Consider the following 241867-nt stretch of genomic DNA (forward strand, 5'->3'; position numbering starts at 1 on the left):
TTCAGTGTGCAGAAAAGCACGGCCGTTTAGAAACAACTGGAACGTTGGTATCTTACCGCACAGAAAAGGGAGGTAATTTGTAACAGTGTAAAATGTGAAAACAAATACAGTAAAACAAAACCACAGCAGGAAAGGCATCCCAGCCCACGTGGAAACCAAACGGCGCCCAACACTACAAAATCTGAAAGTTGAGGTGGTAAAGTAGTACTGCCTAGGCACAATGTGGGAATCTTAAAAAAAAAAAAATAAAAAAAAAAAGGAAGTGGCATGGGGGTCCAAATCACGGCGTTGCTGGGAAGCTCCTAAATTAAAAAAAAAACCACACAGCTGTACATATCTAGAACAGAAGGAAAATCCTGTACAGAAGAATGCAGAACTGAGCAGATGGTATTTATTTTATTTATTAGTTACATTAATTAGCCGAACAAAAATGGTTTAACTCACTACAAATTACGGCTGCGTTAGGTGAAAGCTATTTGTTTCACACCACAACAAAGGTAATTATCAGGCTATTTAGGCAGTGCAGAGTAGCAACAAAGTATCTTTACAATACAATTTAAACCATATACTGGAAGCAATGGGAAGAATGTAGTTGACTTAAAAGTTGTATTTAAGCTTAAACACGATGGCAGGCACAGAACCGGGACCCCATGACCAGAGATGGCTGCAGACACTGTTACTTTCCATTTGCTCCAACGCGGCTCCGCGTGTTCAGCATTTCTGCAGGGCTAAAAATGCAGCAGCACCCACATAACCCCTCATACATTATCCATGCTAATTTCACATTTTAAACCCAAACTGCTAATGCTGTTTCTACCCTGAAAAGGAAAAGAAGCAAGAGGTCACAGCCTCATTGCAGCTGATGCTATAACAGCTGCATAAAAATCTTCCAGCAGATGGGTTACATGATGCTATCCATGATGACAGATGTAATTACACAAAGGTAAAGTAAGTGTTTGATCGAATAAAAGCTAGTAGTGGATCTATCGGTTTTGGTGGTCGGACTGAATACTTGTGGGAAAAAGTGCATATCGGATTCACTAGTAAAATAAGACACACAGTTTGGTATTTGACAAGTGCAACAAGTTCTGATGCTGCACTCACAAGACGCAAATTCTGTAAAGGTTACTCACAGAGTGAAGCATTATTCAAGGAACTAAATGATGTGTAAAACAAACATATGTCATTTGATGAAAAAAAGATTACTGAGCTGACTGTGAAAGACAAGTGATTTAAGTACAGCAGTTGAACAAAGTAACTTCCTTCTTCTTGTATGAACAGTAAATTAACTGCTATGTGTTCAGTTATTACACTTAAGAGCTGACGGTTGTTAAATCTCTTCATTCAATTCCTCTTGCTTTCAATTCTGATCGAACTCGTTGCAGATAATGAGGATCAGGGTAACCAAAACTAGGAGAAGAAAAGAATTGTTAGGGCTACTTCTGCAATGAAGCACTTGACAGTTCTACAGAATCTTCTTATCCGAGTCTTTTAAAACACTTGACAAATTTTATGCATGCACTTCTTACTGTTGTCCCATAGATCATAGGGTTGGAAGGGACCTCTGGAGATCATCTAGTTCAACCCCCCTGCCAGAGCAGGGTCACCCAGGGCAGGTTACACAGGTTCAAGTGGGTTTTGAATGTCTCCATAGTTGGAGACTCCACCACCTCTCTGGGCAGCCTGTTCCAGTGCTCTGCCACCCCCAAAGTAAAGAAGTTCCTTCTCATGTTGAGATGGAACTTCCTATGCTCAAGTTTGTGCCCATTACCTCTTGTCCTGTCCCTGGGCACCGCTGAAAAGCGCCTGGCCCCATCCTCCTGACATCCACCCTTTAAGTATTTATAAGTGTTGATAAGATCCCCCTATTCTACCTTCTTAAAGTACATCATTACTCCAGAGAGAAAACAGACCCTATTTTGCAGGTCAGAGAGGTGGTACAGACAGGGTAAAGCTAAAAACTTCAGAAAAGGAGCTGCTGAACTTGGTCGTCCAAAATGACACTAAGATCTTGATTTTCGAAGCTGACTGCTGTCCCACTGGAAAATGATGGGGCGCTGGGGTATGCATCTGTCTGAAAATCAGACCTGAGGCGCATCCAAGTCAGCATTCAAAACACAAATATAACGGCACCTCTGGATTTTAAGTAGCGCATCGCCAAAAGTGTGTATGAAGCAAGTGATAACTAGGGAGAGCATTTGGCCAGAGAGGGGGGATAAAGTAAAACTGATACTTTTTGATCTTTTATGATCCCAGCCCAGGAAGGAGGATCTAGGCACCAATCTTTAGAGCTTGCAGGAAGACACCTGCCCCTGGGAGGCTACAACAAGCTCGAAAGGACTGTTCCAAACCTCCCTCTTGTCTCTCTAAGATCCCTTCCAGGAGCTAAACAATTTACCGATATAATCTGTAGTTAATCATATCTTTAAGAATGGTCAATTGTATGTGCATTAAGGGGTGGAACGTAATGATCCTTACCGGAAGACCATCATACACTGAGGAATTAATGATCCCCATTAACAGTTAACTGGGGCAGACCCAGGCCCGCGCCATGCTGTGCTGTGCTGGACGTACAGTGTGGCCTTCAGGCCTGTGGTGGGCTGTGCACATCCCTTGGCCACAGGACAGAGTCGGCCAGATCAGTCTCAGGGAGGTGCTGCAGGCAGCTCCCGCTCCGTACCCGTGATTACACCACCTGCGTGTCCTTGTCTTTATCTAGAAGTGCAGCAAGTCCTCAAGAAGTGCTGAACAGAGCTGTTTTCTACTAAGAAAATCCTGTAATAGCTCAAACGACCAAAATGGGTTAACCCTTTCTACGGATGGGGTCGGCACGGCATCCTGTGCTCAGACTGGAGGCCCAATGAATGCTGTGCAATTTGGGGTTCCTCACATCTAAGGGGACATAACCATACCTATACTACAATCTCTTTCTTCTTGCTGTTAGCTCTAATAAGTAGACTTTCCAATCGTATTTTACAGTCTGAGTGCTGTCTTTAGTGGGATCATAATGGACCAGCACCTCCTGGAGCAAAACAGCAGGTAAGAGAAGAGGCTGAGATCAGGAGTCCAACCTTAGGTGCTATCAAGAGCTTGCTGTCCTGTGCTCTACTAGAAGTGGTTTCTCATCAGAGTAGGTGTTTTACACAACTCACTGGTGAATGAGTGGCCTGAGGGGCAGCAGAAGACTAAGCTCACCCTTGTTCCACCTATCCGAATTGGTGAAGGTGATTCAAGCCTGGATCCATAGAGCATTCCACGACCACTTTGATACTGACAAAATCTGAAAGCTCTAATGTGGAAAATGTTCAGGGTAGCCTTCCTGACATATCTGAGTAGCAACAAAATTACAAAGTGAAGAGTACTTACTTGGAAGGTCCTCCAACCGTGGAAGTTTTGTGGTGAATATCATTCCATGTGATAACATCTCGTACACCAGTAGTACGTGACTGCCCCACAGTGAAAATCAATTTTTGGTCAAAGGCTCTTCTGAGGAGCTGCAGAATTTCTCGCCCTTCCTTGTTGTCAGGTAAATACGCTATTCGACGAGTTGCACAATAAGGTTTCCCTGGGTTTGGATGGTTGCTCTGTTTTGTAGAAAAACAAAACCAAACCATATTGTATATCATAAATGCTTTGGAAGTGTAAAAAAATCACAGATCCCAGCTGTGGGATAGCATGACAGAAGGACATAGCATGACTGATGACTGATTTTGAGCAGGTTTTTTTCTCATTAGATAATTTCTTCCATATAAGTTTCGTTCACATTTTCTTATCATCACTCATGCATCCAGTGTTATTTTTAAATTTGTTTTTTCCTCTTAGCTCTCCCGAAGGCATGTCTGACTCCTCTGACTTTTTCATTTATCCATTTTCAGTCCTAGTCATCACTCTAAGCACATAAAATAAGCTGATTTCTCACCTGCAAAGCTTACAAGCCAGCCCACTATTCATTTTTGTCTGATGGTGTCGGCAGCTAAGAGAATGTCTCAGAGAATCCTCATTATACTCACAAAGTTTTGTTTACACAATATCACTCCATAGATCTCAGTTCAGTTATCCCCAATGTACAAATTAAAGACAGGTAGCTCTGTCCTGGTGCATATGAAATGGAGGGCTACCATTCGACTATTTCATTCCTACTATATTACTTAATCGCACCCAAAAATACTGAATTAAATACTTGCATATTTGTACAAAACGAAGAAATGTCTCTCCTGGACATGCATAACAATGATGGAAAAATAGTTAATTTTAGATTCAATATTATTGGTTTTGTTGTGGGAAAAATACCTTTTATGAATCTTTAAATATACTTACAGTTTGAATACCAGCACACATACTATATGTAATCACAATAGTACCACAGTTGGGATAACCAGAGAGAGATGAAGACATCGTTCTAACCGACATTGTTCCCTCTGGTTGGTTTCCTTCCATGAGTCCATAGACGGTATTACAAACAGGACAAGCTTGCTTATAAGTCATGGCCTGGTCAATGCAACTTTTGCAAAACGCATGATTGCACTTTCTCAGAATTTCTTTATTCTTAATTGTCTCCATGCAAATCGGACACACATCTTTGTCATCTTCTTCTGTCTTCACCTTGGACTGTCTTTCAGAAGGAAGATTATTCTTTTGCCTGCCATTGTATTCCTTCTCAGATGCTTCCGTAACTTCTTGATAGCTGAGATCAGAGGACAGTGGTGTCCTATTTTTAGTTTGTGTTGAGTCCTCAATGTTAAGAAGGTTCACAATGTGCTTTTCAGCAGCATGAAGATGCTTTGGTAAACCACTTAAGATGAGTTTGTCTTCCTCCTTCTTAAGTTTTACATGCAGATCTTCCAATTGTTTTCCATTAAGTAGCATATTTAATCTTTTCTTCTGATCTTCTGAAAGCTTACAGCTGATGATTTTTTCTCTTAACATTGCAGAGGCATTCTGAAATGCATTGATGAAACTTTCAGTAGCATGTGAAGACATATCAGAAGTTTTGGTCCTAGGCCTAAATATTATGAACACCTTCTGGCCGTATGAACTGTCTTTCTTTTCTACTACTGTATCAAATTTGTCTTTAATGTCTTCAATTTCTTTGCTTAATGTTGTTTCCAACAATTTAAACACAGAAGCATCAACTTCTAATCCATTCCTGTATCTGTACAGTTCAGATGATATTTTCATATTCTTTTCGGTTTGGCTGTCCTCATCCTCCTGTGCTAGAAATTTTTTGGCAGCTAAAATCTCAGTCGCTGGACCACGGAGCAGCAATTGATTCCCTTCCTCTTTGGCAAGAAGATTACTAAACCTGGCATTTAATTTCCTTATTGTCTCATTTAATGTGTAACCATTTGTTAAGGGAATTTTTTCCTGTTTCAGATCTTCTATGCTTTTCTGAAAAGTTCTGATAAATAAATCTTTAGCTTCTTGTATCAATGCAGGACTTTCATCAGAAGTGAAGCACACTGATGTGCTTCCATTGCAATGATCTTTACTTCTTATACGCACTCCAAAACGTTCATGTAGTATTTTGATTTCTTCTTTGCGGGTATGATTGAAATATTCATATAGAGCTGACGGAACTGTAAACTCATTCATTTCTTCAGTACTCAGACCATTTTCGTCTTCCAAACCCTTCTTACTTTCGGCATGTGAAAAATTATGGTTTGTGTCATTGCCCGCGAGGATATCCTTAAAGTAGTGATAAGCTTTTTCAATATCAGTAAAATCTCCCGTCAATTGCTCAGAGCCATCAATATTAGGATTTCCTTCTCTTTTTAAATTTGGACATATAACGGTAATTTTCTCCCTTTGCTCTGCAGTGAACATACTGGTATTCAAAGTTGCAGATACTGTAAGAAATATCTAAAGAGAAGACGAGAATATATCAGTAGTTGTTTTTCCTAAGGTTCTCAGCTTGCTGCTTCTGTAATTTGAGGAAGGAAAAGCTCTATATGTCTCGGTAGGGTCAGATTACGATAGATACATTTGTACATAGTGTTTCTTTTACAACATATATATACTGATATCACACACATGTAAGTAAAACAATCAACTGCTAAATCCAATTTGTTAACATCATCAGAATTGCGGGAACAAAGACAATAACTTTGCTACTTAGTTTGAGACTGTGACCAGTACTCCCTACTCCTGACCTCCACCAATGCCATTAGCATAACTAACGGCATTTTATAAGGCTAACGGCCATTCTCTGCAACCAAGCTGGTCACGTATTAGTCCCTTTTCCCCTCATTATCAGGCCCTGAATGTCCTGTGCACCGCATAGATGAAGCAAACACATTTCTTCTTCCCCTCCCTGTCATGCTCAAGGTTCCCGGGCACCAGGCCAACTACTCCCCTCCTTTCGGGCCTTGAAGGTCCCAGGCACCACACCAACCAGGTGGTGATGATCACAGAACAGGGAAGCGTAACAGCATGCAGGGCGCCGTCTACAAAATCAAGCAGTTACAAGCCCTAAGTGGGAGCTTGGCCCTCAACTGCTGCTGGACAGTGAGACCCGCGATCCCCGGGTGGCCAGGCACACCTCCAGCGACCTCTGCTTCCTCCAAGGACTGAGTGAATGACTCATATCCTTTCATGCGTTTTTTGAGTCTAGATAATGATTGTTCTATCAACACAGCAAGCCAAGTATTAAGTTTTGACATGGTCTGCAGAGGGTCCACTTGATTAGAAACCACAAGCTAAGCTGTGCTATAAAATTCAGTGCTACACGACTTACAAAACTGTGCCACACTGATTACGCTTGTAGAAATCCTGTGCTCTTCTGATCATTAATTCTATGCTTTGCTAATCATAAAATCATGTTACAAAAACATAAAGCTTTAATTGTAACTACAACTTAGGGCCATCACCATTCTGCCAAGGATCTCCAAAGAACCCGTCTGTCCCCTTAGTGCTGGGTGACAGAGACACAACATGTCACAGATAAGTTATATCACATTGTTCTTTAATTATATTGGACTTTCTAGTTTTCTCTTACTATCTTTCTTTAAAAAAGTCCCAAAAGTCACGCTTTAGTAACTCAGGGTTAAGGCAGAAAACAGGATCCTGAAAAATAGTAACAAACACGTTCACGTCTCTACTTGGTGGAGACAGAAGGATAAGGAAATTTGCAGTATACTGCTACAGATATCAGATAACCACGACGTTAGCACGTGCTGTACTTGAAAAGCTACATCTATGGTACTATGCAGAACAGGGTAAACCCTCTGGGCCAGACATCAGTGTCTTGGCAGAGACACATCTCCATCATATAACTTGCTGCCTGGCCCTAACCCACGTCCCGAACACACAGCTGATCTTTTCTTTTATGTATAACTTTTAGTTCAAAGTGTCTGAAATAACGTTTGCTGTGCTACATCCCATCAGAGCAGATTTTTTTAACACTGAGGGATTGAAGTAATTAGGATTTTTTGAAGATACAAAACATGCTGAAATAGTATTAGAGGTCTGCGTAGCTGGAAGGGATCCAAATCTCACAAAATTCTTCCACCTTTTGGGAGCAGTCCTTGGTGCATTCACAGAATCATAGAAAGGTTCGGGTTGGAAGGGACCTTAAAGATCATCCAGTTCCACCCCCCTGCCCTGGGCAGGGACACCTCCCACCAGACCAGGCTGCTCAAAGCCCCATCCAGCCTGGCCTTGAACACCTCCAGGGATGGGGCAGCCACAGCTTCCCTGGGCAACCTGTGCCAGTGCCTCACCACCCTTGTAATGAAGAATTTCTTCTTTATATCTAATCTAAATTTACCCTCTTTTAGTTTAAAACCATTACCCTTTGTCGTATCACTACATGCCCTTGTAAAAAGTCCCTCCCCATCTTTCCTGTAGCCCCCTTTAAGTACTGGAAGGGGCTATAAGGTCTCCCTGGAGCCTTCCCTTCTCCAGGCTGAACAACCCCAACTCTCCCAGCCTGTCGTCATAGCAGAGGTGTTGAAACCCGCCACAGTGCCGCTCTGGGAAGCGGCAGTTGGCACATGCTGAAGCCATGCTGGAGAACGTGCTGCCTGGGAACATGCCTGGATGACCTGTGACCCAGCACTCCAAAGTCACTCCCTGCCCCCATTTCACTGACATCTGCTTGGCATGAAACACCGAAACAACGCAAAGGACTTGTGGGGCAGGCCATGACACTGCTCGCTGCTGCTCTTCCTGACGTACCTTTTTGGTAATGACTTCTCCTGACGCGTCTCCATGGCCTTCGGCAGCCTGCTGAGGGGAGGATGAGCTGGACGAGGCCTGCGCTGTAACCGGGCTCTTTCCCGCATCCCCTTCTCCCACCTGGATGACAATCCTCAGGCGCCGGGCACCCAATTCCAAGACATGATCCGTGCGGGATTCCACGCTCCTCTTATCTGACCCAATTTGGGGACAGGCAGAGGTAAGGCTGATAAAAGCCACCTGAAAACTCGACGGCAACAGAGACCGCCTGCCCTTTGCCCACCCGCTGCCCGGGGCCGCAGGATAGTGCCCTCGGCGGCCATTTCCCGCCCCCCCCACGCCTGAGGGACCTGCGGGCCAACTGATCCCCCCTTCGCCGGGGGTGTCCGGGGCTCAGCCGCCGCTTCGCCCCCTCAGCGGCGGGGCCGTGCCGAGCTGCGGGCAACCCCCGCCCCAGCCCGTCTTGCCCCCCGTCCCCCTACCTCGCTCCTGCTGGAAGTGCACCCAGTAGGTGCCGTGCTCGGGGCCCGCCCGCACCTCGCACTCGCCGCCCCCCGACCGCTTCCCTGACTGGAAGTAGCTCTGGAGCTTGAGCAGCGGCTTGTCGGCGGCGCCGGGGGCCGGGCAGAGTCGCACCAGCAGCGGCGCCGCCATGATGCCCCCGCCGCTTCCCCGCTTTCGCTTTCGCTTCCCGCTCCGCCTCTCCGGGTCGCCGCTCCCCGCCCCGGCTCCCGGCGCTGAGAGGGAGACGGACGCTGGTTAATGGGGATCTTCCAGGTAACAGAGCGGGGCTGGGGAAGGGGGGAGGCGGGTGGCGGCGGGGTCTCCCACCGCCCCGGGGCCGCCCTCCTCAGGGGCGCGGGGTGCTGCGGCCGGCAGCGGCCCTGTGCCACAGGCTGGGACTGGCTCGCCCCTGCCCGCCGACGGGGTCTAGGCACTGGGGGGAAAGAAAAAAAAAAAGTGGTGTTTTCTGTCACGGAGCTCGGGATGAGGTAAAAATTCCCGGCATCTCACCCCCCGGCAGGTTCGGAGGCGGGTGTCCGGCCTCCGTTTTAGCGTTTTAAACGGTAGAAAACTTCATGGGGGTTGTTGAAAAGGTGGCGCTTGCAGCAGAGCCGCTCCCGTAGGAACGCCGCCCATCGGGCAGTAACGTGTATTTTCTCTTTCTTGTGTTTTGTTGTTTGTTTTGTTGGTTTTTTTTACAACAGAGTTGCAGTGCAGAGAGCTCCACACTGAAGAGCGGTTCAGGTAAGCGTTCTGCCGCCTGCACAGCGCGTTCCTGCGTTTCAGGTGAAAATTGCTGCAGCTACAGCCAGCAAACGGGAAAACCTCAACGTGGAATAGCCAGAAGCCACCTGAAATGTATGAATTAGGCACGGTTATGAATCAACATTATTATTCATTACTTCAACAGGATTTGCTTGCGTTTCTCTTTCCAAAGCAAGAGTTCAGAAGTGTTTTGATGAATCAGTGTGTATAAGTGCAAAATGTCACGACTCTTTTTACAAGTAGGTAGCGTACCCAGGAGGAAAGTTTGATTAAACTCATACAAATTGATTTAAACTAATTAACTAATGCATACAGTACTGCTGGTATCTGCCAGGAGAGGGCTGTATAGCCACAGCGATAATGTAAAAACTGCCCCACTCTTCACCGTTATTTTTGTTCCCTAAAAGAAGGGGTTTAAAAAGCCCTTCCAAATTCACAAGTTCCTTACAAAGAAAGAACTTGCTTGTGGGCTGTAAGTGCAGACCAAAGAAGATACACAGAACTAAAGACAAAGCTCAGCGTAAGATCTCTGTGGCATGGTTAAATGAACGTTACGGCAAGTGTTCCTCTGCCGGTGTGGCTGTGTGTCACTGACTCTGCAAAGGCCTGGGGGACTCACCCTTGGATCTTGCTGGGAATCAGTGACACAATGCTGAGAATGCCCTGGAGAGGGCAGGGGCAGGCTTCAGCCCTCTCAGCAAAACAAGCTCAGAGGGGGAGAAGGGGTGTTTTCTGCTTTTACAAGTATTTTGAAGCTCTGATTACGGCATGGCTTTTCACATTGGCTTTCTCTGCTGGAGTTTTAGTGGCAAATGCAGCACAGCACTGCAGACAGTTAACGAAGCCCTGTAACAGGATCCATTTCAAAGACCAAAGACCAAAGGATCCAATTCCCCTCACACTTGTCTGCTTCTTTTTCCTCCTCACCATTTATTCTCAGGCTATTCAGTTGTGCTGCTGCATCACTCTTTGAGGTTGGTGCTCTAAATCAAATTCAGTTTTGTGGTGTGGTGTGTTTTTTTTTTCTAATTCAGATTATGTCACTGATTTATTTAAGAATATGTCCCTGGCAATGGTTGTGTCAGCCTAATGGTGGGAAGAATAAACTGTAGGAAAGTAAGAGAGAAAGAGGTAACAAGTAGCAGGAGGAAACACATCTTAACCAAGCTTCCTCCTCAGGTAAACAGTAAGGCAAACCCAAATTCTCAAGTCACCACAGGCTCAGTGATACTGTTGTTGTCATTTAGTGCTTTTGGGGGAAGAATAGGGAAAGAGAAGAGGTCAGCCACTTCTAAGGAAAAGGTATTTGCCCAAGGGATCTACAGGCTGTATATGATGGTAGTCCTTCTGTTGAGAGTACTCTGAGCAGGCTGTTTGGGGGCTCAGGGCATATTTTACCAGGCCTGACATCTGCCAGGTCACCAGAAGATAATCTGGAAGACAGGCTGCCTCAGAGGAGGGTGCGTGGTCTCTCAGAGGACGCAGATCAGCAGCGGGCCACTCCTGAGCCTGGCCTCTGTTCAGTTACAGGAAGGGAGCTGGCTGTTGATGGAAAAGATGAAACTGAAAGTATTCACAGGCTTACAGGAAACAGTGGACAGCATAACACTGACTGTTTCTCAGCATTCAAATATGTTCACCTGCCAGAGCATGCCTGAACTTTTCACTTTCCAGCTGTGATTCATAAGGCATCGGAAGGAAAGAGGAGAAGGTCTTGACGAAAGATGGGAAAGGAGCTACTAGATGGGGAGGTTAATTTGAACAGAATAGTGAACATGTGAGGCCTTGATTTCTTTGCTTAGTTGGGCTTAGAAAGGCCTATGAAAAGGGGAGAGAGAAGATCAGACTATGACAAAAAATATGAGTAAGTTACAACAGTAGGATAAAATTGAGAGCTATAAACCACACTTCTATATAAAAAGCAATGTTTTGACAGTACTATCTTGAATTTCACTTTATTTTATTCTGTATCCTAGGGGCAAGCATGGTAATGGATGAGGACACCTTGGTGATCCCCATCAATAAAGATGCCTATGAAGCTCTGGAGAAAAGAGAGAACTGTCTAAGTAATCTCATTTACAAAAAGGTTGCTTGTACATTGACCTTCAAAAGTACAAAATGCACTGTTGAAGTATACAGGAAAAAACTAAAGCAAGGAATTGACATTTGCGTTTGTAAGGATGATCTCACAAGACACAAGGCCGATGCTGTGGTGAATGCAGCCAATAAATGTCTAGATCATCAAGGAGGCCTTGCATTAGCCCTTGTGAATGCTGGAGGGCCAGAAATACAAGAGCAAAGCAATCTTCATATTCAAAGGTTTGGAAAACTCGCAACTGGCCAAATAGCAGTGACAGGTGGAGGGAAGCTTCCTTGTAAGAAAATTATTCATGCAGTTGGTCCAATATGGTTGGCTATTGAAAAGGAAAGATGTTGCCACCTACTTCAGGAAGCTATAGTGAATGTTCTGAAGTACGTTAGTGCTCCGGAAAATGATATAAAGTCTGTGGCTATCCCAGCAGTGAGTTCAGGTGTTTTTGGCTTCCCACTCAATTTGTGTGCTCAAGTGATTGTAACGACTATAAAGGAATTTGTTGAAGCGAGTCCACCAAGCTGCCTCAGGGAAATCCGCCTGGTGAACATTTGTGAAGCTACCGTTGCAGAAATGAAGAAGGCCTGTGAAAAGTTTCTGGGCGATACCAGTTCACTTCAGGAAACTCTTACACATCAGGAAGCTCTTTCAGCTTCACCAAGCCAGCCTTCAGCTTTCATCAAACTTGGAGGCGTTCGCTTGCGCATGGTAAGAGGACTCCTTGAAGAGCAGAAGGTAAGTCTGTCCCGTAATATGTTGAACACGGAATTGCCTCCAAGTCTATGCAGAATTTGGAGCCCAAGAGTTCAGAACACATATCGTGTTCTGAATAGTCACTATTCAGAATCGTCACTAAATAGTTATCTTCTGATCCTGAGGACAATTTACAAATGGTAAATAAATTATAGTAGCAAGGAGTTGGTTTTTTTCCTAGATGAGTATTAAACATTAGAATGTTTTTATTTCTTAATTTTATATACATGCTGTTATGGGATAATAGGAAGCAGCTAAAGATTCCATGATTAATAGTAATATATCCCTGTGTTAATGTTTATCTTATAACATCATGGGAGTTCACGTTTTATCGTGCATTCACTAGAAATCTACTCCTTTTTTTTGCCTTGCTTTTTTCCCTATAATTTGTGTTTTTATAGGTGTCACTACTGGAGTTATTCAGCAAACCCTGAAACAGCTGAAAATAACATACAGATGATGTGAAGCTTACCTTTAAACAGTGCATCATTTAAATTGGTTCATTTAACTTTTTAGCTAGAAAATATATGAGCTTAGTCACAGTAATCCAACAGAGCTCTTTGACTGGAAACTACATCGCAGGAATGGCATTTGCTTGTAGCAAATACTGTATCTTAAAAACGTTCATAATTTTTATTTTAAATAAGTGTCTTAATTGAATAGGAAGTTCATTTTTTTGAGGTGAGAGCAAAGGATGGCAAAGTCGACATTGTGGAGAATTTTATTACGCATTTCTACAGCACTTGAAAGATACCACGTGCCTTCAAGACTACGAGGAAAATATACTTCAAAGTCTTGTCTCTTCAGATAATCTTCAACAATTAAAGTTAGAACAATTACTGCTGTTACCAGCATTCTGTAAACAAGTTTTGTGCATTTTACATATTTAATTTGAAATACAGAAGACCTACTACAGGAATCTGCTGTTTTCACTGGGAATTGGAAGCAACCATAGCTTTGCAGTTCCCCTCTGTGCACTGACCCCGCTAGTTTGGTGACGAGCGCTTGCTACCCTAACACGGGGAGCATCTGCGTGGGCTGGGATAACAGACATAGCCATTGCTCTCTCCTGCTGATTGATAATTGGCTGCAGAATTGCATTTGATGACGTGCATAGGGGTCACTTTTGTGGCTGCATTAATAATTCTGTTAAATACACTCTGATGGCTTGAACAGATCTTAGGCACACTGTTTGCTTCTGAAAAAAACCTATGCATCTGCTGCCACTGGAAGGCGCATACTTTGATGTGTTTCCAGCACTGCCCTTAGTAATAGTAAGAGAACCTTTCCAACAGCTCATCTGCTGCAGTCAGGCTTTTTTAAAGGAATTGTCCCTAGAAAGAGTGTTCTCTATGGTAGCAAAGCTTGCAAATAATAAACTTGAAGTATACTGAAACTTTGTACTCTTTTCTTTCAGACTACAGCTATTGTTAATTCTGTGTCTGTGAATGGTGACCTTTCCTCTCCAGTTTCAAAAGTGCTGCTGCAAAAAGCGGGTTCAGCTCTTCGGGATGAACTTCAGTTTCATCTTACACATTCTTCGTTATATAAACCACTCATAGTAACAAAAGGGTATAACTTGCCCTGTGAGCTTGTGCTGCACGTTGTATGGCCGTCACACCACCACAGCGTGATACTGTGTGAGGTGATGATCAGTTAGATTGGACTTTAATTGATTTTTGTGTTGAGTCATGTGAGGACTAAAACACTTGTTTTTCTTGCAGGAATTAAAAGCTGCAGTGACAAGATGCCTGTGTTACTTTCGGGACTGTGCCTCTCCCTCAGTTTCTTTTACACCAAATGGGATTTGGTCGTTAATGCTGCCTGTTCATACAGTGGCAGAGATCATGATCGAAGAGGTTTTAAATTTTGCCAGGGCACACCCTAAGCAGAAGATGGAGGTGCAGTTTGTCTTTTGCCCGGATGACTACATTGCCTATCAGGTAACAAATTTGTTGTTAGCTACCAATAAGGAAAACACAGTTTAAAATTGAGTAAGGACTCATAGAATAGTTTGGGTTGGAAGGGACCTTTAAAGGCCATCAAGTCCAACCCCCCTGCAATAAGCAGGGACATCTTCAACTAGACCAGGTTACTCAGAGCCCCATCCAACCTGACCTTGAATTGTAAAAAATGTCTTCCTTCTATCTAGTCTGAATAAACCCTCTTTTGGTTTAAAACCATTACCCCTTGTCCTATTGCAACAGGCTGTACTAAAACATCTGTCCCCATCTTTCCTGTAGACCCCCTTTAAATACTGGAAGGCAGCTTAAGGTCTCCCCAGAGCTTCCTCTTCTCCAGGCTGAACAACCCCAACTCTCTCAGCCTGTCCCCACAGGAGGGGTGCTCCACCCCTCTGATCATTTTTGTGCCCCTCCTCTGGACCTGCTCCAACAGGTCCACATCTTTCCTGTGCTGAGGACTCCAGAGCTGGATGCAGTACCCCAGGTGGGGTCTCACCAGAGCAGAGTAGAGGGGCAGAATCCCCTCCCTCGACCTGCTGGCCACCCTTATTTTGATGCAGCCCAGGATAGAGTTGGCCTTCTGGGCTGAGAGTGCACGTTATTGTCTCATGTCCAGCTTTTCATCCACCAGTACCCCCAAGTCCTTCTCAGCGTTCAATCCCTTCATCCCCCAGCCTGTATTGATACCAGGGGTTGCCCTGACCCAGGTGCAGGACCCTGCACTTGGCCTTATTGAACGTCATGAAGTTCCCATGGGCCCACTTCTTCAGCCTGTCCAGGTAGCTCTGGATGGCATCCTGTCCCTCAGGTGTGTCAGTGGCATCACTCAGCTTGATGTCATCCACAAACTTGCTGAGGGTACACTCGATGCCACTGTCTGTCATTGAAGCCATTGAACAGTACTCATCCCAGTACGGACCCCTGAGGGACACCACTTTTCACTGATCTCCATCTGGACATTGAGCTGTTGATCACTACCCTCTGGATGCAACCATCCAACCAATTCCTCATCCACTGAACAGTCCACCTGTCAAATCCATCTTATCTCTCCAATTTAGAGAGAAGGATGTTGTGGGGGACTGTGTCAAAGGCCTTACAGAAGTCCAGATAGATGACATCTGTAGCTCTTCCCTTGTCCACTGATGTAGTCACTCTATCACAGAAGGCCACTAGGTTGGTCAGGCAGGACTTGCATTTGGTGAAGCCATATTGGCTTTTTCGAATCACCTCCCTGTCCTCCATATGCCTTAGCATAGCTTCTAGGAGGATCTGTTCCTCAGGTCTGTAGTTCCCAGGGTCCTCCTTTCTACCCTTTCTAAAAATGGGTGCAATGTTTCCCTCTTTCCAGTCACTGGGGACTTCACCTGACTGCCATGGCTTTTCAAGTATCATGGGGAGTGGCTTGGCAACTACATCAGCCAATTTCCTCAGGACTCTGGGATGCATTTCATGAGGTCCCATAGACTTATGTATGTTCACAGAGTCACAGAATGGTTCGGGTTGGAAGGATTGTCTAGTTCCAGCCCCGCTGCCCTGGGCAGGGACACCTCCCACTAGACCAGGCTGCTCAAAGCCTCATCCAGCCTGGCCTTGAACACTTCCAGGGATGGGGCATTGACAACTTCCCTGGGCAACATGTGCTAGTGCCTCGCCGCTGTTCAGGTTGTTCGGGTTCATGTTCAGGTTCCTCAGTGTTAAGCTGCAAGTAATGAACATCTTTATTATTGACTGTGGTTCCATGAGTTACAGATATGCCACAACCACAAGGAGTTGGTAAAGATGCCGTTCAGTGTGTAAGGTATCTTACCTTGGGAGATGTAGAAGAACAGGAATGCAGTTGATATTGTCAGGAATAAAATTTTGGGAAAAGCTGACAAATGTCAGCTGTTAACAATTTCGGAATTTGGGGGGAAGGTGTGAGTACAGCTGTAAACTGCTTATCTGTTTAACAGAGTTTTGAAGAGACAAATTGCATATTTGACAACAGAGATTGCAACCTGCTCCTGAACTTTTCTCTTTGAAGGTTTTCCAGCGAAAAATTTTTTCAGCAGCACACAAACTGGGAGGAACGCAATATTACAAAAGAAGTGATCTTTTGAGTAAGTAATGAACAGAATGGGCATTTGAAGAAAACGAGCGCTCCAGATTTGAGACTCTGAAATCACGTTCCTTTAAAAAGAACTTGCATTTAAAATATACTTTAAAAATACTTTAAAATGTATTTACATATGTGTCTTGGGGAAAAGGGGGGGGGGGAAATGTGTGAGCGTTTTGCATTTTTACATTAATAGGAATGGAACTGGGCACTCCCTTTAAGATTTGCAAACATAAAAGTCATCATCAGTGCCTACCCCATTGGAAGTCACTTAGTGGAAGGCAAATAACTTCTGCATGTCTGTGGTTTTTTTTTTCTGTGGAAACCTTACCTACTGGTATCTAATATCTTTTTTTTTGTTGAGCATACCAGAAGAGTAGTGTGTTTCTGGCACTGTAACATCTTGTGTTACATACAGAAATTTATGACAGCACTTGAAAGCTTTTCACTCGTCCAATGCACTTGCGTAAAAAAACATCTTTCTTTCAGGTACAGAGTCAAGCAGTCAAAGTGTAAAAGAGACTGCAAATAATGAACCAGCTATTGAACTTAGAGGGAACACAAGTACAGCACTGGAAGCAGCAAAATTGTGGATCCAAAGCGTGGTGCAAATTCAGGAAAGCCACTGTGCTGTTATTGAAAACAACTACATTTTTAGCCTCGGTAAAAAAGAGTTTGCAGAATTATCTCGAGAGCGGCATCCCAGTGTAAGTGTATCAGAAAAAGTGGTAGGTGGACAAGCAAGGCTGGAATTTCAGGGCCCCCCTGACGCTGTGATTGATGCAGTGCTCACAACTGAAAAATTACTGCTTCGTATGCAAGAGGAGACTACAGCCAAACAAGAGGAACTGCTTTGCTTAATGGGTATGTAAAGTAAATAAGTGACTAAGTAAGTAATTATGTGCCTAAATAAGATTAAGTACGAAGCAACATGTATCTCTGCATTGCTCAGAGTGGACAGATGTGCAGTCAGTTCATGCACATACTGAGCATTGCTTTAATTACCAATATTGCAGTACTTCTATCAAACGAGCCCCGGACAGACCATTGGTTCGCTTTGGTTAGTCCCTTGGCAATATTCCCAGTAGCGCGCAGTTTATACCGGGGCTGGCCGTCGTTGTACAGCCAGCTGTTATCCTGGCTTCCCTCCAGGATAGCGTCACTTTAAAGCCTGCCCACTGGAGACTTACAAAATTAGCACTTAATTAACACGTACCTTTGCCGAGCTCTTTTGCTTGCTACAGCTGCACCACTGTTGCAGGACCCGCCAATGGACTTGTTCTGTGGAGTCCTTGACTTTCATTAGCAGTTGATAGAAGTAGTGTCATTACAAAAAGCTACCGAGTGATCCATTTTTCCTCGTGGTTGTATAGTCATTCAGTATAGATGCCGTTGGGCTGTGGAGAGATGTAATGGAGAAGATAAATTGCTTTTCTTTGGTATATCTATATCTCAGTCCCTCTCAATGTTAGCCTCTGGTATTACTTTGGAGATTATGTAACATTCTTTGTCCTTAACCAAACTACCAAACCAAACCTCCTCCTCGCCTTTGCTGCAGATATTATGATATATGAAATTTTTACTCCCTTATTTCTATCCAGGCCAACCAGAAGCAGATCAGCTTGCAGAAGGACACTTTCACAAGACAAATACTACTAAATGCATCCAGATTTCACTGGTGGAATCACACCTTCAGGAGTTTAAAGACAGACAGAAACAGTTTGAAAAAGCTGGGCTTCGTGTTCTCAAGGTACTAATGAAAAAACTAAATCTCAGTTGATATATTTGAAATAACATGTTTAACGTATGCTTAAAAAACTGAGATGAACTATTTCAATATACTGTTTTTAAAAATTAAGATCAAATTAGCCTAATCCTTAAAAGAGATGTAGTCTTTACTCCTAACAAGAAGTATTTTAAACATAGTGCAAATAATCATTCAAAAAGTGTGCTTAAATTCCGAGAAGTCGTTTTAACTGTACTCTATGTTCTGTCTCTTATTTCATGCTTCAAATGTTCCTTTATGGGGCTCTAGAAATACCCGATTGGTATGTTACAGTGAGGACAATATTCCAGAACACTCATGCAGTGTCTGTTTTCTTCTTGTGAGCTTGACACCAAAAATTAGCAACTGGTCAGAGTTATAGAATCATAGAATGGTTTGGGTTAGAAGGGACCTTAAAGCTCATCTAGTTCCACCCCCCTGCCCTGGGCAGGGACACCTCCCACTAGACCAGGCTGCTCCAAGCCCCATCCAGCCTGGCCTTGAACACCTCCAGGGATGGGGCATCCCTCATGGCCTGACGAGTAGCGTGTTGAAGCTGGGATCTCACTTGGATATCACAGCTTTACTGAACGGGGGGAGGAAGCTGTGCAACACAGAGAAATACAAATGTTTGTAGACAGGGGTTTGTGTGCCTCGTAGTTCTGTGTGGTGTGACGCTGCACGCAGCCACGCTTCCCAGACACAAGCTGACATCAAGGCCCTCCTATCTGTGTACCTGTTTTTCCCCAAGAGCTGTAAAGTTTTGATCAACGAGAGCTGAGGTCCTCCACGCCTGACAGGACACTGGCAGCTCTTTCCAAGATAATGCTGTGAGCACCCACACAGTTTATTCCCGTGTGTGGTTGATACTCAATGTGTTCAGCACAAGTCAGGTACTGGAAGTCAGTACACCAGGATATATTCCCACTGATTTCACGGAGAGGCATGGGACAGTGGCATGGTTCTTTCTCTGTGGATCAGCTGCACACTTCACATACCTTATCCCCTACGTGGTCAATGCATATAAGCTAAATCAAAGCTTCTTACATTGAAGAACAAAGCCTGGACAAGAGCACTCATGGATTTCATGGATATTGGTCTCCGTTTGCTTACTCTACCCTATTATTTATGTTACAGATTGAAAAGATACATAGTCCTCTTCTATCTGCTGCATTCCAACAAATGAAAAAACAAATACAGCAAAACCAAGGCACCTCCAAAATAACCCACAAGTTGTACCAGGGCGTTCCTGCTCAGTTCTGTGGCTTGGTGTGCCAGACTGGATTTCACAGGATGTATTCTCCACCAGCAAGTAATAATTTGCTTTGGCATCTTTAATCAAAATGAACAGTGACTGATTACTAAAGTTGGATTAAAATCAGGGAAAACATGGCATTCCTAAACAAGAACTGTTTCTTATCCACTTTTAGAGTCATATGAGCTTACTTTTATATCTACAGCAAGATTTTCCTGTTTTTGTTTCCTGATACTGTAGAGTCAGGAAGGCTCGGTAGGATAAGCCTGGATTCTAGCCTAGCCCAGACACTGTTGACAGAATTGTTAATATACACAGAACGCTTTAAAACACGTTCAAAGGAATCACAGAAGAATGGAAACTGGAAGGTAGTTCTGAAGGTCACCTATAGTAGACAGATGTTTTCAGAAATGGAAAGAGTAAGCATTTAGCGCTTCATCCTGCAATAGCTGAAGGGCGTGATATTTTGCTTATCAGATGCAGAATTGGGATTTCAGGCAATAAACTGTTCAAAAAGTGGAGATTTGCCTCTCCTCATCTATGCAATGTACATGGCACACTTTCACACTTTCAAAGTAATAAATGGGATGATGGTCTAATTTAATTTCTTTCCACTTTTCCACGTGATACTACAACAGCATTTTTATACAGCATTCTCTCTATAAATCCCAAAGCACTTTTTTGTAGTTTGCATTATTAAAATCTTACCTTCTCTGGTGCTTATCAGAGCCCCTAGGACATGGTGACAGAAGTGTTTATATAAATACATTATACCTTGATGTTTCTATCACTGGATTAACAGTTAAATCTGAACAGTCACCGCTGGAGCAGCAGTTAAATTGGAACAGCCATCAGCTATCATTGCTTATGATTTCAAGGATCCACTTAACACAGATTTACTTGCACGAGGATGGCGCACATTGAGCAGTAACATAAAATGTCATACTGAATCAAGTAGCAGTCTCTTAGTACTTCCACCCCAAAACAACCAATTGTTAAAGGCTTTTTTTAAAATTTCTTCTGAGTTTTTTTCTTTCTTTTTCCAGAACAAGAATATGGAGCTGGCATCTACTTTAAAAGGAACCTGAAAAGCCTCATCGAGGGTAAAGATATGTGGGAAACAGACTTTAAAATGTACGTGTTTGAGGCTGATGTACTGACAGGCTTATACACTAAAGGGAAGCCTTCTTATATCATTCCACCGGCAGTGGAGGGGGATGCCATTAAGGTATATGACAGCTTAGTAGATGATGTAAGCAATCCTGACACCTTTGTCATTTTCAACAGTATTGCGGCCCTTCCACAATATCTGCTGACTTGTTCCCCAGTGAGGGAGAGGTATAGGGCCCCTGTGGAAACCAGCAGCATCCTGAGTAAGAATTAATCAATCAGAACTGTAGCTATCGTGAAGACCCCCTCAAAACAAAGGCTAGTACTTAGATTTTAAGAGGATGCTCTACCCAGTAACATGCTGTGATCAAAGTGCCTCAGGTAAAGTGCCCTGCAATAGCCGTGAACAAAAAACACTAGTCAGTACCTTAAGGAGATGAGAAAAAATTATCTGTGAAACAGAAAGGAAAGCATCACAAAATACAGTTTAGCATTTATCCAGTCATTTACTTTATGCCTTAAAGCATTCGGAGCATGTGACTATACACCTGATGTTTGCGTAGGTTGTCATTCTTCGTTACGTTTTCTTAACCTGAAATACTGCATATGTTAGTGAACCCAAGAAACCTTGGTTGTGCCTTTGACTCTTATGTTTTCTTTTGACTTAAATAGGTGAATCTATCAGGTGAAAGCTGTTTCCCACTTAGGGACATGCTATTAAATACACAGTTATGACAAATGTGAGGCAATACTTCTAATTTGATTTCTATATTTCTATTTCTAGATTTCTAATTTAGTAGATTTCTAATAGTAGCTGCTGTTACCGTTTTTATCAGTTAAGAGATTCCAAGCATTGTAGATACATGTATTCAAAATAAAAAGTGTGAATGACACTGTCAGCTAACCTGTTGTTTTTCCATACAATCTTAAGAACATGACTTGGACTGTATTTGAGCATCAGATTTCTCAGTGGTGTTCAATCTCTTTGAAAGGCTACAAAATAGTAGAGAACTGGTTCAAAGTACAACTTGAAATTGCTCTTCGATTAATCTACCTTTACCAATATCTTTTAAAGATGACAGTGTCAGCCTTGTAGCCAGGTGTCCCCACATTGCTTCTGTAGTGACCTGAAGGCAGTAAACAGAAAAAGCCGAAGAGCTATTCTACTCCTTTCAATTTAAGAGGGAATTCAGTCCAGCTCTCAGGTACTGTGAAACTTTCTGTACTAAAGCCTGAAACTATGTCTGATGTTAGCAGGGTTTAAAACAAATCTACTACCCCAAAGCGACTACCAGATTTGTCCAATCTGAAGCATTTAAAAGCAGTAGTTATGGCCCAAACTAAGCACCTAAAGGGCTTATAACAGTGCTGTAATACAGAAATAAAGGCTCATCTGTCAATATCAGGTCTGCTTCTAGATTGAAAAGTCACCTATTACTAAAAGTGTGATTACCTGGGGAGAAGAAGGGCTCACATAAAACTAATAAAAAAAAAAAAAATGACATTGTCATATGACAGCATTTCATCCGCCTGTGAAGCACTGTGCTAATGGAGAGCAGTCTGAACTCTGAAATACAGATGAAATTAGCATTTAATAAAACTTTTAAAAATAATTTGTTAATGAATCCCCAGCATATTTGTACTGCACCTGCAACCCACAAGACATTAGTCACAGTGCTAGGAACCACTCAAAAGTCCAAAAGAAATTAAGTTATAAAAGTCTAATTCTGAACTCTAAGTGAGGCTGCAAGTGGAAATTTTTTTTAACCATTGCAAATCAAACACTTAAATGAATATATTCATATCTTTTGTGGTTTTTAAAAATTATTTTTAAGAATAGCTATGTCTACACTGTTGCAAAAGGGTAGCTTTCGTAGTGTGTGATCCTAGTAGGCTCTAGTGTAATGTTAAATGGGGAAAAACCCCCACGAACTTGTAGGAACCGTCTAACACACAAGCCTTGTTCTCACAGAAATCCCAAGGTTGCTTTTAGAGAGTATGCCGGGAGTTTGAAAACAGACTTAGTCTACTCATATTTTAACTTCTCCATTTAAGCAATGAATTCTCCTCTATTTCTGTCCAATTTTTCCCCATGTTTCTTGATCACACACTACTGCCAGGAAAACAGAGGTGTAGATTTAAGGTTTGCCAGACAGCATTGAACAAGAATAAGCTCACATTTGAGCTTGCTTCAAGAGGTTTCATTTTTTAAAGGAGTTTCATGGCACGAATTTTTTTCTTCTGTTTTCTTTTTTGGAAAAACTCAGTACAGACTTTCTGTACTACTGCAACAATTTCTAACAAGCATCAGTTTTCAGAAAACGGTAAGGAATTTTTTTTTTGGCACAATGTAACATCTTTTCTCTTACTTGGAATAAAGAACAGGTTTCATAGCGCAGTATTATTTTAATACTATTACACAAATACTGGTAACAATGTATTTCATTAATAACCTTTTTATTAACTTTGTAATTTGCTTAACTGCATCTGAAAAACATTGGTAGTCAGTTTAATAAAAAAATAATTACTGAGAAAATTTTAACAGCTTACTCGAATGCCCAGCACATGCTTCCTCCTCCCTCCACATACACCCACAGTTTGTAAGAATTCACTCTTACTGAATATTTATCTTCCATTTTATTATAGTGAGATTTTTTTCTAGTGTATCATTTCTACTTCAGTTCACCAGTGTTGTCTTCACTTAGTCATATAATATATATTCTATATATATAGTTTTTTAAAAACTGGTAATGTAAGAGGTTGTATTTAATTATTTTCATCTGGTCCTCAAAAAGAATAATTTCATATACAGAAACTAGAAAATAAACCCAGCACAAACAGATGTACCAAGTAGTACATATTAAAATAATTACCACAGTAATTGAAAATTCCTGATCTTAGTCCTACAATAATCAGTTAACTAGAGGCTACTCCACAGCCTCTGGGATTTCTCTGTCACCCACAATAAGGGTATGAATAATTCCTTCCTTTCGTTTTCCACTACTGACAGCCTTAATACGACAGCTGTAATCACCAACACTGAAGTGAGTTTCAGTCCCATCTTCTACAAATTCACCCTGGGAGAAAGGAGACAAGAATGAAAACAAGACATGTGCTATTTCAGTAAAAAAAAAACAAGCTTGAGTGCATCAGACTGTTTCCAAGGTCAAGATCATTTGTAGTTCCCGCAATTAGAGCGGCCGTAGGTACCTGCGATAAATACAGCGCAAATGCTGAACAAAGCTGCAGAATCTCAGACAGGGCTTTGTCACAGCGTCCAGTTACAGAGTTGTGGATATTAGATGACAGTCAAAATTTCACATAATCAGAAATGGTAAAGTTGAAGTTTGTGAATTAGTATCGTTGATCCGCATCAGTAAAACAAAACTAGAAAAGACAGTTTCCTTCCAAGTCGTGCAGTACAGCCAATAAGTACCACACAAACCTATGCTGAAGGGGCAGTAAAACATGAAGTATTTAGTGGTGCCTTCTACAGCAGGATGGAGACACCCCTGAAATGAGTATAACAGTTATGTATTTTGGATACACAGCTCCTGATGCAGTTACGCCATTTCCTGTTATGGATTTTGCCACATGTGGCTGTGTTTTTGTCATCATCTTTGGGACAGTACAAAAATCTGTGTGCTGCTCTAATGTGAGCACAGTTTGACAACTAAACCTGTACGCGTAGCTTGCAAGAATATCTCCTAGTGCATTTATTACATTATAGAAGAGGTTGAGAACCATCAAGAGCAGAAGTTCTGGATCACTAAGAGAGGATGTTTCTTCCACTGATTACTCGAGAAACATTTGGTGACTCTTTTCATCCTATTCTCAAGTATAGCAAAACTGTCAATTTTATGATTTGTACTCATCCAGGGGATTACTTGTGGCAGTACTAATCACGGTGACAACTCCCTGGTAAGAAAGCACATCCTTCAAGGATGGGGAAGCCTATATAGTATGCATATGGAAAGCCATCGTAATATAAAAAGACACCAAATAGATTAAGTCATCTAGCTGTCAACCTGCTCTAAAAATTAATGCAGATGTGACAAAAAGACAAAAGATTTGATTTGTTCCAATGAGACTCTTAAGCCCCAAATGTTAGGGACCATCCCTAGATGGAAAAGAACCATGACCCATAACAGACTATACGTCTTCAACTTTCAGTCACCACTAACACAAGTGGGTTTGGATGAGAGGGCTCTACAGGCTGCCTCAAACTCAAGTCCCTCCCATTCCCTGAAAGGGTTTTTCTCTAAAAACCCTGGATGAGGGACCCAGAAAATTTATTTTGCTTGTCTAAAAAGTGTAAATAAAAGCATAGTTCATCCTTAAACAGGCAGATGTTTGGCATCCTAACTGAAATACCATCAGTTATAAAGGACAGTGAAGGACATCTGAACAGACTAAGAGTTACTGGCTGGCTGTGGTAAAGCGAGGTGATGTGCTCCTCTGTGGCTTATTTCGCTAAGCTTTGGTTATCTGGCTATCACCCGTGAAAAGCTTTTGCTAACGATCACGTACCGCTGTTTCCATTTTTTGACCGTTGCACCACACATCCATAGTGTCCTTTTCTGTGAAAGAAAAAGAAAACAAAAAGTACAAACAACAAGATATTTCCCCCCCCACACACAGACAAGAAGATCTAGGAATTTTAAAAATTTACTGTTAAATTTTAATTTCAGTTTCCAAAAGAAGTTCCTAATTAGCCGTAGTACCTGGGCTACAGGGTTTGTTCTAATATTGGAGAGGAGGGAGGCTCTGTCATCAATGGGCAAACAACTTCCACTATGAACATAAATTTTTACCTCTCCCTAGCCCTGGCTATTAACACTGGGTTGTTCTGAATAATGTCAGAGCTATTCTGACATTCTCAAACTGAAAAAGTTGGAGAGAGAAAAATGAAGTAATTTCTGCTAATTATTTGAGTGCTGTTTATTCAGTGAAGCTCTAATATTTTTTCCATGTTGGTTTAATTCAAAGCAGCATTATTTAACATCCATCAAACTGTTTGTATTCTTATAATCTCCTTGAAAACCCAAGTACCATTTTAAATATGAATCTTAGGTTTTTCTTCATTTGAAACAGAATATTCTTTTACTTCTCCCAGCACATCCTCCTTAAATTACTTTGCTCTAGAATTCACATTACTGACACTGTCACCCACAGGACATCAGTAAAGAGCTGAACACTGCTTGCCTTTTAGTAAGCATAGGGACGTTAAAAGTCTGTGAGGAGACTATTCTGTTTCTGGCATTAAAAGTGTCTTTCTTCCCTGCCCCCCTTCATCTTGAGGCAGTTCATTCTGTCCTGAGGCTTAAGAAGAAATCATAGCCCAAGATCTCGTCCCCAGGTCTAACCATACAGTAATACCTAAGTGGAAGTTTTCCCACTAGATGTCACGGACAAATTCCTCATGGGATGCCTTCCTCCCAGCTGCTTGTAATGTATTTGGGAAAGAAATGTATTGCCTTCCTATTACGAAAGTGAAAAAAGTCATCTGAAGGTTTTAGATTAAATTAGTAGTTAAGAAGTGATGCAGAAAAAAGGATGCTGATTAATCTATCAAAAATGTAGAACTACATTGTTGTACTTCTTCAGTTACAGACTCCTTGACTTTGGCTTGATTTTTGGAAGGAAAGCCTGCTACCTGGTTAACAAACTTAGACACACAGCAGCTTTGATCACAACACAAGTAACGCCTCTAGAACATGCTTCCCCTGGAGAACTGTCTTGCTAGGGCAGCAATATGGATACAGAAGCTGTAACTCCTTCCAACCTTTTTCTTTGTTTTTTTTAAATCTAGACCCCGCTGCTGTAGAACAGAACACTAACAGCAAGCTCATACAGGTGTAACAAGACCATTATTTTTCAGACTGTGTTTGGCATCTAATTCCAAACTTCCAGACCACCCAGGATTTTACACTGCAACAGTACTACCACTGAGCTGTGCTTTCTCTTAATTACCAGCTACTAAATACACACAAGTTTATTCAAAGGCAACAACATGAAGTCATTCAATGTTTACTTACCTAGGACAACTCTATAGTCCGTACCGCCCAAGCTCATTATCCAAGTATTGGTTGTTTTTGACCTGTTCTCCATATACTTCTTGAGGCTCTTTCCATTGATGTCCAAAGTATATTCATACGCAAAGCCACTGACTGCATCAATGTTAATAGTAGCTTTTGTTTTGGATGCTCCAACAGTGAATGTTTCTTTACCCACTAATTTAAACATCCATTCTTTTCTTATTTCTTCCTGTAGAATAAAACAAAGACAATGGGTATTAACTGATAAACCCGTATGCATGCTTTAGTATAAAAAAAAAAAACAACCCTGAACTAGAACTCGGGAAACAGCTCCGTACTTAACTATTTTTTCATAATGAACAAATACAAAATATTCTGTATGTCTAGAGTGCCTCTGCCCAGGGACAGAAAGCACTTCCCGAATACTCACACCTTAATTGTAACTGAAAAAAGAGAACAATGCTGTTCATTAAATTAGGTAAACTTAAATCAACTGAATATACCTCACTTGCATTTATTAGTTTTTTGTTTGTTCTGACGCCTGTTGCATGGAAGTGCACTTATATAATCTGTATCATAGTGGATTTTGAGCACACACAGCAATTTCACCTTTCCGTCAACATAGACAACACGTTTCCCTGAAGTGGTCCCATGTTCAAATTCAATCTTATGAACACCATCACTTAAAGCTACTTCCCAAACAGCCACCAAATCTGTCATCTTCTCTAAGTGGCTGTACCGAGACCTATGGAAACACCAACAAAGTAAATTAATTATCATTGAAAGATACTGATATCTATAGTTCAAAGCTTTACTGCTTCAGGGCAAGTCACTTTTTACAAATGAAAAATGAGACTTGAAAGAACAAGCTTACACGACTGCTTATATTTTCATGTTTTTCAAACATTCAAATATGACAAAATATCACAAAATATAAACAGACAGTTAAACAGACACACTTTGACAAACACTATACAAAAACATATATATCCATCTAACATCTAAAACTTCCATTTCAGGTGACAGTACGGTTACAAAATTATACTTTGAATTCAGATGCTCCTGGACAGTTCTGCGATTTCTTGGCAGGTGCTAAACCACAGTATTTTGATTGGTCTCTGAGAGAGCATTTTAGCCTTTTGAACTTGAAGAATAGTCAGGATGACCAGTTTAGCTATTATCTGTTTTAACAGATTTGCCCGTAATCTTTCTCATAAACATTACCAACGTGATTCAGAAATGCAACCCTGCACACACAACCACCCACAAGGGAGGAGATCTGGCAAGATATCCTTTCATTTAAGTAATTTTAAAAGTTTTGATACAGTCATAAGTGACCACTGGAACTGTGCATATCTTTCCAAATCTGCTCATACCACAGTTCTGATTTTTTACCTTACTTCATCTTCACAGACAGTAATCTCCTCACGGGATGCCATAGTAACCAAAACGGCTTTTAATCCAATTAGCAGCAAGAAAAAAAGAAAAGCAGAATAGCAGCAGCAAAGCATTGAGGCCTAAATTTTCCTTGTTCTGACCATTTAAGATAAATGACATTTTTCAAAGTGTCACAAACTGTCATGCACTGCCCTATGTATGACGAAATACATATTTTTTCTTCTCAGACAGAAAGGCAAATCTAAGTATTCTTTTACAAAATTACTAAGTGCAATTTATCCTAACTTTATTAGCACATCATAAACGTGTTAGTTATTTGGTGGAAAAATGGTTTGCCTAACTTGTGAGCAAAAGCTCAGAAAGGGACAACTTGACCAAAGCAGGAACCAAACCCAGAGCTGCCCATCTCAGTCACAACCCGTAACGGACTACAGACTGTTGCCACCTCAGAGAAAGTGAAATAGCACACGCAACAATTTCAACCAACACATTTTTCTAAACCACGGAATTAATTTTCAACAATTGGATTAGCAACCTGGCAATTTAGTCATAAAGTCTATGCGAACCACAAAGAAATCACTTGTTTCTTACTTAGGACATTTTTAGATTATGACTGTGTTTTACAACGCTGATGATATTTTTAATTTATCACTTTCAGCAAACAGATTAATTTATGTCAGAGCTATCTGCATTAAGTCTGTGCATATCAATAAGCATAATTTACGTAAGTGCAAATAAGTGAATTTTTGATAAGTTGTACTTTTCAGTGAAAAATTAATTTAAAGTTGTAAGTTCTAGGGTCTCTCTTCAGCATAACAGAGGATTGTGCATTTAAAAATTAAACCTCCTTCACTCTGACTTAAGCTTCTATTTTAGAACGCACTCAAGTACACTGCCTGTATTACCTTTTGTCAGTAATTACACACATTTCTGTTCATAAACTGAAAAGTAAGTTTTAAGGATTTAATTCTCACAGTAGCGAGCAGCCTACACCACCTAATAAATGCCGAGGAGGTTGTTTTGGTTGTTCCTAAAGTCAGGGGTTGATTTCCGTGACTCCCCTGGCAGACGGGGTGAGTCAGGCGGGGTGTATTCCTGTGCTTCCCCCTTCCCCTGCTCGCCAAACGAGCGGTCCCCGGGGCGTCAGGACAGACCCTCAGGACAGGTCCCTGACAGCTGATGGACACAAGTGGCCTTGGGCACAAAAAGAAGTGCCAGAAGAGGTGGCACCTGGAGCCTCCCAACCACCCCCGAGACTGCGCAACCCCTGGCAGTGCACAGCCCTGCTGCATGAATTTTAGCAGGTAATTTAGGATCAATGCTGAAAGGGTTAGGAAACATGCCAGAACACACAATTTCCTTTTTTTTTTTTTTTTTTTCCAAATAAGTCATGGTAATGTGGTAATACATTTATTTATTTTTTTTTTTTAATCAAACCTGAACCCAAACACGCCTAGGAGATGCTTCTGCAGAGTTCGCCCTCAGACATCCACTCGCTGGCTCAAATCCAAAGGAAACGGATTTGTACTAACCACCGGCACCCTCATTTCACTGCATTTTCCGTTGAATCAAGTCCGCAGCCCAAAATGAGATTTACTTATTATACAGAAGGGCTTGTTTTGAAAATTAGGATAGGATTAACAGCTCTGCATCCACCTAATCCAGGCCTGCCAGCAGACACCGGGGGATGGTGCACTATATACGAACTCCAGAGACGGCATATTTCTCCCCACCACCCACGTTTATTGCCAGCAAAGAGGGGTGGGCTTTTTTGAAATTAAATCCTTGACAGCCACCTTTCTAACTCCCTCCTCAAACAGCTTATTGCTGATCGGCGTGAATCCTCCGCACCCCGGGAGGAGACTCCCCCGGGCCGCGCTCGCCTCAGCCTCCAGCCGCAGAGCCCCGCCGGCCCGCAGGCAGGTTTACCGGCACCTCCCGCTCCTCCTCCGGGCCGGGCCCGCAGCAACAGGCGGAACGGCTGCTTCCTCCTCCTCCTCCGGCTGCCAGGCGGTCTCCAAGGAGCCCAGGGAGACGCTCCCTCAGCCCAGGCGGGAAGGTGCCGCGGTGAGAGAGGGCAGTTCCCAGACGCTTAGTCTCCCGCCAGACGGCTGCAGCGCCTGAGGAGAGAGATCAGACCAGCCCGACCCCGTCGCTCCCAGCCCCGCTCCTACCTCGGCCGGGGCTCTCCTCCCCCTCGGCTCCCCGCGACTCAAAATGGCGGCAGGCGGGCAGCCAGCGCCGCCCCGCGGCCGCCCGCCTCTCTCCCCTCCCCTGACCGCCGTTACCCGCCCGCCGCCCTCCCGACCGGCTCCGCGCCTTCCCGCCGCCGGCAACCCCCTGCAAGATTGTCCCTTGTCGCCGCCCGGGACCTGTTGAAGCTGCTGCCTCCCGGTAACCGACCCCTTTCCTCTCACGCGTCCCGGTGGCCGTCTGTGGGCGGCGGCGCGGCCCGGCCTGCCCCTTCGCGCCGAGAGCGGGCGGCCCTCGCCATGACAGAGGTACCGTGGTGGATCCGAGGTGGCTGTTGTTACTGCTTGGTGGTTAAAAACAGAACAGAAAGGAGAAAAAAACCCAACCAAACAAACCAAATAATAAACCCCCAAAGCGGGCACCCGCCTCCTCTGAGGGGCTTCTCGGGGCTGGGGCGGGGGATTGAGGCCCAGCTGTGACCTGAAGGCTGGTTGTCTGGGGTTTTAAAAAAGGTAAATTTTATTCATTGCACATGTTCCTCCTTCTAATAGTGATCAGGAAAACTGACTATTCCGTTAAGTATGCTTCCCCCCCTGTATTTTTAGCAGATCCTATGGGAAAATCTCATACGCCTGCCTAGAGTGGCTGGGGCTTCTTGGGAATTTGGGATTAGTTTTATTTTGATTTGGTGGCATTTGGTATCCTCCAGTGCCGGCACAGCAGGAGGGACAGGAGACCCTGAGCTGGTTTTGGAAATTCAGGTTTGTCTCTTCTTCCCCTTCTCCCAACTGCAGCAGGAGAAAGCAGAATGGGAAAGCCTAAACAAGCTCTTAATGCGTCACGGGTTGAAACCGGTGAGTCTTGCAAGCTGCAGAAATATACCGGGTAAGGAAATGCTAATTTTACAAGTTTTTGTATTTGAAAATAGTAAGCCTAAGTTCTTAAGGCATCTCTAAACGGTAGCAGAGATGTGATCTTCTTCAGCTATTAAAAGCCTTTCATTGTGTCTTTGCTTATTTTTATCTCCAGATATGATTGTCTTAGACAGACAGTCTTCTCTAGGAATAAGACTTGCATTAAAAACACTGGTGGAAGACACGGACCGACATCAGAAAATGATGCAGGGTCTTATGGAGGCTAATCGTTGTCTTAGGTGAGATGCAGTGGAAGGAACTTACTTGCTAATGCAAAGCAAAAGTATTGTTAGTGTCCGTCTCCTGCCAGGTGGAGCTCTTGTCACATCCGAGGTTTAAGAACTTTTTCTTGAGATTTTTGTACAATATTCAGCAGTGTTGGCCTAGTTACTTTTGAGCTCTTCGTTATTTCATCTGCCGCTGCTTCCCATGCAGACATATTTCCCATACCTGCTGCCACAGACTATTTTTGAGTGTTGTCAGATGTTTGTCCGGCCTATGCTTCCTTCTTTGTCTTTAGTGAAATGTATTTCATTTAAATCAAGTATTTACTTCTTTTTTTTTTTCCAGAGATGAGATACGACAGGAACGAGGTCGGGCATCTCGACAAGAACAACGGGCTAATGATTTGGAAAACGTGGTGAAAAACATTAAGTCCAAAATTTGTCAGCTGGAAGACGAGACGATAGCTAAAGTTTGTCAGCAACAGAATCAAGTCAAAGAACTTCAAAAAGATCAACAGCTTTCACAGGTAATTTAGATAGTGCTGTCTGAGGATTCAAACTTTTGACTTGTTTTAAAAGCTCTAGAAATATTTACGTTGATTAAAATAAACATGAGTCATAGAGTCAGTACACTATTTATAGCTAGGATTTTTCAATCCATACAGAATTTTCTAGCGATAACTTAGAAAAATATATGTATCCTTCTTCCCCTGCCTCTTCAGTATGGCTAAAACCCAAGTACTAAGCTTCCTTGGGACCAGGTGCCTGCTTGGGCATGTACAGTACAGACTCCAGCTTGTGGGTTAGAATAATTTCAGAATGCTCCTGTCACCTATTCACAGGCAAAATATCAACAGCAGCAGGAAAAGCTGAAAGAACAGGAAGAGATTATTGCCCGTTTGCAGAAGGAGCTGTGCAAAGTTGGTATAGAAGAGCAACAGCGTGTTTCCACTCAAAACAAAATGTTCTGTCAGTTTCGCAAAAGAGCTCCCAAGTCTCTTCTAGATCAGCAGTAAGCAATTTTCTTATATTGGTGAATGACCTGTAATGTTAAATGAAGACCACAAAAAAGTGACCAACTGTTCTTGATATTTGTATGGGGGGGGGGGAAAGCTTGAGACCTTAGGAGTGCAAGCTGAAATGCGAGTTCTTGTAAAGGTACATCAATGCAGTAATTTTTTATTGTATAATAAATGTGCGGTGGATGAATCTATGGCAGAAAGTAAAAAAATTATCAGCCCCTGTATACACTAGGTGTCAGCAAAGAGAAGGGAATGATTACTCTCCTCTGGAACTTTGGTATCTGCTAGGGTGATCTCATCCTGGGGTTCTAACATCTTAAAAAAACCAATAAACACTCCCACCCCTGAAAAAACCTGCCCAGTTTGCAGTCACTTCTGAATTGTGACTGGTCTTTGCGGCTACTGACTGCGGGCATGCTGTAGGGCTTCCCAGGTACTTCAGTGAGAGTTCTGAGAAAGTGTTCCAAGCCAACGTCTCTTGCTATAATCAGCGATTTGCCAATTCTTAGGCCTCAGGTAGCCATCACTTTATTGTGCTGATGTCGCCTGGTTTTCCAGGCCTGTCTAGTAACAATCCCTTTTAAATGCTTAAATGTGCGCAGCCCTTTTCTCGTGCCCTCGCTGCATGAGGAGGAGGATCACTAGTTGCGGTTCTCTGTGCTTTCTCATCTGACTCTCCAAAACAGATGGTCTCAGGGTGCTCAAGAGGAAAGGTGGTTTCTCATCTGTTCGGTTTCTTAGTGGCTCTATGTTTTGCAACCACTTTGAAAGCACTTTTAGTTTCTTTGGAGGTGGATGTTCTCGGGCTGTGTGGGACCAGTGCTCTCTGCCTCTCGCAATGGTCGCTGAGCCTGAGCACTCGGGACTGTGCCACGTTGTTAGGATTGCTGGGTAAACACAGTCACAAGATGAGGAGGCTGTCAGGAGGATTTAGCTGTTGTCTCCTCTTGAATAATTTTGCAAGTTTTAGTCTAGTACAGAGTTAATGTCTCTACTTCTCTGTTTTGGAAAACTGTGACTGTGTGCGTTTGATGTGAGAGAGAACCCACTATTTGATTCAGTCCCTTCTGAAGTGCAGCGCAGTTCTATAAGCTGGCCTGTTCCTGTGGGGTGGTCATAGTATCTTTCAGGCATGACTTTTTTGAGAATATCTGACATTCAAAATACCATTTTTTCTTTCTTCAGGTTCCTTTCTCTAATTGATTATTATGAATCTCAAATTAGTCAAATGAAAAAGGAGCTAAGGTAGGTCTCTTCTAATGCCTTATGGCCTTACTATTCAAAATTTTCTTACTACTTACTATTCTTAAAGCTTGTAAGGGTAAATATTCTGTATTCCAGGTGTCACTAGCATGTAAGAAATGGCAAAGGATTGTAATGGTTGTGGAAGTTTGGATTCATCTGGGAAACAAAACTTTTGTTTTGTTTTGTTATTTGTTTTTGTTAATAGCTGTCAGTCAGGCAAAGCAGCTGCTCCGTCAGGAGGCCAGGAGAGCTGGGAACCTGGGGGTATTTAGACACTTGAGCTATAATTCTTTCTTTTTTCTGGGGTTTTTTTTTTTGGTGGGCTTTTTTGGTTGTTTTTTTGTCTTCCCTTCCTCTTTTGCCGTGGTTCACAGGCAGAAGAATTACTGCATTAGCAGTGCTCAGTCAACTGATCTCCCTAAACAAAAGGAATACCAACTTTTCAGCTCTATGGTGGTGCCTACATGGTACAAAGCAACAAGCAGATACCTGAGACATTCCTATAATTTGAGATTATCATCTTGAAAACTGAAATGGAAGTTGCTTGTACTGGAATTTCTCTTGAGGAATAAGTGCACCTAATTAGTATATGAAACAGCTTCCCAGAAATAATAAGAGAAGAGCAGTGGATCTTAAGACAGAATTTCTATTCTATTTACTCTGTGGTTTATGGAAACATCATCATGATATATAACTGCTAACTAAGCCAATTTAGGTCTTTGAGGTAATCGAATTACAGTAAGCTAAAACAGTTTATTTTTCCCAATAGGCAATATAAAAAAGATGAAGACCAGGTACAGAGAGAAGTGAAAAGCAAGGAAGAATTCTTAAATCTAGATGCTACTCCTAATTATAGAGCACTGCTCACGGTATGGAACTGCTAAGAATAAGTCAGTGCAGATCTCTAAATGGTAACCCTTCAAGAGCCACATAGAAACATATATGTGTTTGATTTCTGTCCCCATGTTTTTATCTTGTCTTCTTAATTTTTGGCCTCTCTGGGCATGGTGCACTGTCTTTATGCAAAGATTCAGTACTATGTTGTGAGTGGTCTGCTAGGGACTGAGTAGATCTGTGTAATCACAAGTTCTCCACTCTCGTTATGGAATGAGTGAAATAACACAGTCTATGTTGCAGTCTTTCCAGAAACAACTTATTGAAACAAAAGCCAGGAATGAACAGCTTTTGCTTGAAAATATAAATCTCAAGAAAGATTTGGAAATAAGGTGAGAAAGGATAAGTATCATCCTTTTTAAGCGCGCTGTGGTAGGCTTTGCTTTACAAAGAAACCGAAAGCACCAGCAATGGTAAAAGGGTAGCATGAAATCTGCCTTTTTAAAGCGATGTGTAGAAGTAAGATATGGCAGCAACAGTCAACCTTACCTTCTATGCTGTTAATAACAACAACTGCTAATGGTTATTTTGCTGTTTATTGCTGTTGCCATGTAGAAATGTTGCAGAATTTCATTTCAGGATTGATGTTGTGGCACTGGCAAAGCTTTCTTATTATTTCGCTTGGCTGAGCTTTATAGATGCCTTCAAATGCATGACATATAATATGGTACTTTTTCTTTCTAACAGACCAACTGCACAGGAATTAAAACTTTACAAGCACCAAGTGAAGAAACTAGAGAAAACTTTACAGAAAACTATCCAGTAAGTATATTTCTTCAGTAACTTTCATGAACCCTCTGAACTTCTTAAGGCAAAGATACTCCTCAACCTGTAATGTAGACAGCAGCTTATAAAGCATGTACCTTATCACCCTTCCTGGGAGCCTGGTTATGGGCAGCGAATGCTACTCTATCTCTGAAGACACCCTGTGAATCTCTGAAATGATGGCATGGTCTCTGAATCGAGGCCCAACAGTGGCTCTTTTCTATTTCGTCTTTCTGGATTTGATTTGAGTGCTATCACAGGCAATACGGACAGGACCAAACTGTGTTGTTTGCTGTTTTGATAAGCTATAAAGAAAGCCACTGGTTACATTATGGATTATGAATAAGAAAGTACCGAGTCGGCAAAATGTTGCAGCTACTGGAGTTATGTCCATATTATTCTTAGAAATTGACTCCATTTTTTTTCTGGAACATTTCTAAGAAAATACATTGAAGGTATTAGAGATCCAGTATTGACAAAGTGTTTTTATCTGTAATTCACTTAATCATTTGTGCATGTGTATACTGAATGCTAAATATTTTATAGCCTGAAAAACACATAATTTAAACTTCAGAAATGTTCCATTACTCATTTTACATTGTGTATACTTAAATGGTCTTTTCTGTCATGCAGTGGGTATGATTTAGATAGTAGTTTTAGAGAAAGTCATCTTGCATTTAACAAGGTTAGTGAGTGATCTATAGTAAGCCAGGAAAGATGTTCAAGCAGAAGCAGATAAAGACTGTGAGTGTGGAATGCGACACTTTTGAGTAAAATTCTGGATTTTAAGTCTTCAGCCGTAGTAGAACCTCTGGTAACAGAACACCTGTACATCGGGTGTTATCCCTTCTAAATTAGCATGCAGTTTGGAATAACCTCAACCTAGGGACTTGGGATAATGTTGTTTACATTAGGTATTATATTCTTCAGCTAGTTCAGTTTGATAGAATTCTATTGCCCGGCATCATAAAGTGGAGATTTTACTTTGTAGGTGTAAGTCTATGTGCTACATAACTGGTTCTGTAGTCAAGGTGAAAGCAGTATCTCCTGCTGAGGCTATTGTGTAACGCACTGTATCTGTTTGGGGTGTAGATCGTCAGGGAGCAGTACTGGAGAAAGAACAGAAGAAAAGAAAGAACCTGAGAGTACCGCAGGAGTAGATCAGCTGCAGGCAGTTTGCCGGCAATACTTACAAGTATGCAAATTTTATCTGTACTCTGTGTTTCTAGCACTGTTAACAATGAAATGTAATACATGAGTTTTGTTTAACTATGTAAACCAAAACATGCTATTTTGAATCTAAGAGTTCATATGAAGTCCTCTACAAAAGATCCATAATGTTCTGGATTTGGCAGCCAATGTAGGCTTCTTCTTAATTGTTCTATCTCAGTGTAAACTACCTGAAGATACAGCAAGGAAGCAGAGACGAGGTTGGCAAACACCAAATCAATTACTTAGCTGAAGTCTTTTCAGGACAGTGGATTTGTGCAAGGTCTTGGACAAAACAGATCCTTCTGTTACTGTTTTAAACATGCCTGAGGAGATAGTGGCTTTTATTTTTCTTTGAATAATAAAAAAAGGAAATATAATAAAACCTAGCAAAATGCAAATGTGGAAGCAACAATGCCTCAAGTGGATAAATGTTAAATATCCCTCAAAGGGAAGTGTATTTGCATTACTTTTACCTATCTTCTAGCTAGTTTATTTTTAAACCTTTCAATCTATTACATATTGAACACATCTGCAAAATTCATTGATAGTAACTTATTGGAGGTATTTATGATGTAATGTTTAGGCAGTCATGACTGTGGTGGAGAGGGATTTTATTATAAAATGACATACATATTTGAGCAATAACATTTGTTATTTGGTGTTGAAGGTGTTGTCCCATATTGATTCTATTTTGCGAAGTCCAAGAGCTCCTCCGTTAATATACAGGCGCAGTAAAGGGCCAGTGCAAAATTATACTAAAGAGAATGGACAGGAATGTGGATTTGAGCACCTTCCGCTTACTATAGAAATGTGGGCAGATCAGCTCATGGCCCTAAAGGTAATGCATTGGTGTACTTTATACTCCTCCTTTAATCCGCTGACGACCCCTTGGTCTCTCCCTACATGTCGGGTTTTTTTCTGCGCGTAGCTTTTGTTACTGCCTGGCTTGGTGTTACATTTTTTTAAAAAATTCTGCTGTCCGCTTATATACCACTTTAAACCTGTAGTGAAGTGAAATACGTGCAGTGTGCCTACAGGCCAGAGATATTCCTCTGTGTGTATCGTCTACATGTTTGTATTCACTGGCTGAGTCCCTAAGAAGACAGTTCACACACTAATGATGATGCATTCTCTTTCTTGCTTTTGTCTTGCTGGAACAGTAACTTTTTTGATGTAAATACAAGTGAAGTAATTTTGTTTAAAACCAAACTCTCTATGACCAACACTTATTTCACTGAAACTATAATATATTAAGTACTTCAATTTTCGGACTATCCGTGTTCTTTTTAAATCAAACAATGTAAGCAATATACCGTGCTTAAATTCCCTGAAAACTAAAACTTTAATGGTCTCCAGTACTGGAATGCTTTTGCACATGAGAAACAGAAAGTCTTCCCGTTTCTGTAATAAAAAAAACTTTAAGAAGCTACAAAAGTAAACTGTGTTCCCTCCCTTCTTTTAAAAGGATTTGCATAGGTCCTTGAGAAAACTGTCCCTGGAATTGGTGCCCTGGCATGCTGCAGATCCACAGGATGACAGAGAATCCATACGAGTTGAAGACCTCCAGTTCGTAGTAGATGCAATTTTGGAAGAAATCGAAAATAAGGAAAAGGTAATTCTTACCAGGGGTTTATAATCACGAGTTACTGTGGAACTCTGAAATGCATTCTTCACACGGTGGTTCGATTTGCACATTTGAAAGCCTCGCGGGGTTTAAGAAATAGCTATTTGAATATCTTCAATAGTCAAAGACTGTTTTAGCATAATGGCTAAATTCACCTTGGGGAAGACTGCTTTAATCGAAGTCATTTGACCAACAACGAATTTGCATTGCCCTGTAGTCTCAGGTGTTATCCTGTTCTGTCTGTTTCTCAGTCAGCATTGAGAATACGTAAACGTACTTACCAAGCAACAGAAAAGAAAGTTTTCAAAAGAGTATTTTTGGTTTGCTGGATATCTGTGTCTGAAAACTCTCTTTAAAATACGTCTTCAGATTTAAGAATATTTGAAATGCTGTGTTTTAATAAGGGAAGTTATACCCATTTTTCTTCATAGACAAGTTTTAAGAATGTTTCACAGTTTAAAAGAATCCTTGCTTTGTTAAGCAGTAAACGTTAACGAGTTATTCTTTCTGCTTGCTACAGAACAGCCAGACACCGTCCTTACCAACCCTGTGTGCAATAGTCTCTCACTTCCAGAAGCTGTTTGACGTGAATTCTCTGAGCGGTGTTTATCCACGAATGAATGAGGTTTACACAAAGCTTGGGGAAATGACCAACGCTATGAGAAATCTCCATGAGCTGCTGGAACTAGGTAAAGACTCACCACCTCGCATTTGTTCAGACCCCGTTTCCAAAAGAAAAAGACACGTGAAAAGCTGATCTCTTCGTAGAAAATATGTTGAGCTGCTGAGAAATGAGTAAACTCGGTATATTCTTCACTGGGAAGATAAAAATAGGTTGCTGTCAACTGGGAGTTTAAATAGCAAACCTCCATTATTTGTAAGCCTTTAGCAGTTGCTGAGGAATCTCAGGGAGGCAGAAGAAAGGGATAACAGATGAAATTGAATTTTTAATTTATTTTTTTTCCCACAAAGCTTTGTTTCCTCTGAGCTGACTGCGTAATTCTTCTTGACCATCTTTCAGTATCTACTTGAAAGATAACAAGTTTAAGAAAAAATAACTCAACCTCTGCTGTAGATTTCTACTCAGTAATTCATTCAAGTGTAATTATGTCCAGTCCTCAGAAACTTCCATCTTACACTGCTAAACTTATTCAACAACTTTTTTTTTTTTATTGTCAAAAACTAAGTGCCAGTACTCAGAGGCACACTTAATTATTTCCCAATACCCATCCTCCTCTGGTTTGTGCTTCTAGAGAACTTGTTGGGTTTACATGCTTGGCTGTGCTGTAGGGTGTAGAGCCCGAGAGAAAGGCTCCTCCACTAATAAGGTTTTCTGAGCCTCGTTCAAGGAGGGAAGCAGCCTTCCTGCCTGCAGCCAGCGCAGGAGCCGAGGAGGCCTCGGGTCTCTCCCTAATAATCGCAAACCACTGGAGCTCAGTGGATGCCTTCTCTAAGCCTAGTTCTGAAATTGAGGGAGAAATGGACAAGGAGCATGTTACCTTCACTCACAGCAGGTACCACAACAAGTTCTGGCTGTTAACAGTATTTATCGAGCAGTTTCCTCGGTGGCCTAGGCCCTACACTGTGCTTCTGCTGTGTTACAGGAACCTAATGAATAACCCTTCCTCTCTGTATAACGTCAGTTGGGTGATTTCCACTGACATTGTAGGGTGCACTTTAGTACCATCTCTGCTGTGAAAATACACAGCTCTGACAAGCGCTCTCGCCACTAAAGGATTAGCGAGAGATTGACCATTCCTAGCCGAGATCAGTTCATTTCTAACCACAGGCTTTCTGTGAATGATGGAACTTGTGTGCCTAGACGTGTGAAAACCACATAAAATCTGGGCACCTGCAAGAACTGGATTGTGCCTAAAATACTTTCCTGTTATTAGAGTTACAAGAAAGATGAAGTGTTTGTTTTTCCACAGACAGTTCAGCTCCACCCACTGTGGTAGTGGATACTGTTGGGAAACTGTGTGACATAATTAACGAGAACGTGACTGAGCAGGTACAGCAGCTTCTGGGGACCCAAGACATCCACAGGTATGTGGGGCTCTTCTACTGGTGACCGTTCTTCAAACATCAAATTTAGTAATGGAGAGAACTGGCTAAAACCAGTTCTCTCTGGTTTTACTGGATTACTGATTTCTTACAGTAATTTCTTACAAAGTCAGTGAACTGTGATAGCAAAGGAGTTAAGACTATCCTACGTAAAACAAATCTTGAATACTTTCAAAAGGATAAAGCCAGCAAAGAGAAAAATTAAGGCCAGAAGGTTCCAGAACACCTTGTTGGTTTGGATGGATAAGGTGATCAAATATGCTTATTAAGGATGCGTGTTTCATAAGGAGACAAAGCAAATACTGCACGTGGGTGGGGAGGAGAAAGTGTTGCAAGGTTTCAGCTGTAATATTGAACGTCTCAAGCTGCCTACAAGTATTTTGGGTACTGGACAAATCTTGTTCCGTCTTCAACAGGTGAGAACAACATATATACTTCGTAGCAGACTGTTAAACCTCGCATTCAGCATGGGCTCTGCAAACGTAGTAAAAATTAATTGCAGCAGGCAGCAAGTCTGACACACGCTGAGTTAACAATATTAACTCCAACCTTTCTGCACCCCTCACAGCTTTAACTAGAGAATAGCTGCTTATAAAACATTCCCTGCTCCTCCTGTGAGGCAGTTCTATCGGCCACCCCCAGGCGGAATATTTAGCATACACAGACTAATGTTCCCATCTAAAAAGTACCTGGTGCTATGTAAGGAGAAAAGGAAGAATGTATATAGGGCATGAATTGTGAAATTAGAGCTCCTCTTTTGGCAGCTAACACTTGTTGGCTGCAGGTTTCAGAACCCGAGAACACGTTTTTGGTGTAGATGGTTTTATATACTACTAAGTAGCAGTGTTTTCGGGAAGTCATGACATAGTACGGCAAAACAGCCAAGGAGATGAACTTAAAACACCCTTGCACCTTTAATCTGACAGTCTCACTTGCACGTTTCAGTATAATCAAGAAGCTAGAAGAACACGAGTGCTTCTTTCCACCATTTCAAGCTCTCATTCAAGACTTGCTTTGTCTTCTAGGTGAGTAGTATTTGCAGCAGTTGTAATTATCTGCATGCCAATGCTTCCTCCTCACTTTAAATAGCTAACACATGTTTTGTTTACTCCCGGTGTGCTAGAACGCAAGGAGAATATGAGGGAAATGAGGGAAGGTGCTAACTTTTGCCTCACTTTCCTCCTCTTTCCTCAGGAAGTGACCAAGATAGTTTGTTGCATATATTCAATCATACTACTCCTAAGAGAAGCTAAATTGAGTTCTTCTCCAAAAGCATTAAAAGGTGTGAGGAGTTTGTTTCCTTCACTAGCTGTCTTTCTAACACTTGAGTTAGAATTTTGGCTGAACTTGAAGATGTTCTAGGTCCATACGCCTTACAGTTTTGCTTTTCATTCTGTTTCAGAGATCAATAACCTGGATGATATTTTACCTACTGTGCGACGTTTGAAATTGGTAGCTAGTTAAGAGTTACTCTGCTTTTCTCTGGCAAGATTCATCGTACCTGTGAATGCTGATGCATATGACATTACAGCTACCTCTAACCTCTGTTACCCTGATCAAGAGTCTCAGACTTTTTGACGTAAATAAAAGCTGCTGCATTTTTTCATTTTTCTTAATTCTTGTTTCATGGTCAATTTAAGAAAAACTTACTCTATCCGCTATCGACTGGTGTACTCGGTCCCAGAGAGAGAACCAACACACTCTGCATCGGTCTGGGAGGCCAAACCCAGCCCAAAGGCAGACAGATGGTAACCACTAAGCATTTTGCTTGTTGCTGACACAGTAAGTATGAGATAAAGGGCTCTAACTGCCTTAGCCATAACACTCACAGCCTTTGCCTATCTTGGTTTTCTGGAGGGCCTGTTTTAAAACGCTGTTTACATCTTCAGATAAGTTTGGGATGTGAGCAAATTGTTATTCAGTGAGATTGTGCCTGGTCATGGACTAAGGCAGACTTAGATTAACGTAATCTAGGCCAAAAAGATTTGAAACTTGCTTCAGGTGGTGGTTTATGGGTTTCTGCCTGGCAGGGATTTGAAGCTACCATGGTCATATTTCAAAGGTCAGTTTTAGAAAGGTGTAGATCAAGTTTCTTATGCAAGACAGTTAGCAGTTTATTGTACAGGAACAAGTACACCAACCTTCCAAAATATTTTGGTATATTTTGCTCCAATATTAGTTTACAAAACTCTACTGTTCCTCAGGCAGAACGCTTTGCTGTCAAGATTTACAAGATTTTGAAATGTACTGTAACAAAGAACAAAACGTGTTAAGGCGTCACAAACTATAACCTCAATGACATCTTGGTAAACTAATCTCCCTGCTTTTGGAAGCTCATTATATACATACCTGCAGCCACAATCTGCTACGACACTTCTGAACAGTGACATTTCAGTTTCTTAAGTTTCTCAAAAAACAATCACTATTAAGAGTCTTAAACAGTTTCTTTCATCAGGTTCTGTAGCCCTACAGATGAAGAATGCTGTTTAAAAATTTATTCTTTTAAAAGTGCAATGCTTTCATGTTAAACCAACATGAATGGGATCCTGGGGAAATGAGGCTGCCAAGCAAAGCAGTGACACTTAGCTCACAGTCTTAAAATATCTCCAGGTACAACGCTTCCTTAAGACACTATTTGTACTTAAGGGTTCTTTGGGCAAAGATATGCCAGAAACAGCAAAAATAAAGGACTTGTTATTTAGAGACAAATTATTCCCAATGTGGGGTTGATTTTGTTTGTTTCTTTGTTTTTTCACTTCAGTGAGAACTAATCTGGGCAGGATCATTAAATTTACATGTCCTGAGCTGGAGACTGCTTCAAATTTGCAGTGACTGTTCAAAACACGTTAATTACAAAAGAGATCTGTACATCCATAGAAAGTTGAAAAATTAGTAACTTATGTACATGAGAAGAAATCAATTTTTCTTGCGTCTACTCCTTGTCAGCTCATACCTGCAAGACAGACACAATAAATAATTACCGCAGTTTAAGACTGTCTTTAAAGTGGCACAATAGAGAGAACTTGGGCTGCTTTATTGCTTGTGCTTCCCAGGCGGCGTGGCGAAGGAGCCTTTGGAGATGGCCTCAAACTTCAGCTCTTTACCAGGAGCTTTGGATGCGTCATTTTTCCCCCACTGCCATAATTGCCCTAAGCTTACGTGAGACACAGACACAAGCTGGGCCAGGGCAATTTGGGTTTCCCATCCCACTGGTCAGCGTGGATGGCAACCTCCTGGACTACCTGCATTCCTTGGGCTCCATTGAAGGAGAGGAGGAAGAACTACTGCCATTAACTACAGACGTGGAAGGGGAAAAAACCCTGGTTCTTAATCTTTGCCTCAGACCAGTGCTTAGGGTTTAAGTCTGAACCACAATGAACGTACAAGCAAAACTCTAAGTGGCTTATTATAATAGTTTCTATAAATGCTTTGTAATTAAAATTTTATCATATATATACATATATATGTTGCTGATCAGAGTATTAATTTAGTTAAGATCTTTATCCAAGTTAAAATTTGTTGCAAGGTTGCTTTAATAAACATAATTCTTTCAATTATGTATCCTAGTGGCTTTTATGGTAACTTAAAATATGCTGAAGACTGTAATTGATGTATAGGCCTCTTATTAAAACCATTTCACGGGGCAGGTATTGCACTAGCAACTGGATTAACAAGCAACTTAGATAAAGCTACTAAATTAGTTCAAGTTAGTCCTGAGCTTGCAGGTCAAATATTATTATTGCTCACCAAAATACACGGCCCTTTTACCCGCGCCCCAACACCACTCGCGCAAACTGGCAGCAAAGCCATCAGCAGGGTTTGGGAGCAGGGAGATGCAAACTTACCACTGCGCAAAACCTTTTATTAAGTCCTCCTGCGACAAGTCGATCCGCACCTTTAGAAAGCAAATTTGACGTCTCTGTATATTATTCAGGATACAAACGGATGAGCCAAGCTAGCGCTCCTCCCAAGGCAGACCCGCTGACGAGTGCTGGGGCTGCAGCTCGGGCTCCGGGCAGAGGAGGTTCCCGCATTCCCAGGACGTAAGCACAAGCCAGCCTCAGCCCTGCAGCGCAGCTTCCCAGCAGCGCTCCTGGGAAATTCATCACTGAAGAAGCGATTCCCAATTTATTTATTTTCACAGAATCAAAGTTGCTCACAAAAAACTTGGCAAATTCTGGGGTATAATCGTGCATCTTCCTCAGCTTCATGTTTGCACTGTCGGAGCCACTCCCCAACCGGGCAGCAGCGCTTCCCAGGAAACATGGTTTTATTTCAGGAGCAACCGAATCACATGAGGCCACGCAAGCTCCCACAGGGATACAGCCTGATTTCAGGTGAAAATCTGGCAAAAAGTCTTGTTTCCAGATTGCTAGTCCTACTATTTGAGACTTAGTTCCTGGAACCGCGTTTCAGGGTCACAGGAATGGCTCTGTTAAATCGGCAGCGAAACGTCTTTAAACTTACCTTTCCCAGCTCCTTCCTTTCCTGTGAAATGAATGGCCTGCTGTTTTTCACTGCGATGTCCAGCGTCCTTTTCTTGACGTCTTCCAAAGATTCAAAAAATTCGAACCTAAAAGTAAAGTTTTGAAAGGAGAGTCTTAAGTCAAAAATTAAAATCCTATTAAGCATCGGTGGCCAGAGTGCAGCGACAGAATACAGCATCAGTGGCCAGAGCTTTAACAGAGAAGGAAGACACAGAAAAGGCAATTCTGTAGTTGGATTTTATTCTGATTGTAAGAAATCCCTTCCAGGCCTCGTGAAAGACTACGACACTTGTTCAGGCTGTTCACCCTGCCAGAGGGAAGGAGGAAAACATGCATCCATGATGAAATGCTGTTTACCATCATTTTCCCCCTTCATGGAAGATCAGCATGTTTTCCACGCAACCTTTTATTACTCAGAGGAAATAGCTGAGCCACCCCCCCAAGTTTACAAAGTCGGCTTATACCACATTAAGAGAAGACAAAGGCTGAAACCTGTGGCAATTAAATTCTTAATGGCTCTGACTCATGCCTCTGGCACACATCATCTAGTGTCAAGTGAGTTTTGTCCACGCTAAATCATCTACGGTCTGCCCACCTGAATAGCTTTTCCTCAAGTCAGAGTTGTAAAACAGGTAATGTGTTTTGGAGCTCAGTATTGCTCAACCTGCTGCGCTTAATTGCGGATGTACAGGACACCTCAATACCGAGGGTGAGGAAAAAGAGATGCTGTTCCCAGCAGCTGTGCTGGCACTAGATCGGTGGAGTGACGTGAGAATAGGCAGAAGCAAAATCCACCGCTCCAGTGTTTTGAGGGTTAAGCGGCAATATTTTAAAATCTTTTCTTCATTTCTGACCTGTGCTAACATATACAGAAAGGACCCAACGTAGGAAAAACCTGAGCCACCCAGGATCCCCCAATATTCACATATTTTCACATATGTGTACCTTCCTCTAAATATGGGATTAAAATGACCTCTCAAAAGAGCTCTACTTCTAAGCATCGCTTCTGTTTGGTTTTACACAGCACAGGTGCCATTTTAGCGGCAGAGCTGTGGACAGGACACTGTCTGCAAAGAGGAGGGAGCGTTTTATCCTGTGCCCACCAGTTCTCAATGACAACATCCATCCGCCTGCCCGAAGAACGGTCCGTTCTCAACGGGCTTCGTATTTCTGCCTTTGGCTTTTAGAAAGGCATCAGAACAAGCACCGGGCAAAGAAGCACGAACAGAGAGAGTAGGCTTTGCGAGGTCCCCAAACGGAAAGACAGACAGGGCGTTCAAGTGGGTAGGGGAACTGCAAAGCAGCAAGCGCAGCCTGCATCCGCTGGGGTCGGGGAAGGGGCTGGGAAGAAGGTGCAGCCTCCTGCAGGGGCACAGGCAACACCACAGGCAGAGCAAGGCCAGCCCCGACTACCTGCAAATCACAGGTAAAGTGCTTTTTTTTTTTTTTTTTTTTTTTTTCCCCAAAAGAACTGCAAACGCTGGCAAGACAATCCTTAGGAGCAACGGGAGCATACCTTAGGTAAGTCCTTTCATTATACAGAGATATCAACTATTTCAGCAGCAATCATAATTAACATTTTCTTACTTTTCATCGTATTGGGGGTTCAGAGTTTTTTTCTTAACGGAAGTCTTCTTCCTGCTTGTCCATCTTCTATCTGGAAGCAGGTATATACGAACGTACGGATCGACTCCACGATTGGAAGAGGGTACTAAGTTTCTGTTAAAAGAAACACAGTGTTGACATGCAAGGCAGCTTCTCCCACTCTGTGTTTTAATACCTTGTCCCTCGTAGAATCAGACCAACCCTTCATGGGCCAAAAACATTTATCTTGGGAGTTGGAATACAAGCAAATAAAACTAAGGACACGAAGCTAAAGAAAGTTTTTACTACTGAGTGTGTGGCCACTTATCAGGGTTCTTAAATAAACACTTACAAATTCAGTCATAGGTGTCAATCCTTGTCGTGACACTTATTGTGACACTCCAAGACATGCATCAGCTGTCAATGCTGTTCAGAGGAAGTTTTGGGTGGATGGAAGTTTAAGTATCTCCACGGAAGTGAGCGTTATTTGCTGGCCACTCCCGCAGACCCACTTCTGGCACTGACCAGAGCTGCTGGCTTCCACCTGCCTGGGCTCAGTGAAGCCAAAGTCAGCCAATGCTAAGGCACCTCGGCTGGGCAGCGCACGCTGCATGTGGTTCCGCTCCAGCTTTGCTGAATGACACAAGCTCCGAGAGCTCTTCCCCTTTCCTTTACAGGGAGACGCGAGCAAACGTCAGCGTTACCTGCAGCCGTTCACCAGCACGACGAGACTCTGCCGTATTGAAGCGTACCGCACCGTCAGCTGAATCTCCCCCAGAGGCATTTCAGTCCCGCTGTAAGACAGTTGCGCAGTCAAAAAGCTTTTAAATACAGCTATTTAACAGACCACATGCCCAGACCTAGCAGCACGAAGCAGGACACGATGCATGTCCAACTAAAACCAACCTTCAGGGCACTATTCCTCTTCCTGGCATCCTACAGTTTGCTACCTAGAAAGCAGCTGGACCACAGAGGCTCCACAGAAACAACACTCGCATTAGTGCCAGCACCGCCTACCCGGCCTTCTGTACAGGTACCCGATTTCTGTCCCACAAGCATAACTGGCCAAAAAAGCACCAAATTGGCCTGCTGTAGATGGAGCAGCAAAGTGCTGACTAGCGTGTTACACAGCTCCTGCAAGGATGTCTGCGTATGCAAAATGGGACCTTTTCTATATCTCATTCTGCATGTTACTAAAGTGCTTTCAAATCCAAAACATCGCTTAAAAATGGCTTTAAAGAGGTTTCTAAATGAGGCCCTGCTCAGAGCTAGAGAATTTGCCAGTCCAGAAGTACTAGATTGAACAGCTGGAGTTAGGTTTGATGTTCAGGTTGATAACTGCTCTGATGCTCTCTTAATTGATACCGGCCTTCTTTGTTACTTCAGTTCATTAAGGATTCTACCAGCTCCATTCTGCGCCCCAGGAGAGACACATCCTCCATCCTCCTCGACAGCGCAGACTACCTGCAGCCTCAGCACTGCGGGAAGGACACACACGCAAAGCACACCTGTCCACAAAAACTTTGTTTGCAGCATTGTGAGAGGCTTCAAAATTTGTTGGGTAAAACACAGCATCCAAAACTTTATGCAGCCAGATATGCTCATCAAGAGTTTATGGTTTTACAGAAGAGGGATATTCAGACTTCCAATCTCCTGTTGCTAAAATCATGGGTGTTATGGGACCCAGGATGTTCTGTGTGAGAGGCTCTTAACCAACAAAGCCAACACATGCAGCAGCTCTCAGGAGAGCCAGACAAGGAAACGGTTTCGCTTTACACCTGATCTGAAAATGACCCTGAAATGTACTTTGCTGTTGACTGGAATACTTAGGCCAATTCTTCATAAGGTGATTTGAGACTCAACACTCCAAATGACTTTGCAGTCTTGAATTCAACTGTATGCAACAGCGACCTGTAAAACCTAAACCTTCCCAAGAGAAGAACAATTGAGCTGGAAGAACACCTACTTCTGAAGCTCCAGATTGCTGCTACTTAATTCAAAGCAAGAAGAAGGCAGAGAACCCAGCGAAGTAACACTGGGTGCAAGCCTCAGCTCCTGTACGACCGGCAAGGTGGGCACCACCGCTGCTCTGGTATGCAATGCTGATGGTGGCTGACGCTCTGCATTTTGCTCGTGCCCTGTCTCATTAAGGCCAGCAGCAGTTTCACTTGGTACAGGTGCTGCTGAACTGTCATTTGTGTCCAGGTCTTCTCTGCTGTCCTTTTTCGGCAGGGAATCAAGTGCTGCAGAGTCTTTGCTCACTGGAGGTACTTTTGAGGCTTCTGGTTTTGGTGGGGAGGCAAACTTCTGCTGGTTTCCACCCTTCTCCGCGACACACACGGGACCTTGCTTCGAGGCATTGACACCAGCCTTGACTCTTTGTGGATCGGGTTCTTCAACGTTCAAGGCCTAAAAATCACAAGGGAAAGAAATGAGCGTGGCTCCCAAAGCACTGGGGTTAATGGCAGCATTACCACGTCGGATGAAATTCCACCACAAAACTGTAACAGCAGGAATCTGCCATTAGAGGTGAAAGAAGCCTATGGGATTAGCTGTGACGTTCCCTTCCCTGTATTTAACAATGTCTAAACACTGATCAAGAGCACAGCGAGAGAACAATTCTTCAGCATCAGTCTCTCTCAGTTTAGCAACTTTGATCTCCCAGCTTAGATTTTCTCAGTCCGACTCTTTATTGTCATGAGAAGATTTTCAGCAGTGGCACCGCACTAAATTTTAGGACGCCTCAGGGATACCTCTCAGCTCCACCATGCACTCTTAATTGCGCTTAAAGACCTTGTCACGCTTCTCCTCTCTACTCATCTATGAAGCAAAGCCGCATTTCTCCTCTCCCACCTTTCATCTCTTTTGCCTGGTTACAATCGGATGCTTCCGCTGGGGAAGCCGAACGTGGCAAAGAACAACTCACCCGCAACACAAGTTTCATCTTAATGAAGCTGTCTGAACTGGAATGATCAAGCTGAAATCTCTGATCCAGAGTCATGTTTGGGTCCTTAAGTAAGTGGGAGAGACATATCACTGAAGTTCCCAGGGCAGTATCCCGATCCTTGTCTTTTATCTAGGGGGGCAAAAAAAAAAAAAAAAAAAAGGCGTTTATTAGATGGCAAACTGGAACTGGAGCACTGGGAACAGCAAAGCAAGAAGGTATTTCAGACAGAGATCAAAACTGGCTTATTTATTTCAGGACATACGATTGAGTATGGTTATTTCCAAATGGGTGATGCCAATATTTCAGGAGTGTAACGAATTATTATGTTTGGAGTAAAAATCCCATTTCTAACTATGCAGAGAAGGAACTAGCCGAAAAACTAGGCCCTGGGATTTACTTGACTTTCCTTACTTGCTGTGGGGAAAATGTCCCAGGCAGCTGGGAGGACAACTGGTTTAAATCTTTACAAGCTTTTTAGGTAATAGTTTGTTCAGCCTATTTAACCTCAATACACCTTCTAAGTTCAAATCCACTCCTGTAGCTGAGTGAAAAGCCATAGGACTGTCTGTGAGTGCCATGTACGCTAGTGAGATACAGGATTTCTTAACGAGCCACAATACAATAGGACGCTTGTTAAGAATTACGAAGACTGCAATTTCTGACAGCAAAATATTCATGGCTTTACTACACACAGACCTGTATAAAACCTCCTTCGCGCTTTGGAGCCAGAAATGTCCCATGTTTTGAGCTAAGATATTATGCGTTACATGATCCTAGGCCAAAGGTAGACACCAGCATCAGCTAACAGAGAATTTCCTGGGCAACAAAAGGTGCTTCTTCTACCTTTTAAGTAGGAGGACCCTGGAAACAACCATCACTGAGATCACATCCACCATAAAAGAGGTTTCTCCCTATGGACGTGCACTTGGTCTTCAAAGGAAAGGCTTTTCTCTCACCTCAACATGGAGTGACTGGGAATGAGCACTGTGGACAAAGAAGGTGAAAGCCTGTCCCCATGTGGGATCTTTGCTGAAATTGCAGGTCTGCAACAAGAAGATTGCGGCACGTATGTTAGCTTATTCTGTGAGCAGCAAAGAATACCTGGATGCTGATCACCAGCAAGGGTCACGGTGACACTTTTATTTTATTCAGTGATGCTACATTCCAGCCGTATGGAGAGAGTGAAATTTCCAGGTCAGAAGCGTGCAGAAGCAAAGTCTCTGGCACAACCAGGACAAATTCCGTGGGGCGTGGAAATGCTGAAGAACGAGTCTGGTGAGCTGGAGCTGGCCCCCGACCAGTGCTGCCAGGACCAGCAGCCTGCCTCACCTGCAGCAAGGCACCGCTCCCTCCCTCCCACCTCTCCGCCCGGGGAGAGCCAGGGTGCTGCTTCCAGCCTGCAGGCACCCAGGGCCACCTCCCAGCGCTGCAGCCAGCTGGAGGGGAAGGGCAGGAAAGCTAGAGGAGCAGCTTGAGGGACGAGTAGGAGGGCACAGCTTCTGCAGCATCCACTTCAAGGATGAAGAGTACGGAAAGCACCCACAGGGGGCTGTGTCTGAGGCTGCTCCATAAACCAGCTGCCTCCGCCAGGCCACGAGTGCTGGCAGCAATGGGAAAGGAGCAGGGGAAAGCTGGAAGTCTGACCTAGCTTGGGAGAGGCAGGTGACGTGGTGGGGAAAAGGGAAAGGTAAAAAAGGTAAAGGTGCAAGCAGAACCCAGTTTCTGACTGGAGAAAGCAGAAGAAACAAAGGAAAATAGGTGCCAGTCCCGTATGCTTGCGTGTAACCAACGGGATTCATTCCTATTTGTTGGGTGTCCAAAACACATTGGGTGTCCACATCCAGCCATGGGGCAAGACTCACAGCACCTACTGGAGGGCAAGACTCAGCTGTCGCTCATAGACTTCAGGCAAAAATAAATATTAAATAATGAAAAAAGAACTGAAAGTCAAGTGGAGGAGATCCAGATATGCCTTATCCAGGTAAAACACATTCAGTAAAACTTGTGCGAAACACAGGAGCCAGGAGACTCTGATGAGAGAAGAAATGCCAGCTTGATACAGATGACACCCTGCCCTGAGAAAGGATGAGCCACATTGGAGACCTATCATTTTTTCCTCTGCAACCTCATAGAACTAGGGTATCTTGGTCAAAATGACCTCGTGGCCACGAGCACAAAAATACCCATCCGTACAGTAGCAGATCAGGCCCCTACTAATCAAGCACAGCTCAGTGACACAGTGCTTCCACGTGCTGGTTGACCCCCACCTCCTGGCCTCCGCAGTTATCACCATAACTACAGCTCTTCCCATCAGTCTCACTAGTCCTACCCTTCCTAGGGACTACTTGGCGATGAACACTTTGTATTTTATGGGTGACTAAAGAAAGCAGAAGAGTCAAACAGCCTCACCTTGCTCTTCTGCGTCTTGTTTCCTACCGTGAGCAGGACAAAGGAGGAAGGTTCTCGTTCTGTCTTCTGTAATTTAATACAAGGGGAAAAAAGAATAGGGGGAAAAAAAAAAAAAAGTGACGTTTATAGTTTACAGGAACTAATATTAAACCACCAGTCTTACTTGAAATATGTAGCAATTCCTTTCCAAAAGCAATAATACTGGTCTTCTCGTACCATGCTCTTCTGCACTAGTGCACTACAGCTGACAGTCTGGTCTTGGCACAGTGAGAAAAGTGTACACAATGAAGTCTAGAATTAAGGATTATCAAATGTGATGTGTATCACAGTGCTAGTAACTCATCTAAATTGTAAAGATCGCATTTGGGAGGGGAGCTATTCAGAGAGAATGGGTAGCTTTATACACTGCACAGAGCTGTGGTTGTGTGTAGCTTGTTCAAGAAAAAGGGAGACAATTCTTCCCTACACCTACCATTTACATCACAGTAGCAAAATGCAGTATTTTGAAAAGATAACCTGAAGCAAAGAGAGGAGGCAGGCATAACAGAGTGGCTTCCGTATCCCTCCCATCCCAATGTGGGAGATCAAACTGGAACAGCCCAGCATGGGAAGAACCCCTGCAGCAGCAGAAAGGGTAACATGACTTGCTCTGATGTCTGGAGGCTCTTACTGTCCGAAGTATAAAATAAAAATAAAGACAACGCCACACGCAATCAAGTATTTCTGTGCTGCATTCCCCCTTGGACCTCATAGAGTTTTCCTGGTGTGGGGTGGGCTTTCAACACCTATTTTGAACCCCTGGTCACTTAAGATTCTGACAGTGGAGAGACTTATGTTTTTTAACCACAGCTAGCTTCAGTTGCTATGATACCACATAATCCAGAGTGTTGTTTTGCAAGCATGGGAGAAGAATATAAATTTTACCTTGAGGTACTTGTTATTTTTGATCTTCTTTGCTCCACATTCACCATTTGAATATTCAAAGTGGTTTTTCTGAAATTAGTAAAAGAGTACTTAAAAACAATTACTTTGCGGGCTTTAAAAAAAAGGTCAGGAGTGAAGGCTGCCTGAATGTGGTTTACACTTACTGGAAGGTTGAAGGCACTGTCCAAGTAGACTATCAGAATAGCTGTAGACAGACCCTTCTTATCCTGCGAAGGCCAGGAAAGATAAAACAAAACAAAACACAAGGTAGGCATGATCACCCATCAAGGACAACGTAAAGCACAACACAAATTCAGAGGACAGTTTCTGAAAGCTAGCAGCTTTTCAGCTTTCTCCTAAAACTTGCAATTTAGAGGAGCACAAGCTGATACAGCATAGCAGTTTTAAGCAGACCAGTGAGAAGAGGTGTAAGTCTTTTCAATTCACTGGCCTTAACGCTCTTTAATCTCTCTCCTGCAGAACTGACTGGATTCCCCAGTGCAGCAAGACACCCAAACACATGCTCAACCACATACACCAACAGCAGTAATCCAGCGTCAGCAGAGCAAACCCTGGAAACAAATTTTATTCAATTCAGTGGAACTCAAATGCTTTTGCGTCATTATGAAGCAACAGCATCCCTGGGAGATGGGCTTTATCTGAGCAATTCTGCTGGACAAGTAAGACATCATTTGGAACCATGGCCCTACAGAGCACCAGCGCGGGCTATTTGTCTATGACTAGTAGAGGTTACAGGGGTTCTACACAGATCCTAGATGAAGAGGGACGGGAAAAATTATCAAAGAAGGGAACTGTCAGAGGCCATTTTGCAGTGAGTGAAACAAAGCTTTGCTAATTCAAGCAAAAAGAGCTGCCAGATTTGAGTTACTCCTGAATTACCAAGGGACCTGGAGCAAGCAAACGCCCTTCCTCTGCAGGAGGGGTGGTGGTGGGGAAAATCAGATCAAAATTTTGTCAGAAAACATAAAATCCCATGGATTTGCCTGGGGTTCCTAATTTCACACGCTCCTGTGTTGATCACTGGACATAGATCAGAGTATCTGAATCATTTAAGCAAATATACTCACCTCATGTAGCTTTTCTTGGTCGTTTACTAGTGAAAGCCACTCCAGTTTTAAATGCAAGTGTCCGCTTGTTGTCTTACTTAAGGGAAACCACTAAATGGAGACAACAAAGAGTAACTTGAGGACTGTGAAGCAGAATAATTTTTGTATATTTGTTGCAGTCTCTGAGACTTACATACAATATACAATATGAATAGTACTTTGAGCGCCTTAGCTTGCATTTTTGACACTTAGATTGTAGTATGTCCACCTACTTAAAAAAAAAAAGCCAGAAAAACGAAAATAAGATACCCATACACATGCAAAGCACACGGGTATTTCCAACTGCAGCACAAGACAGGCACCCTGGCATTGTTTGCAGAGCGCTGGGTTGCGGGATGAACCACAATAAGATCGGATCATTTCTTCCCTCAGCAATCGGACTGCTTCACCTAACTTTATCTGTATCCTTGCACAAAACATTTGGTACACACAGGACAGGAGATACCAACACAAGATACCCCACTGCCGGCTCAGCGCAACCTCCGGGCTGTCTGAGGTTGCCAGCTTGATTGTAAAAATTATTTTAATGGCTACTTCAAGTCTTCTAAGCGAAGGTATTTTCTTTTTGTGAAAATACCACAGTGGAGGTGTGCAAGGAAGCCTTAACCACACAGAAACAACGTAGTAGCAGAGGGAGAGCACAAATGACAACATCTAAGCATACGTCACCAACCACATTTAGAAATGAGCTGTGATCTTTACCTCATCAACAGTTCTGTCATTCATTACATCCACTAGGCTTATAAGCAAGCTGAAAGACAAAAAGCAAACATTTCAGTGTATATTTAGGCATTAGTGTATATATACAGCATACTGCTGCTGGGGGAAGGAGGGGAGAAGTAATCGCCACCAAAAAAGCCCACACTCATCTGTTCCAAATAGCAACTTCTACGCACTACCTGTGTGCGTGTGTGCTCGAACGCACTCACACTTCTGAAGTTTCCCCCTTGAATTACTTCCAAAACTAAAATACATTTGAAGTAAACCTCAAATTGTGTAGTAACCATCACTTCTAACGGCTTCCTAGGATTCCCTGCAGGAGTCTGGGCCCATTCTCTACCTTATTCAAAGTTAGTTGTTCTACGAACTAATAACTTGGTATCAATATCTGGACAAAAGGAATAGCTTCCTTCGATATTAAATTTCTGGTATGAATAATCTGTGTGTCCTGTTTAGAGGTTACTGGACCCCAAGCCAGGGTCATGCTAATTTACCTGCCCATAAAGTCATCTTTATCTGGATCTTCATCATACAAGTCCACTTCTAAGTCCTGACCAGGCACTTCATGAACAACAAACTGGAGGAGAAAGAGGTACTGATTAAAAATAAAAAGCATTCGCATAGTTTCATACAGGCTGTGGAGAAGAACACGACACCACAGCCGTATAACACATTATGGACATTCCCTGCTGTTTCATGGCTAAACGTATAACACATACAATCGATTATAGGTGAAGACACTTCCAAACCAGTTTGCTTGTTTCTGAACTACAAGCTACACTCCTCAAACTGGTATCCTAATAAGAAGAGAAGAATCAATGCTAGAGCAGACTACAGCTGCGCAGACTACTGCACTGATTGTTATTTAAAGCAGTGCTTTGCACCACCTCCAAAAACCCACATATGTAAATCAGATCAACCTGAATGACATTTCAAGTTTGCAATGTAAATTTGAACTTGTTTAAGGGAGAGAAACGCCTCATCAATCAAGTAACAAGGAAGTCCACCTGCTCCAGTGCAGTCAGTTAAGAGAAGGTCCTCCAAGCACAGGGGTGTAAACGGCTGTGCATCCTACAGATGGAAAGATCAAAAGATTCAGTACCTCAAACGTCTCATTCCAAATGGGATTAAGATCTCGGGAAACTGTCTTGCTTCGATACTGCACCGTGCCAACGCGAAGAAGAGCATACGGGTCAGACTTCCCCCTGATTGCACCAAGGAAACTGTCTTTCTGGACGAGGTTTTCAGCTTCCAGCAGATGAACCCTTATTACTCCCTGAATAAAATAAGACACAGAATTGGTCATGAAAATGTGATCTTTGAATAATTATAATATGCTACCTCCTAAAACTAGTTATTTCAGGCAGCAAGGGTAGTCATCATGACAGGTTTGCACAGACATGTATTTTGATGCAGTATATTTCAAATTTCAGTTGTATTAAAACACTTTTCCCAACATTTACCTAGGGGAAAAAAAATATCCCAAATTTAAACAGATACACAATCCAATCTAGATAATTGGGTAGGAAATATTCTTCAATTTATATTTAAAACAGAAACATACATATGCATACAGGACTACAGCCACAGTCAAATCAAGTGTGGAATGAAGATCAATTCCCACTGACTAAAGGAGGAATTAAGTATCCATTGGCAGCTTATTATTTTATTGCAGAGTGGCCATTCAACTTCAATTTGGTGATGCAAGTTTGCAATAGGGAGCATTCCTTTGTCATTCATTTATATTTACCGTCATTAATGAGCGCGTTAGGTATTTGATGGACGAGGGAGGCTGAAGATTTGGATATAACATTTAGAGATCTGAGTGGGATTTTTTTTTCCCTGAAATTTTTTCTGTAGCAAAGAGATGTCACCCTCTAAGCTCCCTATTTATACCCCTTCACATAATTAGTAAAAAAATTAAGTAGTCTGACACTCATTGCTCATATATTTACCTTCTCCAACTGAAGAACTGTGGTATTCTCAAATGAGACTGAAGGTTTAAATTGGTAAATGAGCTCAGTGTCTAAATAGACTTCTTATGCCACATATAGAGGGTAGGAGCCCTCAGACCCCACTCCCCCGAATTATAAACTATCCAACATCTGCTTTTATATTTCCCAAATATTACCTACAGGAAGCCTACAATGCACGTGGAAAGAGATGATGAGAGCTGGATCTGCAGGAACCTAACACACTAAGCTTGTGTGCAGCAGCATTGTGGCAAATGTGCAGTCGTTTAACTTAACACTCCTACTGAAAAAAACTCACACGTGGGATAGGGAACCTCAAGTGGGCAATGTTCATGTTCTTCTTCAGAGGCACTGTGATCCTGTTCGGTAGAACCAGACGTGCAGCTATGAAGTCTTGAATTAGTGAGTCCGACATAACACTGCAGGTGGGGGGAAAAGAAAAGGCAACCTAAATCTCTACAATCAATCACAATTTCAGTTAGAATGAAAGAATGAGGCACAGCACAAGACACGGGTGCTGCCAAAGGAGTGATACTGCCTACCTTCACCCAACGCGTGCCTACATGCCACTGCACATGGGCAGAAGAAACTTACATGACATTTAGCTTAGAACAAAAAGAAACGGAGAGGACATTTAACACCAGAATCAATCACCAAAGATGGATGTGGATCACTGTGGAAGGCTAGGCTGTCTCCTATCAATAACTAGCATCTAGTCGAGCTGCTACAGAGGAGAAAATGAGCATGCAGCAGACTCTCAAGATCCCTTTCAATCTTATTCCCTACTGTTCTGCACATAATCGACATTGCCTTGTGGCACACAGGGTGCAGCGCCCACTTGCACACAGAGACGTTCCAGTCTAGGGTTACTAGGACTGGATGTGAATTTGGCTCCAGTAGGTTGTAAGTGATGAATGGGAGCTTAGGCCTTATGATGAGATTGTCATGCACCCAAACAGGTCCTACAAACTTGTGTGCCTTCTGGGTTTCCTTGGGAATGCCGACACCGGAGACGGACAGGTTGAGGAGGGAATCTGGAATTTTCATCATTTCACAGGAAGCTCAAGACCTTGAGGCAGTTTGGTTTTAGACTTAGATCGCGAGCCCTGCACACACTGCTGTCTGCTCTTGGCCATATGCTGAGACCTTACTGTAAAAATGGAAGGAAAAGCCAGCCACATTCAGAACAAAATGAGTTTGGCTTTTTTTTTTTTTCCCCAGAAGACCAAGCGAAAGATGAGATTCTGTATCTTGATATATTTTGCACTAAGAGGAAAATCTTGTTTGAAGTAACTGGAACTTTGGTACACAGGAGACGACACTGTTTGAACTGAGGGTACTGTCTGTCTTGGAGTTTAGGGAACTTTCCAGTCTAATCTAAAATTACGCATTTTTAGCCGTTCAGTTCAAATCTTTTCTTTGGAAATGCTCTGTGTGTATGGTGGGGGCAACTAATTTGACCTCATTCTCCTGAGCAAGAAGCATATCGCTATCAAGGACCTCCAGTACTTTCCAGGTGATTAATAAAAGGATTTCAATGCACTTGGCACAAGCAGAAGACAATATTAGCAGGGAAACCTGAGAGCACCAAACATCTGAAAGACTTTCATCCTCTTGATAAATCTAGTGCTTACAAGGCAGCTTCTCAGGGTAAGACTGTGCAACAAAATTGTCACATTTCACAGATGAGGCTAGATTGACACAGACAGAAAGTCCTCTCCTACTCCAAACGTAAAACCAGGAGCCTGAAAGCCCTTGTTCAGGCTGTTGGCTTTCCTGTCAAAAAAAAAAAAAACCAAAACAGGAAGGTTCCAGAATTGTCCCTTCTCTCGAGTCTCGGGGTACGCCCAACTAAACACAGCTTGTACATCAGGACAGACGACTGCATCCAGTTTCTTTACTCTCTCTTAAGTAAGCCCAATTCATTTGAAAGGGAGAGCTCTTGTTCAACCTGTACTTCAGCCTGTTCATGGTCAGGCATGTTTTGCTCCCGGCTTTCATGTGTAGTGCTGATGGACAAGCAAGGGTTGCTGTGTTCGAATCCCTGTGAGAGAACCAGGGAGCAAAAATTTAGGACACCAAATTTGCACTTAATTATGTGAGAGGCTGTAGGTTGGAACACCTACATACCTTCTTCTCCCTGCAAGGACTAAGGAAAGCTGTGTTAGAAAATAACAGATTCATTCCTCTGATAAAAACTGGAGCTCTCAGGGCAAACTTCAGGGCAAAAGGCCACTCTGGCCTCAAATTAGAAAAAATAAAAAGAAAGCTTCCTCTCACTCAACATCAAAGGTCTTCATAGGCCCTTTAATGCATAAACTGGTACCTGAAGTAGCCAGCCACTTCCGATGAGTCTGCAAACCACGAGTTGCAGGGGAAGAGAGAGGCGCCCAAGTATCTGCATTTGCATTTAAAGGGAGAAAGGCAATGGCTGAGTAACAAAATATATTTTGTTCTTGTGTAACAGATTTTCTCCTTACACTGAAGAACAAGGAAAAAGCAAATCTCCAATCTGGAGAAACAAATTGAAAGTTACAGTACTGAAAACTGCTAAGATTTTCATCCTTGCTGTGCAAGTTTCAGGTACGAGATGAACCCAAAAGGCATTGGGGAAGAGCTACATTTTGTGAAGAACTTCAAGTGAGAGCAGATTACACAGGAAGAGAACACTTCTAAATCTGATGCAGTTTTCTTTATCGTGGGTTGTATTTCAGTTTGTCAGAGGGACTGCAGCTCTGTGATACCTTGCCTTTTTTCTCTTTAAGGTAAACAAATCTAAGCACTGACTGCCAGTCACCCAGATCCACCTCATCTACCTTTGCAAGTAACTGGCACATGGGAAACGGAAGGACTTGTTCTTTAGTTTATAGACCATTGTAGCTTTGGGGATTTACTATTTCCATCTGAAATCTCAAACACAATGAAATGATTGAAGCAATTCTGACAGAACGTAAAAAGCACCCTCCTCAGGTTTTGCAAACTCCACAGCCAGATAACGATGGGATGAGTATCAGCACACCTTTAGACAAAGCTCTTGAGAATAGCTTTAATGATTACCGAAGAACACCATCCCAACTTCCAAAGGCTTTTTAAAGAAAAATGAAGTGAAGCAAAGTAGTCACTCACTTAATCCCTGGGACATCCAGGAGGTTGCTCATGCCTGCCCAGTTGATTTCCAAGTGCTACAAGAAGATCGGGGAGAAAAATTACACAAGACCATTACAATTTATTTCAGAACAAATGCAGAATTTAAAGAGGAAGCAAATGTTTCTCGAAGAAAGCCAGCTGTTTAAAGAAAGCAAAATCTGCACCAGTAAGTGACTGCATCTATACATTAAAACTAACAGCTGGTAGGAATTCCCTTGTCTGTTTTACCTGCCATACCCGAAATGAGGGTATCACTGGGACTTATCCTGCAAGCACAGGGAAAGACAGCATTCAGCCCCTAGCAATGGCCACTGGCAGATGCCCTGGGGTCACGCACAGTAAATCCCACAGCTCTACCTAGACTTTGAAGTTGTTTCCTCATCCTTTCACTCGGGGTTGGCCTGTGCCCTGAGGCAGGGGCATTTACAAACACCACCTGACTTCAGGAGTCTGTATTTCTAGTCACAAAATAAACAAAGAGGGTTTTTTTCATGTGCTAAAATAATACTGCTATATCTAAACACAAAAACACCTCATCCAAGAGCAAAAATGTATGACGCCCATGAACTCAAGCAGAGCATAATCTACAGGCAAGCAAAGCTGTGTGCTGTAAGATAACTGGTTCTTACAAAACTAGAAGGTTTCTCATATTTTATTAAACCGCAATTCAGCTACAAGGCACATGACATCAAACAGGCAAGGTTTCAAAGCACAACCATGACTGAATGGTCTCCAAGACGACTGCATTTAAAAATCTATGAATGGGAAGATTTAAAACCCACCTGCCAGGAACCTTGCAGCAAAGGCCTATGAAATGGCCACTGTACTGTCACCATCAGAAAGTCCTCCCATTCTTAGAGTGAAGCAAGTAACTTTTTAGACACTACTGCAAGAGAATAGGGTAAATTCATACCCATCCTCTCCTGGGGTTTAGGAGGAGCATTGAACAATTGGGAATTTGCTATTCAAACACCTGCACGGTGGGGCATTCACAGTCATGCAGTTTGGGTTACCAGCGTTGGAGAGCTTGTGTCACTCACTGAAGACCTACCCATCCATTAAGACAGAACAAGCATCAAGAAGGCGACAGAGCGCAGTTCACTCCTGACTCACCGGTTTCTGCAGAAAAAACAAGGTCACTGCTCCAATAAAAGGTGCATCGGTTAGAAGAGGTTCCAGTATCACCCGCAGCGTCCCATACAACTGCAAACAGAATAGACCAAGGAAAACTGAGCATGAAGGTACTCTCAGGGTGCAGTTTCAAAACGGTGAGCTTCTCAGTGATGGAGATAATTTTAAAAATCCCACTTGAAATCATTTTAGTAAAAGTCCCTCCCCCCAAGCCATTGCTATTGATATTGGGCAAAGTTTTCTAAGTTTGTGGAATCTCCCTGCAATCCTGACTGCCATACAACGGAGTGATCTGCCTATTAGTTTTCAACATTCCACGAACAGGTCGTTGGTCTGATCTAAACCATTTATGAACACCCTGACAAAACTGGCTCTTTTGAAGTTCTCTACCAACACGCAGCTCCTCTGAACTCCAGTGGCAAAAGGTGGCCTACAGAAGCTTGATGCTCTAGCACTGACCTTAAAGCGTCACACTAAGAAGCTTAAAGGTGGTATTTAGGTGCTTTCCAAGGAAGGCACAATTTCCCCAGCCAAAATATAAGGAGATAAAGCCAATCATTCCAAGCTGGCTAGTTGATGGTTTCCCAGTTGTCATGACCTCCCCGTTGAGACATGTTACCTCCTGCCACACACAGCCTTGAACAGACAATATTAGCGCTGGACGCACCTGTACGCCTTTCACTCCAAGATTAAATTTCGATATGTCCATGTGAATCTCACAGTCCCCTATGTAACTGAAAGAAAATTCTCACATTATTCCACAGTTTGCAATAATTCAATGAGAAATGTTGGGCTGTACAGAGTATAAAGGAAATTAGTTTAACGGTTGACAAGATGATCCCATGTGCAGAGATGGATTTTCAAGCGACTGAAAAGGGAAAGTTGAACACATTGAACAAGGGTCAGATCTTCACAAGAGATCTTCACCCTGCAGTCACCTGGGATATTGATCTACCTGCAAGATGTCAAAGCAACATCTGTATTTCAAGGTTACTTTTGCATTAAGACTGGCAGTTGGCTGAGGCAAGCTTGCTCCAAGCAGGTGATCAACAGGCTCATTCAACATTCAAAGTCAGAGCAATTGCCCTCTTGCTCCCTTCTCTGCCAAAGGCCTGATCCCACCCCACAACCTTGTGACACAGCTCCCAAGCTGATGCAGAGCCATCCTGCCATTACATACAGGGTGTCCTCACCTTGCCCACAACCAAAAAGCCCACTTGAAAGACAAATTCATCACTAAAAATAGCCCGGTTTCCTTGAGGCTGGATTAAAAGACAACGACTTAGATCAGATTTTGGTCAGTTGCCATAGAGAACATCAGGCTTTAAATAAAATGAATGCTGAGTGCGGTACTTTTGCAATTTGGAAACCACCTTAAGCTTTAATATAAGTAAAAACATCACTTTATGCAGAAACTGATAGCCACTCCCCAGGGAGCAGAACCTAGCAGATTTGTTGATCCCTCTGGCAGAGAACAATTGAAGGGAGCTACCAAGTTCCCTTTCAGTCCTCTGAGAAATAGCTCTTTCTGGATGCAGACACACAAACACCCTGCAGGTAATGCAGGGTGTAAAGGCACCGCAGCATAGTGAATGTGCTGCGCTTGCCACCTGCGTGCATAATTTCACTCCATAATCAAAGCAAAAGGACAAGATTTTTTCTCTGACCACATGTTTATGGGCAAACAGTGCTGCAGTTGCCACTAATTCACACTGTAATTTACACATAGACAGACTCCCTCCTCCTGCCAAAAAAATTGTCAAGAATGTGTAAGCCTGTGAATTTGTCTCCATTTTTGCAAGCAAAGTTCTCAAATATTTGTTTACAGAGTCACTTAGCAGAACTTAAAAAGCTCATAACTCACAAATTAAAGCCTTTAATGTTAGAGCATTCTCATTTCTTAAATAACCAACCTCACAGGCCATGCCAAAATTAACACAATCTTCTTTACAAGCTAGTCACATAATTAAACAAACTTATTTTTACATTTATTAATTTCTACAATTTTGACATTATCTTACAGCTCATTATATTGGGTGCTAATAGAGCTTTGTCACAATAAAAGTCTAAATGAGAAGCCAAAATGAGTTCCTCAATTTGCAGTAATTAATCCAAGAGGATTTAATTCAGCTGTTGCCAGTGTCCAATACATCAAATAATAGTTGTGGTGTTTCAATTTACAACCTTTATGCGTTTCCACACAGTCAAAAACTCTTCCCATCCAGTCCTAGATGTCTCTTTTCTCCAGTAACAGTTCAATACATGCAATCGTGTTTTAAAGTCTAGATGTCAGAGAGGTCTTTACCCCTTTTATCAGAGCCTGAGCCTTTAATTATCCTTAAGTCTGCTTCATACAGGCGTCACCCCCATGCCAGGGCGCTTTGTAGGAAGGATGCACTCTTTGTTCATTAGTTTTACTCCTCATTTCCAGTCCAAGCTGCTCAAGCTTTCGTCTGCCCCCTCTGCTCAGCATCACCTTGCTGTGCTCTCTCTGTCCTCCCCGAAACAGAGCACACCCGAGCCAAACTCAAGCCTTGACACTCAAAAGCATGTCAGGCTTCCTTTAGCACTCTGTCACTACCCACAGGACCATGCTCTACCCACCTGTGGATGGTGGAAAAACCACCCGTTTCTCTCCTAAATCACCTATTGCACAAGGTGATGCAGATAAGCATGCCTGTGCCATGGATGGCAACTGGAGAAGCTTGTACTAGTGCAGGTATCTGTAACTCTTCTATACTTGGGTGCAAAAGCTGGGCCCAGTGTTTACGATACAATGGCAATCCACTGGCTGAGGGCAGGGATGCTAAAAGACACATGCTGACCAGTTTGACTAACCTGTCTATGTATCCCTTTAGAAAAGGCATGTGCAATTCTCCCTCTGTAAAGTAATTCCCCATGGGCCCCATCTTCTCATCGTCCCACATGATAAAAGCCCCCTTTGATCCATGCTTCTCAAGTGCTTTGTAAAGCAGACTACTGCTTAGTCTGCCTGACTTTGGACTTGGGTAAATGAGCAAGCAGTATTAGACAAATAAGAGAGATAAGAAAACGTGACCAAGTACCACAGGGTAGGAGAAAAACTTTTCCCTTTGCCTATCAAGTCAGGCTCCTGAGGGCAAGTGTTCCTCTTCTGCTCAAGATTGACAAGTTTCCAAAATGCTTTTAGTTTCTCATAAGATCCTACAAACTTAGTTAACCCAAACTCCACCAAGCTCAAAGTACTGTTGCACACTTCTTTTGACCACTTTCTTCAGTTCTGCACAAGATGACAGAGACTGTCTTTCCAGATTTGAAAACCTGCCAGTTAGGAAGTCCAGAGATTCTCTTAAAAGAGTAAATTGCAATGTGTATATATATTTTTATACATATTATACATATTAATTATTTATAATTATATTATACATATTAATTATTACACTATTCTTCTATCTATCTATTACATCCCATGTACTGTAAATGCCACAGAAGAGCACAGAAATGAAAACTCAAAACATTTCCAATGAAAAATGATTATGAGTACTAAATCAGATTAATGAAATAGGAAGCAACTGGATTGCAAGATATTCTTCTGGGAGGTAACAGTGCCTTCAAATACTTTGAAACTCTGATGATTATAGCCAATGACTACATGGCTACATAGCAGCTCAGGCAATTGCAGAATTAATGGGAACAAGAGCAGCTGCAGGAGGTCAAGTGTCTGCACTCCAAAAACTCCCATTTTGAAAAATGCCATTTTGGAGAACATTTCTGGAATGCTTTGACATTAATTCACTTGGAGGATCCAGCTGTCAGCTCCCTATGCTCAGGGGACAGATTCATAATTTAGATCTAGGACAAATTGTTTGGAGATCCCAGATTATTGCCAGTTTATTTCCAGATGGGATCTCATTTCAGATTTGGGGATTTCAAATCCCAGGGATTTGGCAGGGATCTCATATTTCATTTAGCCATTGCAAGAACCCTGATACTTTCTTATGTGTCATATGAAAGCTGTAGATCTGGCATATTTGCGCTGGAAAACAGATACATGAACAGAATACAGACACCAGGACCTTCAGACAGGTAAATGACAAACTTTACCTGCACAGAAGACCTGAGGATAAGCAGTGACTATCTCAACATTTCTGTTCAGTCCTATAAACTGTGACAAAATTTACACAATTTAATTTACACCAATTGGGTGCATCACCTCAGGAACCGAGCAAAAGATTTTGAAAAGACTTATAGCCTCCATCCTTGCCTTTGCCAAGAGATCTATGTGCCTCACAAGTAATCACCTCTGAGCCTTGGTTTTCCTGACAAAAACTCAAGTATAGTCCTTTCACGTGGGATGGTTAAGAGTGCCATGAGACAGTACTCTACATGACCATTCCCAATGCTCTAATGCTATGGACATGTAAGATGTTGTTAACAGATTTAATTAAAGCAGCATCTCAAGTTCCTTTTGGTAACTCCATGCAATATCAGATCTACTGCATCACTGGCTCTGCTGACAGCTACTGCCCATACAAATAAGGGACCTCTAAGTGCTATTCTTCCACAGTTCCCAAGCAAAGGATGCAGTTTGTGATATCGCATCACAAATTTAACACAGAGGAAAGGAACCTCTTCTTCACACAGCACAGACCTGAACTACAGCATTCAGCACCGCATCATGTTATGGAGATCAGGAGCACAAATTAAACAAAACGCCTGATGGGCCACGTGTCTATGAGTGGCTATCAAAACCACACAAATGATTCCATACAGACCACAAAGAAAGGCTAAGAGGGAAAGGTTTTTTTCTACTCCTGTCAATTTTGTGTGTTTTTCCATGGCCACATCAAAGACTCTGGGCTTCAGAGACTAGTTGCCTCCTCGATAAAACTGAGGGGAAAAAAAAAAATCCCTCCTCCTGTACTGCTGTGAGGCTGAAAGCAAGAAGCATTTACAGAGCACACGGAGATTTCTGGATGCAAGACGCTGGCTAACACAGAGGGTGACTCAGCACTGGAGCGGGACAGAGCTGCTGTCAAGGCAGGAGTGCCGTCCACCAGGATAACAGCACCCTGCGAGGCAGCTGCTCAGAACCACATGCCGTGGTGAGCCAGCCAACAGGCCACGCTCACGTGGGTTCACCAGCAAGGGAACTCCCACAAAATTACAGCTAGCAAGCACCAAGGCAGAGGAGTCACGTTTAGAACATGCAGATATGTTAATCCTTTAATGTCCACTGCAACATAGCTATGCTTCTCCGAAACCTAACCCAAGCCACTACGGTCTCAGCATTGCGAAGTGCACCACGCTGGCACCCACAGCACATCACTCTTTTCTCCAGAGCTGTGATGCCAGGACGCAGCTCTGTGGACACATCCAGCCATTTAAACCTCACCAGCATGCAGCAACCAAGAGGTGGTGTGAAGGGCAGCAGTCTCACATTGGGGCAGCTCAATTCTGTCTCCTCTGACCAGCTCTTCTCCCAACACCAGCTGCACTAGTGCAGATGCTCACTGCTAGTCACATAGCTAAGACAGTCTATTTTGTAACAGGGGTTTGCCTCACTCCAGAAAAATGGAGATCGCCCATTTGCTTGAATAAAGAAAGGAAAAAAGCCCTCGTTCCTTCGGCAATCCAGAAAAAGGCAGGTAAGTAACACCACTGCTCATAGATTTGCTTCTCCCCATTCCTTGAAGTGATACACTACCTCCCGCAGACACCGTACGATGCACAACACCCAGCTTTGTTGCAGAAAGTGATGTTAATGTATTAACATAAGAGAAGCAGGGTCCTTAATACAGCTCAGGAGAAGAGACCCCCATCAGACAGACAAGGTAGTCTGAACACAGAAAATACTTGGGTTATCAGATGACAGTCCAGGTTAAGTTATTGTCAGGATGAACAACAGAAGTGCTTGGCCCGTTTGGAGATGCTGATGGGTCTGCCAGAGGGACAGGAATGAGGAGGTGGGGGAAGCCCTCTGCAGAGGATTGTTAAAAGACAGTGAAAATGAGTACGTGGGAGAAGCAGCCTGGAGAAGTAGTTTAACAGCAAACAGCAGCAACCTCCTTCAGGGCCTTAAAGGCATCAAATCCCTCGATCTCAACATGGAAAGCACGAATGATTTGCCAAAGGCCCTAAAACTGGTCTAGCCATTACAAAAAGCACTTCACTGACAGCACTGAAGCACAACATGTTCTGGCTGAAAATCAAGCATGTCATTTTGCAGGGAGCAATAGCGCTCTGCCAGGGCTGGGGATGCTGCCACGCCGCTGCCACATTAAGCAGCAGGCACAGTTCTGAGCAGCTCTGTGCTATTGCCAAGACGCTCCATAATTTCACACTGCTTTTTCCTGGTACTACCATGAAGAAAAGCCATTTAAATTAGGCAGCTCCATCGCCCACTAAACTTACAGAGCTACAGCAGCATGCATGTGGTAATTCCCCCAGTAATTCCATTCTCCAGGCTAAACGAGGAGAGAGTTTAGCTCTGCAGTGGCTCTGATGTTAACAAAACACACAAGTTCATTCAAAACAGCCTGGAAGGTACCAATGGTTTTATCTAATTTTGTTGTTGTTGTTAATAGAGCTAGAGGCATTTTTCTGCTCAGAGAACAGCTGTAATAAAAAAAAGCAAATGTGTTGGGTGGCACACGGAACAAATGGTGAGTAAAACAAGAGGGTTAATCTAGGGGAAGGAATTAAAAAATAAGGAGAAGGAATTAAAAAATACGTAGCACAAGTAGTTCTGGAAGAACTGGAGAGGTTGGACTGAAGAGGAACCGTAATGGGGCAACAGACAGACCAAGCGCCTCCATGCCTGAGAGCTGTCAGAGCTGTCGGAACAGGAAATACAGTTCCAAAACTTGGGTTCTTACTGCCATGAACGGCAAAGCCAAGGGACACATTCTTATATCCATGGCAGCAGGGATGGGCCAGAGGAGGTAACACCTAGACCTGTGCAGGTGACACCGCTTTCTGACTCAAAGGCTGATGCACAACATCTCACCTCTGTAAGTATTCAGGACATCCAGCTGGGGAACAGATTATCTCATATCATTCCAGGTTGATATAAGATAATGACCTCTGCACTTCATGCTGATCTTAGTGGACCACGTGTCCAGTCCAGCATGACAATTCTCACACAGGTGTCAAACGGGCAGTGAGTTAAGAACCATCTACATAATCAAGGATGCAATGTTACCATATCTGCAGGTCTAGGATAACTTGTCTTCTGTCGATTTCTTTGGTGTAGGCTTTTATTCCGTTGATTCTAGGGCACTGAAATAAAGACAAACAAGATATGGCATAGTTAATATCTTTCAAATTAAGCCCAAGCGGAAAGTCCTACTCACTTCAATCGATTTGAGTACAGAAGCATTAATTGAAGACTTTGTATTCATTAAAGACTTTGCACAACTGCATGTAAAGTATGAGTAAGCCACACAAGTTTTTCCCTTAAAGCAGTAGTGTGAATGGCCTTGGCAGTCCTCAAATACAGGGCTGGTTGCAAGTAGCCCATGCTGCAAGCCTTATGAAGCACTGAAAACTCCTGCTGGAAGGGTATAACAGAAAGAAATGTGGATATGTGCCCCTTTTTCTATCTCCAGTCCCATGATGCTGACACCTGATGGGAAGAGATGCGTGTCTCCTATATGATCTTTCCTTTACGTTGAAGACGATCAAATAAACACGAGGAGGGAGCAAAGGAGGCAGCAGTGTTGTACCAATACCATTTTGTTAATCATTCAGAGCCATTAAAGTGCTGAACATCAGACTCCAGAACAAATGCTCTCCCCTTTGCATCTGAACTTTTCAGAAAAGATTGAACTGCAAGCATTGCAAAGGTTTCACCACTACCTTCTCGCCAAAGTGGATCTTGGTAAAGGTGCATGTTTTCAGATGTACATTCTTCGCTCTGATTTTTGGTTCAACAACTTCCTTAAATGTTTTTTCCATGATTGTCCCAAAGTATGGCCAAGCCTGTACAAGAACCTAAAGAACCGCAAAAGCAGAAACATGCTGAAGATGCTTTGTATAATATACCTTTTGTTGTGAAACAGACACACACATCATGGAACACCTTGCTATCAATCTCTGTGCTTTTAAAGTACCAAGTCACATTTGTGCTCTTGAGTCACCGTTATGGAAGGATCCATCCCAGTTTCTCAGAAAATGAATTTGTTTTAGGAACTGAAGGGTGAGTTTTCAGCACCATAGAGTCTATTGACTGCTTCTAACCACAGGGGCTGAGCCAGCAAAGCCCAGGGTTAAAGTCTCTAAAGGACAAGAGCTCCTAATTCGTCTAAAGTGTCACAAAGTTCCCTGTAGTTAGGTTTATTCAGAGAGAAGTAAGATGAGCTTTTAAATCGAAAAGAAAGTTTGCTAAAAACAGGACAGTTATTGGATGTTAATTTGCAAGTTCAGCTGTTTTGCTTTGAATTCCACAGAGTCCAGTTCCAGTGAGAGCTTAGAACTACACCTGCTGATGGGAATACCTCCCTCAGAACTCTCTGGGAACCTGTCTGGTAAGAGGAGATGCCACTACTTTTACTAAAATAATAACACATACCCACATATATATACATCTATACACACATACAAACACTTGCTTTTTTTTTCTTTTAAATCTCCGAATGAATTGTTGTGGTCAAATTCATCAAACCTGCATCAACCAGACACACATTTGGCTCTCACCAAAACTTCAGTGGCAACTCTATATTTAAGTGGCTCCAAGATTTCAGACACTGATACAATTGAGCCGTATTGTAGTGACTTGATAACTTTCTCAGACTTGGCCGGCAGAGTTTGTGCTGTGATGCAGCTCAGAGCAGATGGCCTCACAAACTGGAGTTCAGAGCTCCTCACCTTGTTCAGCCACTCCACTCGTTCAACATCAGGGAAGTGAACCTGGATGCAAAGAAAGATAAAGTTGAGTGCAACATGCCATCTGTTTCGGCATGCTGCAACATGCAACACATGTAAAAGACATCACGAAGCGTGGAATAAGTTTTAGAGTAAGCTGAGATCCCTCTTCCCTTTTACATACACACTTGATCATTTACTACCTCCTTGAAAAATTGTAAAAGGTAAATACAATAGTAAAAAATAGTAAAAGGCAAAAGAACACACGTGCACTGATGTACCAGTATGCCTCTGGGCATATTTACATGACTAAAGCAAGGCTCATATCCTGTTTGTGACGTAAAGCAGCATTAGATTTCTCATCCTTCTCTTGGTCACACCTTGAGAAGCCACGAGAACCTGCTTCCCTTCAAGATCACGAGCTGTGCAGGACCTGTTTCCTGTACTGGCTCACCTCAACACCACACTTCAGAAAATAAGAACCTGCTTGGGAAACCCCATTTATTGGTTGTGGCATCATTTCTCCACTAATAGTAGCATGGTGACAGTGGCTTCAGGGAAAAGAAGCCCTGTAAGAGCTCAAACCTATTAGCATACACTATCATGTGTAACCGTCCAGTGTTTTCACCTCTCAGAGCTTTTTAAGATGCTAACGACAAAATAAAATGAAGTAGTCACTCATGCATCATGTTTTCAAGTTGGACACATCAAATGCCAACAAGAAGCGTCTGTGTCCGTTGCAAAATCCCTCCAGTTCCTAGGAGCAATGACTTGTTTAATCACCATCAGGACAGCTGGATATGAGGCCACTCAAGTAACTAACTGATCTCTCAGATCTCACCAAGACGCTGCTGAGTGAAGAGCCACAGTCACCTTACTACAATCACACAGTAAAGTCTTACGGGCGCAGTATTTTCAGCCAGTGCTTTAAGCCGGCAGCAGGTTATTGCAGAAGGGAAGGATGGTGCAGCAGCTTCTCAGAACGGGCACTCAGGCCTTCTCAGCTCTACAAGAGCACCCGAATACAAAGGGACTCCTACTCCTTTGACTGTCATCTAGCCTGACAGTAGTAATTGGGCAGGACAATACATTACCTCCTTATACAAAAGCTGTGAATTACACTCTTCAGTCAAAGGCTTGCTGTTTAATTCGGCAGCTTTCAGAGAGGTGCTCAGAGATGTCTGGATGGAATGGACAGCAGCCTGCTTTTTATTCCAGCTTCAATTATGATTTCAGAGCCCATTTCCCTTGCTCAAATAATGCTTCAAATTACCTCAAATTATTACATTAAAAAAACAAAGTGATATTACCATATTCTTTATATGGAATTTCTTCTGATGCTCTAAATAGCAACTTTTCCATTAAACAAGACAACACAAGTTCACTGAAATGTCAGCCTACCCAGCTCTATTTGCATGATAAAGTGAGAATACAGCACAAGAAGGTACAATCAATACTGATAAAACGCTGCTGACATTTTACAGGAAGGCAGATTATGGGATTCAAGGGACCTCCACTTCACCTGCCAGTCTTTCATCTTTCTCCAAAGGGTCCTCCACCAGGGCACATAAATCCCGGGTGGCCTGAAGGCAGCTGGTCCCCAGCTCCAATGCAAGTGCCAAGCACCAGTGTCCCGCAGCGTTTGCTCCACAGCCCTGGATCAGTCACAGGCAGGGTAGAGCAGGGATGGAAGTAGTGTGGCAAGCTGTCCTTCATAAGATCTTACAGAGAGGAGAGGGATGTGACCCAAAAGGAAAGACAGACAGGACAGACCAGGGCAACAGCTGGGCCACCAGATCCCAATGAGAAAGTCACAACCCATGTGTGAGACCCACCAACGTTAAGGTGAGAAACGCAGCACAATATAAACCACTAAAATTGGTTGGGATTATTCACTAGAGCCAAAGTTGCTAGAGATGCAAATGCAAGAAGTGTCCAAGAAGCAAGATGGTGGCCAAGGAGAGCTGGAACAGCACACAAGAGCATCAGGAAACAGGCAAAAACCATTAGGAGGAGGCAGCAGCTAGTCTCACCTTAAGAAAAAGCAAAATTGAATTCACTATTTGAGCCACAGACACCCAAACCAGACAGCCCAGGGCAAACTCCAAAAGCAATCGCAATGAATCACAGATCCCTGTGTCACACCTCAGATGATTGCTGTGATGGGATTAGCAGCCATTTGTGGTACATCTCCATCCTGCTTGACACCCCCTCATTCGCGTGTCTGAGACACAAGTCCTACCCAGGCAAGCTGTGCCTCAGTTTCCTTTGACAGACGGAAGAAATAGCATTGCTGTAGCTCAAAGGTACCAAAGACCACCAGCAGCTCCCTGGCAAACACAACAGGGCTCTCACTGAGGCAAAAGCCACAGAAATTCTCTGACTACATGCTGCTGGTAAAAAACAGCTTTCTGCCTATTATGAAAGGCCACCAAATTTCAGTGGGTTCCCAGTGTCAAAGGTCAGCTGCACTCAATGGTACGAATTCAGTGAGCAGCTCTGCAGAAGAAGCAGAGCTTGGCACCGACGTGTTGCATCTAGATTATCCATTGACTAGTAAAACATAAGCTCCGAGCAGAGCCTTTCCTACCCACAGGGTATTCCCATAACATGCATGTCCCACTAGCAGATGAGTTAGCCCAGTGACACCACCAAGCTTTCTCCTTGACCCAACATCTTACCCCAAGAACTTACTGTGTCCTAGCACGTCTTGGAAAAAAAAAACATCTGCAGTTCCATACATTTTAACCATGTGCTCTGGACTTCAGACAGACTTCTGACCCTTGTTACTGGTGAGGGCCCTGGCAGCAAGGTCTTGTCCTTAAGTTCGTCATCAGTACAGCACAGGTAAGAGAAGCCCAAAACACTTCCTACTAAGTCCAGAACCAGCCACCAAGAGCTGCCAAAGTTAACACTATCCCAGAATAAGACTTAATCCTGTAGCCTTGGGCAAGTCACACTATCAAAAATCAGTTCTCCTCATCTACAAAAGCAGGCATACTTCTTGCCAATATTTTAGGAATGCTGCAAAAATTACTTAGCATTTGAAAAGAGCTTTGAAGATCAAAAACAGTAGGTAAGGGCCAATTACTAGCAAGTAAAGAAAATGTATAAGTTTCTGCATGGCTCCACCTTGCCCTGGAGCAGGCCACACCAACAATCATAGCAATAGCAAAAGCCATGCCTGACACAACAGTGCCATTCTCTTCAAATACGACACAGGAATCTATCCATCAGGGGTTTTTTGGTTTGTTTGGGGTTTTGTTGGGTTTTTTTGGTGGGTTGTGGCTTTTTTTTTTTTTGAGGGACAGGTTTTTTTAACTCCCTGTGCTAGGGTAAAAAAAATAAAGTCTAAATGAGCCTTTTGCATGAACAAGGAATTAACAGGTAAAGTTTTAAAAGGACTGTTCCGTACCCAGTAATATCAATTTCTCCTGGTAAAAGGAATTCAACATCAGGAAGAAACTCAGCATATTTGGATGTTCTCACCTGCAACCTGCTAACAGCTGCAAAAGCAACATGGAGAAGTCACCACCAGCCCCGGGAGCCGGAACACAGGTGGAAGCCCAGCTACCTCTGCTCTGAGCACTGACTGGTTTTACAAAAGTCAGACTAAAGGCTGCACGTGTTGAAGTCAGAAAGTCTGACCTCTCCAACACACAGATCTGACTCGACTCTACGCGAGCAGATTTCCAGCCTGGTTTCCCAAGGAAGCACAGCGTGCCCACATAAGCACAGGAATGCCTCTGTTCCAAACTCGCTGGCTGGTTTCAGCCAAGAAACTGGTGCTGCAAAATAGCCCTGCACATTCCCTGAAACAGATGGTTAAGCAGATGAGGGAAACCCTCCCAGCGTCCTCCCTGAAGGAAAAGGCTACAATACGAATGCGTCTCCTAACAACTGATACCACCATGACTGAGGGGAGCCCAAGCCACATTTGAAGGAGCCGCTGCACCGCTCTTAGGAAGAACGGTTTTTAATCAACTAGCGCAATCAATGATTGGTCTTAATTCTACACTGGATGGATCTTCCTCATTTTACTACAGGGCACGCAAGGAGACAACTATTTACCAACCCCCTAAGACACGGCCATCACTTCACACCTCCAGAACTTTTCCTAGGATTACAACACTGTAAATCCAACCCATGTTCCCTCTAGCCTGAATTGTATTCCTACTCCCACCTCTGCATGTCAGGAGAGAAGAACGCAAGGGACATTTTTAGAGCTGTTTCAGCTGAAGGCTCATGAACACTGAAAGGCAAAAATTAAAGATTAAAAAAAATGATGACACGACAGAGAATAAACTGAACAGACAGCGGGTGAAAATCAGCTTCCAAGACTGGCACAGGGGAGAAGTAGAAGATCTAATCAAGGAAGGGGACAGAAGGAAAATTAAAGCTGAGGAGTTCAAAAAATATCAAGTACAAGTGTGGTGTGGAAGCAAACACCAAGTGATGAAGAAGAAAAGTTACCAACATAGAAAAGGAAAGGTCGAGAAGCAGCAATACAGCTAAAAGCTGAAACTAAAAGCATGTGACGCAGACCCTTTATCCTTAGGTCCTACTTCATGCCTTCCAGCAGCAGCTCCAAGAATTCACAAGTCAGGACTGAGGCCTCTGGAGTGAATCTGACTCCACCTTCTCTGTGAGCAAGCGCCAGGCAGTGGGACACAGAGGTGAGATCCCCCTGAATCCTTCCCTTCTGAAGGAGGCTGAACAGCCCCAGATCCACCAGCCTCTCCTCACACACCAGGAGCTCCAGCCCCTGACCATCTCAGTAGGCCCTGATGGAGTCTCCCTATTTGTCAAATCCCCCCCGTCTTTGGGGTACACAGCGCTCCCAGTGCAGCCTTGTGTATGCCAAGTACAGGGCAATCAATAATCCCTTCCATTGCCCATGCACTAACGAAGTCTGACACTTTCAAACACAAAACCTAAGAACTTTTGAAACTGGGTGTGTGTTTGGGGCAATTCTGATTTTTCAATGATGACTAAGAGACTCAGCTTCTCATTATCAAGATTCAGGGCACCTGAGGATAAAACACACCACTATTCTTACAGCATCAGGGCAAGAGCTGACACCACCACACTCATTAACGTTCTGAGTTGTTTTAAACACTCTGTCAATACAAACAAGCAGAAACCCCATTCAGAAACAGACTTTTGTGCCCGGCAGGAGGGAACATGTGCAGGGAGCTGCACCAGCTCTGCTAGGAGACCCTGGCCTCGCTTCTATGAAGTGCTGCCTGCCTTCATTTCCCCCAGCACTAAGGAGAGCCAAGTGCTGTAGGCTATATAAAACAGTTTGCTGACTATAAATGTCTCCATTACACTCCAACGCTCCTTACAAATAGAGCTCTTTGATATTCTCTTTCTTACAAGAAAAGCATTTCCCTACCAGTCCCTGACATGTTTTTAAATGCTAAGCAAATGCCGATGAAGAAAAAAAAAAAAAAACCCTCATCATCCTTTTCCATTAGCCAACCAGGGCTACCCAACAAATAACCAAGGCCGTAGAATAAAATGTGCAGTTAAGATTTTCAAGTTTCTTTACTTTAAAACCTGGAGTGGCTAGGAACAAATGTGAAGAACAAACAGGGGCTAGCTTTCCATACCATATTTTAAAGTTACATATTTGGGTTTTAGCAGGCTGAGAATATTATGTTTATGCATTATTTTTTTTCAGATTACACTAAAAAGACGGGGAGAAAACTTTTCAGATGAGAAGGTCTAAAATAAGTATCCTCTACACCAAAATACCTGCAATGCAACAGCACATATTTGAAAGAAGATTCCTCCAGGGATACAGCAGTCTATTTGACAAGCACGCTTACAGCATCGCGCACATTTCCTGGACTAAAACAACTTCCAGTTTAGCACTCACTTTACTGAGCAAGACTTGAAAGCCAGAGACGTTACTGCTGGGTCCAAGGCATCGCTGCCACCTCTTTTTTTCCCCCCTTCAGCTGCTCACAGCGGAACACCTCGCTCCCCACCGCTCCCGCCGGCCGCTCCCCAGCCACCCAAGCCCGCCGCCGGCGGTCCGCCGCATCCCCGCTCCCGGGGGCTCCGAGGATGCTGCGGGTGGATGCGCGGCAGGTGCCCGCCGGTCCTCACTCACCCAAGCCGGCAGCTGCCGGGCGGCCAGCCCCCGGCACACCGCCTCCCGCTCGTCCTCCAGCAGCGCGAAGGCGGCAGCCAGCCGGTCGCGCTTCCACCGCCGGTTGTGTCCCCAGCACAGCCACAGCGCCAGCCCCAGCAGCACCCAGCTGCCGCTCAGCCCCAGGTACCCCGCCAGGTAGACGGGACCGAGCCACAGCAGCGCCCGCCCCGCGGACGAGAGCAGCAGCCGCGGCAGGGCGCCCGGCCGCCGGGCGGCGGGGCGGGAGGCGGCGGGGCGGGAGGCGGCGGCGGGATCCATGGATTCTCGCCGGAACCCCCCCGGCTCCGAGGGGTCTCCCCTGCCGTGTGCGCCCTCCCCGCTCCGCCGCCACTGCCTCCGCCCGGCGGGGAGGCGCGCCCCGCGCCGCCCGGCCGGCCGCCCGCACTATGGCGCCCCCCAGCGGGCGCGCCGCGGAGCAGCGGCGGGGCAAGCCGCGCCATGGCGCCCCCCGGCGAGCGCGGCGCGGGGGCAGGCGGCCCCGCCGGCCAGCCCGGCTACCACGAGGGGCCAGCCGGCAAGTGGTGCTAGCGGTAGCCAGGTGGGGAGGGGAGAGTCACCGCGCCCGAGCAGGGGAATGGGTGAGAGTGAGGGAACTCATCGCACAGACGGCAGGAACACTGAGGAACCGCTGCTGGAAAGGGGTGGCTCCCACCTTGCCCAAGGGCAGCTGCGCTTCAGGCCGCAAGGTGTGGGATCACCCACCACTGCAAAGGAGGCAGCCCTGGGAGGGTCCTGGATCGCCCCAGTCACTGTGGTCCACTTCCTTCAGTGGACCTCACCAAATCCCAGTGTCATTGCTTGCTGCTTATTATAGAAGGATATGAGTCAGAAACTACCTGTTGGTTCTGGACACTTGCTGCTTGGAAGAATAAGAGTACTTTTTTTCTCCTCCTCTTTTGATTTTGATGGAGATGTTGTAGGGGGTTCAGATTTTGAAATACTGAGAATTACGCATTAGGGAATGCAACTTTGTTTGGGAACCAAAAGGCACTTTTTGAGATCCTTTTACTCCCAGCAATATTAATTCAGTACCTTTATGTATATGCTTTAAGAGACAGGCTGTAATTGTATGGTTCTACACTGTGTTTTCCACTGTGGTTTTCCGTGGATCAGGCAAATTTTGTTTGTTCAACCTCTTTGTTCAGTGGATAAGTCTGGAACATCAGTGAATGATGCCAGCTTTTATTGTGGCCCCTTTTTGACATCAGCTGCACAAGATAACAAATGACGAGCCAGACGCAAACCTCCAAGAAAAGGAAGCTGACCATGACTGGGGAGAGCTAGGTTTGGCCTCTGCTTTGCCATGGAATTGGTATTTAATTATGGGTCAGTCGATAAATCAAACAATACCACAAGTGATCCTCATTTATACGTTAATCATTGCGCATGACTGATCTGGGATAGAAATCAGTTCAGGCATCTGAAAAAAATCAAGCCCCAAATGCCTCACATTAGACAATCTCATGCATGAGACATCTACTATGAACAGGTACTTTTGGAAACAAACCTCCAAATTTGGAGGAGGCTGCAAGGCAGACAGTATCTGCATGTCCAAAAAGGGATTAGATAAATTCCCAAACAACAAGACCCATAAATGTACTCCCTAACACCCTGGGTACAACACTTGTGGATGCTGGGGGAGGTCGAGAGGAAAGGACTTCAGAAAATGTCTGGCCTTATGCTCTCTCCCTAAACAGCAACTCCTGTCGCCACCGAGAGCAGGTGGACCAGTGGTCTGACCCCAGCGAGCATTTCTGTTTGTAAAGCTGGGAAGAAAGACCAGAAACTGATGGATCTAACAGCTGAAAAGCTGTCTGCCCTCTTGATGTCACAAATTGAAAAACACATAATGGTTAGCTTGCACAACTACATGTATCAGGAGATAGGTTTACATGCAAAAATACACCTGGTTTTGTTCTAACAGTGACAAAAGGCTGAGGCTGACTTGTTTATTTTTCCCCACTGCCATTTAAAGCTTTATAAAACATTGTCAGTGTGACATTTCAGCCACAGGGTGAAACTTTGCACGGATAATCTCAGCCCCAAAGTCAGACTTTTCAGAAAAACAGAAGCTTCTGAAAAAAAAGAGGGTGGGGAGGCTCTGTTAATGCTTTGAAGCCTTAGAATGTTGCTTTTGCTACCAGGAGAAGCTATAATAAAAGGTAGATCCAGTGTTTTGCTCCTTCAAATTACTACTCTTAGAGAGTTCAAGATACTTAGCTCAGAGAGCTATGCAGTTTAGAAGAACCAACAGGTGGCACCTTATTCAGTAGGAAAAACAGTGGGGCTGCAGTGAAATACATACTGGGTAATTTCATAAATAAACTACAATTTTTTTTTTTCTTATTCTTCACTCAGCTGATCACAAAAGCCTAGGTTCAGGCTAAAGGATAACAAGAGAGCTCCCTCTGTACAGAGGAACAGAGCACCTTCAGTCCTGCAGCGCAGCCCGCAGCTGCTGTTCAGTGACGGAGATGCTTCCAGGAAAGCAGAACTCCATGTCCCAACGCGTACTGTCCCCCAGGACCCTCGGCAACAGCCACGCTCTCTTGAGCACTGCTTGCTCCTTTGCTGACAGCTCTTTACCTTGTAAAGAGGCAATTCCTTCCTAGATCTAAAGAGGTTCTAGGAACTGTAAACAATTACAAAAACAATATAAAATTTCTTTAAACTTTAGCTCATGCTACTTAAAATTTTAAAAGCTGAACAAAAGAAAAAGAGTAGAGGTGAAAAATTACTTGTACCACAACAGGTTACACAGAGAGCTGTTCTCAAACCAAATACTGTCCTCATGAGAACAAGATAAATCAATAGCTGCTGAGACCTCTGTTAACTCTGTTTATGATGGATAGTAGTTACCCTTTAAAGAATAGTTGTTTCCTGTGGTTTTCTGAAATGTCACAGGAAATACTGAATCACCGATCAAGAGGACAACTTAAGACCTATCCATTTCCTATTAGGGAAAGTATGATCTTGACTGCAGCAGACTGCTTTCAAGCACCAAATACCTGAGCCACTTGAAGCCAATCTTATTTCTAATTACCGGGAAATTTAACAACCTGTTTCTCACAATATATGCAGGACAGTCACTAAGGTAATGACCCAAGGCTATTCTGGCTTGTGACAATCTGCACCTCTGATTTAACTTGACTAGACATCACCACTGTAGCTTATTAACACTATGATGAAAGCATATGTTATAGCTGGTTATGACACAGAGATTTTGCAGAAACTGCAGGGCTTTGAAAATGTATTAGTACTAAATTTGCTGTCTCTCAAGCTGGCCATGGTAACTAAGGCAACCCACTTTAAAGGTGGGGAGTTATGAAAAACCACTGCCAACGCTTTTTCTTTTAACTATAGAGAACATGCAAAGGAATTAATCTGAAATATCCATTTAAGTGCATACCTATGTGATATCAAAGAGTTTACTGAAGATGACTTTCTAACTTTCTTGTGGCTTTGGGGTTTGTGACCGGTGTGAAATTCCCTCATCAATGCTAGCAAATACTAGAGGTACACTATGTTTTTTTCTCCGTGCATCCACGCAAAATAGAGAACACTTACGTAAGAATAAAAACCTTACTCCTTGCATTAGCAGAATTACTTCTGTATCAAGACCTGATTAAAGCAATTGCCCCTTTTGCCACTCGTCGTCACTTTACAAGGAATTATTGTTTAGTTTCCTCTGAGTTCAGACTCTCCGTCCATGCACTGTTCACCCTGTCAAGGAAAGACATATCCAGACTCTGCCTATCAAAGGGCAAAACCCTTGTATCTACTCCTACTGCTTGTTCTCAAGCAAACGCTCCCACTGAGTTTGGAGTGCATTTCCCCAGGGAAAGCTGTGGCTCCTCCAGAATTTAATTTCTGTCCAGAAATTAAATATGGTCTGAGCAGCTAAAATGACCCTGTGTTACATCGTTCATCAAGATTTTTACAAGGGCAGGTAGTGATAGGATGAGGGGTAATGGCTGCAAACTGGAAAAGGGGAGATTGAGATTAGATATCAGGAAGAAATTCCTCATTATGAGGATGGTGAGACACTGGAACAGGTTGCCCAGAGAAGCTGTGGATGCCCCATCCCTGGAGGTGTTCAAGGCCAGGCTGGATGGGGCTTTGGGCAACCTGGTCTAGTGGGAGGTGTCCCTGCCCATTGCAGGGGGCTTGGAACTAGATAGTCTGTAAGGTTCCTTCCAACTTAAACGATTCTGTGATTTTATATATTATTCTGTCTGGAGATGTGTAATTTGGTCTTGAAAAGAACTATGTATGTCCTGTTTTGGGAATCATTCAATTGGCATAGAACAGTACCAATCTCAAGTCTCGCTGTGCGATTCTGACTAGCTAAACCATACCTAGTCTAGGACTAACGGGTATTCTTTATAAACCTGGCCCGGACTAGTAAAGCTACTGAGGAAAACAATCACATGTGGAAGACTGCAAGACCAGGGCTTTAGTTGGGAGTATGTGCAAAGCGGGCTGGGAGTACATGACCCTGACTTTCAAAGGCTCTGCTTCTCAGTGCTCACCCCCTCGTACCATGTCTTGCGTCTGCTTCGTTCAAGGCTTCTCACTGCTTTTGTACAAGGGGCAGTAAAGAGAGACGCTGAACAGCTGGTACTTCTGGCAATACAACAAACCCAGTAACAGCAATTTATTTCACACATCCACTTGTTCTTTCTACTGAGGGGCCATTAGTGTGAGGGCAGTGCAGTAGGATGCAGAGTGTGCACTGGAGCACGTAAAAGAGTGGTGTGCCCCAGTGCCCCTTGCCCAGCCTTGCCCTTCCTGCCAGCAAACCCCACACTGCTCTGACACTGCGCATCACAGTGGACGCCTGGGTGAGCAGAGCACTGAGAAAAGCTGTGTCTTGTATACACAAATTATACAACTACACAGATGAGGCACGAGAAAGTGAAAGAATGCAAAGCGCAATTTATGACGGCAGCAGAGAGAGAGAAAAAATAAACTTCCCTTACAGTGAGGACAGCATTTTCCAGTCCTTCCGGAGACGACACGTGTGTTGAAGCTGACACTCTGCTGGCTCTGGGAGATTCAGATTTTCTCACAAAACAGATCAGCACACCTTTTTGTCATCTCACTGACCACGAGCAGCTGGTGCCACCTGCTGAACACAACAGCTTTTATTTCAGAAAGGCAGGCTACAGAAAACAGAGCTAGAGCAGAGCTTATCTGAGAGTAGTTATGACCTGTCTGCCTAGGACAGATCCCTGGATGCTGTCACAGGGTGGCTTTGCATCCTGTCATAGCTGTTAGTATGCAGACCAGGTTTGGTAGGTAATTTATAATCTGGATTGAGGAAAAATAATTTCTCACCTGAAAAGCCAAATCTTGCTGAAATTAGACTGTATTTCACATATAACAGAATCAGTGGAGAACTGCAATGAGACAGGGGAAATTCAGTTTATTTTTAAAAGTCTTTGCTGAGTATAACTTCTATTATTGTACTATACATTTTAATCTCAGAAGCACAGCCTGTTAAATCTGTTTGGTTTAAATTTTGTCATTGTTATAACATGAGTTTATTCCATTTTTCTGTTTGAACAATTGTATCTGCGACAGGATCTCTGAGCACAAGATACAATGTCTTCAGTCTAAAAATACACAACACATTTCTTGGAGGGTAAAATATTTTATAGATTTTGTTATGTCAGTTCGTGAAAGGCAAGCAAGAAAATCCTAGGAAAAAAAAATGTCTCCACATCCTTTTAAATCCTTTTCTTCTCTGCTGAGTGAAAGCGCATGCTGGTAAAGGCTACTGACACACATTAGGGTGTAAAAATTGCCTTTCAAGTGCATGATGAAGTTCCAGAACAAGCTTACTAATAATTTATAGCTTAGTCTGTAATCTGTACGATTTACCTCTTGCTGTATTTTAAGTGCTTAAAGGACTTCACTGAGCTCACAGAAACCTCCTCTTTAAGGAATTCGAGTGTTCAACCTATGTGAAACACATTAGAAGTGTCAAGCAGTGGAGGAAGAGAATTTATGAACTACAGAACTCCTGTCCCAGCTCGTACCTCCCCATCAACGGTGAAACCAGGAAGGAAAAACTTGGTTAAGTTTCTTGGAGGGCTAAATCTTACTTACCCGACACTTTCTGTTTGAGGTGTCACAAAACAAAGGTTTGGGTTTTTTTATAAACTGTACCTGCTTTACCTAATAACACATCCCCCTGAAGCTAGTTTCTCATACTCAGGCTTTGAAGAAGTAATGAATACATCATCTGCTACGTTTTCTCTCCCCAGAAGGAAAGGAGGGAGCTAAAAACTGACACTTTCTGCTCCTTTCTTTCTGCTGCAGGGCTCAGTCATAACTACACCTTTAATAAAGGTAAATTTTAATAAAGTCCATTTAAAGTACAGATTTGCCTGAGCCCTCTTCATGTCTGCGGTCTGTATTTGACACAGCGTGGGACACAGATCAGATTCAGGCCTACAGAGTAACGAGAGGAGCAATGCACGTGAAACTGAGGAATGCTGTTTGCATTTTTGCCTGCTCAGACATCCCTTCATCGTAATGGATCCTGACACGGGAACACCTGTCTGCCGTCTCCCACTTGGAGCATGGGCTGCCCAGGACAGCACAGGCCCAGTTTGCAATGGCACAGCCAGGCTGGCACAGGGCTGGGAATTCAGTCAGTCAGAAGCCGCTTTCCTTGAGCCAAGTTATTGCCAAGGAGCAATGACAGCATCTTGCCTCTCTGCGAGGCTATGCCTCCCAGCTCCTGTTGAGTTTCTGCTTAGCGTGCTTAGCTTTTTCTTTGAGAAAGGAAAATACATACAGCCTGACTGAAGAGCTCCCTCTGAAGAGCTCCTACCACCTGTTTTGAGTGTATACTTTCAGCAAAGAGCTGATGCTCTAAAATGAAGATCTGAATTTGGGGAAGTGCTGTCTTCAAAGCTCCAGAAAGGTCACTGAAAAGTCTGTTCACAGCAGAATCAGCGCTGAATCCAATAGTGTCCTGAAACCCCTGTGAACAGGCAGAACTGCTCTGTGCCAGAGTTTTGCATTTGAAGACATGTACTAGGTGAATTTTCAGATGACTTTTCCTAGCTCGTCATGAGCCGCTGCAGCACACAAACCAGCTCAAGACTGAAAGAAATTGCACAGTATTGTGGAAATAGGTTACTAAGCCAAAATTGGCTTCCTTTACCCAATGCTTCTCCCTTTGCAGCAATGTGTACCCTAAAACTGAATGAGGTTAGGCACAGAACAACGAATTGTTTGGACTGGGGAAAGACATGATGGTATTAGGTGGGTTTTATAAAACCCAAAGGGACTGAGAAAAACTTAAAGAAAGAGGACAACTTTGGAATAAACTAACACTGCTGCTCAAAAACATAAAATCCCCATCAAGAGGAACATGAGATTACAGTAAACTCAGCAGATTCAAAGCCCACCGCAGACACTTGGCAGCATCCCTGTGACACAGGCAGCTGCGCCCCATGGGCTACACCTGAGCTTTTACTACTGCCCATCCAAAAGGGATGATAGGTGACCTCTCAGCTTGACCATTAAACACAAGGATACTGACAGTCTGTCTTTGGCTAACTGTACCAAACTGCACGGTGTAGTTACAAAGTCCTCCCTAGCTCTGTGCACAAGTAGAAGAGTATCATGGGTCTCTTTTTATAGAGTTTTCCCTCTGCACCTGCTCCAGCTCCTTGCTGGCAAGTACCAGCCCAGAGTGCAGACCAGTGACAAAAGCAATATTCATGCCAAGATTATTTTTAAAATCTTGGAAAGTTTGAAAATTCGCAGAAGATTCCTTCTTTTTAGTGAAAGTCCTACTCCATATCCCAGATGCTCCAGCAGTGAGTATGCTGAATGAGGCCTCCAGGCTGTGTACAACAGCACTTCCTACAATCTCTTAGTGGCCTCTGCTGGCCAGGACTGAGATCCTGGCATCTGTTTAAGTGTTAGCGGTCCTGAATCCAGCTAAGATTTACATAGACATTTTGTTGGTGACAACAGCAGAGACACCATCTACAGCGCTGCATTAACCTGCGAGCATCCCACCTGATGCTGAGCACATTGCTCAGCTCAGTCACTGACAGCAATACAACAGCAAGGGCCTTGCTAAATAGCCCAGATTTTCCAAGCCTTTCCTGCTTCACTTTTGTGTGCAGGTGCGGGTATCCCTGCTGGTATGGGAGGTTCTCTAAGCTATGTCCTAGAGAAAAGTCTTCCCAATGACTTCTTCTGTCACCCAGAAGTGGTGTGTGGTACCCACTGTGGTAAGTGATAAAAGTGCCTAAGTGGTATGTAAGGGCATAAGTGGTATTATTGAGATTGGCGCTCGAGGGTAGATGTCCTTCATTATGGATAAAAAGAGAAGTGCATAGAAAAGTAAGCAAATGCTTAGCACTGAGGAATATCAGAGTGACTAGAAACACATCATTGGCTGTTGCAAACTAATTTGGCTCCATTACATTTAGTGGAGCCAAGTTAATACAGAGCAGATGATCGTTTGACCTGCAGTTCAACATACATAACACTAATGCTATTGAAGCATATTTCCAAGAGTGGAAACTGGGGTAGAGAAGTTCATCAACTGGGCTGGTAATACAATGAGGAATCCTAGCCCGTCTCTGTTTTCCAAGCCAATGTTTGCAGTGTATTTGTGGCCCTAGTCTTGTTCAGAAAGCAGGAGAGAGAGTGTTATCGAACCAGGGAAGTCAGTGCTACATCTGGGCTTGTGCTAACTGGAGCCATTGTTTACTGCTCTTGTGCTCAGACTTCAAAGGTTTAAAAAAACCCAATACATACAACTTCCAAATGAAAATCATATTTTTTGCTTTAGGAAAAAGGTAGCAGTTGATATAATCTTGTTCTTTTACGAGTTTCGTTTCCAATGGCAAGTACTGTTCATTCTCAGGGTAAATTCAATTGTTGCATATTAAATGCTTACAAACAGGTGTTTAGGAAGTGGCATTTCAGTGCAACCACTTGGAGCTCTGGACATCAAATTCTTATGTTTTCACTATGTACTTGCACTTGAAAAACACATTTATCTGGAAAAATTAGCTAGCTTCTGCCACTAAGTTTCTAAAACTTCAGGCTCACTACCTTCATTTATAACCATCCTTTACGAGGTCAAATTTAATACACAGGAAATTTAAGGAACAGAACGCTTTTTTCTGAGGAAGTATTTGTCAATGAGAGATGAAATTCTCCCCCTGCAGAGAGAAAGCACAAGCGTCTGTAGTTTCTCACAAGTGGGAAGGAAGGAGGGACACCGTCACAGGCTGAGACAATTTCCTTAACCCAAGCAGGGAACGTTATTAGCAGAAGGGCTATACTGATTTTTGTACTCCTTACTTTTTGTACAGTGCTCTCCTACTGTATGTTTTAGTAGACTCTGAAAGGGCTTGAGATTGGGAAAAAATCAGTAAGAAATGAGCTACCTGCTGTCCAGAAAATAAGAATTTGTATTTCTGTGTTATAGTACACTGTGTTACAGAGGAACCACAGGAGAAAGGACTTTATATCCCTTGGTCTTGGTGTCCTCAGTTTTGAGTCTTGGAACTAGCTTTGTTCACTATAGCCCCTTTTTTTGGCACAACTACTAAGATACCAGTTTTTCACCTGGCTGGAGAGCAGCTGTCATTTCTGATGAATTGCTTCTGTCACCGTATACAAAGGAAAGATCTAGTGGAGGTAAAATTTCTCATATTATCGAAGTAGTCAGCATTTTTTCCCTTAAACAGAGGGTATTTTCAGTGCAATACATTCCATTAGTTGCCTATGGAAAAGCCTGTTGATACAGAAAAGAGAAAGGTTGATTATTTTATCTATCTATCTATCTATCTATCTATCTATCTATCTATCTATCTATCTATCTATCTATAAATAAAAGTATCATCTCTTCCACTCATGAGAATTCCTGTAAAACTGAGGGTTTATATCTTATAAAGAAAAACAAATTAAAACCTTTTCTCCTCCATTATGTCTGTCATGGTTCTAATTAAAAGGTTGAAGGGAGATTTTGCTTTTAGCCTTTTCCTTATTGAGATCAGTTAGAACTTCTGTTTCCCTGCAAGAAAACCAATCATTAGAATGTAAGCTTAAGGTTGCCATTAGCATTGAATTTATGTGTAAACGACTGAGATGATACATGCTACTTTGCAGCCAATCAGTAGTCAAAAATATATCTCCTGGGAAAGACTAGGTGCAAAAGCATAATGTTTTAAAATTTAAAAAAAAAGAAAAAAAGAGAGAGAGAAGAATCAGAAAAAACTCCAAGGCAGGAATGTTCTTATCATTCTCTCCCACATAAAAGAGAAATTGTGAATCTTTGGGGAAAATATGAGAGAAGGTTCTTTATGCCATGGGTAACAGAACTGTAGAGCTTCTCACCAAAGGAAACTGGAATGGAAAAAAATCGTGTGGATTCCAGAGGAGACTGGACAGGTGCTGAGAGAAGGGGTTTGTTGAGTTTTAGCACATCAGGCTCAGGAAATCCCTGAGATGAGAACAGTTGGAGACTGGGAGAGTTTTGGGGGAGTATTTTAAGTAATTGTCATTACTCTTCCCTAAACGGTTGCTTATGGATACCGGGATAAGTCTTCGTCTGAACCCCTATGGCCATTCTTATGTTCCCATGTCACAGAGCAATAGGGTGGGGTGCGAAGTCCCCTTATCCCTCTACAGGATGTGATCACAGCTTGGTGCTTTCCATTACACGTTGCTGGGAGGCTGGAAGATGGGAGTAAGGCAAGGGGTAAGTCCACCCCACTGAACCATTCAGCCCAGTGTAGTGGCTGTGCTGTGAGGGCAGCTACCCTCACGGCTGTACACCCCTCTTCCTCACCCTCCCATTTACGGTGGCTGGGGGGGCCAGATGCCAAACCAGGTCTACTTGAAGATGTCCACCAGCAGAACTGCTCCACTGTCTTTTTCATGACATCCACTGTGGCAGCAAGAGAAATTATAGACAGAAATCGAGTCCTGTATAATTCTTTTTTGGGTAGGCTCTTTTGCAAAAGGCTAAAATGTTCCATTTGTTTAAAACAGAGTGTCATCTGGGATGCTTCTTCACCGAGGGCAGGGTGAGAGTGTCCCAATGTAGCCTGTAGGCTAATAGTGGTAACAAAAGCCTGTCCTGCCCCATTTACCAATAAAATGTAGTGAGATGGGATGTACCATTCACAACAGAGTGAGCATGAAAAAGACAAAGATTCTGTTTACTGAGGAAATGTTCCTCTCCTGAACACCACGGCCAATAAAGTCATGATTGATTTCAAACTGGAAACACAATAGTAGCCCTGTTCTTTCTCTTTGTCCAAGCTCTTTTGGATCTGTTTTCTTCCTGGAAATTAGCTGATAGCTAAAAAAATCTCTTTTCTTTCCAGTTCCTGCATTTATTTCTAATATGTTTGTTACCACAAAATCTTTTGATCAGAGGAGCAGAGCAAAGGCCAACTAGACTCAATTATCTCCTTGAAAATTGTTCAGCTTTTCCAGTCGTACTGTGTGATTTTGGTTGTTTTTCAGTAATGCTTTTTCTTATAGAAAATTTTTGGCAGATCAAAATGCAGAAAATACATCCACTGGGGGGCAGGCCTGAATCTGGCAGAACATGCTGAAAAGGCCTAGAAGGAAAGATAAAATGTTACATTCTGCTGAATGGAACCTCTCATGAGTCAATCAGGACTCAACAGTTAAGAACTGAGACAGTCTTTTTTCTGAATCAATAGTTTAATGACTTTAGATGTATAATCTATAAAATGAAGGCTCTAATAAGAAGGGTCTGGTAAGGGTTCATGTGTAATTAGAAGGGTCCTAGATGAAGCCTCTGACCTTGACTATAATTAAAATAAACCTATCATGACAATTATTAGTTGAAGTCAGCCAATCCCAACTGGACTTTCAGTTGATCAGGCAACTACCAACTACATTCAGTGGAACTGAATTCCAAGGCTGAACTTGGCCCACAGGTTTCATGTGTTCTCACAGCAGCACTACGTTCCAGCACGGGCATGTAGGACTTGTGGTCAGAGTTCGCTGGGGCAAAAGGTGCCTCACAGGAGGTCCTTCCGGTGCCTGCAGTCCAGAGGCACATCTGATGTGCACAAGCAGAAGCAGTGTCTGGCTCCACCTCAGACTCACAGCAACACCAGAGCCTGGGCGTGCTCAGGAAAGAACTGTTCTGGGTGGGCAGCTGATGCCCCACTCCCTGGACTTGCAATCTGTGCACTCTCTACTGCCAGGTCCCCTATTACTGTGGAGATGGCGCTGCCTCAGAGTTAATCACCTGTGACTGGATCAAATACTTCATCCTGTCCTTGTTTCTAGCAAGGATTGAGTTTGGCTCAGCAGTTTGAGGTACTAAACCTTGAACAATCCAGATATCATGTTTTGCTTTGAGTGCCGTCAATATCAGTACAAAAGGAAAAAGCTTATTTCATGTGACCGCTGAAGATCCCGTATTTAATGCTGCCAGACTTTGTCAACAGTTTTCTTTCAGACAAACTGAAAACTCCATTTTCTCTTTGCAGTTTTCATGGGAGCATATTAAATGAACTTCCTCCTTTCATCAATGACTCACTCCTGGAAAGGCTATTTCACAAATAGTATCTCCATTCCAAAGGAAACAAGATGTTCCCTCTTACATTACTCAAGTAGCTGCAGACAAACTAAAGTACATTAAGTCAAAAGATTTCAAAACGCATTAGATACATATCTCAGAGACAGTTAGCTTTTTGTCAAATAGTTTTCTGATATGAATTGCTGCCTTTTAATGAAATCACTCAAGCCAAATCCTAAATTCTAGAAATTCTGTGTGCCTGGCTGGAGACACCTTACAATCACATGGAGTCGCTAAGTTCAAACCCTCTTGTGGTGTCTAATGTTGGTCACACAAAATATCTACAGCCTTTTTTGAAAATCTTGCCCATACAGAATGCAGCTAACAGGATTAGACAGAAACTAATACAGTTCCATAGGAATTCTTTCAGCATTTGAAGGCTGCTCTAAATCAGAATCAGGATCTAAATCAGAATATCTCCAATCCGAGATTGCTAACAGACATTGAGATATCTGTTCAAGTCTACAGCTGCAGATTTTACATAAATTAGTATCTGTTTTCTGCAGTGTGAACTTATCTGGAGATGTGAATAAGATGATGATATGGGTACTTCTGTTAATAATGATTACTGATGTGTTTAGAGTTGGACTGCTGCTGATAATCTCATCAAAGAAAAGATGCTAAGAATTCCTCCAACAGTTAAGTCCCCAAATAAACAGTTGGAAACAGGTTACCTTGACCATACGGGTCTGAAAAACCGTCAGGCCTTCTTGCTGAAGAAAATCAGAAGCATAGTCATATCTTTAAGCAATGAGAAAAGAGAGAAAGACTTTTACAAGAAAGAAAATATCTCCCTGGCACTGTCTAGTATAATGTAAGAAAATGCAAAACTGTCATGTTACATATCAGTCACAGGAAGAAAGTATTTGTAAATGACTCTTCTGGGGAATATTTGTAAAAGGCAGCACTCCTTAAAGCATTCAGTGGTTCAAGTGTTTTACAAGTGACCAGGAATCTTTCCAGCTGAAGGACAGTCCATTACAGCCAAGTAACTTCCTGAGATCTGGCTACCATGGGTGAAGACAAGAATCATTAACTCCAATATTACATTGAGTGGTAAAATTAAAACATTATTGGGGTCTTCTCCATGAAACTCCAGGTTTGTCCTACTGTTGTCAGTGTAAGAATTTGCCTCAGGTATATTACCTGTAAATAGGCCTTCCAAGAGTGCTCCTGCTTCCAAGAAGGTATTATTCCATTGCTATCAGCGGAAAGCTTTGTGTTGGGTAGTTACGGACACTGTTTCTGTTACACATAGCAAGTGCAGCAAATACTCAAAGGGAACAAGATAAGAGATAGGCAAATGCAGAAATTATGAAACCAAACAAGAATCTGGACATACGCAAGGCTTTCCAGTGCTGAGCTGTATATAAATGACTTCTAACTGATCTGAGTTCTGTCTGCGGGTTAAACAAATTATTGCTGATGTAAATAGTTATTTTTGAGTCTGTGTCACTGTGTCTGGATTTCTTTACTTTCAGGGGTCTGAAATCAGATTGCAAGCATCACTTCCTCACATTTGCATAGTTTAACAGAGACAGACTAGTATATTCACTTGTCTTAAAGATAAGAGAGACTATCATGACCTCTTGCATGGTCAATGTGTTCAGTCTCATCCAGTAACATTTGCTTAAAGCCAAAAAATCCAGTGATTAAACACAGGCACCTCTTTCCATCACAGATGGCTCCCTTTGGTTTTCTTTATCAACATTTTATCAGACTTGCATTGTTCTGATTTGATGAAGAAACTCATTGGGAAAACATTTTTCAACTGACCCACCCTCATGGACTTTATCTATTCTCAGTTCATCCTTTTGGGAAGCACTTTCTTCCACTATCTATCCCCCTTACCTTTTCATCTAATACAGAAAATCCACCTTAGCAGTGACATTCAATTGTACATCAATCTCCAAGTCCTGGAACAGACACTCACTTAAATAATAACCATAATCACAGTAATAATTCATCACTTCTTTCCCAAAAGTACATGAACAGCTTTACTTCTCCTGTGTGAGATGTCATCAGTACACAGAGTGGGAAATTTTGACATCTTTCAGGGTACTTACAGAGTTATGTCGCCATGTTTCATTAAAAAGGAGATTTGCGCTGTGATCTAGTATGTTTGCAGGGTTGGAAGAGCAGATAGGATAGTTGTGCTTTTCCACTGCCTCCTCCCTGATATTTTTCCACAGCGTTTTTGTTATTTTTAGAGTGATTAGTATAAATTAGTAATGGTACTCTGTCCCTCTGGGAGTCTAACACACTCCAGAGCAATAAGCGCAAACAACCTGTGGGGTCTGAGAGACTGAAAGGAGGACTGTCCACAATCAGCAAGTTGCTGCAATGTCTGAGGTTAAAGATTCCTTTGTTTGCATTCTGGCACAGCGCTTTGGCTCAAATCTATGAAGATACTTGGATGCTTCACTGCCAGGGCCATCAAATGAAGTTAGGTACTTGAATTCCTTGCCATCTGCTCCCTCGGTGATTCGCAGCAGCACCTGATGCCATTATAAACACACAGGATTTAACTGCGAACGTTTAACAGCATTTAACAGCAGAACAAAGTAAAGGCTTTCCAAGGAAAGCAGGCTACTGTCAGGCCCCTCATGTGTAATCCCAGCCTAGCAGGATGAAGTGATCTCTCAGGCACCAAGTTCCAGTCTATCACCTTAAATATAGGATTATGTCAATGGCAAATGTTTAATGTAGCAAGAAACATCATAGCTTAAAAGGGCTAATAGTAATGCCATTGATGTCAGTGACAAGACAAAATCCGTGTTGTTTTCAGCCAAGGCAGATCAAAGCCAAAACTCAAAACTTCTAAATAAAATTCAGTATGTCACTTTTGCAAAACTAACTTTCGTTTTATCTGCCTATTGGTATAAATGGAGTCTTCTAAATAATGCATCAGGATAATCAACCCAACAATGGCCAGACATAGCCACAATAATCACGCCCAATCCAGATGTGACCAAGAATTTCTTCTGACCAACACAGTGTTTGAGTGTCCAAAGGAAATGGCAGAAAAGTAGTTTTAATGTTAACACAGACTCCGCTGTTTACAGTTTAATTCTTACAGAGGTATTCTGCTACTCCCTTACTGTGCCTTCTTTGGACCAGAAAGCATCAAGGATGACAGCCAGTAATTTCAAATAACACTGACAGGCAGAAACAATCAAATATACCTAAGCATGGTGATTTTTCAGAGGCTTGATTATTCCCATAAAAACAGGATCAGACCCTAAATCAGTCTTCAGGTGAAGATGGTTCACCTTTACCGATACCAGGAGAGAAATACCAGTTTTAGGACACCAGCAGTAAGTCTGGAGTCTCACAGTATCTGGTGCTGTTATAAATGATCATTTTGCGGATGATTAAGCAACACAGTTTTTAATTGTATATATTTGAAATTAAGGTTCCAGCTTTCATAATTTCATAAAAAAATTGAGAATGTACTTTGAGCATAACTCGCAGCTCAGAAACCAGAAGCAAAAGAGAAAGAAATGCAGGTTGATTAAAAATAATTCAGACAATCTGGAAATCTGTCTTGAGCTTTAAATGTCTGCATTTGGCACTACTGGCTGAAGATCAGGCCAGCAGTTCTGCCTTTTGACACTCATTTGTAACACTGAAATCATATGGACCTCTTCTTCCCTCACCTCCTAAATATGAAGTACAAACACCACCACATTAAAAATTCTATGTGTTCTCAAGAGAGGGCTGGACCAGTTTACATCAGCTGAAGCTTCACGTTGATACCCAGGGCTGCTCTTTCAAATCTCCACTCCTTTTTTTTTTCCTGCTGGTTAATTGAATAATCAGGATTGCTCATTATGTATACTTGTTATTTTTTTTCACTGTTACCTTTCAATTCTTAAGATGTAGAGTTGCCCTTTAAAATGCAGGAGTCTTCAAGCATGTCTCTGCTAAGGTGGGAGGTATGACTGCAGCACAAAAAAGCTGTCCATGCTAGTTTTAATCACGGTTGATTTAAATGTGGGTGTTGTGAGCCTCCTTGGGTGCTGCACGCTGCTGTTGGTGACCAGTCCGTACTGAAGCCTGCCTTTTCTGCTACCAGCGTTTGAACTGTTCAGTTTAGCTTTAGTCACCACTCTCAGCAAAAGTGCACGTGAATGCTTATATCAGTAGCATGAATAGAAGCTCACAGCTTCCATATCACCTGCTTTTAGCAAGGCAAGAATGTGACTATAATAAATTGACTGATAGCAAAATGATGGGTGATGCACTGGGAATGGCACTGAAACTGCCCCAGTTTTCCAGTATTTCTAGCGGTGCAGATTAAAAGGGAAGGCTGTGGGACAGGAAACCCTCACAGCGATAGGACCCCAGAACTGTGTTTCTGGTAGGCAGGTTTGAAAGCCAGCTCATCAGTAGGATCTCCATCCCTTTCCAGGAGGAAGGATCCATTGAGGAAGAGTCCATGCAAGCAGCTGGAGAGGTGACTGCAGAAGGGATAAATGTGTGGCCAAGGTGGGTATTACTATCATAGCAGACATAGCTGCTTTGTTCCTTTTCAGTTTTTCTACAGTGTTACCCAACAGCTACTACAAATTAAGCTGTGTTCCAGCAGTGGTTGGAAATACTCCTCACATTGACATGAAGGGATTATTAGCAGGAAGACCTTAACTTCAAAAATTTGAGAGTCCCTGGTCTGTCAGCTACAAGGGGAATCAGAAGCTTTTCGGCTACTAGCTCTGGTGGTGGACATTGCTCATCAGCAACACTTTTCACATCCTGAGCCGTATGTGGCCTTCGTGTACCGATATATAAAATGACTGACTGTGATTGCTGACAGTACCTACACAGGGACATCTGTGCCTACTGTGTTAGCAGAAGTAGCAAGTTTGTCGAAAAACGATGCTGCCTGTAGGGAAAGGTGCTTCAGAGGCAGGGAAGCAGAGAGAGAATTGTTTGAAAGCAATTCTCTCTTGATACTTGATGTCCATTTTCAGGGTAACATACAGAGAACTAATCATGCAAATCCAAACTCAAGGGAAATAAGCCTTGGTTTCTTCATCTGGTGCTCTGAAACTCAGCCAATACATGCAACCAATATCCCTGAGGTGACAAAGGGCATTGTTGATTTGTAGGCAATGCATATTGGATTACTGGGGACTCCACACTGTGAAATGATTATAAACCAGTAATTAGCTGGTGATGGAAGTGTAATTTGGTTCAGAATTCTGAAGCCAGACAAAATCAACTGATTAAAAATAATCAGTTAACTCAGTCCCTTGTGCAATTAAAAACTCACAGAACCAGACTGAAGTAGTTAGAAAGGCCTTCTAACAGCAGGAAAAACTGTAACCCTTTAAAAATGTGCTCAACTAACAGTAGGATTGGGTCCTGGAAATTTTATTTCTTTAAAGACAGAAGGACTTGCTACTGCTCTTCACCTTGGAGAGCCCTCACTTAAATGCAGCTTACCCTTTGGACGGTAAAACATGAATGTGCTGTAACTAAACAGTGCCTGGCACAAGTGAGCAGCTCATCAGAAGATGTTATTTTGATGTACCAGTGCTCTGGAAAAATACTTCCTGCAGGTGTTCTGAAATCACCTGGAGTTTTTCAGAAGCAGCTTGATTTAATTTTCAAGTCCCTGCTGTGGGACAGACATAATCTGGGAAGTCCCTCACAACCAATTAGCTTCTGCAGGTGTTAAGTGGCACAAGGTTGCCCTATCAGATGTGTCTGGCTTTTTTTGGCCAAATTGTGTGATTTCTGGATCTTTTTTGTGATTGAAGATATCGCCATGACATTACACTGGTTTTGGTTTTGATGAATTCAGTTTTCTTAGAGGACACAGAACAACACAGACAATGAAAGGATGGCGCAGTATAGCAGGATTTTTGGGAGACTCCTGACGAATTCCAGCTTTATAGAAACGACACGTGTTACTTGAGATGTCCATAGAAATGAAGAATCACAAGATAGTTTTGACCAAGTCCTTCAGCCTCTGGGAGCGGTATGAATGGGACTCCATTCCTGGAAAAGACAAGAGGCCTCTTCTGACCACACACTGAGACCCTGCTACTGACAGTACCCTGTACCACAAGGCCCAGAGAAGAACTGGATGTGACTGTAGCACTGCATTTCTGATGGTTCTCCAGCGCCCTACGCCAAAGCAGTTACCACTGACCATCCTTTGGCAGCCAGCATCGCTGGAGGAGGTTGGAGAGGCTGCTCAGGCTAGAAGAGCTGATTCCTGTGCCACCAGGTCAAACAGCTGTAGACACTACTGACTCCTTTAAAGTTCCTCTCTGAATGCTTTTTAAATTTCAGCAAAGAAAACCCCAAAGATTTTGAGAAGGCTATCTTATCACTGTATACTGCTAGCTGCAATCGCTCGAAGAAGTTTTATTTCAAGCAACCAGTGTTGGTACTCAGTGTGCAGGCTGACAGCAGGAGAAGCAGAAAACAGAGGAGAAAAAAAAATTAAGCCAATTCTGCCTTAAAATAACTTCTATGCAAAATTTAGATACATCCGTGACACCTCTGGTTTTCAGAGGTCATAGAAGCCCTCAGACATCACCTGTTTGGTGTCTCTACAGGAACCATCTAACATATGTGCTTACTGATTGCAGAGCAGCACTTGACAATTACACTTACAAAGAAATTTACCCACAACAGTACACAGAGAAGTCCTTATTATTTACCTTTATCCAGCTTTCTAAGGAAATAACACTGTTTATGTATGTCTCACCTGACAAATTCTAAACCTGCTGGCTATTTCCAACCAAACTGAAAGAGCAGGAGAGGTCTCAGCAGAAGTTAATATCCTCCATGGTTAAACAGCTGGAGAGAAGTCTTCACAGTGTTTCCATAAGGCAAAGGATGCAATGTGAGCATAGCTCTTATTAGACACAAGAAAACCTGTGCAGGAGAGAGACCAAATAAATGCCCAGATCACAAGAAAAAAATTCAGTTAGAGCTTTGAATAACTGAACCTTGTGTTACAAATCCAGAGGTAACAAGGTTTCTTTAGTTTGGGGTTCACGAGACTATTCTTATGAGATGAAAATATAATTTCACCCACTTCTTTACATCAGACACACACTGCTGTTTTTCTCCCAGCCTTCTTACAAAATATAATTAATTTACATTTTAAAGACCTTGATGGGTTTTCTCTCATCATGGAACAGTAAGTGAGATTAATAACCCAGTTACTGAGCATTTAAGCTCATGGATCATTTCCATATAAAAACATGAAAATTTTCTTCATTTTTAAAATGCACATCTCATTTGATTAAGTGTTAATGCTCATTTCTTATGTAATAACAGGGAGAAAAGCTAAAGCATGAGTCAGTGTTTATTAACCTTGCTAATAAGACAGGCTTTTTCAGTCAAGATGGATATATCTTAATTGGTAAAACTGTTGCATCGTCATTTAGCCAATTAATCCTTTCCAAACAAGGGAAGCAGCAGCAATTTTATTTGCAGTGAATGGAAATAAACTTGTCACATTCTGCATATCAATTTACACATTCTTGTAAGAATGCAGCCCTTTGATTCCCAAAATAAGGCAATCCACAAATTATCATTAGAAAGTATGGAAATATGGCTACATACAACATATTAATTGATCTTAGTTTGCAACTTGTATGTAAACTCAATCTGCACATTCATGGGATTAATCTACAATTGAATGCTGCGTTTCCTTTAAAAGACTGATTTGCATCTTTAGTGAATCTTAAGAAAGCAGATTAAAAGGTGCCTTAATAAACTGTTTCCCACATTTTGTAAAAACATAACCTTAAGGCTGAAGTTTGCACTAATGCTGTTTTAAATAGCACTGATGTTGAATGTTGACATTTCACACAATTGTTATTGAATCCTGCTGGCTGATCCTTAAAAAAGGCCCTATAAAGCATGGAGTGTTTATTAACAGGTATTAGCAGTCTCTTAGAGACAACTATATATATGTCTTTTATACATAAAAATGCACTCCAAAATTTATGCTCTGGTTCAGTACATTATAAATGATAATCCAGATAAAAACAACTGTCAGAAATATTCCAGTGCACTGGGTAATGTTACACCAAAAGCACAATTTCCATTACATCATTCCTTTTTCTTCTGATTTATTTTCTGTAACACCTTAGTCCTTTTCATGAAATACTGAACAGACATAGAACAGTGAATAATCCCTAACTGCAGGTTATAATTCTTTTAGTTTATATCCCATTTCTGAAAGTGTTCTCAACCAGGAGAATACTTAAGTGGCCTCATATTAAAACCTAAGACTTCTAATTATTTAGGCAAATTTCATGTTCTTAGACACAGCTGTATTTCCTGATATCATCTTGAGAAGAGTCAGCCTCATCTTACGAGGTATCCCGCAGGGATATAATGCACAGAGGTCTGTGTATTACTAGCTATCCCTTTGGATTTTAGCAACAATTTAGGGCAAGGTAATAGCTCTTTCTTACCTTCTCCGCACACTGAAACCTGGTCCACAAAAGCCTTAAAACACAGAAAGGAGGATCACTTAAATAGAAAGGAGGTTCATTTCTTTGAAAGCTGGTGTCTGTCACTGGAGAATGGAGAAGCATGACTAATTTCCACTGGGATGACCAGGAAACTCTGTAGAGGAGAAGGGAGGAAAGAGGATACTGCTGCAAGAAAAAGAGACCAACTTTGGTTAATCACCATTGTTTCTGAACACTTATTACATCTTCATTAGACATTGAAAATTTAGCTAATGGATAACAGTTCCTAAGATTTATGTATGTTTGATTTAACCTAAACTGTGAATTATGAACTGTGAATGCTTTCACTGTGAACTGAGACAACGTTTTTGTCATGGTCGCATGAAGAAACCTGCTCAAGTATTAGTGCGCCTCTTAAAAGATCAACTGCTTTCCTCAGGACTTGCAGAAGAAAAAAGCAATGTGTACATATTTAAGCAGTTGTTTGCAGTCAGAGAAACTCTGCAGATATCCAGACCTGCATTCTGAACAATCCCTTGCCAATTAGACAGTTAGCAGAAACTTAACGGCTTTTTATTTCTTTGAAGTGAGCAGAGATAGTATGTAGCTAGTATAATACAGGCTATTCTGCGGCTTTAGTTTCACACTACTGTCCCATTTTCTCTCTCCCTGGGCTTTTTACAGTTTGTCTGCACTGATCTCCTCTCTCTGAAATAAACTTCTTTTCTTACGGTTTTAAGTATGTCTGGAAAGAAGTATGTCTCCTAGGAACATTGTATGTATTGCTGCATTTTCCATGCCTTTTAATCTACAAGATATGTGCTTTTCAGCACAAACAGCCTGTACCACTCTTCAAAAAGAGCCATCAACTCACTATGGATAAAACCAGTTTTGTCTGATCTCCAGCTTACCCACAAGAAAGTAGGAGGCATCTCAGCTGAAAGGTGATATGCTGAGAAATCTCCTTTCCCAGGGAATACACCCCGAACATTACAGGTCTCTCACAAGGCTCTGGAGTTCATCCACCCAATCCGTGAACCCTTCTGCCAAGAGTGCTGTGCATTTAATTAAATTCCTGAACAGCTAATGAGATCTGCTTGGACATTATCTTTGTGGACAGTATCTGTGTTCAAGTCTTCCTTGCTTTCCACAGAGTGCAAGAGCTCTCCACCCCCAGGTGTAAGAAATCAGGAAAGGAGGGCAAGAAACCCACGTGTCGGAGTTGAGACCTGCGGGTCAAACTAAAGGGCAAGAAGGAAATGCGCAGGCAGGGGACGCAGGGACACGTATCCTGGAAAGAGTATAGGGACACTGCCTGGCTGTGTAGGGATGGGGTCAGGAAGGCCAAGGCACAGCTGGAGCTGAACTTGGCAAGGGATGCAAAGAATAATAAGGCTTCTACAGGTATGTCAGCCAGAAAGGGAAGATCAAAGAACACATACTCCTCCTATGAGGACAGGCTGAGAGAGTTGGGGTTGTTCAGCCTTGAGAAGCGAAGGCTCCAGGGAGACCTTTTTGCAGTCTTTCAGTACTTAAAGGGGGCCTACAAGAAAGATGGGGACAAACTTTTAGCAGGGCCTGTTGCAATAGGACAACAGGTAATGGTTTTAAACTAAAGGAGGGAAGATTCAGACTAGATATAAGGAAGAAATATTTTACAGTGAGGGTGGTGAAACACTGGCACAGGTTGCCCAGAGAGGTGGTAGGTACCCCATCCCTGGAAACATTGAATTGAAGGTCAGGTTGGACGGGGCTCTGAGCAACCTGGTCTAGTTGAAGATGTCCCTGCTCATTGCAGGGGGTTGTTGGACTAGATGGCCTTTAAAGGTCCCTTCCAACCCAGATGATTATATGATTCTATGATTCCCTTTCATTTAAAAACTCAAGTGTATGATTCACAGTCAAGTCTGAGATTTAGTGACTTACCTGCAAAAATTCAAAGACAGGTCATAACTAAAAAACCAAAATCATAAGAATTTGGTCATGAGGACTTTTCACGTTTTATTTGAAAACAGTGGGCTGTAAATTAATTACCAAAGTATTTACACGGTAGTACTGTGGTATTCTGGTCCTTCACACCAGGACAAAATGAGAAGGTACATGGTTGAGGACTCTTCTTGGAGCTATTACTGTGTTTGGAGTAATGGTCACAGTGAGAGTCCTTGACAGAGGTGGCATAACTGGTGGTTCTCTTTGCATAACAAGTTGCTGACCTCGCTGAACGTAAGTACATGTAGCTGGAACAGAGAAGGCCTCATGCATTAACAGGATAAGCAGTGCCAAACCATGGACTTTGTAAAATTACTCTTATCCCAGAATAAGGGTTTTATTATGTGCTTTCAGCTTCATTTTCTCTACATGTTTTTGAACCTTCTCTCTGAGCTCGTTGTTTTGGGGCTGAAAATGTCCATCTGGATGGTTGTGCAGGTCTCTGCAAGAAGTTTAAAACATCATTTGTATTTGTAATAGCCAGGGGAGCTACTTAGGAATGCTGACAAAAACAAAGGAAGAGACACTCATACATAATTTCTCTCTTTTTTATAATAAACATAGAGGCTATTCCATTACTTCCGCAGAACTGTAAAAAGAGTGAAACTGTGAAAAGAACATTCACTCTTGGCTTGGCCATTTAGGAAAGCTAACGATCTGATAAGTAAACACATAGTAGACAGAGTTTTAAATTTTATCCATGAAGGAACATATGCTGTCATGGCCAGAAGAGGAGCACCCACATGAAAAACCGATTTCCCTTAAGGATTAAATGCTGAAACCCCTATAGAGGAGCAATGTGTTCTCTGTCATCTAGTGAAACACCATCCCATTGATAACAACAAAGAACCTTCCAGCGACAAAAGAAAGGATTGGGACTTCATTGTTTGCTAATAAATTGTTGTTTCCTTCTTTACAAAGCCAATCAAATAGGGAAGCTTTCAACAAATAAATAGAGGTGTTAAATATAGAAGAGCATTCTAATTTTTGAAGAAAACATCTAAAACTTCAAAAATAAAAGAACCTTATGTTTATAAAATTACTTACCCAGGAAAAGCGCCATCCAACATTGTATCACTGTGGGAAAAAAGGTCTCTCTTTAGTTACACAAGCTATCCCAAATCCCCGTGTTCTGACAAGCAGTGTGTCAGAAAACGCAAAAAGCAGCACTGAGTCTGACACACCTGCATTTTTACAGAAAATTATTTTCAATCTGTGCTGTAGTAATCACAATAGAGCAATCAGTGTTTTGTCAGAGAGCTCATAATACATAACACTGTTTTAATGTTGACAGTTGCACAGGATTTCAGTGTCAATCAAATAAGTTCTCTCTAAAATTAAAGAAAATGAGACACTCCAATCTCTTGATGACTCTGAAAGTTTCAGGCTATTATGCATATCCTGACATCTAAGTCACATCACGGCCACTTTAAAGAGGGGGCAACTGAAAGATTAATTCACTTGCTCCAAGTCACACAAGGAAAACACAGGGTTAGAACTCAGCACCTTCTCCTGTGTTGCTCTGCAATCACTTATCCTACCCACACTGCTGCTGCTCAAGACCACTGTCTGTAGTGTCCCACTTACCAGCTCATACACTTCTTTGCATCCTTTCTGCAACATCACGCACCCCCAGGCTTCACACAGTGCATCCACTTCTGCTTCAGCCCCACAGAACTGCTGGGCAATTCTGAAATGCTGCTCTTAAACCATGGTGGTAATCATCAACCCCATCAAAGACCCATTTGTCCCTCAGAGCTTTCCTTGTCCTCAGGTTGCCCCTCAAGGTTTCTCTGCTGAGTTTCAAACTCAGGACATTGGCCTGACAACACTGGAGGCAAAAGGCAGAATTTGGCTCTTACAGCAGCCAGTTTACAACATTTTAGGGAGCAGGTAATTCTGTGTTTATGAATGCAAGTTATTTTACATGCTGTGCTGTATGCCTAAAACACAGTGTTGGTGGAGTGTGAAGCTCAGACAGCTGAGCAAATGTGACCCACTCCTAGGAAAAGCCTGAGAAAAAAGCACCACACCAGGGGGAAATTCTAAGGGCTCACTCCTCTGCCAGCATTAATAAATATCTAACCAAAAGGGTCATTGAAAGGCAAAAGCCACTGGTCCAAGAACATTGAATATCTCTGTGAAGGCAAGAAAACTGTCTCTAGTGTTAGATCATATTGATAAAACTGAAGTCAGAGACATCCAGGCCAGTGTGCCACATTCACAGCTGCTTTCTGAAGTCCAATCCAGAGATTGCATTTGCAGCACAAATTTGCTCAGAGTACAAGATCTGCGTCCCACTTGTGATGGAGCCCTTAGAGCATCTCAGTACAACTTTCTACATAATTCTGCAGGGAATGCTTGTCTTAAGATTCCTTCCCATTCCTCTCCCCTAATTTCAAATTATACTTACTTTTCTTCTTTTGCTGATTTCTCTTTGCCGTCTTCTGAGAGTGCCTGCCCAATTTGTGGAAATTCAGCTCTCAGCATCTCTGGAGTAAGAACCATTTTGAACTCAGTTTCATCTGTCTCACTAAAAATTAGTAGGACAAATAAGAATTGGGCTTTATCCTTTTAAAAGTATTTTTTAGCCAATAAAAACAAAAGTATGTTTTATGCAAAAAGAACTTTGTGCTTTTGCCACTGAGGATCTCTTGGGATAGGTTTAGACACATCTATACAAGTGGTTAAGACATGATCAATCACGCTGAATACAAAATAGAGGAGAAACTTACTGGTCAATTATGTTCTCCCTGTCTCTCTCAGGTAAGTCACACAGCATTGGTGGTACATGTCTTGGAAGCATATCTAAACTGTAAGGATCCCTGTGATGGATAAGATGAGCAGAAAGTAACTGCACTGAATGCTTATATTTTGAAGCTTCACAGTAGTTGTAGTTACAATGAAGATTATGTACTTTTAAAAATTCCCGGAAAATCTGACTACACCAGGAACTGCTGCAATATGAGGGAACATGAACCTGAGAGATGTTGCCTACCACAGGGTGTAGGTGCCCATACGTTAAAGGTTTTACTGTTTATACTTGTGCAGGACAGACAGAGTTTGTACCTCCTGGGGTCTTCTAGCACTGAATCAAAAAGCAGTCAGGAGAGATGTTATTGAAAGTCCAGACTGGAACTCTCCTTCTAGGGCTAGGCATTTCCTCTAATGATATTGTTCTTAACCCATCCTTCAAGGAGGTCACTAGGGGTTTTCCCCATTAGTTTTGGATTTCTAAGCAGCAATTAATTCCACCTGTAGGCCCATTTTTATCTGCAGGCCTAGTTACTGGTCAATGTAGTTACAGACTACTGGTGCAGGGTACAGGCACTGTATATTCCAATTCTTTCTTACCTAGGTATTGTATTTGTCAATGCAGGAGTGTTAGAAAAAGTGGAATGCACCACTGGCAAGAATCTTCTCCATTCCATTACTCCACAAATCACTTCCTGAAATGACAAGTGCTACAGCAATCAGACCTCTAATGCATAAGGCAGTGGGGAGAGAGGCTTGCAGGACAGAGCATCTGACTTCTTGGCTGAGAATTGAATCTGGGAAGCTGCAGTTCTACACATTTAAAAGATGCTTCCTCCACTGCAAGGTCAGGGAAATACAACAGACAGGGAAAAGAAGGAAAGAGCGGAGAAGTATTCAGGGATAAATAAGAGACATGGATAAAGAGACAAGAACAAGTTATTCTGACCCATGGAGTGACTATTTAGGTGCACACATCATTTATATTTGGCAATATCTTCTGTCTAGGATGACTATTCATCTTTCTTTTTGATTCCTTGGAGCAAATTCTCAGCAAGAACATACCCAAGCCAGATACTCATGCAATAACCCCAAAAGGCCATACCTTGTGATGCAGAAATTTCTTTTGTGTGACTGGAATACTGGATCCTTTGGGGCATTCCTTGGTAAAGGTGTATTTTGGATGAGGACAAAGATGATATTCGATATTTGTTTCAGAATAGGCCAAAGGAGGTAAAACTGGAACTAATCCTGGAGTGGGGTTCTAAAAACAAAGAAGAGATTATTTAAAAAAATTGTTCTGAGCACCATAAAGAATTACATTGATGAAAATTCAGTTCTTACAATAAATGTAGTCTCCCCAGATTCACACCTTTATCTCACTGTGACTTTTTTGTTTGGTGTGACCTCCATTTCCTGTCTATTCCCCTCATCAGAGACCCATAATCTGTCTGTTTTATCCATGCTCTCTGCTATCCAAAATACAGCAACTTAGGTGTTGTCTCCAAGTGTGGAAGAAAAAACTATCGCCTGATTACTCCAAAATCCATTGCTGATTCTCTGAACAGTTCAGAATCCAAGAATGGGAATTGGCCTCGCTGCCGCGGAAGCTAGTGAGCATTTTGCCACCTATTTCACTGCACTAGCGTCTGTTTCTGAATAAAGTCTAACACTGGGTAGCATGGGATCTGGCTGTGCCTGGCTCTTACACTGACGTGACAGAGGGATGAATGAGATGCACAGAGGATCTCATCAGTAAGTCCACTGGACTCCTGGCCGCAAGCAGCGAGGACAAGTCTATACCGTATATGTTATGCCAAGACCACCAGACTAGCACACTGGGAACTGGGCCATTGCAGCTAAGTAATGCTGAAAGACAGAGCCACCCAAGTCAGGCATGGTGCCATGCTGGCACGGAGGTGCTGCCTGTGCCCACGCACAGCACTTCGCTGAACTATACAGCTGTCTCTGACTGCTCAGAGACACCTCACGGACCTCCAGGCTATGCTGTGCTGTGTGGGAAATACCTTCTGTAGTTGGTGCCAAGTAGCACAATCCACACGACAATTAAGTAACAGAAAATCTTCCCATGCACGTGGTTGTGATTTTTTGAATCTCTGTGCCTAATAATTTGGAAATGTGGTTTTGGGATGCTATGAGAACTGTTGGAAACTTTAAGGCAGCAGGAAGTAATGTGAGCAAAGAGTTTGACTTCACTTTTCGCAGTTTACCTAAGGATCAGGCAAAACTGTAGTCCCCTAGCTGTAGCGAAGGAAAAGACTGCACCTGTCCTACCTACCTCGACAAGAGCATGAGGTTATAGAAGGACTGAGATGCCAAGATCATGGCTTTTCTTCTAACATTCAAATGGGGAAACAAATGGAGGAGAAGAAGGGAGGGGCCCCATGGTGTTCCAGGAAATCCTGGGATGAGTGACCATTTGTGGAGTGTGAGACTGGGTCTCCAGTTCTCTGCCATCACTGGCAACTTTGTCTTATCATCCCTCCCCCAAACTGATCAAATTCCACGTTAAAGTGAAATGGTGCCCCTCTCAGCAGGATGAGCTCTGTGACTCCTACCTACCAGGGCTTGCACCTTGAAGGATTACTCTCACTCTGGATAGTTTTATATAATAATCTGAGTCAGAAAATTGCCCACCAAATCCACATCAGGCTTCTGATGAAACAAACACCTTTTCCCCTCCTTTCTTAGGTTCTTTGTGGAAGTCAGCGTCTACTTACAAAAATGCGAAGTGGGTTGCTCTCTGTAGGGTAGACTAAAGCTTGGGGAGGAACCAGTTTTAAGAGGCTGATATCCCTTTCTGCTACTTCTTCTGGGGATGGTTTGTGAAAATCCATCCTCTGGGAGACCAGGTCAAGCTGCCCCTCAGGAGAAGCAACTACTTGAACCAACTCATCCTTGAAAAATACAGACGTCAAAGGTTTTCAGAATGTTGTAAGCCTTTTGGTATCAAACTTTTCGACAAAATAAAGCAAATAATTGTAGAAACGTAGGGTTGGGAGTGACTTCAGCAAAGTCTGTATTTGAGAGGACTTGTTACCTGGGCGCCCTGCCTCAGTGGTCGGGAAAGTTTTCGAGGTTTGTAACTTGTGGCTGCATAGTGTGTACAAAATGGCTGATACTTCATAATGCTGGAATGCTGAGGAACCTAAGTGCAAAGAAAAAAGATGTGCTGCAGGAGATGACAATAATCACTTCTGATTAACTCATAGGCAGAATGGAACATTCCAGCTTTATCATGGACACATCACATCTTTGTGGTAAAAGATACTTGGATCTTGTAGTAAAAGACACTTTTGTTGTTTGAGATATAATAATTTCAACTGAGGTGATTCATCTCTCTGTCTGGAGAGGACTATTGCTGACTATAAGCTTGTTACTTATGGGAACAGGTGAGAACTGTTTTTAATAAAAGCATGCTGCATCAAAAGAAGCATGGCCAGCAGATCGAGGGAGGTGACTCTGCCCTCTACTCCGCTCTGGTGAGATGCCACCTGGAGAACTATGTCCAGCTCTGGAGCCCTCAGCACAGGAAAAACATGGACCTGTTGGAGTGAGTCCAGAGGAGGACCATGAAGATGATCAGAGGGATGGAGCACCTCTCCTATGAGGGCAGGCTGAGAGGGTTGGGATTGTTCAGCCTGGAGAAAAGAAAGCTCCACAGAGACCTCATAGCCCCTTCCAGTACCTAAAGGGGGCTACAGGAAAGATGGGGAGGGACTCTTTAGCAGGGAGTGTAGCAATAGGACGAAAGGTAATGGCTTTAGACTGAAGGAGGGTAGGTTTAGATTAGATATCAAGAAGAAATTCTTCACTACAAGGGTGGTGAGGCACTGGAACAGGTTGCCCAGGGAAGCTGTGGCTGCCCCATCCCTGGAGGTGTTCAAGGCCAGGCTGGATGGGGCTTTAAGCAACCTGGTCTAGCGGGAGGTGTCCCTGCCCATGGCAGGGGGTTGGAACTAGATGATCTTTAAGCTCCCTTCCAACCCAAACCATTCTGTGATTCTATGATTCTATGCTAATCATACAGACATATTAAGGCAACATTTCTCTGGGTTACACAGTGGGGTCACTGAATCAGGCAGAAAACATATCTAACTGGACTGGTGAAAGAAAGAAACATGATACAGCTGGGGGAGCTGTACTGACTCACCTTCAAGTCGTAAAAAGGAAGAACGTGTCTGACTTTCACATCTACAGATTCGATAGGAACTAGGCCAAGAGCATCAGGTGCCTGAAAGAATACAGCATTCAAAACCCTGTAATATGGTGGGCATTTTGTTTTGCATTGGCAGCAACCCATCAGCACAGCTACTTGAAAACATACGGAAATAATTATGCATACATTTTGTTTGATCTTTTTCCTGTAATTTCTTGGACTTTTGCATTTCGGTTATTTTTGATTTATTTTCTTCTGCAAAATCATGGATGTTAACTAACTCTGAGCATTAACGCATTACTCAGAATTTTAGAATGCAATTAAGAAAATGCAAAGATTTTTTTATTGTTTTCAGCAGCACCCTTAGTAAATCTGAAGTCCTGAATTAATTTGTTAGAACCCCAGAACACCAGTCACATTATGAAACTTTAATAAAGGCTGGACCTGGGGCCAATATCTTCAACAAAATTCTATGTGTCTTCAGTGTTGGCCACCATTTTAGCTACTATACCTACCAAATCACGTTGAAATTCATGGGAACTGTAAAAGGGAAATTCAAAAGGTAATATACGATCTTCAGATATGCTGGAAGAAAAGCCCTTACATTCTTCACTCTTCTCTGGTTTGCTGAAACTCTTGCTGTCTGTCATGAACGGAAAGCAAATACTAAGATTTTGTAGTATATCTTAATACACTGTTTGAAAAATAGAATCAAGCCAAAAAGATATATTTAACATCTTCTTAAAACAGAATGTGTCTAGTAATTTTAATACAAAAAGTAAGTTAATATTTCCTAAAGGCTTTAAATGCCACATCTACAAGACAGCGGACACAACACCTTAACTAGCAGAAAGATCTAATTTCCCCTTTTCTGAAAGGACATCACAGCCCACTCATTCCAGCATGGTCCTCTATCTCATTCCGCTCAGCAAGGCAGATGCAAGTCAGAAGGCCTCTCTTACACCAACTGCCATTACGCCTCTACTTGAAGATGCCCCATGGAAACATTTAAAGTCAGGTTGGACGAGGCTCTGAGCAACCTGATCTAACTGAAGATGTGCCTGCTCATTGCAGGGGCGGGTGGGCTTGATGACCATTAAAGGTCCCTTCAAACCCAACCTATTCTATGATTCTACCACGTCACAGCTCTTTTTTGCTGGAAGACTCCTTTGTAAGGACTCTGTCTTTACATTTATATGTAATGCACCTCACACACTGTAGTACAACCTGAATTATCATAATTCATGGCCAAAATATCAACTTGTTCTTCCACTCCTTACCAGACACAGAGCCTTCTGTCAGTCCTCTGGCTTCTCTGGTTAGCCCACGGAACAAAAGTAGTAAACGATTTAGCCGAATCTGAATCACAATCTGAGACAATGATTTTAAAGTTTAATATTAAGCTGAACACTCTAAGATTTACAGCCATAGAAATATACATACACTACAAGTGTATTTATGCTACAGAGCTCACTCAGGTATCTCTATTTCAGAATTTTCGCTGTAGTTTTCTGTTTAGGAGGTAGAAAATGGGGAAGGAGAGATGTAGAATGGACCTCAACTCTACAATGACATTACACAACAAAACAGTTCAAACCTTCACTTAGTTTTACAGTTTAATTAGACTTTTTTCGGCTAGGACCTAATCCTTCAGCTGTGTCTATTGACATATGCAGATTTAACAATTTAACAATTTAAACAGTCAATTGATCAGGGCCATATGAATACTTGTGACTCTGTGAATGAGGAGAATAAGTAGTAACCTGCATTGTTCAATTTGCCTAGTGCCATATATCACAGGGTAGCAATGAAGAGCCCTAGATTTTAATACCAAAGGGGCCATTTAGCCACCTCCTTATTTGTGCAACACAGGAAAGAGCATTTCATTTCAGGACCTCTGTATCGAGCCTACTATTGTGAATAGAATGGAGAAGAACATCCAAACTGGATAATAGGAGAGCAGGAAATTTCCTTATTGCTTGCTACATTTAGATTTACTGTGAAAAGAGCAGTGGAGATACAAGATAATATTTAAACCCAATGAGATAAGTGATTTTACTGATTAGTCTTAGGAGGTCCAACCTCCTGCTCCAAGCATGGTCAGCAGTGAGATCAGAATAGGTTGCTCAGGGTTTTTTATCCAATGTGGTCTTGAAAACATCTAAGGATGTAGACGGTACAACCTCTCTGGGCAACCTGATCCAATGACTGACGGTCCTCATGGTGAAAAAGGCTTTCCTTATACACGGTCTCTACCTCTCTTATTTGAATTTACGCCCATTGTTTCCCGTGTTCCCACCACGTATCATTGCAAAGATTCTGGCTCCATCATCAATAACCACATAATAGATGTGCTGGAAGGTGCTGCTCTCTCCCTCCACTTTCCCTCTGCAGGCTGAGTAAGTGTCTCTTCACAGCGTCTCCTCACAGAGTGAGTGCTCCAGACTCTGAACTTGCTGGTGGCTCTACACTGTACTCACTCCAGCTTACAGATATCCTTCTTGCAGTATGGGCCCAAAACTGGCCACTGTATTCTATATGCATTTTGAAATATTCTCTTTTTTGTGCATTAAGTAATTTTTTAAAAAATCTAAATTCATCTGCATTTGTTTAATATTGATTGCAATACTAAGCACCAGCAGAATCACCAGCTGAAGCACCAGCTGAATACAAAACTTACTTCAGATCCTTATTTCCTATCAAATCCCTCGCTAGCTGTGAAGACCTCTTACGTGCTAGTTTGCACGTTCTTTTGTGCTATTTCCATGGTGTCATGCCATCACACTGCATTCTGGTTGTTCACGTTACCTTGTATGCTGCTTGTTGGAATTTCCTCAACATCCTGTTTCTGTTGTCCCAGGGGTCATTATGGAGCAAGCTGAACGTGGGATGGACGCTTGGATGCTGCATGGTATTTTTTTAAAAACAGAAACAGAAAAGAAAAAGTTCATCCCTTTTACAACCAGACAAGGGAGAAATTTCCTCCAGCCCAAGCCATTCCTTGGCTTGAATTGATATGTTATTTCTAAATGCTGAAATTTAGTCAAAAGAAAATGTCTGCAGTGTTGGCATTTAATCAGAAGCCTGCATTTGCACAGGGCTTAATGGGAGGTAATCACTAAATATTTGCAGATGCAGTATGGGGAATACAGATATAATGTAGCATGGTCTGCATCCACTCAAATGACAACCACGTACCTCGACTTAAGTGCAATACACAGGCAGTCAGACAGTGGAGAGAACGGACTAGATCTCTACCAAATACACACTTCACCTTGCACAGATGTGAAGTTGGAATAGCTGTAAGGGCTCAAACCAGGAGCCCAGCAAAACCAGTATCCTGTCTCCAATAACGGCTGATAGTACATACCTGCAGAAGGACAAAAGACCGGAGTAAACTTAGAGTGGTAATTCCCCAGAATAACCTCCTCGCATCTAGTGATCTCTGGCTCTGGACATACTTGAGGCAGAGATGATGTCTCTATATTTAATGCCTTAAATTGTTGGAATACTCCTTGAACACAAATACATCTCTTTCTTGATGCATTAATCTCTTCTCCAGTTTTAAATTGAGGTGACAGAATAATGTTGCACCAGAAGAGACCCCAGTGGCCCCAGAGTACAGTACCTCTCAACAGGAGGGCAGCCACTCAACCAACATTTAGATTAGGAAGGTCCTCAGAACACCAGCTCCACGTAACCCCATGCCATGCCTCACCAAACAATTTTCAGTACTTTGTAACAGGCGTTACGGTATAGTAGACCAACTCCCACAGCTATTCTGTTCCTCAAGAAGACGGCAATTTATAATAGTGCTAACAAAGTTCCTTCAGTGGCAGGGTATCTATTAAACAAAGCTCCCAATAATCCTAAGGAATGTATTTTAGGAAGTACCTCACACCACAGAGAAGGACAAAAAAATCCAAGTACCGGAAAGGTTCCTGTCAATCTGACCTGCAGGTAAAGGTTGCATATCTTGGGATATACGTAACCTTATGTTTAGGCATGAGAAAGCTACTCCTGAGAGAACTTTCAGAAAAAAGCAATACAAATGTCAGGTTAGACCTGCAGATTTCCACTTGTCTCTCATATTAGATCAGAACATCAGAAGATGAATTGTGCATGTAGCACAGTGCTTGCCCTACTGTACTAGAAGTAAAATGGGAAATAAGACACTGGCACAGAAATAGGAATATTAGGAGGAAAAGTATTCAGTGCCAAATATCTGTGGCTGTTTGTTAGCTTAGTAGGGGATAATAGCATATAGCAGGCAATAATAACATATAAACAAACCTGGTCAACAGGCCGGATAACACGTCTGAAAGAAACTTTTACTTCGTTCCTTTGAAACTCCCTTTCTGTGATAGGATCTCCTCTTTGGATCTAATTTGTCACCAGGAAGAACAATCACATTAGTACAAAGCATCCAGTGAATTCTTTCCTCCCTTACAACTAGTGGAACGCACTCACCATGTAACATTCTGGAGGTGCTTGACAAAACACAGACTTCGTTCCCTTCTAGGGAGTGATTATTACAACCCTTGAGCAAGTCAAACAAAGTAAAATAATGTCTTTTTGGGTCTGAGTTTCAATCAGATCTCTGCCCTAATGAAACACAGTTTCCTTTGCGTAGCCAAAATCAGCCAGAGAGGGGTTACAGAACCAACAGCCTAAGTTAGCACTCAAAGACATCTTCCCAGACGACAGCGCTACAGAAATTTCCTGCAGCTTTCCATGTTCTGTGCACATCTCTGTCATGGTTTCCAATGTTGCCAAACAGTTTGCTACTGATACCACTTCACTTCTTTGAGACCATCTCAAAGTGCTCGGGCATGCTGGATGAACACCAGTGCTTCTTTTCATTGCGCCTCTTCCATCCAGTCCTACTTACCTATTGTTTCATTTCCAGGATACCATTATGTCTTAAACAAAGACCTTGGGGTTATTTTGCAGAGTCAAATTCCCGTGATTTTCACGGACTGAGGTTTTAGTTAGTACAATGGAAGATAGACCAATTAAAGGTTTCCAGGACCGCCACTAGTGTGCACACACATAGTGGCCACTTGAGCAATTGATGGAGGGACAGTAAATACTCTGTGAGGCATAAAGACACTAAAGGTGAACACATCGACAGCATAAGCAAAAACATGGCGCTGTCAGAAAGTTATGGGGGCAACTGTGTAACCAACCAGAGATCTCCAAGCCTCTATGGACAACAGGTAAGTAAATAAATGTTTCTAAACAAAGTTAACATACACCTAATTTAGCGATACAACAATCTCACAATTTAGATCCTCTTTTTACTCACTTCCTCCTTTGTTAGTATTAAATATAATGTTTTAATTAATTCACAGTGCCTAATTCAGTGTGTAAATTAAGCCTTTACCCCATCTATAAATAATTTTACTCCCATAAACAGCTCCTTGGAAGTCAGTGGGATGTCAGAAGGCACTTGAGTATCCAGGAGGCATGATAAGGGGGACAAGCCCCACCTGTCCCTGAGGGTTGTGCCATATGGGGAAAAATATTTCCTGCCACCAAGTAATAAAGCTATAACCACAGTAAGAAGTATAGCTAGTGCATGTTTGCATTGATGTATGAAGAAAAACTGTAGATGTAGAGAGCTTGATACAATTCGCTAGTGCACTGCATAATCTGAAAATAGAAGTTTGATTTTAAAATATTATATATAATATAATAAATAATAGAATAGAATAGAATAGAATAGAATAGAATAGAATAGAATAGAATAGAATAGAATAGAATAGAATAGAATAGAATAGAATAGAATAGAATAGAAAAACAGCAAAGACTAACCTTGTATTGTTCTTCTTCCCTCTGTCGGTTTTCAATAACCTCTTTTTTAAATTCCACAGAGATAGGATCTTTGCCTTTATGAACTTGCCTGCATTTACAGTGGAGACATGAAAAATGCTTTACTTAATGCATAGTTTGCTTTACTTAAAGACTAACATACTTATTCTCCTCTTCCTAAGGTGTATAAGGGTCCATAACATTCAGCATAAGAGCAGCTTTGTGGATTTCAAATGAAATGACAGTGTGCTTACACACATGACTACTTTACTGCTTTACGCCGTTTGACATACGTGTGCAATTCTCATCACTCCATTATGTGTTTTAGCCTTGATTTATTGACAACCCTGACAAAAGCTTCCTTTGCCCTTACGGGCACAAGATGAGACACCTGAAAGCAAGGTTAGGTGAACAAAGTTTTCAGCACGTTTCTTTCTGAATGCATTGGGTACTACTATGGATTACTACTGAGACTGCTCTTAGGCAGAAGAGAAAAAAATGAAAGTAAACCAACACTAACTCAGCTGTAAAACAAACCTATCAGGACATGAAATGGCAGCACTATGCACTAGTGGATATTGCATACATCATTCATAGTGGCCTGAGTTAAGCAAACCCCAGTATTGTTCCTGTGGTTAACTAACACTTACCACTTCAGATGATTTGCTTCCTCTTCCTGAATATTTTGTTTGACCTTTAGTTGAAATATGGCTTCCTTCATCTCTCTTGTTTTTATCCCGTCACTGCCTTGGCAAAGGGCTGCAGGAATATCAGAAAGCCATATCACACCTCAAACTAGACTGAATTTTTAATTGCGCAATCCACCCATTATGATAACTGGACTCATTAAGACATAAAGCTAAGGCAAGATTTCTTACAGAAACTACAATCACATCACCTCAGCAACTGTGAAGCCAAGTTTCTCATCAGAAACCTACAAATAGCGCTAAGAAGAAGTTTATGCTGCTTAATTACATTACCTTCTTTTAAGTCCTTAATCTTTAGTTTGCCTGGTTCCTGATTCAAAACAGTAGCTACAGCATATGGATTTGACAAGTCTGTGGGGAATCTGAGGTTCTGGTATTCAATTTCCTACAAGATATAAATTAATAGGAAGAAACAGAAACAAGAAAGACTTTAAGCCCAGAAAAGCACTTGCGATTATTATCTCTTCACACCTTTACTTTTTGAATAGGCCTTGGTCGTGGTTGGCTGAATTGGCCTCTTCTCCACACCATGGATTTTCCTGCAGACACAGCTTTTTTCTCTGGAATTCTTCGTTGTTTGTCAAAATGTTCTTTTCTAAGTGTCAGAAGGACAGATATTCTCTTGTAAGTACTCTGTAAATGGCATGTAAATCTAGTACATGCATTTACACCCCTTTTAGATATACAAGGAGACTGGAAATGTGTCTCCCAAGTAACAAGTGGAAACAAAATTTCTAATCTTCAGAGTTCACAAAAAATTAAGTACAGCCCAAAAGACCTTACTGCTCAAAAAATTCTGTATCTTGCAAGGCCTCAGCAATAAGAATGACATAGAAAGGCATAATAGAAGCTGAGGATGCTCAATACTTCTTTAAGGATATGTAACTTCTCATTAGTTTTATTTTGGTACAGTTTCACTTCATCCAGATTAAGGGCGTTGTGAGCACATGATGTAAGAGAGCAGGTACATGCATTAACAGTTAAATTACATTACTGCATTTTAAATCTCCATAGATACAAACGCTTAAAATGATTACAGCAAAATGGCATGAAATCCTACTACACAGGCATTTTTTAGCACTGGGCAAAAACACTCAAAAATCAGCGAGCCACACATACATCAGACCCAGATGTGGTGTTGATGTTCCTGTGAATACACATACATATGGTTTTGAGTGAAACTGTGAAATCCGTAACTGCATTGTCATATGTGCTGTTCCATACTCAAGTGGGGAATATTTCACAGTTACTTCCACTTTCCCATTGCCTGGAATGATTCCTGTGATTAGAGGAGAAAAACAGTGAGAGTCCATCTAACGTGAGCCCACTTAAGTATGCCGAAATTGATTCTGGACTACATTTTTTAAACAATATCAATGTTTGAATGGATGGCACTAGGCCTGGGAAATATTTCAGGTCTCGAAGTATTTTTCAAGATATTTTGCAATAGCAGAAAGATTTGACAGTAACACTATAATATTTCCTACTGTTGTGAAAATGATTGCCTGTTTACATGTAGAAATTCTTCACTTGCATCTTCCAGTCTTAAGTCTCTGGCACTTCCTGCTTTCATGAACAAAAGCATTATAAGCATATTCCTTTGTGCTCTTCCAAGTTGGGGGAATCATCTGAATTTGATGCATTATTTGTCTCTACTTGTTCTAATTCCCTTATTACCTATTCCATTATTTTCTGAACCGCTTTAACCACCCTTCATATCCCTAAACATTCAGTGCCATCCCACAATATAAGCCCTGATGCTCCTTAGCATTTCTGCAACAAGGAGCTTATTCAGCTCATCAGAAATATTAATTTATCATCTCTGTAATATGACCATTGCCTGGTTTTCTGCATCCTGTAGTTTTAAAGACCAGTTAGTTTCATTGTTGTGTTTTTTTGTTGTGTGCGTGGAACTTGTTAGAGTATTTCATTATTACTGATCTCAGAGCACAATGGCTTGAATAGGGGCTGAAACTTCTTAGTGCTTTTCAGATGGCCTTCAGCACCTCAGTTTCTAGCTACCAAAGTTTCTGACTTAACTTTTACTGGGTTGATATTTTTTCTGTGATATTTTTGTTCCCCTTTCTCCCAAGAACTAAGCCAACTTAGAAAGCATGAATTAGTTCCAGCCACTTTGTCTATGACCATGCAAAAACCCAAAAACTGCCTCATGAATTTTACAGCTTCTCCCTAGTTTTACTCCATTGTAATATTGTTCCTTTCCTCCTTTGATATATCAAAACTTCTTTAAGCACAAAGAAAGAAAGAATATTATCCTGAAAGAATGACCCAAAACAAGGCAGGAGCATAGTTCATCTTTGTGAACCACGCATCTGATTGACAGAATCCAACTACTACCACTGGAGAATGAAAATCCATCTGAGAAGACAGGGCAAATTCATATCATTGTACATACAGAAACAACAGCAAATAATCAAAGTTTAAATTCCAGTGTCACAAATGGCACTAAGCACCAGATTTATGAAGGTTTTATTTATTTAGATCTTTATATATTTTCATGGAATTGACCAGACTGCCTAAGTGAATTACGCAGCCAGGTCTCACCCACTTACACATTTTTGTCAGAACACCTGGGCACTTACATGCTTCTGCCGGCACCTGACAAATGTAATAATGATAAAAACTGACCTGCAAACAGTTATACCTGCATCGAGACAGAGCCCTCTCCAGCACTAGGCACTAAAATAGCTGAGCACACCGTAGCCAAAAGTCCCTGCCTCTTGGAAAGCCTGTACACAAAGGTCTAGGCTGAATCTAACATCCACTGCCATCCCATGAAACACCTGCAGCAGTGTGCTTTGTGCCCACCACTGCAACAGCTCCTGAAGTAACAGACACGATTCTATCAAATTCTTACAGACCACTAGGGAACAACAGGTACAAGGATATGTTTGATAGAGCAAAGGCCACCTTTTATTTCCTCTGTGCCCCCAATCAAGTAACAGGACGCATACCTATTCCACAAAGACAGATATCTGTTCCTTTAATGGGGCAGGAGCCAGACAGACCCTGGGGAAAGGTGTGATAAAGACAGGAATGCTGGGCTTCCTGCCTCTCTCCTTTCCAAAGGCTGCACTGGCCAAGAGAGAAGACAAAAGCTGGATGGACTGTTTGGGATGTCCCATATTTTGCCAGAGGTCTGTAGCTGGGCATTGACAAAAGAAATCTACCAGCCACAGAAGGCTATTTGCCATGAGGCTGCACAGGACTAATATTTATCAGCATGCATTTACCTGGAAATGCTCTGAGGCAAAGGCTTTTTCTGTACAGCACTGAATACACTGTCACGAGTAACTACACTTAATGAATACAGATTTAACATTTAGAATTCTAAATAAATTTAACCTACCAAATGTTGGCTGGACAGAGAAGGCTCTGTGAGGCTGAATAAAATCAATGTGGAATTCAAAATCTATTGGACAGCTGCACTGCAACGGGATAACATACTCCTTGCTGAAAAGAGAGAAAGGAAGAATGAAATTAATGAAACTACAGTTGATCATCAATTACAAGCTGCAAAATTATATTATACACAACATGCACTGAATTTATCTGTGTTCAGAGGGATAGATTACTTATTAATGTGAAAACAGGCATTCCTCATTGTTCCAAAATAGGAAAATATTTCAGATCTTTCACTCAGTGAGGAAATGAGAGCTAAATCTTGATTTGAATACTGGATATTTTACATCTTGACTTACTTTGTCCTACCCATACAGAATCTGAATTACAGAAAAATTTATACAATTTACTTTTTGAGAAGTTATTTATGTGTATCCTCAAATTCTTACAAACTGCAATATCTAGCAAGTACAAACAATCCGAACTGGAGCAACAATAAGTACAGAACCAGAAATCAGCCTTCTCCCATGGCCCTCCTTGTGGAAGACCATGAGAAAAGACCGTGCAGTCTTCAAAAGTGTTGAAAACTCCAACACATCAGAATGACAGGACTTTAATGACCGTAGAAATAATGATACCATGGCCTGATTTTCATAAAAGCCCTTTATGTCTCATGCTGGTTTTGTGAGGGGTATTAGCACACGTCTTTTCAAGCTGTCTTGCTTTTGTATGCATCTATTTTCATGTATCAAATCGAAACACAAAAGCATTGGTGTAACACCATCCATAATCCTACAAATCAAGACCAATTTACTCAGGCTTATTTATGTTTTTTGTAAACTGTCTGACTGAAATCTTATCCTGCCGATTAGCAAAGAATGCATGTTATATACAGTGTTCCTTTGGAAAGCACATTTTGAAATCCCTAAGGAAATAAACAATAATAGCAAAGTCCTTTTTTGTCTGCCTAAAAATGACCCGTTCATGAAGCAGATGTAACAGCAGACTGGGAAGGCAATTTGTTTTAAGGTGTAGTGCAGCTTGTACAGTAATCAAAGTGCCTAAAAAACAAGACAATTATGCAGCCTGTTGCCTGGTGGACCTTCTGTACCTAAGGAGAAAGCTGCATTGTACAATATAGGTCTTATCCTACACTTACCTAAGTAAAAGGCAGTTTTTCCCTTGACCTCAGTGGTCTATGGATTGAGCCCATAGTCCCTTGGGTTCTGTACAGTATCAAGTATCTCAGAGAGCTTTAATTTTTAGGCAAGTTTTTAATAGCCTAATGATGAAAATTACTGGTAAAAATTAAGGTTTGAAACCATCACTTTTCTCTTCAGGAATTCTTCCAAGTTCCCTCAGGGGCATCTCTGAGGATCCTTGTTGTGTTGAAAAATCTTCCCATTACTTAAAATTTTACCTTGCACTTTGTCTAATCTCTTCTCTGTATTCTAAGAGTATGAAAATTCTGTATGTTTCAGCACTTGTTGTAAAAATGGAGCAAATAAAGAGAATCACATCATGCCCAGAAGCACCCAGAAAGTCAGGACTTATGTTCAGTCCTGTGAGAAAGCTGTAATGTCACTTCTGACAGATTCACTAGTTTAACAGATTAAGGGGAATTAGAAAAACAAATAAACAGAAAGACGCAAATGTTCATTCTACAATGCTGGGCTCATTTTTACTGCAGAATTTTGCTTTTTTCTTCTATGTGCCTTGCGTATTCATATTTCTGTGCTTCAGTAAAATCCATGAGTTACTTGTAACTCACAGGCTAAGACAAAACCTAGCTGCTAAGACCTTCAGCTCCTAGAATTCACTCAAATCTTTACACTAACATAAATCACCATAATTACAACTAATATCAATATACTACAGAACTAATCAACAGGATCTCCCTTCTCCTTTTCCCCTTCCTGGTTCCTGTTAACAATTATTACCTATTACTTCATGAGAACAGTCAATGTTACATCTATGCAACAGACAGAGCAAGATGAAGTCTCTATACCATTTAGAGCTCCACACCAGAAGACTACTTTAAATATTTTTAAATAGAAGAAGCAAATCTAATGCCTGATCGGTCTCTGGACTGAGGATAGCTATTTGCTGTCACTTACCCCTACCATTACTAGCTCATACCTTCATTTCCAGAACCCTTCATCTTGAAAGGAAGATCCATTCACTTTGGAATTACTAATGCTAAAAAGACATAGCACTTGGGAGCGTACAGATTACGAACTGCAGCCATGTCACTTCACCATAGGATGACTGAAGTGAGTCAGCACCAATTTAGACTAACTGAAACCCCAGTTCTATCTATGTGTATGTTTAGTTTGCACAGCATTTACTTTCCTGTGAATGTGCACTGCGTGCTTAAAACAGTTCATATACGGAATTATTTTGCAGACCAGATGGTAGCTGACTTCCTTAAAGCTTCCAAGATGTTAAGTTGTACAAATACAGGAAAATGAGATTTTTCAGATTTTGTGTGTGTCTCACAAAATGTGGACAAATGTCTGTCCTTAACTGACCTCTTACCAACTGATACATCAGACAGATTTATAAATGATGGAAACTCTACAACATTCACAGCAGGGTAAGCATGTATAGGAACGACTAATGTATCTTCTCCCTGCAAAAAATAAAAAAAAAGGGGGTAAATATTTATTTCTTACAACGAATAAATGTTATGGAAAGAAAAAAGTTTCTGTAGTAGTTGGCCAGCAAGTGGGCATAAAACATGTTCAAGATCATCACTGTGTTGCACCTCGGGATATTGATATTCTACTTGTTTTCAGTACCCATCTGTCTTTCCATACTTACAGCAACTACCTAGAACTCCTCCAAGACTGCTCTGCTAAGACATTACATCAGTGTGGCACAAAGGCTGCTCTACTGGCAAATAATTACAGAATAAGGAAGATATTCTACCCACAGCTCTGGCTTAAAATTAAATACTCCAATCCAGACTTACTGGCAATAAACCCATGTGGCTCTAGAAGACTAACTGTACCTTTACTTCATCATTATCATCATGTTGTAATAGTTGTTTCATTCCATTACAACTGTAAAGATATTTTGTAATAAATCCTCACCTGACAGTGAATTCGGATGCAGTCATAGTAATATCGCCACTCATCAGGACAAAAATCAACAGTAACTGCATATGACAAGCCAGGAACAAGCCGGTGCTAGAAAACAACACAAAATAAGGTAGAACTCATGAAAAAAGTTGCTTATATGACACAAAACCAGTGCAGCATGCAAAGAACAGTGTGAAGGCTTTCTGACACTTACTGTTTTGTTGTATTTGATCTGAAAATACTTTGTCTGGGGTGGTATTACGTGAAGGTTTATTACATCACCAGAAATATTTATCAGCTTCTGTAGAAAAAAAAGAACCAATACTGCAACACACTTTACAATAGGTCAATTGAGAATGCCAGCTGTGCTTTTTTTAAGACTACCCATAGCAAAGAAGCTGTATTAAATGAGGAAGTAGTAATTTTTACTTTAGCAGAAATAATTCTGAATATGCTCTGAATTTAAAAGAAAATTATGTAAACCTTGCATCCTGCATTTTTATTCTTTGGAATCAAGTCACAATTCCTTACCTAGGAATAACAGTTAGTCTTGCTAAAGAAGATGCTATTGTTGAATCAAATTCTGGTCCTGTTTTCCTTATGTGCAAAAAGAACAAAAAACGAAACAACCTATTGACTTTGCTTTTACAGACGTCTGAAACAATAGAAATGATGTAATAATCCATGGTTTTGTTTTGGATCACAAAGCAACAAACCTTTGGATGGTGACAGTTCAGACTGTAAAGCCTCCTGCATCTTGTTTACTTTCATTGTATCTGGAGAACCTAGTCCACCATAATCACCCAACTTCTGCCTCAAAACACTTACTACATGAATAAAGAAGGCAGACAAAGGGAAAGCAGAGAGAAGAAAAGGAACTACCCAAACCATTCACAAGGAAAGGTAATCGAACCTACACACTGAGTTTCTTTCCTTAGAGTAAATTGCTCTTGGCAGAAGGCCAGAGGTGCTTTCAAAACTTTCCCACTAGTGAACATGTTTGCAGACACAGTGACATTTTGAAAACAGTCTCTTAAGGACTTAAAGCATGAATCCTTGATTCATGACATGCAAGTCATATATCACTAACACTGCTTGCAGAGACGGGAAACAGAAAGGTAAAACAGAGACTGTAAAGGACAGTGATGCACACAGCATGGTACTCGTCTGCTTTGTTACCGCAGGGCCACTGATTTTAAGTGCTGCTTTTTCGAGCACTCCATAGAGCAAAAGGATTCATGACCACAAGCAGTCTACTCAGCTTCTGTTATGCTTTTATGAACCCCAAGAGGATCCCTGCTCTGACACTCACCAGTGTCTGTTGGTGATGTTTTCCAACTTCGTACCCTCCATAGTGTAACACAGCAGGCTCAGCCTGTACAACCTTGCTCCTCTGAAGTTCTGAATAAATCTCTACAGATAGATAATAAAACAGGGAGAAAAGGAGACCAGGTGAAACACACATGATGATTGATACTTACATTTATTAGGTATATTTATGTTGCACCCAATGTATTATAGAGAAAATAACAAGAAAGAGGTTAAATTTCCTGTGAAGCAGGCGTGACTCTTTAAGGCAGCAGTTAAGGCAGCATCTACTACCCCCGCAGAGCCATTATCCTGTCGCCAGTTTATCTTTTGGCATCATGGCTTTAACAAGCCACCCCAAAACATTAGGGTCAGCCAGGATCAGTACACCCACTGTGTCTTTCCTGACTACCTCTCCTATGATTTGGGCTCGTAGGAAGATGCAATTTAAGCAACAGGATGGGAGTTTTGCCTGTGAGTTGCAAAAAAAAAAAAAAGCAAAGGGCCTCCTAGGATTGCTCCGAGGCTGGGGAATAGTCAGAGAGCAGAAACTTACTTGATTCCAGCAGGTGATTGGGGACAGCATGTCTTTTTTCAGGTTCCTCCACTAGACTGCCCAGAAGGACGCTGGGTATTTTCTTGAAGGCTTTCTTAGCGATCATGATTTCTGTGGAGGCCGATTGAACCACATCCATGTTAGGACAGAAATGGAGTCCAAAGGGTACTAAAATTCCTCAGCACCTGGGGGTGAATCAAAACAACATAATGATCAAGATATCTTCCCTTGCACTAGTAACATCTGTTGCCTAAAACTGCCAAACATCATTTAGGAGAGGGAGTTACTTTTTCTCCTACTGAAGTACAGAGTGATTCCAGGAAACCTTGCTCCCACTGCAAGCCCTAGCATTTTGGGTGTGTTCATCTGTTCTAGGGCTTATTGGGTACATTTGGCTCTCAGGGCTGTGTAAAACATCTCTCTCTTCTTCACATCTCCCAGCACAGAGAAGGAGAGAAGGTTCTTCTGATAATTCCACTGTCCAAACTGATGTCTGCAGAGATGTTCTTCCAATCTCTCCTGAGTGTTTGGGTTGTTAACTTGCAGATTCATTTTTAATTTTTAAATATTAATATGAGGGATAAGAAAATCGGCATTTGAATCCTTGGTTTGGATAGCATCATCTGGATTATTTGTTTAGTGAAGATAATTGTAAACCCAGAAGGCCACGGGTATCCTGTGTTAAGTAAGCACAGTTATCAGACAATAAACTTCTCTAATGACAAGTGCAAATATTACACAATAAGGACACCAGATACAAACCATCCACAAGAAATTATCTTCATAAATACAGCACATAGCCCTTGGCTCTCCTAAGAATGGGAGAACTGCATGGAGAACAAGACAAGATACTTTTGGACAAAGTACCAAATTCAAAACCATGCTGGGTTTTTCAACCCTCAAGAAGGAGGCTGAAACCCCTTCATTTTCTATTTGTTCTTCATGAACAGGATGGTGGGTGCGCAGCTCAGGATGGTGCCGCATTAATATCGATGCACAGCTGAAATCACCCAATGCTAGACAATGTAGACGACTCCTGCCAGGCTCTTGTCCCGAGGCACCTTCCTACTCCTGGAGCAGTGGCACAAAGGCTGATGAGCTGCTTGGACAACTGAGTTTGGTTGCATGATCTACACTGTGGCAGCACTTTAAGATTCAACAGTTCCAAAATTGAATTGTTAGTACCAAGAGCAGTATCGTGTTTGTTTTAACACTCATACTGGCTTGAATGACCTTAAAGGGCCTCAACCTAAAATTAACACTGATCAATAAAAGTTTGAGGGAAGAAAGGCAGAGGGGAGCATCAAAGCAATGCCCAACATACCTGGATCAGCACTTTTGAGGACTGAAAAGATCTACCTCCCCCATTACAGTTTATGGTCTCATCTCTGGTATTTGTATCGTTTTCTAGTCTGCTTTAGATCTTTCAGGCAGAAGTTGAGAGGTGCTTCAAGCTCATAAAGTGCTGTTTTGATTTATGGTCTTGTGCAGCATTAAATAATAAATAAGCAAGAAGCTTAAAATAATGTGCTACCAGAACCCTGGCCTCAATAATATTTTCCACTCCATGCCTCCAAGTACCAATTTTCCACTTGCAATAGAAAATCTGTAAGAGGAACTGTATTATTGTGCACAACAGTAAATTTCTTCTGAGGTAGCGAGACCAACCAAACTCGAACAAAAACATGCCAAAAAAATTCTAAACATAAGGCTTACATTCTTTCCACTTAGGTTGTTCAACTTGAATTTATACAACCACCATCCTCCTTCTCTTGGTCAGCATTCCCCATCAGAAATAAAAGTTTTGAATATATATTAGCAAAGGATTCCCTGTGTAATCTTAACAGTAATGTACCATCATCACTCACCAACTTTAATACCACACTGCAGTATTCCTCAAAGGGCTAATGCAGGACGAATGCTTACGTGCCAAGATCCTGGAATCTCTGACTGATAGACTGATGTTTTTTATCAGTTTTCCAGGATACCTGAGCAAAGCCGCCAACAGCATAACTCTGGGGCTACGAAATTCCAGTTCCCTTGCAGGCAATGGCAAAACTCACACAATTTCCCTCAGACCAGGGACAGTATCACCCTCCTTCAGTCTGCGCTTGGGCTTTTTGATTCCTTTGTGTCTCAGAGCTCCTAGCACCGCTAGAAAGGGATGCAGTTTAAGGCCATTGCATACTGCCTGAGACTTGCAAAAGCATCGACGTCATTTAGTAGCAATGGAAAACGTGCTTTTAAGGTTCACTCTATATAATTAGGCTAGAAGAGTCTGTCAGCTGGCAGAAGCGTTTACAGCTTCGCAACACGTACCCCTGGCGGTGCCGCACCCTCCGCAACCTCCAGCCCCAGGGCCGGACGTCCCGCCCCAACCCCTTTGGGCCTCTGCAAGCGCCGCGCCACGCCGCAGGCTGACCCAACCCTCCCGCCCTCCGCCCCACGCGTCCTCCCGGCGCGGAGGGAGCCCCTGCTGAGCTCGTTGAGCCCCTCACAAGCGGCTCCCACCTCCGGCAGCCCGACAGCCCCCGCCGGCGGCGCGGCCCAGCGCGGCGCAGCCCGGCCCTCACCTCAGCGCGGCGGAGGGCCGCGCCGGTTGCTGGGCAACGGGGCAGCCCAACCGGGCCGCACCACTCGCGGCTGAGGGGGGTGTGTGTGTGGTGTGTGCTGGGGAAACCCGCCGCGCTCGGGGGCGCCCATTCCGTGCGGCGCGGGGGGAGATCCCCTGAGGGACGGTGGGGAGCCAGCGCTGCACGTCATCTGGCTCTGATCGGAAAAGTACAAAAAGGAAAAAAAAACACCTTTTTTTTTTTTTTCCTAGTAAGTGGCGTTTTCAGGATCCACAGTGTGGCCGCAGACACGGCAGAGGCACTTTTTTCTTCACAAACACGTGTCTATTAACACATAGATTGTTCTTCCTTGATAAGGCTCAAATAAAGGTTCTTCTCTGAGGTGAGGCGACACGAAGCCAGCCGGGATTGAGCGGTGTCCGCCGGGGCCTGTGTTGGCTTAAAACAGACTTTGAAAGTTTCACTGCAATCTTTTAAAAAAGAGACCACCTCTTTCACCACTACCTCTAAATTCTCACTTTTCAGTATTACAGAGCAGTCCCTTGAAACATAATCCTGAACGTATTTTTCAGTGTATTGCTCTTGCCACCAATAATTTTTTTACTTGTACCCGCATGTGTACAGGGGAGAAGGGAAAATACAATTTTCTTCTCTTTTCCTTTCTCCAGACAGGCGACGTGGATGGATTGACGAGACCGAGAAATGCTGAATTAAAACACGACAGTGTTGCTGCCTTGGGTAGACGCAACCTCTTTTGCTGAAGACCCCCTGGCATCCCTTGTAAGTGTTGTCCCAAACCTGTTAAGCCCTCCAGACTCCCAACAGAGTTGGTGGAGGAGCCAAAGAGAAAGATTAACACCAAAGGAATCTGCGCTAATATCCTGCAGTAGGTAACACAGAAAATACATTTGAGAGTGTTGGCTTCCCTGGCTCCTTCTGCCGTGGGTGTATTTTGTTTGTCTTGGGCATGAATGTGTGTCTGGGACAAACTGTGTTCATGTCCCTGCCATTTTTTTCATGGTGTCTTAAATATAGGCTTAATATAGAAAGCCAGAAATATTTCCAGAACTTTTTTTTCTCTTACATATTCTAAGAATAAAATTCTTCTCTTTCAGCTTTTCTAACATAGATGTAAAATGTGACCAAAAATAGTGCAACACTCGGTTTGAATAAAAAAGGAAGGAAGAAAAACATCAGATCATAAAATTCAGCTCCCAGAACATAGTTCCCATAACTGGTAAAATGTAATTGCTATTAATGACACCTACACCCTTGGTGAGGCTGGGGAGAGATGCCCAGTGATGACAGCATTCAAGCTGAGTTTAGGAGAAAGTTCAGCATCAGCTTCTATACCAGCTTCGTGCGGACTCCAGCAGCTCACTACCCCATTTCACAGCACGTTTTCTGTCAGAGCTGGTCCTCACCTCACCTCTGCATGTGGCCCAGCGTGCTACATCACTCTAAAGGCACTTAACCCCTCAGAGAGGTACCTAAAGCACCTCCTGTCTGCCAAACCTCCTGTCTCAGCCTTCCTCTCCTAGGTACACGCACCTCTTCCTCATAGCTCCATATGCTCTATCTGCCTTTGGTAGAGCTTTGACCATTTCAAACATCAGGGGAGAAAGCAAGTTAGCGTTTTTCCAAACTATCCATTTACTTCAGCTGAGTAAACAGACTAAGGCAGACAATTTATTCTCCACCTGACAAGCTGGGGAGATGGCTGAAATAAATAATTTTCTCTTGCAGAATGGGGAACCCTCGCAGGAGGCTGGGCTGCCTGACTTGGCTCCCCAGGGCAAGGGGAGATGTCTGCAAAGAGACGTTTTTTGCATGGCACAGTTTGGCACTGAAAACAGATTTGCCATGAGCTTAATCACAGTGTCCCATGCTGAACTTGCTTAGGTCCATGGTTTTGCTGGGTTTTTGTTCTTGTTTCCAAGAAATAGGCCGTGGGAATATAGCACAGCAAATAGGGTGTTAACATGTTTCTCATATTCACCTGCTCTGATGTGGAAGCAAAGATGGATGCTGGTTTACACTATCACTGTGCAAACAGACAGATGTACATGTGAATTGTGTTTCTGTGGGAGGAGAATCATAGAATCACAGGATGGCTTGGGCTGGAACGCAAAGATCATCTAGTTCCAACTCCCCAGCCATGGGCAGGGACACCTCCCACTAGACCAGGTTACTCAAAGCCCCATCCAGCCTGGCCTTGAACATCTGCAGAAGTTGTGGATGTCCCAGCCCTGGAGGTGTTCAAGGTCATGCACCTCTGGAAAAGCACTCCGTAAGGTTTCCTGAGAGGTAGCAAATCAGTGGAAAAGGTAGGTGAAAAGAGGGGATTATCGCAGATTTCCTTGGGAACAGCTAGTATAAAGATTGTGAAGTAGGATTTAAATAGGTGATTGTCACCTCAGTTTATCTCTATATTCCAAACATGAGATGAAAAATGTGTGTCCTGATTGTCCAGTTGCAACAGGGGCATTACAAACAATTTAATTATTTAGCAAAGAAGGGAGAAAAATGAGTTATTAGATTGAAGCACTAATGGAAAATTGAAGTATTAATAAATAAATATTGACTATCAAAGTTGGTTAGTGTTTGAGAAGTAAACAATCTTACAATCAGAGTAATACAAAGCAAAGTCATTTCTTTTATTTACTCCTAAAGTTACAATTAAAAGTCTTGCAAGATTGCATAAACAAATTCTGATGTTTCATTCTTGGTTTATATTACAGACTTGAAAGAAATTGCAGCAGTGACAAATTTAAAATGGATGTACTGAGTAGGAATGAAGGTAGATGCACACAGCCAAGTGCAACGCTACATTGTTTAATTAAACAAACACCTCGATTCAGGATATGTGAATTCTTGTTAATAATTCTCTATAGTCTGCTGCTGCTTTTAGGTTTCCCAGCCCATGGTGTCTGTCCCACTGCGCTGACATCTGCTGCGCTGCAAGTCAAGCAATTATTTGCACAGGTGAGAATTTTCCAGGTTTTGTTTTGCATCCAGCTTCTTTCAAGTGCTCAGCCTGCACATGAGTATAATGGGCGGGTCACAAAATATCAGGCCCTTCATTCACACCGTTGGTGTTTAAATCCAACATCTCTCCGAAACTCACAGGCAACTATTGCCTATTTCAGAAAATTCCCCACATTCAGAAGTACCTTCAGGAGCAAAGCTCCCTCGATTGCACAAATGCCAGCAAGAGCGGTGGCTTTCAGGAGAAGCTGTTACAATATGAATGGAATAATAAAATATTCCTTGAGCCAAAGGAAGAGAGAGAATGACTTGGCACTCCACCGAGATGATGCAGCATTGCCAATGTGGTTTCTTCAGACTACTGTAATGACATTGTCTGTCTGCCTCTCAGACACCCTTTTAAATAATTTGTTTAACCCTTTGACCCATCCAAACTCTGTGGGAGAGCAGAGCTCTTCAAGAAATGAAAGTTTCTACAAGTTTAGTGTGGACAGGGGCAAGGAAGAGTGAAACGTTTGCCTTTTGAAACGATGCTGTGTGAGTGTGGCAGCTGGGCAGCCAGCACATACAAACCGGGCACTGGGCAGTACAGACGTAGCGTGGGGTTAGAGCAAATGCTGATGCTTGCCCAAGTCCTGCTCTGGGGATGTGGGGAGACATGAGGGTGGTGTGTACGGAAACAGAGAGCGTTGCAATTCAGCGGTCCAAAGGAGCACATCTAGAGATGAGCTGGAGTCACTGTGGTCAAAGTGGGCATGGGAAAGGGCAACACTCACTAGGAAATCCAGATTTCTTCATTATGCTGCCCAGCTGATGACTTGCTTAATGCAATTGTTGGATTTTCAGTGCCCAGGTAACGAGCCAGATGTTTTATGGCCATAGTCATTGACTTTACTGGTACATCTGGAGCACACCCTCAGTAGATTGGAGAGCAGACCCTAAGTTTTGGGCAGCTGCTCATCACATTTGACCTGTCCTGGGTCACAGGTAGTGGTAAATTGGAAAAGATGGTAAAAGATGTTTCAAGACACTTTGCCAAGCTGAGGACTGCAGTGGTTTGAGAAAGAGCACTAGTGCACCGTACAAACTTTGGCTCTTTTTGAGGCTGTATTCATTATTGTGCTACAAGTGAACTTGGCAAGTAAGGGTTTGGAGCGCCTGCCCTGGCAGCTGGGAGCCCATACCCAGGTTAAAAACACAGCCCCTTTGCAGTAGTTTTGACACAAAACAAAAACTGGAAAAAAAAAAAAAAGCGCTCTGCGTGCAGGGAAGGGGACTGCTGAGGAACTACCTGTGGGGAGCCCCAGACAGCTGGAATCAACATCCCACCAACGAGGTACGACAGCGATCCAAATGTGATGACATCTTGCCACCTATAGCACGAGGATGAAATGCAGACTGGCTGTTTCTCTGGAAGTTGGATGAGAGGGTGAATCCCAGGGAGCATTTAGAGTCCTCTTTGGAAGGGGGGGGAAGACAAGATCCCCTGTTTGCCCGTTCTCTGGTGCCTACCCCAGACTTGAGGTAATCTTCAGCTCCGGCAGCTGTGCTTGCCTGGGCTTGGTAGGAGGCGCGGGTAGCCGGCTCTCCTGCAGCAGGCTCCGCCAGCTTTCTGACTTCTGCCTCTCAGGGATGTGTGCTTGCTGCAGGAGGCATGCGCGGAGCTGTCGGGAGCAGAAGCAGTGCAGGCAGCCCGCATCACATTCCTCCAACCCTGTTTCTCAGCAGGGCACTTTTTACAGGGCTGGGTTTCGCCTTGATTGATTACGTCTGCCATTGTGGCGTTGACATCTTATGCAGGAGTCCTGCTTGGTCCTTTATCATGGGAGCATGAGGAATGGTCATTCCCCAGCGACACCCGTCGATAACAGTGAATAATAGCCGGGAAGGGAGACAGACGATAGTAGGAACACGCTCAACAGAGGTGCTGTTATTCTTGGGGCAGGAGGCTTCTGCAGAGGAGGAGGAGAGCTGGGAGGGTGGACAGGGGAGTCCTGTCATTGCTGATGCTCTCTAGGGCTCAGCAGCTGTAGAGAAACATTGACTAAGGATGGTCAAAGCTGGGAAGGAAAAAAAGAGAGGAAGGAAAGGGATGAAGTGAAAGGAGCTGAGAGCTACGCTGGAGAGCCTACGGACAGCCTGGTGACCTCTAGTGCGCAAGGGGTGAAGGAAGCAGACTGTGATTGACTATGTGGACCATCTGGGTGATCATCTTCTGGATTTCAGCTGTCCTGGTAGGTGCTCAGAGCTATCTATTCCCAACTGCATGGAATCACATGTTGTCTGAGTAAGTGTGCCTCTGTTCAATGAAGTCGTGGTGTCTGTTTAAAAAGGTCTGTATAGCAACTGGGATATTTTTATTCTTTTTATTCTTGCTTCTGCTGCTTCCTGCACTAACTGACAGTGGGCAGGTGGTTAGATGCTGGATGCCTCAGTTTCCTCACTATATAAAGACAGCAGCATGCCTCACTTTCCCCATTTGTACAAAGACAGCAGTGTTACTAACCTGCTTTGGTTAACATAGCAGGTTCTGCAATGAAGGAAAAAAGACTTGATGCCATTTAGAGATGCTTTGATGATTCACACCAGCAAGCAATCCCCTAAGGGGGAATGCCCACCACTACCAAAGCCTCCCTTGATTCAGACTGAAGGAATGCAGAGCAATGCTTGACCCACAAAGTTTGGTTTCTTTCTTTTAGCTTTACCACTTTACTGGGTATTTGTGTGGCAGATTGTCACTACTGAGCTCTGGGCGCTCAGACCGGACGGGAAGGACAGCTGAACCTGGGCTGTGATCTCCAGGTGCTGCTCAGCTTTTTTAGCTTTTGCAAGCATACAAAACCAAGACTGAAATATGTCCAGCATGGCTGTGAGAAACTGGGAAAGGATCAAACTCTCGGCAGATGTAAAAAATCACTTTTTCATTGCAACTAATGGAAAAATCGATCTATTTGCCCCAGCAGGGGATTTGGATCAAACTCTGAGAAAACCTGAGCCCTGCCTAGACATTTTAATTGCAGCCTGAATGCAATCGCAAACTTTTTTTGCCTTTTGATTGTCTTCCATAATAAAAATAGTGACTGTGATGATTTTCTTGTAATTTTGGTTTCTTATTCTTAGGTATTACTTAAGGGACTCTGTAAATAGATGTCATTGCTCAGGGTGCCACTGAGAGCACCTCCTTCCACTTATTCTTTTTCTAATCCTTCAAAATACGTATTTAGATTTTGCCAGACATCTTTAGTTCTCCTTTAAATCCTCTCATTAAACTAAATCCACTTACTTTCAAATTAAATGGCTGTGAATTCTGTGGCTGCAAATATTGTTTATACTGAATAGTGTTTAGATCCATTCATTCCACAGGTTAAAAACTGTATTTGGCTGTTGCTATCAATATCGCAAACTGCAGCTTTCTGCCCATTCTGGGCATGTAGTTATCACAGCTGTTTCTGATTGGAATGGTGTTGGTATCTTATATTGTCTTTAAACAAAATATAAGGATGTCTTGTCCCCTCCTCAAAATCTGACAGCCTGTGAGCTGGGAGCTGTTTCAGTGAATTGGTTAAGAAAAGATGAAGAAACCGCACGTAGAGAAGCCCATTTTCCTCCTCAATTTCAAGGTGCGGGGGCAGGCTATTTGCTCCCAGGTGTGGATGGTAAACACGAGTGAGACTGAGTGCAGCCAGCAGCAGAGTGGGGTTATCTTGCCATGGGATGGGAATCGGGATTTCGCGTCCCTCAGCAAACAGCCGCGCCGGACCTGTGACAGCCCTGCTCGCTCCCAGCTGGCTCCATCGGATGCCAACGTTGGTAAAGAGTGACTGAGGGACAACGTTTGTGCAAAACAAGGTCTTTAAAGCAGCACCTGGAGGCTCCCTGCTTTCCCTGGGTTTAAAAATCCTGTTACCTGCACCTCTATTACCAGGCAGTGGTACCTATCTGATCAGAAGAATAGGGTGGACATCACTTGTTGGGGTAAAACAGTAATTGTAAAGCATTAACTACACCACATTCCTGCTTGAGCCACATACTTTATGTAAGAAAATTACACTGCATCAGATCATCAGTGTGGTCTTCGCAGCTGGATGTGTAAAACTGTGTGGCCTCATGCTAGGCGTAAAAAATGATTGTAGTCTTTAAATCTCCTTCTAGAACAAAGGCTTTCTTAGGACCTACATTCCTTAAAAGGAAACAGTGCCCACAAGATGGATAGGCTTATTTAAGATGAACAATTTTCCCATTTTTTAGATTATTACAATGTGATTTCTAGCATTTATTTTTACGTATGTTCAGTATCGTCTTGAACAACCTGCACGCAGACCAGACTGGTTCTGTTGGCCCCTTCAAATGCTCAGCACTGATGTTGCTTTTTAATGTATTTTCAAGGCAACTTTTGGACAGACATACTACAGCAGAAGTGCGTTGTAGGTCCTAACTGTCATATTTGAACTTAAGAACTCTGAAAATGTACTAAATTGCTTTACTACTGGTAATCAAATAGATAACAATAGAGAGTGATAAATAATGCACATTTAAAAAATCTGTCAATATTTAGAAATTATCAAATTCAGCCTTCAGCTAATAGCTGGAACTCCTGAATTCAATTACATTTCTTTAGACATTTCTATTTTTTTCAAAGACTAAATGGATTTTAAAAATTTGTTTTTTTCAAATATTACATGGATTTAAAATGCATTTAAATCCTGGCATCAGAGGATTGTTTATTTCATCTGAATTCTTTGCACATGTGATTCCAGAAAATTAATTACAATATGCAAAACCAAATAGTTTTTACTTGATTTATTTAATGACACACAAAGACAAGGGAGAAAGATGCTGAAGTTAAACACATCGGACCAATTAGATGAGGCATGATAAACTGCTGGAAAGACCAAACTTTGTTCAGAAATACAATACCCAGAATACTTCCAGCTGAAATGAGTGGGAGTATAGTCGCTGATGTCTGTTAGGCTAAAATGTAATTGTAGAAAAGTAATAGCTTTCATTACAAGGTTTTCGGTGATTCTCTGTCCTAAATCTAATCTGAAAGTGATCAGCAATGCTACAAGTTTGATTAGATTGAGTAGTAATATGATGCTGCTGGGTTAACTTTTCCTACACAAAGTACATTAAAAAATCTATCATCTGCTACTTTTCAAGTAATACATCCTGATGACTTGCTTTTAATATTTCAAGTATATGTGTGTATATACATATGCTTATATACATGTACATGTAAGTTCCATAGTGTGAATTTATAAAGATTTTGGGGTTTGTTCTTGAGGGAATTATCTGCTTTGTTATAATGGGAATGTTCAGGTTTTGTTTGGGGTTTTTTTGTCAAAAATAACAGAAACTGATAAAATAATAGAAATGGTAAAAGTGCTTTTTTACTGCAAGACATAACAACTGGCACCTTGTCCTACAAATCATTTGCAATGACTTTTAACACATGCCACTTTAATGGTTGGTAGCTGTTTTGTACATACATTTTGGTCCAGCTACACGTAACATAAGCTGCACATTTAATTGTTACATCAGGATTGAATTAAGAATAACGTTTCCACACTGCTTTGTGAGAAAGAGGGTGGGGCAAGACAGGAAGGTGAAAAAATCACCTTAGGACAAATTACTGTCTAGGTTCTCGCAAAAATCTGGGTGAGATTCTGCTTTCAGGTTGGCTCCTGCAGGTTCCAGCAGTGAAACAGGCTTAGATTGCCTACACCAGTGGACATATTTGGATCACTTGTGCCCAGGCAAATGAGCTGACAGGTCTATGGTTTAACACTGCCAGGGGCGAGTAATTAATTCTCTGTTGCTCTAGGAGAGTCCATCAGTGCCCTGGATGTTTCTGCAGTCTTTTGGAAGAGCATCCTGCTCATGTACTTAATTTAGCAGAATAACACATTAATTTTTCTCAATAACAGTAATGTCAGCAAAAGGGAGAAGGCAGAAACTCAGTCTGTGCTTGCCTGCTGCTACTATAAAAAAAGCAGACTTAATTAGGAAAAATTACTGTATTTCAAGGAAATTGAATGTATTTCAAGGAAATTGAATATATTTCAAGGAAATTGACTGTACTTCAAGGAAATATTGCCCACAATCAGTTGATAGGGTTAGGGTTACACGGGGAATATAGCATAAGAAGGGGAAATCCTGTTGAGGGAAATCCTGTAAGTTTTAAAAGGAAAAGTGACTCCACTGCTTTTAAAATTTGCAGATCAGAGCTGTCCCACCTGTCTGTGACCTCCTGAGTGTCCTGAAAAAGGAGGAAGAAAAATGTGCTGAGATTCTCTCGCTGGAGGCAAAGAACAGAACACCTGAAAATGAACTGCTCCCGAGCTCAGGTAAAGGCTGAACGAATACGCAGGATTAAAAACTGCTCTTACATGAGCTGGGTGGCCTCAAAATCAGACAACCGCACATTCCTTCCTATAGGAGGCATGCATCTTCTATGCATCTCTCATTTAGGAGCAGAAAAACAGGTAAGAGCTGTTGTAAGGCTCCGAGAGTTGGATTTTGCCCTTACTATGACAGCAAGAGTTGTAGGAGCCTTCTAACTCAGCTGCTCAACCCCAGTCCTCACAACTAGGTAGTGCATCAGCAACAAAATCTTGCAAATTGCAGAGGATTTGGAATTCTTCTCATCTTGGACACGGATATTTTTATAAAGTCAGCCCAGTAAGTGCAAATTTACTTAACTATATTTGCCTTCAAAATCAATCAATACCAGCAGCCAACATTTAAATCATGTGGCCTGAAGGTTCTTGTTGCTTCCTCCTTGCTCTAACTCACTGTCACATAACAGAGCTCTTGAATTTCAGAGATTTATCATCGTATTAAGGAGTTTTTGGGCCTGGGGAGTTCTTGTGGTACTGAGTCCTCATCATGTAGACAGGTTTCCTTTCACAGCTGAGCAAGCGTATTCCTGTGCAAGGGATCTCAGAGAGAGAACTGCAAGCAATTATTGAAGATTGCCTACGAACTGAGTATTAGCTTCCGCAGGCAGCAGCCGGGTCAGCATCTCACGGATTGCATTGGATGGAGGCAACAGATGTGACTATTTTTTGTGCATGACCAGCCATCACCACTAAGGATAGGTCTATGTCATTCACAGCATCTCGCAGTCTGAACTGTTTCCAGGTGACTTTGGTGGACCGTGACATGGCGAGGTCCTCATCAGTGTGGAAAGTGAAGGGGCTCCTGTGAGATGTGGTGTGTGCAGGGTGTCCTGGCCAGAGATAAGATACTGTGTGTAGCAAGAGTTGAGGCTTTTTCTTAGTTTCAAAGCCTTCCTCTCTAGCAGAGAGTGTTGGAGACACAGAACTTCTTCCCTATGACCTGGCATAAGGGCAGAACTCAGAGGGAAGATCTATCGCCGGGTTTCTTATCATACCGAGCATTTTTCTCTGTCTTTGTTTTGTCCCTGTGAGCCTTGTAGACTGATGGGTGTGAGCACAGCTTCAGAGCATTATGCCCATGTAGCAGTGACAGGGTACCTTATGGCCGGTTGCCAGAGACTCCAGAATGCAGATCTGTCTCGTTGCATGTAAGAAGTTTGATGATATGAATAAATCAGTATTGTTTGTTTCCTTCCCCGGTGCCCTTCACCAACGAGGAGGGTGGTTTGACAACCTATCTATTTTTTCTGCTTTGATCCTTTGACATGGGTCTAATGTCGAGCTCTGCATTTCCTCTGCACCGGAGCTCCAAAGATGCAAACAAGCTAAACTTCACAGGACTGTGCAGGTGTGGACCAGCACTAGCATTAGCAGGCAAGACCATTTTACAGATGGTCTCGTTTTATCTCAGTCAAATAGTAGCTCCTCAGTAGAGACTTAATCTAGTTTTAAGTTGGGTCCAAGTCTTAAAAATTCCCCTGAGGCCTTTTGTTACTGGAAATTTTTAAACAGGGTAATTCTACCCTCTGTGCCACTCTCCCCAAATCTACAGAGAGAGATGGTAAAAGTACAGGACTATGTTAAATCTTTGAGAAAGCATTTCCAATGACTGTCAAAATTGCTCTTGTAACTCTGGCCAGTCAGATCAAACAAGGCATACTGCCGTGGGCTCAGGGCTACCCACGCAGCAGAAAGCCTTAAGCTGGAAGTGGCCAGAGTGACTAAGCCCCTCTCTGTCTCTGTAACTGTGCAAACACACCTCCTGGAAGCAAAACCCCAGAAAAATAAACAGGGGTAAGATATACATCTTTCCCCAAGTATTGGCTTCTGAAGAGAGAGACCAGAAATTTCTTTCTGCTGTTCTTTACTCAAGGAGGGTTTGTTACCTCAGTAAATTATGGAGTAATGCTTTTATTCTGGAAAATATTTGCTTGTATTCTGCAAACACCTCCAGCCTTTGATTATCTGTGTGTCTGAGATCCATGTGGGGAAAATCCCATAGAGGGACTTTAGTCTGAAGAATAGATAAACAAAGCTCTGGCTACCCAGTGCATGTCCCTGGTGGATCACGCAGGGAGAGAGAAATGCAGTTTTTCAGGGTGTAGGTCGCCCTGCATACCCCATCCCTCCTGCATCTTCCCCAGAAGCTTTGCCTGGTGCGGGCAAGCAGCGTCAAGTGGAATGGCACAATAAAAGGCAAAGCAAGGGACAAGCTTCCACAGCGCTGTCTCTGCTGCAATACTCACATCCCTGTGAAAATGGTACAAACACACAGGATTAGTTGCAAGTGAATCAGGCACAAAGTACCTGAGCAGCGTGTGTTTCTTATCCTGCTGCAGTATAAGGAAAAATGGACTCTGTATTTTACCTCTGCCCTTGTGATACCAGTAGCTTGGAGGAGGGAGAAGGGCTGTGCTCTGCCTCCACCCAGGAGGCTCTTTAGGTAAGTAGGGGTGGGTGGCACTGGCTTTACTCCCTGAGGGCTGGTGAGAAGCTCTCCCACCTCCTGCAGGAGGAACTGCTTGGCTGGGTTTTGTTTTCTCCTCCCAGGAGGAGACCATCCCAACAGGTTTTTCTGTGCACTGAGTCTGATTTGGGGGCTTTATGCCAGCGCTGTTGGGATGAAGGTTTGATAACCGAAATACTGCAACACAGCTGGGCATAAATATCACCCAAGGTGATGTTTCATTTGCAATTAAACTATTGCTTTGAAGTAAATTGTTACCAAGTCATATAAACATTGGCACAAGGAGGACATCAGAGCTGAGGTGCCCTGGCTGTTGAAAACTCCAGGCAGTAGGACTGTTGTCCAGGAGGAAATCAATACATTTCTGGAAATGAAAATAGCTTTGTCGGGCTACTGGAGGCTGGCCTTATGAAGCACAAAGCATTTGAGGAGAACGCTCAGCACTTCCCTCAGCTTTCAGTAAGTGTGCAGGGCATTTGGCACATGCCAGGACCCACCAGGTGTAGGGTGGTCCTGGCATGCTCCAGTGGCCTCTTTTTCCCCCGTCATGTTACAAAACCCCCAGAGGAGATTTTGCTAAAACCAATGACAATGAGTGGAGGCAAAAGAGAACTAGCCCAAATGATTTCAGCCAGTGTCTGGAGAGGAGCAAAATAAGAAAGACAAGAATTATAGTTTCTCTGTGGCACAAGAGGCAAAAACTGTAGGTCTTCTCTATTAACATGCTGCGCCACAGGCCAAAATTCATCCATGCCAGCTTCAAGCACCTAAGCAAGATGTCTAAGTTGAGATCACCATCACACTGTGTTCCACTGGCCATCGGCTCCCTGATGCATCTCTACCAGCTCCACCAGAAGGCAACATAGCCAAGCTGAGGGTGCAGCTGGAAAAGCCTGCCTCAAACCCTGACTGTAGGAGGGGACCACAACTAGGCCATCCTTAATAGAAGCAGCTCCTGTGCCTACCTGAGGGAAATGGGGTGAATCTGGACAGTGTTGGTCGGTCCCTGCAGCTGATGGAGGTCTCAGGTGGCAGAAGGTCCAGGGAGGGCAACGGACCCATGGGCTCGTGCCTGCAGAGACCCCAGCAGGACTCCAGGTTCAGTGGCTGCTCTGAGATGGGTCCTCCAACAGACACTCTCAGGGGCCTGGTCTTGGAAACAACAGTAGAGGCAGATTTTGCCAGAATATTGGTGTGTATCCATGTTTTGCCCTGGCCTGTAAATGTGATGACCTTCCCTCTACAATCGCAGGGACTGACGGAGCTTGGCAAAGTTTTTCTCTCCTGCAGCAGAAAAGCCATTGAGACCTGCAGCCAAGCCCAGCGAGTGGTCTGTTGGCGTTATTCACTCCAGAACAGCCTTGGTATAATGAAAGACATGAACAAGCAGAGCAGTATTTATGGTGATACAGGCATGACGCTGATACTGTTCCTCTCTGCCCTTCGCACAGTATCATTCTGAAGCTGTTTCAACTCCTAGTCAAGTTGTATCTTTTTCTGTTTACAAAAGGATTATGTAAGGAAAACATCAGGGTGACTCAAAGTGGAAGCTCTAGGAGGGCTGAAAAGTCAGCTAAAAAAATTCACATCTGGTTTCCTTCACCTTTGCAGGGCCATTCAATGTTACCAGAAGACAGATGGGTAGCCAAAGGCCTGATGGAAAGTTTACAAGGGCCCAAGTTTCTCTTTGTTTGGCTAGTAAAGACCAGTGGAGTCAAGGACCGGAACGGGACAGGTCTGGATCTTGCTCGGTCTGGTTTGAAGCAAGCAGGAACTGTTCTGTCCTATCCAGGTCTCGACAGGCCTCAGCAGGACTTGCTCTGTCTCATCCAGCTTGCTTTTCGGAGTACTGAGCATCTTTGTTCCCACAGCTGCCTTGGTCCTTGGGAGACATTGCATGGTGTTTCATTGCTTGGAGATGTTTCATAGTGTTTCATAGTGTTTCATTGTTGGGAGAAATTTCATAGTGTTTCGTCACTGGGAGATGCTGTATGGTGTTTTGTTGTTGCCCCCCCAGGCAGATGTGCTGGAATGTGGGATAATATGAGCTGCTGGCCTTCGTCTGACGTGGGACAGATTGTCAACGCTCACTGCCCTGAATTCTTCCAGATGTTGACTGGGAAAAAAGGTAACACTAAAAATATGCTTTTCTTGCCCAGGTGTTTTTTATAGTTATTTTATTTTTAAATGTGATATTTACAATGATGCCACTGTAAGGTCTGAATCTGAAGTGAAATTGTGTCCCTGCTTCTTTTAAAGATGGATGGTTAGCAGCTCTGTTGCCAGCAGTAAGCAAAATGTGGGAAAGCTGGGAATTAAAGTAGCAAGATGTTTTAAGTGTTTATTTTCCTTAGCCAGGTGGAGAAAATGCAGAAAGTAAATGCTATCCTGAAAAGCTGTTTTTTAGCATGGTTTCTTAAGGAAAAGAGTTTTCTCCACTCAAGCTCTGTGTTCATGTATTTCTGACCATCTTTCCCCTTCTAATAACTCTTAGAGACAGTGGCTGATCTCAGCTCAACTTGACGGGGACAAAACTTCACAGAGTTACGTTCATTCAAGTTTTGGCAAAACAGCTACCCAGGTAGGAGGGAAAGATCTCTTTTTTGCCTCCGTCAAGAGGAAATCTGCACCGGGGTTCATCCCTTGGCTGTGACAGGCTCCACAAAAGTGGCACAAATTCATGGGAACTCATGTTTCATGGCTCACCAAACAACTTACTCAAAAAGAGATGAGCTCAAGCAATGTTTGTGGTCCTTTCTCTGGGATTTGTAAGCTAGAAATGAAGGGAAATCTATTCCCAGTATACTACAGTAATCACGAGCCATTAAGTAGGAGTTGCTGCTTGCTTTCTGTTCAGTTACACTTTTCAGCATTGCCCAAGAAATGTGCTTACATTTCTCTTCAGTGAGTTAATGATTCAAATCAGAAGAGGATTTTGCATTTTTCAGTTATAGGACACAGATTAATGAGGTCCAGTACTTACAGAAAAGCAGACAGATTCATTTTATGGAGGGAGGAATGGGAGACAAAGTATTAGATTGTCTAATAAAGATTAGATAAGTCAGAGGAGAAGCACTTAGTGCTCTTTAAATAAAATGAGACATGAGACATTCAGATTAAAATAAATACTGTACTACTTTCTGTACACACAAACAGTAGCTGCCAATTGAATCTTATGATCTGGTTTAAAGACAAAGGATAAACTACACAAAGACACAGATCACTGAAGAAATCATCTGTCTGGCATGCGCTCACAAATCTTTAGTGTAATGATACTGTCCCTTAAATGCATTACATGAAATCCTGGCTGGTACAGCCACTAGAGGGAACTTCTCCCTGCCTCTGGCCTTCGTACCGGGGGAGGAAAACAGGAATTTGTACATCCAAAGGTCATAATTACATCTCAAATGTGCACTGCATTATCTTCGAGATAGTCTAACAGCTTTAAACTTTAGTTGCCCTCCTTATCGAGAAGCTGAGAGCTGAACCACTTCTGATCAGCAAAAATCCGAGTGACGTTGTTCAAAACAGAAACCCAAGACACGGTCCATTGGCATTTGCATCTTATTTTGGTCTCTGCATCTGGCATTTTGGGTCAAAGTCAGCAATAGTTTATTCACATTCTCATAGCCACATTCTTCTCTGATTTTATACTGCGGTTGTCTTGTGACTCATGTATTTAATTACTGCTACAGTCATTGTCTTGTTTGAAGGAATTTTGCAAAAGAAAAACAAAGATCTGTTTGCTTGAAAAAAAAAGCTAAAGTTTTCTCTCCTCACCACTTACAAAGCAGATGGGCAGCCACAAATGCCAAAGGCCCATACGTTAAGGGATGCAGACAGCTCTGAGCTCTGACCAAACCCTGGTCTCGGTGCTGTTGAGCTTTGTGCTGACATCTAGACTTGCATTTGCAGCCCAGACTGTCTGCCCCCTTCCCACATGACAGACCAAGGAAACAAAATAATTTGGGAACAAGTAATATAACTGAAGTTCACATCCAGACCTGCTCATTGTGTCTCAGGCAAGAAATGGGGAAAGGTGTGACAGCTGTGGGGATTCAGAGGCAGAGGAAAAGGCCACATAGGATAACCCCAGTTCCATGGCCATCCCTTTAGCCAGTGTTCCCCCTTGCATAGGCAACCCCAAGGCACCAGCAAACACCAAGCACTGATCGTTAGACAGACTGCAGACCCCGAGTCTGCTCCGAGCAGGGCATGCTGCAGTTTTCCCAGCGTGTGTGTCACCCATAAGCAAGTAGCATTGTTAAAGTTGTGCTCATGTCCATCAGTGTAAAATGCCCTGCATTATCTCCCATGATTCGCATATAACACAATTGCATGCACACACCAACACAGAAATTCACCTCTTCTTGTCTGATCTACTTTGACATCCTCAGGCAAAAACCAGTTACAGGCATGTTTCCATGCACAACACTCGGCTCTAAGTACGTGTCTTAATAATTGAAGCTGAAGTAGAGAATTTGCCACCATACCACTCCCTTGCTGAGTGCTAAGGCAGGTTGGGGAGAGCTGTTTCTCCCCTGTTGCTGCTGCGCTGCAGCAGTGTATAGAAAACGGGGTATATAAAAAGCACGCCTGGCCCTTCCAAAGACGCTACAGTGGAACAAGAGATTCATAAAAGCGTCAGAATAATAGTCTGATACTGACACACCCAGCGCTCTACCCACTTGGAGATCTCAGCATGTTGCTGCGCCTTGCAGTTTTACAGAGGTGAGTTCAAACCAAGTGCAGACATGCTGTCAGGTCACCAGAATTAGCCCAGAGGTAGCAGGAGCCCTGACTCTGTACTGACAGTCCCAGCAGGGCTCCGAAGAGCATAAACCAGTGCCAAGTACTGCTGCATATACATCTCCTTCCATTCCCTCAACACTGTGGGGACGTTTTGCAGGGACTGGATGCCTAGAGTCCCCGTGTCTAAATGTGTGGGCAAAAATAGACTTTTATGGTCGCTTCTAGCAAGGCTTCTACTAAGAAGGGCTGCTGATTTCAGGCCCTCTCTAAGTCCTTGCTAGTGTTGCCATTACTGCAGCAAAGCCAGGATTTTACTCCTCGTTTCTAAAGTGTGTCCCCTACCTGACAGGTGAATGTGATTAGGACAGTGGGCAGTGGTTTTACTTCTTTTTAAAAGTTTCTCTTCAGCACATAACCTACATGCCCGGTAGGATCATTGTCTTCCAGTGAGATTGTAAGGTGTGTAGGGGAGGACTTGCCACTTCCACTTTAGGGCCAAACATGAATATGGACATGTTCAAACCTGTCCTATTCAACCATGTGCAACTTGCTGGTGATCCACCTCACTCAGCTTTAGGAGTGTAAATGTCAGAAGTCGGTCAGACAAGCTGCCCTCCGAGCACGTCTGTCTGAAAATTAGATGAATTCTGCAAATGCCTCTTTTTCTCCACTGACTAGAAAGACAGCCAGTAGTGACACAGTTGGACTCAAGCATTTAGCTTTCAGATGTCTAACTTAAATCAGGGGAATCCCATTCTAGCCTTTAATTTGCAAGTAAGCAAGGAAATCAACAGTGTAAGATAAAGCCCAGACCTGGCTGTGGGGAAAAGCCTTTTAGTTTTCACTTACATCTCACCAAAAATCTGTGACCATCTAAAATTTTTTCTTCTCTTCAGACCATGACAAACCACAGTAAGGAGGTGGGAACATTCAGGAAAGTATCAGGTTTGCATGGAGCATGAATTTGTGATTGAACAAGTCATGTGTTTGCTGATCTTGGAATACTGGCCAAGAAACACCAGATGTACCGAACAGTATTATTTATGTTGCAATTAATAAAAACACATCCATCATAGTCATCCCTGAGTTGGCAAACAATATTATGACCCACACAAATACACTGGGCAAGTATCAACATAATTAGCTCAGCTGCATTTCACCTCCAGCTATGCGGAGTGCACTGCCTGGGGAAAATAGACTCTTCGCTCTTGGAGCAACTCTACCAGTTGGTGACTGACCCCCAAGAGGAACAAAGATACAATTCGAAATGATCACGTTTGATTCTCTCTTTTTTGTTGTTGTTGTTACCACACAGGTTTTGTCTACCGAAACTGTACGAGTGAGGGTTGGTCAGACCCATATCCGAGACCTGATATCGCTTGTGGCTACAATGTCAATGACACGGCAAACGAGGCGAGAGTGAGTCCGAGTTCCTGTGACCACAGACCTGCTGCTTTGGGGCCCTGGGGGAGGGACACGTTAAGGAGAGACCGAATGATGTTGTGATTAATTCAAGTGGGATTATTCTTGTAGGTGTTTTTCAGCATAAATGCTTCCTCCAAATGATCAGAATGGATTGCTGAGGGTAAAGCCTTGGTAGCTGATTTTACAAGGAAATTTATTTGTTAAGTAGGAGGAGACTCTTGATGTGGGCTGATTTCTACCAGACAGTCAAAGATAAAAATGTGAATATGTTTCCCTGCAGCGTTCGTATTTCATGACTCTGAAGACCATGTACACCATTGGATACTGCACCTCCCTCGTGACGCTGACGATAGCGTTAGTGGTCCTGGCCTGTTTCAGGTGAGGAGAAGCATCTCTGGTTTCTATTTGGCCAGGACTTCTGGTCATCTCAGCTGACAGAGTCTTCTGTTGGCTTTCAGGGAAAGTTAAAAATTAAAGTATTTCTGAAAACCTTCACAGAAAGCAGTGACAAAAATGATCTCTGAGTCTTGTCTCCCAGAAAATGTCAGGGCTGCTCCTCATACTGTGCTCTCCTGTCCTTTCCAAAATGTAGCTGGATGTATTTTGCAGACTGGTGTTTGCACCACCAAAGGACTTCAGTTTCCTTGGGCAGAGTGTATTTTCCTCTGCTGTTCTTTTGCCTGCTTGGGACTGTGGCTAAAACTTTGCTCTAAGGGCTGCTGCACTGACTGCTGGGAAGGTGTTTCAGGTTTACGGCAGTGATCTGACAGTCGGCTTATCTTCACGTGTCCTTATAACTTGGAATTTGTACTTTGCTGCTTATTCAGTGAAATGAATTTCCCTTACAGTATTAGGGAAGCACCTCCGGGCAGAAGGAACCCCAACTACTTTGCAAACTTGTCTTCAGGTTGCGCAGCCTCTGGATCCAGATTATGTGGACATTTAATACTGAAAACATCGCAGGCACAAAGTGCACTGTGCAGGCAAGCCAAATAAATCCACCCAGGTGTGGATAAACACCTTGGCTTCTTGTTACTCCAGAAAGGAGGGAGGGAGACTAGACCAAGCATATTGGCATAAAATCACAATTCTTCTGGCAATGTTCAGCTTGTTTTAGTGCTTAAGTGGAGCAGATATGACTTAAGCTTTTTAAGGTCTTCCCTAGGATATCCCTCTTGGGAAATGCATTAGTCTTCCTTTCACAGACAGAAAAACAGCATTCTTAATTTGTCAGTTTAGCATTAACAAGGATCGAAACCTGCTGTTTACAGCCACAAGCTAACTGCGTTGGCTAGGAATGTAACTTCACAGGATCTCTCTCTTTTTGTAACAGAAGACTTCGCTGTACAAGGAACTACATCCACATGCATCTCTTCACATCGTTCATTTTGCGAGCTTTGTCCAACTTCATCAAGGATGCTGTTTTGTTTTCCTCTGAAGACACAAATTACTGCGGGGCATACACGGTAACCCTCTGCCTTCCAGCTCGCTCCATGCCTCAGTTTCTCAGCAGGATCCTAGCAGTAGTTAGTGTGCAGGGAAGGAAATCTCTGTCCCAGCTTTCTATTCAGCAGTGGGGTTATAGGAGAAGAGAGGTATGCCTTGTCCCTTCTCTGTCACTTGATCCCTCATGTTGGTTGTTCCAGACTGAGATTTCCCTGTTTGGGAGTATTCTTTGTGGGTGAGGGAGGCATGAGGACAGAAAAGCAGCTCAGGCTGGAGTATACACGCAGAAACCCAGGTGCAGTTCCTCCTGGTTACAGGTGCCCTTACAAATATTGGAGCAGAGGGCATCCAGGTCAGTCTGAAGTAGGTATCTCCATTCATCATCTTGATTGTGTTGACTAGATTGCCACAGAAGACACCAGGAGCTCAGCACATTGACCCAGAAATGCCCAAACGTGTGTCTCGGGCTATGGACACGGGATACACCACCAGGGTGGAGATTCTTACATGGATTTTAGATCCTGGTAGATGGGGCTGTCAGGAAAAGTACGAGAACACATTAAATATTGCTGACATACTGCAGTGTGAGACCAGATAGTAAGATACGTGTTTGCACCCAGAGAGCCTGGAAAAGGGATCTCCCAAATTCTGAATTATTTTTTCCTTTTTCTTTCTATTGCCAGCAAAATATCTTGAAAACTGCAGGGGCAGGAAGGATTGGGGGTGAGCACTGGAGATGATGTTCAATGCTTTAAGCCAAAAGATAAGAATTAGGGAGGGACAAAACAAGGTCTTTTTTTGTTGTTGTTGTTTTATCCACCCAAATTTGCTGGATTTTTGTTGTTGCTGAAGAGGAACATTTTGAGCAAATTTTAACTTGTCTTTATCGACCCTTTTTCTTAGGACAAAAAACCTGACATTCATGTGCTTCTCTAAGGTGATATTAGTGCTCCTGATACTAATAAGGCAGTAATAGAGAAACTCCTCTAAGCGTGACAGTAACCCAAACCCATGTCTCCATGATACATTGAGTTCTTGCTAGTGAGGCAGTTGATTAATGAATTTACAAGTGCCAGCTGCGCTTTCTTGTCATGTGAATGCTTGTCTCAAGGCCACCCATTTAGTCCCCTAATTGCTATAAAATCTCTATTTGCCAAGATTTACTTACAGCTCTCTCTCTGTTAGAAGGTAGATACAAACCCAGGCAGAAGCTAATTATTCTCTCTTTCCTCAGGCTGGGTGTAAACTCACCATGGTCTTCTTTCAGTATTGCATCATGTCTAACTACAGCTGGCTCCTCGTGGAGGGACTGTACCTCCACACTCTCCTGGTTATTTCTTTCTTCTCAGAAAGGAAGTTCCTCTGGAGGTTCATCGCGCTTGGATGGGGTACTGGTTCTCCTTTCAGTAAGAATAACTGTGGGTTTGTTTTGCCTTTGGGGTGGACTTGTGGAGCAGTAACTGGCATTTCCAATTGCAGGTGCCCCAACTGTATTTGTGGCTGCATGGGCGACTGCTAGGCAGCTCCATGAAAATATTGGGTAAGTTTTGTGGAGGGAGGGAAGGTGGCACACTGGGGGAAGCACACGGACCCCACGCAGGCTGCTCCACTGGCTTCTGCTCATTCCTAACCTCTGGCAGCCAAGCAAACCAACCACCACCCTGCTGTGGTGCAAGCCTGGATCCTAGCATGGGCAGGAGTACAGATCCAGCTGAGTGCCCCGAGAAAGAGCCTCAAATATCATTCAAGCATTTTCAAGGTTTCAAGGGTGGGAGGTAGTCTTCAAGTATTAATTCAGCCCATGATATTTTCAGTATATGCATTTGACTTTCTGATCCATGAAACTTTGTTCCTTTCTCTTCTCCCTTTCAAACTTTTGAACAGTGGTTCTACTGTAAGGGCAGGACATACTTTTGTCCCGTGCAGGTGGAAGGTTTTCTGTCAGAAATGTTGTACAGCTAAGTGAGAACAGGAAATTAATTTCATAGAAGAAGGGAATAGGGGCCTATCTGAAGTGCAAAACAGACTAAACCTCTTTGAAAAGGCACCAGTGTTTTCATAACTGACTGCACCTTCTCTTCTATTTTTACAGGTGTTGGGACATTAACACTGATGCCAATACCTGGTGGATCATTAGAGGCCCTGTAGTTTTGTCTATTTTTGTAAGTCTTTTCTGGGACAAGCAGATTCAGACTGTATTTTCAAATATTGTGAAGTCAGAGATCATCTACTCAACGTGCTTTAGAAGTGTGTTAATGAACTGATGTTAGACACGTGCCTGAACTGGTGTGACACATGAAGTACTGCTTAAGCAACTTCTGCTCAGCAGGATTTAGTCAGTAACTAATGCCCTGAAGCTAAGTTCACAAGGAAAGCTAGAGTGTCCTCCCAAGAAGCAAGAGCCTGAAGAAGATCAGGTTTCCACATCCTGTTGATTTCATATGAACTTGGCTGGCTTGTGGTAGCTTGTTTTGGACTGTTTCAAGGAGGGCTCTGGAGGAGAACCGAAGTGGCTGTATGTTTCAGTACAATCGCCTTTGTGTCTCCTGGTCAATGCCCCTCTCAGCAAAGCCAAAAACAACTTGCCTTACATGACCATTAGCTTTTGTTTTCAGCGATGAAAGCAGCTCACAGGCTGCATGCATTATATGTTAGTGGACTGCAATTATGCTATTGTGGCATTTCTCACTGAAATAAGGCATAGGCACTGAAACAGTGTGAACCTGCCCAGTACAAGGCAGTAGCGATGTCAAGAACAGTTTGGTACATATAATACTCATCACCCATAGTTTGAGCGGTTGTTGAGCCTTAGGTACCGAGGGGCTGGAGCTTCTTCTTGGAGATAGTGGTTCTGCCTGAGGGAGATGCTCTGGGGCAGACCACTCTGCAACAATCTATCTGAAGCCCTAGTACAGAAACATGTGAACTGCTAGTTACTCTCAAGGAACCCACTGACACTCCAAATGAGAACCCGAGAGTTGGTTGAGGTTTTTGTGTTGCCAGTAGGAGCCATTATGTTTGCAAAACCCAAACTGCAACACTTGCATGCTGTCTTGGAAACCCAAGCAGCAGAGATGGTGGGTTAAAGTTCTGCTCCTATTTTCCACTGAACAGTTCTTTACTCCCACAAGACAAGCAGAAGACCACACAAACAATTCAGGATCAACTTAACGAGGCCACAGCATTTATTTTTCTTAATGAAACAACCCTTACGCTCCAGAAGCCACTCAGCAATATTTAAATGCCAACAAGGCCCAGGCATTCTGCAAGGCAAAAAGCACAATCTTAATTTATCTTTTGACGGCCACCACCGGCTACCCCCTTCCAAGTTTCCTCAAAATCCTGATCGCATCTAGCTTAGCCACTTAAGGCAGGAGCCGCCTACATGCCTCTGCCTCTTTAACCTAAAAGAGGCTTTTCTCAAGCCCATAGCCACAGACAAACAAACAGCCCGTCCTTCAGAACTCAGATCTAATCTCTTTATTCCTCACGGGCACGCAGTCCTTAGCCGTTCAAAGGGTAGAAAATCAACACCGATAAACTCCTTTATGCTCCCAGGCTCACACTCATTGCCGTGCTGCCCGCGGGCGATCCCTCCCAGCAGGAATCCCCCCTCCCTTCCCCACTACCCCGGTAGTTTTCATCAGCAAAAAGTCCTGCTCAGCCTACACAGCTCACGCCTGGCCTAGTGGGTTAAAAAACCCAGAATCCCCAGCCTGAACCTCTTTTTTCCCCACCAACATCCCCCAAATATTTCAGTCTTCCCTTCACGTTCCCCACCCTTAGCTCCTCACAACTCTTTCCTCACCCCTCCCCAGCTCCCCAAACTTCCAGCCCTCTCCAGACACCCTCAGCAGCCCAGACAACGCAGCCACAGTTGCTCCCTCTTCATCCAATAATTTAGGGAACCTGGGGACGTCCTGTGTCTGTTCCATTTACAGCACACCCGCCTCTCTTAGGGGAACCCACCACCTCAGAGCCATGCTCCAGCACCCACAGGCACATGCAAGCCACCGTGGAGAAGATGCACCTCTGCGATGGTGTTTTCCAGACATCAGGGAGAGTTAAAGGCCTGCCACGGTGCAGGGTGTTGCAAAAGGGCTGTGGGTGCATGTTGGTGGGCTGTGCAGGTGCAGGAGGAGAGCAGGGCGATGTCGGGAGCCCCGATGCAAAGGGCAGATAAAACCCAAGGTCGCTACACGCTGGCAGTGGGAGAGAGGCACACTCAGGCTCTGGCTCCCCTGCGACTCCTGCTCTTTGCCTGAGGGTCAAATGAGCAGAAACAGCTATTGCTTCACCTTCGCCCAAACTGAGCAGCAGATCAGCATTTTTATCTGACATCCACCCTTGGAGAGGGGGGCAAAAGGAAAACTTCAGCATTGACTCTCTCCTATCCCTACTTTTATCTGCTTTGCCTCCATCACCCCAAACCATGCTGTGTCTTTCGGCAGGGAACAAACAGCATTTGCAGTCCCTGTTAGTAAGCAGTAGCTCCAGTGCTGCCTGTTTGCTGGCATCCAAAGCGGGGCCAGACTGCGCAGAGGCTGTCTGAACCCCACAGCCACACGGGAGCCTACTGATGTACCTGATCTCCCTGCCCTTTGGTGATTTGCCCGGATAATAAACCCTGATTGTTCCCAAAACTAAAGCTGCAGCGAACTGGTGGGGAAAGCAGGCAGCACCCATGCCCAGGGTGGCCAGGCAGGCTGGAGAGACAGGGACGGGGACTGGGATGGGAACAGGGATACAGTCAGGCCAGCCCCAGCCCCTCTATTCTGCCTGCTCAATCAAAACACCCCAAACCGGTTCTCTTGATACATGGCAGTTACATAAGCGGTGACTGGGCATTTGGTTTTGTTGCCTTTTTTCCTATTTCTTTTTCACATCCTTCTTTTTGTTTGTTTTTGTTGTTGTTGTTGTTGTTTTTGGTTTTTTTCTTCAGGTTAATTTCATTCTTTTTGTTAACATTTTGAGAATCTTGATGAGGAAGCTCAGGTCACCTGAAAGACGGAGCAGTGATTTCAACCAATACAAGTAGGTCCCTTAAGTCACGACTTTACGCCACATGAGCCCACCCGAGCCCCTCTTGCTCCTTCTACATTGGCTTTCCCCTCTGTTTTCATTCTCAGGAGACTTGCAAAATCAACGCTCCTCCTCATCCCTCTCTTTGGGGTCCACTACATCATCTTCGCTTTTTTCCCTGAAGACACTAGCAGTGGCACAATGGAAATTCAGCTGTTTTTTGAATTAGCTCTTGGATCATTCCAGGTAATATTTGACGAGCTATTATTTCTTTAAAATAAGAAAAGAAAAAAAAAAAAAAAGAGGCAGAACACATAACTCTGCAACAGAGCAGAGTCCCAATGGCAAAACCAAGCTGTCTGATTTCCCTTGGGATGCCTCATCCCCATTCAGAAGCTGAAACTGCAAGTTCTAATTTTGTGACCATGGTTCTTTTATCTTTTAGGGCTTTGTCGTGGCTGTACTTTATTGTTTTCTTAATGGTGAGGTGAGTTTTGTGTAGATAACATTTTCTTTTATTGCTCAAGCATGCCTCATTAATCAGTAGGATACGTTCTCCAACGAATCACACGTTTTATCTGAGAGTTTTCTTCCCAGCTACCTAACGTCACTCGTGAAATACCTCCTAGACCTGGCAAGCCTAAGTAATTGTATGCCAAATGCAAACTTCACCTCTCAACTATTGCAGCCCTTTCATAAATCAGATAGAATTATTACTGTCTGGGAACACAGGGTGGGAGTACCATCCTGCACACAGTTGCACTGACAATCAACTGCTTCTAACGCGTGCTGCTACTATTGGTCATCCCGTTGGCGTTTTCTTTGCTTGATCCTTGGGAGGGAATTTATTAAAAGCTGTATCTAGTCCAAGTTTATTTGGACTCTCTTAAGGTAAAGCTTTTGGAAGAGGGACCATTTCCTTTGTAGTTGTATGGTAACTCCCAGGCTCCTGGGCTAGAAATTGCTCTCCAAAATGCTGCTGCTGGTAGAGGTGGGGGGAAGCGTTATCCAAACCTGGGAGATCCTGAGGTTATTAGAAGGGAAAAAGCGCAACACATTAGTGCCTAAGGTGGAAGAAAAGGTCATTTTGAAATGGAAGAGGGGTTTGAAATACTTCGACTGATCCTTTAACAGTGTTCAGAAAAAGTTGTTTTGAAAAGAAAATCTGCATTTTTTTACTTTAGAGTGCCAAAATGTCCCCTTTTTATAATTAAAATAAAAATCTTGGAAAAACCTAAACCAAACACTTAATTAAGGACAGCTAGACTCTGTGAACAGCTTCACTTGCAATTAAACAGAAAAACGGGTTAACAGAAAATGGTGTGGCTGCAACAGTATCACTAGAAGTGACAAGAAACAGGCCCTACCCTAACCCCTTAAACTGGGGGTTAAATAAATAAATCCAAACCTTGGCAAAGGTAGCCCACTCTCCTTTTCCTGTTATACTGCCCTCCGCAATGCAGGGCTCCAAGATAAACTAGCTGAACTAAGTCTTTTGTGACCTTTCTACCTAGGTTCAGCTGGAAGTTCAGAGAAAATGGAGGCAGTGGCATTTAAACAAACACTTGCGTCAGCATCTCAGCACCTCAGCGAGTAACGGAGGAAGTGGCTTAACTCAAGAGATGCAGATGGTGAGGTCGAGCCCACCAGAGCACAGGAGAGCAACTCTCCAAAGATCAAGCGTGCTTTAACACTGTATGCTTGGAGGATACCTCCATGCTCAGATACACATGGTTAAGTCCCATGGACCGTGCTGGGAGTCTTGTGTATGTATCCAAAAGCAGGACTTGGCTGTAGATCAACGGTTCTTGAAGCACATCTGTTCATTTATATCCTGCGCAGCACCAGAGTTATTTTGCAAGGCAAAATGGGCCAAAACATTATGTCCTTCCTTGGGTTTCTGGCCACAGTCATTTGTGTTTCTTTCCACACCAATATTTTTCAGCTGCTATTTCTACCTTAAAGGTGACCTTTCATTTTCCATGTGGTTCTCCAACATGTTTCAGGATAAGCCAGGCTGGTGAGTTTTAGATGTTCTCTATTTCTTCTGCTGTTGAAGCTGGGAGGACGTTCAACTTTGTACGATGAAGGTTCTGTGCCATCTTTTAACACAGGCCATGGGCTTGAAATGCAAAATTAATTCACCGCTAAAATTTACCAAGACTCAAAGTCTTTCTATTGTGGTGATGGACACTGGACACTAAGAACATAAAGCACAGCTGAGCTCCTGTTTCCTCTCTGACTGCATATCCATTGCTCAGGTATGCGCCAGTGGCAGGTTCAGACAGTTTTCTTCCTTTGCCTCTTCTGACAATGGAGACCTCAGAACTAACAGTGGTACAATTCAGATCTTTGTATCTTTTTGAAATAGTAAAAAAACTATTACAGCATATTCCAAGGGTGTCCAAGAAAACTTCAGTAAGATGGCTCTTTCCTATTATGTCTGTAGCTGAGACTTGTCCAGTTACTCTTTGGAGGGAAGCAATGAAAGCCCTTGAGACATTTAAAACTCAATTGAACTGGACCATACAAGGTATCTTGTGAAAAACACCACCATAGCATCTGGCAAAAATCTCTTTAGAGTCTACAATCCCACAGCGTGCTGAAATCTACAAGACCGTGCATTGTAATACACTGTCACAAGGTATCTGAGCTTCTATTGCAGCTTTATGTTCTTAAGGATCAAATTGTTAAGCAAGTTTCCCTGGTTTGACCGGGAAAGGGATAAAACAATTCATCCAACAAATGCAATCAAGCCTCCTACTTGATTTTGTATCTGCATTTCCCCAGTTGGGGCAATTCTTGCCTGGTTTTCTTCAAGGGCAAAGATGACTGAGCAGAAAGCAAGTGGCTTTTATCACACTTCTCTCTCCCTCCTCCCGATCACTTACAAGACATTGGCAAAACATGCATGGTATGTCAAATGCTGACCAAGTGACATTCCCCAACACTCTGCCAAAACTGCTCTAAGGAGCTTTTATTCACACCAAACCATCATGGTAGACCTCTGCCACTTTACCAGAAGGCAAACATGCAGAGAAATTCAAAGGATGCTTTCAAAGTTAAATCACCTGTGCAGAAGCAGATTTTTAAGTGCTATTAGCACTGTTTCAAAACCCGAGATTCAGGAAAAATGTCTGTTTTTCTCTGCCGGTGCTGCCAGTTAGATGGCGCAGCCTGTGTCCTCCCTGGTGAAGCAAGCATTGTGGGTAGCAGCACCACTGACGGCAGCCAGGCCAGGAAGGGCACCTTGGCAGGAGGGAGGGTTTTGCATTCGCTCTGGCCTCCCTTGCCCAGTTTGCTTTGCCTGCTGATGCAGGTCACCCAGCAGCAGGAGAGCTGAACGTCTTTAAAACCAGGGGAAAAAAAAATAAAAATCAAATATAAAGCAGTCAACTGGCAAGCCGTTCCAGGAATTTATTTTAAACTTACATTTTTTGGAAATAGCAAGTTTTTGAGTCGACTTTGTCCTTTGAAACTCAGCCAAAGCAAGTAGAAGGAACAGCAGAAAAGCAGGATCAGTCCCGTGACTGAGAGAGAAGTGAAAGTCCCTCCATGCGTGTTTGGGTGAAAGACCTCACTTCTTGCTGACTTACCCATGCCAAGCAGAGCCTCCAAACTTCTTGGGGGTTCATTCTGTCCCGGCGCATTTAGCAAGCCAGATACTTCCGAAAAGATACAACCATTAGGCTAATTTTCTCTCTAGACTGCAAATAAGACCAAGAAGAATGGAACAACTTGTATGTTCCCTGTCTGAGAATTAAACATTTATCAGTCAAGCCAAAGCAGCTGTTTGTTTTAAATGCAAGTGCTTTCTTCTGGCATAAATAAATAAATAGAGATTCAGAGATACAATAACATGTAATTAATTAGATCTGATGCAATTATCGGGCCTCCCACAAGCCAGTGCAAGAGCTCAGCCCTGCAGTACGTTGTTAGGACCAGCCCTGATGGCACAAGGTTGGGTGGAGCCCAGACTGAGCATGAGACTTACTTGTACAGCGAGTCCTGGTGAAGCAGGGACAAACCACATGCTCCTGAACAAAATGCTGCTGCTTTCTATATTTAAAAAAAGAGTTCTAGCATAAGTAATTGTTTTACATGGACATTTTGGTTTTATTTGACTTGCCTGAAATAACAAAAAAAAAAAAGGAAGTATTTCCAGATTCTGTATTACATGTTTGCTTCAGGCATCAAGTGCTGGTCTGGTTTGTATGAAGAGCTGGGGCTCCATAAAAGCCCTCAGATGTCAGGTGGCATTTGGAGTCCTCGTTTTTTTGGGAAGAACAAGTCCACTGGTGCAGGTGCCAGAAGCAGATGGCCCCAGGCATTAGGATGCTGTGACCTGGATGTAGAATGCTGCTGCCAAGCACCACCATAGTGGGATGGGTTCTCACCTCGCCCAGCTTCTGCAGAGGTGGTACAAAAGCACCTTTCCCTGCTGGGGATCTCTCTTGATTAACTGTACTGACAAATACTGAAGAAAAGAGCTACTTAGCTCCAGGAACACTGACGAATTTATAAGCAGAGGAAGAGGGAAGTGAATCTCGGCGAGCAATGCAAAAAGGGAGAGATTAGCTGGTAATGCAGACTCCGGTGTCAGTGGCCTGGAACTACTAACACGGGCTGAACAAACTCCATATTCAGGTTTCACCAACTTCCCTTTCTCTACACTTGCTCCTCGGTATTCCATGTGAAGCAGGCATTTGTTATCAGTAAATAGGATTTAAGCACCATCTTTCACACGAGTAGTTATCATTGTTCTGGGACGCCGGTGACAGCCTCTGGCTATTCACTCCAGGTCCCCAGAGAAGCCAGTTGCAGCTCTGCAAGCCAGCAGTGCAGGCAGCAGCTCCAGCAGCCTGAAGATCAGCGGTCTACCAACTAAAACTGAATTTAAAAGGAAATGATTAATAGTCTTCTCTCCCCCAACACAGCAACAAGGAAGTTCCCAGCAAAACGTCAGAGGCAAAAAGCAGTATTGTTGTGCTGTGAATAATTACATTGTGCAACGCCTCACTGGGCATCGGGGGAGCTGAATTCAACTGTTTGAGAAGGGGGTGGTGCCAATTCAGAGGGGTTGGAGCCATGTGAAGGTGAGAGGGCCCAGGAATCCAGCCAACACCCTTTCCAGGACACCCCCCGGGGGGCACACTTGTCTTTCCCTCAAAAAGAAGGCCCTTACTGACGTGGAAGGTTTAGAAGGGTCATTACCTGCTCACCATAGCCCCAGCAGAGGGAAAGAGAAGGCAGGTGAGGGCAGTCATCTTCTGTAATCACCCTCCCCTGACTCACAAAACTAAGCGATGCTCAACCCCCAAACCAGCTGTCCCTCCAAGCACAGCTGATGAAGGTACTGTAGACTTAAAATCAAAATACCATTAACAGTCCAGGATAACTCCTTAGTTAACATGCCCTGTGCCATTATTTACGTATTATTATCCACAAGCAATGGTTTGTGCACAAGTTTCCAATTAAAATTAGTAACTGAGCAAGTCTAAACAGCTCATTAACAAGAGGTGATGTTCATTACACAGCTTTTAAGAGATATTAAACCATCTGAGACAGGTCAATGACCTCTCCCATCAGAAAGAGAACACCAGGTGCTAATTAACTTACTTGAGATTACATAAACTAATTCAGTGGTGAAGCTGGAAATCTGCTTTCCTGACATTTAACTAAACCTTTTATTACTGGGAGCTCAAGGGAAAAACCTGTATAAATACATTCGTAGTCAGATACCACTTCTGCAGGCCAAACAAGCAAAGCTGGGGAAAAGAGCAAGGATGCTTCAGACACAGGGTGCGGTGTGGGAAAAGGGAGGTGAAGGACACAGGAAAGAGCTCTTTAGCTGGTAAACAGAGTACATGCAACAGCAGGAAATCATTAAGAGCCAACAAGGTTATCTCTAATTCCCACGAAGCAGCACAGCTGACTGCCCCTCTTGTTTTGTAAGACAAGAAAGCGGTGCTGGCTGCTTGGATTGGTGTGGACAAGGAAGGGAAAGGAGAGGGGAGTGTGCAGCAGCCTCGGCTCCCTTGGTCTGGAGCTCGGCAAAGCGCCAAGCAGTCATTTCTTCATCGGTCTAGCTGGGTAAACACACAGAATTGGCGCCTGGGAGATTACATAAACCCCACTCATCCCCTTAAATCTGCACCCCACCATCTAAATATAAGAAGAGAGAATTACGGTTATTTTTTTTTTTTCAAGGAAATTTATTTAACAAACTTCAGGAATGTCACTTGACACTTCCACAGGCTTCAGAAAATGAAGTTACCCATTGCTGCGCAGGTTGCTGTGTATAAGGATGTCTCCAAGACAATCAATCAACCCTGTTTTGTACTATTTAGCCATCAAAACGCATCTTCTCCCAGCATTAGTAAGTCAAGCAGTAGTATACAAAGCCAGTTGGAAAAAAGTTATTGTATTTTCCCTAGAGGATTCCCTACCCCCAACAAAAGGCCTCTTCTTCAGCTAGCAGAGGGCATCCTAAAATCATTCACAATCGCACCAAGTCTTGGGTGAACTCAATGGCTAATTGTCCACTGGCTCTCTCTAACCCGAGTGGGAGGCACCGGCCTGGGACTCGGTCTGGCTACGGCTGCATCCCCTGGGGAAGGGGCTGGGGGCATGGCCTCCCACTAGCACAAAGGGGAGTACATGCAGAATTGACTTCCAGTTTTGGATGTCACCAAGAAGGCACTCTGAAGTTACATCCACGTTTCTAGACAAGCCACGGACACCCTTGACCTCATGTAGGGGAACCGTCCTGCCCGGCACAGGCACCCCTTGGCACCACAACTGATTTATCAGTTAGTTAAGGCACTCTAGCATCTGGTAACACCAAAGTGCTACAGTTTGGGACCGGACCTTGCAGAATCTCCCTGGGATAAGCGGCTCTGCTAAAGCCATCGGCACTGTTCACACAACAATCTGCAAGTTCAGCCCACTAGCATGTCTTCCAACAGTGCAATTCAGCAAATCAAAAGCACCTTCACAAAGAGACACACAATCACACTGCAGTTTTCCAGAGGCAGTTTAAGGGCACAAGTCCTTGTCCTTGAAAGAGAGTCAATAAGCCCTGACAGAGCCCCGACCATTGCAAGAGCTTCAGGGGTTGGCTGGGTAGCACAGGTCCGTGCGTTATCTCACCAGAAATCGGGCAGACTCACATGCAAAAAAAAAAAAAAAAAAAGCACAACTGGCATTGTCCAGAGCAAGCCTGGTCTGAAACTGCATTGCGAAACAGGCTTAAGAGCATTTTCTTAAAAAGTTGTGGAAATCAGAAGGAATAGAGACTGTCCTCATGGAGTCAAACAAGTCCACAGGAGCACATTCAGCAAGTGTTCATTCGGCTCAGGCAGGACTTATGACTTGTGGCTTTCCAACACAAAGCTGTTTACTCGTGGCTTGCCTACACAGCCTTCTCGGCCTTTGTGCTACTTTGTGCTGCTTTTGTTTCAGGTGAAAAATTATGTCAAACTCACTGCACTGGAAGGGAAAGCCTTGCTCAACACCTATCAGGCAAGATACAGAGATGAAACGTGTAGAAACATTAGTCCTAAAACAAAAATACAAGCAGTTTTACCATCTGATACAAAACAAACATTAAAACAGAGACCCTGAAATACTCTGAAGACACTTTTATCTGTGGGCAACAGAGTACTGTATGTTGGACAGGGAGGACACATGTGCAGCAACCCAACATCTGAGGTCTCCTGCTGAGGTCTTCTCCCCTTTTACATCAGACAGCATAGGGAACTTCAAAGCTGCAGCAATTGTAGCAGTCTTGACTCAAGCACTGGCAGAAGACCAGCCTTAATATAATTTGGCCAAGTCTCTTTGGACTTCCATCAGCTGTGACAGATTAGAGATGTCCCTATCAGCCCCTTATGAGGCAATCATGAGCTTCTCCTCCCAGGCCCACTGCTAATCAGGGGATGAAAAGGACTTTGGTCAGGAGGATCTAGAGCTTCCTCCTCCCAGAAGAAATGCTACAGGAGACTCTCAGCTACAGGATGAGATTTCCCATTGCCTCAGTGGGAAACCTTCACAACCAAAACACACCCCAGAAGGTGCAGTGGTCTCAGCATGGCCTGCCCAGCCACAACACCCACCTAAAGCCCCTGCAGAGCTTGTCCCTCTTGCCCAGAGGGACAAAAAAGAAACTAGGAAGAGCAATGCCCCGTTACAGAGAACTTTGCAAGGGCTGCGAGGGAGCCAGTTTGGGTGACCAATTGGCATGTGTCCTGCAGGGGCAGCAGAGGAGTGGTGACAGCAGGGAGAAGCTGCGAGCACAGGAAAATGTACTGCTGCCCAAGGAAGGCATCGGAACCCTTCCCCATACACCTGCATCACCCAAAACCTGTCCTTGTCCCCAAGACAGCTACATCTCCCTGCACCTTTCTCAGAGGTGTCCCACAAAAACTCACAAAGGGAAGGACAGATACAGGGAACGTGCCAGCAGGAAACAAAATGGGTGACTAGATCAAGATCTGTGTGCCTTCTCTTTTGAAAGGGAAATGGAAGAGTGAGAGCCAGTGAAGGTTTTCAATACTCCAAGCCAGTGAGCATGGCCAGGCACAAATCATCTGTCCCTGAGACAGAGCAAAGCCAAGAGACACACCAAAGGTATGTTACACTCTTCACAAGCTCCAGAGTATGGGGGAAAGCACAGCAACACCAAACCCACAGCAGTACAGGCTTTGTGTAAGCCTCAAAACTGAGTCCACATGTGTAGATCACAGTCTGCCACCCCTCTGCATGTTCAACATGATGCCCTCTTCTTTAATCCACTCCTCCAGAAAACCGCATTTCAGCAGCGGCCAGTCTCAGTCTCTGCTTTGCTCGTGTTATGCAGCCCTGCACGCTGACCAGTGGGTGGGTACGTCTTCTACAGGCATCAAGACTGACTCACGCTTCCCCTCCTTGCACACAATTTAAGACACGGTGTCCTTTTCAAACTTCATTAGGCTCCCTTTTTGTCCAGTCCAATTGGCAAAGCTGATTACACAAAGGCAGAGGTACACCCTTTGCGCCTAGATTTTGCCTACCCTGTTCCTAGGGTGCGTGAGGCTGTTGATGTGAAGTCCGCTGATCCCGTTAAGGAAGAAGAGAAAGGCAGCGATGAACTCGCACCAGTACGTCAGCGTGAAGCCCGTGAAGGTGAGGTGATCCTTCACGAGGACGGAGAAGCTCAGAACCCCAGTGGCCGACAGCAAAAAAGAGCCCAGGATGAGAACGGAGCCCATCGACCACTTCCGCCTCGCGTTGGCATCCTCACAAACTTGGGACACCATCAAGAGCTCCAGGCCAAATATGGCAACCACAACGGCAAAGGACACCATGCTTCTGATGGGAATCACCCCCACGCTCAGCCCCTCCACCTTGGCCAGGCTGAAGTCAGTGACACACTTCAGGACGCTGCCGTTGCTAACGGTGCAGAAGTGCCACAGTCCAAAGAGCTGCCCCCTCGCAAAGAGCCAGCGGCCATCGCAGACGGAGATGGATGACAAGACCACTGCTATGGCCACGCACAAGATGATCAGGCTCCTGATGAGTGTCTCAAAGAAGGATTTCTGCGGTCTCCGGTGCGCCAGCAGCCTCTGCGCCTTAAAGAATAGTGGGGGGGAAGCAAAAACCCTGAGTTAACAGCACTAGTTAAGGGTGAAATGAAACCAGAAGGACAAAGCAGTGGGACTTCAGCATTTGAAGCTATTTGCTTGTGCCCATCAAATCCCTTCTCGCTGGGGAAGGCAACGCAGTTACAGGCTGTACCCAGGAGAAAGGAAGGGTGGGTGAAGCTCTCCCGGTTCTCCGGCCGCACGAACAATGCTCCCACGTCAGGGCCCGGGTTGGGGAGCACAAAGGCCCCGGGCTGCGCCGGATCCCTGCCCCGCGGCACAGCCTCCTGCTCTGGCAGGGCTGGAGGAAACCGCCGGCCCCTGGGAGGATGGAGCCGACGGCTGGGATGGAGGAGGCGGCAGAAGCTGGCGGGGGACACAGGCGGACGGACGCCCAATTACCAGCACAGCCCTCCTTCCCCCACATCTCCCGCGCTGCTGCCGGCCGGGCTCTCCTCCTCTTGCCGGCAGCAGCACCGGTCCGGACCGGGCTCCTCACCCCAGACCCGGCTCGGCTCCCCCGGGGCTGGGGGGTGTCTCCGGCTGCAGCCCCCGCGGGCAGCACACACGCCCTCCTCACCAAAACCCTCCGAGACGGCCCGAAATTTAATTAAAAGACAAGCCAAGCACCCCACAGCCCGCTCTAGCTGCGGTGGCCCCGCCGATGGGGACGGGAGAGCCACGGAGCCGGGGGACCTGCTGCCGCTCCGGGGAGGGGGGGGGGTCTCCGGCCGGCTGCACCCCGCAGCTCCGGGGAGGGTCCCTCGGGGCGACCCCGTCCGTGCAGGAACAAACCGCATCATCAGCCCTACGACGGGGCGAGGGGCGGCCCCGCTGCCTCTCCCCGCTGCGTCCCCCGGCAGGGCCGGTGGGCGACGTACCTGCGCCCCGATGGCGGTCATGCTGCCGGCGGCGCCGAGAGACGAGCGGGCGAGCGGGCTCCGGCGGCGGCTCTTTATAAGGCCGGAGGGCGGTGAGCAGCCCGCCCGCCCGCCCGCCACGCCCGCGGGGCCGGGGCGCCCTCGGGCCCCCCCGCGGCTGAGTCAGCAGCGCGGCCCCGCGGGCGGAGCCGGGCCGTTCTCCCCCTCCCCGGCCCGGCAGCGCGGGGAAGGGCAGCGCTGCCCTGGCCCGGGGCACCGGCGTGTCCGTGCCCGCTCTAGAGCACGACCGCCCCGGGGCAAGGTGTCCCGCGCCGCACCTCGTCCCCTCGCCGTGTGTCGCCGGCTGCCGGCGAGCTCGGGGGCTGTTTCTCGCTGCTGCCCCGATGCCTTCACGGGACGGGGAGCGAGCCCAGGACCTGCTCGTCCACCACCCGGTGCCGTTGGTTTGCAGCCCTTTGGATCGCGCTTGACCAGAAGCGTGTGGCCGAAGTGTCCCTCCGCACGGCCCCAGCAGCAGCTGCAGGGGTGGCACCGCGGCCGTACCCGGACACTGAACCCCAAACCGCCCCGTCCTGTCCGTCCCAGCTCCATCTGCTCCCGGTGCTGGTGTTTCCCAAGCCGGTGGGACACCGGCTCTCCTCCTCCTCGCCCGCTGTGATTGTGGCCTCTCACCTTGGGCTGTGGGCACACTCTTATCTGTTACCAGCCTACTTCACCTTATGTATCTCTACCCGCACCCGTCGGCAAAAACCTCTCTGCTCATAAAGTTTTATGCCCTTGCTCTGTTTCTCAGTCATGTTTTGCCACCCTCTAATGAATTACTGATTGCCTTACTTTTTTTTTTTTTTGGTCAAAACAACTTAAAAAAAAAAAAAAAAAGCCCAAGGAAGCTGGTTTTTGCTGTGTCATCAGAAACTCTTGTTTTACTGCCAAATTCTGATTTAGATTCCAGCGGAGAGGTCTGCAGTGACTCCACAGGCTCCAGGGGATGGACTCAGGGGTCCTTGTTCCAGGCCTCCCTCGTAATTAGCCGGGGGCAGAATTCGACCATTCCCTTTCTAGATGAAAGGAGCTGGAAGGATCTCCTTCTGCACCGTGGGGTGGTAGAAGTTATCATAACTTTACCCTTCTTCCAGCTTCCATTTCTGAACATATCAGTGGTCTTATACAGATCGTCTCATTATTTTAATCTCTACACGGTTTTACGAGGGCTTTCTAAGTTTCCTTTAAAAATGCATATATATCTGCTACGATTTGGCTGGGGGTGTTTTCTGTAACACTATTTCTAGTAAGAGTGAGCGTTCTGAATAATATGTTTACTTCAGTTTTTGTACATCACATTTTAGTGATAACTTCAGATCTTTTTCTCTCTCCCTGCAAAATCTTCTGTTTTATTGTTTCCCTTCGAAGTTGTATACATTATTAGATTATATTTCTATCAAACACTGAATTGGGATTTCCCGCTTTTGCAACACAGCAAATTTTTGCAAGGTCTGTTGTTAAAACTTCTTTTGTGGGTTTGCGGTCTGCAACATTTTTTGTTTTCTGAGCATGTTTTCCAAGCTAGCAGACTCGAGGCTTGCCACATCCCTTTCATTTTAGGTTCATCAGATGACAGAATGGTTTTATGAACATCCTGGGCTATTTATTCCACAGGTTAAACAGCATTTCCCTATCGCAGTGTTCAGACTGATCACATGCGCTTGCTGCTACACCCACCCACTTCTAAGTTCCAAACTGAACAATATTTAGGTATTTTTGGCTCAGAAAGCACAAGCAGCCTCGGCTGTCTCATTTGCTATGTGAACTCAAGAGACGCGGCTTGCACCTAACCGTGCTGAGCAAACGCAGGCTCCGGCCAGACAAAATACACCAACTCTTATCTGGCAAGAACCTCACACGACTTCACGCTTTCTGTAACATCGGCTCAGTCCCGCAAAGCATTAGGCAATCTGGCCTTCAATTAGCAAAATTGTGAAGTGTAAATCTGCCTTAAAACATGACTCATCCTAAGAGCTTTAGCAATTTTTTAAAAAAAATAATAGCGAGGTGCATCCTGCTAACAAGATATTATTTTTTTCTGTAAAAGCCCGTGGTCAGGCTCACATGAGCAAACATGGGCATAAAAAGCTTTGTAGAACGAGGAACCTCAAGTGGCTACTTTTGAAACTAAAGCTGCCCCCTGTCACATTTGGATCTTTTAGTAGATCTATAGTTACCTGCCAAGCTGCTTCATTGAGGAAAAGGGTGCTTTGGGGATGGTCCTTTTCCTGCAAACACAAAATTGCTTTAATATTTTGTATCTCATGTAGTTTCCCCAAATAGAAAATATACACCAGCATTCAACTTGACCTGTAATTAATATCGCCGTTGAATTGGGACTTTAAGATTCACGCTTTACTGAAGTTGCCAAGGGGAGGACAATCGTAAGAGCTGCGTAAACAGAGCAGTTACCAACAGTTTATTTGCGCTTTGTTTCTGCTGTTGCTTTACCATCCTACTTTCTGGAAAAGATGCCTGGATTCATGACGCTTGCTAGAACTGTGCGCCTTTTTCAAATGGAAAAATGAGTTTATCTTCATTGGCTCATAACAAGACAAATATGTTCTCCATCTTTTAAAGATTAAAAAAAACAAACAGCAGCATTGCCTGAAGAAAAGACAAATTGTGGAACTGTTCCTTGAGGTTATTATTTTGGAAAATCGTATGTGAATACAGTGTTTTACAATAAAAAGAGCTCAGTGCTTTAAAAGGAAAAATACAAATTTATTTTTTTTGCCTGAAAAATACATTACCTACATCATAACACCACGGTAAATGACCTTTCAAGCATTTCAGATGTATTTTTGATTCAGCTGTGTCAATGTAGAGTTCTTGGTATGTTGCCAGTTTCGTTATTTTGTTTAGAAAGTCCCTTTTCTCTATTGTTTAAGTGGGTATTTCACATCCTATCCCTGGAGAGAAAGTTTTCAGGGAAATGTGTTCATAAATAATGGAAATTACCAGTAACTGTGGATTATTTTTTTTTTTACATTACAGAAACATGGAAAGTTTCATCTGGTTCATTGAAAACCATGAGAAGGTTAACACTGAAGAATCTGTTCTAGCTTTTTTCGTGCAGAATCCCGGAGAAGGTTCAGGACTGAAGTTTGAGAGTCCCCGGGGCTGAGGGAATGGTTACCCCATGAAGTATTTCACTTGGAGGTAAAGCAGAACACAAGCGACTGGGTCACCCCCAGGGTTGGTCTGATCTCCACGTCGGTCACTTCTGTAAATGCATTTTTTTTGTTGAATAAAATTCTTTCTGAACTCTTCTTTAATCCTCGGCATAGCAACTGATCTGACTAAGCATTTAAATTGTTTTTTATTGTTTTTTTTTTTTTTTTTTTTTTTTATCAGATCCCTATTTCAAGATGTCTTTCCACATAGAAGTTGATCTGATCTTGGAGACAAATAGATCTTCGGTATCTTGCAGACTTGAGACTTTGGGACATGCCCAAAGCCTGTACAAGGGGCAAAATGGTTTTGTTCACATCTTCCCCAAAAAGTGAGCCTGGAGAACATTTTATGAGGAAGAAAGAAGAGGCTAGCCCTCTTGCGTCACCATTTTCTCGCAGTTTTTTGTTTTTTTTTTTTTTTTTTTTTTTTTTCCCCTCCCCGCCCCCCCCCTTTTTTTTTTTCCCTGGCAGTAGATTGAAAATCCAAGTAGAAGCTGCATTCACCTCGGGCTGGGTGCACCCTAGCTGGGCTGAAATACTGCTTCTGGAACGGGGCAAAAAGTCAGCAAGCTGCTGGCAAGCTGCTTCAGACCGGCAGCTTCTGGGAACGCGGGCACAGTCATCCTCAGTGACGAGTGCCCCAGACAGCACGTGTAACGAAAGGGGGTTTTGGGTTGCACCAGGGCCCAGAACAACCCCTTGTCACAACTACTTTGGCTCACGACTTTCCTCCCGTCACCGCAGGTTACTGCAGCCCAGCAGACAGCCTCGTCCCAGCACGTAGCAGAGACACAGTTAGTCACGTAAAGAGGAGACAGCTCCCGGACCAGATGGTGGTGGGACTTTTCCTCCTGCCTGGACACCTCCCGGGTGCCACCGGCAGGCAGGCTGCTTACCCAGCCAGGGGCTACGTGTCCCTGCAGCCCCCACCATCTCCCACTCACTGCTGGACGTGCGCCACAGACCTGGGCTGCTGGACATGGCAATAAAACCCGACACCGAGCCTGGGATCCCGTTCTTCATCCGGAGCAAACGGTACCCGCTAAGGCACTCATAGCTGGTTAGAAACACGGTGATAATCCACCAGTTCATGCAGCGACTCTACCCCCCACTCCAACTAACTCTAAGAAGAGAGACTTTAAGCAAAAGGACAGGCTTAAAGGAAAACATTTTGTATTCTGGAAGGACCTGATCTGTTTCTGGACCTCTCTCAGCATCACATTGCAGAGACCCAGCACTGGGTGCTTGCTCCTTCTGCTTTGGATTCAGCCCTTTTTGGGGTCCTCTGGCAATAGTTACACTGGCTTAGGACAGACCTCAGGCTATTTGTATCTGTCCATTGTGACAAACTGATGCTTTGAAATATACATTGGATACACAAATTAAAACTTTAGCCCTTTTAGTTCTACTAGAAAAACCTTGGTCCATATTTCAATACTACGCAAGATGGGGGAAATCATATTACTCAGTTTCTCAACTGTCATGTATGTGTTTCTTCTCTCAATACTAACTCAGATTAATGCAGCTAAAGACCCAGACTTAAAAATACCAAGTACATTAAACTGGTAAGCTCACCTTTCTGATTCAGAACTTACTCAAGTGAGCAGCGTTTGTTAGGAGGAGATGGCATATCACTATCTCTGCCTTTTGGGGAACACGGTACAAGTCAGTGTCTTGCACGCTTTGGAGGAGACAAACAAGGTGTCTCCCTGGCTGCATTAGCCAAGCAGTATCATCTTCCTTCTTTCCAGGGTGGGGAATCCTCTGTCTGAGGCAATCGGGGCTTGCAAACAGAACAAGCTCCGGGCTTAGAACCAACTGGGCAGAGATCATATAATATCCCAGTGCGCCAGGGCTTTGGGCTTTTTTAATTAACAATAAAGACCTTCTCATTGCGGTGGCAGTACTAAGACCTAAAGTAATCCTTGCTGACATAAGGATTGGGAGGGATTTGTTGAGCCACTGATTCCACTTTCAGGCAGTTTTTTATATCACCTCCTTCATGAGCTTACCAAACTCCAGGAATTTTGACCATCTGTTCCTCCCCAGGCCCAGGCTCATTAATGAACTGTATTTTTTAATGGCTTCTCCATTACTCTGGACAGTCTAAAGTATAGGAAGGCTTTCAAGCATTAGAGGCAAGACATACTGAATGATTTTGAGGATAGCTCTGTACGTCTTCAGGTATTCTTCAGATAGCAAAGGGTTGCTCTGAAACTGCACTGGATGGCAGGACGGTTGCAAGAGATGGATCAGCCCTAACAAGCATTAAGAGCATCAGACCTTGTAAAATAAATGTATCTTTACCAGGACTGACCAAAAATCCAGTATCCACAGGTGGAAATGGGCAAGAAAGTGAAGAGACTACTGCAGCCCATCTCCACATGAATTCTCTATTCTAGAATAACCTGCACAGACACACTGATTCTAGAGGAAGTACAAGCTCATCTTATAAATAATGAAGACAGACTCATGCCTAGAATGGATCAATGTCATTTGCACTTTAAATGAGCAGCTGAAAATTGGCTAACTTATAGACCAGTTGATACTTCGTATGCTTGTGAGTAGGGGAACAAAAATAAAAAAAAAACATCATCAGATTCTATCTTTTGTTCTATCCTATCAACTTTTACACTTCCAAGTTTATTACTGTGACTCTCCCTCAAACGTGTTATGTCTACGTAGTATCAACTTGTCTTACCTCTAAGCAGCTTCGACAACTTGGAAAATGGCATAACCCTTTTTGGGTGACAGCTGTGGTATTTAGAAACCTACCCAAGCCAAAATGCATTTTCTTTTTTTGTCTCCCCCAACTTATAATCAATCCTACCAATCCCACAAGATGGCTGAGATGCCCAGTCACCCCATAGTGGTATTGCCCAATATTGTTTGCTCTGAAGACTCAGGGGGCAGAGGAAGTATTTTAAACAACAGTAAATACAATTGTCGGTTATCTCAGCAGTCTCATCAGGGTCAAACAAGTTCAAAGGTTAAAATACTTGCTTGTGAAACAAGATCACTCCAGATGAGAACTGAAGAATTTTGACAAAGTTGCACACTGCAGTCAAACAGAAAACTTAACTTCGCAGGGTTGAAAACTCTGTTACAGGCCTGAAGCAGCACACCAATACTGATTCGTTAAATCTCTGCCAGGGGCGTTGCACCTTCACATACGTTTGGTAAGAGCAAGCAAAACCCAGAAGAACAAACCCCAAGGAAAACAACATCCCCTTAACAGCTTATCTCTAATTGCACTGGGTACCAATCAGCTGGTTTCTCTGTGCAAGAACTAATAGTAGAAGCGTGATAGAAGGAACACTGTCTTATCACAGACGCAAGTTAACATTTATTATTCCTGTATCCAAAGTCCAGATTCCGTCCCGCACACTCTGCAAACTCAGCAAGCCAGACCCAAGTGCCTGCGTGCCAGCTGGCCTCTGACCTCCTGCCTGTCAGGCTTGTTTCAGCGCACGTCTGTCCCCCCTCGTGAGCGCCGCAAGGATCAGGATGTTGCTTGGCCTTTCTTTGATCTAATACAGAGGAAATAGCAGCAACTCCCCGAACGGGTGTCAGAACAATCCCCTGTTTTGCAGCACTGCCCAGCCATCAACAGCATCTGTTCCTGCATCAGGAGTACCTTACTGCAGACAGAGCAACGCTTCTGAAGCTGTATTTTGGTTTGAGGCTTGCTGCTTCTGTTTCAGATCTCAAGGCTATATACTTTAATGGTTGTCTATTTTTAACCACTTTATTCGTTTAATAAAAGCGATTACCTCTACCTGCAAATCTGTCTGTAGATGTCCTTAAACCACCATGGCCCTAGCGCCACTACTGCCAAACTGTTATTTATGCAGCCCAGGAGTCTCGTACTCCACAGCAGCAAGCACTATGCTGTCAGCAATGTTTTCAGGCACCTTGCTGCTAAACAACCAGCCCCCCCAGCTCAGTTCCGTCTTTTTCACCACTCTCCCTGCAGCGGCGGTACCCACAGTTAATGGCTGCACCGTTGTTAACGGCCAACACAAAAGTTGGCTGCACCACGCACACCACCATGCGCAGACATCAGCACCTTTCTTACTGCCCTGCTGCCTTTTGTAAAGTCTCTTACTGCATAGCTCTTACTTCCGTAACTTGAATTTTTCAGCTTACTCCAAATAGTAAGGCCACTGATGTCACTTTCCTAAGGAAGGTAAAGCTCCAAGCAGGAAGAAAGTGTTACTACAATAAAAATGAAGTATCCAAATAAAGACATTCAAGGTAGATTTCTCCATCACTTGTATAGAGTGGCAAACAGCATTAATTTTAAGTACAAGGCATAGAAACGTGGCCAAGACCGGTCTCCCTCTGGGATAAGTGCTGTGTACACAGCAATGTTTTCCTAATGCCAGACAGGCAATAGAAAGAACAGCAGCACTGCGACAATCACTTAAATCCCCCAGGGGAAATAAAGCTCAATGAAGACTGGGATATAGGATCCAATTCCACTGCTTTAGCAGTCAAAAATTCTGAACACACCTGTTTTGACAGGAAACACGTTAGCAAAGCATGGCAGCTTGCAGCACATCAGCCTCCAGCAAACAAGAGCAGAAGCGGAAGCATTTGCCGGTATGAGTTACATTCTGCTGCTGGTTGGCAGAATCCTCCAAGGATAACCAGCTTCACAAAACACAGCTGTGAAGATGGAGCTGCCTGTGGAATTTAGGGCTGGCAAAGAGCTCAAGTCATCTCTTATGCTGAACATCTGCTCTTACCACTCTTTTGCAAGGTGAATGTAATTTACACAGTCTCAAATAACTAGCAGAGGATACAAGAGGAAGTCAAAAAAAAAAAAACAACAACCCCCAAATGCTTATATTACTTACCCAGAAGAACAACGAAGGACATGAGTAAGCAACATTTTTCCTTATAAGAACAAGGACCAAACCTTTCTTTATCCTAACGCATTTTAAAGGGTGAACAAGTAGCTCTAAGAGCATTCCCCATTAAAAGCAGCAGAGGGGGAAGTTACCTTGCATGCTTTCAAAAACTATAAAGCCATCTCCACCTCCTACCGGTGGCATAAGAAAAGACACATTAGGTAAGGCACACAGCAAAACCTGTGTAACTCAAAACAGAACTATGTACTTAGCTAGACAGACAGGAAATTATGGGTTTCATCCCTATGGATTTCTATAAATCAATTGGTTATCTGAAGGCAGTTTGATTTGAAGTCCTCAGCTGTTCAGATGCTAACCAGTACAGCAGGAATTAGAACGCCTCATTCCTATATAAGGTTGTAACTTTATTCTCACATGCTCTGTGCTGGAACAGTTCAGTGCCACATTTTATAATCAAAGGCCTTTCTGGCCTCAGCAACTCTTAACAGACTATGCTAGGCAGACCAAAAATGGGTAAAAGCCTGCTGGAGATGGTCACAACAGTGGGTTTTGTATAAAACTGTTGCTGATGTTCACTGTAAGTCTTCCTGTTTGAACAGCCTTCTAAGCGTTAAACCAATTTATACTTGATTCACCCCTCAGTACACAGCAACACCAGCCCTCTCTATTTACAGTGGTACAGTATCAAGGGCACAAACACCACCGCTCTCTGGTGGTGAGAGCTCACCGCTCACCGCTTTCTTCCAAAAGGAAGGTTTTGTGTTCAGGTGCTGAGTATTTGCCTTCTCTCCAGGACCCTATCGTTGCTGTTGGGGAATAACATCTCCAAGAAGTGTTTTATGAAAGATGATTTGACAATTGTTGAGTAAGTCTCAGAAAGCCCCAAGCAACAAATATCAAGCACCTTGTTCTTAGTATAGACAGCATTAGAGCTAGCCTCTTCACGTTAATCTCCGCAGTGCTCCAGCTTTTGTGAGTGCTCCGGCATTTATCTGCAAGAGAAAGGAGGTAAAGCACTATCACACATCACGAGTTTGGTTTGGACACCTGTCCGCATTGCACAAAACAGATTACTGAGCCCCCTCTAGTGGCAGGAGGGCTGGAGAGGTTGGTTTGTGCCTCACACAGAAGCGTTTGACGGCTGCCACATGGCAGTTAAGGGATGAGCTCAGAATAATCGCTAAGGGACGACCACCACAACAGCTAAAGTACCAAATGCACTTTAATGAGTTCCAGATCTTGTTCCCAGCAGGAATTTATGATGTGTCAGTACATTAGTTGGGTACACAGCTTCCCCTGAACTACAGGCATGAGGAGAGCCAACTATTACATACTTGGTATTTAAAAATTTTATCAGAAACCAGTTTTCCACAGTATTAGAAATAAGGCATGTTTCAGGTGTGCAAGTGGCTGCTATATCCAGTCCTCAGATGCCATATTTGCCCTTTAGTTCTTCCACTTTTGCTATGTAAGCTTTCATTGCATCTTCTTTGGACATTCCTGAAGGACAGAACACAGGAAGCAATCAGATAACCTTTTATAAATTCAGACGCCTTTTGCATGCAAGTCACAATTCCTTGCTATAGCACGTAGGTGCATGCTACCAGAAAGCAAAGAAGGTCACTCGGCTGTGAATCTAGTACTAAAGTTTTAAATAAATGTGGTCAACAGTCACGAGAAAACAGTGTTTTGAAGCAAAGTTATATTTGTATAGACAGCAACCAAACAGTGTATTAGTTCCATTAATGCTGTTCACAATTATTACAGGAAAGCAATTCTATCAACTTAGAGTGCATTTAGATGTAGTGCTGGCTCCTTAAAACACCAGAAAATTCCCATTTTCATAGATTAGACCACTTGTTCCACTCCTCATTTAGAGCAGAGAGCCCAGCTGCATCTTCCAGTTAGGAAAGCTTGAGAAGAAACACCACAACTGGAGGAAGAGCTGAGCCTCTGGGGTACTAGACTGGGGCCTGGAAAACAGATTTAGGTTTCTGCTGCTGCTACAGTTCTCCTTTGTGTAACATCTTGGGCCAGCTGGAAATTTTGCACTGTAATTTCCTTTCACGCAGGCTGCATTTTTCAGGATTACTCCTGCCTTGCAGAGGTAATCAAAAGTAAGAGTTTATTATCACGGCATTCTGAACTTCTAGAACTCTTGTCTTATAAGGCAACACTATTTTATTTCTTGCTGAATGACATACGCTTTTCTGACTAGTTTGCCTGTGATTTTATTTATTAATTTTTATTTTATAATCAGACGCTTACCTTTCAATGCATACCAGGCATCCCACTTTGCTTTGCCTTTGAAGTCCAGCATACCAGGGCGCTCTGAGAGAGACAGGATAAGCAGCAGAATTAGTTGGTGTGCTGTGGGTGTAGGCAATACCTACTCCTTTCCTGAAGGCTATTTAGCTCTTAACTAAGATAAAACACATTGGTTCACCTCTGCAGCTATTACTAACCTGTAGTCAGGAGATCACCTCTGATGCTGAAGGGAGCATGTTGGAATGCTATCGGTGGCCACAGAGATAGTCTCTGTCAAGTTCCCTTAAGACAGCAGCATTTGAGCAGAAGAGCACCAAATAGTGTGATTTATCGTACTTTCTGAAGAGACTGCTGTTGCATGACAGCTATCTGATTAAAGAATAGAGAATCATCAGCTCTAAAGTAAAGCAGAAATGCCCTACGGTCCATTACAAGCAGAGACATGAAACCAAAAGCTAGTAGCATACTGCTTAGAATTCATTATCGTGAAGTTAATGGTATGTTTCTAACATACAGCTCTTCATTCATTCTGCCACCTAGGGGTACAAGCACTGAATTCTAACTCACTTCATTACAGGCCACACTGTAGTCAAACAGAGAAAAAATGAATGAGATACGGATATGTACATGGCTAGGCTTCACCTAAAGTCCCCTCTGTGTTTTTACTTCTTCTCTGTCTCCTTAAAGACAAGCCTTAGGATTAACAAATGGAATTGGACAGTAGCCTGTACATTAGCCACAAATATACCCTTGCGCTGCTCACATGGCAATGTGACCTGAAGAGCTACTTGGCAGCTCCTTCTCTCCAACAAAAAACCCTACTAGCTCACTCTTACACGAACTGCTTTTCTAGCCAGCTCCTGTTAACTACTGCTTCCCAAGAATGCAGCAACTTACAGAAATTTTGGTATATTAACAGCTCTAAAGCACCATTTCACCTTGGCAAACGTTACTAATGCTAAGGTCCAGCCATACCAAGAAGACTGCATCTTAAAACCAAACTCTGTTCTTGTCTCCCTCGGTGCTGTTCATTTTGGAAAAAAACCACAAGTGCCCATACTTACCATTTCCTGTACACTACACTGCCAGCTTTGAATTCAATCAACACCCAATAAACTTCATCAGCAACTGGGTCAGGAGACCAGCGCTCCGAACAAATGACCTTTTCCCTTTCTAATCCTAGCTACTTTACCCAACCGTTACACAAGGTCAGTAGAGATGGGCTACATCCTAAACTGAGCTGCCAGTGACAGAAGTATAGCAAAAGAAATAACAGGAGAGATTTTGCTTGGTGTACCCGCAGAGATATTTCTGCTACACTCCTTTCAAGATTCTTTTAACTGCAGCGCCTATAAAGTTTTTTCCTGTTCTTCTGTTTTGGCTTTCCAACACTATTTTTAGTAGCCAATCCAGTTTAAACAAACCGCCCCCTCCAAGTATTGCAATTCCACACTTGTATAGTTTGCCTTGCTGTTTAAAGCCTGTTTGCATTAAAGTAGCATCCCTTGACCGAGGCAGCTACTTACCGATAAAGGTCTCCAAAAATCCCAAACCCAATATTTGCACAAAGCTAACACAAAGGATTCTCAGACCGTTGCTACACGATTTAGACGACTGCAACTGGGTTAATCTAAAAACCACAAGTTGCACAAACCCTTATCGGGTCAGCCTGCGCCCGCCTGCACGCAAATCTATGCCAAGTCGGTATTGAGTCACTTTTGCCGGGATTGCACGAAGCGAGGCGCGCCACAGGGGAGAGGTTTTGCCGTCCCCAAGTGCCTCCAGCTCAGCCTCAGGCCGCAACCGCGCGGCCCCCGCCCACCCGCGGCACAGAGGGCTGGGCCCCAGCCGCTACCTACCCGTGTTCACGTCGCCCACCGTGGCCTGTTTGTAGTGGCCGTAGATGTACAGCATCTCCTGGTCGGTGGGCTGGGACTTCAGCTGCTTCACCTCCTCAGCAGCCTTCTGGAACGCGGCCTACAGGGGGGGAAGGCCCCGGGGCGGGGCGGGGGTGAGCACCCGCAGGCCACCACCGCTGAATAAGGGGGAGAGGAACGTACCCGCCCTCCACCGCCCCCCAGCGCCCCCCAGCCGCCCCCCGGCACAGCCCGCACCTCAGACATGGCGACAAACCCGAAGCAATCCTGACCCCCCCAGCGTCTGCCACACCGCCCCCACCGCTCGGCCGCTTCACCCCCTCGCCACAGCGCTGGCTGGCCAATCACAGCGCCACGGGTGACGCGGCGCCAATCGGCGCCTGCCGGGGGCGGGGAGAAGCCAGGCACAGGGCCAATGGGAGGGCGGTGTAGGATGGGCGGGCTCTGGGGGGGAGGTACCATGCCCAGTAACGTGAGGGGTAAGCCTGGACATTGGCCAACGGACGGATCCGTGGGGCGGGGACAGGGCGCCTCGCAGCCAATCCCTCGTCGAGGTGAGTGGCATCGAACGGACGTGATTGGTGGGGCTGTGTGAGGCGGGGTGGGGCGAGAGACGCGGAAGTGCCGGCGGGGGAGTCGGTAGTAAGGTCGAGGGCTGTTAACGGTCCCTTTCGGGCGGGACCGGGCGGTGTGAGGGCTGAGGGGAGGGCGCTCGGTCTCGGGGAGAGCTGCTGGGCCGAGCGGTGCTCCGCCGCGGGCCCTGGCGCTACTGCCGGCGGGCAGGAGCCGGGCAGGCCTGGGGGAGGTTCCTCCTCACAGGAGAAATTGACCGGTAGGCCCCCCTGAGCAGAACGGGCCATCTTGTCCCTCAGGAGGCGCTGGGTAGTATCTGGTCCCAGCCCTAGGTGGGACTAGTCTGGGGGGTCTGTACAGTAAACGTGAAAATCGGCGATTTCTAATTGTCTCTGTTCCCAAATCTGCATTTCTACCGTGTTCTTCCATGCTGCTCAGGGGAAAGTGAATTGGATGCTGCCCCCTTTTTCTTACCCTGTACTGTGCCCTCCAGATCTCTAGCCCCTGTGAAATAGCGTAAAGAAAATACCCATCTTTGCTGTTTAATATAAATCTAGTTACTTTCAGGTGCAGCATATGCTTTTCTTGATTGGCATCTTTGCGTATCACAGCTTATTTACAATGAAAATGGAAAGGGAATTATTAACTAAGGAGATGTAAAAGCAAGTTGCCTTGTGATGTGGAAGGACTGTGTCCCCATTCTGCAGAATGCGTGTGAAGAAAGTACTGCTGCTTTACTTTGCCAGGATATAGGTAGGACAAACACAGCAAAGACCGGGAGGTACCTGCATGATGATGGGTCACTTAAATAATCTCCCCCCACAGCAAAAAAGGAGAAAAAAAAAAACAAAACACAAAAAAAAGAACATAGAGGGATGACTAGGAAAGAGAATCCCTTGCAGGACTCGAAATGGTGACTGAAACGGCTGCTAAGGAGATGCAGGGGTTGTGCTGTGTCCCTGACTGATGTTGCAGCACTCGGGCTGCAGTCTTTGCTTGTTGCTGCAGCAGCCATGGCAGTTTAGTGTGTGACCAGAAAGCAAGGTTGTTGAGGAATACCCAGCACCAAAAATAGAGAAGGTTGCCGAGGTAGGAAATAGCTCTTTTTCCTGTGGAGAGAAACTACCCAATGGAACTGGGTACCTGAGGGCTTGTTTGAAGAGGAGCCTGGGTTGATAAGGCAACTCTGTTGTAGGTTCTGCTCTCTGTTAAAGTAGTAGAAGCCATGTAGAGCCGTTCTAGAGACCTACTATTCTAAATTAAATTAAAACCCTTAATTATGTAGTAGTATACCAGGAGAATTATTTGCATGTGTATGTGGGGGAGGTTTTTCCACTTTCTGAAGGAAGGTGAAAATGAGCATTGTGTAAGGGCTTAAGCATTTTTCAGGGTATTATGCTCTCTGCAACATAAGTGTATTAAAAAGGTTTTGGTTTTGTTCACATTAGTACATTTTTTTAGAGCACAAGGTTACTCACCCAGCAGGAGAAGTCTTCAGTCACTTAAAACCCAAATGACATTCTTGCATTTATCTGTAACATTTTTGTGTGTTTAATAGGGAGTCTGGTGCTGTATTACACAGCACAGGTGCAAATACTGCACTGTTTGGTGTGCGGTATCAATAATATCCTAGGTAACTCTGTTTGGTTTGAGATCCTGTTACTGCTTCTGTAGAAATACTAAAAGTGAAGTCCTGAAAGACATAATGCTATTGAATTTCTTGCCATGTTTTAATCTTTGCATGAGGCCCACCTGCACCTTGTTTTCTAGCTGTGCTTGTACACACAGGAAAGGCATTAATTCCTCTCTTTAATGTTTTCCAGGTTATTCAGAATTAATTCTCATGTCAGCAGAAAGCTCAACCATCACAGTCCGTCTTGTTCGCTCTTTTGAACACCGGAACTTCAGACCTGTGGTGTATCATGGAGTTAACTTGGATCAGACAGTAAAGCAGTTCATGAATTTTGTGCAGAAGGGTAAGGGGCCGTTGTCTTATTCATTCGTTTCAGTCCCATGTGTTGCTGTCTCCACACAAGAAAGCGGAGGGGAGCAAATGAATGGGAATTCTGTGACTTTGGTAGAGGTGCCAGATTTGTGTTTACATCCCCTGTGTGCTCTCTTCCCTTGGATGAGAGGTCTGGAGTTAATAAGAGCTTCCATGGTCAGTGTGCCATGCCTAAATTTGTGAAGGCTGCTCCCCCTGCCTAAAACCCCATCTTTAGTCAAAAAGAGATGAGGGCATTGCTGCATTTGGCTCAGTGCCTCAGGCTCCTGGAGTGGTGCTGTCAGGCAGCTATTCATAAATTAACAGGAGTAAATTAATAGAATTTGGAGAGCCTTTGATCCTTAGGAACTACACCAATATGTGGAATGTGGGAACACAAGTCTGTTTGCTATTTGTGAGAAAAGAGGATCTTGAAAAATTGTTTTTGACACTGTGAGGTCTCACTGTGCATGTTGGCTTCTGAGTTTCTGTCTCCATCTTGAGCTTTGTGGTGCAGATTTACTCATCTATGGGCTTTATGTTTTAAAAGCCTGGTTGAAAGTGGCAGCGTATCTAAAAGTTACTTAATGATGTCGACCAGCCCACGCAGTGACTCGCTAGTTAGGGTGTTACCCAAGTCTTGCAGGTGTATTTCTACACACCTAAATGGAGACATTCAAAGGGTGCAGAATAATATCATGTGATTTTTTTTTGCATGAAGTCAGCTTAAACAAGTCTTGAACTGTTGCTGCTGATAAAATTTGAGCAACTCCTAGGACATTGCCCTGAGCCTCACAGCTGTATCGTGTCTTCAGCAGCTTCCATACTTCTAGACAGCGATGGGCATGGCAAGATCTTAGGATGCTTTTAGAAAACTGCAAGCACTCTCAGAACATATGGTACAGCTGCTGTTATGAGGAATAAAATAAAAAACAATGCTAAGAGCTTGCTTTTGATGTGTGCGGTATTGAAACTCACTAGCGTCTTGGACAAGACTTTTTGGAACCTCATTCCACAGATGGATGGATAGTCCTGTTCCTGGTCCAAAAGCTGTGTTCCCTCCTTTACTGTAATCTGTTTTGAAGGGAGAGTTTGAGATAAATTGTTAAACTACTGATGAAATTAAGGTTTCAGCCGGCTTGCTGCTGAGCACCACACAGGTGGCTGGGCTTTCGAAGGCCCTGGTTAAATCCCTGGGTGTCACTGGGAATGCTGGCACCAGGGAAGGTGTTTGTGTTCTTGCAGTTGCTTATGGGCTGTGTCCTGCATGAGGCTAAAGAGTTAATTTTCTACAGTTTGGCTTCCTTTTTGTGGCTGGTTTGCAGGTCTCTGTTTACTGAACAATTCAGTTATGAATGACAGTTGTTTGTATAAGGTAGAGAGAGATGCTGTGCAAACCATTAACAGGATGTTCCTGGCAGATTTCTGAAGGATCAGACTCCCATGATCATATTCTGATTGCATTGACTCGCTGTCCTCATGGGTCATTTTGTTCAGAGGGGCTTCATGCTCAAGTGAAGTTAATCAGAGATGAAGTAACTATAGAATCTGAGCCAAAGGTTGTGGTTTAGTATTTGATGCTCAGACAAATCTCTGGTGTTGTGGATTTATTTTGATGTAAAGGATGTCCAGGATGCATGCATAAAATAATGTAAAAGAAAATACTGGAAATTAAAAAGAAAGACAACTTTATTCTAACTTGACGCTTTTATTTTAATAGATGTGCCTTCAAGAACGGGACTTCCTCCACCTTTCAAAAATTACAAGTATGGTACGTGGGTTTTTTTCTTATTTTAATTCCTGTAAAGTGCAGACATAGTATTTTATACCAGTTTCTATACAATTTAGAAGACAACTGCTGTAGAATATTCATGCTGGTGGCAGCGCCTGCCTGCACTTGCAACTCTATCCCGCTTTTGTAGCTGGGGTTATGCCACTGTGATCACAGTTACAGAACTTGACCATTATTTTGAAGTTCTGTATTAGTCTTTGAATTAGGCTGCATGTTATACATTATTTTCTAATTGGTACTGATGTTTTTTGGTATTAATTTTTTATTACTTTTATAAGTGCCTTTTAACTCTCGTTTTTACTCTAGCGAGCAGCTTGTGGTCTCAAACACTTTGAAATTGTAGTTCTCTATGTGCTTATGTATTTCAATATCTATTTACTAGTAAGGCAGTAAATAGAAAATGCTTAAGACTAATGTATTTAAATAATTTACAGGATATAAGAGAAGCAGGGGAACTTTGCTCAAAGTAGATATGAAAGCTCTTAAATACAAGCTGATGGAATGAAACAGCCTGTTGTGAAATTTAGGCTGACTTTATCCTCTAATGTAAAGCTATGTGTATATTTCCTTTTTGTGAAGATTGGCATGAACATGTGCAATTCATCTGTTTGGGACAGAGTACACTTTCAAAATAGACTAAATTATTTCCTTTCTTGGAGTTTGTTAACTTGGATGTCAGTAACATATCTTTTCCTGAACTTGGCAATTCTGAACGTTCTCTTGGAGTTTTTTGCTGCAAGTGATCCTCTGTCTCCCATGTTTTTGGAGTTGACAAACTCCTTCCTCTTCGGTGATTCAAAGAATCGAATGAGGAACCTATTTAATACATGTGAATGGTAGTAGACTCTAATTGCCTATTAAAAAAAAAAAGCCAAACGTTTCATTCTGTGTTCTTGCTGATGGTAAAACAGGTAGTGCAAAATGAAAGCAGAAAAAGAGTTAGGGATTAAGATTTATGATACCCAAGTGGCAAGGACTTGAACATTATTATTTTTAATATATCATTTAAGGTCTTAAAATCTAAGTATCTGTAAGTTTGAATTTGGAGGTGCCCTTCCTTCCCCTAATACCTGCTGCTTTGGCTAGATAAGGGGGTCCTATCTAGAACAGCTGCTATCGGTTGTATTCCTGGTGTTGCCTATCCCGGCTGCTAGTTTTTTCATCACTTAGAGCATCAGTTTAGTTTTTCCTAAGGCATATGTTGTGGCTGAGCACCTGACTGTGCTGTGTAGGACTGAGCATAATGTGGGTGAAAAACAGTGCAGAACTTTAAAACCTGTTACACCAGTTAGTGGGGGCCTACTTCTAGTGGGACGGTGCTAGCTGCGTGGAAATTTTCACATAGAAAAATCAAAGCCAAATTCCTCACCTTCCCCTCAGGCTGCGAATCATCCAGGTTCATGATTTTGGCATCTCTTGTGTGCTCTACTGTCATTCTTGTATTTTGGTGATGAAAGGGCAGTGATACTTCTGCATGAATAGTGCTAGTAAGAGTCAGATTTTATCTTCTGTTTTGTTTGGCAGTGCCAGAAATCTCAGTTGGACCTGTCTGTCTCTCACCTTGCCTGTGTCGGCTTCCTCCTCTCCAGAATTCAGCACCACTTTGTTCTCTCAACATCATATATAATGCCATCACATTTTTCCTCTTGGCTTGATTCTCTTAACTCACATCTCAAAGCTTACGACTTTCATTTTCTCTGCATTTCTTTGTACACATCATTCTTTTCCTCGTTCTAGAACTCTTCTCAGTCAATCTTCTCATCTTCCTACCCTGTCATTGCCGTCTTTTCACTGATGATGGCCGCCTGGGTGCCAACTTGTCTCATAAGCTGCTTCTCAAATATTTCTTTTTCCCCATGAATGTGGAGCAATGTGGTACATACTTCACAGAATCAGACTCAGAAAGTGATTTCTTATCTATTGTCACAGAAGATGTATTACTAGAAAAGGAAAGATAAAAATCTGGGAATATGATTGAGTGGGACTAAATGGGGATGATTTAGCAAAGGCTATTGAGAGGACATAAGGCTTTAGCTAGGGTGAGAAGAGACTGCAGTTTCATCTCTGTAACAGAGTTAGAGAAGCCATTTAATAGCTCAGATGAAGACACAGTGAACTGCTGGATGCCAGTGGTGGAGTTGTGAAGAAGTAAAATTGAGACAATAGTTCAGAGAATGAGCAAAGACTAGAGAAAAGAGAATATGACAAAGCAGATAGAGAGTTTAAAACTAGCAGGCAGAGGCTGGATTGTATTTGCTGTGGTAGAAACGTTTTGTAATTGCAGTATATTTTTTGCTGTGATTGCTTAGTCTTTTTGCAATGCTTCTATGCAAGATGGATCCCGGTAATTGCAATTTAGTATGTGTCTTGCTTCTAATACTGCACTTCTTACAGCATGCTAAGGCGGCCTTCTCAGTGACCTCTCTAGTGGGAATACAGAGTAGTTTTGACCTTATGCAGTGTTTTAAATTAAATGTTTAAAATGGGCCAGAGTGGTATGGAAGCAAACTTCTGAATGGGAGTGTGATCTCTGTTACTCTGAACATCTGATTACTTGCACTTGGTAGTTTGAAAGTTGTTTTAGCCTATATCTAACTTTCTTGCATCCTTCTTTTACCAGACTGTTTTAACATGCAGTGTTCGATTAATGCACAAAACCAAACTAGAACAGAAAATGAGCAGGCAAACAACTAAACAACTGGTTTTTCCTTCTTTGCTGAGAAGGGATTGATGAGAGTTTGAGTTTTTTGGTTTTGTTTTTGGTTTCCCCCCCTTTTTTTTTTTTTAGTGCTGCACGGGCATCTTCTGACTTCCATTCCCTCTGGATCTTTGCATTCATCTGGTTGCTTTAGTGACGACGTTATTTTCCCCTGTTTTTCTTTTTGTTAGCAAAGCCCTGCCCACATTGCCAGGGGAAAGTGATATTTCTTTTTTTTTAATAGCGTAATTTCTGAAAGTGCTACACTGCAAAAACATATCAGAGATAAATATTACTGAGGAGTTTATAGGATTAAAAAGAGGAGAGGCCGTACATGTTAATGGAAAATGGACTGACTTAACAAAATATCTAAAAGGCTGCTTTCTTCACGAGAAGGAAAATTTCAAGGAATGATCTGAAGGTTACTGTGTCTTAATTACTTGCTGCCTATCAACTTAACTGTAGTAGTTGACAGTGCATAAATGCTGTTTGTCCTGCCCCAATTGCATGTGTTAAACCTGCTAGGTCAAAACACCCTAACTGGCATTTAAATTGATATGTTTTGACTGGCAATTGGGATGGTCATTAGTTAGTTATTGTAATTCGGCCAGCAAATAGAAGCCCAGTAGGATATGATACCTTAATGTTGGATTGACTGGTTTAAGACTGTGGCTGCAGGACTGGGAAATTAAAATGTTTTCTCCTCTTTTAGACTGAATACACAAAATTGTTCATAATAAAAGATTTTTGAACCGTACCTCTTTGTCTCTCCTTCTCCAAGTACAACTTTCAGTGTTACCTGCCTATTAAGGCTTACTTAAGGAAAACGTTGTGTTTTCTTTCAGATACAATGAAGATTATTCACCAAGCACACAAATCTAAGGTATGATTACTAGATGGATTCTTCCCCTTTTACGTGCTTTAGTGCAGGCAGATCTCTGTGCTGTCAAAGAAGACTGCAGCAGAGACAGTCATTAAATTCTTATTTTTATGTTTGTATTCTGGTTCTCTGATTTGTAGACCGGTGAACTTATAGTGAGTTTGGAAGATGATGACAAACTGATTTTGAAAGAAGACAGTACACTGAAAGCAGCTGGAGTAGGTAGGAGCACATTTGTATTGACTGAAGGTGCTGTTCATTGTGGTTGTCATTAAACTGATAACTGGCTGATTATGTTTGGATAGCCTGCTGAAAAGTAAATGCTATTCCTGATGCTCTTTACACTACTTGATAATTATTCAGGGAAGAAGGGGCGATAATGTACATTCAAATCATTGGACCGAGGGCAGCAGGTACCTGCACTCCAAATGTTCAGAATGCAAATTGTGATTTTTAGAGGGTATGCTTATAATTCTGCTGAGAGTAATTTTAAATGATTGACAGATAGGTTATTAGTATCGTGTCTGCTTAGTCTTATCAGTAACATTTAAACTGATGTTTTGGTTAGAAATGTAAGTAGTGGAACCAGCATGGAATAATGAAATAAGATTAGATTTGTTTAATGTGCAGCATACAGTGCCTGATAGCCAGATTGCTCAGGAAAGCTCAAGCAGTATCACTTAGAGAATGTGCTGAACATAGCAAAGAGTTGAAACTTGACCTGATTTCTCACATTTTGACAGGGGACTACATATAGGGCATGTCTTTTGGTAATGTAAAGAAATGTCTGTCATGATAAAATTGATGGTCCCTGGATGTCCTTTGGGCTTCTCATAAATGTGGCTGAATGACTTTGTGGCAGCAGGGTACTTAAGGGATGTAGCTGCATTCCACCGTGATATGGACATTCGCTCATTTGAATCTGATTTGCCTAGCTGGGACACATAACTGCCTGCGCTCTAAGTGCAGGGGTTTCACAGAGAAAGCTCCCTCCTGTTCCTGATGCCCTCTGATTGCTCCCCAGCTAGCGAACGGGTTTTCTTTCTCATAGGTTTCTTGGCTCTTTTGTTTCCTGCCATTTACTTTCCAGTTTTAAGTGACTTGGGATGTGTCTTTAATGTATTTCTCTGGGGTGCATTGCAACAGGCCTTAGTGTACCTTTCCTAAAGGTCTTTGGGCATTCCTATAATACGAATGATAGTTATTATCTGGCTGTTTGTATTAAACCAGGTCTTTTTATCTGGAGGAAAAAAAAAAAAAGAAAAAGGTTCCTCTGGAAGGAGGATTACTGGAACTCAAGTTTTATAGATTTGTAATTTAGTTAGCAGAAGATTCATTTAAGCATGATTTTTTAGCTACCTAAGGCATAAGAGGCAATGCAGTTCAGGAGAGGGACTGATGACAGTGCCAAATGTTGAATTAGAAATGACATTGTCCAAAGCTGCCTTCTTTCAAAAAGGTATTAACAAATATTTGCATATATTATCCATCTTTGAAAATAGGTTTGTAGCTGCAGCAGTGAAACAGTTGGATGTCATCTCAAAAAGGTGTCAAAACATCAGAGTAAATGTTACAGTGAAAGGGAATGGGAACAGACCAGCCTGTTCCATGTCTCTGTACAAAGAGAAGGGCAGAAAACAATTTAATGCTGCTTTTAATTTTTTTTTCAGAATAACTAACAGCAGTTAGTCATTAGTATATGGTGGCTATTTGTGGTAGAAAGGAAAAACTCTTGCTTTGTAAAATGCAGCATGCCATTATGCCATTTTGAATTTTGTTATGTTCAGTGTATCTTGATATGAAAATTAGCTAAGTTAGGAGTGGGGTCTTTGTAGTAAAATCTTGAAGATTTTACTTTTCTTCTTCAACAAGAAGTGGAAAAGAGTAAACCAAGGAAGTGCAGTATGATAGCATATACCACTAGTCCTCATCTTGTGCAGTTTCATTTAAATCAGTGAGAAGATTTGAAATCTCCTATTGACATATTACATTTTTCCAGTATCTAGTCTGGACAAGATTTAGTGGAATAAACCAGAGAATTGCTGTTAGAAAATCTGTGAAATTGTGAGACATGCAGAACATTTTTTTCTAAGATGCAGTTGATTGCCCTTGGCACTTCACAGGGTTGGGCTGGAGAGTTATAAATTATGAGGACATTAGATAAGTATCCTCGGGAAAGCCTCTGTGGTAGTGATTATTATTACAGTTATTATCTAGTCAGCAAAGTTAATACTTCACTGTTTTGTTTTTGGTTTGTTTTTTTTTTTTTTTTTGTTTTTTTTTTTTAAAGCAGGGTGTATGTTAATAAAGCGTTCAGTATTCATTGCAAACAGTCTTGTCTGTTTTCTAGTTGAGATTCTAAAACCCCTTCTGCTCTTTTTTTTTTTCTTTTTTACAAGACAGGCAGACTTCATTAACTTCAGGTTTAATTTAAAAAACGAATGTGGAACTTATTGGCTCAGCACCTTAAAGAATTCCATGTTTAATAATTGTGAAGGCTTTCCATCAGATTTGTCTCTGTTCTGAATTAGTAATGTTGCTGACTTATTGTTTTAGAAGAGGAAGTCCTTGACCTACTGGGTTGAAAGAATTGTGACTGCTCTGAACCTTTGTGGGTCCTTTAGCTCTGCCATATCCCCTGTGAATAATTAGAGGTATTTGAAGGTATTGCTGGAGAAGCCAATTTGTGTCTTTCACTTTGCATATTGTTGAAGCCTCATGAATTAATCATCAGCAGGGCAAAAAATTAACTTCTTCAGACACATATTTTGATGGGTCATGAGGGAGAATGTAAAGTCATCTGTAAAATATTCTACTGATCCTCTAAGTATTAAATTATTATACCTACAGGCTAATTTAATGGAAAAAATAGTTTCTTTTTTGCTTTCCTAACGGAAAAAGGCACAAAAAAAAAAAGAAAATCACGCTTCATTATTTTTCTAGCATTTGCAGGCATTACAAATGCAATCACTTAATTTGCTGAATGCTTATACAAACAATTCTGAAGGCTGTGTTAAACAAATCTTGAGGGGGTCTTGTGTACATATTTACTTCTATATATTCAATATATATTCATGTTCTTGGGTTTTTTTTTTCTTTGTTTCTCCCACCCCCCCCCCCCCAAGCTTAAATGATATGTTTAATACTGGAATCTTTTTTGCAAAAATGTGAGGGGGGAAAAAAGAAAGTGTGGTGATTTATAATTGTCTTTGTCCAAAATGTTGTCACTTGTCTTCAGAGTTTCTAAGTAGGTGCCTGTTGGGTGGTTTATTTACTGGTGTGCTAAATATTTAATTTTTTATTCGTTCTAGCAAATGAGACCGAATTAGCATTCTTCTGTGAGGAAGATTACAGAAACTACAAAGCTAATCCTGTTTCGGCCTGGTGAAGATCCCAAGAAATTATTTTGTTTTCCCATACCTGTTGTAAATTTTCCTTATGCTGCTTAATGAGATTTTTCTTAAAGATCAATAAATCCTAGAGGATTGCTTTGCAAACAGTGCAATTCCCTTCCTATAGAAATTAATTTCTGTCAATATGCTCAGACTGAGAGAAGGAAAACTGGGGGACATAAATGACTTCTTTCTCGCATTTCTTTTTCCTTTGCTTGCCTCTTAGGATGCAGGCAGCGCAATCTCTGACCTGTGACACATGTTCTTGGTGCGATCCTACAGCAGACATTAGCTACATACTGACATTATACAATGCACAGCGAGATCCCATCGCAGTACTAACTTCTAATGAAAATGGAAACGTTTTATGACCAAATCACTGGGTATTTTAGAGAGCTTGCGAAGAGAATCTCTCTGTTTCAAGTCATAGCTTTACTTCTCTCATTTTATGTTTGGTGTCTTTTGTTTAAATGGTGCAGACTGGCAAGTGTTTCATGCTCTTCACTGCTGAATGCTTTCCTTTGTACTCTCCTCCAGCCCTCTGTAGCATGCTGAAAGGGACAAATGACTGTTGGGAGGCTTTCGTCTTCAAGGACCCAGCTCATCTGTTTCTAGCTTTACATCACGATGATACCTTCACGGAAGAGGCAGCAACCTGAGTTCTGCCAGGACCTCAGTGTGCATAAGTAGGAATTGGGCATTTTTCCAAATGGAGTGAAAGCTCATGGTTTCAGTTTTAAGGATAAAACCTGAATGATTCCATTTTTGTGAGGGGAGGCCCAGTCTGAGAGCCACGTCTTCAAGACTGGAATTGATTCTTTCCTGCTTTCCAAGAGCCAAATACTCATTTGCTATATGTTAGTTCTTGGAAATTCCAGGCTCTCCGACTACATTAACCAAATCAAGAATAAGAAAAAATAATCATGCATCCAAGAAAGTACCTTTAGATAGATACTGCTTGTGAAACTGCTTTTTAGGGGGTACCAAGATGGGACACTGTGCCTTTAAGCCTCTCTTCACTGAAACAGAAGTGATGCTGGCTCTCTGCCTTATCAGGTTCTTGGGCATAGGCTCTGCTAAATCAAATGAGACCTCACGTGCCATTGCTTTAGACCCACACATCTACCCTCAGCTCTGGGCGAGAGCTGACACCACCATTTTCACAAGAGACTTTCCAGAGAAGTAAGTTTACTGTTTCCTAGAGCTTTGATGATTTTTTTTTTTATTATTGACATGTGATAGTGAAAGCAGATGTGTGATTTCCAAAGTATCTAAATAAAAGTTCTCTTTACTTTAGATGTAAGAAACCTCTGTGTATTGTTCCCACCTCATTTGCTTCATCCTTCCTGACAACTCTCTGGTTTAGGCTGATTTGGTAGCTGGTGTTACTCACCAACAGCTTTGCTTCAGAGTTTTATTCTCTTGTGAAAGTGGTCTACCACTTTGTCATCTGCGATTAAAAGGGTGATTGTATCTGTATCTTGTAATGTTATGCCTGCTCTGATGAATTTGTGAGGAGAACTTACCACTTGTCCCCTCCTTCTGTCCAGGCTGCCTTTCTGTTGCTGGTACCTGCTCCCCAAGCATGGGCCCGTGTCTCAGCTCTCTTCTTACACGTTCTGTCATGTTTGCAGATTAATCTGGTTGATGTGAGTTTGTACGCATCTTCTCAGACAGTTTAAGCTAATGCATTGCACTCCAGAGTATACCAGCTTTGTTCAGCCAAATTTACAATAATGAAGGTAACTTTGTAAGAAGTAGATGGCTACCAGAGAGATCAATGTCTCAGACTTTCTTACCAAGGCATGATGATGTCTGTCAGCACACTCAGGCTCTCGGACTGAGCAGACACTGTCATTCTTTTCCTTCTGTTCTGGGGATTTGAATTTGGTCTCCAGCCCTTTCAGACAGACTTGGACTGGTTTTGTGATCCCTTTTCTCCAAGGCATTTATTTGTGTTTGAAAGACTCACCAAATTTTAACAGCTATCCTTTTGGGCTAGTACAGTTACAAACATTCAGTGCCACATCGAGTATGGCACAGTGGAAGAGCAATTCTACACCATCAGTGAGAAAACGGTAAATGTTTTGATGCAAATATTTAAGAATGATGTGTCTGGCACTCCAGATTAGCTTCTCTTTCCAAGGGAAGAGTTAAACTACTGCTTTGTGAGCTCAGTTCACTCTGGCAATGGCACTTCATTGGCTCCTTTCTGCAGCAGCACAGTAGAGTCTTTTGTAATGCTCTCAATGGCCATACTTGTAAACTGGCTTCTTCACAAAGTGTTTTTCTACTGTGTTTTTTTTTTTTTTTTAATTGGACTTTTAATAATGCTTCTTTCAAATGACCCCCACAAAACCACAGATAATAACTGAGAACTTGTTAAGATAGATGCTGTTCCAGCATTTCTTGGTGGGATATGTTATAGCCTTGTGTCGAAGTAGGTTTGATTCCAGGATTGCTGAACACTGAATGAAATCTGTGAACGCTGGCAAATAAATTACTAAAGACTGAGATGTATTTGCCCATGTTGTTATGAAATCCTCTTTCTATGGAAGGAAACCACCTACGGAGTTGGTACTATGGTCTGTTGTCCTGGCAGAGGTCATAAACTACATCTGTTTACAATTACTGTTAATCAAAGGTGGCTTCTCCATAATGTGTAGTGGGGTAAGTCGTATAGCTTTGCTAGTGTTCTTAGACATTGTGGCATTAATAAGGATTCATCTTTCAGTATGATGTCCCTAGAGCTTTTCACCAGTCTTTTTTTTTAAAAAAAACAAAACAAAACAAAACAAAAAAAACCAAACCCCAAAAAGAACAGTATCCAGAGTGGACACTGACATAACATACAACTTCTGGGTTATAACACTGTGGCAGGGGAAGGCAGTCAAACTGGAAGCTGGTTGTGTTTGGGAGGCTTGGGTGTTTCTTGGAGAAAAAAAATCACTTCAGAAAGGCTGGAGTTTTGGTTACGAGGTGTGGAAGAACAGGTACTAAGGGAGAAGAGAGGAAATCAGGAAAGGAATTATCATGAAGAGGAAGAAGAGGTACCAGTGTAACTAAATAAACACAATGTCTTTGATGTAAAGCACTCTTGGCACAAATACTGGAGTAGTGCTGCTTTTTTTTAGCACTAAAGGTGTGAAAATGGTGCATTTTAATAATTTTTGGAATTGAACTCATGAACTGCTGAAATAGGCATCTTGTTTTTTCTGGCTTTGTCATGTTATACTTTCTGCATGCAACAGTTGTGTATTTTTCTGTTGCCTCTTGAAGAAGCAAGAGTGAAGAAAACTGCGGATGTGAATAGCTGAGTTAAATGTTGACAGTTACCAATGGCGTATGGGAGTCCTCAAAGATCTGATATGCGCCACCATTAAAATTGCGGAACTGCTTTATCTGATGTAAACATTCTGTCTTAAAGGTGGTCCAGAGATATGTTGTAAGCTGTGGTGTTTCTCTTTCACTCCTCGGGAATGTTCAGCGCATCCCCTGACAGATCGTTTACTTAAAAATGAGTTTGCAAGTAACAGTCCAGGAGTTACCCCAGCCATGACAGGACATCCGTGGGTCCTGTCCTTGGAAGCTAATAGCCACAGAAATCCTGAGTGTCCAGAGATCAAGAATGAAAACCCAGAACATTCGATGCTCGCTCTTGGTCTCATGTGACTGACAGGATCCTGGCTTCGGAGCCACGGCAGCCGGCTGGAGGCATTGCAAATGCTTCAGGCAAGTGCGCACTTTTGCTTATTGAACACTTTTGGACTGAGCTCAGTCTTCCTGGTTGGCACCTGATTCTCCTTCCACGACTTCGTTTTCGTAGTACTACTTGGCACAGATTTGCAAGCGATTAATGAGTCAAGCAATGATGCCCAGTAGACAACTTTGCTGCTTTTCATATTGTCAGGATGTTGACTGTTCCTTACTACTTTCCTGCTGAGAAACAGACACACCTTTGCATGTTTTCCCTGCTGCTTTCCTTTGCTTCTTGCTGACACCTCTGCTGATTTGCAGTGCTTTAATGGTTAGGTTTGCACCTCATCTGATATGCAATAGCAGCATTTCCTGTGGCAGTGAATGTAGATTTTTATTTTTTTTTTATTCATGAAGAAATACGCTTTGAAATAAAGAGAAGACCTTTTCTACACTGTCACTAATAGTGCAAAACAAAGGATCTTTTCTTTCTTTACAGGAGGACTTGCACAGGAGAGCACTGTCCGCTGGTCAGTGGAAACAAAAATGTTTTTATCATAATGCTTTGTATCTTGGAAGGAAATGAGAGCAGTTACATTGGGAATGCAAAAAAAAAATGCAGTGAAAAGCCAAGACCTATTGCCATAAATTGTCTTTGTCTGCAGAGAAAGCCACCAGATGTCAGCACAGCCTGTTCTTTCATTCTCCAGAACGTGTGTAAGCCAAGAAATATGTAATGTTTATGAAAAGTGCTTATCTGTGAATTGGTTTAGCCTGCAAAGTCAGTACTAGGGTTCTGGTGATGAAAGCTGAATCTTTCCTTGCAGAAAGTATTTCTTTTTATATTAAAATCAAAAAGCGGCAAATTGAACTGGTATCGGTGCTTAAATTCCTCTTGTTAGAGAGCATCCTTTGCGAAGCCAGTTCCAGCGTATCTAAATCTTCGCATGCTGTGAGGAGGCATTTGCAGAACATTCATTTGAAGAATTGTCTGGAAAAGATCAGTGTTAATTTGCTGAGGTTTTGTCAAGTAGACTGTAAGTATGCCTATTTTTTTTTTTTTTAAACACAAGGAAAACCACCCAGAACAGACACACATGCAAAGCAGAGCAAAACTCTTCAGCAACACAGCTTAAACACACAACAAATGTATCCTCCATGCTTCTAACCTTAAGCTCCTACTATTTCTTCCATGTAGTGCAAGAGCTGAGGAGAACCTGGCACTGCGTTTTCTGGGCCATGCTTTCTGAGCTGTGATGAGCTGAGATTGGATACGAGTTTTGGAGCCCAAACCCAAGCACTGTGCACAGCTTTATGCTGTCAGTGATTGAAGTGCGCGTAGGCGCTGCCTGGTTAAAAGGTAAATTTGAATTGTTGCACAGGGACAAGGTGTGACGGAGCTTTCTGCTGAGATTCGTGTCACTTTTCTTGCAGCAGCTTGCAAATGCCAGGGAGACTCTCAAAGACTCCCTGGAAGTGTTCAAGGCCAGGCTGGATGGGGCTTTGAGCAGCCTGGTCTAGTGGGAGGTGTCCCTGCCCAGGGCAGGGGGCTGGAACTAGATGAGCTTTAAAGTCCTTTCCAACCCAAACCATTCTGTGATTCTGTAAAGTGGCAGGTAGAGCCTGGGTGACCTAAATTCTTCCTTCCTTCTGTTTTGGGCTGCTTCTTTCATTCCTTTCTTCTAGCCTGGGAGCATTGGTGTCATGCTAGGGGTTTACCACAGCTTGCTGTGTATGAGAACTGCTTATCGATTCCAAACTATCGCTATAACCCTCAAACACCATTCACAATCCGGAGGTGATGGATAGCAGATTGCAGCTGTGCAGCCTTGTGCTGACTGCAGGGGAAGGCTGCTGCATGCACGGGTGCAGCCAGCACGGTGCTGCAGGTTGTTTGGGAGGTGTTGGTCCCGCTTCTCTTCCATCTGCACAGCACCCGGTTCTGCTTTGCTGGAGAGCAGGACCTTGTCTTGAAGCACAGCATGTGTGACAGGCAGCTGAGAGGAGAAGTGGGTGTTTGGGCTGGTGATGCAGTGGGGGAGAGCATGGGGCATAAAGCTTTCATCTTCCTGTAGGTATGGTATTTTTTATCAGATATGGGTGGTACCTTTTATTTGCTAGCATCCTCTCTCTCTGATAGTAATGGATTCTTTCCTTTGTACTGGCCCAAAAGCAGCTAGCCAGAAGAGTGGGAGCTTCAATGGCTAGCGAATACATTCAGTGTGACAGATTACTGTAAGAATTTACCTTTGTATGTCCATTTCTGCTCTCTGGCAGGTGACTTAGTGTCGTGTACCAGGAAATGTCAGCAAGTACTGTAAGAACTGCTGCTGTCTGCTCTCATTACACATCCTGGGAAGGTTTAATTCTGCTTTCTAACATGAAGCCCAGAGAACGTATTCTTCAAGGCCAATTTAGGAAGCTCCTTTTCTTCAGTGAACTGAGATTTTTAAAATGGAAGGTGTGGTATTGCTCTGTTTTTCATGCTACCTTGAGGTCACATCTTTGGCTCTATGCATATATTTGTGTCCATGCAACAAGAGGACATCAGTTGGTTTTAGAGTCAAAGCAGCAATCTAGAAATGAAAGCCTTATACCCTAGCAGTTAGTATCGTGGCCATTTCTTCACACTGCCCCCCTGCCCTATCCCTCCCAAATCCAATAAACCTCGTTTTGCAGAGAGCAGACTTGGAATCTTGCACAGCAACTGTGTTTTCTAGAGCGCTGAATGAGACAGCTGCGTAAGCGCAGACATCTGATTGCAGAGAGCTCTTTAAGCCAGCAGGCTGGCATGCTGCAGCAGCAGCTGAAGCTGGCTAATTGTAGATCAGATACGGGAAGCAGATAACAAGACAAACTAGCCAGCTGAACAGCAGCTGTAGTGGATCCTCCAGTGCTGAGGTTTCTAAATCTAAAGCAGATTATCTTTTCAGGAGGACTGCAGTGGTGCCACTTTAAGTCTTTGAAGGGTTCCCGTAATACTATGGCTTGTAATACGTGATCCTCCTGACTGGCCACACACAACGGTTATTTTTAGTCTTTGATTATCAAAGTCCCGCACACGCTCTGCTAACAAGAACTGTCCCTGATCATAGATGGTATCTTCCTGCTGTATATTGTATGCTCAGCTTTTAAATAAGCATGGTTCTGACTTGCACTAAAAAAAACTCGTGCAGAATTTCTGCAAAACTGATGCTGCTTATTAAGGCACAATAAACGGATAAAAGAAAACTGTTCTAGTGTAAGAAATCTCGTTCCTCAAACCTGAGGCACAGTCCGCAGATCCCGCTAGCTCAGTGCGTGCAGTTTTGAGCTCAAGGATAACACCAGGCTTTTGTTGATGATTGCAGCAGGTCATGCAGCTGCGCTGGCCATGCTGGAGACACTGAAGGAAATATATTGCATAGAGGTGCTGAAGCAAGTGCATTCCCCTAAAGATTTAACTGTAGTTTGATATATCATTTTGTAAGTAAATCCCTGAAGAGCAAGAAACCAATTGCACTGTTAAAAGCCTTGTATTATAAAACAGAAGGAGTGAGAGGACTGTACCTGCAGAGGTTAATCTTCAGCACAGGAATTTAAATGAACTCATTAAAATCAACTTACAAATTAGCTCATTAAAATGCAACGCTGCAGATCCAGAAGTTGGTTGATCTGGCATGCCACTTCTATGAAGAAGTGACTTAGGAAATGGAGAACAAATTGATAGTATTAAAACTCCCTTTTTCTTTCCAGCCCCATAAACCCTCATTTGTAACTCCCTCTTCCTTGAACTCGGTATCAACAGCGCTTTTTGGTTAGCGAATTAAGCTTGTTTGATCCTGTGCTACAACTGCTGTGTAATATCACTAGGCTCTTGTAATGAAATGTCTGTCTGTACACACTCGTGCCCTCCCACATGCGTAGGAACTCCGTAACAGAAGCTCTGTTGCACTGGATCACAGCAATGATCATTTTTATTTATGATCTTGATAATGAGACTCTACCAGCTGCTGGCTGTAGTAGGTTTTATTTCCTAGTGGTTAAATTCCGGATGATCACACTGCCCTCTACTACTGCCATTAAAGTAATGGTATTGTTTAGGGGGAGGAGGGAAAAAAGACCCAAACAAGTTCTGATATAATTATATAGATCTGTTCAGAATATTTTTTATGTAGCTAATGATGCCAGTGATTAAAACTGGCCTTACTCTTACAGCTTTTCAGTTGGTTCTTACATATCCCAGAGGCACATAGTAGGCATTACAGAAAATAAAAATATAAAGAATTTACATTCCAGCTGTATATTCTGCAATAATATATATATGTGTGTGTGTGTACATATATACAGAAAGACAAACTCCAAGTACAAAACCAGTTAATTGGTAAATTTTAAGCTAACGTCACTAAACCCGCTATCCACATCAAAAAATGTGTAGGGAAAGATAATTGAAAAATTCCTCAAACTACTTTTCAGCATTGCAGAATGAGAAGAAATTACTCAAGCTGTTGTGTCGAAGGCTTTAAGGACCAGACGCCTACAGAGGGCACCATTTGAAATGCTGTTCTGCATTTACAGGAATGGGTTTCAGGCTTTAAAAGGGACGGTGACTGGCTGGACAGTATGTTGGCACAGGCGTTACCGGGAGACACTTGATCAGCCTTTATTTAGACGCTGTGGAGCTGCGGTAGCTGTGGGGATTTTGAACTGGCTTGTCTGTCCATCTGGGCTTGTGTCCATCTGAAAAGCACCGTGCTGACTCCCTCACGGAGCCAGCTCCTCAGGTAGGTCCGGGTGCCTAACTCTGCCTCTGCTCATGAAAACCGTCCCTTTGCCGTCAGTGGGAAAGGGTACGTGGGCGTGAAAGTCAGGTAAACAAAGCAAAGGTGCAAACCTTACTTCTGCTGGGCAGAAAGGCGAGTCTTTAACCTTGCAGCGACTCACAATAAAACCACACCTTTCCCCTTAAAGACGAAGTTTGTGTAATGCTCTTACCCTGCCTCCTAATCCTTTTTTTTTTTTTTTTTTTTTTTGCCACGGCGCAGTAAGTCTTGCCTGACCTAAAGATCTGAAAAGAAGTTTAGGTGAGAAAAAGAGGCATTGGAATACACTAGTGTATTCAGAAAATGTGTAAATCGGTGCTTTTATGTTGACTTTGCTTGATGATGAAACGGAGAACACTGAAAGAACAAACTTGCTGAATCCAGTAACTCAAGGATGAGTTAAGCTGGAGTGGGTGGAATTATACTCAGGTGAAACTGTCTCAAATCCATGTGGAAACTTAACCCACACAATGCAAACACAAATAAATAGTGCCAGGTAATCAATGTGCTTGGTGAGTGATTTGATCGGGTGCTGGTTTGGGCTAGGTTGTGGAGATGGATGGGGAAACCTGAATAACCGCAGTTTTCTGAAGGGGACAGTAGGAAAGAATGGTACATTCTTCATGTTGCCAAAAAAAATAATAAAAAAATCAGCTGATGATGAAATCTGGGCATTTCCCTCATGCCGATCTCTTTATATTCAGTTAAAAGAAGTGGCGATTGGAGACTTTACTGTAAGCCTTAGGAAAGAACTGAAATCTCTCAATATCGTCACTGGCAGCTTGAGCAGTATTTGGAGAACATTACTCACTGTAGTTATTTGAGGCTAAACAGGGAATTCTTAAGATCCATCTGTGTAGAAATCATCCAGGTTAGAGAAGCAATGTTGGCTTGTAGAAGGGCTTATGTGTCCCAAAGTTGATCATTCCCCCCACCTTATATTAACTGTGGTCTAGTAACAAGTACTTTCTTGTCCCGCAAACCATACCTCATTTGACGCTGACAGCTGTTATTTTTCAAAGCAATACTGAACACTGAGTGGTGTCTTTTACTTAGCTGTAGGAAAATAAGGCTATTCCAGCCATGTCCTTGTATCTGACCTTGCTGAGTTAGTCGTCTTGTGCCATCCCAATTGCTTGCTTTTAAATGAGCCTTTGTGAATGGCTGTCCGTTCTCTGCCTGGTGATTTGTATGTCCAAAACCTAAAGAATTATTCTGATAAACAGCAAGAGCTTGAAGGGATAGGAAATGACAGGTGGAAAATGAAATTAGGACAGAAATCTTCATTGCCCTGCACCTTGTCCAAAGTGGGTGTGAAGGCAGAAGAACATTTGCTACCTGCTTTGCAATCTAGCAAGTTACTTATTAAGGTGCAAGGCAACGAAAGGCTGTGGCCTAAATGTACAATTGCTGTATCTTCATGCTGTGGTCAAGACTTGCTGATCCCTTTGCAAGACCATTCAAAGATCTTATCATTGCTGGTGAAACCAATGGGTTTAGAGCTGCTGTTTTATCTGGGTAAATGGGCATGTTCAAGTGACAATGATTTCCAAAAGCTTCACCCTATTGTTTGATGTAAGGCCAGCTGGAAGGCCTTGGTTTTCTTCATGTAATTCCGTGAAGCAGCAGGTCTTTCCGATAATTATCTTCGCTCTATTTCCATCAAATACCGCTTGAAACTTTGGCGTAGTCAAAGAGAGAACATGCAGCAGCAGCAGCTGTCAGAGCCAGCAGTGCAGGCCAGATGTGTGATGTTAGGGATGTCTCTCTCTTCAAATGCTTTTATACTGCTGGAAAAAGCACTTTATTTCTGTAGCTTCTAAATGTGCACCAAGCACAGCTTACAGGACCAGCAGCGTTGTCTGTATTTGAGAGAACAGGGATAGTTGGACTTGCTGTCAGGTTTAGATGCTTTTAGTAAAATCTGTAGATGCTACATAACATGGATATTGCTCTTCTTACTTGTTCATAGAGTTCATTGAGGAGACCAAAACCAGAGACAATTCATCTTTCTAAACCTCACTGCCTTGATTGATCCAGACGCTCAAGAGGCAGGATATCTTTGCTGTCATAAAACACAGAAAATCTGTGCTACTTTATATTTAAAAAAAAAAAAAAAAAAAGGCATTGAAATTTATGAGAGCAGCTAGGGAAGCAACCGAGAAGCGCTGGTCTGGGGAGCTGCCAGCCAGCACCTCAAGTGACTGATCTGACTAAGAGAGTCCATCGGTTTCCTGGGTATATTAGTGCTGCTAGCTCGGCTTTCACGGCCATTTTTAAGGCAAGAACTGTCCTAGCAAATCTGCAATATAATTTAACTACTGTCTAAACTAGTTTCATGGTCATCCATTTTCTAAAGTCACCAAATTTTATTATTTACCCACAGTACAATTATACCAAAACATACATATATTTAAGAAAAAGAAACACCTTTATAGAAATGTTGCTAGTGCTCTGAAATCCTCTGTCACAGCCGGGGCTCCCTTAGACATTGCTAGAGGTCTCCCCGCTTGAATATTCCCCCGTTGCGCTGGGCAGAACAAACTTCACATATCTTCCCTTCTCCCAGCCCCTCCTGATTCGCAGAAGTCTTTGCTGGATGCAGGGCAAACTGAAGACGACTTTTGCTAGGATCACAGTACACGGGACGAGCAGCGTGAGGGTGTACGTCGGAGGCAGGTAGAATTTGTACTGGTTCTCGTCGAAGGCCCTCGACCATCCGTACGTGAGTGTGTGCAGAGTGCTGATTACCAAGGCGATAAATCCAAGGGTGGACTAAAAGGAAGAGAAACACACGACAGTTAGCAGAGGACTACATGCCTGGCTATTTTCCTATATATATATTTTTACACTATTTTCTAAGCATATATAGCACAGAGAAAGCAATGAATATTCCCGTGGTTCTTGGCCAGAACAAAACGTGACTGGAAGCCTTTCCTGGGTAGCGTGCCAGACCGCGTTTTTCTTTTTCTAATCGGAGGTTAAGTGTGATATTAGAAACTCAGCAGGAGCTTCCCAGAAGATGCTGCCAACTCAGCAGAGAGGTGGGCTCCCGCCTCCGTGCGAAGCAGCAGCCCCCGGCCCCTGCCGAGCAGGGAACGAGCAGGGAACGGCAGGCAGCTCACAAATGCTCCTCCCGAGCCGCAGCTGCCAGCTGGGCTGCCTGCCGGTCCATGGCTGGCGAGAGGCTGCTGGCCGGCGGGGTGAAGCATCAGCATCGTGGCTCTGGACCAGCAGTTGGCACCGTCAGAAGTCGGTGAAGCTGCAGCTTCGCACAGAGCAAAGACACCTTCAGGTAACTGCCGTCATTTACAAGGAAATGAGATTATGGAGGCAGAAATGCTCTGGCTGGAGGTGAGCATCAGCCCTGATGGGTTTCCATCTCTGTCCTAGAGATCTGTGTTGGTTCATGAGCCAGACCATCAGGCTGCGTGATGGACTAAGTCTTTGAAATGGGGAGTCAAGAGCCCTTGCCCTTTATCAACTTGGGGAGGCAGCAAAGACCCAGTCCCTGTTCTGCAGACAAGAACTTTCCCTGTTTTCATCTGAGATTATGGCTCCCAAGCACCCACAGAGACAACACTTTGCCTGAATATTTCCAGCTCCCTCTGGGTGTTGCTCTCCAGAGGGGTTTTAAACTGGTTGCCTCACTGGTGGTTTCCTGCAAGCATCAGAGGTGGTGGCTCCCGAGCTTGCCAGGTCCCGCAGGGCACTCACTCCCGGAGGCATCTCAAATACAATCCTTTGCTGCCGCGTTTTCAAAGAAAAGCATGGGTGTAGGATATTGCTCTGCTGCCCTCCCTCGAATGCTTGGTCTAAGCCTGCAAAAATAACCAGATTTCAAGATGCCTGGGCAGGGAAAACTTTGCTGGTAGTGTTCCTAACTTGGGGAAGGAAGCCTTTACAAGTCAAAATACCTGGCTTGGTGCAGGTAGTCAGAGATCAGCAAGAAACACGGTCTTCCTCCAGGAAAGACGGCACAGCAGGGCAATAAGGGATCAGGCAAAGCAGGAGGAAGGACTCATCATTTTCTCGTGAAAAAATAATCTAAACTGGGAAACTGCTCAATTCAAAGCATCACTTCCTATTTTTGATTGTGGGGAAACTATTTAAAAACCCAGACAACTTTTAAAAATGTACCGTGTTGTTACCAACAAACTAGACCAAGGATACGCTGTGAGAGCTAATCGTTTAGGCAGCTGAGAGGACTGGGCAGGGGAGTGAAGGAGAGCTCTAAAACGTGCTACCAGATCTAGGGACTTGACTTTTACAGCGCCTATCAGGCAGCCATGTAGGTGTCACTGAGTCCTGCCGAGATTTCACCCGTACGACCCCCTGCCGAGGTAGGGCACTCTTCTCTCTGTCTTACAGCTCAGCATTACTCCAGGTCGTGCCAGGAGTTGGGAGCAGACCTGTGAACTGATCTTCAGTCCTGCGTGCATCCCCACACCCATCCTCTCCTCCATCGGAAGACATCCTTCTTACCATGTCCAATTCTTTAGCCAAAGTGGTAACAAGCAGCAAACCCACAGGGTCGAGATTGGGTTCAAAGTTAAGGAGGAGTTTGCTGCAATGTGCCGTGATTGTAGTTGAACCTAACAGCAGGACCCGACCCGTAGCTCATCCGTTCTTTATCAACTCTGAGCTTCTCTCCAACAGGCAAGAGAATCTCTGGGTGGGAAAAGGTTGGAAGTACCAGTCTGGCAGGGCAGAGATGTAAAGCAGGGCAAGGGGAAAGGGGACAGAGTGAAGTCCAAGGGTAGCAGGCGCTTTCTGCCCTGGGCGGAGGGTGCGTTAGGAGTCAGCCCGAGTGGGGCTCTATGCACAGCAGAGATGTCAGAGCTGGAGATAATTAGTTTGTACCTCTACAGTTTCTCTTTCAACCGCTGCTGCTACCGGGGAAGAGCAGGAATGGAAATTAGCAGGACAAAAGGTGACAAACCATCACAGGTGCTCAGTGACCCACCTTTGTGTGTGGATGGTGGGTCACATGAAACAAAAAAGCTAATTGGCAAAAAATGCGTGGATAAGCTGCCGGCGGCTGAAAGCAGTGCTGGCAGCTCCTCAGACGGCAGCAATGGGCTGACCCGCTCCTAACACAAATGCGGGGCTGCCTGGTGACAGCCCGGGCGCTGGGGTCCCAGTGCCACCGGCTGGCTGAAGGACAGCAGGCTGCGCCCACCAGACAAGCTGTCAGATGGGTAGAGGTTGATCTGTAAGTGCACGAAAGACAAAGGTTTTGCTGATGGCAGCTTAGCTCAGTACGTACAGCTCGATTATATACTCGGTATAGACCGATGCAGAGCCTGCTGAGCACCCCGTGGGGGCTGACCTGCCAACGTGCTTAGCCCTGATACCGCGCTGAGTTTTGAAGCTCTGTTCTCATTCATCCTCTCAATGCTGTTTCTGGCTATGAAGCTTTTTGGAGTTGTTTTGTTTTAAGCAGTGGCAGGTTTGGTTTTTTCCCCACTGTCGCAGCATGGGGAATATGGGGCCACCACCCATGTAAGGTGTTAAAGATGGCTGCACGAAGACGGTATCTTCCTAACGCAGGCTTTGCATCTATTTTCCATTCTGTATTAACTCCTGTATCTCCCCCATCGCCTTGGTGCCTGCGAGGCTCCCTGTAATGCACCAGTGACGGGGACGCAGTCACATGTGGCTCATTTAGAAATGTCTGGGCAGCGTCCAAAGCCAACAGCCCCTTCCTGACCCAAATATGTTTCTGACTTCTGCTGCCGTCAGTCCCGTGAAGTCATTAGCTCCATGGAAGCATCTCTGGCTCACACTTTGTCGACAGGAAGGTGAGAAAAGGTCTGATGACAGATTCTTTATATCTTGCGATACACGAGCTAAGAAAGAAACCAGGTCAATTCAACCTTCAAATTCCAGGAGGACTTCCCAGGGTGGGAAGGTAACGGCAATCATACACATTTTTACTTCTCAGCCAGTTAGAGTTGATTTGTAAATCACTGGGGAACATTAAAAATGTCTCCTGTAAGTTGAATTACATACGAATCATTCCTGTTATCCAGTGTCTAGCTCCTGTACATTTTCTGTTCATCAGAACTGGACATACAGGGGAATGGTGTATCCAGTTTAACTGCCTTTAATTGAAATTTGTGTATGTGCAGGAAGTACTATAAAAATTAACTGTTTGTGTTTTTTTTTTTTTTTCTAAAACCCTAAAAAACGATCCTTAGCAAGAATCCAAATGGGATTTTCTGCCCATGGGGCAACAGATGTGTATTTTAAGAGGGTGGCGGTATCCCATGACACTAATACAGGTGCACATGCTGCTGTTGGAAAACGTCAGACTTGGGAAGCTCCGGGTAAGGAGGGGACTAAAGTGGCTCCTGGATTTGTAAGAAGCCCCAGCCCCGTCTTAAATGTGGCTTTTGGTAGAGCACCTCTCAAACACACCACCCAGTTCAACTGGGATGGCAGCAATGGATTTCTGGGAGACGGCTGGCTGGGGCAGCTGCACTCCCCATTTTCCCTCTCTTTTACTTTTCCCAGGCATGGGAAGCCACGGTGTCTCTGATGCACTGTAAAAGGGGGAAGTGCTAGAGAGCCCAAATATTTGAGAAAGCAGCCTCACGCTTCACCCCTTGTAGTTGCATTGAGCCACTGTGCATTAATTCAGGGGGCATCACATTGCGCTACCTGAATGTTAACCTCTGGAGCCTGGGAGCAGTAGCTGTATCCGCTTTTAATTTCCTCAAAAAAGGCATCACCAACTTATCGAAGAGTAAATAATTTTTTAAGAGTCCTTGTTAAAAAAAAAAAAAATAAACAGAAGTTAACATGCCAAAAGCTCTGTAACCTGCTCTTTTTACATGATATTTCCACAGTAGGGCACAATACCAGCTGTGCTTCTCCTGCACGTGATCCACTGGGAGCTCGTGTCACGGTGTCATGCCTTATCCCAGGCGGACAGAAATAGGTGCATCTTTCCACGAACTAAGCCAGCCAGTTCTCATGTGGGGCAGCCAAGAGCTATTTTGGAGTCAACCATCACGTTATTTGTCTGGTCCCAGCCCTGACATACCCTTAGAAAGACATGGGAAGGGGTCCCACAGGGCAGATGCGACAGTCGTGTTCCATAAACTGGTAGGTGGCAGCACTACCTGCCGTGACAACGTATATATTACATGACACACCGCCAGCACCCTCCAGGAGAGCTGCTGGGCTGCCTGGGGAGCCAAAGGGAAGTGCAGGGGGTTTCAAAGCCTCTTTCCAGGCTGCGAAGGAATATTTCCCATCATTTGGGATTCCTGCTATGCGATGCCTAAGCCAAGATCGATTTGTCCCATGTCCCAGCGGCTGCAGCCCTCCCCTGAGACACGGTGGCGAGAATTAATATGCTGCTGCTGCTGTCTGATCCGAAAGAGAGATTTAAAGCCAGGTCTCCCTTCTCCCCGAGGGAGGATCTCTTGGGGTCAAGCTCTCCTGGTGAGGCTCTTCTGCTCCGTGTAAATAATTACTCGCTAGCCCACAGCAAGAGTGGGGAAAAAAAGACGAACTGACTTGCTCGCTTGGTGATCGGGGCACTTGTGGGGGGGAGCAGGCTTCCAGCTCCTGCTCTAATGAATATTGAATTATTTATATGCCGTGGAAGAGCTTCAAACAGCAAAGACCGGGTGATAGATATTCACCTCTGCACCCCCCAACCCTGCCCTCCCCTTTTGAGGGGTTAGAAGTGATGTGCAGGGGAGGCTCCGCGGGGGAATGCGGGGGGGACGGGGTCCCGCGGGGGGTCCCGCGTGTCGGGGCATCACTGCGGCAAGACCTGAAGCCTGGCGCACGCTATGCAGCAGCCATGCGGGCAACACGGGTAACACAAGGGGCTTCAGGGCTACGGTGTACGACAGTGACATGGTGAGTGGAATTTGGGGAATTTACCCTCAAACTGAGTGCTGATGTGCAGGGAATACTTGAAGGTTCATTCCTGGCTGTCCCTGTTTGTTAGCCCAAAGCCTGAAAGTGCTGCAGCCCCTGAGTTTGGGGTTTGTGAATGTCCCACGTCGGGGACTCGGATCACTAAGGGAATTTGGCCCTTGAGAGACTGGACATCGCCACACGTGGGAAGAAGGCTCCCAAACTGCTGAATGACTTTGGAGAAAGAAAAATGATACTTCTAATTCACTTTTTAGAATCAGACACGGACTTTTCCTTGAAATCCCACCCAGCTCCCTGTGCTTCTTGAGCTGTAGCATTTTTATAGACCAGTCTAGGGCTTTTCGAACCCATCTATTCAATATTTGGGCGCGTGCAAGCTCTCCCAAACCTGACCTTCCCCTGCACTGTTGTCCCAGGTGCTTTCCTAACAACTTCAGAAGTTCACCCTCCCCGAAATGCAAGGGCAGATCTACGTCCCCCGGCCAGCTCTCTCTGTGGCGGGTTATCTGCCTGCCCTCCCCAGCCCGGTGCAGCTCCCATCAGCAGCTCCCACACCTCCTGCATGACCTACGTGCAGCCGGCACCCAGGGGAATATTGCCCATGGAAGGTCACAACCCTGCCCTCTCCAAATGACCCCAGGGCGTTCTGTCTTTCTACTTTGTGTGACTTCGGGAGGTTTTGAGCTGTGAAGGGCAGCGCTGCTGCCAGGCACAGAGCGAGGGGGAGAGGAGGACTCTGCAGGGGGGTGTCACGCAGGCAAAGCCCAGGCTGGTTTTTTCTCAGGATCTCTTAAATAATGCTGCTAAATGCAGGGTGAGAAAGAACTGCAGCCGAGATGTTAAAGGCTCCCTCCTGCAAAGCGTGCCACTAATCCTCACGCGGATGTCCGTGACACTGCCCCATCCCTGGAGGTGTTCAAGGCCAGGCTGGATGGGGCTTGGAGCAGCCTGGTCTAGTGGGAGGTGTCCCTGCCCAGGGCAGGGGGTTGGAACTGGGTGATCTTTAAGGTCCCTTCCAACCCAAACCATTCTGTGATTCTATGAGATATTACATTTCCTTCCCCTCGAGACAGCAGCACCCTCAGCAGACCCCCAGGACACACCACATCCCGCTGCCCTGCCATTGCCACCTGCTGTCACCTCCTGGGTGGGAGGTCTGTGGCTCCAGGGAGGATGGGGAGGGGTGGAGTGGCAGGGTTTGCCCCCGACACAGCTTGCAGTGGCCGTGTCGGAGCTGGGATCTGCTGGGACAGCAGGTCAACCTCTGCCCTCCGTGGTCTGCGTGAGAGCCTGACCCTGACTGCAAAATCACTCTCTGGCATCGGCAAATGTCAACTTTACCTGAATGAAACTGAATTCCCTCCAGTTGAGAGAGTTTGCGATGGATGGAAGTGAAGTGATGGCAAGTAACGACAGCAAGCCCAGGGCAATTATTCCAACAGAGATATAAATCTCCATCCTCCAGACTTCCTCCTCTACCCAGATATTCATCTTCTTCTCCACAGCCTGGCATGACAATGAAGGTTTGTTAAAACGGAGCGTTTAGGAATAGAGGAACTGAATTTTATCTGCATTTGTTTTGGTTTTGAAAGCAGGTTTCCTGGATGAACTCTGGGTCCTAGTCACACCTCCAGCGCTATTTGCCTATTTTGGGAGGTGTGGAAATGCGCTCTTATCCCACCACCATTTGGCCAAGGCTAGACCCGATTTGAAGCCTGCTGGGAAGAACTGCTGAATGCTCTCAGCTCCCACAGCCCGTAACCACAGCAGCAAGCCCCAAAGTCGCATTTGGAAAGATAATTAGAACGAGAAGTCAGTTTAAAGCCATGAAAACAAATACAGATGCTTGAATATGCAGTAGTCTCCTAATAACCTTCGTTTTAAGTGCATTTAAGGGGGGAAATTGTTCATACTAATGGAAGGGAAGATGGGTTTTATGCTGCGTGGCAAAGAGCAACATTTAGAACTGTCCTCTTTAGCCCATTAAATGGGTTTAATTTACTAAACAAAGATGTTGCTAGAAAACAGGAGGTAGGGGGGAAATGAACACAGGATGCTTGCTCGAGATTAATGTGCGACTGTGGCAATTGAGAAGGATCTGCTCAAGGCTGGAGCTGAGAGGCTGGGGATGTTGTTTGGTGGATGCTTCGAACAGGCCCTGTTGTTGAAACCCAGCCGTCCCGCTCCCCACTGCCCCCACGGCCCCTTCCCTCCTCTCTGGTGGGATGAGAGTTTGGAAACACTCGGGCAAATATCCCAGCGCAGAAAGCAGAGTGGTTACGGGGCAATTCCCAGATCAGGTTCCCCATGAAGCTTGTGCCATCGCAGGAGGGAGCGGGAGGGAGAAGCCAGGGGCAGGAGACGGGCAGAATCACATTTTCCCATGGCACTGCCAAGCTACGGAGCTGGCTGAATTGCCTGAAGGTAGCAATCTCACACTGGATAAACACTGCCGAGAGTCTCAATAAGGCAATAAAGTCCTTTTCCGTTTCCTCATTCTCTCAGACTATGACCAGTTCTTCACCACCATTTTGCTAAACTCCTGGAGGTGCACTGTAAGGAGGACACACCTTCCACAAAACGCAACCCCCAGGTTACGACTCGGTCACTCCAGCAGGCACCTACTGTGAACGCCAGCGCGAGCAAGCAGGGATCTCCCAAAATCTAGGGAGAAAAGTTGAGGGGAACTCTGCTCCCTCCACACTGGATTTCTCCCCTCCTGGCACTTTTTCCTGCCTCTGCCCTAGTCTCGGACATGCCAGGTGCTGGGCAAGGCTGGTTTCAGAGGCTCGTCTGTGCTTTTGGGGAGCAATGGCACAAGGAATTTTGATCCTAGCCCTGTCTGTAAATTCATGGGCAACCCCCTGCTAAGGTGGCTGGTCCTCAGTGTGGATGGGTGCGTGCCTGGTACCTGCTGTGCTTCCTGGAAGAAGCGCTCGTACAGATAACAGCTTATTCCCACTGTCCCATGCATGCTTTGGAAAGCGAATGCCAAGATATTAAGCCTGCTACCCAACGTCTGGATGCGTGCAGAAGATGACTACAGCTGCTGACCTGACGAGTACCCACGTTACCTGCTTGACGGCCGTCTCGATGAGCTGGTAGCGGTGGGAGCGGCGCATGGGCAGGCAGAGGCTGTAGACGGCATGCAAAGCCGCGCAGAAGAAGCTGAGGAGACCAATCTGCTTTCGGTGCTGGAGCCACTGGTCGAGCCAGTCTGGAAAGCGCCTGTATTTGGTGCCGTAGTAGAGCTGCGAGCAGGCTGCCAGCACCCCGGGGAGGTAGACGAGGGACAGCATGACGTAGGCCACGCAAGGCAGCGTTGTGTTGACCACCTCGACAGGGATCTTGTAGAACCTGTTCTTCTGCTCCCTGATGTAAGGGTGGATGACCTGCCGGACCAGGTTGTAAGTGAAGAAGCACAGAAAGAGCCCCAGAGCCAAAAAGATGGGGATTTTCCAGGCTGGCAAGAGGCGCAGGGGAATGTTCTCGATCTCACAGGCCGACGACATGCAGCCCATGTCCACAGGGGTGAATCCCATGACTTGAGCGATCTCTGCTACAGTGCGCTTGGCTTCTTGGTTATTTGAGCAAATCAGAACCTGCAACGAACAGAAAGATACACGTAGGGCAAAGAGAGATCAGGCTGCTGGGAACGAGCACGTCGGGAGGGATGCTGTGCTAAAGGGAACCTACGTTACACCACTGAGCATGACGCTTCCTGGCAGGCTTTCTGTTGGGGATTTACTGTTCCTGCCAAAGACCTCTCTCCTGGACAGGATCCTTTTCATGTGTGCACCACCAGTTTGTTTTACTGGCTGTGTTCAGATAAACAGACAATTAAATGGTACTTTTAACTTAGGCAGAGGCTCCAAAGACTACAAAGCGTGAAGTAAGTGAGGGCGCTTCGTTTCTGAGCTAAGAAACGCAGAGGCTCTGGGGTGGTCTCTGGATGCCATGGCCAGCACTCAGACCCCATCTCCTGGAGCATAAGGCCGTTTGCTGATGCTGCCAGAACTCAGCTGCTGAAATAGTTGGGATTTGGCCCTTGTCAGAAGACAGTACCTGCTTATTTCCATCCCTGGCACCTGACTGCAGCGTCCATGCAGAAACCACGTTAAACCCCTTGACCACGGTGCAGGCTGGGAACAGGGAAGCCAAGTACTCGGCATTGGATTCCTTGTGGTGGTTGATCTCGGTGTTGTTACTAACGTCCACCAGGATCTTGCCTGCCAGCACGTCAGCCAGGTCACAGAGGGTGGAGTAATGTTCCCTGAAAACCGCCACGAAAATGACATCCGTCTTCTTCACTGCCTCAGCCTGGAAGGTGACTTCTGCTGCAGAAGGGAAGAGGCCGGCTTTGCGCTTCGGGTTGCGGCTGCCGACCACCACCTTGAAGCCGGAGCACACCAGCCGGATGGCCAACGACCGCGCGAAGTCCCCACTCCCCAGCACCCCGATGGTGCGGCCGGCCGCAGGCGTGATGCTGGGGTCACCTTCCATGCTCTGATGGCCCAGGAGGGGTTTGGCCATGTCTCCTCCGGACATCCTGGCAGGAAAAAGAAAGGGAAATGCTAGTTCGTTGTGAAGCTCTTGTGAAGACCCAGACCACACCTGTGGTCATGGGGAAAAATGCCACTTACTTAGCCTGCTTGAACAGAAGTGCATGTGGTTTTGGTCCCAGTAGCCCAAAAACCACTTGCCAAACCCACCTGCCAAACCCACCAGCAAGCGCGCAGTAATGTACAAGCACCATTGGAGGGGGACAAAACACCATGCTGGGCTGGAAGGCAAAGGGTTTTAGGAAGGTTTCCCCAGTTTGTGTGAGCCAACACCTGCTGGATGCACTCATCCACCCTTTGCTGTTCTTCATGCTGATGTCTCACGCTGCGAAGCCAGGGCAATGCTAACAGTGACCAGCACCAGCAACTCTCAGACCCCTGTGGAGGCACCAGGCATCTTCTGAAAAGCCCAGCGCTGGGGGTCCATGGGGATCCCTCAGCCTACATTTGGGAAAGCCTCAGCTATTTGGGAAATTCTGCTTCCGATTTGCAGGAGCAGAATGAAGGCAGGGAGTTTAAGTTGAAATGAAAGTGTCCTAAAAGTGGTAAAGGAAGAGAGTTGCAGCCTTTGCCTGTTCCAATATTTGGGTCTGGCAAGCGCCGTTTGCTTCAGCTCTTCAATGAGTAATGAGAACTTACTCCTGACATTTAAAAAAATATATTAAAACATGATGGGATTTGCTCATGAAAGATCTTGATGAGCTTTACAAACGTTAATGAATTTTGCCCTGTAACACTCTGCTCTCTGTAACAGATTAGATATTGAGGCCACGGAGAGGTTTTAAGCCAATCAATAAATTCACGGGCAGCACACCAGCCGGCCCTGGAGGACAGAAGGAACTCAGGCAGGGAACTTCCAGGCTGCTCGCGGGTGGCTCAAATCTGCCTCCTGGCTTAAGGAATGGCAAATTTGCCCTTCAGGAATGACCGATTCCTTAAGGGCAGATTTTTAAAGGGCTCAGGAGGTGTCCCAGGGAACTTACACACCAGGACATCTGGCTTTTGTATTGGGCACACCGGTAGAGATCATAATAAAGAGCATAATTAACAAACTCATGATATATTGGGGATTGAGACAACTTGGTTTTGGCGGGGTACAGTCTTGCCTAACAGTTAGTCTTTCAAACTGAAGGTGACCACTGCAATGGGGTGACCTGGTCCCTTGTGCAGGCTGTCTTTTTCGTAGGCTTTTGGAAATGTCCTTCACCCAAGGCTTTTCTGGGATTGGCGCAGTAGTGGTGCCAAGGGGAAGGGCACTTCTGCATGAATAGTTACCAATGGGAAACAAAGGGTAAGAAGAAATAAGTAATTTTCACAATGGGAATAGGTTACCAAGGGATTTCCCTGAGGATCTGTGTTGTTCAACGTGCTCCTAAGTGATCTGGGAAAGGGAATGAATATTGATAAGATGGAGCTTGTGCATGATGCAGGACAGTCAGTCTTCATTGTGAAGAACCTGCAGAAGGACCTCCTCACTCAAAGTGCCGGAGCACCAAAATTCACTACTGACACATGCCAAGTGCTGCTTATGGGCAAAACCCCCCCAGCTATACGTATACATTAATGAGCTGTAAATTTGTTGAAACCACTCAGAAGAAAGGATCTGAAGGTCACAGAATTCTGAAAATACTCTGAAAATCCCTGGCAGGCACACATCAAACAGAGCCTGCGTTACTGAGTGAGTCTCTCGCCCAGCAACCACGATCTCTCAGTCCTGCTCCTCCTGGAAAGCCCACAAAACACCTCCGCCAGGTGGACCTTGAACTACAACTCACTGTTCTGGGTACAAAAAACCATGGCTGCAGTGACAATGCTGCTTCTACGGCAGAGGCCCGTCTGCTCCCCTTGCCTCTCACCGCGCAACCCCCTGTCCCAGGGCCCAAAGATGTGTGTCGATGGGAGAAGTGCTCTCAGGAGAGAACAAGCGCCAAAGCAAGGCGGGATGGCTTCTCCCCTTTAATAACACCTTTCTTCTGGTCTCCACATATCACCTAGACTTTCTTTCATGCTCTAGGTGAGTAAGAGAGTCCTGTTAAGCCCAGAATTACTCAGACTTCACTCTGAAGGTTTCTGCCTGTGTTCCAGACCTGCAGAAGGGTTTGTGTGCCGCAAGGCTGATTTGGTGATGCTGGGTTCACCCCAGCTGCTGCCTGGGCACACACCCCTGCCTTAGGTATATTCCACGTGTAGCGCAGTCACTGGGATGTTTCATCCTGGAATTAGTGGGAAAGCATAAAACACAACACAGAAAACACTCCTATACCAGTCTATAAATCCATACACTGAGCTGCACAGCGCACTCCTGCTCGCTCCACTGCAGGAAAAGAGGGAATAAAACTAGAAGAGGGCCATAGGGAAAGAGTGAGAGAGATGATGGCAAGGGCTGTCAGCTTGGGAAAGAAACACATGGGTGAGGAGGGAGAAGGGAACGCCTGGGATTTCTCGAGGTGAAGAGCAACCTCACAGGCAGAGCCCGGGCCAACTGGACCGCTGGGGACCAGTCCTCTTCATCCACAACCAGCTGTACTGCAAAACTCCCAAGATAAATTAAAGTAGCTCTATGTTGGTTTGTTTTTTTTTTTTTCTGGCCCTTTCCTATCTCAAGACACTTTATCAAAAGCTCACTGCTTTACTTTTTAGAAACCTTCTCGCTCCACCTAAATATATTCGTGGCCAGAACTATTTGTTCTAGGGCCAACGCTATTGTTCGGCCTAACGAGCTTTCTTTCCTACACCATCCCTCCCCTTTTGCACCACCTGTACGCACAAAACGTTATCCCGAAATAAGAGAGATGCATCTCTGGCTCTCAGCCAAGGGGAGAGAAATCAACACCCAGGCTAACAAAGCGGTTGTTACCCGCAGACTCATTTTATAATCAATCTAAAGCACCTCAAAAGCTTTCTCCGTGCTCCCACGGGAACGCAAATTTTGCTGCGAGCAAATTTTCTTGTTGTGTGTTTTCTCCGTCCTGTAACTGCCACTGAACACGCCGAGAGATGTTGGCAATGTTTGGAGATAAACAGCTTTGCTGTCTCCCGTTATTTTGGTTAAAAAGGCTGACAGGATTAAATGGCCTTTGAAGTCAGCAGGATAGCTAAAAAGTAAGAAGCCTCAAAACGTTTTCTGTGGATTTTGGTGTGATTATTTCAGTTGTACCTTGACTGTCGGGGCTTTGGAGCGGGACCTGTCCCTGCTGCACGTCCCCTTGGTGGGACGGAGCTCGGTCCCTGCCGCCAGCTGCTCTCTGCCACCGTGGGTCACGTTGCCATCACTGCCGCACATCGAAATCCTCCCAAGGAAGGAGGAGAAAATCCTTCTTTCACCATAAATGCATTTCACCAAGACAAATGCCACAGTCTCTGCCTAACAGATGCCTGGAAATGGAGTGTCTCACTAGGCAACAGTTTTTTCCACTCCTGTCTCTCTGTGGAGCACGCACACCTCCCCCCCCCAGCTCCCGACTTACCATGTTCACGCTGCTGCTTCTGCACCTGTGAACGATGTGTTACCTGCTTAAAACTCTCCCTCCCAAAGCTAATTCCTCATGGCAAGGTCAGCCCCCCCCCCAAAGTCAGCGCACAGGGCCGTGGCCAGGATGCTGCGGAGTCACCCGGAGGCAGAGGAGGGCACGAGCGGATACCGCGGTGCTCGGACACGTCTTTGGCATGCTGCAGCCTTAGATAAACCTCATTTATTGATCTTCCCTATCAAGGAAACTCTCCCTCTGCTGAGTTACGGCTTGCGCAGTTCAAGGAGATCGGTTTCTCTCTGAGGGAGCTACAAGATGATGTAAAGCACAGCCCAGTGGAAGTAAACTAGCTCCAATCCTAACTGGGATGCAGTTCCCTAATTAAAGCATCTCACACAATGTAAAGCTGCCCTTCGGCTAGACTATTAATGACAGCCTTATATCACTGCGTGGGGATGCTATGTCCAGCTCTAGCAGGCTTGTTCCAGCGTGCAGGTCACCAACTGCAGGGCAATTGCTGTTGTCATTTGCAGGACAACAGCGGTGATGGGCAACCAGCGAGAGAGACGGGGAGCTCCGCTCTGCCAGGCACCCCACCAAAACTGGCCAGAAGGCCACTCCTGCCCCAAAGAATGGGAGCAGACAGACAAAAGCTGGGTGAAACGAAGCAGTCAAATCTCTGTTGCCCAGGCAGAGGGAGGGAGGGGCTCTCGCAGAAGAAAACCACGGATAATACGATGCATTTTGCACCTGAGGCTTGGCAGAGCCTGTTAGCTTAGGCTCAGTGCCAGGCAAACAAGGTTTTTCTGCCTCTCTGCCCACGCCGAGCGGCCTCGCTCAGGTTTTGCAGCAGGACAGCCGTTCTGGATGGAGCCGGGCTGCGGGAGCCCCTTCAGGTGTCTCTGGGCCCACAGCAGAGTCAATCTGCCGAGCAGATCATCCCCCACCGCTAACAGGGAGCCGGCTCAGGCGTTATCCGCTTTGAACAGACGTGGGGGACCAAGATACTAGCGATAACGGGACTCTGGCAAGTTTGCCTGGGAAGACCCTGATATCCCTGACCATGTCTTTAACAACAAGACCATCTTTTCAGGCCCCTTTCCCTTCCTCTGGTAGAGGAGGATAGCCTAGCTGGTTCCCGTAACTCGCAGTCTGTCCATCTTTGAGTTGCAAACTCTAGAGAAGGATGGACCTGTGGTGTCAGGGCATGAGCTCCACTTCAGTTCTGGCCAAAAAAATCAAGACCCATTTCACTGCCTTCGTCTTCAGATTTATCAGATAAAAGATAACTTAATTTTACAGTAACTCTAATAAAAAAAGCAATGTCTTAAACGTATCATTGAGTCAAACTGTGCCGAAGGACAGGACAGCAATCTCCTAAGGAGCTCCAAGCAGTAGTCCTGTCCAAAACTGGTTCCTGTTTGCACAAAAACTCACCTCTGAGCTCAGCCTCAGCAGTATCTTGGCTAAAACAACCGCTTTTGTGTCTACCCCCAAGGTCAGGTTTTGTTTAGACTGACCACAACTGAGTCTTGAGTAGCTGTGGATTCAACCCGGTGCAGGTCATGTGCTTCAGCATCTGTGCTGGAGATGATTTGAGATAAAGCACATGATTATTATCTACATCCCCTAATGAGCACGTGGGTTGAAAGACCAGCAAGCCACAGGAGGAATCAACTGATGGAGCAGAGCCTTTGGTCAAGTCATTGCAGAGGAATGTCCCGCTTTCGGCACCAGGATGGTCCCTTTGGGCTCTGCCGGCTGCGGCCAGCACCCGGCGCCATGGAGCATGGTCCCACAAACACACACACTGGAGGGACAGGGGCAATCTCTGCCCCCAGGGGCTTTCAATCTGCAGGAGGGACCTTTGAACCACAAAGCTGAAGCCCTACAGCTTCTGTTTGCAGAGCTCTCTGCTCAGTGCCTGGCATCTCCTGCTGCGTTAACCCTTGAGAAGCCCCACCTGGAGAGGAGCATTCAGCGCCTGAAGTCTCCATTCAGGTCTTGCTGCGAGCAGAAATACTCGCTTTTTGGCTACAGCCGTTTTGTTTCCAGGGAAAATAAAACATTTAAGGCTCTTTCCCGCACCCGGAGTGTCCCTTTGAGGAGCACAGCGAGTACCATGTACCTGTTGGGACTGGAACAGATTTAAGTAAGAAAAGGGCTTATCCAAAGCTGCTTTGACCCCAGCTCCGATGCACTTTTCAGGAGACCTTTCAGTCCTGACCAGGCTGACTGGAAATAACCCCTCTGCTCTGCAGGGGAGGGAGGGAAGGAGGGGGGGAACCAGGCTCGTTGCCTCTTTCCCTCTTTCTCCTTCCAAAGCAGAGTTAACTCCCCAGTGGCGCAAACCAGGAACTGGCAAAGGGAATAAATCACCCGTTGGTATTACTTCAGCCAGAAAAGCCATGTTGCAAACCTACCTGGGACGCCAGCCAGGCCACGAGAATGAGGAAATGCCAGGAACGGGGCAGATGGGGCAGGGAGCCCTGATGGGGAATGGCGGGGGTGGGGGGGGCTGTTCACCCCACGCCCTTACCCCCAGGGTGGGGAGTGGGACAGGGACCTGCCGTGGGGTAGATGGTCCTGCCCTGAGCAGGCATCGCGGGGTGCTGAGGCTGTCCCCTGCGATGTGGTGGGGACAGACCTGCCGTGGAACCCGTGAGGTTGCGGTGACCCCAGGCCTGCTGTGGGTCCCGTGGGGCTGCTGTGACCCCAGACCTGCTGTGGGGTCCTGGGGTTGCTATGACCCCAGACCTGCCGTGGGTCCCGTGGGGCTGCTGTGACCCCAGACCTGCTGTGGGACCCGTGGGGCTGCTGGGACCCCAGACCTGCCACGGACTCCCGGGGCTGCTGCATGTCCCCCTGCCACCACTCCCCACCCCCCTGCACTTTGCATTCACAGATCCTCATCCCTCCCCCTGCCCCAGGGCAGGTGTTTATCTGATTATCTCATTTATCAGGTGTTTATCTGTTAAAACCACTTCCATAAGCTCCTGCAGAGCCCAGCTTTCTCCCCTCTATCTCTCGATCCCATTAACCGAATGACACGGCAAACGGCTTGCCCCCTCCTTCTCAGCAGACACATTCTGCATTTGGAGAACGGGTTTCATGTCTCCCTTCAGTTTTTCCTGCACGACTGAAACCCAGCTCTTTCCTCAGAGCTGTTATTTGCCCAGTGTCCGACAACTCAGCCTCTCTTCCTCGCTCTCATTTTTCTTGGAGGATGCCCAGAACTGCATTTTCCAATTGAGCCCCTAAAATGCACCGGCGGGAGCGGAGACGCCACTTCCCCAACGTGGCGTTCCACTTCTCTTTCTCCATCCCAGCACCCTGTTTACTTTTGCACAACTGCGTGATGCTGTTGACTCATGGGCCACGGTGCCCATCACCCTGTCCTCTGGCTCTCCACAGCCGCCGCCTGGCCGGTCACTCACCCACTGCCCACACGGTCACTCGGTCCCACCACACAGGACATAACATGTGCCCTGTTCTTTTAAAGCAGCTCTCCAATTTGTCACAATCTTTAATTCTCAGCCTCTCCTCCTCCGAAACATCTCCAGTCCCTCCCGGCTCAGTGTCACCTACAAATTCAGTACGTGCCCCCCGACTCCATCACTGCTAATGAAAACAGGGGCTGACAGGCACTGACCCGCCCTGCTCCGTACACCCTCTGGTTTAAACATTGATAAATACTGAGGATGTTGTTTTTTGGAAGCCAGGGGTGAAGCCAAAGGCATGTCCCTGACCACGGGATGTTCTTCACCGTGACCAAATTTCAAAAACATCTTTCAAAACCAGGGAAAGAGGGGGAGAAAGGGCTACCAGAATTTCCCACCGGGGCAAAACAAGTCTCTTTTTTCCCACACAACCTCAGACATTTTGGCTACAGTTTCCCTACAAACAGACATCAGCCTGTGGTCACTTTGCAGGGGCAATTTCCCTTCCCATGGTCAAACGGGCAACATTAATGCTGAGCCGAAAAATCACCCGCCTACGATATGGACCCGGAAAACAATCTTGGCTTCCTCTCTTCATCAAAACTATGTACTTTCAAGCACAGTTACCAACAGGGTCTGCCATAGGTTGCCCCAAATTCTTCTCTCCCAAATTTGTCTCCGAAGGCAAGGGCTCTTCTGCTAAAAGATCTTGCTGCCTGTGCCTGCTGTCTGGCTGGTGAGGGGTCTGGAGACCAGGTCATGTGAGGAGAGGCTGAGGGAGCTGGGCATGTTTAGCTTGGAGAAGAGGAGGCTGAGGGGAGACCTCATTGCCCTCTACAACTACCTGAAAGGAGGGTGTAGAGAGGTGGGTGTTGGCCTCTTCTCCCAAGTGAATAATGACAGGACCAGAGGAAATGGTCTGAAGTTGTGGCAGGGGAGGTTTAGATTAGATATTGGGAAGAATTACTTTACTGAAAGAGTGGTCAGGCACTGGAACAGCCTGCCCAGGGAGGGGGTCGAGTCACCATCCCTAGAGGTATTTAAGAAATGTCTAGATTTGGCACTTCAGGGCATGCTCTAGTGGCAGAGATTGTAGGGGTTGGATTTTTTTTTTTTTTTTTGGTGTGTGTATGGTTGGACTCAATGATCTCAAAGGTCCTTTCCAACCATGAAGATTCTATGATTCTATGCTGTGTCGGTAAGAGTAATGTGAGGCCTGAGAAGGATCTGCCCTGGAATAAAACATCATAAAATGGGAATCTGAACGTCTGGGAAGCCTGGAGGTTTCGCTGTAAGACCGTGGAGAGCACAGGCCTGAAGCAAGTCGGGGTTTTGCCACAGCAGTGCTGATGCTGACACAGCACACAGGACTTTATCTGGCTGATGTGACTCTGAATAAGAAGGTTATTTTCCCTGCTCATCGTCTCACAGTTCTTAAGTGACACAAAGGGATGGTTGACAACAATTTCAGGTGCTGTACTGAAGTCCTACGTGGCTTCTCTTGCCTTCTTTTGGGGTCTTAATTTGCTTGCTGCTCTCACCAAGTTAACGACTATCTCACAGTGATTCACCCATTTCCGAGCCTTCCCCTCCCCGGCGTGCAGGGAAGCAGCCAAAAGCCCAGATGGTGGAAGCTTCTCAAGTAGATCTAATAACACCCTGCAGCCAGACACAGTGGGAGGAGGTGCTCCTGCCTGAACCGAGCTGGGGGAAATCTCTTCTGCTCTTCTCCGGGCAGCGTGTGCCGTTCTGCTGGGAGCTCAAGGGCTTCGGAGATGGTGAGACCTGACTTCAGCAGTCACCGCAGGGAGCTGGCAGGCTCTGGTTGTTTAAAACCTCTTTAATTCTTTCCAGGAAAGACGCAGAGGAATTGCGCTGCTTGTGCATGAAAATATTTGGGTTGGCTATTCCTGCGCTGCAGCGCCTGTTAGAAGGGTCTCCAAGATCAGCACTCACTTGCCTTTCTGATTTTGCCTCTCCCGGTGACTCAGAGGATGCCCAGGACCATACGGGGGGAGAATATGGCCTGGGAGGCAGTGTGGAGTGGAGGGAAGACACAACCCATGGCATGGGGTCAGCCTGGCTCCTGCTGATCTCTTGGTTTCCTTCCTTGGAGCACGGGCACGGCACGCAGTGCATGGAGGTAGCTCTGAGCCAGCCCTGCATATGGACAGTGGTGAAAACGGGGCGTTCTGCCCAGGAAAGGCAAGGAAGATGGTGTAGGGACAAGCTCTGCCTCATCTGCCTTTCACAGCAGCTCCTGCGAAGCTACTGGGAGAGGTGGGACAAATGCCACTGGTTGACCAGGTGGCCCTGTTTGGGGATCCAGATGGGTGGGAGAGAGATGCTCTCCACCGAAAGTCAACTCACTGCCCTGAGATGCCGGGACCTCACAGCACTTTGCCTTCCCCCTCCTGCCCCTGGCTCTTTGCAGAAATATGCCTTTGGTCTGACATCCCCGAGAGCAGATCCAGGTCTCTCTGCCCAGGGAGCACAGGGCTCTTGCTGGTCAGCCCGGGGAGGAGAATTCACCTCGTCCCTTCTGTTGAGGGACACCAAGCTGCTGACATCTTGCTGTGTGTGCACCATTCTGGCCATCTATTTTACATTTCTCTCTATTTTTCTTCACTCCTTCAAGCAGCTGATGAGAACAACAGGAGAGAAGAAAAAGAGAAGTTGCCTGGAGAAGTTGCCCCATTCCGGGAAGTGTTCAAGGCCGGGCTGGATGGGGCTTTGCGCAACCTGGTCTAGTGGGAGGTGTCCCTGCCCAGGGCAGGGGTGGGTGGAACTAGATGATCTTTGAGGTCCCTTCCAACCCAAACCATTCTGTGAGTCTATGAAAGGAGGGAGAAGCGGGAGTGTTACTGACCTGGGAGGAGCTGGAGGAAAAGCAAGAGAAGGCAGCAGGTGGCTTCACCAGGAAAGGCCCACGGAAGGATGGTGACCATGGTGATCACACTGCCTTGTGAACACAGCACTTGTTTTGCCTGAGCACACTATATTCCTGTGGGGCATGTTCAAGGCGTGCCACGGCCATGCCTGCTCTGCTGAGCGGCAGTCATGGGCAGGAGATGTGCGTGGCAAGGAGAACACCTCGGTTTAAAGCAGCAGTGGAAGGTACCACTGGTACCTTCTCAGGTACCACTGAGTTTGGTACCCCTGGTTGGATGAAGGAAGTCTGGTGCATGTGTGTGCATGCACACATGTGGGGTGCACAGCGTGCCTTCCCCCAAGGACCCCAGCGACACCCATGTGTGCTGGACGAGTACAAACACCATGTCAAATGACCACCGCTCAGGAGAGCCATCCTCTGCCCAGCTGCGCTGGCTGCTGCAGGGGGAGCTGATGCTGCCTGCCTGGTCGGTTCTGTCCACCTGGGATCCCTCTTTGATGGTCTTTAATGTGTTTTTTAAAGCCAGCTCTACTGGAGCATGGCCTCCCGCACCCACCTTTGGTAAGGACACCCTTGCGGTGAGAAGTCAATTTATTCTAAGTACTTGAAGCGATGCATGTTGGTATCTATTAGTGCTTGCACATGACCAGGAGTTGGTATCAGCATACTTTAGTAGTGGACACGTTATCTACAGACCCTGGAAGCCTATGGTCCACGGGGAGCTCTTAGGATGTTTTTTTCAAAGACTAGATTGGTGTATTCATGCAAACTAAGTGGAAATGCATACGCAAGCGTTACCACCATCGAGGCTTTAGGGAGACTCACTGAAAATCTGAGAGCCTGGAAAAAGGATGGGAGGAATTTCTGTCTCAGTTCCTTAAAACCCGGGCAAAATTTTCAAAATGCTCAAGTGATTTAGGCCCCAAAGTACCCAAGGGCTTTTGGAAGTGGGATGCAAGCCCTCATATCACCAACATGCTTTCAAAGCGTTTTATCCTTTCAGCTAAGCCACATCTCACTTAAACTTGGATGAAGATGGGAAGCTGCTTAATCCGCTGTGGGGCTGCAGGGAAAAGTACCCTATGAAGAGGCAGTAACTTAAAATTTGGAAGTAATTACCATTTGCCTCCGTTGTGGGTTTCTAATCAGTGATGGTAAACTTATAGATAACAAATTGGTGGGTTTTGATTCTTGGTATATGATATCTCTTACCAGACCTGCCAGTGCCTTCCCCACCTCCGGAGACAGCCGGCATGGCTGGCCTACTTCTTCCACCATTGGAAAAAATGTGTTTCCCCTGAATCTAAACCTGCTTCTATTTATGGGTGTGATGTTACAAGGTCACAGTCAAAGCATAGTTCTTAACAATAAAAAGCAAAACAAACCAAAAAGCAAAGCAAGCAAACAAAAAATAATAATTATTGTGCTTTCAAAAAGCATGTTTTCCTGGGGTTTGGTGTGGATTTCGTAAACAAAGACTTGTTGAGTCATCAGCATTTTCTTCTTTACAATTATGGAGGAAATCAAATATGTGCAGTGATGGGATCTTGTATTACTGTGCATTTGTTTCATAGCAAATGCGATTTTAAAAAGAGGAGAAAACTTAAGCTCGATATAGTATTTAAATCTTGTTAGTCCTCCATCTCCCCAGCCCACAGGAGTATTGATGCTGTAGGCGCTGGCCTTCCTCTCCTGCTGTCTCAGTTTTGGTTTCTCACCACAGGAGGCATTTTTTTGAGTGCGTTGGTTTTATTTAGACCTTACCGAGGGAAACGATCTGGGGTCCTCAGCACCGGCCCGTCCTCTGCCGGGCTCAGCAGGGTGCGGGCATTACCAACACCACCAGCTCCCCCAGGATCCCCGTTGTTTGGCCCTGGGCAGAGGTTACACCCCAGCCAGGGCCACAGGGCAGCCACAGTCCCACCCCGGGTCACATCACCTGTGGGATGCTCCTACTACAAAGTCACCTCTCCGATTCCTTCACAGCTTTCACCCTTCGTTACTCTGACATGGTTCAAATGCCCAAGCCCCCCTCATGGATGCTCTATAAGCCCCTAGGTCGGTACAGAAACCGCACGGCCGCTCCCCGCTCGCCTCTGAGGGACTGTGGGCCCCGGCCAAGATTTTTCCCCACGATTATTTTATATCTCAGTGCTGGTTTCTCCCTTGCTGGAAGAAGCCACCCATCTCCTCAGAGCCAAAGGCGAGCTGGGGATGAAGAAGTGAAACCTCAGGGCAAACTGCTCTCCGAGGGACGCAGCCCGACCTGGGCGTCCCGCCGCCCCACAGGGACCAAATCGCGAAGTCTGCCTGGAACAGCGAAACCGCCCCGTTTCAGGCGGGTCTGTGCCCGGTGCCAGGGGCTTTCCCGCACCTCCCGCTCCCTCACGGACGTGTCCGGCAGCCACGGGAAGGGGCTTCCAGCAGACACCCCTCCCCGCAGCCCCGCCGACCTGCCGGGGATGAGCATCCCACCGGCCTCCTCCGAGCGACCACCGGGATTTGGGACACACCGGCCCCCTCGGACATTTCTGGCCGTGCCATGGCCCCAAACCCAACACTCGCACCGAGGTGACCACGGCCGAATCCCCCCTGGGGGCCGCTCCCGCCGCCGGCCCGGGACCCCCCTGCCCGAGCCCGGGCCGGGACCGGACACCGCTCCCGGGGCCGGCGGGACGGGGCCCGGGGACCCAGCGCTCCGCGGCGGGGGACCCCGGGACGGTCACGCGGGGCGGCGGCACCCCCGGCTGCGCCGCCGAGCCGATCCGAGCCACCCGCGCCTTGCACTGCCCGCCCGGCCCGGCCCTGGGGTCGCCGGTTCGAGCCCCGCGGCCGGCGCCGTTTCTCCGCCCGGTGGCGGGGCAGCCCCGCCGCGCCGTCCCCGCAAGGTCGAATCGCGCCGTGGCCGTTCCTCACCGCCTCCCCCCACCCCCCCGCCGGTGCTCACCTCTGCGCGGCGGCGGGAGGGCGAGCGGAGCCGTCCGGGAGCGGAGCGCCGGCAGCGGTGATGTCAGGCCGCCGGCTCCGCCCTCCCGGACATGTGCCCGCCGGCCGCCGCGCCGCGCCGCTCGGCATGGCACGGTACGGCTCGGCGTGGCATGGCACGGCACGGTGTGGTACGGCATGGCGTGGCCCGGCACCGCATGGCATGACACGGCTTGGCATGGCATAGCCTGTCACGGGCAGGCATGGCACAGTAACGGCACGGCATAGCCCGGCACCGCATGGCACAGCTTGGCATGGCATAGCCGGGCATGGCACAACTCAGCACAGCATGGCATGGTATGGCATAGCCCAGCACAACGTGGTCCATCACGGCTCTGCACAGCCCGGCACGGCACGGCTCAGCACAGGGACCGAAAGGGTTTGTCTCATCCGTCCCCAAACCGCAGCATAGGTGGGGAGATGCTAGTGCGATCTGGTTTTGAAGCCTGCGCAGAGGGATGCGCAGCCCCTCCAAACCAAGCCTGAAGTGCTTCACCACCTCTGCAGTTAGGAGGCTTTTTCTAATCTCCTGATCTTTGCTGACTGCCATCCTGGCATGGCGTGGCATGGCATAGCCCGACACGGCATGGCCCATCACGGCTCTGCACAGCCAGGCTCACGGCACAGCCCAGCACGGCATGGATCAGCACGGTGCCGCACAGCTTGGCATAACTTGTCCTGGCTCAGCACAGCCTGGCACGGCCCAGCACTGCCCACCCAGGTGGCACTGCTGTGGCGGGGTTAAACACACACAGACAGGAGGGCATCGCTGCTGGGGCTGCAGCGGATACGGTATCCATTACGGGCAGGAGTCGAAGGCAGACCTTAATTCTCTATTTATAAGTGCGTTTCAGGGCCAGCCGGTGTTCCACTTTAATGGGAGGGTGCGGCTCGGTGAGCCCATCTCCGTGCTATCAGGGGCTGCGCACTCGCTCTTAAAAGCTGTGCCACGGGGTGTGGAGCAGATAATGGTTCTTACCCCCGCGCTGGGAAAGACTTGTCCTGTTGCAGCACCCCTCATGCAGCCACGTGGCCCCGCTCCGATAGACCAGCGGCAGCGCGCTGCCAGGCTTCTGAGGGCTGGCACTAAAAAGTAGTGTCTTCAGGCAAAAACACTGGGTCAAACCCACAGGGATTTAAAGAAAAAAAATCCCCCTGGAGCTTTGGTTCACTTACTCAGCAGAGGAGAAGAGCACGGAGGGGAGGGACCCAAAGGGATTGTCCCATCTGTCCCCAGACCGCAGCGTAGCTGGGGAGATGCTGGTGCGGTCTGTTGTTGGAGCTGGTGTGTTGGTGTTGGAGCCCCTCTGAACCGAGCCTGACATGCTTCACCACCTCTGCAGTTGGGGTTTTCCTAATCTCCTGGTCTTGGCTGACTGCCATCCTCTCTGTGCCCACGGGATGTGTGTTCCCGGGGTGAAACAAGCCCCACTTCTTTCTCCTCTACCGGGCAGGCTGTGGTTTTAACCACATCCCGTTCTCACTGCTGTCCTCCTCGGATGTCCCCCCCGGATGTCCCCCCCTCTCCTGCCTCTGTGCTGCCTGCAAATGGGGCCAGCTGCCAAACGGGACGGTCCCAGCTCGGGGACGGTCCCAGCTCCCTACCGCCTCCCACATCCACTCTCAATCCATGGGGTGAGGGATGCAGAAACCTGCTGATACGGGGAAGCTGCAGCGAAGGTGTGGGATTGCTGGGGAAAGCTCATGTTGGTGGTTCCTGGCACCGGGACCTCGTATCAGAGAAAGCTCCAGAGGCTCGGGATGTTCAGGCTGCAAACCTGGAGATGCTGCGAGTTCCCTGGGTGCTGGGGAATACTGGAGAGGCGAGAAAACCTATCGGCATGGTTAGGAGAAGGAGGATCATTGGGATATCTGTGCTTCATCCTGCCCCCATGAAGTCCACCTGTGACTGAATGCAGCCGAGAGATCCAGATTACTCCTTCTTCCTTACCTCCTTCTTCCCTGTTGTGGCCTCTGCTTCCTCACGCGTATCTTAACGATAGTTAATTTATATGCCACAATCAGCCGTTGGTGGAGACCGAAGGAAAGAAATTGTTGAACTCTCCTGTGCTTTCTATATCTTGTCACCTGCACTCTCACATTACGTTAGGGACAGATTTTGCCTTTTAATTTATTTATAAAACCCGTAGTCATGGCCTTGTTTGCCTCGGTCATTGCGATTCATTTTACATGATTCCTCTTTGATCTTTCAGGTCTCTGTGAAGCTGCGGTTGCCCCATGTGTGTCTCCCTCTGTACCTTTCCCTTGCATGGGGTGAGGCTACTCTTGAGGGTTTTCCATCATTTCCTCAGGTAACGACGAGCCCTCCCGGGTTCCTTTATCCCAAAGCACTGAAATGTACTCTTTTTTTTTTTTGAGATTTCACTTCCTTTTTGTAGAATACCAGACTTTGGAGTTTTTTCCCCCGTCACTTTCACCAAAATATCCTCCGCTTTTCCACCTTTCTGTCATGAAGAAGTGCCGCAAAATGAACACCTGTTTTATACCCACCTCGCCTCCCTCTTCTCAAACCTGTGTCCAGCCCTGTCCAGGCCATGAATTTGCAGGATGGTTCGAGTCCTGCAGCTCCATTTTTCCTGCAGCCGTCTCGGTAGGTTGCTAAAGCCTCCCCAGCTCCCAGTCCTTGACTGGATTTATGGGCTGCTCAAGAAATGCCCTTGGGAATCGTCTTTCTGATGAGGAGACCTGATGTGGGCTTGCAAGGTGGCTTCACTTCACTTCTACCCAGGGATACCCAACGTGCTGGGCTCATGCTGGACTTGGCCGGTGTTTCTGTGCGTTTATCTGGTTTTTTTTCCTCTTCTTCCTGGTCCTGAGCAAGGGTTTTCCCCGTGTCAGCTGGACCCTTCTTCTCCCAGCAGTTGTCTTTCCTGGCCCATCACCCGGTGGTCGGAGCCGTGGCTCTCCAGCAGCACCATCTGTGTCCCCGTGTCCAGCTGGCCGTGCCCCCGCCGTCCCCTCATCCACAGTGCCACCTGGGCCCCCTCCTCCCTGTCCTTCCCCCGCCGCGGGGCCGGGCAGTTGCTTTGGTTCTGCTCGGGGCTGGGGCTGGCAGGCTCTGCCGGTGCCCATGTGCCGGCACAGCGTGGCACGGGCGAGCAGATGAACCTTGGCAGCTCCTGGCTGCCAGGCCAGGGAGCCGTGGGGAGCCCCCCTACTCCCCACGCTGTGTCTCGGGGCTCTTGCTGGGATGTTGGAGCCATCTGAGGTGGCCAAGTGCACCGGGACATCTCGCCTCCTGCCCCGCACCTAATCAATAAGGTGGGTGGCCCTCCCCTGTCCCAAGGCATGCCTGGGCATTGCTGTACCCAGACACCAAGGCGATGGTCCCCTGGTCACCCCACCGTGCTGCTTCTCCCTCGCCATCTCCTGTGGGTGCATCGTGGAGGTGTAGGTGCCGGCCCAAGGGCTGGTGTGCGCGGGAGGCCACAGGGGATGCGGCGGTGGCTGCACCTGAGCAAATACCGCGACAAGAGCAGAGCTTGGGGACACCACCTCACCCTGCCACCCGCAGTGTCACAGCAAGGGAACGGCTCCGCTTTCCCCTGAAATCCAGTGGCAGTAAACGTCAAACTTACCGTTTGCAAACCAAACCTATCTGGCAGGGCAGGCCGTAAACGTAGCTCCTCCTCTCACCTTTCCAGAGCTGCGTTTTGGGCTGGAAGCTGCTTTCTTGGAGTCCAGCTGATACAGGTTGGGTTGGGGAACTGGGTTATAAGCACAACAGGAGCGCCAGGGGGGTTTGCCGGCACGGCACTCTGGAACGGCACATGTCCCGGCAGTGCTGAAACCTCCGAACCCAGAAAGGGGCCGAGAGGCTGGAAATGTGCATGTACAATGCAGTTGATAACGTGTGGTTAATTATTGCCAGCGAGCGGAGGCCAGAAATGAATTCGGCGCGGTTGTGAAACAGAGAGCACGTGCAGGGGGAATGAGCTGGGGGGGGGGCCTGCAAAAATAGAGACACCGGGGGCGGGGGGAGCAGCGATGGCTCTGTGAAGCCGGAGTTGGGCAAACAGCATCTTTCTTGGGTGAAGAAGTAGTAACTCGTGTTGCCCTTCCACTCTGCTGGGGTTATCTGGAGGTACTGGGGGTGATGCTGCGTCCTGACGGTGCCGGGGACAGACCTGGCTGTATCCTCATAGAACTGCAAGGAGGGAGCAGGCAGAAGGGATCTAGAAATGCCAGAGAAATGCCTGAATTTTGGACCAGGCTATTGAGGTGAGATGTGACGGAGTGCGGGGTGGCTGCACGGCCCTGTACGGACACTTCCAGCCCGAGCATCCTCCTGAGCATCCTGGCAGCGTTGCGCTGCCAGGATGCTCAGGAGGATGCTCGGGCTGGAAGTGTCCGTACAGGGCTTATACACACCCAGGGGACCCCAAATTCAGCTTCTGGGTGGACCTCGTGTCCCCTCGAGGGTCTGGCAGCATCCCCTGGGGAAGTTGGTGGGAAAACACAGTTAACACAGCGCTACCAGAAAACGGCTTCCCGCTGCTAATCGGCTCCCGGCAGGTTATCGCTTTCGCAGCTGCCTGGCTTTTCGGCGAAAAAAAAAAAAAAATGCCATTTATCAGCCCTTGACGGAGGAGACCTGGTAGAGATGCTCTGCGCTGGCGGGCTGGTCCCCGCCTGTCGTGCAGGCGCCATCTAGTAGGAAAAGGAGAAAAAAGGCCAAAAATGAAAGGAGGTGGATGTTGAAACGCAGTTTCTTTCAGGCAGAACAGTTGAATCCAAGACAGCGCTGCTCTGGGGCATGGCTCTAGTGCTGAGCCCGCGGTTTGGGGACCCGCAGCGGGATTCACGGCATGGGAAATGATGAGGGCATGGAGATACCCCAAACCGGAGAGTGGCTTGTCCAGGGTGGGTCCAGATTTATTTGATCTAAAAATAGACTTTGACATAAAGGATGATTTCCAGGCAGCTCCTTGATAAACATTGTCAGGGCGGGATTTGATTAATTAGCTGTGAGGGTTAATTGCACCCACTTGGTGCAATATACTGGCTTGGTCTGCCACCTTCATCTCTGGTAGGTGGCAGATGCTCTGATTTCCAATGCCGAGGTTGTCCCATCAGCTGGAGGCTTTACTTACAGCTAAAAACCTCTCTCTGTCATCCGTGCATGTGTGATTTCCCATTGCGAAGGCATCTACGTTGGTCATATCGCATGATTTTACCACAAATCCCAAACTGCTGTCGTCATCTTCTAATAGTCACATGGATTTTCAATGTGATTTCCCAGCCCTAGGGGCTTGCCAGAGAAAATCTCCCAAAATCACTCCCTCCCAGGGTGGAATGAAAGGGACCTATAACATTAATTTGCTTTAAATGAAAAAAGAAATCATGATTTTATACCAATTTCATGATTTTTATGCTGCTTGACTCACCCTTTCCAATGTGGGGAGGTGATAATGCTGGGTGTCTGTTATCTGCCGCCCATGAATTCCCGCTGGCAGGCGGTCTGTCCTCTGCCATGGATACACGGACGCACGTCCCTGTGCAGCAGGTCCCTGCGATACGAATGTGACATGGCGAGTCCTGCTTGGGGCACGTCTCCCTCTGGCCTTTCTCCTTCATTTTCCCAAAACATGGAGAACTGGAGGCCAGGGGTGCTGCAGCGCAAGGGACATTGCCCAAGTCCTGGGGTCTGGTGGCTTCACCCTGCTGGGGCTGCACAAGCATCGTTGCACTTTACCCAGAGCAGAACCTCATCTTCCCTTTCATAGATAAAAGCCTGAATTAATTAAAGAAGAGAATAGAAACCACTTTGATTTCCGGAACACCAGAAACTCCTAATTATCACAGCTTCCACAAGCGCTGCTATAATTAAGGGGCTATCGCTGTTTCTGCTGCAGACCCAGTTTTTGCAGGGATTTACAAACAGCGCCTAAATTTTTTGCTTTCGGTAAAGTACAGTGACTCAGGGTGTGGATTCTGGCTGCAGGTGCAGCCCTGTAAATCAGCCACAACACCACCGAAACAGTGTTTAATTCCCCCATGGATTTCTTATTAAAAATCCAGAGTCCCCATTGGCAGCGTGCTACAGACAGCGTCTGCTCTCCAATTATACAAAATAATAAAATTGAGGGCCTTTTTTCTTTGCCTTCTGGTCTTTCCGTCTTTGAAATACACTTGGGGGCTGCTTCTAGCTTTTTATCATAACCAGGGAGACTAAGCATTTATTAGTGTTTAAGAAAGATGGCGGAAACTGAATTTCTCACCTGATCACTGGTCCTCTGGTTCCTGTAACCTTTCCAGAAGCTCTGAAAGCAGCGTGATGACACTGATGGTGAAACAGCCAGGCTTTGCTACAGCGTCAAAGCAGCCAAACACCCATAATGCAATAACCGAGCAAATCCCACAGGAGCATCTTCCCTGCAAATGCCAGGTCTGGCGGCCACTGGGCAGGGCAGGGTGCTCCCAGCTGCCTTTTACTCTCTTGCGTCAGAGAAGTGGCCGGATAAAGCTGTGGCTGACACTATACATCGCCTCTGTTTACATTGAGGTTTCACCTTTGGCTGCTGCACCTTTCCTGACTTTATCCCTTTCTAAGTGTTGTCCGAAGTGTGCCCACTGCCAGCCATTCTCTTGATGGGTGGTAGCTCCACCACCTGCAAGGCAAGGGCCTCCCAGCATCGTCTCCTCACTCTGCTCCCTGAGTGCTTCACAGGTGTGGACAAAATTATCCCAAAATTTCTCCTTCTTGCCGCCAGCTGCTTTCCCTCGCTGTTAAATGGCACCAATTTTCCCCAGGTACCCCCTGTCCTGACGAGGAGTAGGGTCTGGCACCAGCACTCAGAGCTGGTGCATGACTTGCAGGAGGGATGAGTTTGGACCCGATGTGGGGTGGTGGGCTCTGCTCGTGTGTCTGGAGTGCTGGGTGACCAGGAGAAGGCTCTGTGAAAGGGTTTCTTGAGAAAAAAGCAGCTTATCTATAGCTTGGAGCTACCCTGTGGCTCCATTGCAGGCCTTGCAGTGCATCAAATATTGGACATCAGGAGTCCCACCTGGTCTGAACTCCCCCAGCTACTTGTAACCCACGTTTAGCACCGTGCTTTGCGTGAAACGCTTCCTTTTGGTCCTCTGGAAAGGCTAAAGAAATAAAGGCCGTGTTTTGAGGGGACACTCAAAACGCAGAGGGATGCTTCTTTTCCCCTAACCCAGTGCTGGCCGATGAAGATGGAAAGCCTGGCCCAGCCTCGCCGCTCCACGGCCCCGGGTTTCCTCCCTGCCCAGGGGCAGCACGGACACCCTGACATCCAGCGGAGGCAGCCGGATGGTGGAAAACGTATGCCCCCTCCCAGCATCCCCAGCTGAGTAGCCATTGCTTGTGTACGGGCAACGCAGACGCCCTTCAGGATGGGAGCGAGCCCCGGCTCCTCTCGTACCCGCTTGTCTCTGCCGGAAGGTGGTTTTGTTAAACACAATGTCACCAGCTTGGAAAAAAAAAAAAAAAGAAAAAAAAAAGAGGAAAGTGAAAGGAAGAAATGTAAAATTTGTCCGTATTAGCCATGCAGGGAGGCATAGGAAGTTAAGAAGATCACAGACAATTGAATTTAATTGAAAAAGAAGATTAAATAAAATGAGACTTGAATATGAAGAGCTAATTTGAATTAAAGAAACAAGCTGATTGCCTGAAGTAAGAAGTTAGAGGATGAAAATGATTTTATTTTGCATCTGGGTTCTAGCTCTGTTTATATCAGGACGGCTTAAAAAAAACCAACTACCCCCCAAAGTGGTTTTACACTTGAAATTATAATGTTTTTTGGAGCCAGCCACAGGGAAATGGGGCTCTCACTTGATCTCACGGGCTTAGGGGAGATTTGAACGATACACAGCGTAAGCTGGGAGGGCTTCATCCAAGGCTTGTGGCTTCCCAGCATTGTCTCAGCGAGGTCTGCAGCTCCCCCGTTACAGGGAGGGGAAAAAAACCCAAACCTTGGGGGGGCAAACCAGGGGGGTTAGTGACAAGAGGTCCCTTGCCTTGGGAGGGAAAGCGGGTGGGAACGTTCCCAGGGCTGTAAAAGCCCAGTGCAAACGTCTGCGAGCAGAAGCCACAGGGGGAGGCAGCGCTGGTGGCTCCTGCCCGGTGGTCATGGCCGGGCTCTGCTCCTGACCAGCTTTGGAAAGAAAAACGGGTAAGAAAACAGTTTTAGGGAAAACGAATAGTCCGTATTCACAGCACAAGCGGGAAAATTATATACAGGCAAGCGGCAAAAATGGGAAGAATAAGAGCTTAATTTAAAGTGTTTTTTTTAGAGTTAGAGACATCTTTATTCTGAGGGAGTTCTCCTGAAGGCGGAGAAATGCTTTAGTGCATCCCCCCCAGCTTTCTTATTTCCACTTGGCTGCTGCACCCTCTGCTACAGCACATCCAGCCACCGGCATCCTCCTCCCACCGAACGGTCCCATCGGCCACACGGTGCCACCGTCACAGCCACGTCCCCCTGCTTCTCACAGCGGGGGCAGGATCCGTCCTCGGTGGGATGGGCCCAGCCGGGAGCCCACGCGATGCCGTCCGCTGGCAGTTGTGCTGGGAGCAGCCAAGCTTGCCAAGAGCCGTGGACGAGCCAGCAAAGGTCACTTCCAAGTCACCCTGTGGCACGGCTCGCTGGGGAGAAAGCCGCCGGGCTCGGCACAGGGCTCGGCTGTGGGGCTTTCAGAGCCCTTGGGATGGGGATGGGGAGGAGGGGGATGCTGGGGGCGGGGAGAGGTGTCGAGTTTGTTGGCCCTTTTCCAGATGATAATTTTGACATTTCGTCATCACCTGAAAATTTGGAAATAGGAGTAAATGCAGCGGCGGCCCTCGTTCGTACTGAGTCTCGCTGCCAAACTTGGGGAGGCTGACCTAAACGTGCTTTTAATGCGTATTTAATGTATACACTGGTAGATTGTATCATCGTCTTTAACTGCTGCATACCTGCACTTTGCACGTGTGTGAGCCGATCACAGCGTATCTATTGCCTGCCCCTTCCCACCCATCCCCGCCACGTGCTTCATCCCTCTCTCCTCCTGTCCCTGCCCGACCGGCATCTGCTCCATCCCTCTCCCAGCCCGAGAAAACCCGCACAGGGATATATTTCCTCCAGGGAGGAAATGTGCGATTATATATATAAACATTTCTTCTCCGTGCAAGAACATGAGCACAGCGGGGCACGTCCTGCAAGCTGGTCCGGTGCGCAATCCCAGAGCCCAGGTTATGGCCCCGCACCCCAGAGATTATCATCTGCCCCGATATTGCGTGAGGATCTCATTTCTGAGCAAAATCCAGCTGTGATTTCATTAAGGAGGCTCTCGCTCCTTGTGCTCAATATTTAATTTAACACGAGTGTGTGTGTTGAGTTCAGGGTGTTGATTAACCATGACTCTGAGATAGAGGGAAATTACTAATATGGGAAAGTGCAGTCAGTATTTCATGGCAAAGAGTAATTGAGCTAACAGTTGACATATGGAGTTGTGTGGGCAAACTAATTAAATTTTACATCTTCCCGAGCATTTGTGAGTTTTATAAGCGTTTGATTTATATATTAATTAAACCTCAGAGTGAAATAAAGAGGACATAACTATTTATACTGCAAATGTGTCCATCAAGAGGAAGAGCTTTAATGTATTTTCAAGCAGATGCTGAAGTACCTCTGCGAGTACCCGGCTCAGCTCAGCAGTGGCAGAGCGGGACAGGACTGTGTCCCAGGCCACGAGGCTGGTCCTGCACTGGCACAGGTTGTTGAGGATCCAGGTCTTGGCACGCCGCTGGACATCCCTTCATCCCCTACGGTGCCTATTCCTCCTCTCCACCATCAGGAGCGAGCTCTGGGCTGCCCAGCGGGTTGGTATCTCCCTGGTGGGCTGCAGAGCCCAAGTTTCCCGCTGATCTGGGTGCTTTGCAAGTAGCTAGCGAGAAAGCTAATATGTGATTTAAATATTTATCCGCCCCATTAGCAAGGTGCTAGAGGTGGTTACGGTGTGTCCTGGGATGACCTTGCTGAGGATTTCTGAAATTGTCTTATTCCTGTGATTTCATCTCTGAAGGGAACTTGCGTTGTGTGTATTTGCAGCTGGACAGAAGGACACCCGGAGTGTTTATGGTGGTCAGCATCGTTGTCAACCTGGCTGGTGCTCTGACGGAAGGGAGTTCCTGAAGTTATGGGATCAGTCCTGTTCCTCAGGGTTTGCATCCTGGGATCTCGGGCAAGGGGCCATTTCTGCAGCTGGGAGAAGATGGTATTTGGGTCTGGTGACAGTGAGATGTCCCAAAATGCCCAGCCCTGGTCCTGATTTTTCCTTTAGGCTGTTGGTGCACTCCCCAGCGCTGACACATCTCTCTGGAGGTCAGTACGCATCTCACGGGGATGTTTGGGTGAGCCTGGAGGCCAGTGCTGGGCTGATGCTGGGGCAGCCCTGGGAGGTGCAGGGTTGTCTGGGGGTTTCTGGCTGCACTGGGATGAGTTCGGAGCCTTTTCAGAGCAGGGACACTGATTTTTGTCCCAGGGCCAAGTGCTTGGGCTGCTTCTGCCTGGGGCGGCCCGGGTGGCTGCTCCAGCAAGCATCCCGGCTGCTCTCCGGCGCTGCTCCCGCTGAGCCGACAAACTGCCCTGGAAAGCTTATTCACAGGGGTTATTCTGCCTGTAAAACCCTCTGATTCCAAAATAAATTAAAAAAAAAAAAAAAAAAGAGAAATGTTTCTATTCTCTGGAGCGATGCCTCCCAGCAGCACAGGCGATGCGGCTGTGCCATAGCACTTGCATTTGTTTCGATATCCTGGCTCTGGCATCCTGATGACGCTAAAAAATGAATCTACCCTCTATATTCCTTATTATTGATGGGTTATTTTTCCCTCTTCTGAATGAAGAAACAGGAGATGTTTATGTCCGCAGTGACACAGGATTCAGAAGACATTAGATTTTGGTAGGAAAGTAGAATTACAGATAAAACATGGGTATTAAAAGTCCCTTAAATTTAGTAAACAGGTACACAGCTGATATTCAAATCTATCAATACTATGAAATAGATGGTAGCTATATTTTAAGAGTCATTCTGTGTGCCACCTCACCATCCCACCTACCCTCTGGGGACTCCATCAATCTTGTGGTGGCCAATGGTTCCTGTTCGCGGTGTCAGTGATTAATATCTTGACCCACTGGAGAGGAAGGATTACAACAGCTCAGTGTTTGTGTGCAGTCTGAGTTAGAGGTTGCGGGGGCAGGACTACCAGGACCAGGTTGGAATTAAACTGGGAGGGAAAAGAGGGACCGGTGCTCAGTGTCCCTCAGTGTCAGCTGCTTTTAGGGTCCGGTGCTTTGCAGAGCATCCTTCCCAGAAACCTTGGGGGAGGTGAGATGCATATGGCACATATGCTCCATGTCATATTGCACAGGGGGACTCGTGGTGCCTCCTGCAATATTGCACTTTGAATTGCTCCCTCAGCTCATTGTATACTCAAGTGATGTCTCAAATCCTGCAAAAATGCAGTCCACTGCAGAATATATTCTGTGGGCCCTGCCCTGGCTCTGAACAAGGATTAACTAAGTGAGAAGCAAACACCTCACGAGGCCCGTGCCCATCCACCTGGATGTGACGGAATTCATGGTGCAGGGACAACCTTATGGGAAATCAAAGCTACCTGGGAGCTCGTTGTCTGGGCTCTGAAACTCAGCTTTTGCCGCACGTACGTGCTGGTGTTTGGAGGAGACCAGGGGCTAATCCACCACCGGCAATTAAGCATCCATAATTAAATGGTTGACAGCATCTGTAGCAGGAACTCAGGGTATTGACAGTCCCTGGAAAACCTTGGGACAAGCATGCTGTCGGTAAGGATAATGTCACCCGTGGTCAAACAGACCAGCATCACTTTACCACATGGGATCTCAAGCACATTCAGCAGCAAACACCCCAGCACCTTCCCCCGCCCCCGCCCCAGTCCAGCCTGACTGTTAATACAGCCGGGGAAAACTCACGTCTCTCTACACAGCATTACATTTCATTAGCATTTTCGTTACAATGTTAGAGTACAGTGTGCCATCAATTTGTGCGTTCCTCATCTACAAATCAATGTAGCTAATACAACGGGCGGCATCTCGCGTGGGGTGGGCTCTCGCTGTTTTGCTGGCGGTGCCGATACATTAAACCTAACAATGTAACCGGCACAATGAATTTTAATTTCATGTAATAACGGGACCTGCAGATCTCCTCTCCACATGGTATTAAACCGGAGTATTAAAATAGGGTGCTTTGGAAACAACGGGGAGGTAGAGCTGGCAGATCACCTTGAAGCAGATCTAGTTTGATGCTGCTGGAGTATCAGAAATCATCCTAAATGGTCCTGTAGTCGATGGGGGCTTCTGCGTCGTGTCACAGGTGGAATCAATAATGAACCTGGGCGACTAAAGAGATGAGAGAATGTAAAATCTAAGCAGCCTCTGTCCTCTGCTGCCACTGATTTGGCATGGGCATAAGCAAGGCTGCTCTTGGATGTCCTCAGTGAGGGCTGTTTGTCCTGCCGGAGCAGGTAGCCAGGCCGGTGCTGCTGCTGGTCCCAGAGCCGGGGCTCTGGAGCCAGGGAGATGGGGATGCCCATCCCAGGATGGCCCCTCTCCTCAGCATCCCTCAGCCACCGGTGACGTCGCTTGCCCTTTCCTGCACAGTCCCGCTGCTCCTAGCTGGTTTCAGAGAAACGGGGACCGGGAGAGAGCCGTTGCTCCAAAATAACATACAAATAGGAAGTGAAAGGTCAAGGCTTCCTACAGAGTAATTTTGCCCACAGCAGCAGAAAACGTTAAGGGGCGAAAGACTCGTGTGACAAAGCCACCGATCAGCTCCAGGTAGCGCGGCCGTGGCCTCGGGCAACCTTCTGGTTTCTGTTTGCTCTCTGGTTTTTGCAAACTGGCCTGTCAGACCTCACTTACCGAGAAGACCCATGTGCAATTTTAAAGATGCCGTTAGCTGCCCCCTATTCCTCCTCTGTCCTAATGCGAAATCTGTCATTGCACTCTATCAAGGCGCCTTTCCGCCTGGATCGTGTCTGAGCTCCGGATTGCTATTGATAGGCTGGGTAGCCACGACAATCTTTAGGAAATTTGTGATCTGGCCCTGGCATATTTGACAGATAACACTCGAAATACAAATGTCAAAACACATTTAGGTTTTTTCCCCTTTTCTAACTCGCCCTGAAGAAAATGCAAACGCTTTTTGACAGAATCAGTTCAGGAGCCTCCTCTAAGCCAGGCCCTGAGTGTTAGGAGAATCTGCCTCTTAAAGCCATATAGATCCATCGCTGTTGTATAAAAAAAAAAAAATGCTCTTTACCCTGAGGCAGAATTACTTAAGAAAATCCTGACGTGATTAGACACCACTCTCTTCTGAGAAAAAAAGTAAGTATACTATTAAAGGATAAATGAGATGCTGCATAAACTGGCAGTATTTAAGCGACTTGGTATCACAGTTCTGAAATGAGAGTTTGGCATGAGGGCGCAAGGAAGGACTTGGATATTTTCGGGCACCTCTGTGCAGATATGCTGCAGCCTGAATATGTTTTGCTGGAAGCGCTCGCTGGGGCTGCAACTGCCCTCGACCTGCTGGCGTGAAGTGTATCAGCTCTGGGTTCGTAAAGTGCATAAACACAGGCATGAATGACTGAAAACAATTAATAAATAAATAAATTGATAACTATTTATGCATGTTCTTTAGCATGGAAGAAGTCTTTTTACCTTAAATGAGGATAATGATGTGAATTAAATGATTATCTTCCTTGCAGTGCCCAAGAGCCTGGCCCCACCATTCTGTTTGATGATACAGAAATTAAACACAAAGCCAGGGTCTGCCTCCAGACGTGTATAGGGTGAGTGTGAATTATCCACACGTACCTGCACTGGTCAGCAATAAATAATGATGCATATTTAATTTTATTAAGTCAATAGATTTAAGCACAGCCTTAAACACCAAGCCCCATCAGGGCTTTAATTAAGAGTGTTACTGACCTGTAGGGCCTGTAGGCAGCAGTAAGCTGAGAATTAGATATGTAAATACCAGCAGGGTCAAGCTTAAATCAGAATATTTTTGAAGTCGAGATAGTACATTAAATAATGCTCCATGCCTGTATATAATTATCCATCAATAGTGTAGAATCTTTCAGACTTCAGCCTTTAACCATACCAGAAAGGCTGAGCCCAGAGCAGCTGCATAACCACAGCTCTTGCTGGCTTGTGTAGGTTTTTGGGGTGGAAATGTGATTATTTGGCATTGGATCAGACCTCATATCCAACCAGCTTTGATAGCTCTTGGGAATACGTGTGATTAACCAGCCCAGCCACAATATGTCACCATCACTCCACACAAGCAGCTCTGCTACTGCCGGAGAACGGGGCAAAGCATCACATCCCGTGGGCGGGAGAGGGAAAAGGAGGATCAAAGGAGAGGGAAGATGATAAGGGAGGAAATGGAGACTCCTGGAAAAGTGATTGCAGAGCGGGTGAGGTGGGAGCTGCCCCGCTCACTTGTGGAGCTGCGTGGGCAGGAGGAGAGGAACCGTCCTGGTCCCCGGGGTGCCCTGGCACCCCGGCACTGGGCTTTGCAGGCTGTGATTTAAAAGCACTCATTTCTGCATCTTTGCTTTCCATTTTAGAGGATTGTTTCTCCTCCTGATGGTATCGAGCCTCGCCTGCTCAGAAGGGAAACCACTTGGTACACTGAGGAGTTACCCTCCCCAGCGCAAGATCAGGCAACGGGGATGGCAGGGACAAGGGCACATGCCACCTGTGTTGCAGAGATGCTGCGCCTGAGAGCGGACTGAGCTCCTGCGGGTCCTTTCCTTTGAGGTCCAGGGGTCCCCAACGTCTATGGAAACCACCCGGTCAGGTGCCTGGATGTGGGTTTAGCTGGCTCCTCTCCTCTCCTCTCCTCTCCTCTCCTCTCCTCTCCTCTCCTCTCCTCTCCTCTCCTCTCCTCTCCTCTCCTCTCCTCTCCTCTCCTCTCCTCTCCTCTCCTCTCCTCTCCTCTCCTCTCCTCTCCTCTCCTCTCCTCTCCTCTCCTCTCCTCTCCTCTCCTCTCCTCCCCCATGGCTGCAGGGAGGGTGGCTGAAAGCCATGCTTGGACCAAGCAGTGGGTATTTTCCAACAGAAATGCTTTGTCAGAAACAAAACGCATGGAAATAAGGGAGCCTCGGCAGCTACATGCAAGTGTAAAGAAAACACATCCCAGCGCAATGAGCAGGGAGCCCTGGTAGAGCATGACCTTTGTCAGGGGCCAGCAATCATTCCTGGCAGTTTGCTCGGAGGATTAGGAAACGTGGGCAGCCCATTAACCTGTGTGGTCTGGGATCCCCATGGCTGAGCATCACGAGCACGGAGCAGCTGAACAGCCTGTACAGCTCCCACGGCACCGATGGGGTTCAGGGCATTCGCTCGAGGTCCTGATGGGTTTGGAAGGGCGGTGATGCAGGGGAGCGTGTCAGTCCTTCTGCAGACGTCTAGAGCTCCGGGGAGCCCAGCTCTGCGGGTTTGTGTGGCCACGTTGTATGTGCTGGTACCACTGGAAACATGGCTGGGGTGATTACCAGGCATTTTTGGGGATTTAAGCAAGCGTAACCCATTGAGTACCAGAAAAGAGGATGCATTTCTTCATGGATTTGCTGTCTTAGTGCTATTGGGTTAGAGTGAGAGATCTGTAATTCCCATTTATATGGGGAGCAAAGCTGAGGGCAGAGAGGAGGAAAGCATTTCTGGCAGGCACTAAAAAACTTAAATTAGCTTGCCTGGCGCTATACGGATTTGGGGACACTGAGGAAACTGAGCGTGATTTGGTGAGAGCTGGGAGGCCCAGTCCAGCACTCGGCGCGTGTGATGCCAGGGGCCCTCAGCGGGCAGTGAGGAGCCTGGCACCCATCCCCAGGAGCAGTGTAATCCCCCGGGACAAACCCCCAGAGGCCCAGCAGCGAGGCTGTGCGTGGGCTGGGGTCTCTCTGTAGCTGGAGGCAAAGACTTGGCCAGCCAAATTTATCACACAACGTAGCCTGAGACGTATAAAGAGGTGTTCTGGCTCCGTTTTTGTATAAAACTCTTTTTCTCTAATATGAGCTACTAAATAAAATTATTTACCAAATAAGAAAGTGGCAGACACGATAAATAAAAACCCGGGGGCTATTCATGCTGTCTGATTTCAGGCGCCTGATTTAAAGGCTTGGTTTCTGAGTGCCTCTGTAAGCAATGGAGACAGATGGTCCCCCAGAGCACAGCAGTGATGTGGGTGCTCCAAATTGTCCTCCTTCTCCCCCAGAGACACTGGTTGCATGTGATCCCTGGAAGGAACTAAGTCACTTGCGTGGTGTCCAGGTGGATGCCCTGGTTTTGCAGTTTCTGAGCTATTTTTAGTTGTCTGCATTCATCCTGATACCCAGCCCTCCAGGCTGTGTCGGGCTCGGTTGGTCTGAGCGTGCCGGGGCATCTGACATGAGCTTGGGAGGCTCCACGTCACCGGCACAAGGACACCAGCCAGGAGCAAAGCCGGCTTCTGGTTCACGCTGCCCCAGAGGCAAAACCAGAGCTTTATGCAACGGTGTGTGCAGCATGCCCCGGGGCCAATTAACTTGGAAAAGGATTACTGGTGTGACACTGGGATGCAGCTGTGACAAGTTCCACCCCTGATGGCCACTGCGTAAGGTAGGGTTGACGCTAATATGCAAAGCATCACAAATTGTCGATGAACTAATAAAACCAGGTGGATGAACTCCGTGCCAGTGATTCAAACATTTGAATCAGAGTTGATTTAAGGCCAACATCTCTTACGGGAAATGGGGAGAAGGAGAGGAGGCTCTGGGGCCAAGGTCCCTGCAGTGTCCCTGCCATGGACGCCGGGGACGTGGGGTGGGAACGGCCGCAGTGCAGGAGGCACAGCTCCCTGGGGAGGTTTGTGAGGAGATCCCGGAGGATATCGCTGGGCTAAAGCAAAGCGCGAGGCGGATTGCACAGGTGAAGAGCAGGCAATGACAAATTTGAAGCACTTTGTTTCTCTTTCCATATCCGTGTCGAGGAGGGGTGGTCAGCTCGGCTCCTGCTGCGGAGCTGTCGCTCACAGGGATCCTCATGTGGCTCTGCGTTCCGGCTGCGCGACGTGCGACTGGTGCCGCTGCCACCTTCCAGACACCTCGTGGCCTCCTGGGCAGTGATACAGGGTTTTTGCTTTCTTAAAACAATGATCAAGTCCAGGAGTTGTTCTCCAGTGCTGGCTTGACAGCAAGATGTTGTCTTTCTGTGGCACCTTGCCACCACTGCTGGTGAATTGTGCTTCCCGGTGCCCAGCTCCCTCCCAACCGGAGCAGCATTTTGTGTGTCCCTCAGCCGCCTGGTTGGCGACTGGTGTGCCAGGAGGCCAAAATACGGAGGGTTTGGACCGTAAAACCTCCTTTCCTTTCCTCCTCAGGGTCCTCCTCTCAGCTGAATCCCAGCTCTGTTGTCCATGTCTGCCTGGCCGTGGGGCTGAGCATCAGCTCACAAAACTAAAGTGGTCACTGAAGTCTCTCGTCACCGCAGCTGTATTTATTTGTGGTTCTTTTATTTATTATTATTTTACTTCAACCTCCTATTTTTTTTATTGTTGCAAGAGATTTGCAAAGAGAGTGGCTATCTGAATGATCAGGCGCTTAAACCTTCAGATCTTTATTTTAAAATGCGGCCTTGGAAAGAAATACTCCCAAATTTTGGGGTTTTTTTATAATTTTTCCCATTTCTCCATCATTAGTTAGGGGGATTGATTAAAGCTGTTTCTCATGTTGATGCTCAGAGGCCGAAACCAAGATTTGTCAAGCACATACATCGCCCTGCCTGGACAACTGTCAGCTGGAGTTGGATCTTTGTTTGCCCTGAGGACAAGGACGATTTCACCCGTCGTACCTCTGCCACCCCAAACCCACAAGCAATACATGTGGAAGGACTAAAACGAAACTAAACCCCACGGTTTTGCCCCTTCATGTTACAGTACCCAGAAGCAAGCAGCCGCAGTGGGCTCACATCGCAGCTGGGTATCTGGGATGCTCGTGAAGAGGGAGCTGAATAACCCAACGGCAGCAAATTGCGGCGGGACACAAAGCAGAGCGTGGAGGTCGGAAGGAGCCAAGGGCAGCGGTTACACACCTCTCTGAGCCGCTGTTGGCAGCGCGGCGATGTCCTGCGCTTTGTTATTCCTCCAGCTGTGCTGAATTGCTCCTCGTTTGTGCCCTCCAGTGCCATTGCGGCTGCTGGTGCAAGCCCCGCTGTGGTGCTTGGGTTTTGCACTGATGCTCTTTCCCCTCGAGTTCCTTTGAAAGCTCCACATTGAGTCAGGAGAGGGGTTCGGCTTGTTATTTTGGGGAGATGGCTTCACCAACACCAGAGACCCCTGGCAGGCGGAGGCAGGGGACATGTCCTGCCATGGAGGCTGGAGCCAGATAGATAATTCATGCATGGGTGAATAACCCAATATGAATGTCCAATAAATATATTCATACTATATATATGAATGTACAATAGGAATGTGAGGAGGGGTCAGGAATCAGGTCCTTGTGCCATAGAGCCTCTACCCAAAGTGTCACCTGCCTGTCCCCTTGCTGGAGTGATGGGGTTCAGTGTTCATGGCCCCTGCCTTAACTGCCCCTCATTTGGCTTTACTTGTCGAGTAAAACACTCCCTGAGCATAAAACTGTACATAATGAATAACAAGGATGGATGAAACCAGCCAAGAGGTCTCCAGACCTCACCAGGCTGTCAGCAAACGGGCCAGTCGTCAAATGAACCTGGGAGTAGAGCAGGTGGGACAAGGTGGACTTGACGCGAAGATTGGACCCCACATCCTTGAAACAGCTGAACTTTGTTTTTCCACCGCTGTAGTACACAACCGGTCAGCAAGAAAAGCCTGCTATATCCTTTCAGCACCTTTGTCTTACATATTTTGCTGCTAATGGGGATGGGAATTGAGGTGGGATTTCGTGGCGGCTCTGCGGGGCTCAGCGACGGTGCTTCTGCCGCAACGAGCCCCCTGCGTCCCCACGGGGGCTGCGCCACCATGCCAGCAATTAAAACTGCTCAACAACAGAGACGGATCGCTTACTGCATTTTCCACCCTCTTCTTTTCCCTTTTTATAACTGCTAAGCAGGCAAACGCAGCTTTTGCAGAAGTCCTGGCCGGGAGTTTGTCAAAGCCGTCGTGCCCACCCATCTGTCTAAAAGTGTTTGTAGTGAAATGCCAGCAGTGTTGGCAAACTCGGAGGATGGGAATCCTCCAGGCGTCTCCCCTAAATGACTCTTTCAAAGGCAAATCTACATACGCGCCACATCAGATACTGTTTAGAGAGCACGCATAAGATCTTGGTTAAAGGAATCACATTTACTAATATTTTCCCTCTGTTTATTCCGGGTCGATGTGGGTTACAGAAGAGGCAGAGATGGCCGTGTCGCACAGTTTGATAACAGCAAAGGGAAAACAGATGAGTTCGGAGAGATGGGAGGTGGGAGACACTGAAGCAGTTTTGTAGCACAAGGTAGGATTTGCAGGGCGTCATTCCAAAAAATAGTGAAAAGTGTAACTGAAATGATGGAAGCAGAACAAATCCGAAGACCCTTTTTTTTTTTGTGGCAAAACATTACTTTCAGCTAACATTGATTTGATTTGAAAGGGAGTTTCGGTGGAGTGAAGAATAAATGAAATATGAACATTGTTTTCAGATTTCTCTGTGGCACAGAATGATGTAGAAATTAGTCCTTATCCTGTAGTAAGTAATGCAGACTGTGATGCCTGCTGTTAAGATTTCTAAATATTTTTCATTATAAGATTCTGGTTTCCATTTGATTATAACTTTATTGAGCATTAGCTCTTTGCACGGCAGTTTTTCAGCTTGTGCCTGATACACACACACGGTCATATTATATTTGCTTGTATGTAGCAACGCAAATTTTCAGCTAGCTGAATGCAGCTATTCTTGGGAATAAATTCAGAGATTTAAGGTGATTTCTCTATATTATAGAGATTGCTATGGATGTTTTGCCTAGAAGGAACTCTGTGCTTCGGAGTAGAAGGTCGGAGTTTGATGGCGGAGATGGTCTCCAGGCTGTAGCAGAGGGATGGGGGGGCCCAGCAGCACCTTTCCCGAGGGATTCTGCCAGTGCCTAGCACAGCCCCTGTGTGTTGTGTGCATCGCTCCGGAGGGTGATGGCAGAGACCTTTACTGACCGGGCTTTCCTCCTCCCTGCCCTTCCTGCTGCTGGGATGCTGGGCACAGCCTGGGGACTGTCTCCTGCTGCTCTCTGTTCTCCTGGGGTGGATGCAGGAGGGATGGACCGTGCTGGGATGCTGCCGTACGAAGGAGTGGAGGGATGAAAGAGTTAAATGAGAGTTGCGGATTAGATTTGGTGTAGGGGACAGACCTCAGTGGATTTGGACACAGTGGGGAGAGGTGCAGAGCCTGAAGAGCTGGGTTGGGAACTGGGGTATGAGAGAACTGAGATGGAGACAGAGCAGAGGATGGAGAAGGGAGGACAGGAGTGAGACACAGCTCAACTGGGAAAAATGGCACCAGATGGGGGGCAACAACAAAGAAAGCAGAAGTGGTGCTGCTTAGGGTGGAGGAGATGGTCCAAAAGCCTGGTAGAGAACACTCCTCCAAGCCTGGAGGTGACCTGAATTTGCCTTGGTTGGAGAGAGCAGGGAAACCTGCTGAGAAAGCCTGGGTCCATGCCTCCCTCTAGGGGATGGTTCTCCAGCAGGATGCGACACCTTCTGCTCACCATCAGCCAGAGTGGCAAAATCTGGGCTCTGAGGCCCAAATTCCCCCTCCTGCTGGCTGCCCCCACCCTGGCCTCTCCCCTGCCCCATGGAGTGAGGACAGTTCCTTAACAGGGAACGTTAAAAATCCTTTGCTTTTAAAAATCAGAGGAGAAGACACACTATTTCTCTTAAAACTCATTTCCAAGGGCAAGGTCTCCAAAGGCCAGGCCAGAGACTCCCTTCCCAATGTCATTTCATTTCCTCCTGCATTTGCATCATGCGCTGGGCTTCGGAGACACTGAATACAAGTTTCTTTTACAAGATGCCAGACCCCATTGGTGCTGTTGTGCCAGGTTTTGAGATGTGGGCTGGGAAGCCAGAGGCACTGGGGAGCCAGGCCCCGTTCCCCTCTGCCAGCTGTGCGGCGGTGACCTTGGGGAGAAGTTGCAGCAGATGAGTGGCGTGATGGTGTTGGAAGCCACTGGAGCAAGATTTGCTGGAGCTCATTTATGGGCACCTCCAGTTAATAACCCCAGCTGATCTAAGGGGGTTATTTTAAGGTTGCATTCATTAATGCCTGTAAGAAATTAAGATGCTTCAGTGGTACAGCTGTGGAAAAGTACAGGATGAAATTTGTGTGGGATTCAGATGCACTGAACAAGATGTGTTACTGATGAAGAACAGAAGCCTGTTTTCCAATGGATTTGTGGGATTTTTTTCCTCCATCCACCTCCTCCCTCTGTACTATAAAAGCCACCCTGTGTGTGACACTCCTGGTGGCCAGCTGAAAGTGTCCTCCCTGGCTGGCCAGCCCTACCAGAGATGGTATAACCCTCTGTCTCCTCTCACCAGAGCATCGATTTATGCCTCTCTGATTTTCATGACACTTACAAAACCACAGTTTTTTTGAAGTACATTGTCACAGTTAGGTTGGAACTGGCTGAAAAAGGGCATGGCATGAGCACTGATGGAAGGACAGTCTGGTTACTGAAGTGTCACCTTTTCTTTGGTGACCTGGCTAAAGATGCTCCTCACCACCAAGGCCCCTTGTCTTGGGGCCCCAGGGAAACCCCGTTATCCTCAGAGAGTTCTGCATCTTGCTGCTTGCACACAGGAGAGGATGGAAGAGTGTTACTTTGGTGTATATTTAGTGCAACATATACAACAAGGATAAGCAGGATACAAAGCAATTTTTTTTCATGTTCTTTGTTACTGCCATTTTTTTTCTTCACACTTTTTGCTCATTATTAGCATCATTTTGGGGTCAACTGGTACCAAAGTGCTGGTACCCAATTCAACAAAGTAGGTGACTTTGGATTGGCTCCAGAGACTTCACATAATTTTACCCCTGATGTAAACAAGAGCAGACTATGTCTCTGAAAGTCTATAAATAGCAAGAGATAGGTTCTGGCTAAATCTATAGCATTTTTTCTGGCATTCACCTTGCATAAATTAAGACATTTCCATAAATAAAAAGAAAACTTAATAAGCCTGAGAAAGGTTAGACTGTTTCCACTGGATTTTATGTCTGTTGCATAAATCCTCCCAAGTAATTCCATACTTTGTGCTGAGATAATTTTTTTACAGTATAAATTGCATTAACACTCTCATGCCATATTTGCCATATATTAAAGTGAGCAGCCTCCTGCACTCCCAGTAAATCACTGGCATCCATGCCTGCTTCCCGATTCCATCAGCACGGATCCGCTGGCGCAGCACGGTGGTGGGAGGTCCCAGATGGAGCCTTGGGGCTGCAAAACGGGGCTGCCTGGGCTTCATCCCTGGCTGTAGTGTGGTCCTTCTATGATAGAAGATGATATACTTGCTGTGATCCCATGATGAAGATGCTGGACTCATTGCATTGGCTTTTCCTCTTCTCTTCTCTTCTCTTCTCTTCTCTTCTCTTCTCTTCTCTTCTCTTCTCTTCTCTTCTCTTCTCTTCTCTTCTCTTCTCTTCTCTTCTCTTCTCTTCTCTTCTCTTCTCCTCTCTTCTCTTCTCCTCTCTTCTCCTCTCCTCTCCTCTCCTCTCCTCTCCTCTCCTCTCCTCTCCTCTCCTCTCCTCTCCTCTCCTCTCCTCTCCTCTCCTCTCCTCTCCTCTCCTCTCCTCTCCTCTCCTCTCTTCTCTTCTCTTCTCTTCTCTTCTCTTCTCTTCTCTTCTCTTCTCTTCTCTTCTCTTCTCTTCTCTTCTCCTCTCCTCTCCTCTCCTCTCCTCTCCTCTCCTCTCCTCTCCTCTCTTCTCTTCTCTTCTCTTCTCTTCTCTTCTCTTCTCTTCTCTTCTCTTCTCTTCTCTTCTCTTCTCTTCTCCTCTCTTCTCCTCTCCTCTCTTCTCCTCTCCTCTCTTCTCCTCTCCTCTCCTCTCTTCTCTTCTCTTCTCTTCTCTTCTCTTCTCTTCTCTTCTCTTCTCTTCTCTTCTCTTCTCTTCTCTTCTCTTCTCTTCTCTTCTCTTCTCTTCTCTTCTCTTCTCTTCTCTTCTCTTCTCTTCCTTCCCTTCCCTTCCCTTCCCTTCCCTTCCCTTCCCTTCCCTTCCCTTCCCTTCCCTTCCCTTCCCTTCCCTTCCCTGTCCCACAGAGAAGTAGAATAGTTTTAATGTTATTTATGGAAGTGTGTGCTTCATGTGCCAGGAAGGTCTGGCTAGAAGAGAGGTGTTAGAGCTGTGGATATGACAGGGAAGTTGAGCAAGTCACTGTGGGGCCACCCAAACTGGCCAGTTTCTGGGCTGATGACCTCCGCCTCTTCTCTGTGAGCAGTGAGCTCCATCTTCAGGCAGGCTGGGGTCCACCTCAGCAAAGTCCCCACCAAAATGAGCTGAGGGCCCTGAACGGCAGCCTTTAAAAGCATGATTTAATAGACCTGTGAGGCAGATGGAGAACGAGCTGTATTGCATGGGCACCTGCTACACCGAGCCAGAGCAGACCCCCATTTCTTCCTGGTACCAGTCAGGGCTTATGGCAGGGTCATGAGCACTTCATCTCAGAAAGCTGCTGCGTGGGAGAAGGCAAGATGGATGAATAAAACAAGTATTTCCAATTCGGACTTTTTGGCACACTGGCCTCTAAACACCTAGAAGCTGTGCAAACGTCTGTGGTATCATAGAATCATAGAATCATAGAATGTGTTGGGTTGGAAGGGACCTTTAAAGGTCAAGTAGTCCAACCCCCCTGCAGTAAGCAGGGACATCTTCAACTAGATCAGGTTGCTCAGAGCCTCATCAAGCCTGGCCTTGAATGTCTCCAGGGATGGGGCCTCCACCACCTCTCTGGGCAACCTGTGCCAGTGTTTCACCACCCTCATTGTAAAGAACTTCTTCCGAATGTCTAATCTAAACCTACCCTGCTCTAGTTTAAAACCATTGCCCCTCGTCCTGTCGCAACATGCCCTTGCAAACAGGGCTTTTGTCCATCTACTGTAGGGAAAGGTTTGCATGTCCAGCCTTTTCTGTGGCACTGAGATCCCAGGTCATCCACATCACGCCAGATGCCTCAGCCGGTCCCCACTCACGGAGCATTTTCTGTGGAAATGTTGAAATTTACACTAATAACCTGGTGTGCAAAGAATTGCTTTAGTTTCCAGATGTTCTGAATATCCTGAGAATTGGTAAAAGAAAATGATCCTCTTTATCCTAATCAAAGGTAATTACAAGTACACTTAAATAGAGCACAAAACCGTAATCAATTCCAAATTCTTTGCACGTATAAACAACATTGGTTGTTACTAACTCTGTGGTTCCAGAAGCAACAGCAGAGCCCACGTTTTGCTGTCACAGGTGATCTGCAAACATACAGCCAGAGACTAGCTGGCTGGAATACTTTAGCTTGACAACAGTCTTCCTTGTGTCTGTGAAGATCAAAACTCCATAAAATAAGATCAAGTTTCACTGCTCGCCGCAACCAGTGCCATGATTTAGCACTTTTTAAAATTGGTTTACTTTGCACAGCGGGGACAGTGCAAAATGCCACTTTTTCAGTTACTGTGCCTTGCAGTCTTGGAGCTGATGCCTTTTACTCATTCACTTCACACAACTATATCCTTGCCGTTTTTCCTTCCCTTGGACAGAGCTCTTGGCTTTCAGACAATTCCTGCAGACCCTGCAGCAGTTGTGTCACCATAAGATGTGTCACTCATACTGGAAGCAGTCAGGTTTGAAAACCGAAGAACCGCCTGACTTGCATCCTAGGTGGAGCAGACAGTGAGTGAGCAGACAGTGAGGGGGATGCAGACAGATGATGTCTTTTAGCCTTGAGCAAGGCTTAATGCAGTTAAAATCAAGACTTAGATAAGGCTCTTGACGATGCCAGTAATAACTACTTGTTTGGGACTCCTCAGAAAGAAGCGGGCGTCTCGTTTTGCGATAAAACAGGCTTGCAGCATGAATACTCTCCTTTTCCTAGATGTTTCAATGTAAAGTCTAATAAGGAGGGAGGTGGCATTTTCTTTTGGGGAAAACATTTAAAATTAATTAGATTGTAAATGTCTTGGTACAGGATTCATCTTTTGGTTACGAGTTTGATAGCACTTTGCGCAAGAGGGTGCCAATGCATGACAAGCTTCCTGGCAGCTGCCAAAACATGCAATACTCATATAATAAACGGATAAATGATAGCCAGCACACTTTTCTTTTTGGCAAGAATTGGTTGTGTCACACCAATATAATTTTCTTCTTTGTGTGTGTAGCAAAGCAGTAGGTACCACATATCTCAACTTTAAAAAAGCTTTTAACACTGCTACACGTGATATTCCGATGAGGGAACTAGGGAAGATTATTCCTAACATTGCAGGAACATCCAAAACGTTGTAGGATGGCTACAAAACTGAGCTGAACAGAGAAATTATCGGCTGGTCATTGCCAAAAGGAAAGGTGGGAGACTCTAGGGTTCTAGTAAAGACACCAACGATAGGGTAGGGAACACTTATTAAACTTACAAGCAGGTGGTGACAGCTGGCAAGCTGAAGGAAAGGCTGAGAAGTCCAAACAATAGTGGCAAATCAAGGATCTTACGGGAAGGAGACCAGAATGTCATTCAGCAGGGACAACAGGGAGGTGATGCGTTCAGGGATGTACAGAGCGCCGAGTGCTCTCTGGAAGAGGATTTGTGGGTGACAGGGATCACAAGCTGGATACGAGTCAACAATGTTGTGCTGTTATGAAATAGATTAATAGAAAGGTTTGGCCAAAGACTCCTGCCTCCAGTCTTGAGCACTTGAGGCACACCAAAAAACATGTGGACCATGGGAGAAAGTCCAGGGGGAGCAGTAGGAATGACCAGAGCTCTAGAAAAAGAAAATGATGAAGAAATGTGGAACGGACTGAGCTTCGGAAGGACAGACTGACCAAGGAAGCAAGGTAGCCATTGCCAAGTATGTGAAAGGCTACCACCAGAAGGGACGGAATCACCTGCTCTGTCTGTACGTGATGGATAAGACAAGGAATGAGAGGCTTTAACTGCAGCAGAGACATTAAGATCAGATCCTGGAAAATGTTTTTGTGAAGGGTAGAGATTATGAAGCGTTGCAACAGGTATCTTGGGGAGGTTATGAAGTTTCCATCCCTGGAGAGATTTCCATGTGTTAGACATCGATTGTGCCCAAGGGCAGAGACAGAAGTGGAGTACCCACCTTCTAGAGATGCCATCGACCTTCTGGTACCTTGAATTACAAGAGGCTGGCCTTGCAATCAAGGCAGTGGCAAAAAAATTAGATTCAAGTTTAGATCTCAGGTGTGGCAGATTGCTTTTGTGAACCTTCCCAGACAGGCAGCAGTGTCTCGGAAGCCACCTGAACCTAGGATTCTGCCTCCAAGGAGTCTCGTTTCTGTCTTCTAGGACTTGGCTTTTCAGAGAAATAGTGTCCGTTGTCACAGTCACTAGCACATTGAGGACCCATTCCTAGCA

General features: G+C 44.8%; 11 protein-coding genes and 1 long non-coding RNA gene across 42 annotated transcripts; 5 read left to right on the forward strand and 7 right to left on the reverse strand.

Moving 5' to 3' along the window:
• Positions 1-369: 369 nt before the first annotated feature.
• On the reverse strand, positions 370-9244 carry DTX3L (deltex E3 ubiquitin ligase 3L). The gene is made up of 5 exons (XM_074595945.1): positions 8658-9244; positions 8176-8369; positions 4318-5859; positions 3367-3584; positions 370-1410 (listed from the first exon to the last, which is right to left on the reverse strand). Exons 1-5 carry the CDS (start codon positions 8827-8829, stop codon positions 1341-1343), a joined length of 2196 nt encoding a protein of 731 aa, XP_074452046.1. The 5' UTR covers positions 8830-9244; the 3' UTR covers positions 370-1340.
• Positions 7990-21382, forward strand: PARP9 (poly(ADP-ribose) polymerase family member 9). 5 transcript variants are annotated; one of them, XM_074595938.1, is made up of 10 exons: positions 7990-8395; positions 9384-9423; positions 11421-12271; positions 13707-13934; positions 14014-14232; positions 16277-16352; positions 16838-17212; positions 17950-18098; positions 19251-19425; positions 20415-21382. In XM_074595938.1, the coding sequence occupies exons 3-10, from the start codon at positions 11429-11431 to the stop codon at positions 20750-20752; spliced, it is 2403 nt and encodes an 800-aa protein (XP_074452039.1). In that variant the 5' UTR covers positions 7990-8395; positions 9384-9423; positions 11421-11428; the 3' UTR covers positions 20753-21382. The 5 variants fall into 5 exon arrangements, with proteins under 5 accessions (XP_074452039.1, XP_074452038.1, XP_074452037.1 ...); XM_074595937.1 differs by lacking the exon at positions 7990-8395 and adding an exon at positions 8791-8952; XM_074595936.1 differs by lacking the exon at positions 7990-8395 and adding an exon at positions 8902-8952 and having other exon boundaries at positions 9384-9537.
• On the reverse strand, positions 9377-30162 carry FAIM (Fas apoptotic inhibitory molecule). Of its 7 annotated transcripts, XR_012588487.1 has the most exons (7): positions 30089-30154; positions 27126-27261; positions 26517-26745; positions 25009-25058; positions 23352-23555; positions 17565-17745; positions 9377-9530 (listed from the first exon to the last, which is right to left on the reverse strand). XR_012588487.1 is itself a non-coding variant. In XM_074595953.1 (6 exons), exons 2-6 carry the CDS (start codon positions 27953-27955, stop codon positions 23406-23408), a joined length of 609 nt encoding a protein of 202 aa, XP_074452054.1. In that variant the 5' UTR covers positions 27956-27969; positions 30089-30139; the 3' UTR covers positions 22919-23405. The 7 variants fall into 7 exon arrangements, 5 of the variants coding, with proteins under 5 accessions (XP_074452051.1, XP_074452054.1, XP_074452055.1 ...); XR_012588488.1 differs by lacking the exon at positions 9377-9530 and having other exon boundaries at positions 16665-17745; positions 30089-30162; XM_074595953.1 differs by lacking the exons at positions 9377-9530; positions 17565-17745 and adding an exon at positions 27912-27969 and having other exon boundaries at positions 22919-23555; positions 30089-30139.
• Positions 30128-41687, forward strand: CEP70 (centrosomal protein 70). 4 transcript variants are annotated; one of them, XM_074595949.1, is made up of 16 exons: positions 30128-30415; positions 30902-30992; positions 31137-31260; positions 31592-31772; positions 32088-32257; positions 33453-33512; positions 34282-34381; positions 34650-34738; positions 35094-35168; positions 36264-36366; positions 37051-37221; positions 37849-37995; positions 38528-38696; positions 39939-40053; positions 41017-41096; positions 41474-41687. In XM_074595949.1, exons 1-16 carry the CDS (start codon positions 30407-30409, stop codon positions 41533-41535), a joined length of 1746 nt encoding a protein of 581 aa, XP_074452050.1. In that variant the 5' UTR covers positions 30128-30406; the 3' UTR covers positions 41536-41687. The 4 variants fall into 4 exon arrangements, with proteins under 4 accessions (XP_074452050.1, XP_074452047.1, XP_074452049.1 ...); XM_074595946.1 differs by having other exon boundaries at positions 30155-30415; positions 30902-30961; XM_074595948.1 differs by lacking the exon at positions 31137-31260 and having other exon boundaries at positions 30278-30415.
• Positions 41688-42166: 479 nt separating this feature from the next.
• On the reverse strand, positions 42167-80615 carry ESYT3 (extended synaptotagmin 3). Of its 3 annotated transcripts, none has more exons than XM_074595943.1 (23): positions 80510-80615; positions 69368-69409; positions 68360-68494; positions 67704-67780; positions 61188-61254; positions 60503-60592; positions 59369-59424; positions 56541-56661; positions 55372-55545; positions 54764-54846; positions 54252-54300; positions 53511-53600; positions 52587-52649; positions 52423-52491; positions 51499-51564; positions 50046-50132; positions 49069-49218; positions 48109-48551; positions 46847-46936; positions 46146-46277; positions 44539-44644; positions 43917-43966; positions 42167-43024 (listed from the first exon to the last, which is right to left on the reverse strand). In XM_074595943.1, the coding sequence occupies exons 3-23, from the start codon at positions 68456-68458 to the stop codon at positions 42988-42990; spliced, it is 2199 nt and encodes a 732-aa protein (XP_074452044.1). In that variant the 5' UTR covers positions 68459-68494; positions 69368-69409; positions 80510-80615; the 3' UTR covers positions 42167-42987. The 3 variants fall into 3 exon arrangements, with proteins under 3 accessions (XP_074452044.1, XP_074452042.1, XP_074452045.1); XM_074595941.1 differs by lacking the exon at positions 80510-80615 and adding an exon at positions 75486-75859; XM_074595944.1 differs by lacking the exons at positions 69368-69409; positions 80510-80615 and adding an exon at positions 69197-69281.
• Positions 80616-98572: 17957 nt separating this feature from the next.
• Positions 98573-120528, reverse strand: CFAP221 (cilia and flagella associated protein 221). 3 transcript variants are annotated; one of them, XM_074594575.1, is made up of 24 exons: positions 120348-120528; positions 119796-119896; positions 118698-118784; positions 118496-118591; positions 117932-118032; positions 115408-115511; positions 113157-113316; positions 112509-112632; positions 112311-112422; positions 111981-112089; positions 111334-111421; positions 109810-109899; positions 108325-108420; positions 106797-106887; positions 106032-106159; positions 105511-105591; positions 104398-104505; positions 104078-104254; positions 102442-102600; positions 101937-102031; positions 101318-101407; positions 100996-101115; positions 99630-99659; positions 98573-99024 (listed from the first exon to the last, which is right to left on the reverse strand). In XM_074594575.1, exons 1-24 carry the CDS (start codon positions 120484-120486, stop codon positions 98901-98903), a joined length of 2610 nt encoding a protein of 869 aa, XP_074450676.1. In that variant the 5' UTR covers positions 120487-120528; the 3' UTR covers positions 98573-98900. The 3 variants fall into 3 exon arrangements, with proteins under 3 accessions (XP_074450676.1, XP_074450677.1, XP_074450678.1); XM_074594576.1 differs by lacking the exons at positions 106032-106159; positions 106797-106887 and having other exon boundaries at positions 98804-99024; XM_074594577.1 differs by lacking the exons at positions 98573-99024; positions 99630-99659; positions 100996-101115; positions 101318-101407; positions 101937-102031 and adding an exon at positions 102046-102176.
• Positions 120529-127550: 7022 nt separating this feature from the next.
• SCTR (secretin receptor) lies at positions 127551-151197 on the forward strand. Its single transcript, XM_074595156.1, has 13 exons — positions 127551-128142; positions 132129-132255; positions 136794-136904; positions 140844-140947; positions 141234-141331; positions 142287-142419; positions 143634-143787; positions 143879-143939; positions 144492-144561; positions 147342-147433; positions 147529-147667; positions 147867-147908; positions 148936-151197. The coding sequence occupies exons 1-13, from the start codon at positions 128098-128100 to the stop codon at positions 149110-149112; spliced, it is 1353 nt and encodes a 450-aa protein (XP_074451257.1). The 5' UTR covers positions 127551-128097; the 3' UTR covers positions 149113-151197.
• Positions 151198-153627: 2430 nt separating this feature from the next.
• On the reverse strand, positions 153628-157977 carry TMEM37 (transmembrane protein 37). Its single transcript, XM_074595157.1, has 2 exons — positions 157926-157977; positions 153628-157032 (listed from the first exon to the last, which is right to left on the reverse strand). Exons 1-2 carry the CDS (start codon positions 157944-157946, stop codon positions 156460-156462), a joined length of 594 nt encoding a protein of 197 aa, XP_074451258.1. The 5' UTR covers positions 157947-157977; the 3' UTR covers positions 153628-156459.
• A 9247-nt stretch (positions 157978-167224) lies between these two features.
• DBI (diazepam binding inhibitor, acyl-CoA binding protein) lies at positions 167225-170496 on the reverse strand. Its single transcript, XM_074595219.1, has 4 exons — positions 170403-170496; positions 170148-170265; positions 168289-168351; positions 167225-167520 (listed from the first exon to the last, which is right to left on the reverse strand). The coding sequence occupies exons 1-4, from the start codon at positions 170409-170411 to the stop codon at positions 167447-167449; spliced, it is 264 nt and encodes an 87-aa protein (XP_074451320.1). The 5' UTR covers positions 170412-170496; the 3' UTR covers positions 167225-167446.
• Positions 170497-170748: 252 nt separating this feature from the next.
• On the forward strand, positions 170749-184003 carry C7H2orf76 (chromosome 7 C2orf76 homolog). Of its 14 annotated transcripts, none has more exons than XM_074593698.1 (7): positions 170749-170812; positions 171350-171491; positions 172562-172714; positions 174443-174493; positions 178058-178095; positions 178233-178314; positions 181404-183999. In XM_074593698.1, exons 2-7 carry the CDS (start codon positions 171416-171418, stop codon positions 181478-181480), a joined length of 477 nt encoding a protein of 158 aa, XP_074449799.1. In that variant the 5' UTR covers positions 170749-170812; positions 171350-171415; the 3' UTR covers positions 181481-183999. The 14 variants fall into 14 exon arrangements, with proteins under 14 accessions (XP_074449799.1, XP_074449802.1, XP_074449797.1 ...); XM_074593701.1 differs by having other exon boundaries at positions 170749-170807; positions 181404-183996; XM_074593696.1 differs by having other exon boundaries at positions 170749-170807; positions 182022-183996.
• Positions 184004-185294: 1291 nt separating this feature from the next.
• Positions 185295-190480, forward strand: LOC141746031 (uncharacterized). Its single transcript, XR_012588196.1, has 4 exons — positions 185295-186540; positions 187458-187641; positions 189738-189943; positions 190205-190480. It is a non-coding gene; the product is annotated as an uncharacterized LOC141746031 (long non-coding RNA).
• On the reverse strand, positions 190193-215495 carry STEAP3 (STEAP3 metalloreductase). Its single transcript, XM_074593693.1, has 5 exons — positions 215197-215495; positions 201950-202433; positions 200959-201486; positions 199226-199390; positions 190193-192757 (listed from the first exon to the last, which is right to left on the reverse strand). Exons 1-5 carry the CDS (start codon positions 215493-215495, stop codon positions 192467-192469), a joined length of 1767 nt encoding a protein of 588 aa, XP_074449794.1. The 3' UTR covers positions 190193-192466.
• Between the last annotated feature and the right edge of the window lie 26372 nt (positions 215496-241867).

This window comes from Larus michahellis, chromosome 7 (assembly GCF_964199755.1).
Source record: "Larus michahellis chromosome 7, bLarMic1.1, whole genome shotgun sequence".
Lineage (NCBI taxonomy): Eukaryota > Metazoa > Chordata > Aves > Charadriiformes > Laridae > Larus > Larus michahellis.

Excerpts from the sequence above, each read along its gene's own strand:
- DTX3L (XM_074595945.1), bottom strand. The coding sequence starts at position 8,829 with ATGGCGGCGCCGCTGCTGGTGCGACTCTGCCCGGCCCCCGGCGCCGCC. Across the intron at positions 3,585-4,317 it reads TGTGTGCTGGTATTCAAACT|AGCAACCATCCAAACCCAGG; the intron begins GTAAGTATATTT and ends TCTACAAAACAG. Across the intron at positions 1,411-3,366 it reads ACGGTTGGAGGACCTTCCAA|TTTTGGTTACCCTGATCCTC; the intron begins GTAAGTACTCTT and ends TTCTTCTCCTAG.
- PARP9 (XM_074595936.1), top strand. Across the intron at positions 9,538-11,420 it reads AGCCAGAAGCCACCTGAAAT|GGGCAAGCATGGTAATGGAT; the intron begins GTATGAATTAGG and ends TCTGTATCCTAG. Across the intron at positions 12,272-13,706 it reads GACTCCTTGAAGAGCAGAAG|ACTACAGCTATTGTTAATTC; the intron begins GTAAGTCTGTCC and ends CTTTTCTTTCAG.
- FAIM (XM_074595953.1), bottom strand. The coding sequence starts at position 27,955 with ATGGCATCCCGTGAGGAGATTACTGTCTGTGAAGATGAAGTAAG. Across the intron at positions 26,746-27,125 it reads TTGTCTATGTTGACGGAAAG|GAAGAAATAAGAAAAGAATG; the intron begins GTGAAATTGCTG and ends TTTATTCTACAG. Across the intron at positions 25,059-26,516 it reads GGACTATAGAGTTGTCCTAG|AAAAGGACACTATGGATGTG; the intron begins GTAAGTAAACAT and ends TTTCTTTCACAG.
- CEP70 (XM_074595949.1), top strand. Across the intron at positions 32,258-33,452 it reads AAGTCTCTTCTAGATCAGCA|GTTCCTTTCTCTAATTGATT; the intron begins GTAAGCAATTTT and ends TTCTTTCTTCAG. Across the intron at positions 35,169-36,263 it reads ACTTTACAGAAAACTATCCA|ATCGTCAGGGAGCAGTACTG; the intron begins GTAAGTATATTT and ends TTTGGGGTGTAG.
- ESYT3 (XM_074595941.1), bottom strand. The coding sequence starts at position 75,785 with ATGGATCCCGCCGCCGCCTCCCGCCCCGCCGCCTCCCGCCCCGCCGCC. Across the intron at positions 51,565-52,422 it reads AAAATAACAAGTACCTCAAG|AAGACAGAACGAGAACCTTC; the intron begins GTAAAATTTATA and ends ATTAAATTACAG. Across the intron at positions 46,278-46,846 it reads GTGCTGGTGAACGGCTGCAG|AAACTTAGTACCCTCTTCCA; the intron begins GTAACGCTGACG and ends TTCTTTTAACAG.
- CFAP221 (XM_074594575.1), bottom strand. The coding sequence starts at position 120,486 with ATGGATGTGGTTCAATCGGCCTCCACAGAAATCATGATCGCTAAGAAA. Across the intron at positions 118,033-118,495 it reads GCATCCGAATTCACTGTCAG|GGAGAAGATACATTAGTCGT; the intron begins GTGAGGATTTAT and ends TATTTTTTGCAG. Across the intron at positions 105,592-106,031 it reads ATGAATTTCAACGTGATTTG|GCACCTGATGCTCTTGGCCT; the intron begins GTAGGTATAGTA and ends GTATTCTTTCAG.
- SCTR (XM_074595156.1), top strand. The coding sequence starts at position 128,098 with ATGTGGACCATCTGGGTGATCATCTTCTGGATTTCAGCTGTCCTG. Across the intron at positions 143,788-143,878 it reads GTTCATCGCGCTTGGATGGG|GTGCCCCAACTGTATTTGTG; the intron begins GTACTGGTTCTC and ends TTCCAATTGCAG. Across the intron at positions 143,940-144,491 it reads CAGCTCCATGAAAATATTGG|GTGTTGGGACATTAACACTG; the intron begins GTAAGTTTTGTG and ends CTATTTTTACAG.
- TMEM37 (XM_074595157.1), bottom strand. The coding sequence starts at position 157,946 with ATGACCGCCATCGGGGCGCAG. Across the intron at positions 157,033-157,925 it reads TGACCGCCATCGGGGCGCAG|GCGCAGAGGCTGCTGGCGCA; the intron begins GTACGTCGCCCA and ends CTATTCTTTAAG.
- DBI (XM_074595219.1), bottom strand. Across the intron at positions 168,352-170,147 it reads GGTGGGCGACGTGAACACGG|AGCGCCCTGGTATGCTGGAC; the intron begins GTAGGTAGCGGC and ends TGTCTCTCTCAG. Across the intron at positions 167,521-168,288 it reads TGCCTGGTATGCATTGAAAG|GAATGTCCAAAGAAGATGCA; the intron begins GTAAGCGTCTGA and ends TCTGTCCTTCAG.
- C7H2orf76 (XM_074593696.1), top strand. The coding sequence starts at position 171,416 with ATGTGGAAGGACTGTGTCCCCATTCTGCAGAATGCGTGTGAAGAAAGT. Across the intron at positions 174,494-178,057 it reads TTTCAAAAATTACAAGTATG|ATACAATGAAGATTATTCAC; the intron begins GTACGTGGGTTT and ends GTTTTCTTTCAG. Across the intron at positions 178,315-182,021 it reads ACTGAAAGCAGCTGGAGTAG|CCCTCTGTAGCATGCTGAAA; the intron begins GTAGGAGCACAT and ends ACTCTCCTCCAG.
- STEAP3 (XM_074593693.1), bottom strand. The coding sequence starts at position 215,495 with ATGCCATGCCAAGCTGTGCCATGCGGTGCCGGGCTATGCCGTGCCGTT. Across the intron at positions 202,434-215,196 it reads CCTCCCGCCGCCGCGCAGAG|GATGTCCGGAGGAGACATGG; the intron begins GTGAGCACCGGC and ends TTTTCCTGCCAG. Across the intron at positions 201,487-201,949 it reads CCAGGGATGGAAATAAGCAG|GTTCTGATTTGCTCAAATAA; the intron begins GTACTGTCTTCT and ends TGTTCGTTGCAG.